The sequence below is a fragment of the Pantherophis guttatus genome, chromosome 7 (assembly GCF_059756535.1).
Source record: "Pantherophis guttatus breed Tessera chromosome 7, ASM5975653v1, whole genome shotgun sequence".
In the NCBI taxonomy this organism is placed as follows: domain Eukaryota; kingdom Metazoa; phylum Chordata; class Lepidosauria; order Squamata; family Colubridae; genus Pantherophis; species Pantherophis guttatus.
The window spans coordinates 15,047,166-15,290,322 of NC_142069.1; the positions used below are offsets into that span (position 1 = coordinate 15,047,166).

The 243,157-nt window shown below is 40.8% G+C and overlaps 1 protein-coding gene across 14 annotated transcripts; it reads left to right on the forward strand.

Moving 5' to 3' along the window:
* The first annotated feature begins 22,400 nt into the window (after window positions 1-22,400).
* Window positions 22,401-228,064, forward strand: MICAL3 (microtubule associated monooxygenase, calponin and LIM domain containing 3). Of its 14 annotated transcripts, XM_087873088.1 has the most exons (43): window positions 22,408-22,845; window positions 108,812-109,190; window positions 115,088-115,295; window positions 117,452-117,568; window positions 118,679-118,780; window positions 119,421-119,576; window positions 120,943-121,043; window positions 122,671-122,928; window positions 125,005-125,120; window positions 127,207-127,333; window positions 128,818-128,911; window positions 130,121-130,268; window positions 130,405-130,601; window positions 131,714-131,826; window positions 135,174-135,236; window positions 138,221-138,394; window positions 139,437-139,520; window positions 144,075-144,173; window positions 148,027-148,083; window positions 149,111-149,224; window positions 150,604-150,711; window positions 155,788-155,895; window positions 157,291-157,477; window positions 158,726-158,814; window positions 160,655-160,742; window positions 179,675-179,870; window positions 182,840-183,123; window positions 186,031-186,120; window positions 188,381-188,518; window positions 191,757-191,819; window positions 194,281-194,373; window positions 196,412-196,552; window positions 197,905-197,996; window positions 199,145-200,957; window positions 202,070-202,164; window positions 205,642-205,692; window positions 208,255-208,362; window positions 209,075-209,168; window positions 214,069-214,119; window positions 222,181-222,246; window positions 224,823-224,922; window positions 225,896-225,969; window positions 226,584-228,064. In XM_087873088.1, exons 2-43 carry the CDS (start codon window positions 108,927-108,929, stop codon window positions 226,766-226,768), a joined length of 6,906 nt encoding a protein of 2,301 aa, XP_087729214.1. In that variant the 5' UTR covers window positions 22,408-22,845; window positions 108,812-108,926; the 3' UTR covers window positions 226,769-228,064. The 14 variants fall into 14 exon arrangements, with proteins under 14 accessions (XP_087729202.1, XP_087729204.1, XP_087729206.1 ...); XM_087873076.1 differs by lacking the exon at window positions 214,069-214,119 and having other exon boundaries at window positions 22,401-22,849; XM_087873077.1 differs by lacking the exon at window positions 214,069-214,119 and having other exon boundaries at window positions 22,408-22,579.
* Window positions 228,065-243,157: the final 15,093 nt, after the last annotated feature.

Consider the following 243,157-nt stretch of genomic DNA (forward strand, 5'->3'; position numbering starts at 1 on the left):
TTCAGTCATTCACATAAGCATGTATTACCCTAAAAGGATCCTTTACAAGAGCAATTTAAGCAAAAATGCAGATTCCTGGAAGCTGGTAATCTAAATTACAATAGAGGGATAAATAAGAGTGAAAATAATGGGAAGTACAGGGACAACAACAAATATGTAACATGGCAGATATACACAAATCATATCCGTGCAATCCTTTACATGCTTGTTTTGATTTATACATCATTTCTATTGTAATCAGACCCCCTAATATCTGCATTTTAGACAATGGCTCCACAATTTAAGATCTGTATTACAAAATAATAGGGAATAAACGCAGCAATGTTTCAATGCAGGTACATTGTGAATGCAATTGTATTCAACACCTTTTTTTTACTATAGTATGAGTGTGAAATATTGCAGATCTCTGTTCAGGGAGAGATGGTTTCAAAGTCTGTATGAAAGCAAAATTGTTGTGATGTACATGTAATTGTTAACTCGTACCAGACAGGACAGGTTCCTCAGCTATGGAAGCTCATGAGTTGACTTTGAGCAAGTTGTTGTCTCTCTCACCCTACCTTATCTCACAGGGTTACAGTGGAGGAAAAAATTACAGGAGAGATTGTTAGTTATATTTTGGATGATCCTTGTTACATTTTCGGCAACAGCTGGGAAACAAGAATCTGGTCGTGTTAAGAGTCCCTCTAAATTAAAACTATCTACTTGTCAGTGCCTCTCCAGTAGGGTGACAAAATACAGAATCCCATACTGTAGCTTAAATAGTTATATAGGAGAGGGAATTTCAGCAAGTGTAGATTCCATGCTTGCCCTTCTGTTAAATGCAGCAGGAGAAGCCAAAGGCATTTTGTTAATTGGGAAGAATTAGGAGCTTCTTTTCCCACCCAGATTTGGAAGGCCACCTTGGCAATGGCAAACATTCTTCTCTGTTTGCGTGAGTTGTGAGTTAGCTTGGGGAATGCAGAAGGGGTTGTGTTGCCTTCTGCCCTTCTAGTACACAGTGTGTCCCCTTTCATGACAACATCTATCTCCTTCTGTGGTGTTTCATTGAGCTAATGGTAGGCTGAGTCCTGAGATTTGACTGCCTCTAGGCTCCAGTGTCTCATGTAGATGTCCTTCCCCACACACTTCCAGCTCCTTTTAAAATGAAGATGCTAGAGACAAGAACTTCTACATGACAAAAACGTTATTTATTAATTTTCTTTTAATGATTGATTGATCGATCAATCAATCATGTTGAAGATATAAATAGCTTTTCTCCAGGAAGATCTGTCCCCAACCTACCCCTTAATGTCTTCCAAAGTGCACCCATCACCACTGTAATCTAGTCTATCCTCATTGCCGGTTCTCATTCCTTCCACTTTTCCCTCTTTAAGCATGTATTAAGAGAACTGGATTTTTATATCATGTGTCCAAAATATGATAATTTGAGCTTGATTGTTTGAGATCATCCAGTGAGACTCTGGACTGATTTGTTCTACTGTCCATGAGGAAAGGAGGGAAGGTTAGCTATCTATATATATATTAACCAATAATGGTATTGTTACTTTTTATACTTTAATAAAAGTTCCAGGCTGATTAACTCCGTCTAAAGCTATACAAGAAACAAGATTTTGTTTGTTGGCAGCCCTATTTCATATTAGTTATTTGTGTGTAGACAGCTCAAGAGTAGCCCTTAAGATCCGCTTTTGTTCTACTCTTCGGATGTCTCTGAAAATTGTCAATAGGTCTCAAAACAAGCTTAATATAATTTTAAAAATTCCAAAAGCCAAAGCAACTCTCCCAAACCTAGGAGGGGAAAAAAAAAAGAAACCCTCTCCTTACATGTATGATCCTGCCTGCCTGTTTTGCACCGTATTTCTACCCCTTATGAATCTTATCCACTCATAAAGTCAAAATACTGTCCATCTTTAACATGGCGCCAATGTAATATAGCAGGAAAAAAGAAGAAGTACTTCTTGCCCAAACAGAATTTATAGTCTTAAAGGAAGGGAATTGCAGATCCTGATTACCACCACTGAGAAGGCCCTGAATATTTGTACAATATAGAGCCCAGTGATGGGTTGCCCCCAATTCAGACCGGTTCTATAGAACCAGTAGTAAAACTGGCAGGAGGCTCCACCCACCGACCCCGACATCATCAGGACGCTTCTGCGCATGTGCAGAAGAGCGCGTGTGTGGCCCCGTTGCAAACCATTAGTAAAGCTAAGTAGAACCTACCCCTGATAGAGCCTCAAAAAATCTAATTAAGCAAATTCACTTGGAATTAGATGCCCATCTGTTCAACGCCTTGTGGAATCATGAAGCTTATATAATCTAACTTTTTGATTGGAGAATGTCCTTATTATCTAATCAGTCTGGCTGACCCTAAGCCAATGTTACTTTCTTTGTCCAAATTTAGTGCTTGTTCTTTTCTTTAGAATAAGCACTTGAGAATGATATTCAATGAGGTGGCATTAGACGTGGTTATTATAAGGCTATTAAGTTGTGGCTGTACTCTGCTATCTAACGAGAAGTTTGGATGGACCGAAGGAGTTTGAGAGGAGAACAGAATCTCTCCCAACAAAGAGAGAGCAGAGCGGATTTTGGACCCAGAAGGAAAAAACAAAGGCTCAGATGATCTTAACTAATCAAGTAACAAAACTATCTACAAGAAAACAACCAAGCTTGGAAAGCAAGGGATTGGCTGGCTCAGTTAGATGGAGAAAGGAAAAGGTATGCACACATCTCCTCACAGTGCTAATGGAAGTCACGAGATGGAATTCTCTAAGCCCCATGAGCCAAAGCCACCCCCTCAGTGTTCAAGCAGCATAAAGACGTGTCTGTGTATGTGCTGGCATGGCCACAAGCCTAGCATGAAAGAATAATAGACATCAGAAATGCACATGAATTATTTGTACATCTTGCCTATCCCCACAGAAACCACCCCAGGGTTACACTCTGCTGTCTCCTCCGGAGAATACAGCCCCCAGTAAACAAACACACACAAAGAAGGGAAACTCTATTGAGAGCATTCTACAGTTCAACAACAGAGACGCTTGGAGGCTAGTTCTGACTGAATTCTCCTAGCCTTCATTCTTCAGCACCGTTTTGTATTAATCGTATTTGTAGCCAACTGTTCCTCTAGGGCAGTGATGGCTAACCTTTTTGCCATCGCGTGCCAAAAGTGGGGGGAATGCAGTTGGGTCACACACACAAGTGCCCACATCCATAATTCTATGAGCCTCGCCCCCTGTGCTCTCCCCACTTTTGGCACTTGATGGCCTGGTGGGCCCGGTAGGCCCATTTTTTGCTCTCCCCAGGCTCCAGAGCCTTTCTAGGAGGGCAAAAACGGCCTTCCCTACCACCCCCAGAGGCCCTCCGGAGGCTGGAAACAGTGTGTTTCCTGACTTCTGGTGGGCCCAGAAGGCCTAAAAATCAGCTGGCTGGCGCACACATGCATGCCGGAGCTGAGCTCGCGTGCCCACCAATATGGTTCCGCGTGCCACCTGTGGCACCCATGCCATAGGTTCGCCATCACGGCTCTAGGGTGCTTAGTTGTCCTGTTTATCTTCAGAATCTCTATTTGACCCCTTAGACTGTGATACAGTGGATAAATCTAAGGGAATTTCCATAGCTGTGCTGAGCTTTGGAACCACATTCTAAGTCCAATACTGTTGAAGGTGTAATACATTGACCTAATCGCATGGCACATTATACTGAAACAGGGTTGGTTTGGTTTTGGCTTGGCGTATACTGTGAATCCATCCAGAGGTGGGTTTCAGCAGGTTCTGACCAGTTCTGGAGAACCAGTAGCGGAAATTTTGAGTAGTTCAGAGAACTGGTAGTAAAAATTCTGACTGGCCCTGCCCCCATCTATTCTCTGCCTCCCAAATCACAGCTGATTGGGAGGAAATGGGGATTTTGCAGTATCCTTTCCCTGGATTGGGGAGGGAATGGAGATTTTACAGTATCCTTTCCCTGGAATTGGGTGGGAATGGAGATTTTACAGTATCCTTCCCCTGGAATTGGGTGGGAATGGAGATTTTACAGTATCCTTCCCCTGTCATGCCCACCAAGCCACGCCCACCAAGCCACACCCACAGAACCCACACTAGTAAAAATATTTGAAACCCACCACTGAATCCATCCGTTGTATCTTGGAAACAGTCCTTTATCACTCAGCTTGTTTTGTGAATTCAGCCAATTTATAGTTTATTCATTCAACCCAGGTGAAGAGAATCTTAGCTCATGTGAATTGAAAGGCCGATTCTGCAATGTAAAATATAAATAAAAGGAGCGGGAACGGGAAAACAAAAGGTGAGAAAACAACCCATTCATTCACTAGTCATACAGAGAATGTTTCGATGAAGAGAGAGAGAACATCAAGATGGTTAAAAGGTGGTGGAAGAAAAAGCTGATACAGTAGATCTCTCTAAAAAGAGCATTCTAAGGCAGGTGTCTCCAACCTTGGCAACTTTAAGACTTGTGGACTTCAACTCAGCTTGGATCGTCAGAGGCATTTAAAAGAAAAGAAAAAAACCCTTTTTTTCTTTTAAATGCCTCTGACGATCCCAGCTGAGTTGCCTGATCGGCAGAGGCTTAAAAGCCTCTGCCGATCAGGCAACTCAGCTGGCATTTAAAAGCATTTTTACAACCTCTTTGCCGAAGAGGTTGTAGAAAAAATGGTTTTAAAAGTAAAAAAAAAATAAATTGGCCATGCCCACCCAGTCACATTACCTCCCGGAGCCACGTCCACACTATGAAAAGGATACAAAAATGTGAACTTCTTGCTTATTATATTCAACTTTTTCTGGAGTCCCAGAAGGAAGTCCTCTCACCTGCAATTCAACCTGCTCCTTCTTCTCGTCCGCCTGGTTCAGGAGGAAGCCTTCCACCAGGGCCACCGCCTGGGAGCTGGTCTCTGCTCCCACACTCCCGCACCCAGCTCTCCATCTCCAGGGGCAGAAGGACCAGGAACTGCTCCAGAACAACCAGGTCCAGCATCTGCGCCTTTGTGTGCTTTTCTGGTCTCAACCATCCACTACAAAAGTAGTGCAGTTGGCTGCAAAGTCCTCAGAATTGGTAGTAACAAATTTTAGATTTCACCACTGGACATGAGTAAATGGAAGAAAAAATATCCAGAATCATCACTGTCTCAATCAGTTTCCCCAGATTCACACAACACACTGAATCATAAACACACAATATGGGCAATGCCTCAAAATGTAGATGGTTAATTTCAGTGCATTGTGTTTATTTTATTATTGATTTGATTTGATTTGATTTTTATACCGCCCTTCTCCAACAGGACTCAGGGCGGTGAACAGCCGAGATAAAACATAACATATAAAATTTAAAAAATAGTTTAAAAGACATTAAATAATTTCGGCCCTCAATTTAAAACAACCCAGTTAAAACCAATTTCAAATTAAAACCGAAAGGATGGGATCAAGCCAGCCCGGACCATAGCTACAACTTGATGTCTTCTAAATGAACTTCACCTTCCATAATTCCCAGCATTTGCCATAATGTCTGCCAATAATGGGAACTGAAGTTTTGACACATCTGGAAGATATTAGGTTGGAGGAGGTTAAGGCCAGAGACCATTAATTCCTGTGCTAAAAAGGATTAAAGTTTACATAAAGCCCAGGTGACTCTTTTTTTAAGTAGCTAATTGTATGGTTCCTTTAAAAGAGCAGAAAGAAAAATGTGACTTCCTTTTTAAGTAAAACAGGGCTAGACTAGAGATACCTTTGGTAGCCAGGAGTGCCTTTCCATTTTTTTAATTTTTATTTTTAAAGATTCTCCTATATATATATGTAATATTTCTAAATTAAAAAAAGAATTTGAAGCTCATTGAAAACTGAATTTAAAATATTATTACCTCAGTGTAACTGTTCTCAGAAGATTTTTTAAACTACTGTTGGATCGTCGCTTCCATTAAAAAGGTAACTAGGTTGTTCTTTAAAACCCATAATAATGCTTGTTTAAATATTGTTAAATATCTTTTTATTGTAATTTAATATCTTTGCTCAAGGATTTCCTGTTGCTACTGGTCAGCTGAAATTTGGCTATCTTGTAGCTCAGTCTATTGCAAAATCTCAACCAGTATGCTAATGTTGTATGAATCCTTGCAGTCAGTTTGATTAACATGATCCAGGTGGTCTGGAAGGCCCAGCAGAGACTCTATTTCCTTAGGGTCTTGTGTAAAAACAGGGTGGTAACAACAACTGATGGCCTCCTTTTACCAGTCCACAACAGAAAGCGTCCTCACTTATTGCATCACGGAATGGCATGCTGGTCTGACAGCCGCGGATAGAAAAACATTACAGAGGGTGGTGAGTACAGCACAAAACATTGTGGTCTGTTCCCTGATACCACTAGATGACATCGCAAGGGCTTGTTGCCTTAGAAGAGTGAGGAAAATTCTCAGGGACGAATCTCACCCTGGTCATTGCTTCTTTACCCTCCTACAGTTGGGAAGGAGATATAGAAGTATAGACAGCCGCACAAACAGGCTGAAGAACAGTTTTTATCCATGGGCTGTCAGACTCCTGAATGAGAAATAACATCGTAACTACGTAGTATGATGGACTGCAGGGCCGGTGCAATGTGTAACATGTTCACACTTGTGCAATAGGACTGGGTGTTTTGTTAATATGATTTATTAAGGATTTTCTGTCTTCACTGGGAGTTGTATTGTGTTTGGGGAGGGGTGTACTGAGGGAGCTCAACCAATCTCATTGTACATATGTTGTGCACTGACAAAGATTTGAATTTGAATTTAAATAAACCAGTATCAGCTAACAATGGATAAGATCCCTGAATAATGTTTTAGTTCTATAGTTGTTTTTTTTTTAATTTGATTTATATGCTGCCCTTCTCCGGAGACTCAGGGCGGCTTACAATGCATTAAGCAATAGCCTTCATACTTTTGTATATTTTATACAAAGTCAGCTTATTGCCCCCACAAACTGGGTCCTCAATTTACCTACCTTAGAAAGGATGGAAGGCTGAGTCAACCTTGAGCCTGGTGAGATTCGAACTTACAATAATTGCAGACAGCTGGTGTTAATCACAATGCTATCAGTCTGCTGAGCCACCAGGCCCTATAGTGATACTATTGTGTGGAATAGCCCTCTCACACCTCCCCTGGGTAAAAGTTATGGATTCTTACTTAACTGAACTTCACTTCTGTTTTTCAAATACTTTTTACATGATAAAGACAAGTCTAATTTTCTGCTCTATCAGAATATGCAGTAACCATGGCCATTTTCAAGATTAACCAGAGCAATAGGAAATGAACCAATGAATTTATGAGGTTATAAATATTTCACTTTGCTTTCCTGTCTATAACACAAAGAATATTTGTTGTGTTACCTGCAAACACCCCCTCCCCTCCCATCCAAGCCTCTTAAAATAGATCCAAGAGGAACTTTGGCTATTACGATAGGTTATAAAAATGAGGGCATAACTAGGGTACTGTAAAGAGGGGCAGGCAAACGAGTACAGTATAACTAGGAGAAAAACATACTTGTGTCATTTAAAAAATGACCAGATTATAACAAATTTTCCAGTCCAGAAATTAAGCACATAAGTCATGCATCTTAAAGTTGCAAATATGTTAACAAGTTACTTAGAATAAATCCAAAGATTAAGCTGTGAAACCGGACAGAGTTGAATAAATATTGTTCTGAACAAAGAACTGAATCTGATGAAAACTAGGAAGGGGGATTATGCAAATAAATCACATCTGCTTCTATTTATGCTTCCAAAATAAAACATAAAATATGGTTCAAAAATGAGCAGAGGTTTAGTTATTGTTTTCCTTAGCCTGTTTCTGCAAGGTAGGGGGAATGACTGACTCATATATAAATTTGTAATATTTGTATAGCAGAAGGAATTTCAGCAAGTGTGTCTATGGTATGTGTGTATGTGTAGTTGTTATTCCCACAGTCCACAGATTTGCTCTTTGTAACATGGTTTAAGCCTCTATACCAAGATTTCTCAACCTTGGCAACTTTAAGATGTGTGGACTTCAACTCCCAGAATTCCCAAATCAGCCATATTGGCTGGGGAATTCTGGGAATTGATGTCCACATATATCTTAAAGTTGTCAAGGTTAAGAAACAGTGTTCTGTACATAATAAGTTATATTTCCTTTCATTTGATTCTCCTTTTTAATTTGTTTTTTAATGTTAAAATGTCATTTTAGTCAGTGGATTTCCTTATTGTAGTCTGACTGACATATGCATCCTACCAATGAATCATTCAGTATCTTCCTGTTTTTGAATATGGTTTTAGAGTATAATGACTCACTTACTTCATAACAAAGAATATCATAAAAAGCTAATTTAAATGTTCAGCTTGCTTTTCAGTACAAAAAAAAAATTCTCAGCCATTCTGATGAGTCTCATGGCAGCAGGGCAAAACACGTAAATAACTTTTCCTAGATTATTTAGTATTTTCTCATTCTGATTTTTATTGATGAATTTTGATGAGTGCTTAGCTTTAGTTGAAAAAAAAACTAAACAGGCTGCAGTATAGATTTGTATTGTTCAGAACCAATACAATTTGAAGGAGAAATATCAGTATCTACATTGGGGTTGGGGGCAAAATAAGTGCCCAAAGTCACTGGGGGTCAGAATGGTGCCAGGGGTGAAATCCAGGAGGTTCTAACAGGTTCTGGAGAACTGGTAGCGGAAATTTTGAGTAGTTCGGAGAACTGGCAAATACCACCTCTGGCTGGTCCCAGAGTGGGAGATTTTGCAATATCCTTTCCCTGGAGTGGGGTGGAAATGGAGATTTTGCAGTATCCTTCCCCTGCCACGCCTATCCTGGCCACGCCCACTCAGCCCAACAGATAGGGGCTGTAGAATGGAAGTCAACCTTTCCTAATTTATCACTCTTCCAATATGATGGACTACACCTTCCATTAATTTCCAAACAATGCAATTCATGGTTATGCTAGTTATGGATTATGGGAATTATTTTCCAGCACATAGAGAAGCTACTGTACTCAACCACAAAACTCACTGGGTGACTTTTTAGCCAAAGTCACTGTTTCAGCCCAATTAATTATACCTGGTTGGAATGAGGATAAAATGAGGGGAAACTCTACTGCCGTGATGGCGAACCTATGGCACGCGTGCCACAGGTGGCACCCAGAGCCATATCTGCAGGCACGCGAGCCATTGCCCTAGCTCAGCTCCAGTCAGCTGATTTTTGGCTGCTCCTCCCTTCCCAGGAGTTTCCATGCAGCCCGTTTTGGATGCCAGGTAAGTACAGGGCTCACAAGGAGGGTCTGGGAGGACGTTTTCGGCCTCTGGAGGGTGGGAGGGGATTTTTGCCCTCCTCAGGCTCCAAGAAAGCCTCTGGAGCCTGGGGAGTGTGAAAAATGAGCCTGCCGAGCCCACCAGAAGTTGGGAAACGGGCCGTTTCCAGCCTCTGGAGGGCTTCTGGGGGGTGGGGGAGGCCGTTTTTGCCTTCCCCATGCTCCAGAGGCTTTCTTGGAGCCTGGGGAGGGCGAAAAGCAGGCCTTCCAGGCCCACCGGAAGTCGGAAAATGAGCCGTTTCTGACCTCTGGAAGCTTCAGGGAGGCCTGCTAGGCCCAAAATGGAGCGCAAGGGGGCACTGAATTACACGTGTGGGCACGTGGGCATGCGACCCCCTGCACTCCCCCCCGCTTTTGGCACGCGACGGCAAAAAGGTTAGCCATCACTGCTCTACTGCATGTTTCTTGGAATTCCTAAAAAAAAAGTTAAATTAATAATTACTAAAGAAATAAACAGTCTGATATCTGCTGTGGGGGAAAGTTTCAGATCTCGTAGGTTGATATCAGCAAGGTCATCAGATAATTGTTGGGCAATTTTGAAGTTAACCCCAGCAAGAATCCACTGGGGGAAAAATAAGATATAGGGCTATATACAGTATGCATTTTAATCAAATTAGTTCTATTAATTTATCAGTATTTATGATACCAAAAATGTATCTTTTTTCATGGCTTTGCTTGGATTATTCCTATGGAAAAATTAATGTAAATTTAAAAAACAAACCAAAACTAATGAGCATGGAAATATTAAGTACAGTGGCAGAAACTCAGTCTGAGATTAGGTTCAAATAATGCATCAAAATACAATATTTGTTTGGTGTTGACTGGTATTTTGTTTAAACCCCACCCATTTTGCTGATTAAAACATGCATCATGACTTAGTGTGGGGGTCGCTCAGGAATTTTGGGAGTTGAAGTCTACAGGTCAATAATTGCCTGCCCCTGGCTTAGTGTATTCATACCCAAGCTGTTGTAGTTTATTCAGTAAAACACACTTTGCTACACAATGGTTGTCTGAATACCAGTGGTGGGTTGCCTCTGGTTCGCTATGGTTCTATTGAACCGGTAGTAAAATTGGCGGGAGGCTCCGCCCACCGATCCCAATGTCATCAAAACGCTTCTGCGCATGCACAGAAGCTTCTGCGCATGTGCAGAAGAGCGTGCAAGTGAAGCACATGTGTGTGGCCCCATTGTGAACTGGTAGTAAGGGTAAGTAGAACCCACCCCTGCCGAATACGTGCTCAATCTTTGGTTTAAGACGTTGCATGAATTCAGAACAGATTTTATCCTTGATAGTGTCAAACTTATAAAAGAATTCAAAGTTATAACCAAAAAAGCTAAAAAAAACCACCCTTCCGGTGTTCTTTTCTTGCTCCATAGAGAACTGCAATCTGATTAAATCTTATTTTAGCATTTTGATCCCTGTAGTTTATCAGCTAGACAGTATTTGTTTCTTAAGAGGCAGTGATATGTATATTTCTCAATTAAAATAATGAAGGGCTCCCTCGGGAGAAGGAGTAGTATAAAAATAAACAAAATATTAAGGCTAAAATGAATGTGCATAGGTTGTAAAGATGGGATTTATAATTGATCAGTGTGACTTGCAATAAAATGTTGGAATGTTATTTTACTGTTCACCGTGTTCCTTTCCATTTTAGCCCCCAACTACACCACAGGTCAATCAACAGTTTATAGCCACTGATCATAATCTCTCCCAAATTTGTTTATTGGTGGTGGTGGGGAGGTTCTAAAAATATTTTCTGCCTCCTCCAGATCTGCTGATACCTCTCTGTTTTGGATGGGTAGTTTATTTTTGGCTACATGAGCAAGGCATTGGCCATGCTGAGATCAGAAACACAAAGGGGATCATGAGAGAGGCCTTCTTAGGCCAGAAGTTGACAATTGGAGGAACAAGGGTCTCTTTGGTTGCAAATGTAAGCTGCCTAAACAGAATGGTTGAATTGCTTTTAGGTGACCAAATGATAAAATGATGTCTCCTTAGAACAGGGCAGTGGTGGGTTGCCCCTGGTTCGTACCGGTTCTATAGAACTGGTAGTAAAACCGGCGGGAGGCTCCGCCCACTGACCCCGACGTCACCAAAACACTTCTGTGCATGTGTAGAAGCTTCTGTGCATGCGCAGAAGAGCGTGCATGCGCATAAGCGAAGCAAGCGTGCATGCGCGGCCCTGCTGTGAACCGGTAGTAAAGGTAAGTAGAAGCCATCCCTGGTACAGGGGTGTCAAATTCGATTTCATCAAGGGCCGCATTGTGTTTGACTTTGGGGGCCGGGTGGCTGTGGCCAGCTCAACGTCACTGGCGTTGGGGGAGTCTGTGGTGGCCTGAGCACTCTGCCAGCGAAAATGGAACTCGGGAGGCTGCAATGGCCTCCTGCAACCCTCTGCCAATGAAAACAGAGCTTGGGAGGGTTGCAGGTGGCCGTCGCAGCCTCCCAAGCTCTGTTTTTGCTGGCAGAGGCACCGTGGGCTGGTCCTTCACTATTTCCAGGGCAGCCCTGCGGGCCAGATCTAAGCACCCCGGGGGCCAGATCTGGCCCACGGGCCTTGGGTTTAACACCCCTGCCTTAGAGTTAAGCTGGAGACTTCAGGGAAGTGACCATGCAGTTTAATATATGTATTCCTCGAGTTGCGACCACAATTGAACCCCAAATTTATGTTGCTAAGTAAGACATTTGTTAAGTGAGTTTTGCCCCCATTTTCTTGCCACAGTTGTTAAGCGAATCATTGCATTTGTTTAGTTAGTAACGTGGTTGTTAAGTGAACTTGGCATTCCCATTGACTTTGCCTGTCACAAGCGGATCACATGACTCAAGGACATCGCAACCATCGTAAATACGAACCGGTTGCCAAGTGTCTGATTTTTTATCATGCGAGCATGGGGATGCTGCAACGGTCGTGAGTGTGCAAGTAACAAGTAACTTTTTTCAGTGCTGTCGTAACTTTGAACGGTCACTAAATGAACTGTTGTAAGTTGAGGACTACGTGTAGGCAGTCTGGAAGTGTCTTGCTTTCTGCTGGGATCATGTTTCCAACTTTCTGCTTGGAAGTGCCCTCACCAGGCTGGCTTCCCCTCGCTTAGTTTCCAGGCCCAGAAAAAGCTAAAGCTGAGAATACAATGCTAACTGCAATTCATTTTAATCTGATGTTAAATATAACAGGAACTTAAAAATGAATTTTCTGTTCTAGCCCTGCTGATTTTAGGAACCACAGCCAGACACTTTAATGTCAAGTACACGTAGTCCTTGACAACGGCACTGAAAAAAGTGACTTATAATCGTTTTTCACACTTATGAACACTGCAGCATCCCCGAGATCCAGTGGTGGGACTCAAATTTTTTTACTACCAGTTCGGTGGGTGTGGCTTGGTAGGCGTGGCATGGCTTGGTGGATGTGGCTTGGTGGGCATGGCAGGGGAAGGATACTGTAAAATTTCCATTCCCTCCCCACTCCAGGGGAAGGTTACTGCAAAATCCCCATTTCCTCCCAATCAGCTGGGACTTGGGTGGCAGAGAATAGATGGGGGCAGGACCAGTCAGAATTTTTACTACCAGTTCTCCGATCTACTTAAACTTTCCGCTACCGGTTCTCCATAACTGGTCAGGACCTGCTGAAACCCACCTCTGCCATGATCATGTGATTTACATTTGAATGCTTGACAACTGGTTCATATTTATGACTGTTGCAGTGTCCTGGGGTCATGTGATCATCTTTTGCAACCTTCTAACAAGCAAAGTCAATGGGGAAGCCAGATTCATTTAACAACCTGACTTAACAACTGCAGTGATTCACTTAACAAATGTGACAAGAAAGTCTTAAAGGGGGCAAAACTCACTTAACAAATTTCTCACTTAGCAACATAAATTTTGGGCTCAATTGTGGTCATAACACGAGGACTACCTGTAGACGTTTAGCCCCTCAAAAAGTTACTCATCTCTCTGTTGTATGCCAAACATTGCTAGCAATCCTCAATACACGTGCCATGTTTTACAAGTACGATGGGATCTCTTAAAATAGAGGATGTCTTGAAAATACTTGGTGAGTTTACAGATTATAGATCGTTAAGCATTGTACTTACCTTTGATTTCTTTATAATCGCAAATGCTAAAATGAAGATAGGAGCTGGAAGTCGTAGAAGCTTATTATTGTTTTGAAGGTCATTCTATTTTTTCCTCCAGAAATGTTTCACAGCTTCACAGAGAGGTTGATTATTTTTGACTCTGCAGAATTAATATACCCATTAGTTCTGAAGCATATCGCTACAGAACAATGAGCATTAGTGAAATCATGAATCTCAAAAATGAATTGGTTTCTCTTCCAATTCATTCTTAAAATTTAATATAACGGGCGTATCAGAGTTCAGGAGACAGGCAGATGTAAACAAACTCTGACTTGGATGATGAAAATAGAGGGATTCCCACAAATAAAAGGATTACTATCTGCCGTGAAAAGACCCTTGTTAGTCTTAACACAATAATCCATTATGCTGGGTGTTTATAATTTGACAGCAGTTAAGTTTTTGTCTTTCTCCTTCGTTGTTGCTTGTTTTTTTTCCCCCTTCATTGAAAAGATATATGAAAAAGAGAGAGCGCAGTGTGGTGTTTATAAGCAAGAAAAGGCTGGACGAAGCAGGGAGCCTGTGAGGACAACTAAGTTGGTTCATAAGAGAAAGAAAACTCTGTGATTGGACAATGCATATATTAGTCTGTTGAAGAATTCTAAATCTTGCACATTGTGTGGCAGCTTGATTGTAACTGAACAAGGGTGCCAAGTGGCTCATTTGTGCAAATTTATTGGCTAATTTTGAGAAACTGAGTGTGTAATGGTAAAAAGAAATAAAAAACTAAGGGTAAATTGCAGCAGTTTATATAACAATGTAAACCGTGTAGAGATTATTCTGGTCTTTTCTGGAAGGTGAATGCATTTCTCGATGTCAGTTTAGAAGACCATAATGCTCATCACAGTGGAACATGGGTGGATCTAAACCCCTGATGGGAAAAGATCTACTTCTCAATCATATTTTTTAATTTGGCTTTATTTAACTGTATATATTTGTTCTACTTTGTCTTCCAAGAAAAATAAGGGGCCATGTGTGATATTCCCCTATTGCCGTGATGGTGAACCTATTTAAATGTTATCTAATTCTGGGTTTTATTTAATTGACCAAACTAAGTAATAATTTTAATTAGCAATTTTATGATGTTTGTGTGTCTATATTTTTCTTGATTGTACACCGCCTTGAGTCCTACGGGAGAAAGACGGTATAGAAATATAATAAATAAATAATAAATAAAATGGCACGCGTGCCACAGGTGGCACGTGGAGCCATATCTGTGGGCACGCGAGCATTGCCCTAGCTCAGCTCCAGCGTGCATGTATGCACCAACCAGCTGATTTTTTGGGCCTTCTGGGCCCACCGGAAGTCGGAAAATGGGCCGTTTGCGACCTCCGGAGGGCCTCCAGGGGAATGGGGAAGGCCAATTTCACCCTCCCCATGCTCCAAGAAAGCCTCTGGAGCCTGGGAAGGGCAAAAATCGAGCCTACTGGGCCCACCATGCATCACGTGCCAAAAGCAGGGGGAGCTTGGGAGGGTCATACGTGCATGCGTGGGGGAGTCGCGTGCACATGTGTGGGGGATGGGCCACATTAAATTACAGGTGTGGGCATGTCCTGCCACCACCCCTTACACGCCCCTCTTTTGGCACGCGACAGCAAAAAGGTTAGCCATCACTGCCCTATTGCATAGACTCACGTAATCCCAAGAAATAGGTCATGCTGAAATTTAGTGATGGTTTAAAGTAAATAAATGAAGTTATTTTTCAGTCCTGTTCTTATTCTGTAATCTTCTCTAGGCTCACCACATATTCAGGATCAGAGTACCATGCATTTGGATAATTTATAATTTAGCATACTGGATGAATCAGGCCACCCCGTTAAATCATCATGTAGTTATTTGAGGAAGGGTATCGTGTGAACACAGACAAGTATGCACTTTTAAAATTGGGATTTATAAATTCAGATGTCATATGAACCCAATCATTACTAAAGTCCTAATACGTTTAACTTCGAACAATCATAATGGCTGGATCCACAGAATACAATGAGACAAAAACACTTAATAAATCACATTATGACTTTATGTGATTTAGTTTTAGGCTTTTACTTGCAGTTGGAGCCACTGGAAATTTTTAGCATGGATACAAAACAGTCTGAACTTCTCTGGCACACTGGGATAGAAGTTGGTGGGTTTATTTCTGAGACACAGAAATTAGAAGATTAAAAACTATATCTTGTAGAAATGGTTGTGTCCACTTTCCATTACTGTGGAGTTTGAATGTATTCATAGAAAGCTATGCAAAATGATGCAGATAACCCTTTTGTAGGATTAAGCCAAAATTTGAGTTTAAGAGCAAGACTGATCTGACTTTAACTTCCTAAATTTGTTTGGATTTCAACTTGCATGCTGGCTGAAGAAGTCTTGGCGTTGAAGTCTACATATCTCAAACTACCAAAGTTAAGAAACACTGCTCTGGAGAAATTGCTTTTGTCTTTATTAGCATTTTATGGTGATGATAAATAGATGAGAAGGACAAAGAAATCCTGATTCCACAGTACCAGTACAAGAGAACCTGCATCCTCAGTCAGTAAGGCTAATGTGTGTTTTCCTAGCTGAGAAAACATTATTTACTTGGTCTTTCTCTCCTTTTTCTCCTCCCTCTTCCAACACACAATTTCCATCTCTTTCTTCAGCATGTCTTTTACTGTAAATCTGACATTTCACAGCAAGTGGTCAAGAATGTGGGTGTTGACGCCCAAAATCCTGGCATTAATTACACAATTATGCAGCAGTCTGGTCACAAATCATTCTGAATGGAGCAATGGGAATTAAAGAAATTTACAACCATGATTGTATTGCAGAATTGATCTAGGTATCGCAACTGTGATTAAATGCAACCCGTTGGAATCTCCTCCTCCTTGTAATGGCCAGTATATATAGAATAGCATGCTGTAATTTTATGGAGAATATGTGTATTACTTCAGCCAACTGCAACATCTGTTAATGCTGTGGGAACTCTTTCGTAATCAGTGTAATTCACATATTAAGCTACTCTACAAGCCATATTGTAAGTAATATGATATATTTTCCCACTGGCTTTGATGCTGCAATTGGAGAGACTAGCTATAAAAGATGACGAAAAAAAGAGGACACTAATGTTTCATTCCAAAGTGTGTGTGTGTGTGTGTGTGTGTGTGTGTTTGTACATGTGTGTGTGTTTGTGTGCACATATTCTTTTTAACCTTTCTTTTTCCAGATGCTAGAACAGAACAGAATAGAATGGAGTGGAATAGAATAGGAATAGAATAAAAATAGAATAAGAAGAGAATAGAAGAAAGTGAGAATAGAATCCTTTATTGCAGGGGTGAAATCTACTTACCTTCCCTACCAGTTCGGAAGTGCACGCGTGTCACGTGCACGCGCAGTCCAGGGGTGGGTTCTACTTATCTTTACTACCAGTTTGCAACGGGATCGCGCACACGCCCTCGCTTTGCTCGGACTGCCCCAAATGTCGTCATCGGCGATCTGCACATGCGCATGCCGAGGACGATATCGGGGATGGTGGGTGGGGCCTCCTGCCAGTTTTACTACCAGTTCTTGCGAACCGGTCTGAACCGGGGACAACCCACCACTGGCGCAGACCCTCTGTGCCTGCGCAAACCACCTGCGCATGCGCAGAGGGTAAAAAACAGGTTACTTCCTGGTTAAAACCAGAAAGTAACAACAACCAGGCGGGTGGGCGGAGCCTCGCGTTATCATCGCTACCGGTTCTCCAAACCACCCACCGCCATCGCTACCGGTTCGCTGAACAGGTAGCTTTTCACCCCTGCTTTATTGGCCAAGTGTGATTAGCGCAAGGAATTTGTCTCTGATGCATAAATAACAAAGTAATAATAATCATAACAAAGTAATAATAAAAGATACCAATAAGAGAAGGTAGTGGAACAGATGAGAAGGATATAAGTAATATAGCCATACCAATCAGTAGTGGTTCCACTTTCTTTCGCTACCGGTTTGGAACTGTGAGTGTGCACTTACTTTGTGCGCATGGGGCACTTTTGCGCATGCGCAGAGCATCCGTGGTGATGTCCGGGTGGGTGGGCGGAGCCTCCCGCCGTCGCCACTACCAGTTCACCCGAACCAGGGTGAACCACTAGAAACCCACCACTGATACCAATGGGTAAATACCCGGTTTCCCCAAAAATAAGACCTCCCCTGATAATAAGCCCAATCGGTCTTTTGAGCACATGCACTAAAATAAGCCCCCCCCGAAAGTAAGCGCTCCTCGAAAATATTTAAACATTTCCTCTGGTTTCTTCCACATGCCCCAAAATAAGACCTCCCCAAAAATAAGGCTAAGCGCTTATTTAGGGGTTCAAAAAAATATAAGACAGGGTCTTATTTTCGGGGAAACATGATATACTTAGACATAGGACAGATCTGTGGGATTAGGTGTTCAACAGAGTGATGGCACAAGGAAAAAAAAAACTATCTGTGTCTAGTTGTTTTGGCATGCAATGTCCTGAAGTGGCGTCCCAGGGAGGGGGGGCGGGGAGTTGAAACAGATTATGACCAGAAATGTACATTTACTGACTACTTAATTACTGCATTGGGAACGCCTACTGCAAAAATGAGAACTAGGACCCATTTCCTAGTTTTCATTTCCTAGACCCATAATTGTTTAAAAACAATTAAAATAATACAAAAATTAGAATACCTAGCAGCTGAGAATAAATCACACATCCTAACTAATATGTTCCCAAACGTTGCTCATCAATCTGCTCTGGACAGCAAAATGAAGGCAGCTTGAACACAGTACAAAAGTATCTAAGGAAAAGAAAGTTTTATTCGTAAAGGACGTCACATTAGATCTCCCACTCTAGCTTCTAAAGTCACTCTCTCTCTCTCTCTCTCTCTCTCTCTCCCTCTCTCTCAATGTGTGCCCTTTTTATTCTTTCTATACTTTTTATGTCTAATCCCTGTTTCAGTACTTTGATAAAACCTTTTTTTTTTGAAAAAAGTTTTATTTTACATTAAAATAAAAAAATAAAAATAAAAAAAACACAACAACAACAACATAAAAATATCATCCTTACAAACAATTATAGACAGCATCTCAATCGGTTGAAATCATTTCGTGTTTACAATTCTTCAGATCTCCTCATATAACAATTATTCTTTACTTAAACTGAAGATAAATATTTAAACATTTCATATATGCTATCTCATCTCCATACTTTTTTGTCAAACCATTGATAAAATATCTCCCATATCAAATAATATTGTTTATCTTCCTGTTCTCTTATTTCAAATGTCAATCTACTCATTTTGTACTTTGATAAAACCTTTGACATTATGTCAGTTTACTTAAAAGCATTTGAAAAATTAGTTGCAAGCACTATGGCAGAATTCTACTGTAGGAATAGTCCATTGGCTTGGAACATGTATCTATCCATGGTGGCACAGTGGTTAGAGTGCAGTATTGCAGGCTAATTCTGCTAGTCGGCAGTTCGAGTCTCACTGGCTCAAGGTTGACTCAGCCTTCCATCCTTCCGAGGCTGGTAAAATGAGGACCCAGATAGTTGGGGGCAATATGCTGACTCTGTAAACCACTTAGAGAGGGCTGTAAAGCACTATGAAGCGGTATATAAGTCTAAGTGCTATTGTTCTCTTATGTGTTTCCAAACCAGCGAGAAAGTCCAGTGTTTAATTTTCTTTGAATAAAAGAGCAATGGAGAATTACATGCTCATATTTTATTTACAGACAGGATGCAATGGCTCAGTGGCTAAGACGCTGAGCTTGTTGATTGAAAGGTTGGCAGTTCAGCGGTTCGAATCCCTAGTGCCACGTAACGGGGTGAGCTCCCGTTACTTGTCCCAGCTTCTGCCAACCTAGCAATTAGAAAGCACGTAAAAAATGCAAGTAGAAAAATAGGAACCATCTTTGGTGGGAAGGTAACAGTGTTCCGTGCGCATTTGGCATTTAATCATGCTGGCCACATGACCACGGAGACGTCTTCTGACAGCACTGGCTTTTTGGCTTTGAAACAGAGATGAGCACCGCCCCTTAGAGTCGGGAATGACTAGCACATATGTGTGAGGAAAACTTTTACCTTTACCTTATTTTATTTACAAAAATAGAAGTATGGTAAAAGCAAACAAACAGGGAAAGTATTGTACACGAGGTTCCAAGGGCATCAAATTTTATTCAAGAAAACTTCCTTTCTGATTCTAAGTTATTTCTCTTCTAGCTGACCATAACTAGACAGCATTATCTTCATAAATTAGTGTTATATTCCAATCATTTGAGGGAGATTCTCAGCTCTTAGTCCAATGGCTTTTTAATACCATTTGGCCACCCACTTGGGAACGCTAATTCCATAACTCTATTCAAAGCAGTATATTGGCAGTTTAAATTTTTCTGTTTTTCTGGTCTGTTGCCAGGCTAAAAGATATTAGAATAGAATAGAATTGGAATTGGAATTGGAATTGGAATAGAATAGAATAGAATAGAATAGAATAGAATAGAATAGAATAGAATAGAATAGAATTCTTTATTGGCCAAGTGTGATTGGGCACACAAGGCATTTAACTTCAGTGCATAAGCTCTCAATGTACACAAAAATACATTAATCAAGAATGATAAGGTACGACACTTAATGATAGTCATAGAGAAACAGTCAATATAAATCTTAAGGATACCAGCAACTATCCTTGCAAAAAGTATTTTTATGACTTCATTTTCCTCAGACTTCGTGGATCAAATGTAAAATATAACGTTAGTTGTGATCTTGGAAAATGATCAAAGTTTGTGGTTGTTTTTTATTTTTTATTTTTTGACGGATGTTTACGGGATTATCTGTCTACGCATCACTGCAAAAATGCACAGTACTTAACGTGTATTTGAATATAGACACCTCGCCTGGGTTGCTTAACAACGCAAAACTACAAATCCCAGGTTTCTTTCGAGAACCAACGGTCTCCCGTTTTGTTTGTTCCGGCAGTTAAGGCTTCCATAGAAACGGCTTTTTTTTTTTTTTTTGCAGGCATTAACTGGTATGTCCTGCGGTTCCTTTGAGAGTTACCTCGGTTACTTTTTTTTTTTTTCCTTCCCCCGTGTGTGCATGGAGACGGCAGTGACAAAAAGTTGATCTATTAAATTGGCTGTGTCTCTTTAAGCTTCGGGTTACTTTTGTCGCAGCTCAAGCCACTCTGTTGCGGAATCCTAAACGATCACAATTCCAAAATGTACAATCTTGTTAGGCGATTGTGCATCAGGCGTTTTTTTTTTAAGGGCAACAACGGAGGGCAATTCTCGGAAGTTTGCGCTGGGACGAGGCTGCAAACCTACAGCTTTATATACCTTGATCCTAAGAAAGTCTTTTTTTCTCCCACCCAGCCCCCCTGGATTTAAAAGGCATAGGATCGCAGCGTGCATTTGAAGGCGCCACCACGAGAATCTTAGTGGTTTATATTTTAATGTTTATATTATTTGTTTATTTATTATATTTATACATTTTTATATTTATATTTTGGAATGCAAATATTCGGGAGGTTTTGGGGGTTTTTTTGACATACCCTCCCCCCGTTGCTAAACTTCGCCCACGAAGCGCAGGATTTCTAATGCGCTGCTCCTACTGTACAGTTTAAGGCAGTGTTTCTCAACCTTGGAAGTTTGAAGATGGGCGGACTTCAACTCCCAGAATCCCCCAGCCAGCGCTGCTGGCTGGGGGATTCTGGGAGTTGAAGTCCACCCATCTTCAAGCTTCCAAGGTTGAGAAACACTGCCTTAAGGGGTCCAACCTTGGCTACTTTTAAGTCTTGAGGACTTCAACTCCCAGAATTCCCTTTCTCCCCCCTCCCCCCCAATTCTCCCAGGGAATTCTGGGAGTTGAAGTCCACCCATCTTCAAGCTTCCAAGGTTGAGAAACACTGCCTTAAGGGGTCCAACCTTGGCTACTTTTAAGTCTTGAGGACTTCAACTCCCAGAATTCCCTTTCTCCCCCCTCCCCCCCAATTCTCCCAGGGAATTCTGGGAGTTGAAGTCCACCCATCTTCAAGCTTCCAAGGTTGAGAAACACTGCCTTAAGGGGTCCAACCTTGGCTACTTTTAAGTCTTGTGGACTTCCAACTCCCAGAATTCCCTGGGAGAATGGGGGGGGGAAGAAAGGGAATTCTGGGAGTTGAAGTCCACCCATCTTCAAGCTTCCAAGGTTGAGAAACACTGGCTTACAGGGTCCAACCTTGGCTACTTTTAAGTCTTGCGGACTTCAACTCCCAGAATTCCCTTTCTCCCCCTCCCCCCAATTCTCCCAGGGAATTCTGGGAGTTGAAGTCCACCCATCTTCAAGCTACCAAGGTTGAGAAACACTGCCTTAAGGGGTCCAACCTTGGCTATTTTTAAGTCTTGTGGACTTCCAACTCCCAGAATTCCCTGGGAGAATGGGGGGGGAAAGAAAGGGAATTCTGGGAGTTGAAGTCCGCAAGACTTAAAAGTAGCCAAGGTTGGACCCCTTAAACTGTACAGTATTAGGAAATCCTGCGTATAAATCGAGCTGGCGGAAAAATACAGCGCCAAATCCCCAACGGCTTTTCCTGAGCAAAAGTCGTTGCCAGAATGATTTTTCTCGAGCTTAAGCGCCTCTTGGAATGTCCCTTTTTTAAATAAATAAATAAATAAAAGTTTCTTTTCGGGATGCAAACAAGGGAGGTCACCGCTGGGTCTCTCCTCACGTCGCCCGTGACGTGGGCCCAGCAGGGCGTGTGTAGGTAGGTTGCTTTCTTCCGTGTCTCCGCGCGCGCGGTCCTTTTCTTCCCCGGTTCATGTTGGGACGTTTCCAGACACCTGAACGGCTCCGTCGCGGCTCCTTTAAGGGTCTAGCGCCTTGGCCCTGCTGCAGTCCTTTGAGCCACGCTTCGCGCGCCCCCATTGGCCGCTCCCCTTCGCATCCCTCCACCCCTAATCGAGCCTCAGCCAACCGCTGCCCTTGCGCTTGTATCAAAATTCGGAGCGTACCAACGGGGGCCGCCGAGTGAGGGGCGCCGGCGGGAGCGACCAATGAGCGGACGCTTCTCTCCCTGCGCTTTTGGCAAGAAGCCCTGGAGCGCAGCACCGCCTGGCCCTTTAAGGAAAGGAGGCGAAGAGGAGGCTTCTCCCCCTCCCCGCGTGTCCGGCGGAGGAGGCTAACCGCGGCCAAAGGTGTGTGCGGAGATCGCCTGGCGGCTGCTTTGGGAGATTGCACCGCCCTCTCCCTTCCATCTCCCGCGCGGCCGAGAGGACAAGCCCGGAGCGCTCCTTGGAACGCCAAAGCGGGGCGAGCCAGCGCCGAAAAATCCCCGCGCGCTCTGCGGTGGGGGAAGAAAAAAAAAAAAAAAAAACCAGCCTGCCGGAGCGATCTCGCCCGTCCTTGCAAAGCGGGACTTTGCCCGGGATTCAACTTTGCAAGCACCGGTCATGAGCGGAGGGCAAGTACGGGAGGCTGCAGTCTTACCGGCCGGAGGGAGGGAGGGAGAGGCGGGATTGTGTGGCCCCGCTGGCTGGTTTCCAAGCCCCGGCGATTAAGAAGGCAGCTTTGGCGGGCGGGTGAGCTGGCATCGGCCGTTCCGCCGTTACCTCTTGGTGGAAGCTGGCCTCTCCTTGCAAATTGCGTGGGAAAAAGAAAGGAAGAAAGAAAGGAAAAAAAAAAAAGAAGAAGAAGAAGGTGATCGGGCGGAGGAAGGCTGCCCTCCGCAGGGCAGTTTCGACGCCGTTGGCTGGGTGGTTGCCTTGCAAGCGAATAAATGGGGATTATGGAGAGGTTGGGATAGATAGATAGATAGATAGATAGATAGATAGATAGATAATATATATATATTATATTGTCGTCCTTCTGGGCAGGGGAAGCCCTCCTGGCTCCCCTTCGTCCCTTCCTTAAACGGGAGAGCAGCGCCCTCCCTTGGTGCTCCCTGAAGCCCTAGCCTTTTCCCTTCGGACCTGGAGGTGGGGGGGGGGCTGCCAGAAAGAAAGAAAGAGAGAGAGAGAGAGAGAGAGAGAGGAAGGGAGAGAAGGAAGGGAGGGAGGGAGAGAAGGAAGGAAAGAAGAAAGGAAGGAAGGAAGGAAAGAAAGAAAGAAAGAAAGAAAGAAAGAAAGAAAGAAGGCTGCAGCAGCACCTGTTTTATTCACGATCCTTAAGGAAGGGTGCAGGGATTTGCATTAGTGGGTATTAATTCATCCATACGGTGTTGCCCTTTTTCTTTCTTTTTTTGGGGATTATTCGGATCTGGGTTAGTCCAGGTTTCCGAATTAGCAATAGAATTCTAAATGGGTTTAGATCAGGGGTCTCCAACCTTAGCAACTTTAAGCTTGGAAGACTTCAACTCTGGCAAAGCTGGCTGGGGAATTCTGGGAATTGAAGTCCTTTAGGCTTAAAGTTGCCAAGGTTAGAGACCCCTGGTTTAGATCCCAATTAGGATGATATACAGGTAGGCTGCTGGTGGAGACAGCAAAGATGGCTGGGGAATTCTGGGAGTTGAAGTCCGCCAGGCTTAAAGTTTCCAGGGTTGGAGACCCCTGGTTTAGATCCCAATTACGATGATATACAGGTAGGCTGCTGGTGGAGACAGGACGAATTGAAATCTCGTGCTTTTATTTGGTGCCAAGGAAGGCGAAGAAAGCTGTTAGCCCTCGACGATTGTTTTGAAGTCAGTCCCCTCCCCCCCCGTGCCCCTCCTCCGTTGCCCCTTTTGCCTGCTCTTGGCTGTGTTCACGCTGGCGAAAGGAGAGCCTTGAGAAGATGCAACGGGCAGTATTGACTTTCTATGGTGCAGAAGCTTAAACTGGCCTGGGAGTTAACGTTTTTTTGATCTGACCGTCTTAAATCCATCCAGTGTGTATGTAGGCTGGCCAGAGAAAGCAATTTTGTCCTTAATGTGTATTTCACGGAGATAAGTGGTGATTTGGGAAGCAACAGGGTCATTCTGTCTCAAAAACACTGAACTCTTGTCTGGGTGGAAAAAAAAAAAAGAGATTTGTTTTGCAATCCAGTATCATTCCTGGTTTGGGGGTGATATATTAGCCCCTTAGGATAAAAGTGGATGGAGTTCCAAGTTTTGCAAATTCGGTATCCTTTCCTCTAGGATTCCCAGCCCAACCGTAATATCCGATTGCAAAATGCATGCATGCGAAGAACCCAAATAGTTGTTTCGGTTAGACGTTATTCACAGTCCTTGCACACATATGGGTTGTTGCTTGGAGCTGCCAGAAACCTGTGACAGCCTTGCCGAATAGCAGGCATCGAACAGTAAATCCAGATCCACCTTCTGTGTCCCGTTGCTCACCATATGCCGTTGCAGCCCATTTTGCTGGGCTGAAAGCATGATCTGGTACCAAAGGGCTATAAGGCAGAGCAATTATCTTCCAAGTTGAGCTTAGGCTGGATTTGTGAGCATGCTAAATCCCGTGTGTGGCTAAAGGAAAGCCAAAAGAAACAAACGGAAAACAGCCTACATTTTTAGCGGTGGTGGAAGATAGTACAGTTTTACTTGTTGAGTGGTTTTCCAGGGGCAGTCAAGTTTAGAACTTAAATGGATTTTGGAATTGCTCTAGAAAGCTCAGCAACCTTTTCTTAAATGATTTCCAATGCAGTTGTTTGAGCAGGATTTATTGAGGGGTTATCTAGCTTCAGTATAAAATGAGAGATGATTAATGAACCAGTAAACTGCTTCACCTCTCTTATCTAAAGCGGTCTTTTGTATTAGACACAACTCATTGCTTTTCCTCCCTCTTGGGATTATTTTATGTATTAGGTTCCACTGTTTACTCCAGGCACTCCTTAGATGATGCCTGAAGCATCTTTCCCCAGGAGAAGTGTAAATCTTTCCATTCTCATCGACTTGGAAATAAAGCTGGTTTTTGCTATCCGTGTGTATTATTTTAGCATGCCTGGAGGAGATGTCCTTCCTCATCGCCGTTTCATTGAGTCAGGTGTTGGTTGTCCATTAACTGTGAAGGGAAGGAGGGGTTCAGTCACTGCCATTTTTCTTCAGCAGGAAACTACCTTGAGTCATTCAGAAGAATGATGCCCAGTGCTGATGTCAGTCTCTAAAATGCCTGTTGGATTTTCAAGTATCATCATGTTCAGAATTGGTGATATATAGTGAGGAATTTTTGAGTAACGTCCAGAATGGGAGGGAAATATTTTTCAGTAGTATATATTTAAATTTTTCAGCTAGGATTTAAGGCAAATGGTATGTGTGTTGATTGTTGGACCTGATTTTCATTAGATGTATCAATGCCCAATTGATTAAGTCAATATACTTCAGTTCAATAAACATATTTCTTAGGAGAACGGGTAATGGATGCTAGACTGGAGAAAAGGCCATCATCCATTTTCCTGGTACATATAGTCTCCTCCTGACCGAGCTTGTCTGCAGAGTTGTACAGGAAGTCCTTGCTTACTGACTGCTTTGTTTCATGACTGTTTGAAGTTAAATAAGCTTTGCAACTAATCCTTGTAGCAGTGACAATAGCACTTAGACTTATATACCGCTTCATAGTGCTTTACCGGACTCTGAGTGGTTTACAACTGTCAGCATATTGCCCCCAACAATCTGGGTTCTCGTTTTATCGACCTCGGAAGGATGGAAGGCTGAGTCAACCTTGAGTCAGTCAGGACCAAACTCCCAGCAGTGGGCAGAGTTACTGCATTTTAACCTTTACAACCATCACAACATACTGTGGTCATGTGACTGCCATTCAAGCACTTTGCAACCAGTGTGCATTTACGACCCCCGCCACATTCCACAGTCATGTGATTGCCATTCTTGTACTTGACAACAAGCAGAGTCAATGGAGAGCCAGCAATAAAATTGCAAGGGGCATTCACCCAATGTTTCACTTACCAACCAAGAGACATTGTAAGCCTATTGCAGATGCATGATTTTTCACTTACTGGCCACAGAGCTTAGCGAGAGAGTTGTGGCCATCTTGTGCCAATTATGGTTGCTAAGCACAAACTCAAATACTTTGGCCACCTAATGAGAAGGAAGGATTCACTGGAGAAGAGCCTAATGCTGGGAACGATTGAGGGCAAAAGAAGGGGACGGCAAGGAACGTGGTGGCTGGATGGAATCACTGAAGCAGTCGGCGTGAGCTTAAATGCACTCCGGGGGATGGTAGAGGACAGGAAGGCCTGGAGGGACGTTGTCCATGGGGTGACGATGGGTCAGACACGACTTCGCGACTAACAAAGCACACTCAGTTTGAAGGGATTTTGCCTTTCTTTCAGAGATCTCCTCCAAATCCTGATGCTCCTGTTGAGTAGAATGGTGCTTTGGTCTCCACCTCATTTTAAATCTCGTTTTGCAAAAGTATTACCTCAGGGAGAGGAGAAGTATTTTTGAACAGACTTAGACTGTGGTTCAGATATCAGGCTCTGAAACCGCACACCTTATGCAATCATTATTTCCAGTAGAAGTTACCTTCCAGGGTCATTGCAGGGATACAGCGAATGGTGGGAGAACTATGGATGTGCCCTCAGGGCAAGATGTTTGTAATTCAATGCATTTTTCATATTTTGACTCATACATACGGTACATAACTGGGATTGGTAAAACGTTTTGAATTTGATATGCTTCAATTTGAAAGTGCAACCATTCAAGCAGTTCTATTTCATTACACTACTTAGTATTTTATGGCCCTCTCCCTTATTATTATATAACACTTGTGTGTTGATGGTGCATTTCTCTGGCTTATTTACTGCTGGCATGTCAACTTTAATATATCAGTCAGCACCAGTGTATGTAGTAAGGGCTTGAATATGATGGTGTGCTCACTGAAAGCTTACATGTGCATGGTCTCTGTCGTACATAATTTTTTTTGGGGGGGGGAGTAATAATGCAGACCCTATATATTCTTATCTCTGCTTTTTTTGCTCTCTGAATTGGAGGAAGGCAAGCTACACTCTATAAAAGTTAGCTATAGCTATAGGAGGAAATAATGGGAAATGAGGTTTATTTGTTAAATTATTTTTGCATGCCATCCTTGATTCAATGCACGTAAGGCATCTTTCTCTTCTTCCAGCAGCCTTGTAAGACTCTTAAAATCTAGTAGTTGATGTCTCCGCTGGCATTCAGTTTTGCAGACGAGAAGAATAATGGACCCAAGATTTCCATTTCAGCCGTTAGGCTTTTTGATCATAGAGTTGATCTCCTAGACCTGTCTCTCTAGTCCGATTGGAGGTCAGTACCATTCTATATCTGGGAATGGTTTTGTAATGTACCAGTGTGTGTGTGTGTGTATATGTGTGTGTGTGTGTGTGTGTGCGCGCATGTGTGTGTGCTTTTTCCCTGCCAAGCTACTTTTCCAAATACAAGGATGATTCATTATCCAAACCTTACTTTGCTGTAAATCCAGAAGGAGTTTTATTGTCTGTTGAAAGCTGGAGGTAAGAGTCAGCTTTACCTTGTCAAATGCTACTCTTTGTAAAACAACAGCTGAAAGCTTGGGAGGTTGATATTAATAGATTATAGGAGAAATAGTATCTCTGTGCCGTACCTGCAGGGTTATTGGTGTTTATGCTTCTGCTTGTTGTTCCAAATTTATCTCAAGAACATTGGAAACAGAGTAGGCAAAATTCACTTTTATGCTGAGAAAAAGGCAGGCTTCCCTCCCTTGACATTCTTAAAGCTCTTTAAAACCAACATGAAAAGTTCATTATGGCGAGTTTCAAGCAGTTTTAACAGTGCTTATAGGTAGCCCTCGATTACGACCACAGTTCAGCCCAAAATGTTGGTTGCTAAGTGAGACAGTTGTGAAATGAGCTTTGTCCCATTTTACAACTTTTATTGCCACAGTTGTTAAGTGAATCACTGCAGTTTTCAAATTAGTATCATAGTTGTTAAGCGAAGCTGGCTTTCCCATTGGCTTTGCTTGTCAGAAGGTCGCAAAATGGGATCACGTGGCCCCAGGGCACTGCAGCCATCATAAATACGAGTCAGCTGACAAGCATTCGAATTTTGATCATGTGACCATAGGGATGCTGCAGCAGTTGTACGTGTGAAAAACAGTCATAAGTCATTTTTTCAGTGCCGTTGTAACTTTGAATAGTCACTAAACAAATGGATGTAAGTTGAGGACTACGTATTTTGAGAGAAGATTTTAGGCTTTCTGTTGAGAAATCTAAGCGTAGAATTATTGAAAGGTAAAGATATGAATAAATATGTAATTGTATGTAACCATGCATATTCACTACATTAAATTGTCTTGGTCTAGTTTCTTAGAATCATGGAAATTCTATCCTTATTAATGTTAGGTATTAATTTATAAATAATATTTGAACTACTGCGTTCACTGCAAACTTCAGCAACACCAAATGACAACACATTGGTGTTGATTTGATTGTGCAAATGCTGCAATTATGTACCTGCATTGAGATACCTGATACAACTGTGTACCCTGTGGTGTTCCTCTGCTTGCGTCATTGTACAGGTATCACTATTTGTGTCCCCTTGAGCTCTGCAGACTTTTGTGATGTGCCGAGAGCTTCTGTGCATTCGGCTGTAAATTTAAGAATGATGTACCTCTTGTGTAGCATAGCTATTATTCTGCATGACTAGTGACTAAGTCTTTGTTGATGTTGTTGTTGTTGTTGTTGTTGTTGTTATTATTATTATTATTATTATTATTATTATTATTATTATTAATTAATTAAGCTTATATGCCACCCTCTCTCTGGAAAGGTCTCAGGGCGACTCACAGCAATAAAAACAGATAAAATCAATATTAAGTGTTAAAAACCATTAAAACTCCCCTTAAAAACCCCTTCAGTTCAATCCGGCTTGGTGAATAACCATGTCTTAAGGTCACGGCAGAAAGAACGCAGGTCAGGGGCCACCCAGAGCTCCAGGAGGAGTTGATTCCATAAGGTAGGTGTGCCCACAGAGAAAACCCGTTCCCTAGGAGTCGCCAGACGACACTGCCTGGCCGACGGCACTCCAAGGAGGCCCTCCCTGTGGGAACGCACAGGGTGATGGGGAGCTGTTGCTGGCCGCAGATGGTCCGTCAGGTACCCTGGGCCTAGGCCATGTAGGGCTTTATAGGTGATAGCCAGCACCTTGAATTAACAGCATTGTTCCCAGAACTGCTAGCTATTCAACAGTTTTGGAAGCCTATTAAACAAATTCTTTAAAAGTGAATTTCATACACAAACATCTAGCAGATTCAAACTGGTTGTAGTACATGTTTTGATGAGGTGGAAAATAAAAGTCTAAAAAAGGGAGGTGAAAGGTGAGGGAAAACAGATATCCATATTGCCAGAAAAAAATCCTTTCCTCTCCTTTTTCTACCTACACTTTCCCCTTGATTAATCTAAGTTTTGGACTCATTTTTTCCTCCCATTTATTTTTTAAATCCTCTTCATTTCCTGCTCTTGGTTCTCTTAGATTAATTCTGCTTTCGCTCCCTCTTTTCCTTCAGCCAAAGTTACTGTGTGATAGGAAGGCAGATTAGCAAATCCCAGCTGAAAACTTTGAGCCGTCCTCATATATTACACTACTATCTTTATGCTAAGAATCATATTTGTCTCCTGGGGAAACTTGTGGCTTCACAATGTTATGTTTGAAGGAACAGTGAAAAGTGAAAAATCTTAGACATCCACAGTTGTAGCGAGTGGTGCTTGCAGAATTATTGTTGAAGAGGCCCAGGATTTATTTAATATATGCAGATCTACCAATTATGTCTTAGGTAATAGGCTCCAGTTAACTACTGTCTGAAATCATTATTTATTGACAAGTCCTGGACATGTTAAGGCTTCTGAATCATTGCCTAATTTAGCAAAACCAACAAAAATCTGACATAGGTTTAAGGTTAAGTACCAGCCATCACAATTCTTAGGATGAATGTTGAATCTTTGGTTAGAACTATTTTCCAATTTCCAACTTCTACAATAAAATGGAGAATATTGGATATTCAGTCTTGGTTCGTTAGTTGTGTTGGCCTTAAACCTGAAAATCCACCGTTGTCTTGCTATGTGGCTTCCTTAATTTCTTAACCTATTTTTACCCTCCCGTGAGGAATTGCAAATATTAACACATATTCTTAAGAAATCTTTCCCTGAAGAGTTCAGAAAGTTAGGTCAGTAATGTTCGTCTTACATAACGGAGACATTTCTTTTCAAGACCTAAATTTGGAACAAAATAGAGTTCATACTTGTCTTAAAGAGGTCATAATCAGTGATGTGCTCGGCAATAAACTTACACGTTCTCCACAGCTTGAATGTGGAAGAAGATGCTTGGCAGAAGAATTAATTACATACAAGTATTGTACGTATTAGCCCTGCAAATTCAAGAGCTGTATTTGTATTTCTGCCATGGCTTTATAAAGAGGTAATCACTGGCATAGAAATTTATTAGAGACATAGGATGGTATTGAGTTGCACGAAAGATAGTTGTGAGGTGTATAAAAACCTCTGTTGCTTGAACATCACACAGCCAAGGGCCTACTAAACCTTGGCTCCAAAGGCTCTCTGTTCAACAGATTCAGCGATTGCAACTTTCTGTTGGAATTAAACCATGCATTATATAGTAAAACCTCGGTTCAACAGACCTTGATGTAATGGATTTTGGCTGCGGTGGGCTAATTTTTCACTTAAACTGCTTCTAGAAAGAGGAGACAAATCTGTTGGATCTGAAGTCTGTGTTCCTATTGTTTCTTCGGCCCAGCTTTAGCCATATAGGCTATTGCCACCTCTCCCACCACTTCCCAAGAGATCTTTGATTGACATCCCTGCTGCTACCCACCACCTATGTTCTGTCCCCACACCTTGCTTGATTGTAAACCTGCATAAGGTTGTGTCACCTGCCGTGTTGTGCCAATATTAAAGCCACATGACCCAGATCACCCCAGTATTTGCTTAGGCCCAGGATATCTGGCGGATCACCTGCAGCCAGCAACAGCTCCCCATTGCCCGGTGCGCTCACACAGAGAGGGCCTACTTGGGGTTCCGTCAACCAAGCAATGTCGGCTGACGGCCCCTAGAGAGTGAGCCTTCTCTGTAGGCGCACCTGCCCTCTGGAATCAGCTCCCCTTGGAGCTCTGGGTGGCCCCCGACCTTTGCTCTTTCCACCGTGACCTTAAAACATGGTTGTTTCGCCAGGCTGGCCTGGACTGAAGGGGTTTTAATGGGAATTTTAGATTCTTTTATTGTTTGAATTTTAATTTGGACTTGTTGCTTATTGCTGTGAGCCGCCTTTAGTCCTTGTGGAGAAAGGGCGGCATATAAATCCGATAAATAAATAAATTTCTATTCTCCCTATTATCCTTCTCCTTCCACATTTTGCTCTTCCTGGCCAACAGCAAATAAGTAAAGACTTATTCCTCCTGCTACAGGTAGTCTTTGACTTGCATCCAGTCATTTAGCGACCATTCGAAGTTATGACAGATTTCCCCAAAGGTACTTACGGCCCAATTTCAAAGTTATGACATGCGCGCTTGCACGCACACACACACACACACACACACAGAATCGCATTCTGGCTCGTTAGCAACTGGCTCACCTTCACAGAAATTTGCAGTGGCTCGCTCTTACATTCATGCAATTTTTGACATTTTTTTATAGGTTTCCAGGTCCTGGAAAGCCTGCCTATTGGGTATAATGCTAGGTTAATAACTGCAGCAAAAAAAAAATGTTGAAAGTCAGTAGTGACTCGCTTAATGACCACAATGGTTTATAACTCTAATTGCAGGCTCAATTACAGTCGTTAAGTCGAGCGCTAACTATACAACCCATTTAATGCCATTGCCACGAGGAGTATCCACACTCGCCACACTTCCTCCTCCTGTTCCATTTTAATAGCATCTCTTCCTCTCTTCCTTTCCTCTGTCACTTTGGGCTTTCTGCTGAGGGAACCCTTGCCTTGTCAAAAAGTAAAACATGAAGAATTGAAAAGAAACTTGAGGTTTAAAACATATTCTCACTACTGAGAATATACCACTGTTCTTTAGTTTGATGAAGGGTTCCGTCTGTCTCTTAAGCAGGGGTCTCCAACCTTGGCAACTTTAAGCCTGGAGGACTTCAACTCCCAGAATTCCCCAGCCAGCTTTGCTGGCTGGGGAATTCTGGGAGTTGAAGTCCTCCAGGCTTAAAGTTGCCAAGGTTGGAGACCCCTGTCTTAAAACCAGGAAGCAACGTGGATTTTAAGTTGATTCTCTGTAGAAAAAGCTCTGAGCGGGAGTAAGTACTTGACTTAAGTAATAGTGACAGATAGCTCAGAGTTCTGCTGACTAACAGGGCAGTCAGCTGTAAGGCGTTGGCTGTCAGTAGAACCAGGCACCAGCAGAACAAGACATAAAAATTGCAAGGATTAACATTGGTGCCAAAATTTGCCCCTGAGGTGGCAATTTAAGGGAAGACTAAAAGAGAAGATATACCGCCAGGTCCTCAATTCAACTTAGCATGGATGAGGCTCTAGCCAACGCATACTGTTCATAAGTGCTATGGCTACAGCACATTTATTTATTTTTTAATTAAATGTTTAATTTAATGTGACACCCGCGAAAGCTCAACTCTTAAGCATGAAATCATAGATTGGAAGTATAACATGTTATCACAAACACGAAATAAAACCTTTTTCCAAGAAATGGGGCCTGCTAACTAAAGCTTAGATCCTATTGTTTTCAGGGGCAGGTGGGTTAATTCCTATTGCCGGACCATCTCTGAGAAAATGAAGTGAGTAATCTTGGGACTCTGTGCATCCCCACTCTAGCATTTCTCGGTTGTGTTGGGAATGGCACTGACTGAATTTCATGGCACTCAGGAATTTGAGTCCTGCCTATCTTAAGAATGATCAGGTGGGAGAAAGCTGGTGCATCTGGCCACACCTGGGAGAGAGGCAGAAAGAACCTGGGAAAAAGTTATATCAGCCAAAAGTCATACAATGGTCCAAAGGTCCATTGGGGTAAAAACTATTTTAGGACCTTTGTGAATACAAAGAGAACGATCATATTTCAGACACAAACTCTGTTCCATAGACTGGGGATTGAAGTCAAGAAGGTTTGGCATCTTGTCGCTGTCCCATGGATTTCTCAAGGGAGCAGAATCCTTAACAGGTCTAGAAGACCAAATTGGACAGGTTGGTAAGATGGTCCTTGATCTGATTTGATGCCATGTTGTACAGGACTTTTTATGTCATGACCAGCTCTTTGATTTGGGCTTGAAAGCCCACTGGCATCTTTTTAATAGATTAACAGAGTTGGAAGGGACCTTGTAGGTCATCCCGTCCAACCCTCCCCCCCCCCAAGCAGGAGACCCTACACCATTTCTGACAGATGACAGTCCAGTCTCTTCTTGAAAGCTTGCAGTGATGAAGCTCCCACAACTTCTGAAGGCAACTTCTGTTCCATTGGTTGATTGCTCTCACTGTCAGAAAATATTTCCAGGTATTTATTTATTTATTTATTTATTTATTTATTTATTTATTTATTTATTTATTTATTTATTATTTAAATTTTTATACCACCCTTCTCCCGATAAACATACAGCAATAAAACACACATATGCATAAAATTTAAAAACAATTTAAAATATATTAAATAATTTGGCCCCAATATTTTTAAAAATAAACTAAGACAACCATTAAAATTCATGTTTAGGCCAGCCCAGCTTGTTGGAACAATAACGTCTTGAGAGCACGGCGAAAAGTGCGTAGGTCAGGGATCATCCGTATCTCCGGGGGCAATTCATTCCAGAGGGCAGGTGCCCCCACAGAGAAGGCTCTCCCCCTGGGGGGTCACCAGTTGACATTGTTTGACCGACGGCACCCTGAGGAGTCCCTCTCTGTGGGAGCATATTGGTGGTTGGGAGGCTATCGGTAGGAGAAGGCGATCTCGTAAGGTTGAATCTCTCCTTGTTCAGTTTCCATCTATTATTCCTTGTCTGGCCTTCAGGTGCTTTGGAAAATAGCTTGACCCACTCCTCTCAAATATCTAGTGCAGCATATATAAGAAGATGGGGTTCCCCATGCACTTGGCCACTGTGCATGATGCCAGCTCTATTTTCCAAAATCATTTTCAAATCTAGCCCTATGTAACCACTTGGGTAATGATCAGGGGCCAAGTCACCATTCTAAAGCATCCTGGTCTAAACAGAGCTATGACTTGCAGACCAGTTTACTTACTTTACATGCTACTGAAGTAGAAATATATTACAGAATACAATAAAGTATCACCAGAATATATCTGATATACCAAATTTTATTTTAAACTAGCATTTGTATGTTAAAAAACATAATAAACTTCATACAAGTTTATGTTAAAAAACATAATAAACTTCATACAAGTTTATGTTAAAAAACATAATAAACTTCATAGAAGTTTATAAACTTCTATTGCTGTTCAAAAGCTTGCTATCAATGGTGTTGGATGGTAAATTTTGGAAAATCACCCCCTTTTTTTAGCCCATTTCTGGAATGGACAGAAGAATAATACATATGGTGTGTGTTTTTTGGTGAATAGAGAGCCTAAAATAACTCTTGCCATTGCTAAGCTTATAATTGTAGCCTACAGAGTTTATGTTCTGCTAATAGCAAAATAAACTAAGCACGCTCATAGGTCTATTTATTACGTGTGTTTTATTGTGTTTTTGTATTGTCTGGGACAATGGGTTTCAACTTTTTTACTACTGGTTCTGTGGATGTGGCTTGGTGGGCGTGGCATTGCTTGGTGGGCGTGGCTTGGTGGGCATGGCAGGGGAAAGATACTGTAAAATCTCCATTCCCTTCCCACTCCAGGGGAAGGTTACTGCAAAATCCCCATTTCCTCCCGATCAGCTGGGACTTGGGAGGCAGAGAATAGATGGGGGCAGGGCCAGTCAGCATTTTTATTACCGGTTCTCCGAACTACTCAAAATTTCCGCTACCGGTTCTCCAGAATTGGTCAGAACCTGCTGAAACCCACCTCTGCAATGACCCTAATAAAATTACTTATTTACCAGCAAAACATCCTATACGTAACCATTGTCACCTGATTTCAAGAATAATGCCGATATTTGGTGGCAAAATGACTGAATTCTTGATGTGATTTCAACTTGCTTTTCAAGGTTTGGGGTAGTTTTGGAAGATAGGTATGCACCTAGTTTGCCTGAGGAAGGTTTTGTGCTCCCATGCCAGCCGTTAAAATCCCTCCCCAGAATCAAAAGATTTCAGCCACCTCCAATGGCCTGTTATGTTCCTGAAAGTCAGGAAGTTGAATTTGAGTCTTCGATATCTTAAACTCTGCCTGCCACTTGATGTTACAATCCATTAAACCTCAACATGGATCTTTTCTTTCTCTTGTAGGAATAAAATAAAATTGTACAGTATCAAATTTCTATGTATTATTATTGCCTTCAAGTCAGTGTTGATTCGTGGTGACTGCCAGTACTGGTTCCTGCACTTTTCTTGGCAAGATTTTTGAAAGTAGTTTGCCATTGCCTTCTTCCTAGGGCTGAGAGAGAGTGACTGGCCCAAGGTTACCCAACAGGCTTTGTGCCTACACCAAGTTTAGAACTCTGAATCTCTTGGTTTCTGGCCTGGTACCTTAACTACTACAAAACTGGCCCTTTGCTTTACTATTTGATTTTCTTAATTCTTGGATGAGAATTTACATCAGTATCAGCTAGCAATATTGTTCTTTAAAAGGCTAATATCTCTAGTCCCAAATATTTGCAGAGCATCAGATTGAAGAAGAATGTGAACCAAATCTCACAGTTTCATTAACTGTGATTTGTGGCTTTGCATATTGAGCAAAGCCAATCGGTTGGAGCTGTTTTAAGTAAGTCATGTTTAAGGAAACCTCGGCTTAGCATGATGTGTGAGCAGGGGTGGCTTCAAAAAATTTAGCAAGGGGTTCTCTGCCTGGTCGCTGGATGGGCGTGGCCATGGTGGGTGTGGCCTAGTCAGCCTCCTGCACCACGGCGGTGTGTGTGTGTTTGTTTTTGCCCTACCTGGGCTCCGGAGACTTTTTTTGAGCCTCCGGGAGGGCAAAAACGACTTCCCCAGGCTACGGAGGCCCTCTGGAGGCTGGAAACGGGCCCGTTTCCTGCCTTCTCGAACTTCTGGTAGGCCCGTTTTTCACCCTCCCCGAGCCTCTGTGTATGCCCTGCACTTACCTGCATCCAAAACAGGCTGCGTGAGGACTCCTGGGAGGGGTGGGTGTGGCCCAGCCAGGAGTGGGACTTGGGAGTTCTCTGAACTGCACAGAATCTTAGCTAGAGGTTCTCCCGAACCCCTGCAAACCTCCAATAGCCCAACCCTGTGCATGAGCCAAATCTGCCTAACATGCAGGCAGCCCAAGTTCGAATCCAAGTAAGGGTATGGCTAGCTGATGAGAGCTAAATAGCTTGAAATAGATCTATACTAGTCTCCCTCTATTTCTTTGTCAGCGAAATATAAATTTTACACACACACACACAGACACACACACACACAAACACACTGTAGTATTTTTGCTTAGTGTTTCTGGATATGGTATGTTGCTGCTTATCAGAAACCACAGCTAAGTAAGGTTGAACACTCTTAATATATTTTTAATCTTGGAGGATGTTGAAAGGAAAATTGCATGGAATTTAAGCTGTTCAAGAGCTGATAGTTTCAGTTGGGCAAACAACCTCTTAATAAATCCTGTATTTTTTGAAATGCTACACCTTGTTGCTGAAAGCAAACTTTCAGAAGTGTTTTTTTTTTATTTGCTTAAGCTTGTAACCTCTGTGAAAAAAATTAATCTAAAAGGATATTGCATTTCATAATACATATTGTGGAATTCAGCGGGTAATCATTTCTTTCCTATTTTCTATTTCCTATTTTCCCCATGACAGCAGTGCATAACAATAATTTATGATTCAGGAAAAAAAATCGAATTGTTGTAGAGTTAACTCATTGAAAGCTGCTTTTTAGGGCCAGTCACGACATTACCAAATCATACTTTTATTTTTTTCTCTCTTTGTATAAATTTCCATTTATGAGTAATTCATATATTATGTCTTTTTGCGGTTTGCCCAAATAGATTCTCTCTTCTGCTTTTTAAGCAGAAAATCCTGTGTCAACTGAGAATATCCTGTTAGGATCATCCATCCGTAAGTCATGAATCCAGCAAAAGCTCTTAAATATTGACCGCCCAGGAAACTAAGCAACTACTTATAAAAGCAAGTGTTGGCATATCTTAATTATGAATACTTCAGTTATGATGAATTACATGTTCTGTTTATAATCTAATATTTACCATAGTCTCTTACCATTATATGTGCTTATATAATTTTTTCTCCAGTACATTTTTGTGTTTGGATTTGTCTACTTGATGCACTGACTTGAGCTAAAACAAATTTTATTTATTTTATTTATTTCAGTGGTGAAATCCACATTTTTTAACTACCGGTTCTGTGGGCGTGGCTTGGTGGGCATGGCGTGGCTTGATGGGTGTGGCTTGATGGGTGTGGCAGGGGAAGGATTTTTTTTTTAATTTGATTTATATGCCGCCCTTCTCCGGAGACTCAGGGCGGCTTACAATGCGTTAAACAATAGCCTTCATCCTTTTGTATATTTTATACAAAGTCAGCTTATTGCCCCCACAATCTGGGTCCTCATTTTACCTACCTTAGAAAGGATGGAAGGCTGAGTCAATCTTGAGCCTGGTGAGATTTGAACTTGCAGTAATTGCAGGCAGCTGATGTTAATAACAGCGCTGTTAATAACAGTGCTTTAGTTTGCTGCGCCACCACGCTCTTATTGCAAAATCTCCATTCCCATTTCACTCCAGGGAAAGGATACTGCAAAATCCCCATTCCCTCCCCACTCCTGGGGGAAGGATATTGCAAAATCTCCATTCCCACCCCACTCTGGAGCCAGCCAGAGGTGGTATTTGCCAGTTCTCTGAACTACTCAAAATTTCCTCTACTGGTTCTCCAGAACCTGTCAGAATCTGCTGCATTTCACCCCTGATTTATTTATTTGTTTGTTTGTCAAACATGTACAAGATAACAAGTATAGGTATGAACATAAACATGAACAAAGGAAGTAAATACAGATAAACGGGGACAGTAGGAGAGGGACGGTAGGTACACTGGTGCGCTTATGCATGTCCCCTTTATGGACCTCTTAAAAATGGGGTGAGGTCCACAGTAGACAGTTTGAGTTTGAAGCTGTGCGGGTTTGAGGCCGTAACAACGGAGTTGGGTAGAGCATTCCAGGCGTTGATCACTCTGTTGCTGAAGTTGTATTTTCTGCAAAAATTATTGACATTCTTCATCAAACTTCCTTATTGATTAGAAGAGATAACAGTTTCTATGGTAATTTTGAAATTATTTGAAATTTAAATTATTCTGCGGTGTTATTTTTTTTTTTATTCTTAATCTTAATTTTAGTATTTTAATGTTCAATTTGTGTGTTGTTTATATATTGATTATATTGTATACTGCCCAGAGCCCTGGTTAAGAATAGGAAATAAATAAATAACTAAATAAATAATAAAATTATAAAGAAAACTTAGATGTGTTTCTCAAAAAAAGCAGTGGGAAATCTTAAAAGAGTTTTTTTTTCAAACTCCAACACAACCTTTAAACATTTGGTTGTGAAAGGCCCAGCAAAATGGTGTTTTCTCACATATCAGATGCTCTGCAATTCAGCCTTCTAAATATTAAAACCCTAGATTTCACAAGGAAGTTAAAAACATATGCAAATGTATGTGCTTCATTTAGATTGCAAAATTGTTGATCTGTTAAATACTGAAGAGACGCTCTATATCTCTCATCATGGGCACGAAAAAAGAACAGTTTTGTATATAAAAGTTTCTAGAGGAGCAGCTTTCTTGAACTAGGGCTCACATCAGGTAACCAAGTTTTATTAAACAAACCACAATTGACTGGATTTATATAAACCATAATTGACGGTCAAAAAACCCCAAACAAACCATGTTACAGGTTTGCATTTTAGAACTTAGGCTTTTATCTGTTGCAGCTTAAAAAAAATGTCGTGGCATTTTAAATTTTAATGCAGAAAGATTTGTTTTATTGTTACAGTCTGCTTTGTATTAAAGAGAATGTGAGTCGTTAGAGTTTATACTTCTGTAATAATTTAACTTGTTAAAATATTATAAGATCATGTTCTTTTCAAAGAATCTTTTTTTTATCAAAAGCTATCCTAACAATTAATATAAATGAGGCTTAAAAAGAAATTGAAATTAAAAGAATACCTCAAGGAGAAAATAATCAGGATAAAAGTTATCCACTATTAAATCCTGCCTCAAATGCAGGGGTGCTATTCAGCAGGTTCTGACAGGTTCTGGAGATCCGGTAGCGGAAATTTTGAGTAGTTCGGAGAACTGGCAAATACCACTTCTGGCTGGCCCCAGAGTGGGGAGTGAATGGGGATTTTGTAGTATCCTTCCCCTGGGGTGGGATGGGAGCGGAGATTTTGCAGTATCCTTCCCTTGCCATGCCCACCAAGCCACACCACGCCCACCAAGCCACGCCCACAGAACCGGTAGTAAAAAATTTTTGATTTCACCACTGGATAGAACCCGCTGAATACCACCACTGCTACTAATGTCATTTACAGTTTACGATGTGGAGGATCTATTTCCTCATAAAACCACCCTAATGGAGTCTCCAAAAAACAAAACAAAACACCCACCCTCATTTTTTTTTCTGGGTTGAATAGATGTCACGCTATCCGAATAACCCTCCCACGCTAAACAGAAGTCCAGAATGGCATTGTTAATGGAGTTTACAGACGAAATAATAGCATTTCAAAGCAAACAGCAGTCTCTTGTTGCACATGTAATCATTTACAGTAGTAGAGCAAACTAGCTATTCTGGTTAATCCCGATTAAACCCCTCCAGGAAATACCTTAAGGGAATTTAGTTTGGAAGTTTCATATCACCCACTTGGGAGGAAGCTCACCATTTTTCAAAGGCACAGAATAATCTTATTGGTTATTCACCCATGGAAGGTTCCCACAAGCAATGAATGAGTAAATATATATTTAAATTTATATGGATGTATTGTTTTGCAAACAGGGTCAAAGCCGGCTCTTAAAATAGAGCTGATAAATATTTTGATTTCCTAAGTAGCATATTTAAATCTATATAGATGTATTATTTTGCAAACAAGGTCAAAGCGGGCTCTTAAATAGAGCTGATAAATATTTTGATTTCCAAAGTAGCATATTTAAATCTATGTAGGTGTATTATTTTGCAAACAAGATCAAAACAGACTCTTAAATAGAGCTGATAAATATTTTGATTTCCTAAGTATCAGTGTGTCGAAAACAGTTTTTATCTCCTCTTAGAGCTACCAGTACCATTGAGATTTCAACCAGAACAATCTTCATTCTGTCACTGAAAGATTTCAGGCAATTTTCCTAACGTGGTATCTAAGCAGGTTGGTCTATGACTCCCTAATATTCAGAGATAGTATGACCATTGGTTGAGGAAGGGGAAGCCTACAAATAGATAGGGAATGGGTGGATTATTTACTTTGCTGATACGGGATTCAATTTCACCATGTCCAGTTGCAGCTTGGCACATCTGGAGGGAGATTGGGTTAAGCAGAGTTGGGCTGGTGAAATCATAATTTAAAAATACGTACATGGCCCCAGAGGAGTCATTTCAAATCCCTTGTAATTTCAGACAGCTATCTCTACCCTGACTTGGTAATGTTGGGTTTGGACACGGAACTTTAACTACCAACTCTTGGTGTCAGAACTGTGACCTTTGTCTGTCACTTTGCATCATTTTCAATTTGTGGAACATTTGCCAACTATTCCTTATGTTTGTGATGTTAAATCAGGGGTCCCCAAACTTGGCAGCTTTAAGACTATGCTATGCTGGCTGGAGAATTCTGGGAATTGAAGTCCACAAGTCTTAAAGCTGCCAAGTTTGAAGTTAAATCAAGTACTTGGAACAGTGGTGGGTTGCCCCCGGTTCGGACCGATTCTATAGAACCGGTAGTAAAACCGGCGGGAAGCTCCGCCCACTGACCCCGACATCATCAGGAAGCTTCTGCACATGCGCAGAAGCGCATGTGTGCAAGCAAAGCAAGTGCGTGCGCGCGGCCCCATTACAAACCGGTAGGAAAGTTAAGTAGAACCCACCCCTGATTTGGAGGGTTCTAAAAGTAGTATCAAACCAGGTATCAATTGTTTGTAGCAAAAATTAGGACTCGGTTTTTGATTATATCAGATTTTTTTTTCTCCTTTATACTCCTATTTGGTATGAAGTGCCCTTTTTATTGTTTAAGCAGAGTGCTGTCTACTTAATGTTCTTTAAAAAGCATTTCCACTTTTTCTATTTTATTTAAAGAAAGCTGTAACAACAATAAAGAAATATCCTCTAAGGAACAAGCAAAGAGCATTCCTTTTCCTTTATCGTCTCTTCCCTAACTGACCAGCCTTAGGTCATATGATGACATGTTTTTGCCAAGTCTAATGCAGTTTTGTGGGCTGCTGTCATAGAATGATCTATGTTTTATATCAACCTTTAAAAAAAAGCAGGCTGTTAGTCATCATGATTTCATATTAGACAAGTGTTAGCAGATAAGGGCTTTGAGAAGAAGAAGGATTGCAATTAGAATTCTGCAAATTTGTTTATTTCAATCTGAAAAAAATTTGCACTTTTAACTGTCGCCTTTATCAAATAAGTATGCAGTTTTCAAAGATGGCTTATTTGGTTTTGGCTGTATCAATTCTCCAAAGTACAATAAAAACTGCACAGCAACTTTCTGTACTTATACCTTATTGTGAGGTTGGAGAAGCTGCAACATGTTTTTATGTGTTTGTACTTAGTTCTACTTTATCTCCTTTTTATACTGCCAAGAAACTTGTTAAGCAGAGCAGCAAAATCCAATTAATAGTATTCTGTGTTCTATATAGTGTTGTAAGTAGTATTCTCTTTTTAGAAGCTTGTATCATGGGGAAATGCCTAAATAGAGACACTAAAGGCAGTTCCTGATTTTAGGCCAAAAATGCCATTCATTCAAGATTTCCATTTAAGAAAGTGCATTTATTGTTTCAGAAGAGAGATTGAAATAAATACATATTTGTCAGGTTCCTGTGCTTTCAAGTCAGACTTCACTCTTGGTGACTGCCAAGTCGGTCCCCCTTGGAATTTTTGGAAGTTTTTTGTCTTCTCCTTCTCCCTCCCTCCTCCTTTTTTCTCCTTCTTTCTTCCTCCTCTTCTTCCTTCCTGTCCTTGTCCTCCCCCTCCCCCTCCTTGATATAAAATATAGGGTTTTTAAAATACAAAATATACATCATTACTGTGACTAGTAACCCACTTTTTTCCCTTGGGAATGATTTGTAAATATGGAGCAAATTATTTTTTATTACATAATAGACTGTTTTATCACTAGAGATCAGGAGTAAAGATTGGTAGATGTGGTAGCTACTGCAGAGAAAACTATTTTGATATGTAGTGCTACCAAATACTGTAACTTTCTCCCCAGATATTGTTGGTCTGGATCTTTGAACCTGGAAAGGCTATCATAAAAAAAGAGATTATTCCATTTTTTGGCCCTTTGAGTTGTCCTAAATTGCCTGTGCATATAGTCAAGGCTATGGTTTTTCCAGTTGCAATGTATGGCTGTAAAAATTGGGCCATAAGGAAGGCTGAGCGCCAAAGAATTGAGGCCTTTGAACTATGGTGCTGGAGAAGACTCCTGTGAGTCCCTTGAACTGCAAGACGATCAAACAAGTCAGTCCTAGAGGAGATCAACCCTGACTGCTCTTTAGAAGGCCAGATCCTGAAGATGAAACACAAATACTTTGGCCACCTAATGAGAAGGAAGGACTCCCTGAAGAAGAGCCTAATGCTGGGAAAGTTTGAGGGCAAAAGAAGAAGGGGATGACAGAGAACGAGGTAGCTGGATGGAGTCACTGAAGCAGTAGGCGTGAGCTTAAAAGAACTCCAGAGGATGATAGAGGACAGGAAGGCCTGAAGCAACGTCCATGGGGTCGCGATGGGTCGGACACGACTCCGCAACTAACAACAACAGCAACAACAACAACAACAAGAAATTGTCTATGTGTTGGATTTTCCCTGGGCTTTCAATGATGGTCTTTTATATGTTTGCTTTTTCTTGGTTATAGGTTTTGTTCCCATTGTGAACCCTCTTGAAGCTAGAACTATCATGAATAAACAAAACAATTTTGTTTCATCACAGTTAATTCCAATTCTAGGCTAATTTTCCTTCTCTCCCCCCCCCCATGGCCCTCCCAGATTGAATATGAATACATATATTTTTTGACTTACGACAGTTCATTTAGTGAGCAAAGTTACAACGGCACTGAAAAAAGTTACTTTTGACCATTTTTTTCAACACTTAACAACCGTTGCAGCAGGGTGGATTTGATTTAAATCGAGTTGATTTAAATCATAATTTTTAAAGAGCAACTGTCATCTCTGCTACTCCTTTGACCCACTGTTGACTCACCGATAGTCCCAGTGTTGCAGAATATACAGCCTCATGCTACATAACTAAGCTCCATTTCATGCTGAATAAACTAAATTATTTATGTATCTTAAATAGAAAACTATCTTACAATAGATTACCCCAAAAGTTTTTTATTAAAATAAATTCGATAAAAATAAAAAAAATCCGATTTAAATCAAAAAAATCTGATTTTTTTGATTTTTTAAAAAAAATCATTGATTTTTATCCACCCTGCGTTGCAGCATCCCCATGGTCGCATGATCAAAAATTCGGATGCTTGGCATCTGACTCATATTTATGACAGTTGCAGTGTCCTAGGGTTACAGTGTGATCGCCTTTTTGCCATCTTCTTACAAGCAAAGTCAATGGGGAAGCCACATTCACTTAACAACCCTGTCACTAATTTAATAACTTCAGTGATTCATTTAACAACCGTGGCAAGAAAAATCGTAAAAGGGGGCAAAATTCATTTTAACAAGTGTTTCACTTAGCAACAGAAATTTTGGGCTCAATTTTGGGCTCAAGGCCCTGAGTCCTTCGGAAGAAGGGCGGTATATAAATATAATAAATAAATAAATAAATAAATAAATAAATAGTGGTCGTAAGTTGAGGACCACGGTATCTCTTCCATAGTCAGTAAATCACTGACTGGTCTTGTCCTTCCTTTCTTATTCGCCTTGTCGCTACTGAACTGAATGTATAACTTTTCCTGTATTAAAAGTCTGCCTGGGAAGCTGCTGAGTTGTGCTTTTAAACACTGTAACTTAAAACTATAAAAGAACCACTCCAGTATATTTTACACAAAAATGCATCCTTTCAACACCTCACCAGCTGTTAACATTTACCAAGGAATCTGCTGAGGGTGTATCAGGCAAATGTTGGAAACCAGAGAACCGGAGCACGTGACTTCCCATGGAACAGTTGAGCTTTTTAATCAAAGAGATTAGCAAAGCCTCACAAAATCCCTAAGATCCAAAATGTTGGCAGACTTTACAGATGTTACTTGAGTGTTTGTTTGAAAGAGCGCCTTTCCCAAACTGGTTGTCTCCAGATGTGTTGGATACCAAGTCCTGGAATTGCCAACTATTTGATTTATTACTCATGCTGGTTGAGCAGCGTACCGGCGGTAGATCAACTTATGTGGAGGGCACCAGGTTAGAGAAGACTGATAATGTCTTGCTGTTTTGTCCAAGCCTAACATTCTTTTGTTTAGCCTTAACAATGCTCTAGCACTTGATGGTACTTAGAAGTCTCTGTATTATTTAAAAAAAAATTTTTTTTTATTTAATTAAGATGACAAGAACAAGATTTTACAGGCACTCTTAGAAAATAAGAACCACAAATAGCTGTCTGGAAGTGAGCAGGCCAACATAATCCTCTTAAAATGGGCTCAGAAAATCCTGGCTTGTTAAATCATAAAATTAACTTGGAATTAAATGGATTACAAATCATGATTAATTGAAAATGAAAAGAAAATCTACTGATTTCTTTATAACCGTTCTGGGAAAAATCTGCATGTTTCCTTCAGAAGAAGATAAAACACGAAAGTTCCAATATAAAATATAAATATAATATGCGGCTAATTCTTGTCTGGCCTTTGAAAATGGAAGCACCGCTGTGCAAAATTATTTGGCTGCCGTGGCTGGTTACAGGCAATCCTCACCTACTGATGATAATTGGAACCAGGAACTCCATGGCTAAGCAACGTAGGCATCTTGTGACCATACCGACTTATGACAGCAGTTCTGGCAGCTCCAGTTGTCTGTTAAACAAATCCCTTGTGTTTGTACTATCCCATAATCACATAATTGCCATTTGTGATCTGGTAGCTTCCCCTTTGACCTTGCTTGTTGGGAGCTAGCTTTGAAGGTTGCAAATGGCGCAGTAATCTCATCATGTGATGCAGTGATGTCATAATTGTGAACTGGTTACCAGGTGCCAAATTGCAATCATGTGACTGGGGATTTTGCAGTGACCCGAACTACAAGCATTGGTCATAGATATCCCTCATTCTGCGCTGTTGTAACTTCAAAGCAGGCATTAAATGAGGACTACCTGAATTTTAAAAATAGCCTTGATTTTATTGCATCCTCTACTTCAGAAATCTCTAACAGCTGAGCATGTTTTAAATTTTCAGAGTGGACATTATCTTTTTTGATGCGATGGTGAGTAAAAAAAACCCAAACATTTCAGAAGACCTGGAGATGTGACCTAAAGAAAAATAAGTTGATCAAGACTCTTGAATTTAAAAAAAATTAAATCTACTTGTAGAGTCTCTAACCTTGTACCTCATTTCACTTTCTAGTAAAAAAAAAAAAAAAAGACTCTTAGCAACAGAGAATCTTTTAAGGCTTATTGGCAAGGTTCAGAAATGTATTGGCTACCATCGGCACTGCCCTGGCAACCCAGAACTGGGAATGAAATTCTGCATTCTTTAAATATTTTTGCCTATGCCCTAATTCAGAGGGTCCATCTGCAGTGGTTGCCAGGATCAGGTGCCACTTTGCCAGTGTATTTTCCAGTTGGACAAAGTGTGATTTGAGCAAATCTATCCAGAGAGCCAGATGTTTCATTTTCATGTTAGTTCTGCCAGCAAGAACAGCTTCTTTTTCTACCTTCGTATATTTAATCTTTCTTATCTCTCGGTCCTGTGCTGCTTGTGATAAAGACCCCCCAAGCCTCTTCCCCTTAATGCTTTGTAGTAAAAGCAGATAAAATTACTTCCATCTCTTAGACGTGCCTCTAAGGTGACTGAGCATACAAGCTGGAGTCCCAAAAGAACCCTTTCATTTGGATGTTAAAATTAAATTTAAAATTGGCCCACTCGGTCATATCTTGGATGGAAATAGATTGAGCAGATCTGTCAGCAGTGATTTTGGTAAGCTTTCCCTTTTTTCAAAGAAACCACTCCAAAGCAACCACACATTGTGTTGCTCCTGGAGATTACAATGTCCCGAAGGATAAGAATGGCCTGTTTTTCTTCTTCTTACTGGAAGGCTAAACCTTTTTCTACGTGGCCTTAGGAATCAAGATTTGCACTGAAGGCTGGTTGCGAGTGCCCCGTTGGGTTGGCTGTCTCACATTGGGTGGTCCTTAAGGATAGGTAGCCCTCGACTTACCACAGTTCATTTACTGACCGTTCAAAGTTACAACAGCATTGAAAAATGTGACTTACTGTTGTGACCTAGGCTTCCTGAGTCATTAAAACACACGAGTAGTCCCAAAAACCTCTTTTATTGCCACAGCTGTGAATTATGTTCATTCACAGCTGAGTCCCAATTAGTTGCAAAAAGTCCTTCGGGAGAAGTCCTTCGGGATAATCACCAACCTTTATCTCCCTTGACACTCTGCCAAAGCCCTGCTTGGCAAAGCCACACGGAGTCCAGAATCAAACAGAGATGCCGACTGGGAACAGAATTAACAAAGTTGCTTTCCTGCAAAGGCCCCATGTGCCTTTGCTCCTCTTTTAAGTCTTATGGCCAATCATCTCCAGGTCTTACTCCTGAGTCGTCCCTTTTGTTTTAACTGTTTGTGCCTTCTGGCAGCTCTGCACATGCGTGCACTAGGAACAGGCTCCTCCTGTTCCTCTGACTCTCTGCTGTCCGACTCTGGAGGCTCCAGAGTCCACGCATTACTCTCAGATGGCTCTGGCCCTATCTCTGCCTCTGATGCAGAGCCCTCGTCCGGGCCTTCCCCAGACTCCAGGACTGGCCCATGTTCCTCCCCAGCCTCCTCACTGTCCGACTCCACTGCCAGCTCCGCAGGCTGCTGGCCGACTACAACACTTACGACTGTTTTAAAGTTACAACCTTTACAACATCTTCATGTGACCAAAATTCAGATGCTTGATGAGTGGTTCCTATTTATGACCTTTACTGGGTCCTGGGAGGTCATGTCATCCCCTTTTGTGATCTTTTGATAAGCAAAGACAATGGGGAAGCCAGAATCACTTAACAGCTTACTAACTTATCAACTGCAATGATTCACTTAACAAATTTGGCAAGAAAGGCCATAAAATGAGGCAAAACTCACTTAACAAATATCTTGCTTAACAACAGAAACGGGCTCAATTGTGGTCGTAGGTTAAAGATTACCTGTATTCTGAATGCTTTAGCTTTCATTGGTCTACCGCATTGCTCTTCCCTTCTTTAGTTTTAGAAAGAAAATACATACAAGTATGAATACAGGTAGTCCTTGACTTACGACCTCAATTGAGCCTAACATTTATGTTGCGAGATGAGACATTTGTTAAGTGAATTTTGCCCCATTTTATGACTTTTTTTTGCCACGGTTGTTCAGAGAATCACTTCAGTTGTTAAGTTAGTAACCTGGTTGTTAAGTGAATCTGGCTTCCCTGTTGACTTTGCTTGTCAGAAGGTCACAAAAGGGGATCCCATGACCTTGGGACACAGCAACCGTCATAAATATGAACCAGTAGCCAAGCATCTGAATTTTGATCACATGACCATGTGGATGCTGCAAAGGTCGTAAGTGTGAAAAATGGTCATAAGTCACCTTTTTCCATTGCGCTGCTCCTCCAATCCATGGACGGGTAGCTTCTCCTAGTTGCTGGGCAGAACTGAGTGCTAAACCTTCCACTGTTAGGCCACGCCCACCTCAACCAATCAGCTTCAGTCTTTCTCACTCAGTTGCTGTGAGAACTTGGCAATTTGAGTGCTCTCTAATTAATTTACCTTCCTTGCTAATTGTTTTGTTATTTTAATTTATTATTTTCACATCTTTACTTTTACCAAGGAGCTGCCACGTGGGATTACTAATTTGCTGTGTGCCTTCGGCGTGCTTGGGGCTCCAAGCCGCCTGGCCTAGCCCCTTATCAATCGGGGCTGCAGCATACCGGATTCCGACCCGGCTGGGCGGATCCGCGCTTCCGTTGCCGCTGGCGAGGGGCTAGCCTTCCACTGAGGAGTTAGAGCTGCCCTCGTCTCAGCTCCGTCCTTCAAGCGGCTCCGGAGTGCCGGCCCTGTCATCGGGCGGCCTCCGATGTTGTGAATCAGCTGGCGAGCGCTCGGAACGAGCGGAGATACCGCAGACAAGCGCTATTTGGCGGACTCCTCCTGCGCTGTTTTCTTCCGGCCTGCATCGAGGCACACATCGACCGGATTGTTGGGGTTCGTCTCCTGAAGTACCTCTCCCCATCGGATACAGCAAGTATTCAGCCCTTGTGACGGCCGCCATTTTGTTTCGGGACTCTGTCAGCGTGGCGGCCGCCATTTTGGAGAGACAAACTTAAAAAAAAAAAAAAAGGGGGGGGGGGCTTTGGAGGCTTCTGCCGGCTAGCGCCTGGGTGGCCTTTGGTTATTAACCACCCTTGCTGACTTTGGACCCTGAATTCTGACCAAGGCCTGGCAGCTTTACCCCTTCCTTGCCTGGCTTAGTGGGCCTTCTTTGTATTGGGGATTTGAGCTCAGCAGCTTCTGAGCCTAATTTGCCCCCTCCCCTACGCATCTGGTTCTGCACGGTGGGCAAGTTTTCCTTGGGGAAAGCCTCCGTACTGCTCTATAGTGGACTTGGCCTACTATTTGCCCTCTTCTGCCTCATCAGCATGGCAGACTTTGCCTTATCTTCTGATTCAGAGGGCACCTGTGATTACCCTGCCACTCAAAATAAATCAGGCAGCAAGAAAGCTAAATCCAAGTCTCGCAAATCCAAGGCGACCTCTAGGGCCTCCACTACCAACAAGGCGGAGCAGAGGCGCCATGAAGCCTTAGAAAAGCAGTTTGAGAGGGCCCAGCTACAACAGGCCTCCCTGTCCAGACAGACTACTGCTTCTGAGGACAGGGCCGATCATTCTGGTAATTTGCAAACCGAATCTTCCACTGCAATCAGGCTCGCTGCTTCCAACTTGCAACGCTCCAAAGGAGTGTCAATGTCATTGCCAGATGTGTCCAGTCAATCTGATGCTCAATTGGGCCGTAGACGTGTGCCAGAGGCTACCTTCACACCTACTGCGGCGGGGCTCCGCCCAGAGGTGCCTGACACTCCTGTGAGTTTTCACTCTGTGTTGTCAGATGCGCTAGCAAAGATCTTAGCTGCTGGCATACAACAGGAGGTGGCCCGGCCAGTTAACACCTGTCAACCTTCTTCAGCTCCGGCCCCTGTTGATGATGCAGTTCCGAGCACCAGTAGACAACGTCCTGTAGTGTCTTCTTCTGAGGAGTCTGAGGAAGGAGAGATTTGTCCAGAGGATGTCGAATTCTCAGAGGATGAGGATCTCCCTCCCGAGAAGCCCTGCTTCACAAATTTGTTCAGACCTTCTGTCTTCAAATCTTTGCTTCATAAAGCCAAGGTCGCTACTAAGTTTGGTATTGCAGATGGGGCCGCTGAAAAGTCTTCTGATTCTCGACACCCACACGAAGCCCTATTCCACGTTTCTAAACAAGAGCAGGACGTGATTCCTTGTCCTCCCTTATTTTCCAATGTCATCACATCTGCCTTTGGCCAACCGGGCTCACTGACTGCTCCGAGTGGCCTGGACAAACGTCTTTATTCTGCTGAGTCACACCTGGAGGATCTCCTTGCCGTCCCTTCAGTGGACTCCCCAGTCGCTGCTTTGTCAACCTCTTCAATGCTGACTTCTGATGTGGTGGATGGCCTCAAGGCGGAGGACCGCAGAATGGAGATGGGGTTTCGTAAAGCGCACCAAGCTGTGGCCTGGGCCATCAAGGCAGCCACGGCCACGTCTTTTTTCAACAGGGCTTCTCTGATCTGGCTCCGCCAGCTGCAAGAGAGGTTGCCCCCCACCGATACCAGGCTGCACCAAGACATTAACAAACTTGTGGCAGCAACGGAATACTCCGCTGATGCCTCCTTGACGGCGACAAAATTTGCTTCTCGAGCCATGGCAGCAACTGTGACCAACAGGCGTCTTTTCTGGCTAAGAAATTGGCGCGCAGACAATAAGGCTAAATGGAAGTTGGCTTCGGCTCCATTTTCGGCCCCAGCACTATTTGGTCCCTGTCTGGAGCCAATCTTAATAGAAGATAAAGACAAGCGCAAAGTGCTACCGTCCTCCTTCCGTCGTGCAGAGCGGAGATATACGCCTTATACACAACGCCAGTCCTTTCGGTCCTCCTCGATGCCGAGCGGGCAATACTACCAACGCTCTTATTCACAGACGTCTGACCGGACATCGGACAGACAGCCATTTCGTGACAGATCAAGAAATCAATACCAATCAAAGCGCCCCTTCAGAGGCTCCTCTTACCGTCCTCCACGCAGAGGAAAGTGACTCGTTGCTTCCAGGCCCTATCGGAGGTCGACTCCAGCACTTCTACCTCCAGTGGGACCTTGCGACGACCGACGCTTGGATCCGCACAACTATCCAGCACGGGCTTCGCCTCGAGTTCCACACACTACCACCCAACACATTTCGTCGCTGCCCCATCCCTCGGTGCAGAGCCCAGAGGGAGCTCATGGAAGCAGAGATCTCACACCTCCTCTCCATCAACGCCGTGGAGCCGGTGCCCCAAGGCCAGGAGAGAACTGGGTTCTACGCTACCTTGTTTCTGGTGCCGAAGTCATCGGGGGGCCACAGGGGCATCTTGAACCTAAAGCGCCTCAATCAATATATCTTGTATCGCAGGTTCAAGATGCACTCCCTCAGGACAGTTTTGGCATCTATCAGGCAGGGGGACTATCTTCAATCTGTAGACCTCCGCGAGGCATACCTGCATGTCCCTATCCACCCGTTGCATCGTCGCTACCTTCGCTTCGAGTACAACAACATGCATCTTCAATACCGGGCGATGCCTTTCGGCCTGTCCTCGGCTCCCAGGACCTTCACGAAGTTGGTGACGGTAGTCGCGGCTTCCATCCGATCGAGCTCTGTACGTCTCAGCTGCTATCTCGACGATTTGCTAGTGATGTCAACGTCCCCGTCGCAGGCGAGCAAAGACATGGTTGTGGTCCTCCAGGCGTTCCAGAACCACGGTTTCTCTATCAACTGGCAAAAGAGCCATCTGACGCCTACGACTCGGCTCCAACACCTGGGCGCAGTGATCGATTCCCAGCTGGGTCAGGTGTTTCTCTCCCCAGATCGCGTTCGCGACATCAGGTCTATGGTGAGGCGAGTCCAGTCCCAGAGGAAAGTGTCGCTGCTCCTGCTAAATCAATTGTTGGGGAAGTTAATATCCTGCATCCATGTTGTTCCGTGGGCACGCAGACACTCCCGCCCACTTCAGTGGCTGTTGCTTCCATTCCAGAGAGAGAAACGCAGCTTGTCATCCCATCAGATTGTCTTAACCCCACAAGCTCGACTGTCACTCACGTGGTGGAGGTCCCCCGCACTGCAGAAAGGATGTGTCTTTCTCGAACCGAACCGAGTGGTTCTGGTTACCGATGCCAGCCTGTCGGGCTGGGGGGCCCATCTACAGAATGCAGTGATTCAAGGTCAGTGGTCTCCGGCGGAGCGGACGAACAGCATCAATTTGCTGGAGTTGAGAGCTGTTCGTCTCGCCTTGCGCCATTTTGTTCACACCTTGGAGGGACAACATGTGCTAGTCCGGACGGACAACGTCACCACCAAGGCACACATAAATCGGGAGGGAGGCACACGCTCCAGGTCCCTGATGATGGAGTCGGAGAGTTTGTTGGCGTGGGCGGAGAAGCACACAGCATCTCTGGTGGCGGACCACATCTCGGGGCAGGACAACATCATGGCGGACTGGCTGAGCAGGGAGCGTTTGGACCCTGCAGAGTGGTCTCTCAATCCTGCCCTCTTCGATCAAGTAGTACAGCAATTTGGCCGTCCTCTAGTGGACCTCTTCGCCAGGCCCCAGAACGCCAAACTAATGAGGTTCTACACGCGTTACCCTACCGTCGGTGCAGAAGGTTACGACGCTCTAAGCTGTCAATGGCCCACAGGGCTTCTCTATGCCTTCCCTCCCTTGCCACTGATTCCAAGACTGATTCGGAAGATGTTGTTGGAGAGGGCCGAGTTAATTCTGATAGCACCTCAGTGGCCTCGCCGGCCCTGGTATGCAGACCTAGTGGGATTGTCCGTGTCCCCTCCGTGGGTAATACCACTAGGGGAGGAGATGCTCAGCCAGGGGGCCATCTTCCATCCCGATCCAGGGTGGCTCCGATTGGCCGCTTGGCGCTTGAGCGGCTCCAGCTACAGAAGGACAGACTGTCTTCCGGCGTCATAAAAGTGATACAAGCGGCCAGGCGCCCTTCCACCACTAGGATTTATGAGTCTACGTGGCATACATTTTCTTCCTGGTGTGTGGCCCATCACGTGGACCCGACCTCTGCAGATATCCCGGACGTTCTGGACTTCTTACATGATGGTTTGGCCAAAGGTCTTGCTCCTGCCACACTTCGTCGCCAAGTAGCCGCCTTGTCCACGGTCATTCAGTGCGAAGAACACCGTATTCTTTCACATAATCCTAGGATTAAGAGTTTCCTGCATGGGGCCTCCAACATCTCACCTCCGGTGGTACATAGATACCCATCCTGGGATCTTCTGTTAGTCCTTCAAGCGCTTACAGCATCACCATTTGAACCATTGGCTTCAGTGTCTCTAAAATTTTTGACACTTAAAGTCACCTTTCTTTTAGCCATTACGTCAGCTCGACGCGTATCAGAGCTCACTGCACTATCAGTCCACAAGGACCTTTGTATCTTTCATAGTGACAGAGTGATCCTGCGCTTGGATCCATCCTTCCTACCTAAGATAAACTCACGATTTCACCGCACTCAAGAGTTGGTGCTGCCTAACTTTTGTCCGAACCCTCGTCATCAGACTGAGTCCTTATGGCATACTTTAGATGTTAGACGAGCTCTCCGGCGTTATATCAAGCGTACTGAGTCTTTTAGACAGACTGAATCCTTGTTTGTGTCTTTCACACCTTCCTCAATGGGGAAGAAGGTCTCATCTACCACGATTGCCAGGTGGATTAAAGCGTGCATCACAATGGCCTACGACGTAAGGAAACGTCCCCGTCCGGCTAAGATCTACGCACATTCAACACGCAGTGCGGCCACATCTGCAGCTTGGTCTACAAATGCCTCAGTGTCTGAAATCTGTAGAGCAGCCTCATGGGCTTCTGACTCTTCCTTTATCCGGCACTACAAAATTGATCAGTACGCCTCGTCCGATGCAGCTTTTGGACGTAGAGTTTTACAACAAGTGGCCACGCCGCAGGCTGAGGTTTCCAGGCAGCCTCCCGCCCTGTGCTCCTGAACTTGGGTATATCCCCGTCCATGGATTGGAGGAGCAGCGCAATGGAAAACGGACGTTGTGTTCCTGAACGTCCATTTTCGGGGCGCTGCGACTCCAATCCATACCCACCCATTCGGCTTCCTGTTTCTGTTGTTTCTCTTGATTAAAATCTTGTTGGTTTTTTCATAGTTGGCCTGGTTCCTGCGCCTTCGTGAAGAAAGACTGAAGCTGATTGGTTGAGGTGGGCGTGGCCTAACAGTGGAAGGTTTAGCACTCAGTTCTGCCCAGCAACTAGGAGAAGCTACCCGTCCATGGATTGGAGTCGCAGCGCCCCGAAAATGGACGTTCAGGAACACAACGTCCGTTTTCAGTGCCGTTGTAACTTGGAACGGTCACTAAATGAACTGATATAAGTTGAGGACTACCTGGAAAGTGTTGGATACTGCAGTTGGTTACTGTCTTGACCTGCTGCTGTCTGGAGATATTGAGGTTATATTTCCCCCAGGTATTTTGGCTGAGTGTCCTAGCAAAGGAAGATGGGAGTTATAATATACCATCCTTAACGGAGACCAGGATTGCACACAGCAGTGTAATGATGTATAAAAATCATGCACAATTTGGAAAAAGCATATAAAATATTCTTCTTTTAATTGCACCGAACATGCGTGATGACAGATTAAATAAACAGCGGCCAGGATTTTCTCCAAGATTGTTAGCATTATTAAGCCAATTGGAAACGGTGACTGCAATGCTGTCTTATTCAAATGCAGACATTATTGGATGATTGCTAAAAGAAAAGTCTGACATCACATTTGACTAAAAATAATTTCTTAGATGATGGGGAAATTAATAAAAAAAAAGACACTGAAATGCAAAGTTAAAGGGATTGCCTTATTGAGAAAGTCATAACATTAAATGTCTCTTTCTTTCTTTCTTTCTTTCTTTCTTTCTTTCTTTCTTTCTTTCCTTCCTTCCTTCCTTCCTTCCTTCCTTCCTTCCTTATTGATTGATTGATTGATTGATTGATTGATTGATTGATTGGTTCGATTTATATGCCACCCTTCTCCGGAGACTCAGGGCGGCTTACAATGCGTTAAGCAATAGTCTTCATACTTTTGTATATACCTGCTTAGTAGGGCTTTCGCCCCCCCCCAAGCGGTGTTCTTTTTATACAAAGTCAGCTTATTGCCCCCACAATCCGGGTCCTCATTTTACCTACCTCAGAAGGATGAAAGACTGAGTTAACCTTGAGCCTGGTGAGATTTGAACTTGCAGTAATTGCCGGCAGCTGGCAGCTAAGTGCTACTTAACAGCACTTTAGTCCGCTGCGCCACCAAGGCTCCTAAGGACTGAGGAAGCATGCCTTCTTCATTGGTTGCCCATGTCCTTTAGGGCAGCATCCCTCAGAGCAGGGGTCAGCAACCTGCGGCTCTGGAGCCGCATGTGGCACTTTCACCCCTCTGCTGTGGCTCCCTATCACTCAAAATATGCGTCACAACAGCCAAAGTGCAACACCCTCCAGCACGCAATTTATTGAACTCTTCAACCCCGGGTAGGCCTACCATGGAGAAATCCAAGAAAAGAAAAGTTTTAGAAGAAAACAGAACATTTAATTCAACTACATATGCTAGTTTTGTGGCCGCTCAAGAAATAGTCAGGCACAGAAAGGGTTTTGTGGCTCCCGGTGTTTTCTTTTCTGTGGGAAATGGGTCCAAATGGCTCTTTGAGTGTTTAAGGTTGCAGATCCCTGTCCCAGAGATATGAATAGTGCCCAGAGGCTCCATCTTTCTAGCTTTGCTCCCAGGCTGGGGGAGCAAAGTATTTGTATTTGGAAGGGCCCTGTCAGGTTTTTTATTGTTGTTATTTTTAGTTCAAGCTGTTACATAACTGTGTTAACGTGTCTTATCTTTTAACTTTGTATTTGTATTTTGTAAACTGCCCAGAGCCTACTGATGGCCATAATAAAACTTATTTAAAAAATTAAGGAAATAATAGTTTTTCAAAGCCAAATTGTAGAAGTTTGTAGAATTGAGGAAACCTGAAAGCGTGCCATGCTGAGGATTACCAGCATGGTACCAAAGCTGATAAGAGAAAATGATAATGGAAAGATGCTTTCCTTCATGACAGTGAAAGTCATTTACATCTAAAGAGGATAAAAAAAACTGGCAAGAACAGCATTGCAAAGTTTGTTTTGCACAGACAAATTCTTAGTCTCACTCTTTGGGATAGTTCTTATGTCCCTTGCTTGCTCATTTCTGAGGCATTGGTAGCAACTACCTATCAATAGTTTGCTTTAAGAGTGCTTACAGGAAATTTCTCCCTCCCATCACTTTGTTGTGTCTTTCTGGTAAATAATGATAAAATGGGCCCTTGATCTTACCACCTCTTTCCTTTCAGGGTTGCTACTTTGTGCTCCTATTACAGTTATTTCTAATTATTCTTTGTGAGAAAACCTTAAGTCTGAAGAAATTGAAGGGGAAATTTTCTGACAGTGAGAACAATTAATCAGTGGAACAGCTTGTATCCATGAATTGTGGGTGCTCCATCACTGCAGATTTTCAAGAAGATTGGACAGCCATTTGTCCAGAATGGTATAGATCCATGATGGCGAACCTATGGCACGCATGCCACAGGTAGCACTTGTAGCCATATCGGTGGGCATGCGAGCTCAGCTCTGGTGCGCATGTGCGTGCCAGCAGCTGATTTTCGGGCCTTCTGGGCCCACCAGAAGTAGGGAAACAGGTTGTTTCCTGCCTCCGGAGGGCCTCGGGGGGGAGGGGAGAACCATTTTTTCTTTCCCCAGGCTCCAGAGCCTTTCTAGGAGTCTGGGGAGAGAAAAAAACGGGCCTTCTAGTCCCACTAGAAGTTGGCAAATGGGCCGTTTTCGACCTCCAGAGGGCCTTGGGGGGGGAAGGCTGTTTTCGCCCTCCCCAGATTCCTAGAAAGGCTCTGGAGCCTGGGGAGAGCAAAAAACGGGCCTTCTAGTCCCACCGGGCCATCACGTGCGGGGGTGGGGCACATAGAATTATAGGTGTGGGCACGTGCACCACGACCACTCCTTGCTCCCCCTGCTCCTGGCACGCGATGGCAAAAAGGTTAGCCATCACTGGTATAGGATATCCTGCTTGAGCAAAGGATAGGACTAGAATACCTCCAAGGTTCCTTCCCACCCTATTATTCTGTGTTCTGTGTTTCATAACCTCAGCTATCATCTGGAAAATGAATTGCCTACACTCAAAGATCTAGAATTATACATTTCATAGTTTGCATTTGATTCATCTTATCAGTTTTTTTAATAGCTACTTTGCATACTTCATGAGGGACACATTTTCACCTTTTATACAGTACGTACTGGAGCTTTCAATATACTCTTCTAATTGAATGACTTAATTGGCCTATCTGGATTCTTTATGTGCTTCCAAATAGGAAACCCTATTCTGCCAATAATCAGAATGCATCTGGTATCATCTTTTCAATATTTTGATTCCGTGAGAAGAATCACTGTAGCTCAATAACTAGATTCCAACTTCTTTTCCAGTATTTGTATCTTCTGATGTGTTCAAGTAACAATTTATAATATATAAATCTATATATTTTGTATTGATTTATATATAAAACAATGTATAATATAAGTGTTTAATCAACTTGGCATAGATTCAGTCAGGTGTTTGAATGCTGCAGCTTGACTGTTATTCAGAAGCATTGGTACATAATTTCTGAACTTCTCAAGAAGAGTGGTGAAAAGTTCTTGATTTCCTATTACCTGATTTTATATCTGTCCAGGCTAAATAAAATTCCCTGTGCAGTTTATGTTATCTTTTGTTGCATAACACTTTGACGTGAGGATATTGTCAATTCTTTATGAATAATAGAGCCAGCATCCTAAAAGATTGTAAGAAGTCATGGATATCATGTTTTCTTTTATGGAACTCTGTGGAATTGGTAGGAGACATGACAAAATAGATTTCTCTTTTGAGGTTTCTGCGTGGACTCTGATTTAAAAACAAAACAAATCTGACCTCCTGGTTTAGTTCTAGTCTCTGGCTGGGTGATTGTAATTTCCTTTTATGGAATTGTTAAATGTCTTGCCAAAGGATATTTGTAATAGCTGTTGTGACTGGAATTGCAGGTTTATAACCTTTTTCTTACTTATCTAAATTAACAATTGCATATTTGCTCCCATCATAAATATTTTATATTGCTCTCTTCTCTAATTCATTTATTTTGCTTAGGTACTTAGGACCTCAGACTAGTAGGGGTTTGGGTTCCCACTTGATCGCAGAGTTTCACAGGGTAATTTACTCTCTGCCCAGTTATCTTAGGTCATAAATAAATGAGAGGGGGAAAAAAAGGAAAGTTCTAGAAGATATTTCCATGCTTTTGATTTAAACCTCAACAATCAAAGCAGCTTATATCTTGAGGTTTTTGAGAGAAGGAGGGTGAAGAGTTTGGTTTGTGATGGAGCCGAGTTCAAAAATTTATCTTTCTTCTGGAGTGTGTTTCTTGGAATGTGTTCTGTGGGCCTGCTGTGGCTTGGTGGACGTGGCAGGTGAAGGATATTGCAAAATCTCCATTCCCACCCAACTCCAGGGGAAGGATACTGCAAAATCCCCATTCCCTCCCCACTCCTGGGGGAAGGATATTGCAAAATCTCCATTCCCATTCCCACCCCACTCTGGGGCCAGCCAGAGGTGGTATTTGTCGATTCTCCAAACTACTCACAATTTCCGCTACTGGTTTTCCAAACTATTCATAATTTCCGCTACCGGTTCTCCAGAACCTGTCAGAACCTGATGGATTTCGCCCCTGGCTTCCATGGCTCCCAATATGGTCATCTGGGACGTATGTGAATGGGGTTGCAGTCACAGCTAAAAAGATGGCTGGGATTCATTTTGTTTAGAAGCGAGTCCTTCTGCGTTGCATTGGTTTTGAAATGATGCCTCTGAATATGTGTTAGAGGTGGACTTGAAATCATTGTTTTTTTTACTGAAAGCAACTTTGGTCTGCATGATGAAAGCAGCTCTTAAGCGTTGGGCTAGTATTGGCCAACTTTCCATCAACCGTGATTAGAAAGAGAAGGCTGAAAAGATCAGAAAACTGGATTTTTAGACTGGATGGTGCCTCTTGTACTTTTCTGTTTGAACTTCTTTGCAGTGTAAAACTTTTTCTGTTGATTCAGCTCAACAGTTGCAGGTCTGATTGGAAGACAAAAAGAGTTTCACCGTTGGTGGAGATTTATATGTGGGTCTTCTGAATGGAATCCATGTTCCTGATAGCAGATCTAGAACCAGAGTGCCCCTGATCTAGAGCAGTAGATTTGCAGTTAGCCTGGTCTACATATTTCAGTACATCTTTATGCTTTGTATGCTGCTGCTTCTCTTCTGGAGAAGGGGAGAATAGGATGGCAAATTTTACTCAGGTCTGTAGTGCAGCTGTTATTAATTTCTGCTGCTCATGAGATGATCCCTTTTGCTATTATTTTTAATAATGTGCTGCAGAATTCCTTATTAATAATTAATAATAATTACTATAGTAAAGTAATTCATATAGTAATTGAAGCATGAGATTAGGACCAGGGAGACCCGGTGGAAGTCTTATCTGCAGCCATATAATCTGTCTGTATGACTTGTAGTTCATTCACTTTGTTTTAGCTCAGACCTCCTCGCTGGTTATTATGAAGAAAACATTAGAGGAAAGAGTAGCATGTTCTTTGCATTAAATTTCTGGAAGAAAATTGGGGTATGATCTAGTGAAAAAAATAATTCATTTGCTGTGCTTGGGGCTGCCTTTGAAGACCATTGAAAAGCTGATACAAAATGGGGAGGTTGAATTGATAGCAGACAAGATTAGTTATGGTCTTCTAACATCTTCATTGTAAGAGCTTTACTGATAGACAGTTTCAAAGTGGTAATTATTGTTTGTAAGCCTCCTAGAGTCACCGAGAGTGAGTAGGCAACCATATAAATTCAATAAATAAAGAACAGACTAAGAATCCCTAACAACCAGGAGATTTACCGTCCCTGTCCTACTGTTCCCATTTATATGTACTCATTTTATGTGTTTATGGCTATGTTTTGCTTATTTATTTCCTTTTATTTGTGCCAATTTTTTTTCATGTGTTCTTGTCTATGTCTATACCAGGGATCAGCAACCTGCGGCTCTGGAGCCTCATGTGGCTCTTTCACCCCTCTGCTGTGGCTCCCTGTCACTCAAAATATGCTGTCAATGTGCGACACCCTCCAGCGCGCAATTTATTGAGCTTTTCAACCCCCAGTAGGCCAACCATGGATAAATCCAAGAAATGAAAAACGTTTCAGAAGAAAACAAAACATTTAATTCAACTACATATGTTAGTTTTGTGACCACTCAAGAAATAGTCAGGCACGGGAGAGGTTTTGTGGCTCCCGGTGTTTTCTTTTCTGTGGGAAACGAGTCCAAATGGCTCTTTGAGTGTTTAAGGTTGCAGACCCCTGGTCTATACTGTTACTTGTTTCCTTGTACTTGTTGACTGACAAACAAATAAATTTAACAAGAGACAGCCAATAAGCCAAACTCCCTTTCCTTTGGGAGAACTTCCCCCTGGTTAAAAAAAGAAAAGAAAAGAAAAGTTGACTCCCCACCTCACATTTCAAAATATGGTGAAATTTTTACTTTCTCATGGGGCTTTCAAAGCTTGAGGGTTCATATGCATTTATGGGAATGTTTTCCCTCTGGCTTCTGAATGATAGATGGTGTGTGGAATATGGGCTGACAGTACTTTGAAATTCATTTAGTTTGGGGGAGGGGTATTATGTGCATTTTCTCAGTATATATTGTTAAATGTTTTATGGGCTGCTTATTAGATTGAAGCAGCATAGGAGCCCCAATAAAGAAAAGAAATATTGCAGAAGAAGAAGAAGAAGAAGAAGAGGAAGAGGAAGAAGAAGAAGAAGAAGAAGAGGAAGAGGAAGAAGAGGAAGAGGAAGAAGAGGAAGAGGAAGAGGAAGAAGAAGAAGAAGAAGAAGAAGAAGAAGAAGAAGAAGACTGTTCTAATGCAGCATTCTTCATTGTCTTGTTACATGGAATTATGCAAGTGCAAATCTAGAACAAGAGGAGAATTTGGACTAGCTCCATAAACAGCCAGTTGGCCTCAATAAATAATAAGTAGTCCCATCCCTGCATGTATGTGTGCTGTTTTCCCTGTTCCGCCTCTAGGAATTTGCTAAAAAAAAGTTGGCTGCTGTTTTAGCCAGCTTGGTCATGAGGCAGTCTTTACAGCTGAAGCAGTAGTACCAACCTACTTCTTGATAGCCCAGCTGCAGACTTCAAAAAAAAAAAAAAAAAGGCAAAATAGCATGGTTATCTAGCCTGTTGATGCTGGAAAACTGACAACCCAGCCACCTGCTGCTTTGCATCACCCCCGCCTTTACACTGTGTTGTTTTTTAATTGGCAAACGACTCTACTTGGAGGAGACACAAAGCTCGTTTCTGTATCGGAAAGATAGCTCTAGTTGGATAGCTTTTGAAGGGCCCTGAGCTCTTTTGTCTGATGTTGTTACAGGGCTGGTTTAAAACACAGAAGAAGGGCACACTGCTGTTCTTATAAAGATAGTCCTTCTGGGGAACATGTCCCTACAAGTTGCCTTCAGTTCCTGTGGGAAGGGCAGTGTTGATCTTGGTCACTCCCCATTAAGAGATGGATATTTCCCTTCAGTTATTTAAATTGGCATCTGCTTTTATCTGGCTAATTAGCTAGCAGTGTTTCAATGGATTTTGTTTATATCCTTCTTCCCCTCTCACATTTAGAAGGGGATGTGACTTTTCCCTTTTGGATTTCTGAGCAAACAATCAAGCGATAATGATGCTCCAGATTGAGAGTACCTCTTTGCAACTGGAGAGTTGGTTAGTTGGTTGGTTGGTTGGTTGGTTGCTAGAAGATTACTGGAGGATGCTAGGAGCTGGTAGGGACAAGAATCTTTTCTTTTGGGCTTAATGGGAAAAGACTTGGAAGAAAAATTGGAACTCTGATCTTATATATGTTGATGGCAGCAAGACTACGCACAAAAACGGAAGGACATTTCAACTCCCACCATGGATGAATGATTACAAAAGTTGATGGAGTTAGCAGAGATAGCTAAATTGACCATTTTGATCAAAGAAAAAAAGAATATACTGTATTTTTCGGAGTATAAGACGCGCTTCCCCCCCACAAAAGTGGGTGAAAATTTCAGTGCATCTTATAGGCCGAATACGGGCCTATTTTTGGCCTCCCAAACCCTCTGCGCCTTGTGTTTTCACCCTCCCTGGACCCCAGAAGCACTCTGCAGGCCAAAAATGGGCGCATTTTTGGCAAAAACAGGATGTGCAGAGCACTGCAGAGTGCTTCTGGGGGCCGGGGAGGGCAAAAATGCAACATGTAAAGGCCAAAACCTTTTTTTTCTTGTTTTCCTCCTGTAAATCTAGGTGCATCTTATAGTCCGAAAAATACAGTAAGTACTTTTCTTTCTACTTGGAAGCTACTTCTGTATTTTTATATTTTATACTATAAACTAATAAACATAACAATTAAAAAAGTATAGGAAAGAGTCTTCTTTCACCTTCTAGGCTCACCTATTTTATATTATTGCCAAATATAAGTTTAAATTAAGTAATAATTTATATCAAATAACGCAGAAGAATAAACATAATAGCATCAGAGGCTCTGGTGAATAGGGACTAGCTAGGTCTTCTTCAGCCTTTTGTAAATTTGCTTTTAGTATTTCAGTAGCATGGAGTTTCTTACATATTTTATGACCCAGGATCCATTTACTTAAGAGAGTCTTGTTCTCGTACTGTATGCACCTGCCCATGGCTGAATATAATGCAGGCATCTAATCAGAGTATGCCTTCATTCTTTTTGGGAAAACAACAGATGCTGGCTAATGTATATTTGGGAAACACTGCATTTAGCTGAGTGTTGACATCTCTACTTGTTCTTCTCCTGTAAATATTGCTGTGGTTTCTGTGTCACTTGCTAGTAACACTAGATATATATTTTTTTATCTTTAAGGAAAATTAAAAGCAACACCCTGAGCAAGCTCAATTTTATTCCTGACGCTGTATTCAATATTGACCATACTTTTAAACAGATTGTGTTAGGTTTCTGAACTAGAGCAGGCCTTTGGATAAGGTTGGCTTTTGGGAAGTAGTCTTATTCATTTAAGAGTAGAAAGTAGCTGCTACCTAAATTTGCAGGTAGAGCATCATCAGAACCCAATTGTTCACACGGCAAAGTATTCTCTGTCGCCAGGGAATAGCTTACTACAAACCTGCCAGTACATCTTGGGTGAGCTTTTCTTGTTCCTCTAGGACATGGGTCGGCAATCTTAAACACTCAGAGAGCCATTTGGACCCATTTTCCACAGAAAAGAAAACACCGGGAGCCACAAAACTCTTCCCATGCCTGACTATTTCCTGAGCGGCCATAAAACTAGCATATATAGTTGAATTAAACGTTCTGTTTTCTTCTGAAACTCTTCTTTTCTTGGATTTATCCATGGTTAGCCTACCGAGGGTCAAAAAGCTTAATAAATTGTGTGTCGGTGTGTGTTGCACGTTGGCAGTTGTGACGCATATTTTGCGCAATGGGGAGCCACAGCAGAGGGGTGAAAGAGCCACAGGTGGCTCCAGAGCCGCGGATTGCTGACCCCTGCTCTAGGAAGCCATCTCAGGATAATAAGAAAATATATATAGAGAGAAACAAATTTGAAAAGGATTCTGGTGAATGTGGCTCTTTTTTCATTCAACAATGAATTGGTGCTTTGGGTTGAGTTCTGATAGTCTCTGTAACTTCCCTGACACTGTGTGGCATTTCCTCTTTCTAGAGTTGTTTGGGTCATATCCTGCAATTGCTGCCAGCGTGTTTGACAGTTGCATCCTCTTCTCTGATTCCAAAGAAATAAAGGGAGGGACAGAGAGGGATCGAAACAAAAGACTTTGTTAAGCAGGATTTCCAATCTTTGAGGATATAACCATTGCAAAGTGATGGTTTTCCTTCTGGAATCCAGGCTGAAGTGTTAACCTCTCCAGACCAGTTATTCTGATTCACAGGAGGAATTTAGAGATGTATTTCAGACTTACCCAACTTGGTAAACTCCAAATGGGTTGGACTTTGGCTTCCGTACTCCATAGCCAGTGTGGCCACACAACTTACATTGTGTGCTAGCTGTCAGCCTCAGGCTATGAAACTATCCAGCCCACAGATATTTTTACTGCCTCGTGTTACCAATATATTCCTCTAGTAATTTGTGGCCGTTGGTGGTCCTTTCCTTCCTGCCCCAAATCCCACATGTTGGCTTCTGTCAATGGGACATAGAGAAGGGGTTAAGGGTATATAGCTATCCACACACATGTAGGTCAAGGAGTGATGCTATCCGACATATTTTACCCTGTACTCCGTATTTTTCAGAAGATTACCAAGTGAGTAAACCCAGCGATCATCGGGCTATTTCATTTATTTGTATGTTCTGCATTAGGGTACAGATTAGTTGCAGCCTTTCAAATTCTTTACATTTCAGAGCTCTGAATATACAAAACTGCATATAAATACTTCTGGCTGCATTAATTCATTGCAGCCTCCTATGCTTTTGTAATTCGTAGGCTACTCTGAGTGTACGTATTTTAAAACCTTACATTCTTGGTTCCCACCACAGCCTGTAGCAAGCTACTCCGTAGTTGAAATGGATATGGTTTGAGGGAAAAATATTTCCTTTCTGTCTCTTTGATTCTTCATATGGAGGGTCTGTAGCTACGGAGAGCTGAGGCTGCGTTGGTGAAGAACTTGCTTGCTTGATAGAATATACAGTATATATTTCCATTAAAAATTACTCTCGGTTCATAGAGAGCAATGGAACAGTGAAAATAGATCCCGAATGCTGATTATGCCTCTGGAATGTACAAGATACTCTTTTTATCACTCTCTGCTTATCTTTTTTCTTTGTGGCAATGTTTTTTTGTTAATGCCAAGTGGCATATTCAATCTTCATGTTAAGACCGCTCCAGTTATCAATATGCATTATCTTTTCAAACAGGCCACAGTCTTTATCTCAGTCATGTAAGAACAAAGCTCTGGCTTCTTCAGGGACTCAGTTGTGTGCGAGCAAGATTAGTATGAATTTAGTTTTTACATCTAGCGATGCACTGTAGAGTGGGTGTCTTTTAGCGTTGATAAAATAGGGTAGAGCAAAAATAGTAAGTTCAGCAAGGGATGTTTTGAGCTCGATGGCTGTATAGATGCTTTCACCTGTTTCTCGTACCACGTCACTGTCCTTTATCCTATTCACACTTGCCACAGTATTATGTATCAGGAAACAGCTGAAGTCTCACAGGAGATTCTTTTCTGAAACCCACAAATCTTGATCCATTGTCCCTTGTGTAACTGACTGCTGTGTTCAGTTTTATAGGAAACCTGGGCTGAGGAGTTGCATGACAGTCTGGATTTTGATTATGGTGGTTGCCAGGTTTGCTACAGCCATCTCCAGTAATCTATTCTTCCCATTCAGTTTCCAATCTCTGATTCTAACGTGGTTTGCAACTGCTACTCTTGTTTTTACAACACAGTTTTTACAGTTAAATACTGTACAAGACCATACCTGAATAAATATAGATAGTTCTCGACTTATGACCACAATTGAGACCAGAATTTCCATTGGTAAGCAAGGCTACATGAGTTACACTTCCATTTTGCGACCTTTTTGCCATGTTGTTAAGTAAATCACTGTAGCCGTTGAGTGAACCATGTGGTCATTAAGCGCCTCTGGCTTCCCCCATTGACTTTGCTTGTTGGAAGCCAACTGAAAAGGTCTCAAATGGTGATCACATGACCTCAGGATGCTGCAAGCAATGTAAATATATGCCGGTTGCCTAGCACCCTAATTTTGATCACATGACTGTGGGGACGCTGTGATGGTGTAAGTGTGAGGAGCAATTGTAAGTTGCTTTTTTCAGTGCCATTGTAACTTCAAGCAGTCACTAAATAAATAATTGTAAGTCGAGAACTACCTGTATATAGAAATAGCAACACTAGTAGTAATACAAAGGAGAAGGAAGAGATCTAAAATGATAAATTCAAGAAGTAGGTAAGAAAAAATACAATGTAAAACTACTTATTTTGCTCAGGAATGTGAAATGCTGTCATTCAAACAAAAAAAACCAACCATGTGATAGTAGAAAAGGGAAATGGTATAGGACCGTGATGGCGAACCTATGGCATGTGTGCCACAGGTGGCACGCGGAACCATGTTGCCTGGCACGCCGGCTCAGCTCTCAGCCTCTCTAGGAGTCTCTGGAGGCTGGGGACAGCAAAAAGGTCACTTCCTGACTAACCAAAAGTTGGAAAACGGGCCCTTTCGGGCCTCCGGAGGACCCTCGAGGGTGTTTTCACCCTCCCCAGATGCATATAGAGGATCTGGAGCCAGGTGAGAAAGAAAAACGGGCCTACTGGGCCATCGTGTGCCAGGAGTGGGGGGTCGCATGCGCAGGGCGGGGCACATAGAATTATGGGTGTGGGCACACACCCACGCAAACCTCCCCCGCCCCTCCCCTTCCTGGCACGCGATGGCAAAAAGGTTAGCCATCACTGGTATAGGATGAAATGAAAGAGCTGCAATTTGCATTGGAGATGTCATTTTTTTCTTCCAGCTTCCTAAACTACCAGATTGAGTAACACAATTTAACAAGATGAATGGATTTTCACATAAAATGCCTGGCCCTTGACCCAGCTAGAGATTGGTACTCAGGTCAATTGAAAATAATGTAGAATTATGCGAGCCTTAGTGAGGGTAGTAGAAGAAGAGTGAAGTGTGAAGCGATTATTCAGCTTCAGCTTCAAATAAATTCTGTCAAGCTATCTTCAGGCCATTAAGATTCTTATTTTGCCTTAAATGGATAAAGATTTAAGTAGCTTTCACCCAAAAGAGCAAAATTGGAAACATTTCTATACTTGTGTTGACCCTGATTTGCCTATCTACAGCTGAAGTTTATCCTAACGCTATGAAAGCAGAGCAATAATCCCTAAATTTTGTCTGCAATAATGGCTAGTCCTCTCAGAGAAATGCAACTAAATAAAATAAAATAATAAAACCACAGTGCTCTCAACAGCTTTCTAGCCTTTGAATAATTATATATTGTATAATTGAATAATTATATATTGAAGTGCAATAATTATATATTGCACTTCAAGTATTGTGGGCGATTTTGAGTAATCATCCTAGTTTTATATCAAGAATCAAATGTTTTTCAAGACTGTAAGGTCCATGGTTATTCTTCATTCTTGGTACTCTATCATTGCAAGAAACACTCTCAAGTTATCCCTCTGGCATTGATGAACTTGATCACCTTACTGGCTGCACTAGGCATGTCTATCTAATACAGGAGTGTCCAATCTTGGCAATTTTAAGACTTGCGGACTTCAACTCCCAGAATTCCTCAGCCAGCACCCCTGACCTAAATTATCTGATCTTCTCCTGGCCATTAGCCCTTCTCTTTCTCATGTATTACAGATATACCATACCCAAAGTATTTCTTCATCTTTTCAAGACTATGAAATACCAAATAATTTTTAAAGTATAATTTTATTGAAGAAATATTTAAAAAGATAAAAACAATACAAGTATTAGAAAATAAAATAAGAAAATATAGTAAAAAAGTAAAAAAGAACATAAAAAGAAATAGAAAAGAAAGAAAAAAACAAAAAAGATAAAGAAGCAGCTTCCAATCTTTTTAACATTGTAAGCTTATAAATGCATTTATATTTTACTCTCTGGCTCAGTAATCTCCTTTCCATAAGTATCCTTTCTAATCTTCAAATCCATAAATCATAAGTTTATTTTTCTCCTTGTTAAAAATCCATAAGAGTTTCCAGCCACTGATAAATGTGGTTATCGATTTTTCCCTAACCAAACAAGTTTAATTTTGCCATCTTGGCTAGTTTGTCGTTTTCATCAATCTGTTCTCTATTGCAAGGATTTCAGGGTTTTTCCATTTTTACTTACTTACTTACTTACTTACTTACTTACTTACTTATTTATTTATTTTATTAAATTTCTATACCGCCCTTCTCCCGAAGGACTCAGGGCGGTGAACAGCCACGAGATAAAACACATAAATACAAAAATTTAAAATGAATTAAAAACAAATTAAATAATTTGGCAGAATTTAAAATACCCCATAATTTAAAACAAATTAAAATTTACATTTAAAAATTTACATTTAAAAAGGGGAGAAGATTTAGGCCAGACCAGCTTGATGGAATAGGAAAGTCTTAAGCGTGCGACTACATATATAGTAGTTTCATAACAGTAATTATATATAGTCTTCCATGTGTTTTTTTTTTAATTGACTGTCCATTAACCCAGCAAGAAAAAAAAATCTGGTTTCAGTTGAAAACTGATTTTTAACAGCCTTTGTATCTTTATACTGTATGTGTGTGTGTGTATATATATATATATATATCTGAACCCAGAAATTTCTGGCTTCTTTAAAACTCCCTCAGGCATGATAAAACGAACCTTCACGATTTCCATATTTCCAACATAGATTTAAAGTAACCGTATACATTTTAGACAATCTGTCTTCATGGATGGAATACTTATTTTGCTAGTGGAAGTCAGTGGATCCAAACCCTAGACAGATTAGGGTTCTGTCTTATGGCATTTTACAGAATGTTCATGACCTCTTAATAATTTATATAACAAATTCCACATATTCTAGCTGTTGGCTGCCGTGCTGCTAGCAGCTGATAGAGTTGTTTCAATTCTTGGACAGAAGGTAGTATATAAATCAGACAAATAAATGAATAATAACTGCACTTATTGTGGGATAACTTGAAGAATTTCAGATATGTGCAGGATGGACATCAGATGTTGTAGGAGCTCTATGTTGTCCAAGAAACTTTCAGTGCATGTATGCTTTGGCCTGAAAACATCTCTCAGCTCTTCTTTCATTCTTTGTCTCATGTCAAAAGCAATGTTAAACAATTCAATATATTGGTTTCCAAGGATTTTTTTTTCTTGTCTGAAAGTCTACACAGATTTCGAGATGAAAAAGTAGGAAATCTAACCAGCATTTTTTTTTGTTCTGTCAAAATTAGTAATAGAACCACTCTGCAGAAAACAAGTGAACGTTTATTTCACCTTGAAGAGATTTTAAATTTGAACAATTAGTGACATGTGTTATTACATTTTTTACTTTTTTTTTACAATAATCTTGCACCCTAGTCTTAGTATTTAACCTTTTGTACATCAAAATGGATGCTATCCAGTGGTGGGATTCAAATAATTTAACAACCGGTTCTCTGCCCTAATGACTGGCTGGGTGGGTGTGGCCACGGTGGGGTATGCCCAGGGGGTATGACAGGCAGCACTCGGCCACCTGCACCCCCCTGGGAGCAAAAAACGAGTCGCGGGGATGGTGGTGCTAGCCCCCTGCACCCTGTTTTGGGCCTAGTAGGCCTCCCTGCAGCCTCCTGGGAGCAAAAACGGGCCACGGGATGACTTCTGGAAGGGGAGGGAAGGGGAGGGGTGGGGTGGGGCCAGTCAGCAATTTAACAACCGGTTCTGCGGAAGTGGTGTGAACCGGTTGAATCCCACCACTGATACTATCTCATACCGCATAACAGTTGCAAGAAACAATGCTGTCAAGATAGTTTTCCCTCCTACATACGTTGCAAAATAAAAACATTATTTTCCTCTCTCTTTCTTCTATCCTTTTAAATTCATGAAAGTTGTCCAGGAACAATATTGTGTAGGGTTAATGTATTGGCCTTGGACCAGAAATTGCAGATTCAAGTCCCCATATAGCCAAAGATCTCATTAACTGGCTTTGAGTTAATTATTCTCTCTCAGCCTAACCTACCTCATAAGATGATTGTTGTGAGGATATAAAATAAAGAGGGACCCTCAAAGTACTCTGTCTTGAAATCCTAGAAAAAAAAAGTGGTATATTAGAGTAACAAATATCTTCTATGTTAGAGCCTGATGTTGGTAATGGAGTGGATGAAATTAACAGAGTAACAGAGTTGGAAGGGACCTTGGAGGTCTTCTAGTCCAACCCCCTGCTCAGGCAGGAAGCCCTATACTATTTCAGACAAATAGTTGTCTAATTTCTTCTTAAAAACTTCCAGTGTTGGAGCATTCACAACTTCTGGAGGCAAGTTGTTCCACTGATTAACTGTTCTGTCAGGAAATTTCTTCTTAGTTTTAGGTCGCTTCTCTCCTTAATTAGTTTCCATCCATTGCTTCTTGTCCTGCCTTCAGGTGCTTTGGAGAATAGGTTGACTCCCTCTTCTTTGTGGAAAACCCTTAGATATTGGAACCCTGCTATCATATGATCCCTAGTCCATCTTTTAATAAAACTAGACATACCCAATTCCAGCAACAAATTAAAACAACTCATATCCAAATAAGACAGAGATGATCATTAATTGTAAACTCACTCAAGAAATAGAGAATTGATCTTCAGTGGATGATGGTGCAGTTCTCATGATTCTTTTTTACAGCTGGGTCTGTTCTCAAATCTTAACTCTGAGCTTGGATATTATGATTTTAGAGAAACGCTTAAATATATCTGCCTGCTGATATTAGACAAGCACACCCTATTAATGGAGATATGTTGACATGTTCCTAATCTGCTACAGTGAATTCTAGGAGGTGGTGGGCATGCTTTAAGAGCCTTGGTAGTACAGTGGTCTAAGGCACCCTGTTATTAAGCTGGTTATTAAGACCAGCTGCCTGCAATTACTGCAGGTTCGAATCTCTCCAAGGCTCAAGGTTGACTCAGCCTTCCATCCTTTCTAAGGTAGGTAAATTGAGGACCCAGTTGTGGGGGCAATAAGCTGACTTTGTATAAATATACAAAAGGATGAAGGCTATTGCTGAGCACATTGTAAGCCGCCCTGAGTCTCCGGAGAAGGGCGGCATATAAATCAAATTAAAAAAAAAAAAAAGAGTTCTCAGAGAGTTAAACCCATTCAGAATTCTGCATTGAATGGAACTATTCATTGAGACCTGTAGGATGGATTGGTTGTAGGGGGCATGTAATTTGCCTGGTACAATAATTTCATTGAGAATAATTCAAAGGATAGGCCTCTAGAAGATGTGGGTGCTTCCAACATTAGAGGTTTTTAAGAAGAGATTAGACAACCATTTATCTGAAATGGTATAAGATTTCCTTCTTGTGCAAGGGGTTGGACTAGAAGACCTCCAAGGTCAACTCTGTTCCAACTCTGTTATTCTGTTAAATTGCTGGCAATGTCCTACAAATCTTGGACAACTTGGAACAGTGTTGTTGGGAAAGACATGTTTTCTGCTATGACTCCGCCTAGGTTTTCAAATCTCTGGAAAGTACCTTTTGCTCAGTCTTGATGATCAAAAGAGGGGGACTCATTGGTTGGCAGCATGAGATAGAGTGGGTGAGAGATAAAGATCTTGGAAGATAGAACTAGTTCCCAAAAGCGTGAATAATTTTATAAACTTTAATAGATTTAATTTAATTTAAACACATATCTTACCCTGGACAAAACACTGAAATATTTTCCATTGCGCTGCTCCTCCAATCCATGGACGGGGTAGCTTCTCCTAGTTGCTGGGCAGAACTGAGTGCTAAACCTTCCACTGTTAGGCCACGCCCACCTCAACCAATCAGCTTCAGTCTTTCTCACTCAGTTGCTGTGAGAACTTGGCAATTTGAGTGCTCTCTAATTATTTTACCCTCCTTGCTAATTGTTTTGTTATTTTAATTTATTATTTTCACATCTTTACTTTTACCAAGGAGCTGCCACGTGGGATTACTAATTTGCTGTGTGCCTTCGGCGTGCTTGGGGCTCCAAGCCGCCTGGCCTAGCCCCTTATCAATCGGGGCTGCAGCATACCGGATTCCGACCCGGCTGGGCGGATCCGCGCTTCCGTTGCCGCTGGCGAGGGGCTAGCCTTCCGCTGAGGTGTTAGAGCTGCCCTCGCCTCAGCTCCGTCCTTCAAGCGGCTCCGGAGTGCCGGCCCTGTCATCGGGCGGCCTCCGATGTTGTGAATCAGCTGGCGAGCGCTCGGAACCAGCGGAGATAGCGCAGACAAGCGCTATTTGGCGGACTCCTCCTGCGCTGATTTCTTCCGGCCTGCATCGAGGCACATATCGACCGGATTGTTGGGGTTCGTCTCCTGAAGTACCTCTCCCCATCGGATACAGCAAGTATTCAGCCCTTGTGACGGCCGCCATTTTGTTTCGGGACTCTGTCAGCGTGGCGGCCGCCATTTTGGAGAGACAAACTTAAAAAAAAAAAAAAAGGGGGGGGGGGGCTTTGGAGGCTTCTGCCGGCTAGCGCCTGGGTGGCCTTTGGTTATTAACCACCCTTGCTGACTTTGGACCCTGAATTCTGACCAAGGCCTGGCAGCTTTACCCCTTCCTTGCCTGGCTTAAGGGGCCTTCTTTGTATTGGGGATTTGAGCTCAGCAGCTTCTGAGCCTAATTTGCCCCCTCCCCTACACATCTGGTTCTGCACGGTGGGCAAGTTTTCCTTGGGGAAAGACTCCGTACTGCTCTATAGTGGACTTGGCCTACTATTTGCCCTCTTCTGCCTCATCAGCATGGCAGACTTTGCCTTATCTTCTGATTCAGAGGGCACCTGTGATTACCCTGCCACTCAAAATAAATCAGGCAGCAAGAAACCTAAATCCAAGTCTCGCAAATCCAAGGCGACCTCTAGGCCCTCCACTACCAACAAGGCGGAGCAGAGGCGCCATGAAGCCTTAGAAAAGCAGTTTGAGAGGGCCCAGCTACAACAGGCCTCCCTGTCCAGACAGACTACTGCTTCTGAGGACAGGGCCGATCATTCTGGTAATTTGCAAACCGAATCTTCCACTGCAATCAGGCTCGCTGCTTCCAACTTGCAACGCTCCAAAGGAGTGTCAATGTCATTGCCAGATGTGTCCAGCCAATCTGATGCTCAATTGGGCCGTAGACGTGTGCCAGAGGCTACCTTCACACCTACTGCGGCGGGGCTCCGCCCAGAGGTGCCTGACACTCCTGTGAGTTTTCACTCTGTGTTGTCAGATGCGCTAGCAAAGATCTTAGCTGCTGGCATACAACAGGAGGTGGCCCGGCCAGTTAACACCTGTCAACCTTCTTCAGCTCCGGCCCCTGTTGATGATGCAGTTCCGAGCACCAGTAGACAACGTCCTGTAGTGTCTTCTTCTGAGGAGTCTGAGGAAGGAGAGATTTGTCCAGAGGATGTCGAATTCTCAGAGGATGAGGATCTCCCTCCCGAGAAGCCCTGCTTCACAAATTTGTTCAGACCTTCTGTCTTCAAATCTTTGCTTCATAAAGCCAAGGTCGCTACTAAGTTTGGTATTGCAGATGGGGGCGCTGAAAAGTCTTCTGATTCTCGACACCCACACGAAGCCCTATTCCACGTTTCTAAACAAGAGCAGGACGTGATTCCTTGTCCTCCCTTATTTTCCAATGTCATCACATCTGCCTTTGGCCAACCGGGCTCACTGACTGCTCCGAGTGGCCTGGACAAACGTCTTTATTCTGCTGAGTCACACCTGGAGGATCTCCTTGCCGTCCCTTCAGTGGACTCCCCAGTCGCTGCTTTGTCAACCTCTTCAATGCTGACTTCTGATGTGGTGGATGGCCTCAAGGCGGAGGACCGCAGAATGGAGATGGGGTTTCGTAAAGCGCACCAAGCTGTGGCCTGGGCCATCAAGGCAGCCACGGCCACGTCCTTTTTCAACAGGGCTTCTCTGATCTGGCTCCGCCAGCTGCAAGAGAGGTTGCCCCCCACCGATACCAGGCTGCACCAAGACATTAACAAACTTGTGGCAGCAACGGAATACTCCGCTGATGCCTCCTTGACGGCGACAAAATTTGCTTCTCGAGCCATGGCAGCAACTGTGACCAACAGGCGTCTTTTCTGGCTAAGAAATTGGCGCGCAGACAATAAGGCTAAATGGAAGTTGGCTTCGGCTCCATTTTCGGCCCCAGCACTATTTGGTCCCTGTCTGGAGCCAATCTTAATAGAAGATAAAGACAAGCGCAAAGTGCTACCGTCCTCCTTCCGTCGTGCAGAGCGGAGATATACGCCTTATACACAGCGCCAGTCCTTTCGGTCCTCCTCGATGCCGAGTGGGCAATACTACCAACGTTCTTATTCACAGACGTCTGACCGGACATCGGACAGACAGCCATTTCGTGACAGATCAAGAAATCAATACCAATCAAAGCGCCCCTTCAGAGGCTCCTCTTACCGTCCTCCACGCAGAGGAAAGTGACTCGTTGCTTCCAGGCCCTATCGGAGGTCGACTCCAGCACTTCTACCTCCAGTGGGACCTTGCGACGACCGACGCTTGGATCCGCACAACTATCCAGCACGGGCTTCGCCTCGAGTTCCACACACTACCACCCAACACATTTCGTCGCTGCCCCATCCCTCGGTGCAGAGTCCAGAGGGAGCTCATGGAAGCAGAGATCTCACACCTCCTCTCCATCAACGCCGTGGAGCCGGTGCCCCAAGGCCAGGAGAGAACTGGGTTCTACGCTACCTTGTTTCTGGTGCCGAAGTCATCGGGGGGCCACAGGGGCATCTTGAACCTAAAGCGCCTCAATCAATATATCTTGTATCGCAGGTTCAAGATGCACTCCCTCAGGACAGTTTTGGCATCTATCAGGCAGGGGGACTATCTTCAATCTGTAGACCTCCGCGAGGCGTACCTGCATGTCCCTATCCACCCATTGCATCGTCGCTACCTTCGCTTCGAATACAACAACATGCATCTTCAATACCGGGCGATGCCTTTCGGCCTGTCCTCGGCTCCCAGGACCTTCACGAAGCTGGTGACGGTAGTCGCGGCTTCCATCCGATCGAGCTCTGTACGTCTCAGCTGCTATCTCGACGATTTGCTAGTGATGTCAACGTCCCCGTCGCAGGCGAGCAAAGACATGGTTGTGGTCCTCCAGGCGTTCCAGAACCACGGTTTCTCTATCAACTGGCAAAAGAGCCATCTGACGCCTACGACTCGGCTCCAACACCTGGGCGCAGTGATCGATTCCCAGCTGGGTCAGGTGTTTCTCTCCCCAGATCGCGTTCGCGACATCAGGTCTATGGTGAGGCGAGTCCAGTCCCAGAGGAAAGTGTCGCTGCTCCTGCTAAATCAATTGTTGGGGAAGTTAATATCCTGCATCCATGTTGTTCCGTGAGCACGCAGACACTCCCGCCCACTTCAGTGGCTGTTGCTCCCATTCCAGAGAGAGAAACGCAGCTTGTCATCCCATCAGATTGTCTTAACCCCACAAGCTCGACTGTCACTCACGTGGTGGAGGTCCCCCGCACTGCAGAAAGGATGTGTCTTTCTCGAACCGAACCGAGTGGTTCTGGTTACCGATGCCAGCCTGTTGGGCTGGGGGGCCCATCTACAGAATGCAGTGATTCAAGGTCAGTGGTCTCCGGCGGAGCGGACGAACAGCATCAATTTGCTGGAGTTGAGAGCTGTTCGTCTCGCCTTGCGCCATTTTGTTCACACCTTGGAGGGACAACATGTGCTGGTCCGGACGGACAACGTCACCACCAAGGCACACATAAATCGGGAGGGAGGCACACGCTCCAGGTCCCTGATGATGGAGTCGGAGAGTTTGTTGGCGTGGGCGGAGAAGCACACAGCATCTCTGGTGGCGGACCACATCTCGGGACAGGACAACATCATGGCGGACTGGCTGAGCAGGGAGCGTTTGGACCCTGCAGAGTGGTCTCTCAATCCTGCCCTCTTCGATCAAGTAGTACAGCAATTTGGCCGTCCTCTAGTGGACCTCTTCGCCAGGCCCCAGAACGCCAAACTAATGAGGTTCTACACGCGTTACCCTACCGTCGGTGCAGAAGGTTACGACGCTCTAAGCTGTCAATGGCCCACAGGGCTTCTCTATGCCTTCCCTCCCTTGCCACTGATTCCAAGACTGATTCGGAAGATGTTGTTGGAGAGGGCCGAGTTAATTCTGATAGCACCTCAGTGGCCTCGCCGGCCCTGGTATGCAGACCTAGTGGGATTGTCCGTGTCCCCTCCGTGGGTAATACCACTAGGGGAGGAGATGCTCAGCCAGGGGGCCATCTTCCATCCCGATCCAGGGTGGCTCCGATTGGCCGCTTGGCGCTTGAGCGGCTCCAGCTACAGAAGGACAGACTGTCTTCCGGCGTCATAAAGGTGATACAAGCGGCCAGGCGCCCTTCCACCACTAGGATTTATGAGTCTACGTGGCGTACATTTTCTTCCTGGTGTGTGGCCCATCACGTGGACCCGACCTCTGCAGATATCCCGGACGTTCTGGACTTCTTACATGATGGTTTGGCCAAAGGTCTTGCTCCTGCCACACTTCGTCGCCAGGTAGCCGCCTTGTCCACGGTCATTCAGTGCGAAGAACACCGTATTCTCTCACATAATCCTAGGATTAAGAGTTTCCTGCATGGGGCCTCCAACATCTCACCTCCGGTGGTACATAGATACCCATCCTGGGATCTTCCGTTAGTCCTTCAAGCGCTTACAGCATCACCATTTGAACCATTGGCTTCAGTGTCTCTAAAATTTTTGACACTTAAAGTCACCTTTCTTTTAGCCATTACGTCAGCTCGACGCGTATCAGAGCTCACTGCACTATCAGTCCACAAGGACCTTTGTATCTTTCATAGTGACAGAGTGATCCTGCGCTTGGATCCATCCTTCCTACCTAAGATAAACTCACGATTTCACCGCACTCAAGAGTTGGTGCTGCCTAACTTTTGTCCGAACCCTCGTCATCAGACTGAGTCCTTATGGCATACTTTAGATGTTAGACGAGCTCTCCGGCGTTATATCAAGCGTACTGAGTCTTTTAGACAGACTGAATCCTTGTTTGTGTCTTTCACACCTTCCTCAATGGGGAAGAAGGTCTCATCTACCACGATTGCCAGGTGGATTAAAGCGTGCATCACAATGGCCTACGACGTAAGGAAACGTCCCCGTCCGGCTAAGATCTACGCACATTCAACACGCAGTGCGGCCACATCTGCAGCTTGGTCTACAAATGCCTCAGTGTCTGAAATCTGTAGAGCAGCCTCATGGGCTTCTGACTCTTCCTTTATCCGGCACTACAAAATTGATCAGTACGCCTCGTCCGATGCAGCTTTTGGACGTAGAGTTTTACAACAAGTGGCCACGCCGCAGGCTGAGGTTTCCAGGCAGCCTCCCGCCCTGAGCTCCTGAACTTGGGTATATCCCCGTCCATGGATTGGAGGAGCAGCGCAATGGAAAACGGACGTTGTGTTCCTGAACGTCCATTTTCGGGGCGCTGCGACTCCAATCCATACCCACCCATTCGGCTTCCTGTTTCTGTTGTTTCTCTTGATTAAAATCTTGTTGGTTTTTCATAGTTGGCCTGGTTCCTGCGCCTTCGTGAAGAAAGACTGAAGCTGATTGGTTGAGGTGGGCGTGGCCTAACAGTGGAAGGTTTAGCACTCAGTTCTGCCCAGCAACTAGGAGAAGCTACCCCGTCCATGGATTGGAGTCGCAGCGCCCCGAAAATGGACGTTCAGGAACACAACGTCCGATCTATAAAGTCCATTCCATGTCTTAGATCTATTCTATTCTGTTCAGTTCTATTCTATTCTACATCTATTCTGTGCCTAAAGAGGATTGTTGAACTACAATTCCTGGTAGCAGGACAATGGGAGTCACTAGTTCTAATGTTACCTGTTCATTACTATAGATCAGGGTTTCTCAATCTTGGCAGCTTGAAAATGCGTGGACTTCAACTCCCAGAATTCCTCAGTCAACCATGTTGGCTGGTGAATTCTAAGAGTTGAAATCCACGCATCTTCAAGCTGTCTAGATGGAGAAACCCTGATCTATAGTAATAAACAGGTAACACTAGAAGGGTTTAACGCAAAGATTGTTGTAAGCCACAGCCACACTGGCAGAAAGGCACAGAACTAAAATAGACCTGAGTTTTATTTCCATTGTGTAAACAGGTCCAGCTACTATATTTATCTCTGATTTCCCTGCACTAGCAAAACTTGCCTTAGGGTGAAAAGAAATCTGGGCTCTTGCCTGGAGAATGCCATGCATGAGACCAGCTCTTGTAAGACTAGAAGCACAGAATCTGGATTTGCACTGGGTTAAAATTTATCTCTCCCAAGGCCAGGGTTCAAGGGATCAATACAGAATCTAGGTAACCGAGGGCAGAGCACAAGAGCAGGCGGAAAGCAAGAGCAACATTAGCAAAGAGCTAATGAGCCGGTTTTCCTTTTATCTCTGCCAAGAATTTTCAGATAGGATTTGGCTGCCCAGAAATAGAATGAATTTTGCCAAAGCAGAAGCTTTGGCCATCGTGTTCACAAACCTGGCCCTGAATGCTGCCCTTGTACCAATATATAAAAATAGGGAGGATGAGGAGAGAGCAGGGTGGATAAAAATCAATGATTTTTTTAAAAAAATAAAAAAAATTGGATTTTTTTGATTTAAATTAGATTTTTTTGATTTAAATCGGATTTTTTTTATTTAAATCAGATTTTTTTATTTTTATTGAATTTATTTTAATAAAAAACTTTTGGGGTAAGGTAGTTTTCTATTTAAGATACATAAATAATTTAGTTTATTCAGCATGAAATGGAGCTTAGTTATGTAGCACAAGGCTGTATATTCTGCAACACTGGGACTATCGGTGAGTCAACAGCGGGTCAAAGGAGTAGCAGAGATGACAGTTGCTCTTTAAAAATTATGATTTAAATCGAGTTGATTTAAATCAAGTCTTTTTACTAGTGAGTTAAATCATGATTTAAATCGACTCGATTTAAATCAAATCTACCCTGGGAGAGAGTCTGTTCTCTATTCTGCCCTCCTCACCCAAATTTACTTTTTTGTTTGGGATTCATCAAGCATAATTTTAATTTAGGGTTGAGTGTTTGCTTTTCACTGCTTTTTGTCCTGCCTTCTTCCTTTAGCCTTTTCTGGATGTATTATGAAGTAAATTAAGCGAAACAATTCTGCACATTTCCGCGATGCTCAATCTATATATTCAGAGATCTATCTATCTATCTATCTATCTATCTATCTATCTATCTATCTATCTATCATCTCTATCTATCTATCTATCTCATCTACATCTACATCTCTCATCTCTCATCTCTCATCTCTCTCTCTCTCATCTATATCTATTATCTCTCTCATCTCTATATCTACCTACCTACCTACCTACCTACCTACCTACCTACCTGCAATGTGTAATATATAATGAATGAATATATATTCATTATATATTACACATCCCTATTGCTGGCTCTTGTTCCGACAAAGCATACACATATAAGCCAAACTTAAATTTGGATGCTACATAGAAAGTAACACGCTGTTCTGTGGCTTTATGCATTTTTATTTAATCTTTGCTTTATAGAAACTCCATGAAAGTTTATAATTTATAATCCTTGCTATCAGTTAATAGTGGAGATAAATAAGAAGGAAAATAGGGATTTAATAGAGAGATTCACAGTCCTTATAACCTTTGCTCAAAAGAAAATAATCTGCTGTTATCTAACCTTGTTTACTCCATACCTTAGTATCTGTTGAGTGTAAGTCGATTCAGATCCGGTGTTGAGGACATCTCATTGTAATTTGGCATCCTGACTAAACCGGCACGCCTGTTTGCCTAAAGTGGGTCTCTAAACCATAATTTTTGCTAATTGATAACACTTTCTTAGCTTTCAAACAAATGGCTTTGTGGGAGGAGAGCTTTGGTCATTTATGGTAGCAAAAAAAGTGAGAAGGAGTCAAATAGCACACTTTCCAATTGACAAATGTTATTAAAAGATGTGTTTATGAAGCATTCCAAATGAAATTCTACATCAGTCTAGTCTCACTTCACCTTATAAAGTGAGCTGCAGTTCATGAAAGCTGCTGCCTTTTAATGAGTTAGTTGGAAAAAGTGCTACCAGACTACTCCTGACTTCAAACCTGTGGCCTGTAACCCATTATTGAATTCTCAAATCAACTGTCCAGGTCTTATTTGGAAATGTTCACTCTAAAACTTTGCATTACATAAATAAAGTAGCATTAACTTAATGCAGCGTTAAGTTAAAACATTTTTTTCTGAAGTCATTTCCATTTGTATAACTTCAAAGGGGGACTTTGTAATTTCACATTGCAATTCATTACAGCAACTGGCTGTTAGTTTATACAAGACTCCTAACGTATGCAGTACTGCATGCAGCCTGGTATGGAATTTTATATTAGCCTAGTAATGTTTTAAGTAAATATAGAAAACAATAGTTTGGCTTGACAAGTTGTAACCCAGCCATTGCCCTGCTGCTTCAACAGCCTTGTCAATCTAGCACTGTCTATAGATGTTGGAGCACCGTTCCCATCATCAGAAGCCATCATCCAGTAGAATATATCTGATGAGCATCAGATAAGAAATGGGTTTTTCTCTTACAATGATTCACCTATTTCCCCCATCAGAGGAAAATTCTAGGGTAGACTTATTTATTTATTTATTTATTATTTATTAATTCAATTTGTATGCCGCCCCTCTCCGAAGACTCAGGGCGGCTCACAATGCATTTAAAATCATTATAAAAAACATTTAAGAATTAAAAACATTAAAAAATCTTGTTAATTATCTTGTTGGTGTCTTTGGCAAGAAATATTCTTAAATTCTTTCAATATTTGGTTTGTGTAGATGTATACTAATTGAGCTTAGCTGAAGGCATACTTTACTATTTGGAAAGGTTAGTTTTTCTACTATTGTATCTGATTGTATCTCAGATGCTTTTAAAGTACAGCTCCCATATCTTTTTCAGTATGATTCCAAAGAACAGCACTTTCTGTTATCCATATATACCCCAAACTCATCCAGCCACAGTATCATGGCCCCATCAGAGCCTGGGTCTGAGGAGGAGGAGATGAAGCCGGGACCAACAGAGGGGGATGGCGCAGTCCCTATGGTCCAGGAGGAACGATCTGAGAAGGAAGATGAGGCAGTCCTGGGTCCTGGGAGGAAGAACAGGTGCAGGATGACCAAGTGAGGAGGGAGGAGAGGGAAAAGGCAGGCAGCAGAGCAGAAGAGCTCCCGAGACGAGCAACTGCCTCCTCCACCTGATCCCCAAGTGCGGAAAATGGAGAGGAGAAGGAATCAGTGCAGGGTGGCTTGTCTACTTGGGAGGAGACTGCCCCTCCCCTTCTCACAATGCTCACCTGGGGAATAGTATTTAGGGAGACATTGTGAGGAGGGGTTTTTGCCAGGAACAAGTGTTTGTTTTCAGGTTGCACTCTCCCGGCTTTGACTCAGACCTTTTGCCTTGCTGTGAAGACTGCTTCTGCCTTGCTTTGAGGACTGTTCTTGTCTTGTCCTAGCTTTGAAGATTTTGCCTTCGAAACTATCCTTGTCTTATGCCTGGACTTTTTCCTTGTGGCCTGGCTGGGTAATCTATGAACTGTTGTTTGGGGGACTGAGGATGGAGTTTTACTGGTCGTCGGAGGGTCATTTGTTTAACCATTCCCAAGAGAAATAAAGAACTCTCTGGAGGCTTGCCTAACTGTGACCACCTGGGTCATAACACACTGTCTTCAACATTGTTGTCTTTGTGTTCATAACATTCCAGAAAGATTTGGCTTCCAGGAGCAATTTTAAGAATTAACTTCCGTTGATAGACATTACCTGACTACATTAACCAGTCCACTACAATTTGTTTGGAAAAAAAAAAGACATGGCTCAGCTAGAGTATTGGGATACACAATGCCATACTTAGAAGCAGAAACCATAAGTTTGTGTGCTGTCTGGGAGAGAAATCGAGTAATTGCAACCTATTTCAAGGATTACCTAGCATTCAATATCAAGAAGCTGTAATAAGAGAATTCTCAAGTGCTGTAGAGGCAGATTTTTCCTGATTGCAGTACAATGGTGCCTCGATACTCATCGTTAATTGGTTCTGGGAGGCGCAATGAGTACTAAAAACGATGAGTATCGAACAAATTTTTCCCATAAGAAATAATTTACTGAGCCACTAGGCAGCCAACACTGACAAGTTCTAGCGTGTTTGTCCCAGACATCAAGACAAAATTTTCATGTCAAAATGCATTGAGTACCAAATTCAATGAGTTTCAAAGCAGTTGAGTACCAAGGTACCACTGTATGTATATAGGTATTTGTTTATTTATATTTCATACTTTCTAATCACCCATCTCATCTCCCTTGGAGAGAGGCTCTGGGAAGCGTAGAATTTAATCAAACATTAAAATCAGAATAATTTAGGATTAAACATTTTAAAATTCTAAAACAACTTTATAAAAAATTCAAAAGGTGGACGATTTGTGATGGATAATGGAGACTTGGGAAAAAGAGTCATGCACTGTTAAGGATGTGGATACTGGCGCATTTTGGATTTTAGAGAAGTCCACATAAACTGTTGGAGCACTTGCATTTAGCTTGCTGGCCAACATTTCATACTCTGCTCCCCAGCAAACATATAATCACTGAGCTATCTTTAGTCCCTCGGTGGCTTAACTTCACCTCGGAAGAGACAGGGCGGCACAGATGGCCTACGTTTTACTGTGTAAAAAAACATCCACACTAACAAGAATATATCTTTATTCCCATCTACCAGGTCTGACAGATTTCCCCTCCTCCAAGCAAGGCATTGTTCAACTGACTTCCCTTGCTTTTTAAATTTCCTTTGGATGACCCGCTGAAAAAGTTGAAGACATGAAACTGACATAAATTAAACCTTAACTTTTATTCCTTTATTTAAAAAGTTTACCTTATTTTCTTTCCTTTACAGTCACCTTGTCCCTTTCCTTCAAAGGGTTGCATACCCTTTCGGTTATTGTGTGTTATTGTATGTATTGTGTGTAGCAATAAAAAAAAAATCATTTTGTGTTTTACTAACTGGCTGCAACAGTATTCATGGGAGCACTGGAGATAACAAAACATATTCAAGCAGTTAAAAAAAAAACCCAACCATAAATCCTGGACAAAGATATATAAGAACTCTACTTGGCAAGATTTCTACATTGGTTCTTACAGGTGCAATTTAAGAAACCGATTATCACCTTTACAGCCCATTGTGGCATTGGGCCAGATTATTTGGAAGACAACATGTTCCCAGTCAGGTCTGCCTGCTCAGTAACAATTGACAAGGTCCAAATCCTGTCTTTTAAACAGTGTCTTCTTATGGAACCTGGTCATTGTGGCTTCTCTGTTGCTGGATCTACTCTATGAAATGCAATTTCTTGAGATATGGATAGCCCTATCTTGCCCGCTGTAAAAACCTAAAGACTTAGCTTTTCTTCCAGGTCTTGGATCAGAAAGATTTGTGATTTTTTGCAATAAGATTTTTTGGATTCTATTGATAGAATTTCCGTGTTAGTTTTTCATATTTTGTTTCCTATGAGAGTGTATTCTTATTTTGTTTTTAATTACATTAAAACATCCTGGCTAAGGAGTTCCACAATATAGTTTCTCAGAGCCAAAGAAGATGTAGATTTAGTTGGCCATTAAAGTGCTATAATAGAGAGATCCAAAGTGAGTTTTAAAAAGTTGAAACAGGTAGTAAGAGAAATACAGAAAAACATAGTCCTTCAACCAATGGCAATGGCCCTAAAGATGAGGAATGTCTGCCCTAGCATAACTTTGAAGGAAACCGTTCAGATGGACTTCTCATAGCTGTTTTGATACCTAAGCCAAAGACTCTGCTTTTCCACTCCATTAGTCAGTAGTGAGACAGCCTTCAGCCATAAAAAGGAGCGGTCCAGAATTTATTCTCTGCATGTGGAAGAGTTCAGCCTGTTCTTTTCTTAAGACATTATGCTTCTGTTTTTCTCCATTCCTATATAATCTATTCTGAGAAGCCAAATGAAAAGTGATGCATTTTTTTGCATGGGGGCCAAACCCATCTTCAATTTCTATTTCAATTGTTTTGCTAGTCCGTATTGGTGCCTTAAGAGAAGTGACGTAGTAATGTTTTGGTTCTCATTGTGAATTGGAGGTAGGGGTTAAATAGGAGTTAGTTTGACAGGAAGTACAATCCTAGTTTCCTACCACTCCCTGCTCCCGGCTGACACATTGCCTCTTGCATATTCACCTCTCTTCTTCTATCTGTGAAAAGTCACAATCGCTCTAGTTGTCCTTGTTAGCCCGTTGGCCAAAAGTCATCAAGGGGGTCTTCCAGCTGCTTGTAGTCTTTTTACCATGGCCAGATGTGTGCCTTTTTTTGGTAGTTGGTAACACTTCAATGAAGCCCTATGAATATCCACTAGAGTTGATCCCAAGTATAAATTTCTCTATTCACATAATTTCATACTGTATATAAAGATAAAGTGAACCTGTTTAACTTCTAATGAACCTTGGACTGCTGCAAACTATCTGGAACAAACATTTTATATAGTTACTGTGTTTATTGCCACAATTCTTTCTCATAAAATCCATAATGTGATGGCTCCATCCATTTGGAGTGGAAAAACAGTAGTGAAAGAATTATTACCGAATTTCTGGAATGCCTTCTGGTGAAGTGGAGATAATTTACAACTCTTGTCACACCAATTTTAAAAGTTACCTCGGACTTGTCATTCCTAATTTTAACTCCAAAGAATATATTTCAAAACACTAAAAATAATGTTGGCTGTTACTGTATATGGATATGCTCTCCAAATTAATAAATAGTTATTGCTGAAGTGTTTTTAGTTGGTTTGGTCAGTTCACTGCATTTTGTGGGGTAAAAATAAGGCAGATCTTTTTGGAGGTGGTTGATAGCAATTTCCTGACTGACTGGCTTAGTATTTATTTTGACATTCCTCCTGGTTGAGTATTTTTGACCTTATGGGCACTTCCTTATTGGAGAAGGCTAACAGTCTGGAGTAGAGAGGGAAAGACAATAGTGTTTCCTTTCCACCAGAAAGCTCAAAATTTATCTCCAGGATCCTCTAAAAAGGGGGTTTAGGCACAAGCTTGCATTCTGCCTTCCTCCTTTTGTTTCCCTGATTTGGCAGTTACTGAATTGGACAAACTTGGAAAATGAATAATGAGTGTTGACTCCTGGTGGTTCTGCAAGCAGAGTTATCGTATTTTTCGGAGTATAAATCGCACCTTTCCCCCCCCCAAAAGGGGGTGAAAATTTAGGTGCGTTTTATACACCGAATGTAGCCCCGCCCACCCACTGGCCCCCACCCTTTGGCCTCTGCTTTGCAGCAGTTACTTCCTTGCAAGCAAACAGCAAGAAAAAACAGCTCCTTTCAGCTTCAGCACAGCCTAATTAGTACAAGTTGATTGGATCTGCCTCCCGACTCTCAGCTGATTTGCTCTCAGCTGTTTTGCGCAGGCTCTGCTGCTTGCTGCAAAGAGGTAAATTGCTGGAAAACTCTGTTTTCAGCTATGATGGCCTCCTGCAATCCTCTGCCAGTGAAAAAGGAGCTTGGGAGGGCTGCACACAGTCCTCCCAAGCTCCGTTTTCACTGGCAGAGCGCTCGGGCCACCACAGGCACCCCTGACATGAGAGACGTTAGGCTGGTCACACACACCCAGCCCCCCAAGGTCAAACACAACCCTGATGTGGCCCTCAATGAAATCGAGTTTGACGCTCCTGGTCTAGACTATCTAGGCCAAGGGTGTCAAACTCACGTTGTCACAGCGGCATCCTGTGACGTATTGGGACTTTTCCCCCCTACGCTAAAATGGGCATGGCCATGGCCAGTGTGTGATGCATCCGGCCTGCGGGCTGGGAGTTTGACAACCCTGATCTAGGCACAGAACAATTTTGAATTCAGTTTTTGCTCAGAAAATAACATGGGAGTGGGGAGGTACTGTAGTTCAGTTCCCAATCCAAAAAGATATGAATTAATTAAAAAAAATAAAAAATGGGAATTCTCTACCTGTACTGTGCAGCTGACAAGAAATGAAGAAGAGCTCTGTGTATGAGCTTGTCTGCCTCTCACTTAGCAGATGTTTTTATATGTGGCTTCCAATCCACCAATAGGTATTTTTGTTGCCTCTAAAGACCAGAAAAACAGTCCATCTTTCATTCAGTGAATCTCATTATTGATTTTCACATAACTTGTGACTTTTATGTTGCATTAATAGTCATTAAATTTACTATTAGCAGGTTTCCTTTGTAGCTTTAATTTCCTTTTAAACACTTAGCTTAAAATTAGCTCCTGCTAGATGACAGCCCTAAAGAGGGATGTAGTGGCTCAGTGGATGCTGAGCTTATTGATCGAAAGGTTGGCAGTTCAGTGGTTCGAATCCCTAGTGCCGTGTAATGGGATGAACTTCCGTTACTTGTCCCAGCTTCTGCCAACCTAGCAATTCGAAAGCACGTAAAAAATGCAAGTATAAAAATAGGGACCACCTTTGATGGGAAGGTAACAGCGTTCCGTGTGCCTTTGGCGTTTAGTCATGCTGGCCACATAACCATGGAGACGTCTTCGGACAGCGTTGGCTCTTTGGCTTTGAAACTGAGATGTGCATCGCCCCCTAGAGTCAGGAACGACTAGCACATATGTGCGAGGGGAACCTTTACCTTTACCTTTAGATGACAGCCCTAGCTGAACTTGGCCACTCTGAAAAGGCTAAGGAAAATTAGATGTAGTTGGTTAATATTTAGAAAGAAGACCTCCAAAGGATACAGACTAGAATATAAAGTTAAAAAAACAACCCTGACAGTGGCAAAGCAATTCCATAAAGCTGCCAAGAAAACAATAGGGAAGTATCTAAGAAGACTTTGAGAGTCACGCTGAACAAGAGTGCCTTTTGGAGATTGCTTGTTTATGAGCTATCGGGCGGGGGGGGTGGGGGTGTTTGTGACCCTTCCAAAATACGTCTAAACTCTGAAAAAATGCCAGTTTGTTTTTCTCCCTCTGCTCCGTGTTTCATTTCTTAAGCATAAGAAAATTCTTGATTCATAGCATAAATATTTTCTTTGTTTCATCCAATACTGTAACTTGGTAAGCCCTATCTTTTAACCCACCTTAATTGTTCTTAATTGCCCTGTAAGAGAAAACTTCACAAGCGCCTTCAATTAAAGCTGAAGGCAAAGCAGGAACTTTCAACTGAAATTGTATGATTAAGAATCAGATCTGAGCATTAAAAAAGTATATACCTTTTATTTATTTTTTTAGCAATTTACATTTCTGGCCATGTTCACAGAATCTTTAATGACTGTCTGTCTATTGCTTATCTTCCCTCTTGCTGTTTTGTTTTATTTGTTTAATTTGATCAAACATTAGAGCTCCTTGGTGTAAGCTGCCAGAAAGCTGTTCCACGTAGTAGCACTTTATGTGATGATTCTCCATATGTTTGTCTCTTATTTTATGGAGCCTTCTGTCTGCTGATGTGTATGAGGTTGGTAGTGTTCGGAACGCAGAATCAGATTTTAACAGTATCTTGGTAATGTAGTTCTCAGATCTTTCTCTGTCAATAGGAGGCTTATCCCATCTGTACCTTTTAAAAATAGGAAATAATGTGATGTACTCACTGGAAATCAGTGTTTTAACATCACAGGTAAATATGGTCATTATTTTATGAACTATTAATATGGTAGTGTGGAAGATTTTTGTTGGTATTGAACATTATTCTTGAGTATTTTACATGGCTCTATGTAATCTTTGACATGGTTTTCCCTTAAAATAACTTCAGCAAGCTCAGCGATTGTAGATTTGCAGACAAACATCCTCAGTAGGGTTTCTCTGTGATTCTGCTATCTATCTATCTATCTATCTATCTATCTATCTATCTATCTATCTATCATCTATCTATCTATCTATCTATCTATCTATCTATCTATCTCATGAATAATTTCTGCTTAGCCATATTTGCCTCTTTGATTTGGGTTCAAAATATAGGGTATCTAAAGCCAGAAGAACTCCCCCCCCACCCCCGCCAGGACCATTATCACTTTTCTGTCCTTCCAAAGTGCTTCATACAATCATGTCAGAGACTTTAATTACTTGGATCTGCTATAGTTCCACGTTAAACAGTACAATCAGACTTTCAAATCCTGGAATTAATGTTGGATTATACTTCCAAGAAAGACTTGCAAATATTCTACTTCTAATCTGGGGGTGTAGTAAGATGTGAAGATGTTGAATTCAGACAAGGAAAACGTGATTGAAATTTTCATTTGATTATTGAGAACGTTGACAGAAAGACAGGAGTTTATTTCAATTATTGGTCAATAAAAATACCATCAATAAAACGAGCAATACAAGACTATATCCTCTAACAACAACTATTAGCAGCCATTTGCCTGAGAACAGCAGGCTCTGAACCACTTACTGTTTCTCAGTTGAACCAATTGTAGATGGTTGTTCTGAAAATGAATAACACCCCCTCAGGAAATAAGTACATGGATAATACCCATGGACTGTAATAAACCATTTGCCTCTTTTCTTGACCTACTTGGATCTTTTGGACCACCGGTACTTCAGAAATATTGTAGATTATCTCTGTATTATATTGTACTTAGAAATACACATTTTTTTTACCCTTTAATATATAAAAAGCATTTAGGAAGTTATGCTATCCTACAATTCCTGATTTAAGATTTTTGAATTATTTTAAGGCTCTGACTACTTTTTTTTATTTGCCATGTGATTGGTTGCTCTGATTTTTCCATCAGGAACTGCTCTGTGAACTTTCCATATCTGTCAGTCCTCAAAAGTTCTTTTAGCTGTTATGGTTTATAACCATCCTTTCAGCTTAATCGTTTGTAAGCTTGCTTGAATACTATATATAGTGCCTAGTCACACTTCTGCTCTAGGCTCACTGAACTGCTTAGGTTATTCATGGATATAGTTGACCAAAGAATACATACCTCATAGGATTTTTATTACAGTGTATACAATAAAAAATAATAATACATTCTGTCAGCTGAAACTGATAAATGGGCACTGTTAAATGGGCCGTTGACCTTAAAACCATCAATAGGCATGTCCCGATTAGATTTCTTAGACAGGAAGAGAATGCGTTCTTTTCACTAAAAAAATAATAATCTCATTGCAGTTTCCAGCAACTCAGAGTCAAAGAATCAGGAAACAAATTTTGTGGGAAGAATTTAAGAACTGGGACTAGAGTGGACACTTCTGGGATGACTAGACAAGAGTTTGATGTGGCAGAAAGCAATGTCCTGTGTCAGTTGTATTTGTATTGTGCCTGTGTGTTGTATTTAGGAATAGGGGAATGCTTTTGCCCATTCAAGTAGTGGATCTCAGTGAGCAGAGATCCAGAAGATTTGAAAACAAAGAAGGCCTTCAACCATGAGGTTGATCATATCTTAATGTACATGATAGATAGACCAATTTGCAGCTTTATTGATACAGCAGATCTCAGTGTAGAGAATGTCTATTTTCCCTAAGGCAGCCAAGTAACTAAATACATGTAGTCCTCAACTTACGACCACAATTGATCCCACAAAATTTCTGTTACTAAGCGAAACATTTATTAAATGAATTTTGCCCCATTTTTACGACCTTTCTTGCCACAGTTGTTAAGCGGATCCCTGCAGTTGTTAAGTTAGTAGTACAGTTGATAAGTGAATCTGGCTTCTCCATTGACTGCTTGACGTTGCAAAGCATCCGAATTTTGATCACATGACCATGGGGGATGCTGCAAAGTGTGAAAAACGGTCCTGTCACTTTTTTTCAGTGTCGTTGTAACTTTGAACGGTCACTAAATGAACTGTTGTAAGTCAAGGACTGCCTGTATTTTGGCAACCACATGACTGAGGGACATTGAGGAGATCATAAATGGTTGTAGAGTTATTTTTTCAGCAGTGTCATAACTTTGAACAGTCCCTGAATGAGGTGATTGGTAAGTGAGGATTTCTTGTGCTTCAAGAGCAGAATGATACTCGAAGTGCCAAAACTTCTTCCAATCAAGTTTTTTACTCATGTATTTATATACCCCACCCCAATTCGTATGTATGTGAATCAAGTGAATTCTATAGGAAGGCATAAACATATGGTGAAAGATTCTTCACAACTCTTCAAAAAGTGAAGTACAAAATTGTACTTTTATGGAAAATAAAGTAGTGTTATCTCCATTTTAGCTACAATTTTGTAGGGAATTAGCCTGTACTATAATCAACAGCTTGATTCAGACTTATTTTTTTTTAAAAAGAAAGAATACGGACTTGTTTTTAAATTGTAAGCTAGATTCTACTACAGACTGGTTCATTTTTTTTATTCACCCTGCTTGCCTAGGCATCCACTGATATAAGTACAGGCTACACATAATAAGTAGTTAAACTGAACTCTGAAAAGAACAGCAGTGCAGCGATTCAGAGCTAAAATCTTCCATATTATAATATCCGATGCATTTTCTGCATATCGAGGCAAGAGAATCAACTTGCAAAACCCTACAGCCAAATATTGACGTTTTAAAGTCATCTTCCTGAAGTTGACATATTGTAAAGCAGTGGTGATGTATATAGAGAGTGCATGTTATAAATCTAAAGAAAAAGTTGAAAGGGAAGGGGCTGGCATCTTGCTTCTCTTTAGAACTGTCCCCAAAGAAAATCGAACATTGATAATACGGTCACCCCAGCTCAGGCAGAGGAAGCTCTATAGATGTATAGAATTGGAAGGAACCATTTAGGCCAGGGGTGTCAAACTCGCGTCGTCGTGGCATTGTCACGTGACGTATTGCGATTTCCCCCCCCCCCTTCACTAAACCGGGTATGGGTGTGGCCAGTGTGTGATGCATCCAGCCCCGCAGGCTGTGAGTTTGACACCCCTGATTTAGGATATCCAAACTGAGGCAACCATCCACGTTAAATCATATAATAGAGCCATGATGGTGAACCTATGGCACGCGTGCCAGAGGTGGCATGCAGAGCCCTCTCTGTGGGCACGCACGCCGTCGCCAGCTGCTCTTCTGGTTTCTGGCCAGCTGGTCTTCGCGGGTGCCGGAGTGCCAGAAAACGGCCTGAAAACAGGCCAAAAAACAGACTTTTTCTGTTTTTCGGGCTGTTTTCAGGCTGGTTTTTGGGTCATTTTTGACCTGGAAAACAGGCCAGAAAACAGCCAAAAAAACAGGCATGCGCTGGTCTTTGGGTTTCCAGCGCTCCAGCGTGCGCACATGCACAGGCTTTCTGGTTTGGGCACTCGGTGCCAGAAAGGTTCTCCATCATTGCAATAGAGAGACAATGATACAATGTGTTTTGTAGACAATCTTCAATTTTAATCCTGATGATCCAATTACAAAAATCTCAGGCCACAGGGTTTACAAAAATGTCAGGCCATGTTCTTCAAAAGACAAGCCCAAGCAAGATATAGTTTGGGCTACATATTCTTGTGAATGAGAAATCCTCCATTTGAATATTTTTACAGGTTGTCCTCGACTTACAACAGTTTGTTCAGTGAGTGTACAACGGCACTGAAAAGTGACGTTATGACTGTTTTTCACACTTACAACCGTTGCAGCATCCCCATGGCCACGTGCTCAAAATTCAGATTCTTGACAACTGACTCATGTTTATGACCAGTGTCCCAGGATCATGTGATTCCCTTTTGCGACTTTCTGACAAGCAAAGCCAATGGAGAAGCCAGATTCACTTAACTTCTGTATTACTAATTTAACCACTGCTGGGATTTACTTAGCAACTGGGGCAAGAAAGATCGTAAAATGGGGCAAAATTCACTTAACTGTCTCACTTAGCAACAGAAATTTGGGGCTCAATTGTGGTCATAAGTTGAGGACTCCTACCTATAGTTAGTATGGGTTGTCCTTTGCCTGTCCTGTTGCTTTCCTTTTTTCCCCCTTGCAGAGTGGAGAAATTGGAGAAGAAGGGATTACAAGAGAGTAAGTAGGCACACAATGGGGAATACACATGAAAAGAGTACAGTGCAACCGACAGACTCAAGGGCACTATTTAGACAACCCAGCGTGTTCCCATTGTGGGGCTGCTTGTTCTCTTGTAATCTCTTCCTCTCCAATGAATGCGGATACAAATCTTAATTTCCTTTTTTGCTAATTATCCCAGTGCAGGAAGGTCAAGTATTTCAAATGGGGTGGGGGGTGGGGGGGAAGAAAAGTAAGCAGGGTCAAGGTCATGTGATTTTCCACTTAACAACTTCATTCCTTAATTATGGTAGTTGCAGGTCCTAATTGTGGGTTGCTAAACAGGAACTGGCTGCATTTATGTGCAAGTCTCTAGAAAGGTAGCTTAATAAATAATGAAATAATAAAATGTAGCAGTTTCACTTAAGCTAGCCTTTTATCTCTCAACTTTCTTCTTCGCCTATGCATCTGTAAAGACTGCAGGTGAAATGGATTCCAGCCTATTTACTCAGCTCCATACAATCCTTGATTTGATGCTGTGAGAGGCAAAAAACCATTTTGGAAGTCCATTAAAGGGCTGTTCTTGTTCCTTACTCTTACACTCTTATCCTTGCCAGGAATGAGGTTTGGCTGTTTTAAATAAAATTCCTAACTTCCCTTTTAAGTTTCTTAACCTGCAATACCCATTCCGCTTCCAACAAGCCTTCCACAAACCTTGGAATGCGGAGGCGTCCTAGCTTGGATCTGCTGGTGGTTCCAAGGACAGATGATGCATTCGTGGAGATGCCTGCAGGCAGGAACAGCCACACTTCTAAAATTGTTGCCACCTCCTGACAAAACTGATTTCCTAATAGGATTTTATTAGCTCCTGATTCTGAAGTTGTAGGATTGAATCCTGACTGGTAGGATTTCACTGCTGCACCATACCTGACTATAAGCTAGACAAAGAACTAAGTCAGGTATGGTGCAGCAGTGAAATCCTACCAGTTCGCATCGGTTTGGGTGAACCGCTAGTGATAAAAACTATCGGTCCGTATGAACCGGTTATAAAAAAATCCTACCGGTTCCTCCGAACCAGTATTTCCGACGATCAGCTGTACTGTGCGATTTAAAATAGCTAGAAAGCTGGAAATCCTGCTTTCTAGTGAATCTAAATCATGCGGCACAGCTATTCCCCCCCCTTGCTGTTATATTTACCTTCCCAAGCCTCCTTTTTCTGCACGTTTGGCGTGTTCTGTGCATGCGTGTGCAGTGTGTGTTTTGCATGCATTGTGCATGTGCGCGCAGCACACATTTGGTGCGCAGCGAGCATGTGCACACGCCATGCATTTGGTGCTCACAGCGCTTGTATGGCCAGCGAACCGGTGTCAAACCGATTCAGATTTCACCACTGGTCTGGTGTCCCTGTGAATGAAAGTTACTTCTGGCCTCAAATCGGAGTCAGGTGTCCAAGCTGGGAGGAGAACACGCTGCCCAGTTGCTATTTTTAAGTGCTTGAACAGTGCACGAATACTGGTAACTGTCCTCTGAAGCAGAAACTCTGGTCATAATCAGCTGTTACTTTTGCCGAATCTAGGTCAAGGCTTCTATAGAGTGCTGTTTGCACAAGAAATTGCAGCAAGCAATTTCCAAAGAGAAACTGCATGGCCCTTGCCAGTCCTACGAGAGTGCTTCATGGGAAAATAATTTGTTTTGTTAACCCGGCTAACAAAGCCTCAGAATCTGCCTTGGCAAGACAGGGGAGGATTGATACAGCACCAACCTAACAAAACAAGATTTGTGTTCTGGAATTCTTGGTCACTCCCACCACTGAGGAGACGTGGTAAAGTGTGGTTGACTTAAAAGAGCGGTGAATGTAAAAGCCTAGCAAATTTGTTCCTAATTGCTTTGCTTGATCTTCTGGTTTCCATGAGGGCATTGCTTTTTCTTTTAAAAAATAAATAAATAAATAAAAATTACGGGAACAGAGACGGATGGATGTTTAGATAATTGATTTGGTGTGGTGTGAATTTAATAATCCAAAACTGGAATAAACAAAGTGAGAGAGATGCTATCGCTCGGTCTTCAAGATGCACTCTGAGGATCGTGTAATTCAGGTTGCTTTATGGGTTTAACCTATGAGTGCTTTAAGGAATGAGATAAAGGCAATTAGCCCAATCATCATAATATACTTGAATTGTGCGCTGAATATGCAGCTGGAGAAAATTAGTTAATTACACCTTATTTTCTTGAGGTTTCACCTTTCTAATTTAAACAGGTGGCCTTAGGGAAGCCGATAGTTCCCAGATGAATCTTGGTCTTAATGCGATATGTTTTGTTTTGGGTTAATTTAATATTATATGTGAATCTAATCATGTAAGCCACAGTTTACAATTGCTGTCATCCTGGCAAGTTGTGATTTATTCAATAAACTATAGTTAATAAGCCGTGCCTTAATGGACTGTTCAGATCAAGTCAATATTTCTCAGTCTCATTTCTCTTGCACTAAGTCCAGTGGAAGTTGTTATAAAGAATACAGAGATGCCTTAAATGCTTTTAAAGTTGCCTAAAATGGTAATGTTATCCCTCACGATGATGGGGCTCGGGATATTTTAATGGAGTCAGGCTCTTAGCATAATAAAATGCAAGTATTTTGATTCCTGGTATGTTAGTGCACTTATCTGGTGGAGTAAGAGCTGGCAAAGAGAGAGATAATTAGAGATTGTAATGTGGCTGTTGCAGGGAATAGGATGGATTCGTGGTTGACTCCCTATCCCTTCAGGCTGAGTTTAACCAAGGAAACTTAGGTGATACAGTGAACCAGTGGTGAAATCCAATTTTTTTTACTACCGGTTCTGTGGGCGTGGCTTGGTGGGCGTGGCAGGGAAGGGATACTGCAAAATCTCTATTCCCACCCCACTCCAGGGAAAGGATACTGCAAAATCTCCATTCCCATCCCACTCTGGGGCCAGCCAGAGGTGGTATTTGCTGGTTCTCCGAACTACTCAAAATTTCCGCTACCGGTTCTCCAGAACCTGTCAGAACCTGCTGGATTTCACTCCTGCAGACTACAGTTCCTGCTTTTTAATGTCAGGTCAATTGCTCATAAAATATCCAGAACTCAATGCTGCTGGATGAAAGCATTGATTTGCCAAGTATTAAAAGAGACCTGGCAAGGGGGGAAAAAAATCAGCTCTAGCGAAAGTTGGAAAACATAAATTTGTTTGTTTTATTTAAAATATTTATATGGCTGCCCATATTTCAGACAACTCTGGGCGGCTCCCAATAAAATCACTTTAACAACTGTAAAATACACTCAAAACATAAAACATTTAGAAAAGTAAAAAACAGAAAGCTGGTGCCAGTCCAGGCAAACGTATCATTGTCTAATCTCCCAACACTTGAGGGGAAAGCCAGGCAGGAATAAAATCCATCAGGTTCTGGAGAACCAGTAGCAGAACTTTTGAGTAGTTCGGAGAACCGGTAGCGGAAATTTTGAGTCGTTCGGAGAACCAGCAAATGCTACCTCTGGTTGGCTCCAGAGTGGTGTGGGAATGGAGATTTTGCAATATCCTTCCCCCAGGAGTGGGGAGGGAATGGGGATTTTGCAGTATCCTTCCCCTAGAGTGGGGTGGGAATGGAGATTTTGCAGTATCCTTCCCCTGCCACGCCCACCAAGCCACGCCCACCAAGCCCACAGAACTGGTAGTAAAAAAAAATTGGATTTCACCACTGAAGCCAGGTCTTTAAGATTGAATGGAAAGCTAGAAGGGTGGGAGCCTGACAAGCTTCAGGGGGTAAGATGTTCCTTAGAGAGTGGTTGCCACCGAAAAGGCACACTTCCTAGCTCCAGGGGTGGGTTCTAACCGGCTTTACTACCGGTTCTCTTTGTGTGCGTGCTTCGCGCGCGATCGCCTCTTCTCTACTCGCCCCTCCTCTCCCAGCCCCTCCTTGCCTGCCCGCCCAGACTCCTTAGTGCCCCAACAGGAAGCAGTTATTAGAGATAAGCAGCCACCATGAGAAAGAGTTGGCAAAACAGCTCAGTTCAAATTGGATCTGAGCGAGAAGGAGGCTTAGCAGAAGCATGTCACTGAGGACTAAGAGCATAGGCTTTCCAAGCAGAGGGAAGACCTGCGGGAGTGCAAGGCCTGGTATGGGCGCCTGGAGGCTCAGTGGGCTGAAATGGTCAGCCAATTCCAGGCCATGATGCAGTCCCACTGGAACAAGGCCCCCCGTCTCTTCACCACCAGTGGTACTTCCCTCCAGCCTTTGCCCAAAGCCCTGCACCAGGAGGCTGAAGCGGACCCCAAGTTGGAATTTCTGCCCCACTTCAATTCACACAAAAAGTCCCCGAAGGGGGAGACTCTCCACAGCAACGCAAATGTTCATTGCACATATCTGGCTCAGGGGCCGTACTTTGAGGATCTCTGATTTAGTGCAATATGAAAAATACATATAAATTTTCTGCGGACCACTAAAATTTTCTCATGGACCATCAGTGGTCCATGGACCACCAGTTGATGACTGCTGTTCCAGACCACTTCTCATCTTATGACCTGTCTGGTTACTGACACCAGCAGACGAACGTCCCCAGTGCCAGAAGCTCATCTATGGGATACACAAGAAAGGGCCGCCTTTTTTATGGCTCTCAGGCTATTGAGCAGGCTTCTTAAAAGACTTTCTTTGGCTTCTCTTGTGTCATCAGTTAGGAAGGTATTGAAAATACTTCCCTTTCTCAAAGCTTTTAGTTGTCAGCTACCTTATTCATTGATTTTAATTGTATTACTTTAGTTCTGTTTTGTACGTTGCGTTTTTTATTATTTGTAAGTCGCACAGGAATAAAAAGAAAAATGGGGTATGAATTGAGTAATACATACAAATAAATTGTCCAGTTTGTTGCCGTAACTGGAACTTGGTTGCCTCTCTGATCTCTGTTTGCGAAATTAATACTTACTACTTTTACCTGTGTATAGGTGTGACTGCCCTCTCCTGGATGGGATTGGGTAAATTAAAGAATTGGTTGCTTGTTATCTCAGCAGATGGCATCACCTGGCAGACCATGTCTGGTTTTGAAAGATAAGCAGGTCTGGGCCTATTTAGCATTTGGAAGATTCTAGGGAATACCTGGCTAAAGACTAGGCTAGAAAGTTGAAACATATCCCAGAAAAGAAAAAAAAAAAAAAAACCTTTAAAACTGTTGCCAAGAAAACTGTGTGGTTGTGACCATACATTCACTAGGAGCCAAGCTCAGCTTGAACCTAACCTTACTTCTATTTTTTTTTTTTTTAAGCTCATACATGGCATACTGATTAAGAGCCAGGATAGAAAATAATCACTTTTGTAAAGCAAGGATAAAAGCATGGTGGAGCCATAGAGAAGACGGTAAATTCAGGCTGGGATTGATTTAAAATGGGAATAAATTAAAAAACCCACTCAGGGGGAAAATACTCTTTAATTAATTAGGCCACTCAATTCCGCAATGACTCCGGGCAATATAGAGTAAAAGCGATCGTGCCACTCAGTTTAAAAAGAAAAACGCCACCAAATGCTATCTAAAAAACAGCCATTAAAAAAACGGGATCCACAACCCACTCTAGCCTTGGGAAGCAGCCAGTTTTCAGAGCTCTTTACAAAAGAGTCCCAACGTAGAGGCCAGTTGCATGGGGGAAGGGCACGGTTTTCCAGTATTCAAATCACTAATCAAGAAAATTATGTGTGTTGTTGTCGTTTAGTGACTAAATCATGTCTGATTCTTCACGACCCCATGGACCACAGCATGCTTGGCCCCCCCCCCGTTCTCGACTGTCTCCCGAACTTTGCCCAAATTCATGTTTATTTTGTCAGTGACACTATCTAACCTTCTCCAGTGAAGCTGTGGCATCGTCCAGACATGGGTTGTTACAGTCTGCCTAGAGACTGAGTCATAGTTTTTCGGCCACGCCCCAGGGTCGATTTCCTTTAGGAAGATTGTATGCAATCAACATTTTCTTGTAAAAATGCATTGCACCTCTTTTCTGTGCAAAAAAAAAAAAAATATCATGGCAAATTGCCTATTTAAAGGCCAGATACCAAGAATGAATCTGGGCTGATAGAATGTGAGACAGGAGTGTGGATAGTGTGTGAAACGAAAAGGCTGAAATAGCCTCCCTTAATATAGCTGTTTGCACTTTGTCTCCCATTATCTTATTCAATTCAAATTGAATTGAATTGAATTGATTAGAACAGAACAGAATAACTTGATTTGGCCAAGTGTGATTAGAAACACAAGGAATTTGTCTCCGGTGCAAAAGCTCTCGGTGTACAAGCAAAGCGATAGAATAATAATAATCAGAGTTGAGAGTAAGAAGGGTAAATAAGAATGATAAAATTATAATACTACAGCCATACTATATGGATAAATACATATTGATGTTAGACAGTGCTGTGAGAATTAGGTGTTCAGCTAAGTGATGGCTTAAAGGGAAAAAACAGTCCCTATGTCTAGTTGTTTTGGCTCGCAATGCTGTAGTGTCGTCCCGAGGGGCGGAGTTGAAACAGTTAATGTCCAGGACAGGGGTTAGCAACCTGCAGCTCTGGAGCCGCATGTGTCTCTTTCATCCCTCTGCTGCGGCTCCCTGTTGCTGGTCGGCTCCACAATTGATAGGGCTTTCGGTTAGGACAGGTACAGGAAAAAGGATGCCGCGCTAGGAAGAGACTCTATGGTAGGGGAACTGGACTTCCGGTCAGCTCCAGAATTGAACGGGGGTTTCCGGTGAGGACCTTTGTGGCTCTTTGAGTGTTTAAGGTTGCTGACCCTGGTCCAGGATGTGAGAGGTCTGCAGATATCTTCTCAGCCCTCCTTTTGACCTGCGCAAATATACAGGTCTTCTATGGAAGGCAGGCAGGTTGTAATTATTCTTTCTTCGGATTGTTCTCCTAAGCTGCATCTGTGAAAGTCATGGCTCCATCTTCTCAATGCATGCTGTATTGAAAACAATGAAATCTTCCAAATAGAAATATGTTTGTATGTTAGCAAGAGCATGTTAGCAGAGGCATCTCCCTAGGATGCTGACATTGTTTTGTGAAGGAAATTTGCGGGGTGGATAGAAACATTCTCCTGGTTGTGGATCTTGGGACATGCTGAAGAGCTGCTCTATACCATAGCTCTGTCAGAAGCAACTGAATGCCTTGACCACAACAAAGCATCCATCATATGATCCTCCTCCCGTCTTTCATTGAGATCATGGGATCTACTTTGTAAGCAGCATTCAAGTCAGTAAATATATATACTCATACTTAAAATTGGTGGTCTCATTCTCCAGAGGGAGGGACTAGAACTTAGTAATAAACAGACATACATTTTGAACTGGGGTTTTTTTTTTAGTTCACTGATTGAGACCCATTTCAGCAGTGAAGTTTTTAACGGCAGCCCAAGTCTATTTCTTGGTGCACTTAGAAGAAAATATTTTTTCTGCATTTATTTTTAGCTCCCTAACTGATTTCCATGTGCTCTTATAAGGCAACATCTAGCAGCAAGAGATGTCCTAACCCTTGGTAGCTTTTTTTCCATTTTTCTTGGAGGGATCAGCACAGTCTTTGTGCGCATAGTGTGGTTATGATTACTTAGAATGTGACTCATGCAAGCAGGTCAGAATGAGCCTCCAGGCACAAAGTCCACAACAGAGTTGGCAAAGATCACCTGTTCTCTTCTGTTGTATAAAAATTGGAAGGAAACTCAACACACAGTTCAGCTTTTGATGTTCTTCCTACATAAATGGAAAGATGGCTAGGTGGCCACACCTACATGCTCAGCCTGTTTTAACTGGATATTCATTGCAGGAACTTTCCACATTTTTCCATCCATGATTGGAAAGCTGCCAGATGCCATTGTGGGTAATACATTGAAAGATGTAATAGCTATGCTTTCATATAAGAATAAACTGAATTCTGGCTTGCTCAATTGCAGTATAAACATTCAGGATTCTGATTCATACCGTTGCTCAGTCTTTGCTTTCTCCCCTTTTTCCAAATCATCCGTACTGCTTTGGTTTATGGGACCCAAATAAGCTACCTATAAACAATAGTGTGTTGGCTTAGAAATTGTTACCAAACTGTATGTTCAAAGTTCTTCACCTACTCTTCTGAAAACGGGGGCAAGAAGAAGAGAAACAAGCTGCGTCCTTACTATATGTTTTTCCTTCCTTAGCTTAGTGAACACTGCCAGTAAGTGGTTGAAGAATGAGACACCCTTTCAACCCATTTCTGAAGTGTTCTTTATTTTTTCAGCAACATTGGTTAAACCAGAGGCCTTCAAACTTGGCAGCTTTAAGACTTGTGGACTTCAACTCCCTTCAACTTCAAGCATAGCTGGCTGGAGAATTCTGGGAGTTGAAGTCCACAAGTCTTAAAGCTGCCAAGTTTGAAGACCTCTGGGTTAAACAATTCATACTTAAAGTTTTGATAGAGGAAAAACCTCTGCCTCCAGGATCTAACAACTGGTTTCCCATAATTTCCAACAGCTGAGAATTTGGAGACTGGAAAGCCAATACTTCCAGAGAGTACCAGATTAGAGAAGGTTGGCATTTAATGATGAAATATGTTCCACAAAGAACACTGAATTTAAGCCAGACCAATGTCTTGTTGAAGCAACATTGTGAAGTGTCCTAAGGATGAACACTGAATATGTTAGGTGTTGTGTAATCCTGCCATAGGAAGCATTTGTTATTTATTAACTTGATATGCAGGGCTTTTTCAGTTGTGATACCAATGTTTTGAGATTCCGTCCTGAAGTAATTTATTGCTGATTGCTTTTAATTTGCTTTTGGTGATGTTAAGATTATTTATTTATTGGTTATATTTTTCTTTAATTTTCTTCTAAGACAGTTATGAACTCCATACATAGTTGTCTCATTTTATCCTGATAGCATAGCAGTCCTCCATGAAAAAGTGACAGATCCAAAATCATACAATTAAGTTGTACAATTCAAAATCATGTTCTGGGGTTGACTTGAGCAAAATCTTCTAACCTCTCTAATGTGTTGGGTGTTTTTGTTGCTTTAAAATCACATTTCTATTTTTTTGTTATAATTAACAACTCTTGAACTTATGATAAGTTGTTCCATAGTGTAAATTTAAATAAAATGTAAAACCTAACCTTTTATCTAACTCATCTGTTTGGCTTCTCTTTTCCAATATCAAAAACCATATGGAACTGCATGGCATTTTTACATTTATTTTGTTTATCGATCAAATTTCTACACCAGCCATCTTATCTAAAGTGATATTGGGAGGTGTACAGAGCCGAGGTGGCACAGTGGTTAGAGTGCAGTACTGCAGCTACTTCAGCTGACTGCTAGTTCAGCAGATCAGCGGATCAAATCTCACCGGCTCAAGGTTGACTCAGCCTTCCATCCTTCCGAGGTAGGTAAAATGAGGACCCAGATTGTTGGGGGCAATATGCTATTTAGTATACTGTCTTTGGTGTAAGCCGCCCAGAGTCCTCGGAGAGTGGGCGGCATAGAAATATGACAAACAAACAAACATAATAAAATAATATAAAAACATGATTTAAAGCACAGTTAAAATGTATTGAAAAACAAGGTTAAACTTTGCAAGTGAGAATCAGAGTTAAAAGAGTTAGCATTAAACTTGTTGAGGTTAAGAAACAATGCTATACTGTATTGTTAGTAGGATTCATGATGATAATATTTGATAAATATTGGCTATTTTAATTAATTTTACCTGAACAATGGGTTAGTTTGCCTGTAATTTCTATCAATAGAGTATTTGTTGAATATTCTATTCAACAAATTGAATAGAGGTTGAATTGTTGAGTCCTTGGTTAACTTGTTAACTTAATTGTTTTCTTGCAGATGTTTCATTACCCAGCTAGATAACATCTTCAGTGTTAGAAGAGAGTGGGGTTTGCTCTCTGTTTATATACAGTGGGTTGCCCTGTCAGTATTGCTGGGAGTGTTTTTTTCAGAAGAAGACTGTTGTTTACTATTTGATGTACTGCATCTGGGTGTTGATTGCTGGTGAAAAGGAGTTCTGGTCTTTTTGTTTCCTTTTTACAACAGACAAATACACTAACAAATCAGAGGAATATCCGGGGATTACCACTCTCAGAATTCAAAGTAAGACTGTAATGCAGTGTCTAGAAATTATAGTACTCCCATGCATATAACCAAAAGTATGGATCTGGTATGGATTCATCATCAACACCCATATAAGCTAGGATTAACACCATGATTAATACCAGACCAACAATCAATTAGTAGACCCAATCAACAAACTGCCAAATCAGATAAACAGTAAAATACACTCTAATCAAGAAACTACCAAGAAGAAAACAATACTCCCAACATGACAGAGCAAGCAACTGTATATAAACAGGGAGAAACCCCAATCCCTGCTAGCACTGAATGTGTTATCTAGTTGGGTGATGAAACGTCTGCGAGAAAGTAACCAAGCTCAGAGAGCACCAAGGTCTCCATATAATTTTCTTCTTGCCATAGAAGGAGCCTTGGTGGCTCAGCGGACTAAAGTGCTCTTAAGTAGCACTTACCTGCCAGCTTCCTGCAATTACTGCAAGTTCAAATCTCACCAGGCTCAAGGTTGACTCAGCCTTCCATCCTTCCGAGGTAGGTAAAATGAGGACCAGGATTGTGGAGGTAATAAGCTGACTTTGTATAAAAAAGAACACCGCTTTTGGGGGGGGGGCGAAAGCCCTACTAAGCAGGTATATACAAAAGTTTGAAGGCTATTGCTTAACGCATTGTAAGCTGCCCTGAGTCTCTGGAGAAGGGCAGCATATAAATCGAACCAATAAATAAATAAATAAATAAATATTCCCTCTTGTGTTTGTTGTAGAACTCAACTAAGGTGTGTCTTTCTGTACATCCTCTTAGGCAGCGTAACATCTGGGCAGGCCTGAACCGTGGTTTACGTAGCTCAGCTTTCAAGGCATGGATGTCCTCATCATCTTGAGCCTCTTGAATTGGCTTTGTGTTTGTTTATATAAATGTTTAAAACAAATACATTACTTCTGCCAGACTGCAACATTCTGCCTGATAATTATGGATAGTTTACAGTACACTCCTCTTTTCTTTCCTTCCCCCCCTAGTGATTATAGGCAGCACATCTGCCATACTTATATTTATAATTCACAAAGCTATCATAGAGAAGTGGAAAGAATTAGGCTGCTTTTCTTGGTCTGCCTGGTGGCCTTGCCCTTTGCAACTGGAAATCTTTTGATGTCAGCACACCAAAGGATTAAAAAGGTGTTTCACCAGCTATCTGAAACAAAAAGAAGGAAGCACATTAGTGGCATATCTTGTTGTGGAGTGGATGGAAAGTGGACTTTCTTTGATCCCTGCTATTCTATTACAGATGATCTCACTAGAATGCTATGGGCCTCTGACCCAATCTCTTCGTTTTAAATCAGAAAATGTCCAGCAGGCTTCTAAGACTGTATATTGATCCTTTCACCTTTTTAACCTGGTTGACTGCATTATACAGCAGCGATTCTCAATATGCTGCCTGTGGAGTGCTAAGTATTGAGTAGATTCGTGTGGAGAAAAGTTAACATTCTGCATTTCCTTTAAGTTCGTTAAGCGATGCTGCAAAACACAGCTGTTTTTCCTAAGAAGAACAACAACACCTGGTTGGCAGTAATCTTTTAGGGACTTTTTGCTGTCTGTCCTCATATATTATATAGTCTTTTGTTGGTAGTTCCTTTTGTTCTGGAACCCGAGAGGCACATGGAGTCATGAGTCAAGGACAAGTACTTACTAGCAGTTGTACAGAGGAAAAGGGTTCTTCCTGCGTCTTTCCTCATAGATTAAACATCCATCTGTTTCCTTTCCTTTCCTTTCCTTTCTTCCTCCTTTCCAATGCATAGACCAAGGAATATGTAGAGGCTCTGAGTCAGTGCTAGGACAAAGTATGCAAGGTGTTGCAGGCTCACAGTAACATCCAGCCCAGACATGCATAAGCAGCACCTTGGAAACTGAGCAGATGTGTCTCCCTCCCATCTCACTTCCTGCCCTTGGGATTCAAGAGGGGGGGAGGGTGCCTCCTCTTGGGAGGAGGATGGAAATTATGGAAGATAGGTTGTATATGACAAGTTAGTTTTCCCACTAACAGAATTTCCAATCTTTTTCTGGAATTCTTGACAGCCTCGTTGAGGTTTGCACCATGCAAAGCTTTGAGTACTACTGTTGTGACCCAGGCCCAAGTAGGTATTATCAGACACAAACAGTTCGAAAACAAACAGACTTTATTAGAACAGCTGAGAACTCAATCTCAGCGTAGTCCAAAGTAATTCAAAACAAATTCTTCATAACACAAGTTTTCAGCCTTATCACCAACCTCGGTCTAATTAGGCAACCTGCCAAAGGCTTTTCTTGGCAAAAGTTCAGAAGCAGAAGACGCCGACAAGAAATAAATGCAGCAAGACAAGAAACAAATCTATGTTGTTTTCCGACAAAGAGTTGCTGGTCTTTTTTTTTTTTTTAAATTTGATTTATATGCCGCCCTTCTCCAGAGACTCAGGGCGGCTTACAATGCGTTAAGCAATAGCCTTCATACTTTTGTATATTTATACAAAGTCAGCTTATTGCCCCCACAATCTGGGTCCTCATTTTACCTACCTTAGAAAGGATGGAAGGCTGAGTCAACCTTGAACCTGGTGAGATTTGAACTTGCAGTAATTGCAGGCAGCTGGTGTTAATAACAGTGCTTTAGTCTGCTGCGCCACCAGGGCTCTGTAAGCTTTTAAGTATTATGGCTTTAAGCCTTATGGGAGGGGCCAATCATCTCTTGGCCCTACTCCCAAGTCATCCTTTTATGTTTTAGCTGCTCTTGCCTTCTGGCAACTCTTCTCATGCGTGCACTAGGAACAGGCTCCTCCTGTTCCTCTACCTCTCTACTGTCAGCCTTTGGAGGCTCCGGAGTCCACACATCACTCCCAGATGGCCCTGGCCCCATCTCTGCCTTCAACGCAGAGCCTTGGTCCGGGCCTTCTCCAGACTCCAGGACTGGCCCATGTTCTTCCTCAGCCTCCTCACTGTCCGACTCCACTGCCAGCTCCGCAGGCTGCTGGCGGACCACAACAACTACACCAGCAAAAAAAGGGTACAGATTTTCCATGTCCAGTCATGTCCGATTTTAGGGAGCGGTGCTCATCTCTGTGGTTAGCCAAGGGATCCAGTGTTATCCATAAAGATGATCAGATTTCTTTTGGCAGAGTTTTTTCTAGAATAGATTAGAGTTCATTTCCACAGATGTCTGAAGGGTTAGCCTTGGTTGGTGGATCATAAAAGTAAAGGATGGGCTGAATACACTGAGGGAGATTCTATTGAAGATTCAGCTTTCTGAGATGAGCGAATTCCAGGCCATTTTGTTTTAACCTCCTTTGAAATTGTTTTACATACACCTTATTATAGCATCCAGGTTAGGCAAAGTGTCTTTTCCCCCTTCTCCCAAAACAAGATGTAGCAGGGGATATAGATGTGCTAAATTTAGCTTCAAATTTGGTCTGTAGATTTCTCTTGGTACTTAATTGCTGAGTGTTCTTTGGTTTATGGTCCCTATTAATACATAAAGTGTTTTATCTTGTAGTAGAAGGGCATAAGTGTAACTTGACACACTAAAGAGGTTTGGAAGTACATGCAGATAGGGTTTCCGGGAAAACACAATCTTTAATATGGATCGGAAGATTTAGAATACTTACCCAGAGTTGTTCATTGTTGTTTTTCTTGCCCAGAATCTTTTGAAACAGGGCAAACTCATTTAAACCATAATAATTATTGGTTTCTGATTATATTTTTAAAAAAACACAGAATTCAAAGTGGGTTTTTTATCTTAGATTATAAGCAACTGCTAGAAGAGAGGAAACAGATAGCTGATGTTATTTTTTGCTCACTTGTTAGTGTGAATTTATAGTGATAACAATTTGTGCTACACAGAGCAGTTGAAAAACAAGCTTTTTGCAGCATGGCAATGCAATTGAGCAGTTTTCTTCGCAGCATTAACACAGCTGCATCTTTACACAGTTTGTTGTGGCTGCTTCAAAAGTTGTCTCTGGTTGCCTTTTTTTATATATGCATGGGCATGCACAATACTTCACTTGCCTGGGAGTCCCAATAGAAGGGATGTTTGCACCTGGGACATAGATGTGGAGATAACCAGGAAAAGCTGCTAAACCATCTTACGAAGCTTTAAAAAGGATGCGGGCGCTTTAATGCTTCAAAAAGAGGTGCCTTTTGAAAGAGCCCTTTTGAATGCTTTGCACAACTTTAGGCATTTGTTTTTTTGTATACATTAGGTTTTACTGAATAACTTTGCAGGAAAAAAATGTGTCCGTTGCCAGAGGCACTCTGATAAAGGAACATAGTGCTGTCTTTGTGTGAACGCTGAGCCAGGATTTTTAAGGCCTAGTCAACCCTATCAAGCATAGTGATTTGGTTTACAAATACTGTAATGTTAAAACCTAGAGCAAGGATGGGGAACTGTTTGGTAGCTGCAGGCCACATATTTCAGAGAAGGTCTGAGACCTGTAGTGGGTGGGATTTTTATGCAGATGGCTAGCTTAAAAAGATTTTTGTTTTTATCTTCCAGAGATTGGGGGGAGAAGTTAAGAGCTTTCTAAACTTTGTCTGAGACTATTTTAAGACCTGTATTATAGTTTTCACATGTTTCCTGACACAGAATGCTAGAAAACCACAGATTTTCAGTGCTTGTCAGAGATAGTCCTCAAGCTAGGGCAGGGGTGTCAAACTTGCGGCTGGATGCGTCATGCGCCGGCCACCCCCAGTTTAGTGAAGGGGGAAAAAGTCACGATACATCACGTTGACGATGACATGACGACACAAATTTGACACCCCTGAGCTAGGGTCATCCAGAAAGTTAAGATGGTACCTAAGCAGTTGAAGCCTCGCTCTTTTTGTATGTAAATATATGACACGTGTACCAAAGAGATCAGATTTTGCGCTGTTGCAGACATCTTGACTTTTTTGACCCCCTTCCCACATCCCAGGCTCAAGCAGCCCTCTTGTTGCAGATTTCCCACCTTTGCTGCAAAAGCCAGTTTGTGCTTCATGCTAAAGAAAAGCCAAGATTCATTATGGTATGAATAAAACATCAAGGCTTACTTCTACTTTCTTAAGGTACCTTCATTTTGTATATACCGGTATATATAATTCATCTGCCTCAATACCTTAATGCATAGAATAGAATAGAAGAATAGAATAGAATAGAATAGAATAGAATAGAATAGAATAGAAGAGAAGAGAAGAGAAGAGAAGAGAAGAGAAGAGAAGAGAAGAGAAGAGAATTCTTTATTGGCCAAGTGTGATTGGACACACAAGGAATTTGTCTTAGGTGTATATGCTCTCAGTGGACATAAGGAGAATAAAATACATTCATCAAGAATAAAAAGATACAACATTTAGTGATAGTCAAGATTATTAATAAGCTATCAAATCGTATTAGGAAACAAAAAGTATAATTGAAAGATGCAAGCAACATGATTATAATAATAAGTGAGAAGAGGTAGATACTAGTAAGGAAGAGAAGAATACTAGTAATACAGTCTTAGTAAATTATTTGACAGTGTTGTGGGAATTAGTTGTTAAGCAGAGTGATGGCATTCAGGAAAAAACTGTCCTTATGTCTAGTTGTTTTGGTGTGCAGTGCTCTATAGCGTCTTTTTGAGGGTAGAAGTTGAAACAATTTATGTCCAGGATATGAGGGGTCTCTTGATATTTTCACAGCCTTCTTTTTGACTCGTGCAGTATACAGATCCTCAATGGAAGGCAGATCCACCTTAGACAAATTAATATGTATATGTATATTGATATTTATAGAGGGAAAGGGACAATGTAAAGGTAGTGCTTGGGGAATTTATTCAACACAGCTGCACTTTTATGTCTGGACAATGGACAATAGCTAATCTGTCATGTAATTAGTCTAGGATTTGTTTCAGGAAGTGGGTGGGATATGCAGCGTGGGTAACTCATTTTCAAAGCATATTAAGTGGGTAAAATTGGATTGCTGGCTCTGTAATGTATATAATCTTTGGTTTTTCAACTGGCACATATTGTGAGTCAAAAGGGAATTTGGTCCAGAACAAATAACAACCCCATCATTTGTGGAAGTTTCTCTGCCTGGGAGGCTCAATACATCCTCTGCTATTTTAATATATTCCTTAAATATGGTATTAAAAAAACCAAATGCCTCACAATGTTAGTGACTATACGTAGGTATATATTCTAGTAGTTTTGTAGCTATAGTTTAGCATTATGTCTGAAGATATACTGACTCCAGAGATTGATCATAACCCATATAAAACCGTAATTTGAAGTTGATTTGTAAATTGTAATTGCACTGACCAAAATTAAGCAGCATATTTGAACTAACCCACACTTATGGCAACACCTTGTTTGCTTATACGTTCCTAAAGAAGGTTTTGCTGGTGGTTTATTATATGAATGCTGCCGGTTTTACTACCGGTTCTGTGGGCGTGGCTTGGTGGGCATGGCAGGGGAAGGATACTGCAAAATCTCCATTCCCACCCCACTCCAGGGGAAGGATCCTGCAAATTCTCCATCCCCACCCCACTCTGGGGTCAGCCAGAGGTGGTATTTGCCAGTTCTCCGGACTACTCAAAATTTCCGCTAGCGGTTCTCCAGAACCTGCTGGATTTCACCCCTGGAATGCTGCTGGATAGAACTTGTAATGTCTAGCTTAATGAAAAGAAGGACTAGGGGTAATATGATAGTAGTGTTCCAATATCTAAGGGGTGTCATCAAGAAGAGGGAATCTTTCAGAATTCCTACTCTTTATTTTGCTAAAAACATGAAATCTCTGCTTAATGCAATTAAGGATGTGATAGAAGGCAGAACATATGGTCTTATTATTCAGAATGGATCTTTATGTGCCCTTCCCTCTGTTTAACAGATATAAGCTGAGTGGGTTTTTTTTAATGCTAATGACAGGATGTGAATGTAGATATAAATCCATCTGTGCCTATTTAGTAATCTTTTTTTCCCCTTTTCCTTTCTCTAGATTAATTATCCTTATGGAATAAAAGAAGCAATATTGATGAGCAAAATAGTGGACCAGAAGACAGGCAGACTGGAACGGATCAGCTGCCGGGGGAACCCCTGGCCCAACTGGAAGCATGGAGGAGGGGATTAATGGAAAGATGAACCAGGCCCATGTCCTCTTTGACCGATTTGTCCAGGCTTCCACCTGCAAAGGGACTCTGAAAGCCTTTCAAGAGCTCTGTGATTATTTGGAGCTAAAGCCCAAGGATTACCGTACTTTCTACCACAAGCTCAAATCCAAGTTGAGTTATTGGAAAGCTAAAGCTCTTTGGGCCAAGTTGGATAAGAGGGGCTGCCACAAAGAGTATAAGAAGGGGAAAGTGTGCGCCAACACGAAGGTGAGCATGGCAAAATGGCTTACGTTTCTCTGAGTCCTACTTATGAGAATGGCTTCCGTACGCTATATAGTTAATCATGTGTGGATGAACTGAAGTAACAAACTTTAGCTTCCCAAAGCATGGGAAGAAGGGTGAGGAAGGATTAGGAAAAAGAAAAAGAAGCATTGACTTCCAACTTTCTCTGTTGCAGTAAAATAAAGCATTAAAATCAAATCACAACTTTTTTTGTTTTTTCATAGTAATATAAACCAGCCATTTCTATAAGGATGCATCAGTCTAATCGGTAAAACTCAAAATCAAAATTCATTACTAATTCCCGTTTTACTTCATTGTAATCAAACAGTGAAAAAGGTGTTTATGTTTTCAGAGGAAAAAAAAAATATTTGGGAGAAGATATTAGGTCGTTTAGCAATACATTAGACAAGAAACTATTTACTTAATTTTTAATTTTCTAGTTGGATTTTGATCTTAACAAGACTCTCTTGAATAACCAAATAACCAGTTTTATATAAAATAGTATAAAGCTAAGTTATTCTTTGAAAGCGTCAATTAAACCTAAATGCCTGTCTTTCTTGATCTCAGCTCCCACTTCTGTCAGCAAATCTTCTAGTCACTTTTTCAGGGTTCTGTCAAACAGAGTCATATTTAAACAATGATTCACTTGAGCATGTAACCTGCCTTGTACCAGCAACGAGTAGAGAAATGGTCAGCAGCTGTGTTTGCTTCTATTCCTTATGCGCAGTTACGACAGGTTCCTAAGTTGTGTACAGTTCACTGTGTGCTTTGGAGACCATCTGTGCATCGTTTCTCAGTATCCAACCTTTAGCCTTATGGTTTTCTGTTCTGGCTGCCTGGTAGCTTAATGAGGCATATCGAAATACGTCTCTCTAAATGAAACGAATCAAGGATCATGATCCCCCAATAAGGAAGACAAATGTTTCCTTCCAAAAAACACAGATAAAGAGGAATGAAGAAGTTCTCTTGCATTTTAATGATAAGAAGAGAAGTAGCTGTTGAAAACAAAGGGGCGGGCAGGAGATAAAAGGAACTGCAAACACGACTGCCACGAAACACTGTGCCTTTGAAGATTAGGCTGAAAATCAACTGGAGGGGGTGGTTTCCAGATCTTTTTCTTATCTGTTCTGTGTTATTGTTTCTAGTGGTATATTTTTAATAGAATCATAAAGTTGGAAGGGACTTTAGAGGTCTTCTAATCCAACCTCCCTTGCATTCAGTTATGTTCCTCTTCTGGCCTTGGGACAATACGTTGGCTTACTCTTCCCTCTGTTCCTGCTAAATTAGCGGTCTCCAAAGTTGGAAATTTTTAAGACTTTTGCGCAGGGGTGAAATCTAAAATTTGTTACTATCAGTTCTGTGGGCGTGGCTTGGTGGTGGTGGGTAATATGACTGGGTGGGTGCGCCCAACTTTTTTTTTTAACTTTTAAAAGCATTTTTTCTACAACCTTAAGAAGTTGCAGAAAAAAATGCTTTTAGAAGCTTCTGACGATCAGGCAAGTCAGCTGGGATCGCCAGAGGCTTTTAAAGGCATTTTTTTTCCCTACAACTTCTTTGGCTGAAGGGGTTGCAGAAAAAAATGCTTTGAAAAGCCTCTGACGATCCCAGCTGAGCCACGCGATCATCAGAGGGTTTTTTTTTTTGTTTTTTTTTGTTTTTAAAGCATTTTTTCGGCCGAAGAGGTTGTAGAAAAAAATGCTTTTAAAAGTAAAAAAAACAGCCTCTGATGATCGCGCGGCTCAGCTGGGCATGGGGGGGTGGGGCAGGGATTTTTGCTACCGGTTCTCCGAACCACCCACTGCCATAGCTACCGGATCAGGTGATCCAGTCTGAACCGGGAGCATTTCATCCCTGCTTTTGCGTCTTTCAAGTCACAAAGTTCCTCGGCCAGTTGGCTGTGGAATTCTGGGAGTTGAAGTCCAGAAGTCTTAAAGTTGCCAACTTTGGAGACCCTCTGTGCTAAATGATGGAGGGAAGGGTTTTTTTGTGTGTCTGTGTCATATGTTTCTGAAAGTATTTTGAGTGTGCAAGACGGAATGGTCTGTGCAGATGGAGATCAGTTTATTTTGTAAATGTGGTGTCTTGATTTACTGACCATTAATTGTAATTGTTCATTTTGCTACTTCTTTTATGTCCCAGCTGGTCCTTGTTTGTTTGTTTAAAGAACATGAGTTCTCTGTGTATATTTACACACATTTGGGGGGTGGATGGAAAAATCCCCAGGTCTGGTCTCAGATTAAAATCAGTAACCCAAGTTGGTTGCCAAGATGTAGAAACTAGGCAAAACACAGGGCTTTTCTGCATGCTTTTAATTCATTCTGATTTCGCTGTCTAATCTTTCTTTTATGGGATCATCTTAAATTTAGGGCCATTCATATATATATATGAATGTTACCTTTGTAACATTGAGCAATGGTTGGTCCCACTGCATTTGCTTATATGTCCCAAAGGTGTTTTTTCAAGAGACAACTGAACTTCCTTGTTTTTCTTTGAAGACGTTTCGCTTCTCATCCAAGAAGCTTCTTCAGCTCTCTTGGCTGAAAAGTGAAATGTCTTCAAGGAAAAACAAAGTATGTCCAGTTGCCTCTTGAAAAAGCACTTTTGGGGCAACCATGACCTGGATGACTGAGAATCTCCATAGACATTTGCTTATATGGATATTTGCTGTGATATGTCAGATGTCTCAGTTGTCTTGGATAAATGTCTCCCACCAATTTTATTTTATTCCAGTAACACTAAGAGGCAAAAAGAGGATAAGAGAGTAAAAGGAAAATTCTGAGCTTCACATCTGTAATGTGATCTGCATATGCAGCAGAAAAGAAGGTTCTGAGATAATTGAATACACTGTTGTTATAAGTAGTATAAGGGCCACAATTGAACCCCAAATTTCTGTGGCTAAGCAAGACTTCTGTTAAATGAATTTTGCCCTGTTTTGCGACCTTTGTGGCCATTGTCGTTAAGTGAATCACTGAAGTTGTTAACATAATTGTTAAACTGAATCTGGCTTCCTCATTGACTTTGCTTGTCAGAAGGTCGCAAAAGGCGATCAAATGACCCTGGGACACTGCAACCGTCATAAAGATGAGTCAGTTGCCAAGCAAGGGAATTATAAGCCACATTTTCCAGTGCCATTGTAACTTCAAATGGTCACTAAATGAAGGGTTGTAAATCAAGGACTAACTCTACTTATGACTGCAGATGTGGGTTGCCCTTAATAATTCTGTAAAATTAAAACTCCCCTGCAAATAAAAGCTAACAGATTTAACAGATTAACAGAGTTGGAAGGGACCTTGTAGGTCATCTAGTCCAAGCAGGAGGCCCTATACATTTCTGACAAATGGCAGTCTAGTCACTTATTGAAATCTTCCCGTGATGAAGCTCCCACAACTTCTGAAGGCAAGTTTTTCCACTGGTGGATTGTTCTCACTGTCAGACTAGTGCAACTAAGACTGGACTTAGAACCTTTCTCCATAATTTGCTCCCCCCTCCATATTTTCAGGAACTGCTGTGGATAAGGGGAGTCATTCAGGGGTGGGTTCTAAATTTTTTTTACTACCGGTTCTGTGGGCGTGACTTATTTTGTGGGCGTGGCTTGGTGGGGGGGAATGTGGGTGGGCATGGCCATTTTTTTTTTTTAACTTTTACTTTTAAAAGCATTTTTTTCTACAACCTTAAGAGGTTGCAGAAAAAAATGCTTTCAGGAGCCTCTGATGATCAGGCAACTCAGCTGGGATCGCCAAAGGCTTTTAAAGGCATTTTTTTTTCCTACAACCTCTTCGGCTGAAGAGGTTGCAGAAAAAAATGCTTTCAGAAGCCTCTGACGATCCCAGCTGAGCTGCGCGATCATCAGAAGCTTTTTTTTTTTTTTTTACTTTTAAAAGCATTTTTTCGGCCGAAGAGGTTATAGAAAAAATGCTTTTAAAGTAAAAAAAAAACAAAACCGCCTCTGATGAGATGGGCGGGATAAGTGACCAGCCAATATTCGCGGGCGTGGCCAGCCAATATTATTGCCATTTCTCCGAACTACAAATTTTTACTACCGGTTCATGTAAACCGGTGTGAACCGGGAGCAACCCATTCCAGAGCTATGTGACATCTGAAGTTATATGTTTTGCTCTATCGCATTGCACAGCTGTATGCCCCTATTTGACCTATTGGAGGGTGTAATTGGAGCTTCTGGACAGCTGCAGGTGGCTAACCAGATGTTGTCACTGGAAAGAACACAGCTAAAATGTTTTAGCTTAGTTAGAAGGAGAGCGGGAGGGGATGCCTTTGAGAAGCAAAATAACTTGGTGGTCTTGCTGAATTTTGAGGTGTTGTGGGGTACAGACGGGTACTTCATTTAGCCCACAAGCTATAAGATTCCTGCTGTTGTAAATTCATCCATCTGTGGCTTGGTTTGGTTTTAATTGTGGTGCCTTGGAATTTGCTTGAAATCTTATAAAGCAGGGGTGTCAAACTCAAGGCCCGCAGGCCAGATCTGGCCCAGAGGGTGCTTAGATCTGACCTGTGGGGCTGCCCTGGAAACAGTGAAGGACCGGCCCGCAGTGCTTCTGCCAGCAAAAATGGAGCAGAGGGTTTCACTGGCAGAGGGTTGCAGGAGGCTGTTGCAGCCAAAAACGGAGCCCAGAAGCCCGTTTTTGCTGGCAGAGCGCTCGGGCCACCAGAGACGCCCCCGATACGAGTGCTATCGAGCTGGCCACGCCTCCTCTGAGGTCAAACACAACCCTGATGCCCTCAATGAAATTGAGTTTGACACCCTTGTTATTGAAGGTCTCAGCCTATTGAGGCTGCAGGATTATTGTAAAGGAAGATATAAGTACAACTCAGGCAATAATCTTCCTGAACATCTGCAAAGTGTAACAGTTTCTAGGCCTCTGCCGTAAAAGCTATATTTTGCCCAAAATACCCTGATGTCTGGAAGTCTAGTAACTACTTATTTGGAATCCTATCTGTTTCTGTGCCAAATGGATTACACGTTGTAAGGACTGCATTATTTTTGCAAAGCAGTTTGTGCATGCAGGTAGCATTAACTTTTTCTAATTTAGGTAATCCATGCTGTAGTGGAAATTGTGATCTGAAATTCTGAGATTTCTTGGTACGGGTAAACGGAGCTTTTAAAATTACTAACTTTGTTGTTATTGTAAGTGTGTGCACTGAAGCAATGTTTTGCAACAGTAAGCCTGGAAAGCTTATTTTAGGATACAAATTTATTTATTTATTTATTTATTATATTTATATACCACCCTTCTCCCAAAGGACTCAGGGTGGTGAACAGCCAAGATCAAATACATAAATATAAAAATTAAAAACAATTTAAAACCAAATTAAATACTTTGGCCCATACTTTGACAATTAAAAACATCCCATTAAAATCCAATTTAAAATTTAAAACCGTTAAAATTAGGCTAGCTGGTATAACAAAGTCTTCAGGGCACGGCGGAAGGTGCGCAAGTCCGGGATCCTTCGTACCTCCGGGGGCAGCTGGTTCCAGAGGGCAGGAGCCCCCACTGAGAAGACCCCGGGTGGTCGCTAGTCGACATTGCCTGACCGACCGCACCCCGAGGAGCCCTGAGCTCTGTGGGAGCGTACTGGCCGGTGGGAGGCTGTCGGTAGCAGAAGGCGGTCCCGTAAATACCCAAGTCCTAAGCCATGGAGTGCTTTTAAGATGTTAATCAACACCTTGAATTGCACCCGGAAGACCACTGGGAGCCAATGCAGCTCGCGCAGGAGAGGAATTACATGGGAGCGCCCCGCCACTCCCATAATCACCCGTGCGGCTGCATTTCTTCACTAACTGCTTCAATACCTTCCTAATTTCCGGTGCATCGAAAGTCTGTTCATCTGTGTATAATAATGCTGATTCTTCCCTTCTCTTCTAGTGTCTCATTATTGGGGCTGGACCCTGTGGCCTTCGGACAGCCATTGATCTCTCCTTTTTAGGAGCAAAGGTGGTGGTAATAGAAAAGCGTGATGCCTTCTCCCGCAACAATGTTCTGCATCTGTGGCCATTCACCATTCATGACTTGAGAGGTCTTGGCGCCAAAAAGTTCTATGGCAAATTTTGTGCAGGAGCCATCGACCATATCAGTAAGGACTGCTTACAGGTGGAAGGGATGGATAATATATGATGTTAACCAGTGGTGGGTTCCTCCAGGTTCAGGCCGGTTCTCCCGAGCCGGTAGCAGTGACGATATGATGTCACTGAACTGGTTCGGGGCCCCCGTGCCCCCCATGTTATTCTTACCTTTTATTTGGCCCCACCCCCAATCTATTGCTGCCTCCTGAGTCCCAGCTGATGGCTAGAGGGAAAAAAACTATTTAAACTCTTGCCGCGGGGCTTCAAAGGGCCGCCCTACAGCTGATCAGTGTTAAAAGAAAACAAATGAGTAGACCAGTGCCTGCAAAAATACATGAGTAGATCAGTGCCTGCAAAAATACATGAGTAGATCAGTGCCTGCAAAAATAAATGGGTAGACCAGTGCCTGCAAAAAATAAATGGGTAAATCGGTACAGCTTTGCAAGCAGTTAAAAGCCTGGTAGACCAGTACCTCTGCTAAATCCTAAATAATTGTCACATGACCATCAAGCCACACCCACAAAATAAGCCACGCCCACAGAACTGGTAGTAAAAAAAATTAGAACCCACCCCTGATGTTAACCATAGTAAAGGACAAATGGATTGTGTCAGGGTTTTAATGGACGAGGTAGACTTAAGAAAGGGATGTGAAAGGCCAAGCATAAAGCATAAATTGAGAAGAAAGCGTGAGTAATTTAAAATTTGGAAGTTTATATTTAATACATATAATCCCAGCTTTAATAAAATCTTCTTTAAAAAACGCAAATATGCTTTTATCCCAATAGTGATGCTGGGATCCACAGGGTAGAAAGAGGTTCCAGGCCTCCTATCCCAAAACTCATTTGGGCTCTCATTCTCTAGCCCCCTACTTTGCACTGGGATAGTAGCTGTATGTTTCCTGTTGCTATTATCCAGAGAGCATATCACTTGGCATCCGTAAGCCGAGTGGAAGAGAGTGGAGCAGGATCTTATACCCTGTATTGGTGTTTAAAAGGTAAAAATACCAAAGATGAAATAATATCTACCTGGTTATATATCATAGAGATGTGGTGACTAGAAGATTCACCTTTATCTCAGTCAATCTCACAGTAAGTGAAGAAAATCAAGCTCTTATAAAGTAAAATGAAAAATCATTTTTTTTTCTTGCAAGCATTACATTTAGTATGGGAAAAGATAAATTCAGGAAACCCCAGTTCATAGTAATGCAGCACCTTACAAATTCACTAAGAAAGAATATTCCAGAAGATAATACAGTATTCTGAACACACCAGCAGGTGGTGGTATCTGCCACAAAAATTGAGGATCATAAGGTTCTTTTTTTAAAAAGTTATATCTTCATCAATATAACCTGAAGTGTAAATGAGAGTTGAAATGAAACACCCATTTCTAGGATATTTATAGAGACAAAGAAAATGAGGATTAGTACAGCACAGAAAACAAAAAGCACAAATTCTGTGTTTTATCTGTTTATCAGAAGTAAAAGGTTTCCTGAAGTAAAAGGTTCTCAACTTCTTGGAGATCCCAAGTGTTCATCGAAAGCTTCTGGGAACAATCAAAATCAATATTCAACCTTTTTATATCCAGCATTTGGAGGTTGTGGGCTCTCTGACTCCGAATTAGTCCATGTATGTGTCAAAAGAGCCATCCATCACTTTTAGAGATGTGGATTCTTAGCATGTACAAGTACATGCAAATTACATTCACAGCAAACTCTTATTAATAACAGATCCAGTGTGATGCTTTTAGATTGAAATGGAGCCGTAATCTGTATATGACAGAAATTAATAAAATTTAAAACACTCCATGAGCTGTTACTACCTGAAAGAGAACCTTAATAGGCAGCTTAGTTGTTCAAGAAGGAAATCCACACAATAATTTTCTCCCAGCTATCATGATTAAATGAAACAGAACTTGGAATAGTTTTGTTTTGTCTGATTTATGGCCAGTTCCATTTGGAACTTAGTTTGAAAAGTTCTTCTTTCTTCTTTCCAAAGGAAAAGTAAAAAAAGTTAAAAAAAAAAAGCATTTTCAGGTGCTTTTAATCATTTTGTTGATGAGATTACATTTTAAATGACAAGCTCTTCTACAGATCTTTGAAATGTGCAACTGTTGCATAAATTGTGAAGAATGTGTTATCTTTATTATTATCTATGCTTCTGTTTCTCAGGTATTCGTCAGCTTCAGCTGATACTCTTGAAGGTCTCCTTAATTCTCGGTGTTGAGATCCATGTCAATGTAGAATTTCAGGGTCTTCTCTGTCCTCCTGAGGACCAGGAGAATGAGAGTAAGTACTAAGTAGGGTTGGCATTTATAGCAGACTCAGGGTGAAATTCCTCCTCTTTATACAATATCTAAAGCAGAGATATTCAAACTTGGCAACTTTAAGACTTATGGACTGCTATGCTATGCTATGCTATGCTGGCTGGAGAATTCTGGAAGTTGAAGACCACAAGTCTTAAAGCTGCCAAGTTTGGGGACCCCGATCTAAGGAATTACTCTTGTACAGGTAGCCCTTCACTTATGGCCACAATTGGGTCCAAAATTTATGTTGCTAAGTGAGAAATTTGCTAAGTCAATTTTGCTCCATTTTACAACTTTCCTTGCCATGTTTTTTTTGTTGAGTGGATCACTGCAGTTGGTAAATTATAACACGGTTGTTAAGTGAATCTGGCTTCCCCATTGACTTTGCTTGTCAGAGGGTTGCAAAAGGGGATCACATGACCCCGGGACACTGCAACTGTCATAAATATGAGTCAGTCGCCAAGCATCTGAATTTTGATCACATGACCATGGAGATGCTGCAACGGTCATAAGTGTGTAAAATGATCATGTCACTTTTTTCAGTGCCATTGTGACTTGGAACAGTCACTAAATGATGTAAGTCGAGGACTACCTGTATAAGGCAGCATGATGGCTCAGTGGTTAAGACGTTGGGCTTGTCGGCTAGAAAGCCGACAGCCCAGGTATGAGACGGAGTGTCGCTCAACAGGGTGAGCTTCCATTTGCACCCCAATTCCTGCCAACCTAACAGTTTGAAAGCATGCAAATGCGAGTAGATAAATAGGTACCACTTCAATGGGAAGGAAACAGTGCTCTGTAACATCATGCTGGCCACATGACTACAGAAATGTTTTCAGACAGTGCTGGCTCAAAGACCCTCAAAACAGAGATGAGCACTGCCCCCTATTGTCAGCCACGGCTAGCGGAGTAAAATCCACAGGGACTTCTTTACCTCTACTCTTGTATAATCAGACCATCATGAGTAGTGACTGTATGTGGCTAATCCACTTTACAGATATAAGTCCCACGCTGGTACTGAAAGGCCCAGTTCAATCCATTTATATGTTTGTATTCATTTTTGTACATGCTGTGTTAATATATAATTTATCCACAGGGATAGGTTGGCGTGCACAAGTCTATCCAAAAACACATCCTGTATCCGAGTACGAGTTTGATGTCATAATTGGAGGGGATGGAAGGCGAAATACTTTGGAAGGTAACTTGCTGATGTTTATGCTGATGTGTAGGGCATGCCTGCAACCCAGTTATTGCCAGGTTAGCCCTACTGGCTGAAGATGATGGGAAAAGAAGTCCATCACAGAAGCAAGACTTCTGTAGCCTCTCCTTATTACTGCATTATGCTGTTTTTCTTGTGGCCCTTTATCCAGGGAGACATTTTAATGAGAATAAATTATATTAGATATGTAGACTGTGTGTTCAAGCAAGTTATTTGCATACAAGAGATTCCTTATTAAGTTCTTTTCCAGTTTTATGTCCTAGATAATGGAGCTGGGAAAAGAATTTTCAGCTAAGATCTTCCAGAATTGTTATCAGGCAGAGTTGAGAAAGGCCAGAGAAAGCGATGACTTAACTAAGTGTGGAATTGTATTTTTTCTGCAACGTTTCATTTGTTTATCTGCTTCCAAAAAACAAAACAAAAATTCCATAGTTCTTTGCGCATTACTTTGTACATGTACATGTTAGTACAGCTTCATTTGGAGGGGAGAAAATTAAATACATGATTGGTTACTATAAATGTAGAACTAGAGTCATCCTGTGTATTCATGAAAAATTTTTTCTCAGGGAGTTGATTTGAAAATTGAGGCCTGTTTTGTCATGGTGTATTTGTTCTGTAGGGTTTCGGCGAAAAGAGTTTCGTGGGAAGCTGGCAATTGCCATCACGGCAAACTTTATCAACCGGAATACCACAGCTGAGGCTAAGGTTGAAGAGATCAGTGGTGTGGCTTTCATTTTCAACCAGAAGTTTTTCCAGGATCTTCGAGAAGCAACTGGTTAGTAGAAGTGATTGACAGCTGAAAATAAGTAACGTTATCTCATTCTGTCTTTGTTCCAGAGATGCTCTTAGCCCACGGGTGTCAAACTCGCCGTGTCACGTTGCCGTCACGTGATGTTTCATGACATTTTTCCCATTTGCGGACCTGGGGTGAGCGTGGCCTGCGCGTGACGCATCTGGCCTGTGGGCCACCAGTTTGACATCCCTATCCTAGCAGGGGTGAAATGCTCCCAGTACGGACTATATCGCCTGATCCGGTAGCAATGGTGGCGGGTGGTTCGGAGAACCGGTAGCAAAAATCCCTGCCCCCTCCCCCCATGTCCAGCTGAGCCGCGCGATCATCAGTGGCTCTTTTTTTAATTTTTAAAAGCATTTTTTCTACAACCTCTTGGGCCGAAAAAATGCTTTTAAAAGTTAAAAAAAAGCCTCTGATGATCGCGCGGCTCAGCTGGGATCGTCAGAGGCTTTTAAAAGAAAAAAAGCCTCTGACGATCAGGCAACTCAGCTGGGATTGTCAGAGGCTTTTAAAAGCATTTTTTCTACAACCTCTTTGGCCGAAAAAATGCTTTGAAAAGTAAAAAAAAAAAAGCCTCTGATGATCGCGCGGCTCATCTGGGATCGTCAGAGGCTTTTAAAAGAAAAAAACCCCTCTGACGATCAGGCAACTCAGCTGGGATTGTCAGAGGCTTTTAAAAGCATTTTTTTACAACCTCTTCAGCCGAAGAGGTTGTAGAAAAAATGGTTTTAAAAGTTAAAAAAAAAATTGGCTACACCTACTCAGTCACATTACCCCCCACCAACCCACACCCACAGAACCGGTAGTAACAAATTTTACATTTCACCACTGTGTCATAGCCTATGAATGCTGTGAGTTTTACAGTTTGCACGCAGAGAGGATGAACTAAAAGAAGGGTGTACATACTGCGGCTTCTACAGTATGTTTTCTTTGTGTATTCATGGCAACCAGATCTTCGCAAACTAGAACAGTTTTCCAAGCACGGAAAGCCGTTTTCCGGGGTCAACTTCCAAACAATTGGACATGCCTGGAAGAAGATGATTCTGCTTTAAACATTTAAAAGAAGGTGCTTCCTAATTTATGCTTTGAGAAGCCCTTTTTTTGAACGACAGCCAAGAACTAATAATCAGTGTCATAATAATGACTCATCCAATATTGGAGTGGAAGGAATTTTAAAGAGAAATCTGACCTTGTGAGTTATGTTCTAAGTGATCTTTTGAACCTGAGTGGACAAACATGCTAAATTGATATGCATTTCTACTATTGGTGGCAGTGTTTAACTCATTTTGCTGATTTGGTATTTACGGTCCTGTTCCTTGGCTCTTGACCTTTCTTGATTCCATTTTAGGCATTGATCTAGAGAACATTGTCTACTACAAAGATGATACCCACTATTTTGTCATGACTGCCAAAAAACAGAGCTTGCTGGACAAAGGAGTCATATTACATGTAAGTGTGCTCATTTGGAACCTTGGTTCTACCTGGGTGAGGAGGCCATTGATCTGTTTAAAGCAGGTTAGGGGATCATAATATTAGTTTTCATTGCCCTATAATCTTTCAGAACAGATTGTAATGGACAGTGATCCACCTTTCTGCTTTGCTGAAGGAAATTTACCTTGCAGCAGGGAGGAATATTTGGATAACATCATTTTGTTTTAAGATAGCCATTGTGAAATCAGTTGTCCTGAGTAACTATTTCTTTTTAATTTATCCAGAACCATAGAATTTTAATACAATCTTACGTTGGTTGCCAGCTTGTTCCAAGTAAGGAGGGCTTTCTTCTGCATAAGCTTCAAACAATGAATTGCATCCATTTTTCTTTCTGTGGAGAGACATAGAGATATGTTGTGGGTCACAAATTAATCACAACAGGGAAGCAAGATAAAGGGAGATGCAACTACTTCCACTCATGTTCCCCAGCAATTGATGCATTTCATACTTTTGTATGAATAGGAAATGCTGAGTAAATCAAACTGACAGTTCAGTAAAAGATCTGAATGCTGAAGGCAATCCCATTGCAGAGATATACCAAATCCATCTCAAATGTCAATATATTGTGCTACAAATGATCGATCCATCCAGTCAGATTTTGCATGATCTCCTTTGTACTCTCTGTTCTAAGGAACATTGGGCCATCTTCTAACTACGTGGGTTATTGATTTGGGCAGACTTGGCACCAGTAGTAGGTAGTCCTCGACTTACGATCACAATTGAGCCCAAAATTTCCATTGCTAAGCAACAGTTGTTAAATGAGTTGTGTCCTATTTTACAACATCTTTTTGCCCCAGTTGTTAAGCGAATCACTGCCATTGTTAAACGAATCATTATTTATTTATTATTATTAATTTAATCATGCAGTTGTTAAGAGAAACTGGCTTGTTGGTAGCCAGCTGGGAAGGTTACAAATAGTGATCACATGACCTTAGGACATTGCAACTGTCATAAATACATGCCAGTTGCCAAGCATCCTAATTTTGATCATGTGACTATCGGGATGCTGCAACAGTTATAAGTGTGTGAAAACTGGTCATAAGTCATTTTTTTTCCAGTGCCGTTATAACTTTGAACACTAAGTGAATGGTTATAAGTCGAGGACTATCCATCGTTCAGTATGTAGCTCCTGTATATTGTATCTTCAGTACATAGCTCATGGTTCGTTTGTCAACTCTGAAGCTGACCTGACCGAAGCCATTTGGGAGCTTCGATGTTGCCACGCTGGAGCTGTGGTATAGGGAGGGGCGAATAGTGATAGTAGTGGGGTTTGTAGCCAAAACAAAATACTTTCTCTTGGGAACCAAGGACATTCTCACACCTGGTCAGAGGAAGGAGTGATGTCACCAGGCAACCAGACTGCACCTTGATTGGACCATGTGACTGACTGTTTGGGGAGGGGGATAAACTTTTACTTTTAATTAGATGAAAACCGTGGGAACCTTCAGAGTCGGTTTTCACCAGAACTGTGCCAATTTGATATATCCAATAAAACTATTCTTTGAGGAATTTACCTGCCTCAGAGTTTTGTTCGCTATGGGTGTATTACTTGGAACCCTGACATTGTTTTTATTTTGCCTGGCAGGATTATGCAGACACAGAACTGTTACTCTCACGAGAGAATGTGGACCAAGAGGCTCTGCTCAGCTACGCCAGGGAAGCTGCTGACTTCTCAACTAATCAGCAGCTGCCATCGCTGAACTTTGCCATCAACCACTATGGACAGCCCGATGTCGCAATGTTTGACTTCACGTGCATGTATGCCTCAGAGAATGCAGCCATGGTTCGAGAATTGAATGGCCACCCGTTGCTTGTGGCATTGGTCGGGGACAGTTTGTTAGAGGTTTGTTCTCTCCATGTCTTCCTTGAACCATTTCTTTCTTTTTGTTCTACCATGTTTCCCTGAAAATAAGATCCTGTCTTATATTTTTTTGAACCCTGAAATAAGCGCTTGGCCTTATTGCCATGCGCTCAAAAGCCCGATTGGGCTTATTATCAGGGGATGTCTTATTTTGGGGGAAACAGGATATTTCCTTTTTAAATTGTCTTTTAATATTTATAGGCCATGGGTATTAAACTCGTCACGTCACGTTGCCATCACGTGATGTTTCGCAATGTTTTTCCCCATTGCGGAGCTGGGGTGGGCGTGGCCTGCGTGTGACGCATCTGGCCCACAGCCTGCCAGTTTGACACCCCTGCTGTAGACTAAAATGGTAAACAGACACCATTTCAAAGTCCTATCATATAGGGTTTTTTTTTTTCATGAGGAGAAATGTGTAGATTGTTTGCCAAAGGACTTAAAATGGAAGCAAACTTGAGTTTTATTCAAGTTTTCCAGTCTAGGATTTAAAAAATGTAGAAAATAATGAAAATAATGTTTTTGAGGGGAAAAAATGAAAGTGAATGTAGAGATAGATTCGAGGAGCCTAGCTACTCACTTATGAATAGAAAGATCATTTTAATTATTCTTCTGTGTGCCTATCTTAGTCATTCTGTTTCTCTAAAATCTTTTCTGCACAAGAAATACAGGTAGTCTTGGACTTACGACCACAATTGGGACTGAATTTCAGTTGTAAGTTGGTGTGGTCATAAGTCATGTCACGACATGATCAGACCCAATTTTATGACAATTGTTATGATTGTTAAACGAATCATAATGGTTGTTAAAATCCAGCTCCCCCAGCGAATACACTAAGCTGTTCTTTTGTGCCACTGGGGTGGTACAACAGTTTTCAGTGCAAGTACAGATTGTGAAGCAATGTTTACAAGGCCATTGTAACTTTAAACCATCATTAATGAATGGTCATAAGTTGAGAACTACTTGTATATTAGTTGAGAATTACTTGTATATTATATGTTTTAGTGAATAATGGTAACTTACTCTACATAATGAAATTTCATTTTGTCCTCAAACATTAAATGAGTAGCACATGTACATATATCTAAGGTGATTTCGTTGTGATATATTGAGGGCATATTTATATTTTCGGAGTCACAGATATCTCTGAAGATGAACAGACATGCAATATGAACATTTCAGTTGAGGTTAGAATTATTATTGTTTTCAGAATAAATGAGTTTGATTGTAACTCTGATTTCAACGTAAAAAGGAGTGATGTAAAGAAGTGACATGAATTTCTGACATTTTAAACACAAGGCCCATTAGGACACAAGGCCCCATTAGAAGTAGTCCTCTACTTAATATTCCATTGGTGTATGAAAAACATGATTATATAGAGTCTCTAATTTGGCATTAAACAAGGTTATTCACAATGTTATATTGGACTTCAAGAAATTATTTTAGGACTTTTAATGATCTCTAGCGGTCCCATCAGATCTTGTCCTACAGATGCTCCCTTGGGGTTTTAAAGTACTATATTTTTCAGAGTATAAGACACCTTTCCCCCCCCCAAAAAAGATGGTGAAAATCTGGGTGCGTCTTATACTCCGAATGTAGCCCCACCCAGCTTCTCAAAGGGAGGTTTCAGAGGCTGAAAAAAGCATCAGAAACGAAGCTTCAGAAAAAAAGCCCCCAAACAGAGCTTCAGAGGCTTTTTTTCTGAAGCTCTGTTTCGGAGGCTTTCAGAAGCAGGAAAAAGTTTTTTCTGAAACAGAGTTTCAGAAGTTTCAGAGGCAGAAAAAAAAAGCAAAAAAAAAAAAAAAGCAAGGCACAGAGCTCACAATCAAGGAACCTGTTGCTAAAATTCACCTCTGAGAACAGCTGATTGGGGGTATTATGGGAGGCCGATGCACCTGCCAATCAGTTTTTTTGTTATTTTCCTCCCCAAAAATTAAGGTGCATCTTATACTCCGAAAAATATGGTAGTTTTGCAGTGTACATACAAAGGAAGTGTCTCAGCCATGGTTTCCCATGGAGTATATTTTCCCTTCTCTCATCCCTTTTTATGGTTGCTTCCAGCCATTTTGGCCAATGGGAACTGGAATAGCCAGAGGCTTTCTTGCAGCCATGGACTCTGCCTGGATGGTACGAAGCTGGTCCTTAGGAACAGGTCCTTTGGAGGTCCTTGCAGAAAGGTAATGAAATGCCCGTTTCTCTGTATGCATTTTTGTACGTCCATATGTATGCTGTTGTAAGCAGAAAATTCATCTACTATTAAAATGTATCTACTGTATGTCTAAGAGTATGGAACTTCAGGATCATTAATGTGCAGTGTGTGGGCATTTATTAGCATCTTCTTATATGTCAATTCTATGCCCTCCTATTTGTCCCTGTGCTAGTCAATGTGTTATCCAGAGATATTTGTTATTTTCTGTGTTCAGCTACAATAGCATAGCAAGGAGTAACACACTTTTCTCTTTGTGCATGGGGTAAAAAATGGCTTAAACTGAAGTATCGGAACATAATTAGGGGGACACAGAGAAAGTTGCCTCATTATGCTTCTAATTGGCAACATTCTTAAGCCCAAAATTCAGGTTAAAAAACATGATTGTTATATTCCCATAACACATTAAGCCCAAAACAAATGTCATAGTTGTTTCACACAACTTGCAAAACAATGTCTGGGTTACTACTACATATGAACCACAAATTATTCAACCCCTTTAGCTTAGTTTTGTGTGTGGTGTGTATGCCAACACAAATGTAAGTCTCCCTGTGTTTGGTGATTTTTAAAAGTGCCTTTTTAAAAATGGCAGTATTAGTGAATTATTTAACTTGGTGCGATATATAAAAAGGACACGGAAGATTTATCTAGGCAGATTGGATCAAGAAAATTATATGACATTATAATCAAGGATGCAGTTCATATGGGTTAGGATGCATTGAAATAAGTGAAACCTACATTTAAGCAGCATTGTCAAAAATGGCATTGAATACACCAGCCTTTTAGAATTACAGGAACTGAGCATTTGAAAATGAGCTATTATAGAGTATACTTATCTATCTATCTAATAAACAGCAGTGTAATTAATTGTAAGTATTCTTTTCCAATATGCATTTTTCTTTCATTAAACAATAGCATTATTAGCTTCACTTTTTGTACATTGGGGGAGATGGTAAAATGTGTAAAAAGGGGGGAAATGATGGCAGTGCAAAAACCTGGAACAAATTAAATAGATGTCCCCTTGCTAAGTATTAATTATTTCCTGCTCCCTTAATTTTCATCTCATGGAAGAATTAACAACACAGTGCTCACTAATCTTTTTCTCTTGTTTAACTCCCTTAAATATCCCAGCTTAGCCTCACTCATCTTTCTGAGTTTTCTCATTGCATTTGGTTCCTCTCAACAGACCAAGCACTGTCCTGATTTGAAAACTGCATGAAATGTGCAGTTTGTCAAGATGCCACTTTGCTTATCTTTGCAAGGCAAATTTTTTTCCATTGGTATGTACTTCGCTGGCGGTCAGTGAAGCATAGTGTCGAGCGAATTGGAAATTAAGACCATAATCAAAATGACTTCTCTATTATACCTGCCTTTCTTCCTCTGCTTACTCAACCAAGCAGCAGTTTCTTGCAATATGGAAGACTTGGAAAGGGCCCTGTTTCATTCATTTGAAAGTATAAATGCTAGCGTCAAGCTGTTTGGGTATGGATCAGGCAATTATTCTAGATGCAGAAAAGTATAACCATTTGACAGGTAGTCCTTGATTTAAGACCGCAATTGAGCTTCAAATTTCTGTTGCTAAGCAAGACAGTTATTAAGTGCGTTTTGCCCCATTTTATGAACGTTCTTTCCACCATTGTTAAATGAACCACTCCAGTTGTTAAGTTAGTAACACTGCTGTTGAGTGAATCTGGATTTCCCCATTGATTTTGCTTGTCAGAAAGTCGCAAAAGATGATCACATGACCCTGGGACACTGGAACCATCATAAATATGGATCAGTTGCCAAGCATCCGAATTTGGATCATATGACCCTGGGGATGCTGTAACGGTCATAAGTGTGAAAAACGGTCCTAAGCCACTTTTTTTCAGTGCCGTTTTTAACTTCAAGTGATCACTAAATTAATGGTTGTAAGTCACGGACTATCTGCAGTTGAGGCACCATAGTACATGCCATCCACCCAGTAGAATATAGTCATTTTGCTCTAAGAAGTAAAGTCATGTCTATCAATGTCTTTTATATCACTGAAACTGGCACCCTTGTCCTATTTTTCCTAGAGAGAGCATCTATAGGTTGTTGCCTCAAACTACACCAGAAAATGTCAGCAAGAACTTCAGCCAATACAGCATTGATCCTGTCACTCGATACCCCAACATCAATATCAATTTCCTAAGGCCAAGCCAGGTAATTGGCTCTATCCTGTGGTGTTCCAGGATTTATGATGGGCACAGAATAGAATAGAATAGAATAGAATAGAATAGAATAGAATAGAATAGAATAGAATAGAATAGAATAGAATAGAATAGAATAGAATTTTATTGGTCAAGTGTGATTGGACACACAAGGAATTTGTCTTGGTGCATATGCTCTCAGTGTACATAAAAGAAAAGATACATTCATCAAGAATCATACAGTACAACACTTAATGATAGTCATAGGGTACAAATAAGCATTATGTAGCCAGTTGAAGAAATAGCATTGAAGTAATATAAATACAGCACTGAAGTACTACAATATAACATGTCAGCTGCAGCAACAGAACAGAATAAATCAAAACTTGCCACAAAAGAAGTCTTGGGGTCACTTTTGGCTTTGAGTAGTTTTTATTTTATTTATTTATTTATTTATTTATTTGATTTATATACCGCCGTACTCCCGAAGGACTCAGGGTGGTGAACAGCCAACAATAAAATGTTACGTTCATTTTTGTCCATGGAAGGATCTATTTATATATATATATATATATATATATATATATATATATAAATGGCGGTGTGTGTGTGTGTGTGTGTGTGCGTGTGTATGTGTGTTCCAGCATAACTCTGGAACGCCTTGAGCAATTTCAACCAAACTTGATACACAGATGACTTACTCTCTAGAAAAAAATAATGTGGGGGTAAGACACCCCCAATACTCTTCAGTGTGTGTGTGTGTCTGTGTGTTCCACCATAACTCTGGAATGCTTGGGCCACTGAAATGAAAAGGAATGAATGATATCTATAGTGTCAAATCCCAGTACTTTTGACAGTGATAGCATGCATTTTGGATTCACGTTCTGTTAAGATACAGCCTGTTGTGCCTTAAAATGGCTTCTACTGTACAGCACAGTGGAACTGTGCCATGGTAACGGCTTCACAGTACTCCACTAGGGGGCTCCCTCTGGTAAGGGGGATTGATTCTTAAATACCTGGCCAACGCCAGGTTATCGGCTAGTATTGTTTATAAACATGTCCAAATAATTAAGACAAAAAGTGTATTGGAAAGGAAATAATTTCATAATTATTTGGGCAGGGTTTTTTGTTTGTTTTTTTGTTAACCTTTATTCCATGAAATGTATAAACAAGTGATAGTCATTGGCTACCATAATCTAAACTTAGAGGAGGAACATCATTGGGCTTGTTAAATATTTAGATGTGAGATCTCAGTCAATCCTAGAGTGTAAAGGCAAAATGTGGAAACAATTTGGGATGGTTTTTGACATTAATATGCAATGTTCAAATGCATTCAACAAACAAGAGTCATTGGCTATTAATATTCCTGGGCTATATTAGAAGTGAGTTTTCTGCAGATACTTAATACAGTTTGCCCACTCTTTGGCCAATGGACAATTGCTTTGTTGGTATCTTGACATTTGATGTGATACATGCACTCTTTTGGGGCTGCTGCAGGTACGTCATTTGTATGATACAGGAGACTTGAAGGATATTCAACTGGAGATAGAAAATTTGGTGAATTCTAGGACACCGAAGTTATCACGGAATGGTAAGTCATTCCATGCATTCCTTGTTACTGTCTTTTTTTTTTCCTTTCCTTCCTGGAAATTTGAAATTGGATTCCATGCCAGCTGCCATTTTCAAATAGTGCATTAAGAGAATATTGGCTGGATATTTACTTAAGCTGTGTTGTAGCCATTAGTGATCTCTTTGACTCCCAGGCTCTTATAAATACACTTAGTATTCACTTATGTACACTTACATTCTTATGGACAGGAATGAGAATAAAAACATTTTCCTTAGAGCTCTGTGTGCATTAAAAGTAGAGAGACAAGAGGGTTTTGTTGTGCTATCAGGACCAGGAAATTGGTATTTTCTGACTGATGTAACTCTGTGTTTATGAACAATCTTTCCTAATGCTGTGCCCTCTTAATTGTTGTATTATAGCCTTCAAAATTTTGGGCCAACATGCCCTTTAGGCCTATATGTCCTTTAGTTATACAATATTGGCATGAAATTCTTTAATCTCTGGTTCAGTATATATGAAGAGCACCCGTCAGAATAAAATTGATTTATAATGGGGGTGGACAGTCTATAAATCTGGGGCTTCAGGTTGACTTGAGTTCCATTTTCAATGCCCAAGCTATCCCTCCTAAACATGATTGTTAAAGACTGATGTTACAGTTCTTGGCCCATTTTGAGTTGGGAAAGGGAAATAGTTAAAAAAAGAAAAAAGGTAAAGGTTCCCCTCGCACATATGTGCTAGTCGTTCCCGACTCTAGGGGGCGGTGCTCATCTCCGTTTCAAAGCCGAAGAGCCACCGCTGTCCAAAGATGTCTCCGTGGTCATGTGGCTGGTATGACTAAAAGCCAAAGGCGCACGGAACGCTGTTCCCTTCCTACCAAAGGTGGTCCCTATTTTTCTACTTGCAGTTTTTACGTGCTTTTGAACTGCTAGGCTGGCAGAACTGGGACAAGTAACGGGAGCTCACCCTGTTACGCGGCACTAGGGATTCAAACCCCTGAACTGCCGACCTTTCAATCGACAAGCTCAGCGTCTTAGCCACTGAGCAAGACAACTGTCAAATTCTTCTCCAAATCCTAGCTTAATCCATATGTATAATGCACCACTGCTACTTTGTATTTCTTAGTTCTCTGCCCAAATATTACAACTGGCTTTTGTCCACCAGAATGATCGAGAATACTACTTTCATAGTCACATCAAACACTATAATACTGTCTCTCAATGTTTATTTCAGAGTCTGTGGCCCGTTCTAGCAAACTTCTGGGCTGGTGTCAGAGACAGACAGATGGATATGTTGGTGTGAACATAACAGATCTTACAATGTCATGGAAGAGTGGCCTAGCACTGTGTGCTATTATTCATCGATTTCGTCCAGACTTGATGTAAGCAATAGCATTTGCTTGTGAATAGCTATTTGAAGAAATTCAGTCAGGCAATTGAGGGGGTATTTATATTTTCCTAAGCTATAGTAGATAAGAGTTTTTGTTATAATTTAGAAAACGTATTTTTCTCTTCCAGAGATTTTGATTCTTTAGATGAATACAACATTGAGAAGAACAATCAGCTAGCATTTGACATTGCTGAGAAAGAGCTTGGAATATCTCCCATCATGACTGGCAGAGATATGGCGTCAGTTAGTGAACCAGACAAGTTGTCCATGGTCATGTATCTCACCCAATTTTATGAGATGTTCAAGGACTCTCTTCCTTCCAATGGTAAGATACATATTATGCATCTACTACAATCTTTGAAAGTTGCAATATAGAACTGACAGCTCTTGTTCTAGTCTAGAACAATTTATTTTCTTTGATGCTGAAAGAGAATGTTTCCTGTGTCTAAATTTTTCTCAAGATAATAGATACAATATAGTAAATGGTAATCCCGTTTACTGTTCTTATAGGGACATTATTTTGTGAAGCATTCTGGATTGAATTATTTCTGAGATGATGAGATAGAAGATTGACCTGTCTGCTACTATCATAGTGTTTTTCCATCAAGACTATCTCTTTACCTTTGTAATATTTTTACATTGCTGATGAATTATGCAAAGAACATTCAAACTGGTTCTGTCACAATTTAATATTAAAGGCAAAAATGTGACCTTAAAAGAAGTAGAAACTTCTACAGGAAGAAAGTTGAAGACTATCTGTTAGAGCAAGTCTGTGAATAAGAGGTTGTAGTGAAAAATATGTACCTTATATGATCTAACCAAATGGTTAGTAGCAGGGGTAGGTTCTACTTACCTTTACTGTTGGTTTGCAATGGGATCGCGAACCGGTAGTAGAAGAAGCTTATGTGCATGCGCAGATCGCCGATGATGACATCCGAGGTAGTGGGCAGGGCCTCCCACCGGTTTTACTACCGGTTCTTGTGAACCGGTCCGAACCGGGGGCAACCCACCACTGGTTAATAGCAATAATATCTAAAAATGTAATTGTGTTGCCAAAGCTAAAGTAATTTTGCAGTAAGGATATGAAAATAAATTGTTCCCAGAAAAATAAGACCTTGTATTTTGTCTTTGGAGATAAAGAATATATATATATATGTTTTAAAAAGTAATACCTTCCTTGTTAGGCATTATTTGTGCTCTCATCTCTACTTGAGGGTGGCAAACATTGTCTTGTTATGGATCTTAAATGATTGCAATGAAAATCAATTCCTAGGATAGAAAAAACATTAAATGGAGGATTAGCTTTTGTGGTTTGCAACTGAGTGTAGACAGCGGAAATAGCTATACTTGTGTAGCAAAGAGCCAACATCAAAGTCTGAACTTTGGGAGATTTTTTATTTTGTTATGCCTCCATTAATTTTTTGTTTCTTTTTATAGATAATCTGGAACTGAATGCAGAAGAAAAAGCTGCTTTAATTACTAACACCAAATCACCAATTTCCTTCCTAAGCAAATTGGGACAGACTATTTCACGGAAACGGACACCAAAGGTAAATAATGTTTTTGAAATAAAGGTAAATCTCAGTAAGATTGTGATTTAATAGCCCACTTGAAGGAATATCAGTTAAATCCAAATTTATATTACAATTAGAATTCTTTATTAGCCAAGTGTGATTCAACACACAAGGAATTTGTCTTGGTGCATACGCTCTCAGTGTACATAAAAAGAAAAGATACATTCGTCAAGAATCATAAGGTATAATACTTAATGATAGTCATAGGGTATAAATAAGCAATCAAATCATACCAGGAAACTATCAATATAAATCATAAGAATACAAGCAAAAAAGTTACAGTCATAGTCATAAGTGGGAAGAGATGGGTGATATATCATTTGCATTGTGTAATTATTTCATTTGCAAATGAACCAATTGGTCCTAATTTTCTCAGTTTTGGATTCTTTCAGAAATAATAGATTTTGCTTGAAGTTTGAGGGTGAAGTCCAAACTAAAATGTCCAGTGCATCCAAAGTCAACTGAATGGAAGTTAGAGAATCAAGTTGTACTGAATTCCTAGGGCTGTGTTTTGATATGAAGCTGGGTGCATGATTTTTGAGTGTCATATTGGGTAGCTTGGAAGAGAAACTTGGAGCAACTGGAGCTGCTTATCTCCTAGAAAGATGACTATGATGGTCGTTCATTGGCTTTTTTTTTAGAGTCTGCACTTCTGTAAAAATTCATTTTATCTATTTTGCTCTGGAAGTTTGTCATTATTTACTTGGTTCCTTTGCTAGCGTAGAGTAGGTGGAATGGGTGTAAAAGGTATGCTTCATATAGATAATCAGTAATATCTGAAAAGCAAGAAAATTTAGCCTTGCAAATGTGTGTTAAAAGGTTGTATGGGAAAGAGTCAGTTCCTTGTTTGAACTGAAGTAGAAGTTTGGTCTCTTTTCGAATGGAAACATCTGTGGTCTCTGAACTACAGACAACCTGGATCTATTAAAAACAGATCTATAATTGATACTTATAGATATGTATAATATTATTATACATATAATATGTAAGAGTATCAAAAGACAACTGTCTTTTGATACTCCTACATACTATTACGTGCCATAGGCATGGATATTATTCAGAGCCAGTGCAGTTCCCAAGATGTGTATGGCATCAACTCGGAAAGGTTGTTGCCTGGATGATGGCAAGTAGTCCTTGACTTATGACCACAATTGAGCCCAACATTTCTGTTGTTAAGTGAGGCATTTGTTGGTCCTGCCCCATTTTATTACCTTTCTTCAGAGGTGGGTTTCAGCAGGTTCTGACCAGTTCTGGAGAACTGGTAGCGGAAATTTTGAGTAGTTCGGAGAACCGGTAAATACCACCTCTGACTGGCCCCGCCCCATCTATTGTCTGCCTCCCGAGTCCCAGCTGATCGGGAGGGAATGGGAATTTTGCAATATCCTTCCCTTGGAGTGGGGTGGGAATGGAGATTTTACAGTATCCTTCCCCTGCCACGCCCACCAAGACATGCCACGCCCACCAAGCCACACCCACAGAACCGGTAGGAAAAATTTTTGAAACCCACCACTGCCTTTCTTGCCATAGTTGTTAAGTGAATCACTGGTTGATAAGTTAATAAACTGGTTGTTAAGTGAATCTGGCTTCCCCATAGAATTTGCTTATCAGAAGGTTGCAAAAGGAGATCGTTTGACCCTGGGACACTGCAACTGTCATAAGTATAAACCAGTTGCCAAGCATCTGAATTTTGATCACATGATCGGGGATGCTACAAAGGTTGTAACTGTTGAGAAGGGTCATAAGTCCCTCTTTTCGGTGCCATTGTAACTTTGAATGAATAACTGTTCACTAAATGAACTGTTGTAACTATTACCTGTAGTTACCATGGACCCCCCCAACTGTTTTCTCTCTCTCTCTCTCCCTCTTACACACACACACACACACACACACACACACACACACCTCATATGATTACATTTTGGGCACTTGGCAACCAGCTGAAGTTATACAACTGTTTGCAGCATCCCATGGTCACATGACCACTGTTCCAGGAGTGAAATGTAAAATTTGTTACTACCGGTTCTGTGGGCGTGGCTTGGTGGTGGTGGGGGTAATGTGACGGGTGGGCGTGGCCAACTTTTTTTTTTTTTAAAACTTTTCAAAGCATTTTTTCTAATGCTTTGAAAAGCCTCTGCCGATCAGGCAACTCAGCTGGGATCGTCAGAGACTTTTCAAAGCATTTTTTTTACCACCTCTTCGGCCAAGAGGTTGCAGAAAAAATGCTTTGAAAAGCATCTGACAATCCCAGCTGAGCCGCACAATCATCAGAGGCTTTTTTTTTTTTACTTTTAAAAGCCATTTTTTTCGTCGGAAGAGGTTGTAGAAAAAATGCTTTTAAAAGTTAAAAAAAAAAAAAGCCTCTGGTGATTGTGCGGCTCAGCTGGGCATGGGGGGGGCAGGGATTTTTGCTACCGGTTCTCCGAAGCACTTGCCGCCATCGCTACTGGATCGGGTGATCCGGTCTGAACTGAGAGCATTTCACCCCTGCACTGTTCCCAATATATTTTGCCAGCTTCCAGTATTTATTTCTGTTTTCTGGAAAAAACTGCCCGTTGCAGAAAATTGATTCACTTAACAATCGCAGCATTTGCTTTATAACCATGGTGTTTGCTTAATGAACACCGCAAAAAAAAAAAGCCAAAAAGTAGAGTTCGGTCATCTGATGTCTCGACTTATGACTGCAGTGACATATGACCATAATTCCAGGCTCAGTTACAGTCGTAAGTTGAGGACTACCTGTGATCAAATGAGGACACATTGTCCCAGTTTTTCCAATTGAGGTTTGTTTGTTTGTTTGTTTGTTTGTTTGTTTGTTTATTTATTTATTTATTTATTTATTTATTTATTTATTTATTTGTTTATTTGTTCAATTTATATGCCGCCCTCCTCTGAAGATTCAGGGCCGCTTACAATACACTTGTAGCAATAGCCTTCATTCTTTTGTATATACCTGCTTATTAGGGCTTTTGGCCCCCCATAAGTGGTGTTTCTACAAAGTCAAATTATTACTCCCACAATCCGGGTCTTCAATTTACCTACCTCGGAGGGATGGAAGGCTGAGTCAACCTTGAGCCTGGTGAGATTTGAACTCGCACTAATTGCAGGCAGCTGGCAGCTAAGTGCTACATAACAGCACTTAGTCCTGTTAGGTTGTAGTGGATCGTGGAATAGGCTGATCCAAAAAGTTACAAACACACCGGCTCACTTCAGAAAAAGGACCTCAGGTTGTTCTCAGATGGGAAAAACAGGAATAATAACATTATCAACATATAAAATATGATATAGAGACAACCGGGATTCAGAATTCTCTCTCTTCTGCTTAGGATAAAAAGGAGAAAGATCTGGATGGTTCAGGAAAGAGGAGGAAAACCAGCCAGTCAGAAGATGTAAGTAATACTGTTTTCATTTTTTAAATTCCTGTTCATTTTGGAATCTTAGCTAATTTGGAATTAGAGGAGTCAGGGATCATATATTTGCACAGTACATTGAACTGTAACTTAGCAAAACATTTTTAAATCAGTAATTTCTATGTACTTCAAATGAAATAAATGCAAAAGCCAAACTAAATTGAACGCAACAATCAAAATAGCCAATAAATTGAAATTAAGAGCTAAAATATCCCAGGTTTGATTCTGTCAAACCACAAGTCAACCTAGAACACAGGTGTCAAATTCAAGGCCCAGGAGCCAGATCCGGCCCACTGGGGGCTTAGATCTGGCCCGCGGGGCCAACCTGGAAACAGTGAAGGACCGCCCGCGCTGCCGCCCTCCCATGTTCCGTTTTCACTGGCAGAGGGTTTCAGGAAGCCGTCGCAGCCGAAAACGGAGCTCAGAAGCCCGTTTTCGCTGGCAGAATGCTTGGGCCACCACAGGCGCCCCCGACACGAGTCACTTCGAGTTGGCCACGCCCACCCTGGCCCCATCGAGGACAAACACAACCCCGATGTGGCCCTCAATGAAATTGAGTTTGACACCCCCATTCTGAGTGCCAACATAACTATTTCCGATTGAAAACAAATCACATTTCTTTTGTTTTGGGCACAGCTCCGGCACTTAAATAACTATTTTCATGCAATTTAATCACTAGGTAAATACCAGCAGTCAAAACTGGGACCCACAGCAACCTGTACATTCCAGTGATTAAAAAATGGTGCTCTTTTTAGCTTAATACGTATTTTCTTATCTTGATGCTGGAATAGGGGATAATTTTTCAGAATTATCCCCTATACTGGCACACTATAATCTGGATAATATTTATGCTTTACACTTTTTAGATTCCTGTTCAGTGGGCTTGTTCCCTATCTATCTTCTCCAGATTAAATTTGCTCACCGTACCTTGGCTGTGAGAAGATGGTACGGGTACCTGCTCCCTAGAGAGATCAAAGAACCCCCCCAAAAAATGTCATTCTTCATGGTGGGCTATTTATTGTGGGACACTTTATTCTCTTGCTTTAGGTTGGCCTCCATCACTTTATACATTAGGAAGCAGTTGAAAATATTTTGAGTTTGGATGCCACAACACCAAATTTTTTAAAAAAGATATTTAATATTTGGATTTTATGGATATCTTGAATTTACTCTTGTAAACCACCTAGAGTCACTTGAGTAAGGGAAGTACATACCACTATAAATAAAAGAGTAAGAACTTAACTTTAAGAGGTTAAGATCTGACCGGAGCTCAAAAGAATCTTGCATTCCTCAACATAGTTTTGGGATTTATAACAGCAAGAAGCCTGAAGCCCTTGTTACTAAACTTTCCTGCACACAGTCACTTGGGTTTCTAATCCTTAAGAAGACATTGAATGGCTGCCATATAGTTTACAAGATGCTTAATCATCAGCTTTAATTTCTACAAATATTAGATGGGGAGAAAAATGTGTTACTGGGCGTTCACTTCCAACAGTGATCATGGACATGATTGAATATTTATTTAATGTTATGTATCACATTTCTACACTGTTCCATTTTACCTAAGTATCTCTGGGCAGTTTACAATAACAATTAGAATATTTCTTTATAAAATCAATAAAATGAAGTAAAAATAAATCGAACCCTGTCTATATAGTTGGATATTAGGATGAAGCATTCTGCCTTTGCCTTGACATACTCCCTGTCTACTTTCACGGGTTTAATTTGGTCAAAGGATTAGTCATTTATGTGATTCTCCATGTGCTAATAAAGCTCAGAGACTGCTTTCCTCCCCCTCTAGTCTTTATTAAACCATTGGGTAAACTTACATGGAACATATTCCTAACTTTACTTTGGTCTCAGAATCTTTGGAATTTTAAAATATGTGGTGTATCCTAATGGAAGATTATACATTAACATTTGTAATTCTGAACCAATAGGATTTGGTTTTCTTTGCATTCCTTAGTTGAACGTAGGGAATTTGCATTTTTAATTTGTTTTTGTAAATGGCCATAGATCAGGGGTGTCAAACTCTCGGCCCATGGGCCGGATGCATCATCATCATCATCATCATCATCATCATCATTATTATTATTATTATTATTATTATTATTATTATTATTATTAATTAAATTTGTATACCGCCCTACTCCCAAAGGACTCAGGGCCGTGAACAGCCAAAAGATAAAATACATATAATACAAATGTTTAAAAACCATTAAAATACAATTAAATAATTTGGCCCAGAAAACAAATTGTAAAACACCCCAAATTTATAAGACAAATTTAAAATTTAAAAAAATTTAAAAACAGTTTAAAAAAGAGGTTAGGCCAGGCCGGCCTGCTGGAATAGGAATGTTTTGAGGGCACGGCGGAAAGTGCGCAGGTCTGTAATCCTCCGTATCTCCGGAGGGAGCTCGTTCCAGATGGCAGGTGCTCCCACAGAGAAGGCTCTTCCCCTGGGGGCCACCAGTCGACACTGTTTGACCGATGGCACCCTAAGAAGCCCCTCTCTATGGGAGCGTACTGGTCGGTGAGAGGCTACTGGTGGCAGAAGGCGGTCTCATAGATACCCCGGTCCTAGGCCATGGAGCGCTGTAAAGGTGGTAACCAAAGCCTTGAAGCGTACCTGGAAGACCAAGGGGAACCCCATGTAGAGAACATTGCAGTAGTCCAGGCGGGAAGTGACGAGGGCATGAGTGACCGTATTTAACGAGTCCCAATCCAGAAAGGGACGCAACTGGCGAATCAGGCGAACCTGATAAAATGCCCTCCTGGCCACAGCCGTCAAATGCCCTTCTAGAGACAGTTGTGAGTCCAGGAGGACACCCAAGTTGCGAAACTGGCAAGAATGAGAACATTCTTCAGAACTCATAATGATGCTCAGAACTGGAATTGGGTAGAGGGATTTTCAAGTGTACCCGAAAGGAATCTCTTAATCCATTCTTGACACTGATCTGTAGGAAGACACTTCCAGAAGCTGTCGTGAAGACAGGCCCACCCTTGTAAGTGCCCTGACCGAGAGAAGAATTGATGCCGCTATCGGGAACCAGAATAAAGTGAAGTCTATGGCAACACAGCTGCTAGCCAAATTTGAGGAGAACGCCCCCGCACAGTCCACAGGCCTTCGGAGACAGGTGAGAAGGGACCTCGTATTGGATGCATTTGGGGCTTTAGTTAATGCTTTGATAAAGGACGGATCTTCTTGCCTTGGAGGGGCATTTGAACTTGAGTGGAGGTCATGCAAGTCTCCCTCTGTAGCCAAACAAGTTATAAAAGCTGCTCTTGCATTCTAGGAATCAAGAAGCCCTTTTTAATCCTGCTGGAGTTTTATGCCAATCTGCCCAAGAGCAGTGCTGGAATACAGAGACATGATGGCAAGTTGCCATTTCTTTGCTCAGTGTCTAGAAATAATTTGGGGTTGGAGGCCTGATCAGGTTCCCAGGTCATGAAAGCTACTGCTTGAGAGCCCCGTCAGCCCCCGGCTCTGTGCTGATCCTGGAATGAAATGTAGTCTTCAGGGAACTTCTTTGTAAAATAATCTTGGATGAATTGCCATCTGTTCAACATACAGAAGACAATTTTTCAGTAGCTGTTGCAATGAATCATTAATACATAATCAGCTTCTCTGTTTGAGAATGTGGTTCAAATAACTGGCTTCACCCAGGGATCCTATAGGATTTATTTAACTTGACTGAGCACTGCAGGAGACGTATCTTTTTCCCAGTGAGCATTGTATCCAATTTGCAATGTGCTGCAAACGGAATGCCAGAATTTCAAACGATACCCTGGTAAAGATACTGTTGGCATGAAGAACGGATTAAAACATCTGTGCTGTGATTATTTTAGGAATTTTTTTTTTCACTTCCAATCTAAACCTATTCAAGTAACTTGTCCAAATAATAGGAGACAGATGGCCTCCTCGTGGCTACGTTTCTGTCTTCCTTCCCCATTCCCCCCGCCCTTCCATTTTTAAATATTTCTCTACTTTTTTGTTTGCCAACTAATTTTTTCTTACTCCATTTTTTCTCCCCCTCCTTGATGTCTGTCTTCGAATCACCCTGTTTAATATCTACCCCCGTCCCTTTGTGGGTTTCTTTGTGAGTTCCGTTTTTTGCCTTTTGTGGAAATGCCCACCATCCTGGGCATGTTATGACCTGCATGCAACATTCTGCCCAGCCTTATCAAGACCGTGCTCTCAGCCATCCTGCCTATCGACAGCGAGAGCAGGGCCGCCATGCCCCAATACCTCAGTGGAAACAGGTAAAACGAACCCCAATGAATGAGTGTCACACTGCCACACTGCCCCATTGGCTACTGCTTTTCCATCCCACACTACTACTCCTGCTCCTTTACGCAGGCCCTGCTTTCTGTTCAAGATCTCCGAACCTACTAAAAAGTTATGGCTTATATATGGTTCCTAGTTTCGAGTCATCAGTAAAATTGATAGCACAGAAAAGATAGCAAAGATCCTTTCTAATGTATCTTATTAACAAAACCTTGAGCAGTCATGAAATCACTACTCTGAAAGCATCTAATAAATGTAATTTCATTTATATGGAAGCATGGCTATCCCATCAGTTTATATAATCATGATTTGAAGATATTTTCAATTCAATCTTAGGAGAAGTTGATATTATTGCATTCTAATATCTATGAGGAACTTTCTTGAGGGAGATATAATCTGCAGTACTGGTAAACAATATGAGAATTAGCCCTGACAGAAATACTTCACACATTTTGAAATATACCAATTGTACATCCTTCTTGCACTAATATAGAGGAACTGGCAGTTGCCCAAAGATGCATCTTTCTGTTTCTGTTACAGATGATAAGAAAAGTTTATTTCATTTGGCATTATGGATTTTTGTTATACTTAACAGTAGACGCTGGTCTTTTTCAGCTTGAAGAATTTTCAAAGAGATTTTATTATAGTGTAAATGTAAAAAAGATATTTAATTTAATTGGGAGAAATCGTTTAGAAATTAAACACGTGTCTTCTGATTCCTATTCTAGTATTGTTTTAAGTATTCAATGTATAGATTCTTCAAGGAAATCAGTTTATGGTTAGGAAACAATCTCATCAGAACATGAGCAAAAACCCGCAAACTAATGTGAGGATTAATAATATACTAATAATGTTTCTAAACATTCACATACAATAGGTATATAGACTCTTTTAAAGGAAACGTATAGCAGTACTAGAGCTTCTAATATTTTCTCAGTTTACATCTGCTTAAAACACAAATGAAAATGAAGATGAGTCTATTTAGTCTTTTGCTGGTGAATATCTCTTGTTGACTTACTTATTTATAGCAGCTATTGTCCATCATTATTATCAACCTATGGATAGCCTCTTTCAACCTGTTACCATCAGCAGGGTATCAGATTATGAAATGCTCCTGTAATTATTTACCAACATATTTTAATTTGTGTATCAGCCACTCAGTCAAAACATACATACTTCCTACTTGCTTCTAGCCAAAATTGTGCACAACGTTCTGAAAGCAAAATGAAGTGGAAAATAGCAGACAGAACGTAACCGTGCCGGATGGATATGCTTCATTTGCAGCTCAGATCATGTGTTAAGTGCAGAGCCAAGAAACATGGAATTAATCTGCAAGAAAGGAATATTTTCAAAGTTGTTTTGCAACATGGCTCTCTTTTTGGTGTGTAGCTTAAAATACCAAGTTGATAGAGTAGAACCTTGCTATGTTATATAGTTTAATTTCTTTCTTCTAAGGAATTTATGTACAGGACTCAGGGCCAATCCACACAACTCTCAGACTTAAAGGTTTTTCACTTTTTTTGTAGCAGATCGTTTAATTTCTTAACCTAGATTCAGATGAGTCCCTGAGAAAGCAGTAGTCTGAAATATAATTATAACATGGGTGTGATTCTGGCTACCAAAGTGAAATTGCTTTGAGATCTTAATCTTCACAATTGTCGTATGCAAAGACAGTGCTGCTAAAGTGTGATGCTATCTTGATCAATGAAAAGCACATCAAGGATGATTTACTGGAACAAGATGAATTATCATAAGAGATTTCAGCATTTGAAGAACTTTTGGTGGCCAGCTAATGGAAAAGACACTATAAGAATATAACAAATATCCCACAAGCTATCCAAAATCAGTTAAAGGAGATATGCCTTTCTAACAATGGTTGCAAGATCTCATGACTTTGTTCCTTATATTTTTTTTCTTCTGATTGTATCAGATGGTAGTTGTTCATGAACAGAACTGTTTGTCTTCTCTCTCCTCTATATGCACCCTAAACCCCTTTTTCCTCCCAAAGAGGAAATCTTTAATGGAAATTTCCATTTTTATTACTACCAACACAAGGAGAATATTGTAATTACAGACAAAAATTTTAGTTAGGGCATTTTTTTTTTTTTTGAATGAACTTCATTCTGGTCAATATCATGGTTTCTTCTTGAAGACAAAGCATATATGGCTTTGAAGGTGAAAGGTACAACATTTTCCAAATTACTGTTTAAGAGTCTTATAAATTATGGTGTGAACTTTTGCTGAAGCTCATTGAACAAGTCAACCATCTCTTTGCTCAGTAGCTTGAAGCATGTAGAAACATGGTATCTTCTCCAAGAGAAACAGCATCAAATTTAAGTGGAACAGCTCTTTGATGTTCTTTCAACTTACAGACAAGAAACAATTCATCCCACATATGTTTTGGTCAGATCTAAGAGTGTCTGAGACATTAGTCCTTTGTGTTTTGATTGTATTTCACAAAAAGATGTGACCAAAAGAATCTTATATCTCTTATTCACTTGATACTTTACCTTGAACAAATTTAATTAAGTAGATTCAACATCTTTCTACCAATTCTAATCATCCTCACATTTTTATTAACATGAGTATACACAGTCAGAAGTATAGTCTCTCTTATTTTTATAAAAATGGACATTATTAAAAAGATTAAATCTACTCTTCTACCATGTTAGGGAAAAATTCTAGCAATAGTACTGAAGAAATAAACATGACTGCTCTATGGTTGAAGACAGTTTCATCTTGAACTTAACAGCTTTACTCTTCATTTGCATACTAATAGCACAAGTGTGTGTGTGTGGGAGTGGGAGTGGGGACGGGAAGGGGAAATAAAGTTTTGAAACTTAAAATTGTGGATTGGAATTCTGATGGTAGGTCATTGTGTCAAGATAGCCAAATGTGTTTATTACTTGATGGAGAAGAATTATGTCAGCAACAACATCAGATCTTTTTACACTGAAATGGAAAAAGGTTATCATTATAGAAGAACATCAACAGCGAATTCTGTAATGCACAATCTCCTTTTTACCTTTAATGCGTTGACCCAGGGAACATCCTTCATCGTTGTATTTTTGGAAACCAAGAACTGAGTGCTACATCTCAAGTGGAAAATAGTGTATTCTACATTTTTAGAAGTTTGATGGAATGGTCCATACTTTAGATGAATTTATTGGGACATGATAGAGTGAAGCCCAGGACCAAAAAGAAGGAAAATACAAAACTGGAATAATAAACTGCAACTGTGAATTAAGTTGCACAAATTGTAGTGATATTTATGAAGAATAAGATTATTAATATTACTGATCATGAAGACTTTGTATTGTGCTCAAGGATTCAGAGGTTGAATGTCATGGCTGGGGAACAATCATATTGTATGGACTGACACACTGACATCTTGTTTGCATGTTTTCGAAAGATGAAAAAGATGGGCACCCAGGAGTGTGGTTTGCAAAGTTACATTCCTATGGAACATCGTGACTCCATCTCTAAACACATAGTCACCATAGTATCAGGAAGTTTGGAAGATAGGCCGGTGTAGATGTAGAAATGTCAGGTCCTATTACAGTGTAGTGTAGTATTAGCTTAGGGGAACTAGAAAGAAATCCAGGTGGAACCTTATGTCAGTCATCAATCATCATGTGGTCCCTCATGATATGAGTCATCATTAGGCAAGCAGTAAAGTTGATGATATACTTATGTTGTATGACCTGTATATTCTGGTATGCTTTGCAATTAATATTATTGAATTGGGAAAATAATATAAAAATAGGAAACAGCAGTATATTTCTCAACAACAACAATAGCTTGAGTTGTTTTATGCAGATTGTTCAACATTGCATTGAGTAGGGCAGGCAATTCGTTTTGCTTGACTGTATTTTGGTGCTTTTGAAAGTGGACACAGAATTTCATATTTGAACGTTTTTGAGCATTTCAGACACATGAAGCAACTTGTTATGAACATTTGTGAAAATTTTCAGGTGAAGTGAAAACCCTGCCCTTTAAGAATTTGCTCTGCAGAGGTTCTAGCTCAGAGGTCTTCAAACTTGGCAGCTTTAAGACTTGTGAACTTCAACTCCCAGAATTGAAGTCCACAAGTCTTAAAACTGCCAAGTTTGAAGACCTCTGGCTCCTAAAGTAAGAAAGAAAACAAGGTCCATTTCTTTCAAATCACTTGTTCTCTTTGATTCCTCCCCCATATATTCACCTGCCACACTCATTATCCCCAGCAACATCGCATTGGCTAAAGGCCACAATCCAAATTTCAGAGGACCCCAAAAATTTAAGGAGCACTGCTCCAGATGATGCATTTTTTCAGCCACAACTCAGGCAAAATGCAGGGGAAGGCGCTTAAAATGTATTCCTTGGCTACACAATTTGAGATTAAGCAGTTCCGTATTTGAACGAAAAGGTTTTGCTCCTAGGCTGGTTTTCTCTGCAGAAAAAAAAAAAATTAAGATGTTGAGTTTTGTATGCGGGGTCTTAAAATGAAGCCGATGATATTGTTTTTCTTGTTCTATCATTTTAAAACAAAGATGAGGAAAAAGGAGCGTTGTCGGACCTGTCCCAAAAAAGTGATCATGCTCTCTTCTTCTTCCATTTGTACTTCCTCTCCATCGTACCCCAGTCAGCAGGTGATTTCATTCTGCATGCTCTGTCTTTCCTTTTTCTCTTCCTCCTTGCTTCTTCAACTGGACTACATGCCCTTCTTGGGTTGAGTTTCTCCTTAAGAGCCTGCAGATCTCTTGATCAGATTCTCCCTTTCCTCCCAAGAGAAAACTTAAGGGTACACATTGGATTTCAGTTTAGTATCTTATGATTACACGGAATCTACCTGGTCCATTACGTTAGATAATTATGTGTAAAATACATAAGTTGCTGAACCCAATAAAATCCTGAGCTTAAATAAAGGCTAATGTTGAGATTGCGTAGCTATCTTATTGTTATAAGCAGAGTGGCAATAAATACTAGCAATTTAAATTCAAAATAGTTTGGTTCTATTTTTAGTTTAAGATCTTAATGATTACCTGTTGTTTGGGGTTTTTTGTTTTGTTTACTATGATTAAAGTACTCTATTTATTTGCCTTCAAACATTAGAGGCATTTTTCCTTTTGAAGTGTTCTTCTTGATAGAAAATTTGTAGGCATTTTTCTCTTTTTTAAACTTTATTCTTATTTTATGTGTATGCATATATATCTATATATACATATACATATGTGTGTGTATATATCTATATCTATATTATATATACATATACATATATATTCAATATGAAGAAAGAAAATGAGGTATTTGTGCACATTAAAGCACTACATAAATTTATTTATGAAACAAATTGATGTAGCCTCACACAGTGGCTACACTAATACATTGTTGTTTTGATAATATCAAAATCTACTTGTTCTTATCTGACTCTTGGTACAGTTGGATACCTGTGATGTCTATGGAGATTCTCAGTTATCCAGGTCATGGTTGTCCCCAAGGGGCTTTTTTTCAAGAGGCAACTGGACTTTATGGTTTTTCTTTGAAGATGTTTCCCTTCTCATCCAAGAAGCTTCTTGAATGAGAAGCAAAACATCTTCAAAGAAAAAACGGAAATTCCAGTTGCCTCTTGAAAAAGCATCTTTGGGGTATCTGTGATTTCAAGATATTTTTTCTTTCCCTGTCATCGTCGCCACTGGTGAAATGCAAATTCTTTCCAATCTTGCTCATTTTATTTTATTTTTTTAAAGAGAGAAAGTGAGATGCAAAAACATGTAGATGAAGTTTTTGTGCTGTGAAGTGACCTCTATATCAGGGATCTCCAACCTTGGAGCAAAACTGACTGAGGAATTCTGGGAATTGAAGTCCACAAGTCTTAAAGTTGCCAAGGTTGGAGACCCCTGCTCTATATTATTCAATTCTTGGGAAGCGTTTTATTAATAAAGGTTCTTAGAGAAATCCTGCTCTTCAGTGGAGCACAGAGACATTTTCTTCTTTACTTGTGAGATTGGAAAACTCAATCGTGCTTGACACTTAAGAAAAGAGTTTCTAGTTTAGCTGATTCTAGCCCACTAACATTTTTACCTTACTTCCTTTAGTGCTTTATTTTATCTTCTCCCACTTATAAAGCACTAGTAAACAACTCAATCCTTTAAAATGTCTACATCTTGCACATGATCTACTTCGGTTTTTCTGGTTATTCTTTCCAGGCAAATGTTCCTTGGTGTTTTGCCAAATGTCAAGGCAGCAATCAGGTGCCCAGGCAATCGGTTCTTTTAGATCTAGAAACAATAAGCAGGCCTGTAAACAAAGGTAGCTGAAGCTTTATTATTAGCTCAAGCAGAGGAGTCGCCAGGAGCTTCTTAATAATACCCCAAGGGTAGCTAATTTCCATAGTTCCCAGTAGTGGGTTCCATGCAGAAGCTCCCAACAAGCAACGATCTCAAGGTTTTTATCGAAAGCTGGCATCGTGACTTCATGGCATTGTTTGGTCATGAGACTATAAGACCTGACAATTTGATTGGTTGGCACATGACTCTGAGATGGGAATTGAAAGATTTTTCCCAGGAAGAAAAGCTTGGCAGTTGGTGTAAATTCCTCCCTTCTCCTTTATTTAGTAAAAAAAGAGTAAGAAATACCAAACAGGTTAGCTCAGAATGAGCTCTAAACATCTAGATTTTTCTTAATATGAAGGAGAAATCAAAACATGTCACTAAACTTGAAATAATAGTGGTCATCTGCATTGGCACTAGACTTGGAAAAATAATGTGTTTCTCTAAGTATAAATAGTTATGCAACAGCATGACAAATTAAGAGTAAATCAGCTGTAGCTTAACAAGCATACCAATTTTGGTATCCTCATTTGTAAAAAATAAAATTGATTTTCTAACCACTGTCCTCGTGGTTGGAAAAAACAGACATAAATCAAAATGTGTGCTTGATTCAACTAAGGGGGGGAAAAAACTCCCATAGTTAACTTGTCATTACATCTTGTAAAGCTGTGCTGTTAGGATCACATCTAGCATTCAAGAGACAGATAGGCTGAGATTTCAAAAGTCGATTTCAGGAAAACACTTAAAATTTATTTAGTTAAAATATAATCCCTTTCACACTGAATAGAATATCCTTCCATTTATATTCTCCGGTCATTTTGGAAAGGGTAATTTTCTGGTCCTTTTGCGGGTCTTTGAATTGTATCCGAAGGCATTCTTAGAGGGAGGGAGGAAGCCAGGCTGATGAAGCAATTTTGCAGTATCCTTGCAAACTATGCCGCTTTTGTTTTGTATGACAGTATAGTGGTCCTTGTTTAGCGACCATAATTGGAATCAGCAACTGGGTCCTTAAGAAAAGCAGTCGCTAAGTGACTGCTTACAAACTTCCTTCAGCCTCCCTTTGCTTCACAGACCAGCGAAGGCCATAAAAGGCCATAAATGCGAGGATTAAATTTATTTTTTCATCACTCTCATAACTGAATGATATCAGTTGCTAAATGGGGATTACGTTATGTATGCACACCTCCAGGTGTTAGAGCTTAGGGTGTGAAGCTCCAGTGCTGCTTTCATCCAGACAAAAGAGCAAGAAGCAGCTGTCCATTCCCAAGCCTTTAGGGAAATATTTGTTTCAAAAGTCAGTGTTACTTTGGTCACAGATGGTGAACCAAAAATCAAAGTCTTTAAAAATATGTGTAAAATGGTTATGATTTGAGCAAGGCAGCTCTGGATTTGTTAGGTCAGAAGATAACATCTTTCTATATTAGCACTTCAGAAAACAACGCCATTTAAGCAATATATAAATATAGACTTGATAGAAAGATTATAGCTATAGTAGTTTCTTTGTGAAGAGTTGGTAGTTTCTGGTGTTCTTTGGAATTTCAGTTTGATAAAACAATTATGTCCTATCAAGTTGTTGTCAACTCTTAGCAACCACATAGATAGATTTTCTCCATGATGACTAAACTATAGATAGGTGAATTATAATACAGATTTAATCTAGATTTCTTAAGGCAGGATAGCTTATGGCCTCCATAGATGGAAATAAGAGCGAGGCTGGTCCAGAGGCCTGTTTACTTGTCTTGTTAAGGAGAGTTGGATCTTTTCAAAACAATAAATGTGTTTTTAAAAACTTCGGCATAATAAATTTATCTGGTTTTAATTACCCAAATTATTTAGGTCTAACTCCCCATGTTATTTCTAAAACAAGGTAGATTTTAATGCACTAACTTGGTCATTTCTTGGAAACTGTCTCTTTTTCCTGCACCCCTTTTATTACTGTGTATGCAGTGTTACGTCACCAGTTATTAACACAGTTTGTCTAGAGTGTTATTTTTAACCATGCCACATAAAGTTGGATAAGTATGTTCTCCCTATCCCGGCATGACCTGTGCCGAAATCAAAATATTTCCTGGACTGGTAATATTTTTCTCTTCTAGGGTGATCCTAATTAAACTCTGCTGTCTTTTGTGTGTCTGGGGAGGGGGTGTTGTTAAGGTAACTCTTTTGCCTGCAGGCCACAAGAGATCCTCAGACAGATCCACCTGGAGAACAGAGTCCCAGGCATCAATGGGTAAACTGGCATGACCAAAGCAAGCATGAGTTGTAGAAGGCACATCGTCAGCTGGCAGGGGAGGATAGTTGTATGTCTATCTGTGGGCTGATGATGCTAATAACCTCAGCGCAGCGCTGCTGAACATCTTTCCAAAATTAATCATTCTCTTGAGTGTATGGGGTTTACACCAAAGTACTTGCTTGAAAAGGTTCTGACCCACCTTTAAGAGTATGCAGTATGCTTTTTCAGTTTGGCACGTTGCTCACTGCAGATGTGGAACCAGCTTTGGGGTAGGAAATGCTGTGGTGTGAAGCAAAAAAGGAGCTTTTTCTGGCATTAAGGGTGCATTTGGTATGATTCCCCTTCAGTGCTATCAGATTTATTAGATAGCAGCTGAAATATGGATAAGATAACCTTTGTTGTCTTTTTTTTTTTAACACGCTGGCACACATTAAAAAATGGGGGGCAAAGTTGGAGTAAGAAAAGAAATAGAGTACTTTCTTTCTCTTTCGCATAGCCCTTATACTGCATCAGTCTTTCTGTCCTTGCTCTCTAACTCTCACAGTGCTATATGGATTCAGTCCCCAAAAGATTCTTCAGGGCACACAGGAGTACAGTTCTTCTCTCATCAGTATTTGAAAAGTGCCCTACCTTTTCCCCTGCCTTAATCTCTTATTCTGTGTCACTTAGAATGATTGTGGTGTTTGGCTAGACATGGAAGCATGTTTTATTTCACGCTGCTACGAGATGCCCAGTTCCGAATGCAGCCTATACTTTCAATCTACTGGAAACCAGTAGGTCTTCAACAGCAGATATGATCAGATTGGGCCACTCTAAATGGCTTATGACAAGCTTTGGTCCCACCCAAGGAGGGAAATAGCTTCTATTCTAGAAGAGTTTTTCAGCTCCCTCAAACTTCATATCGTTGAGCTGTCTGGCACGGACACTTGTCAGCTTGGCTTCTGTGCTTCCAGCTCTCTCTTTTTTTCTTCCCTGTGCGTATTATTTCGTCTGGTCATTTTCTTCCTTCGTTGTTGTTCTGCAGAGGACTCATCATTTCTTTTCAGATGACCATATGGCCGAGCATACCCTCACCATTGAAGAGAGGGCAAGCCAGCTGGCTGCTCTTCTGGAGCAGAGGCCAACAACCAGGCACCAGGTGATGGATTTCCTGCTTGTCTGGTCTGGTTTGATTGCTTGCTATTCCACGGAAAGGGAATGAAAAGTTGCTGCAGCTCTAATGTGGCAGGCATCAGGCGCCACGTATTAATGGCTGATCACTGTATACTCACATTGTAGCAAAAAAATAATAATAATTGTGAGCCCCCTTTTTCTAAAAATTGTTCCCCCTTGCAGAATCAGTATTTCAGTAGATGCTTCTGGCACTAATGAATGGAATGTGGCTTCTGTGGGAAGGAAATGACTAAATTAAAAAGGATTTTTGATCAAAAGCATGTTTTGTACCTCCAAAGAATTGGGATTGCATTTTTCAGAGACTGAAACTGATTCAACCAGTGTTAGCAGAGCATTGCTTGGCCAGTCTGGAGCAGAATAATGTCTGCAAGTATTTATTAGATTTGGGCGATCATGTTTTTGTAAAATGGCCTCCTTAAGAAGTAGTTAAGAAATCAGAAAGTAACTTAACCCATAACAGGGTTTAAATCCAATTTAAAAATGGGTCTTAGAAAAAAAAGAACAAACCAAATTCCTGCATTTGCTCTGCTTCATTAATCTGATTCTCAGTGCCAGGAATTCAGTCATATATTATCCCTTGAAAATTAGAATGTATTCTGCAGCAATTCTCAACACACCCTCTGAATGCGTTGAGACTGCAGATCCTAAAATTCCAGTGTCTGGGAACTCTGACATTTGCTGTCTAAACACAATGCAGAGGGTGCCAGATTTAGGAAAACTAGAATATACTTTATAGTCTTGTGTAAGCTGCTGCAGTGTTGAATTCTGTCCATTCAGCTATCAGTTTTGGCTTACGGGAGTCAAACCCCAAATTAATCCTGATGGTATAAAAACCATTTTGACACATTACAGCCAACAGCTTTGCCATAAAGCTGTAAACTCTTAGCATAGTTTTTTTTTAAAAAAAAAATCTCTTCAAAAACCCCAATCTTTTATTTATGGTTGTGTTTCATATCCAGAATATTTCTGTTTATTATTACCAAAGGATATTCTACGACACAAAGGAAATCTTTCAGGAAGATTTCCCAGATTTTCTTCAGAGCAGATTGTTGACTACAGTGTAGTTTTAAATTTTTCCAAATCCCCCAGTCCTCATCAATTTGGATAGATCTATACGCCCTGAGTCTTCGGAGAGGGGCGGCATATAAATTTAATTAATTAAATTAAATCTTCATTTCCAGAATTTGAAGAAAACATGACAGGAAAGCCCTCATGGCAACACTAGCACTGAGTCTCTATTGTTTCCCCGCTGAAAGCATCTGATATATTGAAGCTTGGGTGGATTTCATTTTCTCGTGGCTTTTAAACATGTCATCGCCTGACTTTCTCGCCTTTATTTTGTAGCCAGAGACTGAGCGAGCTCGTCGATCGGTTGTCGAGCAGTGGGAGCTCTCCTGTAGCCTCCGCTCTTCCAGCCGCCCCGCTTCTCCCTCATCTGATTCCCTCAGACAGGTAGCATGGTGTGGGGCTTCTCGCTACACCTGGCTGCATACCTGAGCCTGCACCATCTCCTGCTGTTGAATAGGCCTCAGGCATCTCCAAGGTCTTTGCTTTGGTGAAGCTGAGCTTAATTCTGTTTTGCTTGCAAACGGGAAAGCTTAAGCTGCTTTATACCCAGGGTATTCCAAGGCTTATAAAAATCGGTACCGATGTGCATCTTGCCTGTCTTAACATCACTGGCTCTATTTTAGAGTATGCCTCCAAAGTCATTCACAAAACACAAGGCCACACATCACGGAGGTCTTCAACAGCCTCTTCCTTCTAATATTGTTATTTGCAATGTATTGGACTGCTTGAGGCACCCCGGGAGCTCAAAATTACCAAACTATGGTTTGATCAGCAAGTATATTTCTTTCTTACCTTTCTCCACTCTTATCTCAGGATCGTGTCCTCCTTTTGTTCTCACTTTTGCAGTAGTTGTAATTGTGACGATTGAAGTTGCACGGCAACTTAACAACAAAATGTACTGTATTTTGGAAAGTAAAAAAACGGAGACCAATAAAATAGGTGAAGAAATAGGTGAAGAAATGAAATGTTTGTCACTCGCTTTGTTGAAACTAAAGCTCGTGAATGTTCCTAAACTAGGAAACATTTTATTTATTATCAGAAAATGTTGCCTATTTTTGCAGATAAACAGGCAGCACCGACCCTCAACCAACCCTCACAGCCCCCCCAGCAGTTCACCTCCCAATGACCCTGACTTGATATAACCTACTCATCACAAGACCCCTCACAAGACTCAGTGATGACTTACACCTGGCCCATCACAAGACCCATCACAGACCCTCAATTGACACACCCACACCTAAAGCCCTTGTAAAAGGAACACTGACACTGTCATCCCCTAAACTCTGTTACCTAGCCTGGTAATGAAATCCATAAACCAGGGGTGAAATCCAGCAGGTTCAGAGAGGTTCTGGAGATCTGATAGCGGAAATTTTGAGCAGTTCAGAGAACCGGTAGTGGAAATTTTGAGTAGTTTGGAGAACCGGCAAATACCACCTCTGGCAGTATCCTTCCCCTGGAGTGGGGAGGGAATGAAGATTTTGTAGTATCCTTCCCCTGCCATGCCACCAAGCCACGTCCACCAAGCCACACCACACCACACCACGCCCACAGAACCGGTAGTAAAAATATTTGGATTTTACCACTGCCATAAACTCAGAGAATGAACCTTCACCCTCACCCTTCACCCAGGCTACAGATATTCGCCAGTTTTGCAAACATACATTTATTATTGAAACTGTAGAATCCACTTCTAATCTTGTTTTCTTGTGTGTTGGTTTGCTTTTATCTGGGTAGCAGAAGGAGATATAATTTTGAGTGGGTATATCCAACGTGATGGCTAAATTTACAGATCTCCAGAAACACTTTCTGGTTGGAAGACTGGGAATATAAATCTCCCATTCCCAGCCCCCCAAAAAAAAAAAAGGAAATTCTTCCAACCAGATTTGGGGTAGGAAATCAAGACTAAGAGGCCTCTGTAGTCATTTCCTCTGATTGAGGCAGAACCTACTTAAACCAATTACTAAAAAACTTTTGGTGACCCATAGGTCACACAGTTTCTCCGGCCCTTCCAAATGAAAAGGAAGAAGCATTCACAAGTCACAATCTACTCTCTGTGAGTTAAAACTTGCTGACAAGCAGAGAGAAACTGGTTTCTGGCAGTTATCCAATATAATTGACCAATTATACTGTCAGTATATGAATAAGACAGAAGGTCATAATGTATGGAAACAAACAGGGTTTTCAAAGGACCTTAATTTGCCAGACTTCAAGATAACATGCAATTTTAGAAGACTTGCTTGCTTCATTCATACAGAAACAGGAAGTAGCAACATTATCTTCCAAACAATTATTATTTCGTGGATGCTGATTGCAAGGTGAGATGATGATCCGTAGATTAGCCAGACTTGGAGATGTTCCTGAAATATGGGGCATGGTGAAAAGCAAAGCAAATTGTGAAGAATTTCAAATTAGATGAATAGGCAATAACATAATGAATATACTCCAAAAGTGGCAGGAGATTTATGCTAAAGAAGGCAAGAATCCGAACTTTATCTATAGCAGAGGTCTTCAAACTTGGCAACTTTAAGACTGGCTGAAGAATTCTGGGAGTTGAAGTCCACAAGTCTTAAAGCTGCCATGTTTGAAGACCTCTGATTTACAGCATACATTGATGAAGTCCAAACTCTGTGATTTCTCCAGGAAAAAAAAAAAAAAGGAGGGGTAGGGTGTTGTGTTCTTACATAAAACTTTGCAGCCACAATAAAAGACACTTTCAGAATTACAGATTATTAGGTAATCAGCCAGGATTGTAATAATTTTATGTAAATCTGTGTAGTCCCCTTCTCTGAATATTGGATACAATTTTGATATGCCAACTCAAAATGGACATTGAAGAACTTTCCATGCAAGGTTGAGACTAACTTGTGGATTTTAGTTGAAGAACACCATACTGTAATACATATATATATATATTTGATTTATATGCCGCCCTTCTCCAGAGACTCAGGGCGGCTTACAATGCGTTAAGCAATAGCCTTCATACTTTTGTATATTTTTACAAAGTCATCTTATTGCCCCCACAAACTGAGTCCTATTTTCTGTGAATATAGGACAGGCTTACATAATTTTGCAGATTACGGGGATTTTTCTTTGACATAATGCTAAAATTATGTCACAGGTGATTGGCAGTAGAGTTGACGATAGATCATTAAACAATTTCTTCATACTGATTGCTGCCAACATTGAATTTCGTGAGCTTTAACGGTTCTTAAAAGGAGACAAAATAAATCCAAAGAAACTGAAAAATATTTGTAGAAACCTCAGTCCACCTAGTTTATTTATCATGGTAAGATAGGCAGCAAACAAATTTAATAAATAAAATAAATAAATAATTATTAGATTTATATCCCTTCTTTACTTGTACAATTCTAGGCACTGTACCTAATGTTTCTGTCTCCTATTTCCCCAACAATAACCCTGTATGATGGATTGGGCTGAGAGAGAGGGACCATCCCAAAGTTGCCCAGTTGGCTTTCATGTCTAAGGGAGGACTAGAATTCATGGCCTCGCAGTTTCTACTCCAGCACCTTAACCATTGAAACAGACTAGCTCTGACTAATGCAGAGGTGTCAAGACTCACAGGCTGGATCCGGCCTATAGGGTGCTTAAATCTGGCTCATGGGACCGCCCTGGAAACAGCGAAGGATTGGCCTGTGGTACCTCTGCCAGGGAAAATGGAGCTTGGGAGGGCTGCCCTCCCAAGCTCCATTTTCGCTGGCAGAGCGCTTGGGCCACCACAGGCGCCCCTGACACGAGTGATGTCAAGTTGGCCTCGCCTGCTCTGGCCACACACACCTGAAGGTCAAACACAACCCTGATGTGGCCCTCAATGAAATCGAGTTTGACCCCCCTGAACTAATGGATATCAGGGGTTGTGGTGGGGGCAAAACAGATGGCAAGCCTTTTAATCTTCTATGTGTGTCTAGATCAGGGGTCTCCAAACTTGGCAATTTTAAGACTTGTGGCCTTCAACTCCCAGAATTCCTCAGCCAGTTTAAAGTTGCCAAGTTTGGAGACCCCTGGTCTAGATTGACATTATAGTCACAGCAGCTTTTACAATCATGGTAGTTGGGCAGTATGGAAATGTACTTCTGCATATCCACCCAACACCAAGTTGGAGAAGGGCAAAGCTATCATACCTTTTCTGCTACCTTCAGTCACTCAAGAAGGCAAAAAGGGAAGACTTGCAGGCCTTAGCCTGTGTCCTTCTGTGCAAAGGAAATTAATGTGTAATAGTTGGAACATCCTTTGTTTTTGAAACGACTGAACTGCTGGATGGTTCTACTTTGTTTTTGAATCTCTTTTCAAACTTGTTTTTCTTGAAGAGGTGCCATCCAACATCAATCTGTTTTTCGTTTCCCATGGAGGTGTTGGCAGAATGTATTTTGTGTGACTTGTCAAACAAAAGCTTTTCCTCTTCCAATATAGTTCCCGGTTGATAATCCTGTCTGCTTTTTTCTGTAGTGCAGTTTGATTTATCGTTTGCTTTTAGAACCCTGTAGAAACGCTCTTCTTCTTGGGCTATAAGCTAAAATCAGCAATTTTCACATTAATTGTCTCTTTTCTGCTGTCGCCTTTTTTCCCCCCCCCCTTCCAAAATATCCTTTATTCAGAACATACAATTCCCAAGCTTATGTTTTTGGATGTCATAAGTAACTCATAATATCCAAATAGTTAGATATTGCTGTGAATAACATTCTTCTGGGTACTGTATATGCCTGAAATAGCAACAGGACTCTTTTCTAACACATGCATCTTTCAGACAGGGAAGGTTAGGTTAGATTTAGCAAAGTTGTGGTAATGGAAGCAAGTTTTTTAAGTGTCCAATGTTCCATGGGTGGTTTTCTTAAATTTAGATTGTCTCACTTTGAGCAAATATGGTGTACTCCTATCCTCGTGCTTTGTGCATCAGCTTGTACAGTTAATTGTGCAATTTGGTCCTTGTGCAGGGCCAAATTGCTGCTAAAATCTAGACCTTTCAGGGGGCTAAATACAGAGATAAATACAGCACATTGAAGAAATAGGGTGATGGAACTTTGGTATTTGAAGTGTTAAATTTATGTCTTACCAATGTTTATGTTCGGTAAAACATAAATTTAACACACAAAAATAGCGATTGCCCTGATTAGACTGGTCCCACTGGAGAAAAAACACTTTGGTCTTTGAACTTCTTCCCATTTGTTGAAGTGTCTTCTGACAAATTAGTTAGTCTCTTCTGAGAATCACATGGACTGTGAGTGGTTACATTTTGTGCTGCTTACACACTGGTTGTTGCTGCTGCCACCTGTATTGCTGGTATCACACCCACTTGCGTGGTCCACTGCCCTGGCATGGTTTGATTCGTTTTTTGCACTCTTTTTTTAATCCTTTTTTTCCCCCTTTTGTTGGTTTCAAGGCAATTTATATTGTTTCTCTTTCCATCCATTACCTTCCCTCTCCCCAATTATTTTCACCTGGTAGAAGTATATAAAGATGTATACAGGAGGCGTGAGCTCATTGGCTGAGCAGATAGCCAATCAGCTTCAAAGGAAAGACCAGCCTAAAACCCTACTAGACAAAAAGGAACTGGTAAGAGAATGACTTGCCGAAAGCAATATGTGTTTGTGAGATTTGAAATTAGGTTCTGTTTCTTCATCTCATTATAAAGCCTTTTTTCTCCTTGGTGCTTTATCTGAGGTAGTCGGACATCTATGGAGATTCTCAGTCATCTAGGTCATGGTTATCCCAAAACTGCTTTTTAAAAGGCAACTGGGCTCCCTTGGTTCCCCCCCTCCCTCTTTTGAAGACAGCAAAGTCCACATTTTGGACAGAGAGAAAGAACAAAGAAGCCATCTGTGTTAAAATTGAATAGCCGTCTCTCAACAGAGGGGGAAGCATAAGACATCACCCATCTCTTGTCTATAACACAGTCCTTTTAGCAGTCCGAAGAAGGTTCCACACCCATTTGCACTCTGATTCAGGTGGCCCTGAAGGTACAGGTAAACCAGGGGTAAAATCCAGCAGGTTCTAACAGATTCTGGAGAACTGGGAGCGGAAAGTTTGAGTAGTTCAGAGAAACGGCAAATACCACCTCTGGCTGGCCCCAGAGTGGGGTGGGAATGGAGATTTTGCAATATCCTTCCCCTGCCACACCCACCAAGCCACACCCACAGAACTAGTAGGGAAAAATTTTGAATTTCACCCCTGAGGTAAACCCCTAGGTGTCCTCAATGACTCTCAGAGAGCTAAAGACCAGCCTTCAGAGTGCCAGATGACTTCACAAATATAAATCTTTTCATTCGCCACCATTCTATCTGATCTGAAGAAGCGTCTTGGATGAGAAGCAAAACGTCTTCACGGAAAAACCCCAAGAAAGTCTAAGTTCCGGGGGGGGGAGGGGGGGAACCAAGAGAGACTTTTGAAAAGCACCTTTGGGACAGATAGTCAGGCATACCTGTTTCTGTTCCTGACTCTTGTAAAAACTCCTATGAATAAAAGATGAGTTGAGAAATAGATTGTGTCTTTAGGATTATATATGCGGACGCCACTCGATATCATATAGACGGGTTGAAACTCTTGCCTGGGTAGATGAGGAGGCTTATTACCATTGCAATTTCTATATCACAAGTATCTCTTGCACAATACCCCTACAAAGTAAATAATTATTTCCTCCTTTAGAGATGGGAGGTGAAGGTCAACAAGACTCCTATGAATTATTTATATATCCTCTAATCCATCAAGTGCCACGGGGCTTGTATAATTCGGGTAGTTAAGTGCTACAGGTTCTGGGTTACTTGTATCATTTGCCAACCTTTTCTCACCGTCTCAGGATCCTTGATTTATTTGGAAGTTACTCTGTTTTGGGCATTCTCTGGAGCATCCACTCTGTAGAAAATTTCAAGACAACCCAAGAGAAAATGAATGCCTTCAATCAATGGGAGTAAAAGTCAACTTACCACGCTTTCTTTGCTTCTCTTGCTTTAGGGTTCCTTAAAAAAAGAATTCCCCCCCAATGTTGGAGGCAGTGATGTCTGTTACTTCTGCCACAAGCGGGTTTATGTGATGGAGAGGCTCAGCGCCGAAGGCAAATTCTTCCACCGCAGCTGCTTTAAATGTGAATACTGTGCCACCACTCTGCGCTTGTCCTCCTATGCCTACGATTTGGTGGACGGTAAGTGAAATTTTCTCTGAAGTTGAATTTGCCTTTGTCTTCTGGGGCTGCACGTCTGCAGAAATAAATCTCGGGATATGTCCTTAGAGGAAGGAGAGGGTTGTTGTTCTGGGAAAAATTGGAGGAGGAGAAGGTGTTATGTATATCACCTTGAGCTCTTGACAGAATACAAGCCTTACACATATTAACATCTAGGTTTATATTAAAGCCAGATACTAAAGATTTAGTATAGAACTAGATATACTAACTTTTACAAAAGCACCAAGTGAGACTACTCAATTGCATTTGCAATGCACAACAGTTACTCCTATCTCTTACAGAAAGGAGGCTTTTAGCTTTAAAGACAAAAGAACAGATACTTTTAAATCTCAGCTGTAGATTTTCAATGGGACAAATTCTTCCATAGAGAAGGGATAAAATACATATGATTCAACTCCTAATTGATGTTTTTGTTGTGGAAAACTTAATAATTAGCAAGGCTGGTTATATTTTATATTTACAGTTTACAATAATACCATTTCAGTGCTGAGACTGTAGATCTTGGCAGCCACGTATTAATTAGACTTCTCTTGTGAGACCCCATAAGTTACTAACAAAGATATTCCCTGAGGAGAGGAATGGCCAGTTTCTCAACTTTTAAGATTTTTGTGGTTAGACAACTGTAACTTTCCATAAGGAAATGTCCTCAAAGACTCTTCGGAAGGTTTAATGGGTCATCACATGTTCTTGTACCGCTGACTTCAGTAGCAGATCTGTTGGCTGTTGGAATATTTAAGAGTTAAAATGTATAGTTGGAAACCACCTGCCTTGGCATGACACATTCCGACAGTTTTCCCCATTCTTCATCCCTCAAAGTTTCCCAGAGTTGCTTGTAAGCAAGTAGCCTGTTTGGAGTTAATGCCTAGCCCTTCTGTTTTTTGCATTCATTTTTCTAGCAGTTTTTCTGCCAGATTTTCATGTGATACAGCCTTTGTTCCTTAACAGTAGTGCTTTGTTTGGGATAACATACAAGTTTCCCTGGGATGCTCGGGTGGCTAACTGGGTGTTGGTTAATAGATGTCAGGGAAACGTAGGAAAATTGATTATATTTGAAGCTGGAATAAGTTAACTTAAATTCAGACTTTGAGGACGTAATTACATAGTTGACGTGACAAAGTAGACATGATACAAAGAAATTCCTGCACTGCAAGTGTTAAACAACTGTGGTGTTCGCCTATTATCTTATTGTTCTCCTTGATCTGTTCGTAGGAAAATTCTACTGCAAACCTCACTACTGTTACAGGCTTTCAGGTTATGCCCAGAGGAAGAGACCAGCAGTGGGTCCATTGTCAGGAAAGGTAAGATGTAGTTTTATTTATTTATTTTTAATAAGAGTTGCTTCTTGGTATTAAAAATGGCTTTGAGTCGCTTGTAAGGGGAGGATTAATTGTAAACCTTGCAGAATTGTAGAGACCATGCAAGAATGTGTCAGTAGATGTAAAATTATACTTCTCTGTAGTCAAAATTGAAAATATCATATAGAATCATAAAAATACTCTTCTTTGTATTATTCCCCGTATGTTCAAGTATTTCACAAAAGAATAGTTTTTGATTCAAAATCTGCAAGGCTGGCTGTTGATGAATATGTCCTCCAAATGTTTTGGACTATCTCTTTCATAAAAGTGAGGCAAAATGGGCCATGGAAAGGATTTATGGAAACTGTAAACCAAAATATGTGGAAGACATCGAGGTCTATACCCCAATCCAGAATATCAGATCAACTAGATGAAGGAATAAATTAAAACAGTAACATGTTCATTTTATCTCTATGGTTGACTTTATATTCTTTCTTTGCATTTAAAACTTTACATAACATCAAATGGCCAAATCTGCATCTATAAATCCATGTTTTAGTTTGTTTGTTTTTATATAATGTATGTATGTATGTATGTATCAGGGGCGGGTTCCAAATCTGTCGCTACCGGTTTGCTTGTGCGCGCTCGCAGCGCTTCTGCGCAGAAGCGTCCGGGCGGGTCTGCGGAGCTTCCCGCTGCTGCTGCTACAGGTTTGCCCAATCCAGTGCGAACCAGTAGCAATCTACCACTGGTATGTATGTTTGTAGGGAGGTAGATAGGTAGGTACGTATAGCCACCTAAGATTTAAGGGCCCCCTATCCTTATAGCCTTCTGGAAGGTAATGAAAACTTGGCTGTTTCCACCAAGATTGGCTTCGGATGTGGTTGAGTCAGGGGCTCAATAGTATGATTGGTCTGACACCTGATGAAAATCGTTTATATTTTAATCTTCTTTTTATTGGTTGCTGTAAACTGCCTAGGATCCCTATGTAAGATAGGCAACCATGTACATTCTTTAAATAAATAAGAAAATAAGCGATCATGTTTACCTGTTAGCCATGGAGCATTGATGATGAAGGGAAGCATGAATTACATTAGGGTGGCCAACTTCCAGCTGACGACTGGTTTCACCCCTGACATTTTGCCAGTAGACTTTGTTAGCCATTCACCATCTGATTCACAACCTGTCGCAAATTGGCTTTGCTGACAGATGGGGGTTAAGAAACTGACGAAATGGACTTGTATGCATTTGTAGGCTGATGCAGCTTCTAAATAATAGGCTGTTGTCAAGCTCCTGGTCCCACCACCACCATTTTGAATGTCATTCTGGTATCCTTGGATCAAACAGCAGCTTATGGTCAGTTTTGTCCTCTGGCAGAAGCAGCCTGTTTCCCAGCAATCCATTGAACATGGATGGGAGTGAGGGAAGTAGGTGCAAAGACAAGAGTGTGTAGAAAGAAAGGAATATCAGAAGGAATATCAGAAGGAGACCCATGAGCTGGAGAAAGCTGAAGGAGTTGTGGGGTTTGATGAACAGTCTTTAACCAGTCTTCAAATGTATTTCAACAGTACATTTTATTTCAATGAAAAAAAACCTCATATAGCCAGCAGAGGAGGATATGCTGAAAATCAGTTATCAGTTCCGAAAAGCTGTCTTTGTTTTGAAGGAATCAAAAGTAGTATAATGAATCAAATCATGATTAAGTAAGATCTCAGCAGCTCCCCACTGCAAACATGTTCAGCTTTTTAAACAAAACAGTGTCACCCTTTGTTCATTTGCATTTGCGTCTTCCTTTACCTACACTTAACATTGTCTATTTCCTTACCTTCCCTCCCCCCTCCAGGAGAACAAAGGGACTGTACAGGACAACATGGCGGCTGATGGTGCAGGGCGTGCCAATTCCATCTCAGCCTCGTCAGAGAAGACCCCAGGTAGCTCTGCTTCCTTGTTTGGCAAGATGGTGCGGTACTCGCTCTGCGTCTTTGACAGAGTTAGGGAGGCAAGCCAGCTGCTGCAGGGCACGGTTTCCTCCATTGGGTACCACATAGCCCAAAATCCTTTGGACTCCTTTTTCATGTGCCAGCTGGTAGCATTTGGAGTCCCCTTTCTCTATGTCCAGTCGGAGATCCTTGTGCAGATACTGGGAGAGTTTTTATCGGCACTAGGATATTAACCACAGCATTGTAACCCCTGAATTGTTTGGGGAGACGCTTGGGGACCAATATGTACATGGGGGAGGGGGGGCAAAGGAGCAACGTATCTTGTAGTTTTAGAGGCAAATCTCTTCAAAAATGACCTTTAAAAATCTTGTTTTGAATCTGGTTCAGGTAAACACAGACAACCAGTTCAGCATTTCCTTATGGTGGGTCCAGTTTTTCAAAAGAATTGATCTGTGAAATGGGTAACTGATGAATTATTTATGATGTTAGTGTTGCTTGAAAAGGCTTGGAATATGGCTTCATTAATTAAATTTCTGTGTTTACCCAAACTCTTTGACTGCTGTATCCCTGTATCCCCTGATTCTCACTAATTTGGTATCTGAATAGCAAAACATCAAAACCTCACCGATAATCCTCCTTGATTTCTCTGGACAGCGAAGAGGGGCCCCTCCCCCATAGCCTTTAACTCTAGTGGTTTCTGAGGTTGACAAGCTCCGATCTCCTCTGCCTAAATAGGGGGGCTTTATGGTGGTTCAGGAATGGGCTTTCAAGTCAAAGTGCTATTGAGAGGATTCTGCTTGACCTTGAAATTGATGCTTCCTTCAAGGAAGCGTTTTGTGCCAAAAACATTCATGTGGCTAGGCTGTTCTTTTGGACCATTGGTAACCAAACTGGAAGGAAACCTGAAGGAAAATCAGAATGGATTTTAATTCTGGGTCTGGACAACTGTGGGCCTATTTAGTTTATGGCCAATATTTGGGAATGAAGCCATGATGGTTTGGCCTTTGAATGAATCTTTAAAAGACATTAAGACTTTTTTTTTTTAATGCATGAAAAAAACTGTAATTGCATGACTTGAGCCTCGGAGTTTTCCATTAATGTAATTGCTTAGTTGCTGTCACTGAGTGAATCCCTTAAAAGGAGTTTTAACCTAGTAGTCCAGGCAAATATTGAAAGGGCAGGTTTAATTTAAATTTGTTATTTGATAGGACAATTTAGGTAATTTGAAAGTGGAGTAAATTGCCTATGAACCAGATTTTTAATAACGCTAGGGAGCTTCTGACTTATTTCTCTCAGTTTAATTTGGGTTAATGGCTGGTGTGGATTCTTCAGAAGCTACTTAACCTGTTAATTCCTGTCCCCTGCTGGCCAGGAGAAGTAATTGGCATCTCATATTTCATGACTGACTGCTAGGTAGAGTGGCATTTCAGTAGTGAGTGACAAGTATAGGAAACCAATATATATGCTACACTAAGCAACTAGATAGTACTTTATATATTTATAGTGTGACTTCAGGGGTCAAATAGCTATTTTGCTAATATGTGTGATTTACATGTTTGAATTATAGAAGTAATATTATAAGCATCCTACTAAATTGATTATAGCAATAATTAAAGCATGAATCAATCCTGTGTTTTGTGATATAAATTGCTTTATGACTTTTGGTGATAGTTAAAGTTATTTCAAATCATCGCATACCAGCGTGGACTCAGAGCTGAGGAAATGTTGAATATTATCTAGGTCAGACTGGACGTCTTAGGATTTTTCAGACCTAGCTTGTTTCCAAAAACTTTTACAAAGTCTTGTGCAAATTCTAAATTGCTACCAAGAAATAAAGAGAGTGGATTCTTGTAACTGCCAATGAGAGAAACTGAAATTAAAGCAAATTGGCATTTTGAAGTGTTCAAATTATTCCTGATTTGTCAAGAAAAAATAGCAGGGAGTTTACTAATATATTAGAAATGCTGGACAAACTCTGTCCCTCATACCAATCTATGTTTGTGGTCAGTTGTCCATTCCAAGCTCTTGGTTCAGAGTGGGCCAGGGCATGAGAGTGGTGTGCTGCTTTTCTGTTGTTTGCATGTTTCAAGCAAGTTAGCATTCAATGTTTGCTTGGTTACTATGGAATTTTAAATCTCAATTCTCCCTTGTCTATTAGCTAAGAAGAGAATTTTACTGTATTCTGGTATGTGGTTTAATAGATAAAATACGTACTTCCTGTAAGTTGTTATTAGTTTTCCTGGCACATGTATCCCTTCCACTTTACGGATTGTGTGACTGTCATTAGAATATAATTCTAGATCAAAGACATCATTCACTAAACTTAAATACATTTAGTACAGCTATTAAAGCAGGCCACACTTCCTCTTCATGGCTGCTTCTGATTTGCAAAGGCCCCTGAAATTGTTTTCCGTGAATTGCTTTTGATGTTCCTGCTATCTGGAGACATTTTTTGGAAATTGACTGTCAAAGGTTGCAGTTCTCTCTGCTAATCCAAGAGTGATGAAAGTCACAACTGGTGCTTTCTAAACTTGAACTCCGACATACTTATTGCAGTCCTTGTATTAAACCTTTCTTTGTACTTTTTTCCCCTGGAACTCTTGTGCCAAATAACCGCTTTACTTTTGCCTATATGATACAGTTGTTGCTGTTGCCAATTAAAGCTATGAGAGTCCTTCTTTTTCAGCGGTTATCTCCTGTAACAGTTGCCTGTCTTTTGTATTTTTTGATTGTTTTACAGTGAGTGTTAATTTTTTAAATATGTATTTTTAAATACACAAATGTTATTCATTGTTTGTAAAATGTTCTAAAATATGTTGATTGTCCCAAGAGTCTAGTTCAGAGTTCCCACCCTGGTGTCTTCTAGCTTTTAGAACAGGGGTCTCCAAACTTGGCAACGTTTAAGATCGGTGGACTTCAACTGCCAGAATTCCCCAGCCAGCAATTGAAGTCCACAAGTCTTAAAGTTGCCAAGTTTGGAGATCCTTGTTGTAGAACTGCCAGTCAATATGGCCAGTGATGATCCAGCACATCTGGAAAACATCAGATGGAGGGAACCATATTTCAGAGGTATGGAACAGTCTCATAGATGTAATGAAACTATGGCAATTTTCTTTTCATGAAAAACCTGAATTGTTACCTGCACAATCCAGGATATCTCCCATGATTAAAAACAACAACAACACAAAAACATTTACATTATTTTTTGAAACAAATATTCTTGCTTGTGAGACGGAAATTAAGTAATTGATTCCCTTTGGATTAAGAAGTTAAGATACTGTTCAAATAATTATGATCTTTCTCAGACCTGTGTCCCCAAGATTAATTAAACTACCATCTCTTTTGTTTCCAAGTACTTCAGTTATTAGTTATTTTGGCATGTGATGATGCGAGGTATAATTCAGTAGTCTGGAGGGCACTAGTGGAGAAGGCTACCCAACACACTGCCAAGATACTTGGGTTACTAGGAAATTAATCTTTACATTCATAGATTATGATCTGGATATATATTTAATCACATAATGAAGGCAATGTTCTAAGCAGAGATTTTATAAAGCTGCATACAGACTGCATATTGGGGTGGGGTGGAGGTCTCTGCTTTTGATATTCTTGAATGAGCTCTGATTGGATTCCTATTGGTTGTTAGGGATTTGCTGAAGGATAGAAAAGGGATAGTAGAATGCTCTAGCATTCTAGTTTTAGCTCTCTGTTGTAGAACAAAACTCTGCATAATTCACCAAAATTATCAGAGATGGTTCCTAAATTCCCAAACCAAACTTACGTTTCTATAAACAAATTGATTAATCCAGTATACACACAGAATTGAAGGTTTCTGCTGAGGGGCAGTTAAGAGTTGTTGATAATTAAGCAGCATACAGTTTAATAAATTATTAAATTCACAGTCTAAGACTGGTGGAAATTAATAATTCAAGTCCTAACCGAGGAGCCAAGAATTATTAAGATAACATCTAAGAATAAAGGCAGTCCAAGCAGGGTGGGTTTTGGTGGGTTTTTTTTATAAAATTAGGGTGTTCAAATTCATTATTTCCATATACCAAGGAAATCCTTTAGGTATCGCTCTGAGATCACCAATCAATAATTATCATTAATTTACCTCACTGTTAAAATTTGATAATGGTATTTTTATAGCAACATGGCTATAATAAGGAATTGACACATACTCCATGCACTATATGCACACATATAGTAAATGATCTTTACAAATTGCATTCCTTTCTTAAAGGCAAGAGGTCTTGATTTTTTTTTTTTTTTACTACTGTACATGATTTTTGTGTGCAGATAATTCAGTATACTAAACTTGGGTTTGGTTAATTTAAGCTTTTCACCAAGGATTAAATGACTATGTTTGTTACTTAAATCAATTTCCAACTTTTAAGTAGAGGATAAAGCTACATACAGTATAATACTGCATTGTCGTACGGTACAAATAGGACGTTACAAATAGACCTCTCTAGGACCTGCATTGCTGACTTGAAGTTAACCATGCCCAAAAACTCAACTTGAAACATTATTTGTCCGACCTCAATTTTTGTATTAGTGACACCAGTTTTACATTAGTATAGCACATATTTCACCCAATTGACCATTAAATTAGTAAAATATTTGGAATATGCAAAGCACTTTTGCACAGGTGTGAGAAACCCTTTAAAATATCTATATATATTTTTCTTATTGTACCTGGCCAAGGCACTACAGTATAAGAGAATTTCAGCTGTGTTGTGAAACAGTAGATTTTTACTATCTCCACTTCTTCTGTGCAGCATCTGTCAAGCTGCTAAATTAAATATTTCCAAAAATATTTCCTTTATATAGTAAATTATTTTGGAAATCTTATAAGTCGTCAAAATTTACACTGTGGACTCCGAACACACAAGACTGAGGCAAGGTGTTTTTTATTATTTTCCTAGGTAACTGGATAAAATAGCGGCACTCAAACAATCATGTTATATTAAGTGACATGTCAAAGACGGAAATAGGTCAATCACACCCAAGAGATTTTGGATCATTTGGTATATCAAAACAGCCATTCAGGGTCTGCTAGTTTGCATCTTATCTGCATCTGTTCTCAATAAGACCTAAGTTAGCCTTCCCTGAACTGTTCTCCCTCCAGATGTGTAACCTCAGTGGCCAGAATTAGCAGCAATAGACGTGTTTCTCTGGACAACTTGGAAGTCCTCATATTTAGAGAAGACTCAGTGTGGAAAAAACTGCCATTGTATAAATAGTACCCTAGAACACTGCCTATTTTACGAAGGCTACACACCTTTAACATAGATGACTCTGTCATACAAAAGTATCTTCATGTGAGAGCAGTCATTCTATGAAATATATTGCTTATCTACATTAAAAGTTTTTCTGTGGAATAAGATATTATGGATTTATTTCTAAATGGTTTAGACCAGTGTTTCTTCATCTCTGCAACTTTAAGAGGGGTGGACTTCAGCTCCCAGAATTCCCCTACCCATCGCGAACTAGGCAGAGGGATTCTGGGAGTTGAAGTCCACCCCTCTTAAAGTTGCAGAGGTTAAGAAACACTGGCTTAGACATAGCTGCTGCAATGTATGAAACTGCCATTAGACTAACATTAATAAACAGCCTTGTTTAGGAATAATTATTACACTGTATATTGGGGTACTATAGGTGTAGGGTCCCTCTCTTTTGAAACTTCCAGAGTCTTTGAGAACTTGACTTGGAATTGTCTTGTTCTGGGTTCCCATCATATCAATGTTCTTACTAAGTTTTTAAAACAGAACAAAATCTGCTTTCCTATCATATAGATGAGATAATAATGAAAGGTCAGAATATGGAATGCCAAAGAAACTATAGCAAAAGAACAGGGATAAAAATGGAATCTTCTGCATTTTTTACAATGTAAGAAACATTTTAGAAGTGCCACAAAGCAGAAAGCCATAGGATACTGGAACCCCAGCATAATATGCGGTGGAGAACATTTTTTTGCTAGGGAAATGAGTTTTTTTTTCCCCTCCCTCTCTCTCTCCCTTTCATCTCTTTTTCAACCTTACAATGACTTGCTTTATTTGTATGTAAATGCATTTCTTGAAAGACATGGGTTATTCCAGGCATTTTCACAAACAATATGCAATACTGCTTGTGCATTGATGTTAAAATACTTTGAATCTTGGAAAAGAACAATAGTTTATCTCTTTTTGAGTCCAAGGTGCTTTTATTTAAACCACTTGTTTTTTGAAATGCAAACTTGACCGACCGTCGGCCGACTTGAGATTGAGACTGGGGCTCAGGGAGGAAAGGGGAATGTACTCCAAAAAGCTTGATATTTACAGCTGGAGATGTTGCACCTTACTTTTAGCTTTTGGTTTTTTTGCACTTATTGTGTGGGTGACAGTGCATGCGCATGTTTACATTCTGTAACTTTGGATTTTCTTCCTACTGTGAAACCGAATTATGTTTTTGTGCATTTAAAAAAAAGGAAATAAATTCCAAGCAATATTCAGTTTTCTGAGTGTTTATTTTCCATTCTGTTGTTCATCTTGTGTGACTCCAGCTTGGAGTGGTTGGAAATGAAAACGCTTTAGGAGGTTCTGCAGCTGACCCACAACATTGAAATTAGGATCACCCTAGCACTAAAATAAATATTCTTTATAGAAAATTTGAAAGAATTAAGGTTTGCTTGGCACAATTCCAATCCTTGCATTTCCAGTTCGTGATTCTGTGCAGGGGTGGGGAACGATGGCCCCTTTATGACTTGTGGTTGACTCAGGAATTCTGGGAATTGAAATCCACAAGTCATAAAAGGGCCATCGTTCCCCTCAGCTGTTCTACAATATGCTTAGAATCCCAGAGCAATAGGGGATTGCTCAATCAATAGGGAATAGCAATAGTAAAGTAATGAAGCAAATACATCTGTTTGTACATAAAGCAGACAGCTGTGCATGAACTGGAACTGACTTCATGTCTTTCATCTTACTTCTGCTTATTATTATTTTTTCCCTTTTTATTGGTTTTTAATTCTACGTTCATTGCTCAGTCACAGTTACAAGCTGGGCACTTACATAAATGGAATGAATGATTTAAATAAATAACTCGGCCCATCTTTTATCTCCGATTCATAATAGGTAAGCTAAATTGTGGAACAATAAACAAAATATCAATAAAGGAGAATATTTGTAGCTGAGGATTGAAATGAAGGGTCCTTGATGCTCTCTGAGCTTCGTTGTTTTGTTGCAGATGTTTCATTACCCAGACTAGGTAAAATCATCAGTCATTAGTACTGATGATGTTACCTAGTTTCGGTAATAAAATGTTTGCAAGAAAGCAACCAAGCTCAGAGAGCACCAAAGACCCTCCAGTAAACCAAATAATCAAGAAATCAAGCAAAAGAGAACAAAAATGGTGAAACCCATGCCATTTACCCCGAGTGGGTTGAGGTGGTGTTTTTATATTAAGAATACTGTACATAAGTTAAATACCCACAGATTCTGTTGGTTGACTACTGAATAAAAATATATATATAATATACAAATTAACCTCCAGTATTATGCCCATTATGCTAAATCGCTGAAAATGTTTCCCACTTTGTTGTAGAATACTGATGATAGTTTCTTCATAAGTGGCAGCACTTTCTGCCACTAAGAAAATGGGGCAGAATTATGACAAGAAAGAGGAATGAAATGTCTGAACTCTGGAAGACATTGTAATGTAAATATTTTGGGTCACTCATGATGCAGTAAGAAAATGTCAAAGCTCCCAAACATCTAGTTATGCCTCTTGAGTTCCAGACAATTAAATAAAAGCGCTCTTCTGAGAAATGTTTCTCATTGTTTAAAGTGAGAGCAATAGACACATATGAGAGGTCTTCTCCTAAGTCCTCTTTGGTTTCCAGTAGGGCTGAGTCATAACACACATGGGGTGAAGGTAAATTTCAACAGTACCTATAAAATCACAGTCAGGATAAATGGTAGTGTGATAGCAAATGCTACAAAATGCACCAGGAACTTTTCTTTCTCCGCTACACTTAACAGTTGGAAGAACATTCTATTTAAGTAATTCTACTTAGAAGATAACATTCCTGGCATCTGGCATGATTTGTACTCTATTCGTAGTGCAGTTTTATTAAAAGAGTTCTGGTCCCTTTCTTTTTAAACCAAATGTGCAGACAGGCTTCTAAGCTTGTTCATCTGTTGTATTTTTTTTTCTTCCATATAAAGAATGAGTGGGCTGTTTAATCCTGAAGATTACAAATTCTACGTCAAGCGAAAAAGCAATATTAGCCCCTTTGAAAAACCAATCAGGCAAGTTCTTCAAGAAATCTAATCTGGGGAAGGAAGGAGTAGATGTCTATAAATCCAATTCTTCAATTCTGGGAGTTGAAGTCCAAAAGGCTTAAAGTTGCCAAGGTTGGAGACCACTGCTTTGGAATATTCTCCCCCCACTCTCCAGCCTGGACCCCCAATCTCCAGCCTTTTGAAAATACTTAAAGCCCTGGCCTTGCTATCTAGCTTGGGACTCCCACAGGAAGACACAACCTTGAGGCCCAAAGCCCTTGTAACTGCTACTCTTCAGCACCCTAAACAAGGGTTGTTATAAATTGATTTATAACAAGGTTGCCAAGGTTGGAGACCCCTGTTCCAAAGGACAGGGGCAACAACAGACAGCACTCTCTTCCTGGGGCCCACTATTTGGAATTCCTTAACTGGTGGGGCCTGTTCCATAACTTCCCTATCTGACTGGATGGATGTGCTGATATGATGGGGAGAAGATGGTTCCATAGGTAGTCTGGTCCCATGTCATTAGGGCTTTAAAGATCATAACCAACACCTTCAATTGGACCTAGAAACCGGCTGGCACCGAATGCATTCTTCTTTGAATGCCCAAGTTAGCTTGTGTGGCTGCATTTTGTACCAGCTGAAGCTTCCGGATGCTTTTCAAGGGTAGCTCTATGAACAGGGCCAGTTACTTCCGGTTGGTAGACAAAGTCATCAACAGAGCTAAATGCAAGTCTTTAGCAGAACTTAAAAGCCAAGAATATGGCTGTAAGAACTGAGTGACTTCCCCACAACACATGCTTTTCATTTAATCTTTGGAGATAATCTTCAATTATCTACAGACTGCTGTAGAAAATTGCTACAGTTTAATGTGAGATGCTAAAATAAGATAACGTTTAATAGATTTAAAACAAAAATGGAAATTTTTGAGATCTGCAATTTTTTTTTTCTTTTAGTATCTCTTTCCCCTCTACCTCTTCTGAGATATGGTGCCTACTACTTCAATTGTACCTAAACTGATGCAGTGTGAACATGGTAGCTCATTTCAAAATAATACTGCTTTCATAACAACACATCAGTATTTTTAGACTTATGAGATCTTCTAATTCTTTTACTGTACCACTGCAAGCTTTTGCAGTCTCATTCTTATCAAATAAATAGAATTTTTAAAACTCTTCTTTTGTATCCTTTCCTCTCTGAGTGTTTTGAAAAATTAAGTTGTGGGAGCCATATTGCAAGGACTATGAAAGAACAACCTAAACCAGTTTTTTTGCGCCTTGGGGATTTTAAGATGTATTGCATCAAAGCCCTCTGTGAAATAATACAGATTCTTTCTAGATGGCAGAGACCAGTGTTTCTCAAGCTCTGAATCTTTTAAGATGCAAGGACTTCAACTCCCAGAATTCCCCAGCCAGCATGCATGAGTTGTGGTCCAAACATCATAAAGTCCCAAGATTGAGAAACACTGGTCTAAATATATAACATGTATAAGGAACAGATCTTCAGCCTTACTTGAAATGCTGGGAATTTAAACTGTTATCTATATAAAGCATCTGTTTTACAAATTACCTGTAGGCCCTTCTCAGATGGCAGAGAAATTTGGTTGATATGATGATGATTTATGCTTTAAAGGAAATCATCAACATTTTTAAATAGGCCCCTAAATAATAATCAGTGAGGTTGATTTAATGTTGCAGCAAAAAGAAAACCAAAGTATACCAAAATATTAGTTTACTAAAATCCAGTGTATCAACATAGATTAGAGCCAATTTAATGTATTGCTTATAGGGACCAGGTTAGCAATCAGATGACCTTAGTCCTGTCTTAGGCCCGAAACCAGCTGGGTGATTTTGAGCTAGTTCTTCTCTCTCAGCCCTAGGAAGAAGAAAGCAATGGCAAACCACTTCTGAAAAGATTACCAGGACCCTTCCAGGCAGTTGAATGGAATCAAAGACACACAAACACAGACACACGCATACACAAACTTAACACCAAATCCAATAACCTGTTTCAAAATGAAACATACTTGAATAACAAATGACATAAAAATTATAAATGTGTTTCTGGAATATGACAGGTTCCAGGGCTCCCTGGAGCTTGTTGAAACAAACTCTAAGGCAAGGGTGTCAAACTCAAGGCCCGGGGACTGGATCCAGCCCATGGGGTGCTTTGATCTGGCCCGTAGGGCTGCCCTGGAAATAGCGAAGGACCAGCCCGCGGTGCCTCTGCCAGTGAAAACAGAGCCCCCCCCCCCCCCCCGAGCTATGTTTTTACTGGCTGAGGGCTTCAGGAGGCCATCACGGCCGAAAACGGAGCTCGGGAGCCTATTTTTGCTAGCAGAGCACTTAGGCCGCCACAGGCGCCCCCCCCCCCGGACATGAGTAACATCAAACTGGCCATGTCCACCCTCTCCACGGCTATCCCAGGCCCCCAAGGACAAAACCCTGATGTGGCCCTCAATGAAATCAACTTTGACCACCCTGCCCTAAGACATTATGTGGCTCAATTATTCAAGATATCTTAACATTGCCAAAAACTCTAGAAGAAACTGAAACACACCTGAACACCTCCAATACTATTGACATTTTACTGTGAAAAAAAATAAGCCACCCGAAGTATTTTTTCTGTTAAGTTACAAGAAAAATTAACTTTGAGTGGAGGAAATTTATAGTTTTGTATTGAAAAGAAATCAGAAAATGAAATGAATTTCTTTATAAAATGATTATAGCTCTATTGCTCTGCTGCGTTAACATCAACACGGCAAGTCCTTTAATAGGAAACTCTCAGAAAAATTACATACATTACAGTATTTGTACTTATCCAAGTCTGGCTGATTTTGAAAAGGCTAAGCCTGGCTGTACTTGGTTAGTAGGTAGGCAGGACACCTCCTAGGACAGGGGTCAGCAACCTGCGGCTCTGGAGCTGCATGTGGCTCTTTCATCCCTCTGCTGCAGCTCCCTGTTGCCAGTCGGCTCCACAATTGATAGGGCTTTTGGTTAGGACAGGTAGAGGAAAAAGGATGCCACGCTAGGAGGAGATTCTAGGCGGGGGGGGACTGGACTTCCACCTGGCTCCAGAATTGAATGCGGGGGCTTCCAGTTAGGATTTTTGTGGCTCTTTGAGTGTTTAAGGTTGCCGACCCCTTTCCTAGGAAGTACTGAGGCTTTAGGCTAGACTGGAAGGTTGAAATAGAAGACGGTAATGGCAAACTATTTTAAATACTTAATCAAAAATAATGATGAAGTTATTTGAAGTTAAGGAAGTTTCCAAGAATGTTTCATTAATGATTACATTAGTGATGTCTAACCTTGGCAACTTTAAGACCTGAGGACTTCAACTCCCAGAATTCCCCAGCCAGCCAGCAGTTGAACTAAAGAAGGTTACTTTTTACTCATACTCTTAGGACATGGGTGTCAAACTCGATTGCATCACATGACATATCGTGACATTTTTTGCCTTTGTGGAGCCGGGGTTGACGTGGCCTGTGCGTGACACATCGTGCCCACGGGGCGCCAGTTTGACAGGCCTGCTCTAAGGCAAAATCCCTATGACTAAAGAACTGAGTCACTCTTCAGTAGCTGGTACCTTTCAGAGAATTGCCAGCACAATCTTCCCTTCCATTACTGATTGCATCTTGGCATGGCCCTTTTTTTGGCCATGAGTGCCTTTCCAGCCCGCCTGCCTTCCCAGGATATGTTCCAATTGGAGAGTAGTTTAATATGATAAACACCTCAGCTAGCCTACTCTATTCATAGTACAATCCCACATGGATTATTGGTGTTCGAATGTAAAGTGCTCTTCTAAAGTGAATGAATCAGTCTCTCGGATAAATTAGAGGGGAAAATCCTTATTGTTCTACAAGCATATAGATGCCAAACAACACTGAAATCCCCATCATTGTCCAAATCAACCTAGTCCAGACTTCCCCTTCTTCCTCTTTCCCCCAACTTAAGTATTTGTGAATCTTCAATGTGACCCAAGATCTCTGTTATATGGCAGAATAGACTCTTCACTTCTAGAGACTCTAGGAAGCCATCTTGCATCCTCAGTATTATTTCATACCTTCCAGAGGCTGATAATGGACAAAGAACTCATCTGTATCTTCATGTTTTTTATTTCCAGATTTGAAAATTATTATGAAATGAACAGGATGCTATCCAGTGGCAATACTCCTGACAATACATATTTGAAGGCACTTGAGTATAGTTTAGGGGATAAAATGCCCCTAAACCTGGGCATTTTATCTGCCCAGGTTTAGGGTCTTAATCTAGAATTCCTGGACTCATAACTTTGGAATGATCTCCTAGTTTACCTCAGGAATTCAAATTGAAACTTCCCAAACATATGGATGTTTAACCTCTGTTTAAATACTTTCAGGGAAGGAGATACACCAATCAGTTCCATTATTGTCAACCTTGTGAGCTAATCCAAAAACATGCCTAGATGAACTATTAGTATTTCATTGTCAAGTTAAATTAACAGAATTTCTGTACGTTCCTTCTCCATCACCTATACCGCCCATGAAACTATGGAGGGTCCCTTATGCCCACACTCCTTCTGACCTAAGCTGTCTCTTATTTGACCTTTCTTCTGGCTATAGCTCTTTCCAGTGGTGGGTTGCTACCGGTTCGCCCTGGATCGGGCAAACCGGTAGCGGTGGCGGCATGAGGCTCCTCCCACCCGCCCGGATGCTTCTGCGCATGCACGCATGCGCCCTCATGAGCAAACCGGTAGCAACGGGTTTTGAAACCCACCCCTGGCTCTTTCCCCTGTCTCCCAAGGTCAGCCCCACATGTCGTTAAAATTGTTGAACTACTCTTACATCAGGAAGTTTCTTCTAACATTTAACTGGAATCCATCTTCCTGTAAATTTTTGCTGTGATAGAAAATAGGCTTTACCTTCTTTTAGGTATAGTATTTGGAGAAGGCTGTCATACCTCTCTTCATTTTTTTTCTTCTCAAGACTAGCACTGTTAATTCCTTCAATCTTTTCATAGGTCTTAGTTTCGAATTCTATTGCTCTTCTCTGAACCCACTCTTGATTCATTGATTCCTTAGGTTGATCTGTACTCTGTACTAAACAGAGTACTCAAGATGGGGTCCCATCAAGACTAAAATGAAGTGGATTCATGAGTTCCTGTGAATTAGAAACTTCCTTCTGTTGATACAGCCTAAAATGGCATGTCCATTTTTTGCAGTTGCTTCACAGTGTGATCTCATACTCAGTTTGTAATTCAATACAGTTCCAAGATTCCCAAATGCTTCGTCCCCTCCCCCCAAGGCAAGTTCATACTATAGCTACTAATGCTAAACCAAGTAACATCTATTCTTTATTTTTACATTCGCTACTATAGGTAGGGACGAGGTGGCTCAGTGGCTAAGACGCTGAGCTTGTCAATCAGAAGGTTAGCAGTTCAGCGGTTCAAATCCCTAGTGCCGCGTAATGGGGTGAGCTCCCGTTACTTGTCCCAGCTTCTGCCAACCTAGCAGTTCGAAACTATGTAAAAAATGCAAGTAGAAACATAGGGACCACCTTTAGTGGGAAGGTAACAGCGCTCCGTGTGCCTTTGGCATTTAGTCATGCCGGTCACATGACCATGGAGACGTCTTTGGACAGCGCTGGCTCTTTGGCTTAGAAACGGAGATGAGCACCACCCCCTAGAGTCGGGAATGACTAGCACATATGTGCAAGGGGAACCTTTACCTTTAGTATACTTACTTACTTACTCACAAAACGCATGCTGTGGTGGAATTGGAAAGCAGAAATAGGAGAGATCCGTGGGCACATTGAAAACCTGAGAATTAATTAGGCAATTAGGTAACTTTGAAAGTGAGTAATGTAACAGCATTGAACTTCCTTGGAAACTTGTAGTGACTGTTTCCAGTCTTCCACCAGGTTTATCAAGGGAATGCAGAATTTGAAATAATAGACTGCAATTTCTTGCCTGATGTGCAGAAGGAGCAAGATAAGAACAAACTATGCAAAATATTCATGTTGTTCCTCAGTTCCTCTTCCAAACATGTGACACTAACATGTGATTCATGCACACTAACATTTCTTTACTTGCAGATGGCCATTTTTTCCCCTTAGTTGGGCTTTGGCTCCGGGATGTTTCAAATAAGGTTTTGTTGATATGTATGAAATTTAGAAATGTTTTATGGAAGCCTCTGCCAACTACACTATTTAACTTCAGTTATATACACAAGCATTTATTTTGCTGAAAGGTGCTCAAAATTGCAATGTGTTCTTGACATCTCATAGGTCTTTAATTATTCTAGCTAATAACAGGTAGAAGTTCCAATATACTTCATCTCTTAAGTGCCTGATCATTTTATTTGTCAGTGACCCAGATTCAAGCAATTACATTTGACACTGGTTAGAGATAATGATAAAAGGAAGATAATATAGCTGGAATTTGTGGTTATAATTTAAAAAATAAAACACTGCATAAGACAGTGAAATCATTGACACTTCATGCTGAATAGGAATATTAATAAGATTTACTATCTAGTAGCTTATATTTATCATAAGACAAAGGATAATTGCATTTATTAATGATACAGATTATTAGGAACCGATTGCCTGATAGCATATTTTGAATTTATGAGCAATAGATAAATAGACACATGGTACAAATACACAGAGAAAGAATATTCTGTAAATTGGATGTCTGGTTGTTTTTGATCTGGTTTGGTTTGTAGTATCTTTGGACATATTAACAGCTGGGGATTAAAAAAAGCAAGCAAAATGCTATTCTAATTCTGGCCAGTGCAATTGTCTAGTAAAAACATAGTAATCTAATACCTTCCCCTTCCCTTCCCACTCAGTATCTAACACTATTCAGTAGCAGTTTGAGCAAGGGCTGATATTTGAAAACCCGTTATTATTTTTCATGGTCTCTCTATGTCACACTAATGGGTTTGCATTCATGCAGATGTTCATTCTGAAACTTTTTACAATTGGTCTGAAATGTGACAGCTCTCTTCCTTCAACTCTCCCTCTCTCTCTTTTTTTGGTTTTAAAAACAAACTTTATTAAATTTAAAAATATTAAAAAAGAAGAAAATATACAAATTTTCTCAATCATTAAATTACATAATCAATACAACAACACAAACAAACTAAATACATGTGATTATATATACACATATATATACAAACAGTGACTTATTACCTATTCTATCTATCTGACGGTGCATCTTTGTTACATTAATATCCCCTAACTTTTGTCTTTACCCTTTTTTCCTTTGATTTATCCACTTGTACCATCTATTCCATACTATAAAATATTTTGAGTCTTCCTTGTCATTTAATTCTAGAGTTAATTTGTCCATTTCTGCACATGTATACATTTTTTGAATTACTTCCTGATCCGTTGGCAAACGATCTGTTTTCCACAATTGTGCTAGTGCCAATCTAGCTGCCATAATTATATGTAGTGTTAAGTATTTTATCTCTTTTCTAATATTCCTTTTAATCATGCCTAATAAGAAAACTTCTGGTTCTAGTTCAATTTCTTGGTCTATTATTTCTACTATCCATGTTTTTATTTTTTTCCCAATATTTCTTTATTTCTGGGCAAAGCCACCAAGCATGGAAGAAAGTACCCTGGGCTTGTTTACATTTCCAACATCCTTCAACTCTCAATGGAAGAGTAATCTGACAAAACTGTTTCGGTTCCTCTTTGTCTTGGCCATTTTGGTGACTCTATGAGGAGCATTCTTTGCATGTTGTGACTTGGGCATATCTCTTTCCTCTTTCTTTAAAAAATGTACTATCATTTGTAGCTCACAGTTCTTCAGTTGCTTCCAGTCCCAGCCCTTCAAGATCGGCTTTGAAGCTCTTTTTCTGAATTTACTCCAGTTGTGAATCCCCTGACTCACAAACAGCCAAAGTTCTTTTTTCACCCTTAAAAAGACAAAGGGATCAAATTTTGAGTTTAGGACTAGAACTTTATACCACAGACATTCAGGCAAGGGGCCTTTTCCTTTCCGTACCTCCTTTTGGGAAAAGGCCCCTAAGAGTACTGTCTACTTTGGGTGGGGAGTAAGAGTTATAAGGCTCTAGACCAGGGATATCAAACTCAATTTCATTGAAGGCCTCATCAGGGTTGTGTTCGATCTTGGAGGGTTGGGGTGGGCATGGCCAGTTCGATGTCACTCATGTCAGAGGCGCTTTTGGTGGCCCGAGCACTCTGCCAGCGATAACGGGCTCCAGAGCTCCGTTTTGGGCTGTGACAGCCTCCTGCAACCCCCTGCAGTGAAAATGGAGCTCGGACTCCATTTTCGTTGGCAGAGGCACTGTGGGCCTGTCTTTCGCTGTTTCCAGGGCGGCCCCTTGGGCCAGATCTAAGCATCCCATGGGCCATATCCGGCCTCTGGGCCTTGAGTTTGACACCCCTGCTCTAGACCTTGCCAATGTAATTCTCCTACCAGCTTCAAATACAAGATGTCAAAAAAAAAAAAAATTAAGTCCAAGCCAATTTCTCTTTCAGGTCCTTCCATATCAGCCTGAGGCGGAATTCCTGCTGATTTTAAGAAAGATTGAAAAAGTGCTACTACAGGTTGTGAGTCCTTGCCTAATTGTCTAGTGGATGTTCTCCAAATCTTGCATTCTTTAAAGCAGGAGTCCCCAACCCCCAGGCTGTGGCCCACTACTGGGCTGCGAGCCGTTCGGATCCTGGCTGTGGAAGCAGCAGGCAAGCGTGCACATGCACATCCCTACTTGCACACACACTCCATTTGCTTAAGCAGTGTGTGTATGTGCGTGCTGGCCTCTCGCACAAATGGAGTTGTGCCTGTGTGTGCTTGCCGTTCGCTCGCACAGAACCGTCCCCTCCCCCCTCCCCACCGGTCCACAAAGCTAGAAAGGTTGTGGAACTCTGCTTTAAAGTATCTTTAAAACCTGAAGGAAACCTAATACTTTGTGCTATTATAAAGCAAAATGGAATAGATATTGCCTTTGTACTTGATAGAAACAGATTAGTCCTTGTTCTTTGCCAGCAGAGATGCCTTTTTGTCTTCTGTTAAGTGTTAAATGGAGACCCTATTAAGCCTTTAGGATTTATTTGTCAGGTAATTTCAGTTTTTCCTTCTACTATATAAATACTACTAGTATTTCATCAATTTTTGTCTTCTTTGTAGTTAAACAATTTAGATTTAGCTTCCATAGCTTGTTTCCTCCTATTACTAAGTGGGCCCCTTCTTGGAGTCTTTCCATGGTCCTTGCTCAGTTATCATCCAAAACATTTGAGCCAAGGATCTTCTGCGTCTTTATGTCTTTTCACTATGAAAACTGTGTCTCTGCCTGCCGTACAAGTAAACACTGTCAGCTCTACATAACTTTGGATAAACACAAGATTATTGTCTGTGATAAGAGAATCCTTTCTTTAAATTTTCTCTACTTCTCAAATGTCACAGGTTTTAGTGGCCTGATGATTTTTTTTTTCATAATCCGGGTACACATCTTACTCTGTCTTTGTCTTTGACATATTTTGGGGCTGTTTTCAGCTAGGAATAAGACTATGAGTAAATCTTCTATGTTCTTCCTTGTCATTTTAATCCATGCAATGACCTCTCTGTCTAAGCATGACACTATTCGTACTTGATCATTGAGTTGAACTAGCTCACTTTTTGCATTAATGGTTTAGCTCTTCCAGAAGATGCTCAGAGTCTTTTCACCCGTTCAACTGCGTCTTCGGAAGCTTCACCCACAGGAATAGCCTTATCCACCTCTGTGAAATGTCATTGGCTTGATGTTAACTGTTATAATGGATGCTTTTTTCTACAGGGCTGTCCTTTGTTCGTTTTTAGAACCCCTTAATTGATGTCCTCAAATAAGCTCACTATTCTTCCAATTGCTTATCTGTAACTAAAATTGTATGTTTGGTCACTTGACTATTCATGTAACCATCCTGCCTTACTCTACTCTGGCAGTTCATTTCATGTAAGAGACACTGAGCAGTTGGAGAATCAGGTCACATGACCATGGGACACGCAAATGGCTATAAATTTGGCCCACTTGCTGAGTACCCAAAGTTCAGTCATGTGGGTGGATGGGTGGTGACGGTTGGAATGCCCAATCTGCTCTTTTATGATCATCTAAATATTTGCAGCCAGATCTGATAGCATTAAAACTAATACAATCTTCTGGCGTTACTCCACTCCCAACTTAAGCCACTGCTGCTGTTGTTCCTCCCTCAGAATGGCTAGTGTGTGCCACCCCAGCACCAAAATTTCCTCAGATGTAGCAATTCATGGACCACAGTGTTCTACTTAAACTACACCAGATGTGTTTCAACTTTGTTCTTACAGTCCCCAGCTGGTATGAGAGGCATCTAAGATATCTGAAGGGCACCAGGTATTGAAGGAGTAACGCAGCATGCTATTTGGTCCAAGAGGAGAAAAAGACAACCTTTCTTTGTTATTTTTTACATTATAAGAAAAAATACCATAACAAATTGTTGTTTTCTCCAAAACATATTCCTCTCTTGCAACTTGCTTTAAAAGACTACTATGAGTCTCCTGTAGTCAGATCCCGGTTGGAAGTCAACAGTTTAGCATCCTGGTGGGACTGTTACAAAGGCAATTGTTCCAGATGCATGATTGGGATCAGGGCTCATAATATCTTCTGGTTGTTTGTTTCTTAATTCTTCTCCAGCTCCCAACATAAATGGCATAGAGGAACCCAGTCTTGCTAAGAGATTGCGTGGCACACCAGAACGGATTGAATTGGAGAACTATCGGCTCTCGGTACAACGGGAAGAAGATTTGGAAGAAGTGCCAGAGGAGACATTGGCAGAGCACAACCTCAGCAGCGTGCTAGACAAAGGAACAGAAGAGGATGTACCCAGCAGGTTATTTGATTTGGGCATCTTTAACAGCTTCTGTAGTTAGATTTTTATAGCTTATGCTAAAATATACTTCTTCAAATTAACTAGCAAAAATCTCTTAATATATTGTGATACCAGAGACTGAAAAGAAAGATGGGTTTGGAGTTCCATTATAAGGTTACTATTATCCTATGGTTTCTCTACAAATCTTATAAAGCTTTTGTCTTCTAGTTGGTCAACCATTTTTAGCACAGTCTAGTCAACCATTTTTAGCACAGGACACATTTTGTCCTGAATAGTGTTTACTGCTGTTTTTTTAACTCTTTATCCTATAAAACTTAGTAAGACCAAGCAAGATTTGCATGCTTCTTCAGATTTAAGATTTGGGTCTGAATCAAAAAACTGTCCAAATAAGAGGTCAACCAAAATGCTACATCTTGGGTTCAGCTCTAAATTCAAAAATGGCAACCGCCAAATTATAAAGCTTGCAATTTTCCAACTTTTTTTTTTTTATAGAAAAGGTTTGTAAGCCGCCTTCTGCAAACACAAAAATGCCCTCAGATATTAACACTTTACTTTAAAACAGGGGTGTCCAACTTTGCCACCTTTAAGACTTATGGACTTCAACTTCCAGAATTCCCCAGCCAGCCATGCTCCGTGGACACCCCTGCTCTAAAAGAACTACAAAAACCACCAAATGTGGCAGTGAACACCCTTGTTTCTAGTACATGTTGTCATCAGAAATCTATTTATCACTTGGCGATTCACTCAACCATCTTAAATCATAGAAGCATAAGGCTGGAAGGAACCTTGGAGGTCTTCTAATCCAAGCCCCTGCCTAAGGCAGGAGTCTTTATACCCATTCTGGACAAATGACTGTCCAATCATTTTGTGAAAACTTCTAGAGCAGGGATCAGCAACCCGCGGCTCTGGAGCCGCATGTGGCTCTTTCATCCCTCTGCTGCGGCTGCCTGTCGCTCAAAATATGTGTTACAACTGCCAATGCGTGATACCCGCCGGCACACGATTTATTGACCCCCTTTTCAACCCCCGGTAGGCCAACCATGGATAAATCCAAGAAAAGAAAAAAGTTTCAGAAGAAAACAGAACATTTAATTCAACTACATATACTAGTTTTGTGGCCGCTCAAGAAATAGTCAGGCACAGGAAGGGTTTTGTGGCTCCCGGTGTTTTATTTTGGGAAATGGGGCCAAATGGCTCTTTTCAGTGTTGAAGGTTGCAGACCTCTGCTCTAGAGGCAAGTATTAATAATGTAGAGAAGCAATTGAAGAACTCCATTTAACTCATAGATTCCAGCTAGAGTTCTTACTCTATACTCTATATACCCCATTTTCAAGTAACAGCAAACTCTTTTGTCTTTCGAAGGAAATAAAGCTAACATTCTTTCATGATGGTTTCTTATCTGACAAGGCAATATACTAAAATAAAATAATGTGTTTGTATTGCAGAGGCTGGGAGGGAGGAAAATGCATTCTTAGAAGTCGAAAAAATATGCAGATTTCTTTCATACTCTAGATAAAATTCCCAGATGATTTACATTTGTTAAGTTTGCCCATAATTTTACTTAGCAACCTTATTATTTTTTTAAAAGAATCTATTTGCACACATACTATTTGGGGAAGATAGAAATAGAGGATAGAATGAATGATTCTCTAAGTTTGGTGATTGGTTTTTTTTTCTCTCCAAATGGGGACCATTATTTAAGATGCATTACTAAAGCATGGGTTGAATAAATGAGATACAGACATTTAAGTGACTCAGACTATTAACTATGGAGAGAGAAAAGTTAAAAATGCAATTATCAAGCTCTCTTACCATTCATACAACAGATTACAAAGGTTTCCACAGGTAAAATAATGGTAGGTACAACTTTTTTCTGTGCAGGTAGCAAATGAAACGATCATAGAACATCTGAAGGACTTAAAGTCAGGAATAAGTAATATTCCTTCTGATGTTTTGACAATTGCTCTCATAGTCTCTGCCCATTGGCCATGCTGGCTGCTGTTGAAGGGTATTGAAGTACATGCTCTTCAGATAGGGGTATGGTGGTTGTTATACCCCTATTCTCAGTAAATCCGCTTCTCTAAATAAAGTTCTAGATTCAGTTTTGCCTTTATGCCATAGAATACCCAAGAACTTAAATTTCAGGTTGTTTATGAAGATAGAAACTCTCCTACTCCATTAAAATAAGGATGTGTGTGTGAGAATTGGAATAGAAAATTTCAGTAGACTGCTGGGATACATGATCTCAGATATAGCTGCTAACCTTTTGAAAATTCAAAACCATGGGAAAATCATAATTTAGCACTAACTGCATGTTTGAGTGATCTCCTATTTTACCCCAGGAATCTTTAGTTGAAATGAATGAATACAATACATAAATATATGAAATCTGTATCTGACATGTCAAAAAGCTATTGCCGGCCGGATGTACAGGTAGTCCTAATTTATGACCGCAGTTGGAATCAGAACTTCCATTGCTAAGCGAGGTAGTTGTTCAGTGAGTTATGCCCGATATTATGTTTTCTACAATTGATAAGCAAATCACTGCAGCTGAATCACGTTGATTGTTCATATGACCTCAGAACACTACAACTGTTGTAAATACATGCCAGTTGCCAAGCGCCCAAATATTGATCACGTGATTGTGGGGATGCTGTGATGGTCATAAATATGAAGACCATAAGTCACTTTTTTCAGTGCCATTGCAACTTTGAATGGTTGCAAGTCAAGGACTACCTAAACCGGGGGTCTCCAACCCTGGCAACTTTAAGCCAAGCTGGGGAATTCTGGGAGTTGAAGTCCTCCAGGCTTAAAGTTGCCAAGTTTGGAGACCCCCTGACCTATACAATATCAGGCTAAATAGTTAAGTATTCTGAACAGGTAGATGATAGTTTCCTTTAGCTTTATTTATTGAAAAGTATTATTGGCTGAAAGATTTTCAAGATGGCTCTTGCCTGTTTTCCCAACAGTAGTTCAGAATCAGAGATAGAGGAGGAGGAGGAGGAAGAGGAAGAGGAGGCCGAGGCAGCAGACCAGCCCAAGCAACCTACCTCCGATCTGGGTGGCGTGCCGTGGAAAGAGGCTGTGCGAATACATGCCATGTTGAAAGGAAAGAGTGAGGAGGAGCTGAAGATTGAGAAAAATCATGATCATGAAGAACAGGAAGAGGTGGAAGAAGAGGAGGAGGAGCTGGAGGAAGAGGAGGAAGAAGAGGAGGAGGAGGAAGAAGAAGAAGAAGAAGTCTCTAGCGAAGGTTAGTAATAGTTTTTTCCCCCATCTAGCTATAAATTTGTGTGCTGATGTGTGATATATGTGTGTCGGTGTGGGCTTCAGATCCTTTAGCAATGGGTTTGCTGCCCCGTGGCCTAGTCGGCTGCCTGCATCATGGCGGCGGGGGGGGGCTTTTTCACCCTCCCCAGACTCTGGAGGCTTTCCTCGAGCCTCTGGGAGGGCAAAAACTGCTTCCCCCAGGGTCCGGAGGCCGGAAACAGGCCCGTTTCTGGACTTCTGGAACCTCCAGTAGGCCCGTTTTTTGCCCTCCCCTGTACTTACCTGGAATGATGAACGGGCTGCGTGGAGACTCCTAGGAGGGGCGGGAGGGGCAGGGCAAGGTGGGCATGGCCAGCCAGGAGTGGCATTTGGGGGTTCACTGAACCCCGGCGATCTGTGTCTAGACCCTATCAAACCCCCAGGAGCCCACCCCTGATGTGTGTCTATGTATTCCTCTTTTTCTCTGGAAAACTTACATATTAATACATAGCAGTAAATCTGACTGAGTCTGATATATAAAAAAAATTCTGGGAAGTGAGAAAGAAATCCTTTGAGGAAGTAATCTGGTAGAATCCAAATTGAGGCTATTTTTTTCTCATTGTGTTTTGTCTAATCCATCTTTCATTGCCTTAATTTAATTTTAATATCTTAAACGCAATACTCAACTGTCCTATTTGGGTTTACCAAAGGAAAAAGCTACGAATGAATACGTTGCACTCAAGGTGAAGACAGAATCACAATATTAGGAGCCAGGAAACCGACCTCCAAAGGCAGACATTTCAGAAAACAGTTATATCATTGTTGTAAAGCCTATTAATTATCTACGAAGTTCAGTGTTCCGCTTCTATCACTTGCAGGGAAGGCTGAGAAAAACCTCTATCTGAAATTTGTGAAGCTGTTACTATAAGCTATAAACAGTTTGGAAACAGTTGCAGCATCCTGAGATCATGCGGTCACCATTTGCGAGCCAAAAAGCAGTCAGTGGGGAAACTACCGTGTTTCCCCGAAAATAAGACCCTGTCTTATATTTTTTTGAACCCCGAAATAAGCACTTGGCCTTATTTCCAGGGAGGAAATATTATTATTTTGGGGCACATGGAGCAAGATGGGGCTCTTCTTGCTGTCTTACCTGATTTCCAGCTCTGCGCTTAAATATTTTCAGGGAGGGCTTGTTTTCGGGGGGAGGCTTATTTTAGCACATGTGCTCAAAAGCCCGATTGGGCTTATTATCAGGGGATGTCTTATTTTCAGGGAAACAGGATAGATTCATTTAATGACCATGTGATTCATACAACAACTGCAGTGATTCGCTTAACAAATGTGGCAAAGAAGGTTGTAAAATCAAGCGCAACTCACTTAACAACCTTGCTTAAGAATGGAAATTCTCGCCCCGATTGTGCTCTTCAGTCAAGGACCACCTGCAAGTAGCAAAGAACTGTGAGGAAGGATACGAACATTATCCTTTCTCCAGCTTCATGAACTTATTCCTTTTGTTTTTTAAAAAACTAAACATTAACAATACCTAGCAGAGAAATGAGGTGGAATATTAAATGAGGGAATCTGACGCTGTACATGAGAAACAGACTTTCTCATTCCTGGGCATGAGGATGGGTGTTAGGGTGTGTGTAAAAAGTATTTGTTGCTTGTGCAACGAGCAGAGCAGAAACACACAGGGAAGGAGATAAACGTGCAGCTCGTGTGAGAAAAATACTTTATATACAAGATAATAAGCAGTCTCGGTGTAGGTAAAACAGTCCAAGGTCATAAACAGTAATATCAGTCCAGTAAGTATCTTCCCTTACCTTATTGTGAGTCTGAGCCTGCAATTGGTATACATTCAATGAACACAACAGGCTAGGTTCGCAATTGTCTAAAAAAAACCCTTAAAAAGCTGTGAGTCAACTGTAATCAAAAAGCTGCAAGTCACTATTTATTATAGCAGCGAGTAGAAAATCATAAACATGTAGAATATGTAGGTTGGAAGGTGAGTAGGCGCCCAGCATCTCTGATTTTTATAATCATAACTGAGAAAACCACCAACTTGGTTACTTTTGGAACTGATCTTTTTTAAAACAATTGGTTCTTGTTTTAAAATAAGTCTTATTTTAAAGACAGACCATATTTTTATTTTAAAAATTAGATAAAAATAAAAATAGATAAAAATAAAAATATGGTCAGACCATATATTTAAAATAAAATATGGTCTGTCAGAGCATTTGATCACTCTCTCACGTTCTGCATGGATCAACTCCTTTAGTAATGGAACACAAGAAGGGGATTTTAGCCAATAAGAGTCTTTGGTTAAGAGATCCTAAATAAATTAAAATTAGATAGATACCGTAGGTGCAGGAATTTTTTATTTTATTTTATTTTTATTTATATGCCGCCCTTCTCCGGAGACTTAGGGCGGCTTACAATGTGCTAAGCAATAGCCTTCATCCTTTTGTATATTTATACAAAGTCAGCTTATTGCCCCACCAACTGGGTCCTCATTTAACCTACCTTAGAAAGGATGGAAGGCTGAGTCAACCTTGAGCCTGGTGAGATTCGAACCTGCAGTAATTGCAGGCAGCTGGTCTTAATAACAGGGTGCTTTAGACCACTGTACTACCAAGGCTCCACACACAATTTGTGGGATATATACGGATTTTCCAATTTTGTAGCCTCTGTGTGCTGTGGGATAGATGTGTATCCATTACACATGTATCTGTACATATTTAGCATGTTCAGATTCCTATGTGAGATTGAACATGCGTAAGACTATCTAGAAAAGTGAAGCAATTTAAGGCCTCTGTGGGTTTCCTCAGCTTTCACCTGTGTTCCTTCTCACTCTCTGTCCTTTATTTCAATGTCAATGCTATTTGTTGGTGTCTTCCTCCCCCTGCTGTAGAGGGAGAGTATTACCCTTGGGAGCGAGAACTTCAGCAAGGCCTCTGGCTTCAACGTCTATCAAACGAAGAGGACATGGGTACTTTTAAAGGTACCCTAGCACCGTCACTGCATTCCTTGAGGAAAAAGAGGGAGCTCCTTTATTACAAAGAGCAGGTCTCATGTGGTACAGCATATTTAGAAACTGCTGTATTCAACAAAATTACATTCTAAATAAAAGCACACCTATATCCGTCTTTTCCTCTAGATCAAGTGTTTCTCATCTTAGCAACTTTATGTTATGTAAACTTCAACTCCCAGAATTCCCCAGCTAATTCCCCAGCCACCCATGCTAGCTTCAGAATTCTGGGAGTTGAAGTCCCCATATTTTAAAATTGCTAAGGATAGAAAAACTGCTTTAGGACATTAGCATGGTAATTTACCATGTGGTTTTACCTTGTGGTTTACCTTAGTTTTTCATCACAATAACTGTGAGATAAGAAATAGAGATTACTCAATTCAATCCCTAATTACCATGATCAAATGGGGACTGGTTCTCGTTAATTTTTTATTGAACATTTTAACCATTATATTATCAGGAGCAAATATAACATTTGCTTTTTTTTCCTGCCTCTTTCATAAATGTAAATAGAGTAAAAGATAGATTAAGGCTCAGACATTTCTAGGTTAAATTCATTAAATTCCATGGCCAAATATGTGTCCGTTGCTGCACACTCATATACTGTCTTTTTTGTGCTGCTTATCTGGGAATGAGTCAAACTCTAAGCATTCAAAGACAAGCAGCATTGTGATCTTGTGTTTTTCACTGTGCCAGATTTTTTATTTATTTATGTCATAGCTTGACATTTTTGTTACAGTGATAACTTCATCAAAAAGAATCCACACTATCTCTCTTTTTTATTAACCAGAAAAAAAGTATTTTGTTCCAATTTTTGAAGACTTGGTTTGAAAAATTGGAAGTTCCCTCCATTTTGGCTTAATATTATATCACATGTTATTGTGACATATTGTGATAATTCGATAAAAGCTGTTTGCTTCTCGTGTCTGAAATTCAGCTGCAAAAACGGTTGTGTATAAATAGAGAACAGGATACAATAGCAGTCACTATGGCTATATATTGTCATAAATAAAATTTTGAAGAATTATATCTTTCTGGAGACCAAGCAGAATAGGAGTGTGTGCTGTTTTGCTCACACACAAACCCTTCCAGCAATTGTGGATAACAAATCACAGACTACTCTATATTTTGTTTATTGGGACATTTGAACAAGGGTTTCTATCTTTTATAGAACAAGACAGATCCACATTTTATTCTTGCTTTCAGAGAAAACAATTTTTAAAAGAAGTGCCAGCTGGACCATCAGAATTCATCAGTAATCAGATGACCAGCATTCAATCATCAAACCCCTTTTCTTTATACTAAGCTACAGATTTTCAAAAATTCAACATAATAATCCCGTGTTAAAGTTTACCACTAGGTCAAAAGCTTCAGGGTAAACAAATCATCTTTATGGGCTTAAAGAAAATTGGAAATAGTGAGTTTTGTTGGATACTGTCAGAATAACAAGCTTTAGTTTCTGATCGTTGATGAGGCCTGCTCTTTGAGAGCCTTGCTAAGGTTCTATGTATGAATCCCCAGACATTTTTTAATCTCACAAATTAAACTCATCTTGTTAACTCCCCAGCAGTGTGTTCTAACACTAACAATACTTACCCAAGGATTTGTGATGGAAAAGGACAGTTGGCGGCATGAGTTGCCATAATTCAACAAGAGAACTTGAGTGCATGATGTTCTTCGAAATTCCACAGGATGGTTTTATAGTTACATCATTCTTCTTGGAAGCAAAGTAGGATTGGGTGCGAATTAAAGAAAAAGAACAAAATGTATTTAACATTATGCCTCTATTTTTAGTTTCTTTTTGGCTATTCTGTGATTTAAGTTGCACATATTGGGCAGTTATCGTTTGGAATGCTGCTTAGTAAAAGAGAAGAGAAAAACAGTCTGTTATAAACCATACTGGTGAACATGGTATATTTATTAGCAGTTAAGGAAGAGTGACAAAATATACATGTTGGAATTAGATGCTTTTCTAATAGTCTTAACCATGGTGAATCTTCAAATATTGTATGCACCACTGAAGGATTATTGTATTTTGCAGTGAATTGAATATATAAACTGCAATGTGGAAGGACACACCGGCATGCCCAATGCTGATCTTTATCTATTTTCTCTTTCAATCTACTTCAAATAACTTTTTTTTCTTTCCCTGTCTTTCCTGTACTTCTTTTCCTCCTTGTTTTTCTTTATCTATGCCTTCTACGTGATCCACCATTGGCCTTTTCTCTGCTAGCTGGAAACCTGAGGCTGCAGCAGATAGTTAATCCAATTGATCCCCTGGAAATCTTGGCTGATGTGCATTGGACACACATCCGTCAGAAGGAGGAGGAGGAAAAAGTGGCTCCCACTTCTAAGTCCTCCACCTCAAGAGGTAACCATGTCCACTGCATTGACCCCCTATGTCATAAGGGCGTTTGATTTCCATTAAATGCAGAAAGACTAATTCTGAGACCATCCTCATGTTACTTCTAGAGCTTTCCTGTTTGTCAAATGTTTGTAATAGAATGGAACACGTCTTGTGTCTATGGTATGAACATTTATTTGTAATGGAAGAGGGATCTGCGGGTATGTACTATGAAGATTATAGTAGGAGGTATCTCTTTTAAGCTTTAAGTACCCATGATTTCCTAAGGCAGGCAGAATTAACTAGTTTAATCTAACCCAGGGGTGTCAAACTCAAGGCCCGTGGGCCAAATGTGACCCCTGGGGTGCTTACATCTAGCCCGTGGGGCTGCCCTGGAAACAGCAAAGCACCAGCCCACAGTGCCTCTGCCCTTGAGGGCTATGCATGGCCTTCAGAGTTCCATTTTCACTGGCAGAGGGGTGCAGGAGGCCGTCACAGCCAAAAACTAAGTTTGGAAGCTCGTTTTTGCTGGCAGAGCGTTTCACCTACCACAGGTGCCCCCCACATGAGTGACATCAAGCTGGCCATGCCCACCCCAGCCCCGCGAGGTCAACCACAACCCTGATGCAGCTCTCAATGAAATTGAGTTTGACACTCCTGGTCTAACCTAATGGAAGAGAGAAATCGAGCCTATACAGTTCATTAGGCTGGTTTAATAGAGAATAGCCTCCCTCAGATTCCTGTTTTCTAGGATTGGGCAAGGTGTCCTTATCCTTCCCTGTTGGTTATCGTGGCTGGACTGCCAAAACTTGTAGTTGAGCAGCATCTAGAGGTCACCCATTCTTCATTCCTATTCCTATAATACCTATTGTATTCCTAATTTTTAAATATTAATATTTTGCAAGGAAGGGCTCTCTCCCTCCCAAAGCCACTGAAATTGCAACTCCTTTGGTCCAATTACGTATTGACTAGCTTTTTCCAAATCTTTTAGAAAGTTTCTTTTCTTATACTTTCTTGAAATGAAAGGGATGAGTATATATGTGTGTGTGTGTGTGTGAGAGAGAGAGACAGACAGAGACAGAGACAAAGAGAGAGACAGACAGACAGACCAAGAGAGACTGACAAAGAATAATTATCAGCAGAGGAGGTATTATGAACTTTACAAGAGAAAGATTCCTAGTTTGTTTAGTCTTGGAGTTCTGCACTTGTTATATACTGTGAAATGTTACTCCAAATACCTATGCTGTAACCTACCAAAAATGAGTTTAAAAATCAGTTTAAAGCAGTCCTTCCAAATAAGGAAAATTAGAAAGAAAGAACTCATCATCTGCCCTTTACTGCCCTTTTCACTGAATGTAAGAGAACCTTCCCATTTTAAAGGTAAATGATTTGGGTGAAACAGTTATCTTTTCTTTTGAGGAATGTAAATGGTTTTCCCCAAGTACTGATTACATAATTATTCCAGCTCAGGATCTGTATGTTATTTGAAAGTATCACTCAGATAGTTAGTCTTTCACCAAACCCTGCATCTCAGCCTATTTTCATCCAAACATATAATCAATACCTCTACTGTTCTATTAATGGAAACCTCAAACACTTTTTTCCTAACAGTAACTCAGTCACCTTTGAGATCAAGGAAACAACAATCTGAACTTCTTAAAATATAAGCATTTTTCAAATTTGACAAACCTCTGAAATTGAAAACGAACAGCCCAAGCACAAGAGATCTTATATGTTGATCTTATACTTTCTCCGAAGAAAAAAAAGAAGGCATATTTTGGGTTTCAGTAATTCTTGCAGTTTGAAAAGATTGATATGTTCATTATACTTCCCTTATGTTATATTCTATGGATATTTCATAATTGCCTCATTTCCTTGGATTTTCTCTTGATGATCCGGTGTAGGGTTTGGGGTTTCACCATTTATTTGGCTTCATGAGAACTTTCCTCCGATTCCTTTCCTTGATTTTCCTAATTTGCTATATGCTGGTATGGTCCTTTTTCTTTTTGTTGGAATGAACTCTTTTGAATTCTCAACCAGGGCAGTCAGTCCCAGGTAACACTAGTGCCAGCTAGGTACAGAGAACATTGACCCAATCTTTTAAAGGTTCCAGTAATATAAAAGAACTTGATTTTGTCTCATAAGTAAGAGATAAACTGTACAAAAGAAGTCTAAACATGCAGTTTCGTAACTCATATTAAGCAATGGGTTCTGAATTATTACCCTTTTTACATTGTTTGTTGTAGATCAGAGGTGTCAAACTCAAGGCCGAATCCGGCCCGCGGGGTGCTTAGAACTGGCCTGCGGGGCTGCCCCGGAAACAGCAAAAGACTGGCTTGCAGTGCCTCTGCCAGTGAAAAGGGAGTTCTGTTTTCACTAGTGGAGGGCTGCAGGAGTCCGTCGCAGCTGAAAACAGAGCTGGAGACAATGGATTCTCCCAGCCCTGCCCGGGCCACCACAGGTGCCCCTGACACGAGTGACATTGAGCTGGCCATGCCTCCTCCCCTGCCCCCCCAAGGTCAAACACAACCCTGATGCGGCCCTCAATGAAATTGAGTTTATTTTATTTAATTATTTATTTTATTAAATTTTTATACCGCCCTTCTCCTGCTGGACTCAGGGCAATGCACAGCCAAGAATAAAAAACATCCCAATACAAAATTTAAAATTTTTAAAGAATGAAACAAATTTTGGCCCAAAATTTAAAACCTCCCATCTAAAATCCATTTACAATTAAAAATATCTAAGTTTGACTCCCCTGTTGTAGATAGAACAGTCTTTATCAAAGCTGGATATATTTGGCAGGAGAACATGGGAGATGAGAATTTGAGGACTTCTAAGAGTTGTGTACTCTATGGCAGAGTAATCATCAGAAGAAAAATTCATCCACTTAAAGGGAGTGAATTGATCAGAGCATTTCTGTCTTAAGTATTTTTGATTTTACTAGAGGATCTTGATTTCTACGAGAAAGGTCAGAGCTCAAGCAAATGTTAATCTCAGCTTGTAATAATTTTTCAACAGACCTGCCTCAGGTAGGTAGCGGAAGCCATGGCAGCAGATACCAGGATCAAGGAATTCATGTTTCAATCTTCCCCTTCTTACAATCCCACTTAGAGTCCGTCTGAGTTTGCTTTCCCATGGTGTGTTTTTGTTTTGTTTTTCTGCTTCTCGACTTTTTTTTTCTTCTTTTGTGATGTTTCCATTTCGAAATACATGTTGAGTGTGCTGTGGAAATTTATTATAATTTTATTTTATTTTAATTCAGCATCTGACCTTCCCTCCATCCGCCACGAGGCAGTACAGGCATGGCTGGATGCAGTCCCAGGAGGTAGTTTTGGTGATGTTCTGTTTATAGCTCACAAGTAACCCTGCCCGCCACCGCTGGCAATGCCACTGCTCCATGTTTCCAGTGCCCCATTTGCTGGCCTTTTTTTTTAACCCAGGAACTATCAATGTCTTTATTGCTACTGCATGGCAGAGTTGGGGAGGCAGGGAAAGAGGGGTTGCATGTCTCAAAGAGATGAGCCATTCTTGCATGAATTAGATCACCATCTTAATTCCTTCAGCTTCCCTTCTTGCAGACAATACTGGAAATGCAGATGTAGTTGAGAAGAGAAATAGATTTTCTAGATATGCCATAGACCAGTAGGACCTATTTAAATCTAACACTAACTGAAAGGTGAAAACAAGCCAGACCCTCTTATATAGGTATTTATCCTGATGACTAAATACCCATCTTACAGTTTGCTTAAAAAAACCCACCAAGATTTCCATGGGTGCCAGTAGAAGATCGTACCCCAAGATAAATTATTTCCTTTACTCAACTCTCATAGTCTTGATTTTAAGCAAGGCCCTTGGTGGCAATTCTTTTCTAAAATTACATTTAAGTTCAATGCTGTTTTAGGTGATCTGAAATGGTTCCATCTTTAAAAATTCATAATGGGAAGATGTGTGATCTGTCCCACATAACATAATCTTATTGTAATATTACAATTTTTACAGAACATCTTCCTAATGTGGGGGAAAAAAATCTTCTCACTTGCTTTATTCTGTAGCTATTATCTTCATTACTTTAGCCAGTTTCGAAACTTTTTTTTTTTAAAGTAGAAATGGTAGACAAAATGTGTCTACAGTTCTGAAAAGAGGTGTAGTTTGAAGGAGAAGTCATTGAAGATCACTGAGCTGGAAGAATGCTGGTCTAGATAGACCTTAAGTTGACAAAAACTTCCATGAGAAGTCATTGTTGAAGTCAACGTGAAATATATTAAAGTCAGAATTGAGATATGTTTGTGTGCCTGGAATTCCGCCATCTAGATAGATTCTTTGTAAAGTGACTTTACTATAGGATGGGACATGGTTATGTGTCTTTTCTACTCCATATAAAATAGCTAAATTTTACAGGTTGCTATCCTTTGGTCTTATTTTTAAAACTGAGTCCTTCTAAAAGAATTGGTTATAAGAACAGAGATTGCTTGAAACTTGGCAACTTAGATTTTGCATGAATGGAGCTAGTGCATTTCTAAAACTTTTTTTTTTTTTTTGCTTCTGTCAGCAGAGTTTGCATATTGCCTTATTCTTAGCCAGTTTTGACTGCTGACCAATCTGGGCAAAACATGGCTTCCAGTAGTTTGGGATATAGTAGTGCATCGCTCTTAAGGTTCTATGCGAGAGCTTTTCCCTACCCTGCACTTTATGTTTAACTGCTTAATATGTGCAAAGATGTATTTGCAAAATAACTATGAATAGAACACATTTCCCCAAGAATAGATGTGCACCAATATATGCTAATGTGTGCCTCCATTAACATACCACTGAAATTTTATTTTGATTCATGGGAATATGCATGATTGCTTAGGAGAGACTAGTTTTTCCTATATTGAAGGATGTTCCAAAATATTACACCAATTAAATGTATAGCACTAGTTATGTTTGATTTTAAAATGCTGTATTTGACCTCCACATACAGTGGTACCTTGGTACTCAGCTACTTTGAAACTCATTGAATTTGGTACCCAAAGCATTTTGCCATAAAATTTTTATCCCAGTGCTCATCGTTTGTTTGGTACTCAACACACAAGCTAGAACTTGTGTTGTCAGCTACCTTGTGACGTACTACAGTATTCCTTATGGGAAAATTTTGTTTGGAACTCATCAATTTTGGTGCTCATTGTGCCTCCTGGAACCAATTAATGAGGAATACCAAGATATCACTGTACTCTTAGTTTGGATGGTTGCTTAGAATAGCTACAGCTAATACTATACGTCATAAATATATTTCCAGTTATGTTTAAACTTCAATAGGGCTACATGGTCCAATTGTATAATATTACAAATATTTAAATATGAATATTCTAAAAGGTCAGCCTCACATTTCAGGGCACCATTCATTTCATATATTGACCAAAGATATTCTACTTGTTTTAAAAAGATGTATTTGACTAATGACCTCAAGTTTTTGTTTTTATCCAACATATATGAACTGAGCTTTTATGATTAAAAAATTATGTGCTGTAGCTCATATCTGATTGTCTCGGCTCAGATGCAGCAATGTCACATACATCGATGTTCTTCAGCGTTCAAAGGAAAGAAAAAAAAATATTCCAGGATAGTCTTGTTCCGTCACACATATCAATTTTAATCCAAAGTGGTACAGTCCTAGCCGAACAAACATCACATGTTTGCTCTATTTGGATTACGGGAGTGTGTCTTAAGTGATCCTCCAAACAGAAATCTATTTTCTCTTCCACCCCATTGTCTCTTTTTAAAATTGGTACAACAATTTATTGTAGCCCTATGTGAAGAGAATGATGATGAAGATGAAGTGGGTACCGAGCCTGCAGAAGCAATTGAAGATGGAGACACTGGGGCAGAGTTGGATGATGGTAGGAGTCTGAGGGCATCTTCACGCAGTATGTTGTTGGTTGATGTAATGGAGCGTGTGGATGACCTTGGGGGTGAGGGGGAAGAGATGCTCCCTAGAACAGGGGTCACCAACCTTTCGGACCTCAGGGACCACTAGATTCATAATTTTAAATTCCATGGACCACTAATATGATCTGCCTAAAGACCAGCTGGGTGGGTGTGGCTAGGTCATGTGACTGGGTGGGCGTGACCAACTCGATATTGAGGGGAGGGGCGTCTCAACAGCCTCTACTCTCCCCTCCCCTCCCACTCACTTCTTGCCTGCCCGGGCTCCTTAGAGCCCCAACAGGAAGCAGTTGTTGGAGCTAAGCAGCCACCACGAGAAAGAGTTGGCAAAACAGCTCAGTTCAAATTGGATCTGACTGAGAAGGAGGCTCAGCAGAAGCACCTCACTGAGGACTACGAGCATAGGCTTTCCAAGCAGAGGGAACACTTGCAGTAGTGCAAAGCCAGGTACCGGTGACTGGAGGCTCAGTGGGCTGAGATGGTCAGCCAGTTCCAGGCCATGATGCAGTCCCACTGGAACAAGGCCTTTTGGCTCTTCGCCACCAGCAGCACTTCCCTCCAGCCTTCGCCCAAAGCCCCACACCAGGAGGTTGGAATTTCTGCCCCCCCCTCCGACCCGCACAAAAAGTCTGCAAAGGGGGACTCTCTGCAGCAACACAAATGTTAATTGAACGTATCCAGCCCAGGGGCCATAGTTTGAGGTCCCCTGATTTAGTGAAATGCAAATAATTTTTCTGTGAACTACCAAAATTTTCTCATGGACCACCAATTGGTGACCACTGCCCTAGAAAACAATCGGATAAGAGAGGGAGGAGCCCCCAGTGGCTTAACAGTCAGAGAAAGTAATTTAGGAAAGACTGCCCTCATTGATTAGATGGTTAAAAGTAGCGATGGAAAATTTGTAGCTTCAGACTTGCCAGATTCTATTAATATGCCCTTACTATAAAGTGGGGACATTTACCTTTTACTATACTTTTACCTCACCACATGGGGATGCGGTGGCTCATTGGCTAAGACGCTGAGCTTGTCGATCAGAAAGGTCGGCAGTTCGGCGGTTTAAATCCCTAGCGCCACTTAACTGAGTGAGTTCCCATTATTTGTCCCAGGTTCTGTCAACCTAGCAGTTCGAAAGTATGTAAAAAATGCAAGTAGAAAAATAGGGACTACTTTGGTGGGAAGGTAACAGCGCTCCGTGCACCCTTGGCGTTTAGTCATGCCAGCCACATGACCATGGAGACGTCTTTGGACAGTGCTGGCTCTTTGGCTTTGAAACGGAGATGAGCACTGCCCCCTAGAATCGGGAACGACTAGCACATATGTGCGAGGGGAACCTTTACCTTTTACTATAAGGTAGAATGAGCTCGTCTTGTTTCCTGTCCTGTTTACCTGTGAGAGCTGGCAGTTAATACTGCAGAAATGCAAAACAATTGTGTGCAAATTTGACAACCCCAAACAAAAGAGCTCAGTTGATACAGTAATTTAAGTAGTGGTTTAATGGTGTGAGACTTGGAGTGGTAGAGAAGGATTTCAAGATAAATATACATGTCATTTTTAAATCACATGTGGAACAGCCACGTTAAATAAAAATGTAGTAAAGGGCTTCAGAAACACAGAGAGAAAACCTATTTTTTACTCTAAAATTGTGACTTAGAACTAACAAAACTAGGTAATTTAGCATACACATAATTTACTCTGAGCAGCAAGTACGAAAAGGGAGGGAGGGAGGGAGGAAGAAAAGAGGGAAGGAAGGAGGGAAGGAAGGAAGGAAGGAAGGAAGGAAGGAAGGAAGGAAGGAAAATAAAGAGACAGAAAGGGAAAGAAAGAGAGACAGAAAGAAAGAAAAAAAGAAAAAAGGAAAGGGAGGGAGGGAGCAGAAGCCTACATAGTTTCACCATTCCCTTCCCTTGTTATGAAGTTACTATAAACATGTATAAAATTTGAATCTTAATTCTTTTTTGTTTTCCAATTCCTAATATATTGATGGGGGTTTAGATGACATCCCTTCTGATGCAGAGGCAGAGTGTCGCATACATCAAGAAGAAAAAGAAGAAGAAGAAGAAAAAGAAGGAGAAGAACTGAAAGTCTCTGAACTCAGGGAAACAGAAACAGTCACCCCTTTCATTATGACGGAAGGTACTAAGCATTTCAGCACACTGGATTGGCTAAGAACCTGTAGGCCAAATTATGCAATTTTTCCTGTTTTTTAATTTAGAACAAATCAAAGAACGATTTCCATTAACAGTGTTTTCAAATAAATCTGTTATCCCTTGCCAGCACACATTTGCCACTCAGGAAATTCTTGCAATTACCATAAAGGTGTCATCATGGAAGATGTCATTTCAAACTATTTCTGCCTCATAATATTGCCTCTTGCATTTTTAGCCTGACAGTCGTAGTAATATCAGGAGCAGTCAGTCAGTCAGTCAGTCAGTCAGTCAGTCAGTCTGTCTGTCTGTCTGTCTATCATCTATCTAAAGTTTATATGGCTGCCCATCCCACAGAAAGTGACTGGGTGGCATACAATAATCCAGTAAAAACAGTAAATAAATAAGACAAAAATTAGTTAAAACCATTGGATAATAATGATTTAAAGGAATTTAAAATTATAAAGGCAGAACTAAAACTGGAAAAGAGAACAGAAGGATGTCAATAATAAGGAAGCCACCTTCTGAGTTCAGCATTCCAAAGGCCTGTTGGCATGATCAGATTTTGAGGGAACTTTGGAAGCTCAAGAATGATCAAGACAACCTTATCTTGTATCTTGATGCTTATGAACTGCATGTAGTAATCAAATACTGAGCCTTTGACTCTTGGCAGCTGGTTCTGTTTGAGTATTCAGGCCTTATGAATAGGAGTAAAGTAAAATATAGAACTGGGTCATTCTGCCATTGTGCTTCAGAAGCACAATGGCAGAATGCCAATGGGGGCCCACAAGATAGTAGACTCAACAAACTAATATTGGATCCTTCATGATTAAACATATTGTTTTCAAACTAAATAGCAATTCACACTATTGTCCCAAAGGTGCTTTTTCAAAAGACAACTGGACTTTGTTTTTCCTTGAAGATGTTTTGCTTTTTGGATGAAAAACGAAACATCGTCAAGGAAAAACAAAGTCCACTTGTCTTTTGAAAAAGCACCTTTGGGACAACCATGACCTGGATGACTGAGACTCTCCATAGAAATTCACACTGCTATTACTACCATTTTTGCAAACAGTTCAGCATGTAAAGCCTTCTTCCTTGGCAATAAGATCTGAAATGTAGAGGGACTTCCTTCTGAGTAATGTGCATAATAATCATAATAATATGCATAAGAAGAAATTGCGCCAACTATAATGCCAAGGAGTATTGAAGGGAGAGACAGTCAAATTTGGATCACGTAGCAAATTGATTTATCTAGAAAGGAGCATGAAAGGAGGCACTTAACTCCATGTACTTTATTTGGTTTTAAAATGGTCATAGCTCTGTTTTTTGGTTCTTCAGGTACCTGTAATCCTTGTCTTCCAGTCCAGTCACCATGTGAAAGGACTGGTTCTATTTCTCCAATTTGTAACCATAAGGAAGAAGAAAAAGAGGTAAGAAATTGTCTTCATCCATAAACCTAAACCATGATGTTTAATTGTACAGGTCATAATAATCTTATTTATATACAATTAAGATACAATTATTAAATTCACGTGGTTAGTCTAAAACAAACTGTATTATAGGTGAAGAAGAAATGGTGATAACTACAGTGACTTTCTTTCACACAATTAATACTGTGGTTCAGTCAAATCAAGATTTGTTAAAAGAGTTCTTTAATTTTCTGGGCTGAATGGGAAACTAATATTTCTCATTGTAGAGATATAATCTGCCTCCCAGGGATGGGACATTTTAAGATTTAAGGACAACATTGCAATGTCTGCTTCTTGGGAGCCAATGCCGGAAGTCTCAGCTTGGAGCATTTTTATAATTTTACCCAGCTAAGGAAAAAGAGCATAAGGCAATAAGACAATAGGTAGACAGTGGCTGATATTGCTTCCAGCTGAGCGGCCATAATTTCAAATTCAAGTTCAAATTACACCAGAAACTAGTAATAGTATCTGCCAAATGTAAATAATGTGCCTCAGTTGTTTTCAATACTAGTTCTATTCCTACAAACTTGCATTCTTGTTTCTGTATTTTGATTGTCTGAACAGGTGTAGAATTCTCTGGAACAATACTTTTGATATTGTAACCACATATGCTATTATGTTGATTGAAAATTTGTTGGGAGTCCATCAGTAAGATGGCCATTAACAGTAGGAATAGCTGGAAAATAGTTTGGCCAACTGCTATTTATCTTCCATGTAATGTACACTAATTGGGGCAATTTTGAATAATAGTGTTGACTTCAAGTGTAGCAAGAAGTAGCTTTAGTGCACCCTGGATTATCTCCCCAGAATCCAGTAGTAATATGCTGTGGTTCTGCAACAAAATTGTAGGCACTGTTCTTTCGATGTATTGATGAGGAAATATTATCAGAAAGTAGGAATAGGAAGCCATTATTCTAGAACAGGGGTCTCCAAACATGACAACTTTAAGACTTGTGGACTTCAACTCCCAGAATTCTTCACCAAGCCAGGAATTCTGGGAGTTGAAGTCCGTAAGTCCTAAAGTTGCCACGTTTGGAGACCCTTGTTTTAGAACTTAGTGAAAGATATTTTAGGCCACTAACTATGCTCTGATTTTATCATGTTTGTAGGAATCTCTTATACCGATATCATACAGAGAAAAGTCTTCGGATATCCATTTTTTCTCTGAGCCTTTCCTCCCGGAAAAAGAAGAAGAAAAGATCCTTGATGATCAAAAAGCCCAAAGTCCACCAGCATCAATTTCACCAATACGGTCACAGCCAGTTGCACTGCCTGAAGCCATTACACCAATATCACCTGTAAAATCACCGTCAACAGTACCCGTAGAATCAATTTCTCCACCTCTTGCCCACCTGCCTATTTGTTCACAGCCTTTACCCACCACTGAAGCCTCCATTACACCTCCAGCAGAGCCACCGGTGTGTTTTCAGCCAATCCCAGCTTTTACTTCTACTCCTTTGGCCAAACTTGCTCTAAAAAGTAAAGATGGGCAGATGGAAAAACTAGAAAGTCCCACCACAACAGAAGAGATTTTGAAAAGGAATAATCTTGTGGAGGAATTCTGGATGAAGAGTGCTGAAATCCGTAGGAGTTTAGGCCTCACTCCTGTCAACAGAAGCAGGGGATCAGACCCAAACTTTACCTACTCACCCCTAGAATCTGTTCCTCTTAAACTATTTAATTCTGATGTGGGGTCAGAAGAAAAGGGAATCCATCCTGTCAAACCATCAAAGGTAATCATGCCAAAGTTGGATAAGGAACAATTTTCTTTGCTGACACCAACCTCCCAATCAGAGAAAGAGTTGAAAAACTCAAAGGATGTGAAAAGAGATCTCTCCAGCAGTTCTGGACTGGGACTTCAGGGTAGTTCATCCAACATGAGGACACTGGCCAGCCAAAGTTTCAACACATCGGATTCCACCATGCTCACCCCTCCGTCTAGCCCTCCTCCACCACCACCTCAAAACGAAGAACCAGCAACGTTGCGAAGAAAAAGGCACCAGGCGATTTGGCAGAATGAAGCAGAGTCCATACAGACACCTCAGATGGCACCAGCCAATGAAAGGATCCGACCCACCAGAAGTTCCTCTCACCCACCCAGAGAGGAGGTAAGGAAGTCATTTGTTGAGAGTGTGGATGAAATACCATTTGCTGATGACGTAGAGGACACTTACGATGACAAAACAGAGGATACCAGCCTTAATGACAAATACTACACTCCACCTAGCAAGCCAAGGCCTGAGAAGCCTCTCCAACTGCATGTGGTTAAGGAAAGTGATAGGTCATCGTCCACTGAAGGAGGAAAGAGAGGCCTTCCTCAGGTCTCTGCTGAAGCTAAGGAGTTAGCTGAGGAAAGGATGAGGGCCAGGGAGAAGTCTATCAAAAGCCAGGCCTTACGGGATGCTATGGCTAAGCAGCTCAGCAGGATGAAAGATCTGGAGATGACCAGCAGTGCTCTTGCTGCAAAATCGCGCAAAGCATCTACAGCACCCTCAAAGACCAAAGAATTTACTTTAGACACCTCAAGGCATCCGACTGGCAAAATCAGTGAAGGCCCTACTCTGAAGCATGAAGCTAGTAGTGAGAGGTTCTTTCCCCCATTAACGGACATTAGTGGTCACGATGGGTCTATCACATCATCAGAAGGCTCCAGCGGGAAGAATAAAAAAAGGAGTTCTCTCTTCTCTCCCCGGAAGAACAAAAAAGAGAAGAAGTCAAAGAATGAAAACAAGCAATCTGACAAATCCAGCAGCGCCGCTGAGGAATCCACAAAGCCCAAATCCCTTTGGAAGTCGGTTTTCTCCGGTTACAAGAAAGACAAGAAGAAAAAGGCAGATGACAAATCTTGCCCTAGCACACCTTCCAGTGGGGCCACAGTGGATTCTGGGAAGCATAAGGCATCTCCATTGGTTAGAGCAGCAGGTATAATATAAGTGCCTATATATTATAATGATTTCACCCTAGCCAGAAACTCTTCCAGGCATTGTGCACATCCATCAGATTTGCTCCAGCATGTTGGTTTGCTGTAACCCTTCATATATTTAGTGGTAGCTGAAAAGGAAGAATAAGTATGAGATGTCAGAATAACAACATACAGTCCTTTTTAAAAGGCATCGGGTATCTTTAGATTTCTGCCAGATATTGGGGAGTTCTGTATCTCACCGTAGCTAGATTAGACTGAAGGACAGTGATTCACCCAGTGTCACCAGTGATCTGATGGAAAGTTGAACATTGTCTGCTTAATTCTTGTCTGGTAATTTTGTCTTCTCGTATCTATGCATGTACTTATTTATTGCATTTCTCCCAGTCTGTAAGACACATAACTCTAGTCCAGAAAAAACAACGGTCATTTAAAATATATATATAACATCACAGAAGGGTTCCACCACCCATTCTAACCCAACACCTGGAGAATGGGTCAGTTTAGGGCAGGGGTCCTCAAACTTTTTAAATAGGGGGCCAATTCATGGTCCCTCAGACTGTTGTGGGGGGCAGACTGGCTGGGTGGGAATGGCTAGGTGGTCATGTGACTGGGTGGGCGTGGCCAATTTAGCAGTCCATTAAACTACACACAAATTAAACTTTAATTTGTTATGTTCCTGGGGCTCGAAAGCAGATTAGTGAAGGGATATGGCTGCCTTGGTGTGTGTGTGTGTGTGTGTGTGTGTGTCTTTCTCTCCCTCCCTCTCTCTCTCTGGAGGCCGGGGAGGTCAAAAACGGGCCCGTTTTTGGCCTCGGCCTCCAGAACCACTCTGTCACCCAAAAATGGCCTTAGTTTTGGCCTCCTGAGGCCTCTGATGTCCCATTTTTGGCCTCCTTGCCCACCAGCGGGTGGAGGCCGCTGGGTAGGTGGGGCGATGTGGGCAATGTGGGCAGGGCAGCCTCGTGATCCCATGTGGGCCAGATTACTGGCTTTGTCGGGCTGTATCCGGCCCACGGGCCATAGTTTGAGGACCCCTGGTTTAGGGCCTGATTGGGGAGAATGAATATGCTCCTTGAGCTTTGCCATTTGACACATTTCTTTATTGTCTCAGATTTGCAACTGCGCCAACACTTAAGCTTCTCCGAGGATTCTGATCTTTCTAATGAAGATGTCTTAGAACGTTCCTCACAGAGATCTAAACGAGAGGTAAGTTGATACTGCTGTGATCATTTGAAGCCAAGATATGTCACAAAAGCTTCACAAAGACCGTGAAGCTTTTGTGGGTCATTTTAATATTTCCCTGTGATTTTGGATCTCTGGATCCAATAAGAATGAGAAAAATTAATTAGACCAAACTTCATAAATTATATCTAAAAGGTTTGTTTTGAAACTAAGTAGTCCTCAGATTAGAACTATAATTGCAACTAGGATGTCTATTACTAAACAAGGCAGTTAAGTGGGTCAGAGCCAGTTTTACAATGCTTTTTGGCACAATTGTTAAGCAAATCATGAAAGTTGTTAAATGAATCATGTGATCATTAAGTGAACATGACTCCCCTCACTGATTTCACTTTTTGGAAGCCAGCTTGGAAAGTCAGAAATTGTGATCAGATGACCCCGAGATGCTTCAACCGTCATAAATATATGCCAATTGCCAATTGGCCAAATCCTGATCATGTGACTGTGGAGAGGCTGTAGTGTTTGTAACTGCCAGAACTAGTTGTAAGTTACTCTTTTCTGTGCTGTTGTAACTTCAGTCACTAAACAAATGGTTATAAAGCAAAGACTATATGTAATCTCAGATTCTTGTGCAGTCCTGAATTCTAGGTAAGCTTAGGTAGCTAGCTACTCCAAAAGTTATTTTAATAGAAGGGGAAAAGATGTTTAATTACATTGCCAAAAAAGCAATGTATAAAAAGAATTCTTTTTCTAAATTATGTAATAACCATAGGAATTGGCCAGGGTTTTTTTCCCCCAAATAATCATATATACACTCAATTTTTTAGCAAAGTTTGGCAATGGCAAATTATATCTATACTGTTGCTTAGTAAAACTTAGTGGAAATGTTCCTATAGTCACTAATAATCAACTTTGAATTGAGAAAGAAGTAACTAACCTGTTTGGTAATTGTACAAGATTATTATCCTGCAAACTTCTTGATTGAAATAGCAATTGGGTTTATTTGCAAACTGAGCTATTTGCAAATTGTTCTTTTTGCTACTCAAACCTACTTGTGACTGAGCTTGGTAACAGACTTGCTTTTACCCAGGATAGCTTAAGGCAATTCTGGTGGGGTGGAGGATAGTGAAGATAAAATCGCTGGTTCGAAGTTCAACCTCTTTTATGTTCAGTGCCTACATTTTTCTCCTGGATTAACTTCTCTGTAACAATTCTTTTTGAATTGCTCTTTTTATTTGATTTTTTTAAAATTTATCACTTTTATGTTTGCCTTTTAGCTTTCCATTGCAGGTTCTACATTACATATGGGAATTTTTTTAAAAAGATATACTTGTGATACTGAAAAGGGATAAAGATTGTAGTTTCCTATGAGTTCCAATGTAATCAATCATCTTGAAATCTAAACCTTGCTACTTAAGGCAGGTTGGGCCTAAATGTAACAGAGAGAACAATTTCCCCCTTTAAAAAACCCCAGTCAAAGTGAATATTGTGTTTTTCCTGCCTAGTTTGCATAACATAGAGATATTCCAGATGTCATAATCCCTAAAGAGCAATGGTGCTAGGAATTACAGTATTAAGATTTAAATTGAAAGTGGGAGCTAGGAAATCTTTTTTTGCTAGCAATAAATGTTCCATAGATTAGCTAATCCACTCTAAGTGTTTTAATAAGAGTACATTTACAGGCATTTCTTAGAGTAGTTAAAGGATCAGACTGACAATAGCAACAGATGGTTTAACTCCTACTTTAAACATAATTGTCGAAGAGCTTTTGTTGTACCCCTCTCCTTGTGGGATATTTTTCATAACAGTGGCAAAGTGGGATGGGATATTTTAACTTTAACAATGTGGACTAGATGAGCTGATAATGTAGTTTTACAGGACTGTCCTTGAATTATAGGGTGTGTGATTTGGAAGGAAACTTGAAAAATCACGTAATCCCTTACTCTGGTCACTGAAGATTAAAAAGCAAGAGCCAGAAGATTACATAAACCTTGCACAGAGCCTTGGTCTAAGGCAGACTGAGTGTGTTTATATCTTAGTACAGGGTTGGGCAACAACTATAGCCTCTTTACAGCCTGTGGATTTCAACTCCCAGAATTCCTGAGCCAGCCACAGATAAATGGGCTATAATTGCCCATCTTTGTCTTAGTGGAAGACCCCCACTTGTTTTCCAAGTGATGAAGAAACAAAATAAACAGAGAAACTGGTACAGGTATCCTTCACAGTGTAAAATCACAACAACAATATTCCTTAGAAAGGAAACATACTAGTTATGACCAGGTGCAGAACAGTACAAATATTAAAATCCAATTCTTAAGAATACTACATAAGAGATATAGAGAATGACAAAGACAATATTATACAAAGACAAATATGAACCTGGTTATAAAATCAGTTCAGTCTAAATTTTTATTCCAACTCTCAAGTTTCTAGAGAACATTGTCACGCCAGGGAAACAAAGCACAGTCAGTGTGATTTTCCAAACAGTAAAAGTTACTCGTGCATAGCTTCTAGACCAGTGGGTCTCAACCTTCCTAATGCCGCGACCCTTTAATACAGTTCTGCATGTTGTGGTGACCCCCAACCATAAAATTATTCCTAAAACCATTGAAAATATGTGTTTTCCTATGGTCTTAAGCAACCCCTGTGAAAGAGTCGTTCGACCCCCAAAGGGGTCCCGACCCACAGGTTGAGAACCACTGTTCTAGACCAAGGCTCAGCTGCCTGTTTTGTAGTGACTAAAATGACATTACTGCCTAGCATTGGGAAGACGGGGGATCTGATGTATAATGTTGAAAGCATCTGCTAAATAAATATATAATTTCTTGTAGCTTGTATTCCTGAATCAGTTATCGTCATATATGTATATGCTGCTGTCATGAAACATTTAAATCATGTAGTTGCAGATTGCTCAAAAATATGTTGCCTTTTCCTAAATGCAGAAATTTTATTTAAAACTCACCCAACCTTTCTCACTTCCCTGTTCATGTTTTTGTGCTTAGTTTCAGAAAAAGTGAATGTGTTGCCAAAAGTATTGAAGGGCAGGCATTCAGAATAAGAAATAATTCTGTGTTTTGTGCAGTCCTGTCAGTGTTTTGGCATACTTACTTACCCAAATAAAGTGTTAGATCCAAAATTCAATATCCCAAGACCTTAAAATCTAACACTGGGATTTAGGAAGTGATTGCCTTTTGCATATTTGCATAAAATTTGCAAATTTTGAAAATGCAAATGCAACTAATAACTTTGGGACCCCAAAGATTATTTTATTTTATTTTACTTTACTTTATTTCTTGTAAAGCTACTGTATATGCTTCCATTGCGTATTTCCAAATTCTGAAGTATTTGTATTCTGTAGTTTCATGTTATATTTCAAGCAGCATTTTTGTTTATTGTTGTCTTTCTGTATTGAGTGTTATTATGTTGAACTGATCTTGCTCCATTTTGTGTATTTCTTTTATTTTTGCCTTTGCTACTCCTTCCCCTCCCTCCCCATTTTTAAAGTCGATTTACATACCACACGCCTTGGCATTCAAGAGATCATTTGCATCAAAGGTAGTGTCTCCATTCTCATTGACTGGCCATTGTTGCATGCATTCCTGTTATTAACCTACCAGCTTCTTAGCCTATATCTCCTCTGCTCTTTCCTGCCTCCATTTATACTAATACAACCTGAGATTGTGCATGTACGCAGCAATTAACAACATCAACACAACAGATCATCTTCAAGTCCCAAAACATCAAGTCCATTTGAAGTGTATTGAAGACCCAGCTGGGAAAACTGTTGATTTTAATCACAGGTTTTGGAGGCACTCTACAAAGTGCTTACCTTGGTGGGTTGGATATTTGCCCTGTACCTAAAAGAGGGATTGATCTAAATATTACCACATATTACAGATTCTACCTCCATTTTATTCTTACAACAACTCTTCAAAGGTAGGTTAAACAGAGAGGAAAGGATGGGTTCAGAGTCAACCAGGGATCTGTCTTTGGATCTTCATGATCGATCTTAATCTTGTAACCCCGTCACTGTACCATGTTGAGTCTTGATTGATGAGTATCCACTGTGGCCTTGTGTGGGTAAGAAAGACTTTTGAGAGGCATAGATCGTGGCCTATGGGTACATACGAAGCAATTATAGTTGTAGGTTTGAGTCGTGAAGGGGAAAAAATGAAATAAGCAGTCCATCAATTTGTTTATCTTATGCCAATTACATGAGCTATACATTCTCTCCAAATTATTAATTTCACTATGGAACTGATTATCAGACTGATGTAGTAGAAGGCTTAAAGCAGCTTTAAGCTGTAATTGGAGCTTCCCAAATTTTGGTCTTTTCTGTTCCTAATTGGAGAAGACTAATTTAAAGGGACTCGGAAGAGATTTCTTGTTGTATGACATCTTTTCAGTTCTAATGAACTTAGTGGTGACTTTAATGGTATTCCTCCTCTTCCTTCATCTTATCTGTTGAGGGATTCAGCTACAATGATCTAGCGTTCAATTGATTGATTTATTTTTAATGAGGTGAAAATGTGGGAAACGGGAAAACAGCCTTTAGCTGCTTATATAAATGAGGATCTGCTCTCTTAATATAAAAGGAGATACAGTAAATGGTCATAAAGCATATATTACAATTGCCATGGGAATCTTTTTATTAGACACATAGGAATTTTTAAACTCTAAAAGGAATTATACAAGTCACATAACTATCTTGAAAATAAATATGTGCATTAATCACTTAGATGTCATATTTTAGATGCTGGATTTCGTATTTTTAAAAAAAGATGAATCATAGCATTATAGGACAATTTATGTAAATATATATATATATAGCTAAGGTGTAAATGCAGCTACTGCTGGTGTATCTTTTAAGACTATTGTTAATATGATTCCATTATATCTTTATTGACATGAATTTTCTCCTCAAATATTGACCTAATAGGCAAAATGTTTATAATAAAGGAGAATATTTGTAGTTTAGAGTTGAAATGAGGGGTCTTTGGTGCTCCCTGATTTTACCTAGTTTGGGTAATGAAACATCTGCTAGAAAACAACCAAGCTCAGAGAGCACCAAGGACCCCATTTTCTAGCCTACCTTCTCCCAAGTACTTTGGTTGAAGATATGTTGGAAGTTGATTTGTTTTAAATATTATGATGGAGAATTCAGCCCTTTTCCTGTGGTGTGGTTTCCAAGTGAATCACAAAATGCATAATACATCTCCTTATGTTGAGAGTGCAACTTGGGTCATTCAAAGGGTTTTTGAAATGTGAATTGAATTGCAGACTACAGGTAGTCCTCAATTTACAACAGTTTGCTTAGTGACCATTCGAAGTTACAACAGCACTGAAAAAAGTGACTTATGACCATTTTTCACACACTTATGACCGTTGCAGCATGTCCATGGTCACGTGATTTATGTTCGGAAGCTTGACAACTGACTCACATTTATGACTGTTGCAGTGTCCCAGGGTCATGGGATCACCTTTTGCAACCTTCTGATAAGCAATTCACTTAACGACCATGTTACTAATTTAACAACTGCAGTGATTCACTTAACAAATGTGGCAAGAAAAGTTGTAAAATGGGGCAAAATTCACTGAACAAATTTCTCACTTATCAACATAAATTTGGGGCTCAGTTGTGGTTGCATGTTGAGGACTACCTGTAAAGTCTTAGCCACAGCATTGAAAAGGCTCTTGGCCACGCACCATACTTTGCTCAGATATATTTAGCCCAGTTCTTTACATGTTTGCTCAATAGATCCATAAGGAATAATACATAGGATTTTATACGTAGTAAGAACATGAATGAAATCAAGAGCATCTCTCCTGTATGTGACAGGCCATAAGGAGCATTAAGAAGACAGTCATAACTTCAAGCTCTCTGTCAAAATCACTGCTTTGCACCTGGTTCAAGCCTCTTCCTTCCCCTCTTAGAACTCCACCAAAGCTCACCTGCTGCGCCATTAGCTCACATCCACCTGGGAGGACAACTTGCTTGCTGAACAGAAAGCACAGCAAGTGGCACAGTGCTCTAGAAAGTAGAATGCTTCAATCCCAGAATCTAGGGATAAATTTCAGCAAGGGATTAGAATATGTTGCTATTTCTTGTTACTGCAGAAAGCCTACACGGAGGAGGAACTCAACGCCAAACTGACCAGGCGAGTACAGAAAGCCGCTCGTCGTCAAGCCAAACAAGAAGAACTGAAGAGGTTACACAGGGCCCAGGTACAGCTATCCCTTTTTGGGAAAATGCTTTGCATGAATGCGTAAGAAAGAAAACACCTTGGGCCTATATCTCTCTGCATTGTGCATCAGAAAATATACTTCAGATTTATGAAGTCCTTAAAGAAAATATACCTCAGATTTATGAAGTCCTTAAAGAAAATATACCTCAGATTTATGAAGTCCTTAAAGAAAATATACCTCAGATTTATGAAGTCCTTAAAGAAAATATACCTCAGATTTATGAAGTCCTTAAAGAAAATATACCTCAGATTTATGAAATCCTTAAAGAAGATAGTAGTCATTCAAGTACAACTTGAAGTTTTATCTCTGTCTGCTTGCTTTAATGTTGGGCAGTATAGTATATTGGGGGTGCTACTGTAAAAGTCCTACAAAATCTGAGGTTCAAGAAGGGAAAGAATAAATTACTGCATCATCATATATAGCAAAGGTTTTCTTTCCAGCTGTGAATATTGTTCTGTGGCTGCATCTCCAAGTGTCACTGTGGTAAAAGCTAGGGAGGGAGAGATATTCCTTACAGTTACTAGCCATAGATATGCACTTGGCTATGTTGCAGTGGTCCTACAGAATCAACTGGTAGGGTGTGTAGAAATGGGACTGCTAATGGGCACACCTTTCTTTGCAATACTAGAAGGGGAAAATCTCATTTATGCAGAGTGCACAGTCATTTTGGATCATTGTTCTCCTTCCATAGATCATCCAAAGACAATTAGAGCAGGTTGAAGAGAAGCAAAGGCAGCTGGAGGAGAGAGGAGTTGCAGTGGAAAAAGCCCTCCGGGGTGAAGCAGGTACTTTCCACCATTCAGTATTGTGTCTGTCCTTTTTAGAAAAAAATGTTATCAAATTTTCCTGCAAAAATATATATGACTTTTATGCTGTCTCTGGAAAACAGGTTGCTTTCTAAGCTGCAAATAGTTTTGAGTTACCAGTCCTTTTAATATATGAATGAAAATTCACCAGTTCCCTTATCTGCAAAGTTGTGTTCATGGCAAGATAACACTGTGGAAAGGGATTTCGATCCCAAACCTGTTTTTCAGACTTTGGCCAATTCTTAATGTTTTCCAGAAAGTTGTGATGCACTTGTGCTTCGTTTCGGAACTAAAATTTGCCTTAGTAAGAAAAGCTCAGCTGTTTTCAGCAAGTGAAAGGGAGACAATGAAAATCTGTCATGGTTTTAATTCTTGATGTTGTGAGTTGAAATCAGTGGCCTTGCAAGGGACCATCACAGAACAGCCCCAACCAATGCCACATACTGTTTATTGATTTTTCACCAACCCAGTCTTCTCACCAAGATACATGGAACATACATTCATATAATGCATGAAATGATGTTCTGCATCTTCTGTTCATAGAATGAGTTTGCACCCTTGGTGATTTGTTTTAGTGAGCATTTCCTAGAGTCAACATACCGTAGATGGAGATAGGAAAAAGTAAAAGTTCACAACAAACACAGGACTTCTACTTGAAATCTGATGTTTCCCCTTTTAAAATGTCAGTTGTAACCTTCCCTCAACTGGTAGTTCCTCAGAAGTTTTGGGATTAAGTCATATGAACATTCTAGATTTTAATGTCAGCTATCTGAGAGTTGCAAATTGAACAGATCTGGAAGGCCCCAAATTAAGAAAATGAAAGCTTCTTGAACAATATTAGTCATCACGCCATCTGTAGCAGATGTCATCCAAGTGTGATGACATTGTGTCATGCAGTAGGTTTCCCTGGACTTTGAGATGGAGGGAAATTATAAATGAGGATGTTGTGGGCAGGAAAGATGTGGGTCTAAAGCTTTTTTTACACACAATACATGTGTAGCAACCTCTGCATTATACTGGAAAGAGAGTTCCACGGCCTTGGGAGTGGAGTAGAGAAAGATAGACCCAAGACCACCACAGGAGGTGAACATCTCCAGTTAAAAGCAGGAGTAGTTTTAGGAGGAGGTTTTTCTCTTGCATTGTATTGTCCCAAAGGTACTTTTTTAAAGGACTTCCCACCAGTTAGTTAGAACTGAAGAAATTTGTTGGATGAAAAGTGAAATAATAAGAAGTCCAATTGCCTTTTAAAAAAAGCACCTTTGGGACAACCTGAGAAATTCCCCTCCTGAGAACCTTCCCTCCTAGACCTCTTACATTGTATTGTAATCCCTTTATCAGTTCTAGAGAGGTTATCACCCATGCTTTTCTAAGGCATTGATGAAGATACATTTGAAGGTAGTCTATAGCTAATTCATGCCTTTGTTAGTCCACTTTCCTGGTTCAACAGGGTGTGATGCTTTAATCCATCTGTGTCCTTTCACATGTAGATTTCCTTCAGATAGCTGCCAATGCAAGTTCTTTTCTTTTTGGTTGGGCTGTCTATGACATCCTGGTAAATAGGGCCACAAGAGACTGAGCAATCTTGTAAAATGAGAGGTCATTACCTCCCAAATATTACATGCAGTGATGGTGAGCTGGTAGGCAGAAGATCTTCATAGTTCCACTATATATATATACAAAACGTGATGGGAGATAAGGAAAGTAGTGGCTGAGGAAAATATCCAGCTTTCCCCAAGGCTTCACTTTTGAGCTGGCCCATCATTACTGTTAATTGTCTTTTCAACTCAGGGTTAAGAATTTAAAATAGTTTGATATTATTATTGAAAAAGAAAGAGAAATGTAGACTTGGTTCAGACTCTTCTGATATCAAGTGGGACATAAGATTTCTAGATGCTCATGTCACTTCAATCTCAATAGTGACTTATCCTCAACTATTGCCCACCTATATCTCCCCATGTGTTTTTTTTTTTTTAATGTAGTTTGTCAGTTTGATGCATTTAGCGGTAATCCCAAGTGAATCTCCCTGGTCTCAAAAGAATTAGATAGGTCTTGCCAAAAAAAATACAATTGTGGTGTGAAGTTAAGGGGCAGGACTTCTATGTGGTATCCCCCACATCTTTCAAAACTCTACCCTCAACTCTACGCCTAGTCCAATCACTTCTGGCATTTAAGAAGACACTAACATGCCATTCATTTTAAGTAGCCTTTAGTGCCTATATTATACTGATGGGTCACCTTGGACTTTTATTGTACTTCATTATAGTTTATTCTTGATACTGTTTTGTTGTTGTTGTATACTGCACAGAATGCAGGGGTATAAAATTTTTGAAAGAAATTACTGAAGAGCTGCATTGTCTCTCCTTTAATGACTAGTTGTCAGTGTGGCAAGAGATGATGCTCTTCTGACACTGCATGATGGGAAGAAAAACTTCCCATCCTTTGTTGGCTGATGATGAATGTTAAAATAACATCCTTGTAAAGTGGGTTGTTTCACTCTGGAGGTATACCTAGACTTGTGATGGTGAACCTATGGCACGGGTGCCAAAGGTGGTACACGGAGCCATATCTGTGGGTACACGAGCGTTGCCCTAGCTCAGCTCTAGACACATGCGTGTGCCAGCCAGCTGGTTTTTGGGCCTTCCGGGCCCACTGGAAGTCAGGAAACGGGCTGTTTCTGGCCTCTGGAGGGCCTCCCGGGGGTGGGGAAGGCTGTTTTCACCCTCCCCAGGCTCCAAGAAAGCCTCTGGAGTCTGGGGAGGGTGAAAAACGGCCCTATGGGGCCTACCGGTAACCCTTTTGCCATAGTGTGCCAAAAGCAGGGGGAGCGCAGGGGGGAGGGGTCGAGCGCGCATGCGCAGGGGGGGCGGAGTATGGGGAGAAATTGAATTATGGATGTGGGCACGCGCGTGCACGACCTCCCCACACTTCCCCTATTTTTGGCATGCGATGGAAAAAAGGTTAGCCATCACTGACCTTAGACCCTCTAGTTATATTTCTGTTTAGTATACATTTGATAAATAGCCAAAATGGATTGATGGCTAAGGTGTTGGACTACACAGAAAACCTCTCTTCTGCCTAAAGCACAAATTTGCACTCTATATATTGTTTTCTATGGATTGTGGAGTTCTCTGCATTAGGCAAAATTTTTGTATTCTGTCAAGAGAAGTATACTTCATACAGTATAGAGATATCTTGGCACTGGAGGGGGAAAAAAAATCAAATTTCTACTTCTTCCCAATGGCAAATGAACAATAATCAAGTAGTAAGTGTTTTAATGCTTTTTAATAGTGCTTACAAACATTGGCAGTTGACGCCAACTTCTCTCTGTGTGCTGCCTAAGAAAGCCACAAAGGAAGGTTTGGTACATTGGGTGTGTTATTGGTAATTTCTTACTAGAAATTGAATTTCAAGTAATTAATATTCTATGTCTTTTTCTTCTTTTTATAACCCATAAAGGGGGATGCTTTTAATAAATAAAAATATTCACATAATTACTTTGCAAATATTTTTTAAAATCACATTTTGGATCTAAAGGAAGTTCTACTGGAAGAATTTTCCTTTGGATCTCTCTGTAGAACATAATTTTGGGGAGGAATATTCCTTTTCTGCAGAAGAGACATGGCAACTCCTTAATGCCACTGAGTTTTGAGATTTTGTGTTGTTTTTATTACACTATTGCTCAGTTCCAACAGTGTTGGCCCGCACTTTTTAGTTCTGTGAAGGCTACATCAGATGGACTATGTTTATTATTATTTCATTTATACAAAATGATTGTTTGTTGAGGAAAGTTGTTACATAGTTGTTTAACAACTGAGAATTTCTTAGGATCTCATAAGCAAACTCCTGGATTCTATTGAGTCCTATTGGTGAATGTTCCTCTGAAGAACGAGTAAAATGTAAAAAAATAGTTGGGAGAGGAAAACTTCGCATTTCTTTAGCCTCCTAGATAAAAGCGGGCAACATGGCTGAGCAACTGAAGGATGAAGGAAGAAAGTCATCCTTGAGGGGATCTTGGTGCTCTCTGAGCTTGGTTGCTTTCTTGCAGATATTTCAATATCCAAACTAGGTAATACCATCAGTCTGATATGATATTACCAGTATATTACCTAGACTGAAGATGGAACAAGCAAACTCAGAGAACACCAAGAACCCCTCATTTCAAACCTGAGCTACAAATATTCTCCTTTAAAGTCCTCCTTGCAACATTCAACAGTGTCCAATCCAGCGGCATTCATGGGAGTAGACTTTATCAACAAGTCGAGGTCGTACCACAGCAGCACGATCAAAGCCCTTCCCCTTTGTACATAAGTATAGTATCAACACATGTACACAAGGATGGAATTTCGACCATGCTGCTATGCCTGTCATCTTGACATTCTTGATCTCTCTCCTATGGACACAGTTGCCCTTTCCTACTTGGTTGAATGGAGAATACATATTACATACATTGAATTTCTTCCCACTGGAAAATGTTTGCAGAACCTTCCTTAATGCCCCTCCGATGACATATAAGAAACAGGGAAGTGCACATGCTGAAATAAACTTTACAAAACGTAGCCTGTTCCCTTTCTTTGCTTGGAAGTCCATCCCTGCCTGTCTTGCCTGCCTTTTTTTTTAAAGGGAATGTTACTTCCTTTCCTTGTCTTTTTAGTATCTATCATATATATGTATGTGCATATGATGATTATAAAGATGCATGATTTATTGTTGTTTCTGTCTCTCTTTTCTCTCTCTCTCTCTCAGTCTTTCTCTGTACATTCTCATGTTTGCAATTTCTCTAATAGAATGCTTTGAAATCTGGGCAGGGAGTGGGGAAGGCAGGCGGGGGAGGGGGGACTTGAACCAATAACTCTCTCTCTTCACCAATTCCTTGTTGTAGACTATTGGGGAGAGTCTTATTACAGTGACCTCATCGACTTGCATCTGGGTGGTATGTATGGCAGACCCTCTCTTCTGGCACTAACCTTGCTGACACCCTCTCCTGCTCCAGTTCCCCTGCACTGACTTCTCGCCACCCCAGCTCACAAGCCATGAGATGGAACCACCCAATGGATTGGCGAGGGCACAACCCCTTTTCCAGCTCAAAGGAAAGACTTCATTCTCTAGAGCAGTCCTTTCATTAGCAGGTTTTTGTTTCAGAACTCAGTTTGGCTGGCAAGCACCAGACCGAGAAAGCAAATTATACTCGCCACGTGTACCTACCTTTTGGAACATGTGGAATTTGTCTTGTCTGGACATACAGTACATGGTTTCTTTCTTTCTTTTTTATTGTTTTCTATTCTTTCAAAATATAAGCCACCAAATGTTGTTTTCGAGTCAAGCAGCCTTTAAATCTAATAAATAAATAAATAAATGAGCAAACAATCAAACTTGATGCTGTAAAAAAAGGAGGGATGGAAATAGATTAAGAGAAAGCTCCTTGTGATCCTCTAGAGCAGGGGTCAGCAACCTGCGGCTCTGGAGCCACATGTGGCTCTTTCACCCCTCTGCTGCGGCTCCCTATCATTCAAAATAGGTATCACAACCGCCAACATGCGACATCCGCCTGCACACGATTTATTGAGCTTTTCAACCCCCAGTAGGCCAACCATGGATAAATCCAACAAAAGAAAAGTTTCAGAAGAAAACAGAATGTTTAATTCAACTCTATATGCCAGTTTTGTGGCCGCTCAAGAAACAGTCAGGCACAGGAAGGGTTTTGTGGCTCCTGGTGTTTTTTTTTTCTGTGGGAAATGGGTCCAAATGGCTCTTTGAGTGTTTAAGGTTGCAGACCCCTGCTCTAGAGTGATGTTTCTCAAACTTAAACCACTTTAAGGTATTTGGACTTCAACTTCCAGGATTCCTCGGCCAGCAGTTGTTATGCTTTCATTTCCTCCTTCAGAACCTTGGCCATTATTGCCAAGAATAATGGCAATAATGTAAGATGTAGTTCAGCATTAACTGATGGCCACAGGTTGCTCACTCTTGCATTAGATATAGTAACAACATACAGAAGAGACCTCAAAACTGCAGAGAATATGTGACAAGGCACAGACTGCTTTGAATATTAAAAGAGTTTTTCAGATGGCCCTGGTTCAACTTTTTTCAAAGTGAAATCAGACTTGGCTTTCACATCAACTCAAGCTGTCCCTCCCTGAAGAAGAATCTCACTGCTCAAAATGACCTGTCAAGAAATTGGTCCTTTGTTCATAATGAAAACATCTTTTCTTTTTGTCCTAGGATTAATCATGTGTTTTATTCCTATAGTGAGTATTTGGATTATTACTTCTAGGAATTGTGGTTTTCTGTTTTCATCCAGAACTGCGAGATCCATTCCTGGATATTTGCATAGGTCTAAGCATTGGGAATATTGATTAATTTAATTTAGACAAGTTTATTCAGTAACAAATTAATTAGAAATTCTATTCTTCTAGCAGCTTGATAGCATGACAGCCTATTTAGGAGGCTCAAATCTCTAAATCTCTTTCCATATGTAGCAGTCACTGAATTGAAAAGGGGCCATTATCGTTTGCTATACTGCACATTTTACACTTAGGAAGTGCCAGATGGAAGTATTTCTCAACCTTAGCAACTTTACGATGTGTGGATTTCACTGGTGGATTTTGGGAGTTGAAATCCACACTTGTAAAGTTGAGAAATATAGTTCTAGATTACTATTCTCGAGCTGATGACTTTTGGAATGCAATTCATATTTTTGTTTTTGCATTCAGCTACTGTGAATTCCACTATGTGAATGACAAAGACACATCAAACTCCAGTTTCACATATTCTTTCTTTAAAAATCTTGACAATCCTTTTTCCAAGGCTGTTAACCTTTTTCCATCCACCCTTGAAGCCTTGCTTCAAGAAAAAAGTGTGTTCATTTATACTTCATTTACAGTATAATTTTTTTTAATGTATTTCGGGATTCGATGGTTGCAAAAAAACCCTCATACATATTTCACTCATAGATTGCTTGAAGCTTCACATATGTGCTACTACATTCACAAACACTACAATTTATAGGGACGCAGTGCTAGTCCAATGTATTTTGTTTTGTAAGATACAGGACAGAATCATGTTGTGTATTTATTTATGTTCAGTTTATATGGCTGCCTGCTTGCTAAACAATTCTGGGTGGCTAACAACATTAAAAGCAGCCAGAGATGCAAATAATAAAAATCCAGCAATAGTTTTTAAAAAACACACAGTATTAATACCTTCGGTGCCAAAGTAAGAATTCATCTCATTTATCTTAACACATAATGATCACTGATTCAGCATCGTGCTTTGAGGGAAGAACCATGTTTTCAGTGTCTTTCTAGAAAGCTTTGTGTCTATAGATGGAGCTGTAAAAGGGTTAATGCTAAATTACACCTAGTAGGCTCTCCTTCCTGGCTGATGTTCTTCCCACTCTACTACTATTTCTGCTTCCTCTTCCTAACTCCTCCTGGAAAACAGTCTTCGTTTCACTTTTGCTAACTGATGGCTTTAAAAAATAGTCCTTGAAATAATTTAAAGGAACACTGTCATTTTTCATATAACAGTTTTACATTGCTCAAACAAACAAAAAAACCCAGTCAAATTTGCTTTCCATAACCTGTGTCCTTTGGCTATCTGCCTATTCCATTTGGAAAATGGACTGTATGCAGCACTACTACTTATTACTTTCTGCCTCGCTAAATAATTTTGGAATTATTTATATGGTGTTTCTTTCACTGAAATTATGCTAATAGAATGACACAATTTCCAGTTATTTCTCTTAAACCATGACATAAATATTTGCTTCTCAGCTATTTTTGAGATTTCAAAATCTAAACACCCAAAGGAAAAATGGATATTCCTTTAATTAAATGGCAGTATCCCTTTATATCAGTATTTCTCTGACTTGGCAACTTTAAGACATATGGATTGCTGGCTGGGATATTCTGGGAGTTGAAGCCCACAGCTCTTAAATTTGCCAAGCTTGAGAAACATTGCTTTAAATGCAATGCTGTGTTAAGTGCAGAAAAGGAAAGTTGTGGCTTTCTAGTTGTAGTTCATGTTGTGTGACTGATGTTGATGCAATTACTTTGTCACGGGGCTGCCAGAATGCTCACAAATCGAATTGGAACTGGAATAGGAATTTCCAATTAAAATATCCAATTAAAATATCTACAATAAACTTAGCAGCTTTTATTAATATCTAATGAAGGGAGTCTTCAGTTACTATTGTGAAAATCTGAGGGATTAGTGTTTCCCTCCAAAAGAAACCCTCAGAATGTGACTTCATCTGAACAACTCGGTCAGAAGTGAGGAATTCTGGGAGCTGTGCCCCAATATATTTGCAAAGTGCTGTGTCGGGGAAAGTTGTTTAAATGTTAAGGGAGAGCATGTGAAAGCTCTAAGATAATTTATCACCAGTTTTAGCTTACTTGTGGTAAATCTCACTAGAGGACCTTGCTCTAACTCAACACTGAGTTTGACTGAAGTTGAATTTCTGAAATTAATTAGAAAAGGAAATATGTGAATCAAGGGTCCTTAAAGATGCAACAGTAGTTGGATCACGAGAGCTATTCCCTCATCTGAACTTGCCCAGAGACTGCTGTCTTGCAATCTCCTCATGAAAAGTGCTATCTGGAACACTTGTGGGTGATCTCGTGTCCTCTCCTTATTCAGAGAGGTATTACAAAGAGCCTGTCTACTCGCCAAATCATCTTCATTCTGCCAAGATCATCAGCTTCACTTTTAGTGAATTCATCTTCAGTTCACTATTTCTTCCCTGGAAGTCCAATGTTTTAGTGATGTTTTTATTTTGGATAATACCTGTATTGACAATTGATTCACCACTTAAGCAGTGGCAAAGGGATATATCTAACTTTATGTGGCAAGTGGGGGGGGAATCACAATTTAAACATAAGGTGTTACAAGATCCAAAGAAAAAAGGAAAATTAGTTTTACCTGACTTGAAATTATATTTTGCAGCTTGTTGTTTGGTTTGGATAAAAGACTGAATGCTGCTGGGAAATAAAAAGCTCTTAATGTTAGAAGGACATGACCTGAGATTTGGGTGGCATAGATATTTGTGATATGATAAAGTCAAAATTAATGTGAACGTTAAAAAATGTTAGACGTGCCATATTGAGAATATGAAACAGATACAAATCTAAACTGTGTCCAAAAACCTATTGTGGCTGTCAGCATTAGAAGACGATAGAACTTGCTGAGATTGCAAAGTTAATTTGCTTGATTAGAGAAAAAATATTTATTGCCAATTCAAAACCTGTTACAGACTTTTTGCATAAAACGAAAAAAATGAAATTTACAGTTCATGGTTTTGATAATTAGATAGGATAGATCATAGAAAGGAGACATAATGCAACTTTGGAGAAAGAGGTAAATTTATAATTGTACTTATACCTGCTGTAAATCTACCTCTTTATATCTTTTTTTTCTTTCCTATTTTTCTTTTTCTTTCTGTCTTACACTTTGAACTTTATCTTTGGTTACTTTCTTCTAATGTTTTATTCCTTACTCTATTCAAAGAGGTATCTTTTAGCTTAATTTGACCACTTACCTTTTACCTTGTTGTTACAAATCAAGATGTTTGGAAGTGAATTTCATTAGACCGCTGCTGCAGGAGCTGCCCTGATCAGTGGTAGGTTTTTGGATGCAGTAGAAGATGCTGGCTGCGAAGACCTGTACTGGCCCAAGGCCTGGGTATTGTAGAGATTGCCGTTATTTACTTGCCTGTTCAAAAAATTAGGAAGCACTTGCTAATGGTCCCCAGCTACTAGGAGACACAGTGGGGAACACTCAGCGGTTGCCATTCTTTTAACAGCACCCATGAAACAAGAGAGTCCTCCATCATGGCCTTCCAGAACTCTTAGGGATTAATTTTAACCAGCAGTGCTGCACCAAGTGAATTTTAATGTTAGTCTCCAGTTTGGAGAATTACATTTTGAAGTTTACTGTTTTAATTACAAGTATATTTTGTATTTTGTGCTGTGTTTCGTTTTGTAAGCTCTTTCAATTCATTAGAGTCCAATGGGTTTCAAGTGGTGGTCAAATCTCATTTAAACAAACAAACAAACAAACATGAGAGAACTAATTTTTCAGTTCTGTATTGAGTGTTGAGCTTTGCAAGCCTGTGAGATGTACAAGGTGTAGCTCTGCATTGGTTGATCAACAAAACAGTGGAGATGAATGTTATGTAATTCACCTATTTAATGCTTTGCTTCAACATTCCCTGCCCTGCACTATTCCAGATGTCTTCTACTAAAAAATCTATTATAATTGGACCATGTTTGTGGGAGATGATGGAGTTGCAGCCTGACATATATGGAAGATGTGAGAGTAGAGAAGTTTACTTTATTGTGTAGTATTTGATAGAAAGGAACCTTTTTGAGGTTGCGGGAGTCTTCGCTGTTGGATTGGAGAAGGAGAGGTCTGTGACTCTGGTGACTTCAACAAGGTTTTTTCTGCAAAATTTAATTATTTGACAAATCATCCAAGGGATAGTCAGGCTACAAGGTTTTATAATTAAATTTAACACTTGATAGACGATGTAGATCTTTGATATGTGTTGTATAACCTGTGTACCAGTTAGCAACCTAGATGATGCATTTTATATATACTTTTAAAGGTTTAGGTTAGATAGGAAACACTTTTCGGTAGTCTAAGTATGATGTCCTCATGCACAGGTGACTGTTGCTACTTCAGAAATAGTCACGGTTGCTTCAGTGACTGTTATTGTGTAAACACTTTCTTTGTTATGGTTGCTACCTGTCAATCTAGAGGCTGTGAAAATTCAAGAGGACATTCCCATGCTGCTTTGTTGATGCAAACCTAGTCAGTTAGAGCTGTAAAATTCCAATAGCTTGAAATAGATACCCAATCTGGGATCTTGAGAGAGAATTTAAAATTAAAACTTATTCTTCCAGATTTATTTTGTTATTTAAATAATACATAGATTGTTCTTGTCGACATGCATCTCCAAGTCTGATTTTCTCAAACAACAAAAAACCACTTTGGGGACATTTGAGCTAGTTATTTTATTATGATAGATAGATAGATAGATAGATAGATAGATAGATAGATAGATAGATAGATAGATATGCTATAGATACCAGCAGTGGAATTTCTTCAAATATGATTTTAGAAAATATATACTTTGTAAAATATTTATGTAGCTACCGTACTGTACCCTCCTTTCTTCTGATTAAATTTTCCATACTCAATATAAATGTTTCTTCTGTCTATAAAAATTGGTTTATCCCCACCCTGTTTGCAGACTGGTGTTTCTTTAATTTTGATCCATCCTTTGTGTTTCTGTTCTAGTTCTGTGATGGTCCCTTCTAAAAGAACTTCCCTTCCCAAATTGTGTAGTTCTTCAAAATGGAAAACATGACTCTCTTACTCTTCCATTTTGAGTACATGTAACTCTGGCTTCTACTGAATGCTTTCTAAGGAATGTGATGGTTCTTCCTCATTTCACAGTAGTTTCACTACAGTTCATCTGCTGTAATCCTTACGTCATAAATCTTTGTATAAGACTTTGTCTCTTTACATATAAACTCATGTAGTTGCTCCCTCTGGGCCCTCCCACAGAGTTTTTCCTCTTCAGCATGTATTATTGTTCTGGGCCTTCCATGCCTAGTAAACACCACTGATATTAGATAATCCACTCTGGAAACGTTTAGAGCAAGGCTGTCAAACTCGCGGCCTGCAGGCCGGATGCTTCACATGCTGGCCACACCCAGTTTAGCGAAGGGGGGGAAAGTCCCAATACATCATGTGACGACACCGTGATGACATGAGTTTGACATTCCTGATTTAGAGTGCATCTTGAATTCTTCATGATGTTGGGTGGACCTTTCTAGTCAACAGCTAGATAAGAAATGATTGGATTTGTCTAAACAACAGCTGAGGTCTAACGTTGATTCAGAAAATCGAACAGTGAGAAATATGCCTCCTCCTGTCTCTTCAGAGGGAGGAATTCTGTGTCTCTCTCAGAAGGAATGTTTGTTTACTGGTTCCATGCAAATTTTTCCTTTATAGATACATAATAGCTCAATGGAGTATATTCCATAGTTTTCTGCATTCTCTTTCTATTTGAAGGCCTAAAGTCTAAAGCAATAGCTGATGGAGTTCTATTTGGGGCCTTACTTATGTTTCACATGAAATTCAAAAGGGGGAAATATCTGTGCTTAGTAATAAACATTGTTCAATTTATAATAATATGGAAGTTAGAAAGGTTCAAGTGTATATGTACTAAGAACAAAACGTATTGGATGAAGCTAAGGCAGGCCCAGTCTAAGGATATTATTCGTTAACAAGTTGTAGCCAAAGATTCTTTTCTGTGATTATAGATATTTTGGGCAGAAGGAGAAGTTTTTGGCTCTAACCCCAAAATATTTAACATAAGGGATACATAATCCTGGTCAATCTGCTTTAGAAAATGTTGGGTAGTTGGTCCTTCTTTATCTGCCTTTGTTTTCTAAACATTAAACATTTTCTATCATTGACCCATTTTTGTGGGGGGACCCTCATCCCAACATGAAGCCAACTCTAAAAGTGGCCTTTCAAACATATTTTGTAATCCTGCTTTCTTAGAAATATTGCTCACCAACCTCTTAGTATTACCTTCTCTTTATATCCATAAAGTGTAATATTGTGTGAAAAATCTACATACACAAAACATGTCAAATCTTGGCAATTTTTCTTCATCCTGGTAATGTTTGTGGCTCTTGCTGTTTTCGTTTCCAATGCCCCAGTCTGTTCTCTCCCATCAGTGTTGACAAGGGATGTTTCATTTGTAGACAGTTGTTTCTGCGTCTCCATTTTTTGTATTATTTTTTTTCTTTCCTATTTTCTTCTGGTTGGTTGCTTCCTTTCTTTCTCACTCTTGTGCTTTTTTTTTTGTCCTTTTGCTTGTCTGTTTATTTTCACCCTGTTTCTCCTCCTTTTTCTTTCCACTTCCGATATCCTCTTCCCGTCCCTTCTTCCTCTCCCATTTTTGGTCCTATTGAAGTTGAGCCCAATGCCGGGACACCACGCCGTAGACCTCTCTCCTTCTGTCCTTGCTGTGCCCATGAAGGTAACGTAAATTCTTGCATTCCCTCCATCCACGTTCCAAACTGCAGTTTGAATTTATATAGGGACACCAGTCAACATGTGACAGTTTAAGTACTTCACAAACTTCTCCTTTCTTTCCTTCTTACTCAGTGATACCTTCACTATCAAAAGTATTTCAAAATGTCCCTGATAATATTGTAAAATTACAATATTCCTTTTTTAGATGTGAACTGTGAGGGTAACTATAATACTCCAGGCTACTGAAGCTCTTTCTTTGGGGTGGTAATAGTCCAACACAACAAAATTCCTGTTTGACATGCTAGATATCCCAAAGAGGTTCTTGGAAAATAGAGGAGAAACAAAATCCTTATAAAATTAACGGGAAAAAGAAATACTGTAGTTTGGTTTGGTTTGGTTTTTTGCAACTGATTTCCTTGATTTCCCTCAAATTTGAATGGTCAACCTCCTGACTTGTGTGATCTAGTTTGATTTCCTGACGTCCATATCTTGCTAAGCATTTTCTCAACTTTATCTCATGTGGACCCAATATCCATTGTAGAGTTTCCATTTCCCAAGGCATGGGGCAAAGGGGTGGAATGTGACTGTTGTGTGTAACTTATGCTAAACACTGTTTCTGCTTTTCATGGTGGGCTTTCATCCACTATACATGCTTCTTCCCCACCTCCACCTCCTCCTTCTGCTCATTGGCTTTTACAAAATAAGTCAAATAAAAAAGTTTCTCTAGGTCAGTAATAACACATATTTGGCTATTTTGTTTAGGAATTTTTTTTTGATGTATCCTCTCAGTGGAAAGAGTGGGGAGGATTTCCAACGCTTTTCATGGCTCCACCATTCTGGCCATTTGCATGTATAAGCTTTTCTTTCTCTCTCTCCTTTCATCATGGCTATAAGGGCACTTGTGCAGAGATGCTCAGAAAAGCATGCTTGGACTGAGCAATGGACAGGTATTGGCAGTTACAACAGTTACATGAAAACCGTAATGCATTAGGATGAAGGGTTCATATAGTTTCTGTTCTCCTAATTCCATAGATGTTTTAGTGGTTTGGAGGAGGAAAAAGCACAGGACGCCAGGCCACTGGAAGTAAGAATACTACCAAGAACCAGTGGACCATACCTCTTCAGTTCAACGATGAGGTTCAAGCAACAGTGAGATTCCTGAAACAGTGTCTCGTTTCAGGGACTATTGTGTTTTCTCAACAGATGCTAGAAATACGTTTTGTTATATAAACCAGCTGCTGCTAATGTGATCTAATAATATAATCCAACAGTGAAAAACTGTTCCATTCAGATGGAATTATAAAATTGCGCAAAGAATCCAAATTGATTATGACTTCAGCAATTTTACACTGTATTGATGAAATTCTGGGGAAACACTCTTCGGTTAGGATCTACCTTGTTGGTTGATTATTTCACTTCTGCTATTTCTTCTTGGCCTTTTAAATCTAACCGTACACTGTTGAAGGCCCTGCATTTTTAAATATACAAAACACCTTTTGATATAGTTTATTGATGATATTTTAATTTTACTGTCTGTGAATTTTAGAAATGGCAGTTCCAAAACAAGATAAGGCTTATCTTTTGGATATATGAGAGTTTGGGAAACTTTTGTTGATGGTCTCTCCATTTGCCAATTTTCTAAATGTTTCTAGGTCAACTTAGCCAACAGAGGCAAGTCCTTCACAATCAGAATCACCTTAGAATCACATTGTTTGTATTTGAATTGGTATTATCTGTAATGAACTGCCATTGTATATTATACATTGGTTGTGGATGCAACTAATTTGCACAAACATAATGTGCCGTTTAATCTGCTCTCAGAGATTGTTGTTGGATCTACTACTAGAAAATACATCTAGAAATTATTGTGATAGAAATCAGGAAATGATTGCTTTTAGTCATTAATATAATGTACAGGCCATGTCAACAAAGATATTTTAAATTAGCTGTGACACAAGGAAGTGTGCTGAGTTTGTACAGTGATCTGTCTGTTAATCACTCTGTAGCTATGTGTCAAGTTGTCTTCTGAGTTATGAGAATGGGTGAGACATTCACATGCTTTTGAATATCCAGATCACCTCATATCCGTTATTCAAAGCTAGGCTGCTTAAAGGTCTGAAATTACACAAATTACCGTAAGAAATACAACACAGTATCGAACAGAGCATTGCCATTTTGACTATTTATTCTGGGGTGGGAGACCTACCATCTAGGGAAGAATCTAGATCAGAGGACTTCAAACTTGGCAGCTTTAAGACTTGTGGACTTCAACTCCCAGAATAGTCTGGAGATTTCTGGGGGTTGAAGTCCACAAGTCTTAAAGCTACCAAGTTTGAAGACCTCCAATCTAGATGAATGCACAGATCCAAGGGAGAGTTTGGGGGTGTTTTTGTTTTAACTTTATGTGTGTTAGAGGCAAACTAACAAACAAACCTGATGGGAGCGCTCTGGCAGCATCTCGCTCAGCTTTCTTTGCACATTTTGCCCCCCCCCCTCCATTTTTGTCCCTGCCTGACTGTTGAGCTTGTGAAAATAGCAGAGCGTATGTCCGAGAGCTGACTCCAACCTTTCTCTTGGCAGGCATGGGGAAGAAGGATGACCCTAAGCTGATGCAAGAGTGGTTCAAGCTGGTGCAGGAAAAGAACGCCCTGGTGCGCTATGAATCAGAGCTGATGATATTGTGAGTAAGCATTCTCTTTTTTGCACCCCAACGTAGAAAAGTAACAAATATGTTGTAGCACCAATATGGTTGCAGTTATTGACGTGCTGCTTTCTGATAATCGTGATAAGTAGAAAATGGCTTTAAAGATGAATGAAAAGACTTGAATGGATGACACATGAAAAGATGAAGGTGATGAATGAAAGGTGAATGAAAAAGTCAGAATAGACAGTACTGTGTTAGATGAATCGCTGAGTCCATGATAGACAGCTTCCACAGTTCTAGACTGTGATTCCTGCAATACACCCATTCAAAATTCCGATTGTTCAAAACTGCTGATCATTAACTCTAGAACTGATTGATATGACAGTGTGGACCGTTTGGGTTGTAGAGAAATCATGATTTGGAATGCCCTTCTTGTTAATACAGGTATATTCAGCACATCTGGCAGATTCTGTCATAGATTTCCCCCCCCCCTTTTTTTTTTTTTTTGCTGAGCTTATTTTTTCTTTCTAGACTATGGTTCACATATAGCTACATAATATTAGAATTCTCCACCTAGAATTTTCAATGGGTGCACCATCTTAGTATCCTTTTTTGTTCTTCTATCGATGTACTTCAGGAAAAGTACAAAAGTGCTGATGTTGAAATATCCCACCTGGGTGTTTACCTGCTCACCTTAGATCAGAGAATAGCTTCACTCAGTCCTCCTTTGTAATCTGTGGAAGTGAATTGAACATTTTATTTAATTAAAGATTATTGAGTTCATGCACTTGTGAAGTTCCTTTGATCCTGGAAATAACGTCATGCCACAAAAATAGCACAGATGTTAAAACTGAAGGTTGTCACTATTCTTGAAAGCTTGCTTGCTTTCAAGAATCCTTTAAAAAGAGAGAAAATATTGGAATATGTCATTTCCTGAGCATTCTCAAGTCATAACTGAGGTTCCTGATGAAATGAGCCATAATTAACTATTCTCTACCTTTCTTTTCAGTGCACGCGAGTTAGAACTAGAGGACAGGCAGAGCCGGCTACAGCAAGAGCTTCGAGAGAGGATGGCAGTGGAAGGTAAGCCTGGTAGAGGGTTTCTTGTTCTATTTCTTCTTCAACTTCTTCTTGAAGTTGACAGGCAAATTAGGCAGATAATATTGTTAAAGATATCAGATAGTGTCATAACCAATTGGGGAGTTACCTCTACTTAATTTGGCTAAAAATCCTGAAGGATGACTTTTATTATTCCCATACCAATCCTATACCAAATAGCAACATGTTTATTATGAGTATCGTGTATCACTGTTTGGCCATTACATCTGGCAAAAAAGTCACAATTTCTTATGGGGCAGTGGTTAAATGCAATATTGCAGGTAAAGTCTGTCCACAGTCTGGAATTAGATCTTGACCAGCTCAAGGTTGACTCGGTCTTCCATCCTTCCAAGATCAGTAAAATGAGAACCCAGATAGTCAGGAGCAATATGCTGACATTGTAAACCACCCAGAGAATGAGGGCGAAGATTCGTTCTCCGAGCTTGTGGGTTGGTTTCCAAACGTTTCGTTTACAGGCTAGGTAACATCTTCAGTGAGGTTTAGGATGGTAGGGGGTTTCTTGTTCTCAGTAGAAACAAGATGTCCCATATCCTTAGGACATCTTGTCTTGACAGGTTTACTGTTTTCCCTCTATCCAGATCAGCTAAAGACAGACGAAGAACTCTCGGAGGAGAAGAAGATCTTGAATGAAATGCTAGAGGTGGTGGAGCAGAGAGATTCTCTTGTGGCTCTACTTGAAGAACAGCGCCTTCGAGAGAAGGAGGAAGACAAGGATTTAGAAGCAGTTATGCTGTCCAAAGGCTTCAACTTGAACTGGTCCTGAGTGTATCACCATGACTGGTTGCTGAACTGCATTGTCCACTTGGCATATGCCAAGTTAGATGGAGCTGCCTGGTTAGAGGAGACAACTTGGAGCAGGAATTGCTTCAGGAAACTTGCAGCAGCTGAGTGCTTGAGCCAGGAGCTTCTTTCTAAGAGGGTTGCTTGTAAGGAATCAGAGTCCTGGGTGAGGCTACAGAGCCAAGAACGAAGTCGTGATCTGAGATTGCGTGCCTTCCTTGAGGACCTGTGCAAGAGGTCAATGTCTTTTTGTGTGCGTGTGATCTCCGAGAGAGACTAAAAAACGAAAATATTTTGTGTGATGTTTTTTTTAAAAAAGAACTTTAACCAATTTAGGTGGGCCATAACCTGTTCATTTCATATTTACCCAACCTGTGGTATTAATGGATTTGTTCATTTAAATAACAAAGGAAAGGGGTGTCTAATTAAATCTTCTGAAAGGTCACCTTGTAGCAGCCTTTGGAAGAGCAAACCACTCACAAAGCACACTGTGTATATGCTCTTCTCACCAAAGAAATCCGAAGCTGCCACTGTGGTCTACGTATGGAGGAACATCCATATCTGAATGTTGACGGAAAACTTGGAACGCTAAGAACTTGAAATGTGGTTTCTTGTGATTTCTACAAAGAGGGACAGAGGCAGACTTCCCCACCCCCATTCTCTGCAATCTCCAGGAGTTGCCATCGTTCCAAGCAGTTCCAGCATGCAAACTTTTTCCTTTTGGCCACGAAGTGCTCCGAACTGAACGAAGCTGTTTCCTGTTTTCTGATGACCTTGGACTGCTCTATTGTGAACTCGATGACCATTTAGACACTGGAAAGTGCTTATTATCAAAAGATGGTTTCATTCTGAAGCGTTTTGAGGGATCTCCTGGGGATAGTTCTCCAGCTTTCAAACTTTCCAAGAGTGGGCTGTTCAGTAGGTTTTGGACTCTTTGTGTTTTGGGGAATATTTTTTTTCCTTTCCCCCCTTTTTTCTTTTTTTTTGCACGTCAGAAATGAAGCAGAAGACCTATCCTGGACCTTTAGTCACTTTAGATCCTTTAATGTCCATTAACTTATTTTTTAATACTTGAAAGAAAAATTGGTTTTGTACCTTTTTAAGAAGTGAACAGATGAGTGTGTGGTAAATCTGTGTGCCAGCCCAACCTGTCCATCTTTGTGTGTTTAATGCTTTCCCCTCTTCCCTGTATCTATTTATTAGAGTCATTATTAATGATATTACTGTTACACAGTACATTTGATCTGAAAGAAAGATGCTTTTAAATTCCAGACTATTATTCTGATTTGGGCTTCTTCATGTTTAGCGGGAGGATCTGGGAAATACGTGGGAGGAATTCCCACGCAGTATTTTCTTGCACCCTCAAGGAAAAGTTTAGAAGCAAAGAGCAGTGATCATTGGATTTATTTCCTAAACTTCAAAAGAGCTCCCTCTCTTCCCTGCATATTGGTAAATAGACAATGTTATTTACTATTGCAAGAGGTTTGTAACTAGAATGGCATTGGCACTTCTGTTCATGTAATCAACCAATGACAGTGGGCCTCATAGAAGTCCACCATCAAGGGAAGGATTAGCACCAATTTCAGTGGTTCTGTCCCCCGTTTCTGGTTTGTTCAGGAAGGGAATAAGTGATTCTCCCCCAGTGTAAAAGCAAAAGAGACGTGAAATAGACTCATGTTTAACACCAGCTCTAAGATTCCATAAGCACATATCCTTCACCATGTTTCTCAAAGGTGCTGGCCTGCAGCTTGCAGAATTTTCCATTACCAATGCACTGTGTTAGGGGGAGAAAACCCCAGTCTCTGGATTAAGTCCTTTACGGCATCTTAATTTACTAGACTGAACAGAGAATGGAGTTCCAATGCTGTACTTATGTCAAGAAGGGAAGCTTCCAGCAAATTTTGCTTCTCTGGCATTGCAACAGTATGAGAAGATAATTCCTGCTGCTATAGCTATAAAAGCTTCCCAGAAATTTTTAGCCAGATGTTGGCTAATCGAAACAAGGATTTCCTTTCTGGTGTTGGCAGCACCTACCTCTGAAAGGGACTGTACCTCTTTTTGTCTTGAAAGAAGCCTTAATTTCTACTTTTTTTTAGAAGAATATGGCTGCTGCCTTTTACCTTTAATCAATAGAGAGTTTCTTTCCATTAAATACTTTGATGTTAGATTGTATGTGTTCAAAAGCAGCATCTTAGCAACTGTGTTTTAGGCAGTGCCTAGAAAGAAATGATTTTTTTCCAGGAGACTGCACAGGTATTGTTTTCTAAGTATATATGGTAATTGCTATTTTAGGCTCACAAGCAACTCTGGCCACCTTAAATATCTACTACAGGGTGCCCGAGCTTGGCAACTTCAATTCCCAGAATTGGACTTCAATTCCCAGAATTCCCCAACCAGCCAATTCTGGGAGCTAATGTCCATAAGTCTTAAAATTACCAAGCTTGGGCATCCCTGATCTACTCCATGTGATTGGAAGGAGGACAGACATTGTTTCTTTAATAGCTTTGTAAAAGAGGGAATCTCCACTGCAGTTGATCATGTGACTTCGTTTAAAAAGGCACAGTAGTCCTATCCTCCTTTGTACCTGGCTACCTACCACAGCTCAAAGAGGAACACATTAAATTTCTGAGTATCCCACCCCACCACCCAGTTACAGCAACAGATGACAGGCAAAATCCTACCTCTGAAGTTCTGTCTCACCTATTAAATTGGAAACAAATACAAATTGTTTACACATGTTAAAAAAGAAAAGAAAATCCTATTTAATGTTAAATTCCTTTCCTTAGCTGTTGGGATAAATTGATAATGAACATGGCCACTGTTAAAAGAACTTAACGTGCATCTTTTCCCCATCTACAAAGGGAGATTTGATACATCATATTATTATTTTTGGAAATTGGTTTTAATGTCATCAGTAGAAGATTCCAGACAAACCTGTTTTTCAGCTTCATTATTTTCTAACCAAAATTTGACCTTAATGAAAGAAATTCATTCCATTCCACAAACAAAACTCTTCTAGCTTTTTAGGACCTTGAAGTAATATTGTGAATTGAAGAATTCATCCTGTGCAATGCAGGCTAATAGTTATGATCCTTTCTTGTGTGGATCTCTGTACAAATCCCCATGGAGGAGGAAAAGTCAGATTTGAAACATGTTTGTGTGTTGATAGACATACACAGAGAAAGCTGCCCTTATATTGCATTTTGGTGATTATGACTGCTCTACAAACAGATCCTTCTAGTTCAGGCAAATTCAGATAAGGAGCCATGGTAGCATGTCTCTTTTATTACATTTCAACCAAATCAAAGTCCTCTAAAGGAATGCGGAAGAATGTCTTTCAACATCTCAATCACAAATGTCCACTTCCAACATTCATGTTGCCTTGATACCTAAGAATGGATATCAAAGCCAAACAAAGAGAACATCTAAGGACAAAAAAGTTGCATTTAGAGCCTTTCACAGAAACAGGTACTTCTTTAATATTATGAGTACTTAGTACCGTGATGGCGAACCTATGGCACGCATGCCACAGGTGGAACGCGTAGCCATATTGGTGGGCACGCGAGCTCAGCTCCAGTGGGACTGGAAGTTGGCAAACGGGCCTTTTCAGCCTCCAGAGGGACTCCGGGTGTGTGGGGAAGGCCGTTTTCGCCCTCCCCAGACTCCTAGAAAGGTTCTGGAGCCTGGGGAGACAAAAAACAGGCCTTACGGTCCCACCGGAAGTTAGCAAACAGGCTGTTTTCTGCCTCTGGAGGGCTTCTGGGGGGGTTGGGGAAGGCTGTTTTCACCCTTCCCAGACTCCTAGAAAGGCTCTGGAGCCTGGGGAGAGAGAAAAATGGGCCCACCGGGCCATCGCGTGCCAGGAGCAGGGGGTGGGGGGGGATCGTGCGTGCATGCATGGGGTGGGGTGCATAGAATTATGGGTATGGGCACGCATGCGACACCCTCCCCCCCCACGCTCTCCCTGCTCCTGGCACGCGATGGCAAAAGGGTTAGCCATCACTGACTTAGTAAGTCCATTCCTTCAGTGTTTCATTTCCATTCCAGCTCTTCCAAATGACCATGCTACCTGAAGCATCTTTATTCCTGCATGAATTGATAATTGCCTGTTTGATCTCCACCAACCATTAGTGCAACAATAAAACCATGAAACAAAAAGATGATTATCCCCGCAAGGCAAAATTATTAATGTTTAAATTCTCTTTATGACACAGCTGCGAAATGAGGAAATTAAGCTATTTTGGAAGTAATACACAGGGTGAATGCATCTTTTCAATGGGTTGAATTTTGATGAAATGGTTTTTGAGCACTGATAACCATATTTAAGAAATGGTATTCCTCGGTAGGAAAGCCTACAGAAAAAGTAGAAATATTATAAACTCTCAAAAAACAATTTGAAGAGGCAGAATGTTGCTGGAAGAAGGGAATGTCTTTAGAAGAGCTCAAATCACACTTTTGAAAAGCTGATGATAATTACTACACATGCCATATGCTGAACATAATGGGAGATTGGAAAGGCAGAAATACATAGCACCCAGAGATTTCACACTAAGTAAGATTGTAGAGCAAATAGAGTGCATATTCTCTGGAGTTAAAGTAGGAAGAGATTTTTAAAAGACTATTCATGGGCCAGGTTCCTGATACCTAGGAAGAAAAAAAGAAAATACAACTTTCAGGTCTTGATAGGATACGAGTGAGAATGGAAATCATTTCCTCATTTTTCTTGCCTTTAGCTGCTATATCTTGGCACCTATTCAGATGAAAGAGACGCTGGATGGTTCAGTGTTTCTCAACCTTGGCAAGTTTAAGAGGTGCAGATTTCAACTCCCAGAATTCACCAGCTGGCTTGAGAAACACTGGTGACTTATAAGAATCATGACTGTCATTCTTATTTAAGAATTTATAAGAATTAGAACCTCCTGCATTCAGTAAACCAGGCTTTACTTTTTGGAAACTCCCCCCCCCCTCCCTTTTTTTTTTTTTTTTAATCGTAACAAGAAAAGAATCACTCTTGCTAATTATACTTCTTCCTCTTTGGCTGTGGGTATCACAAGAGAAGAATTGACTCTATCATAAGTGAGGATGGAATAGCTTCATCTCTTCAACCTCAGCTCTAACCTTGTTCTGGAGATTCAAGACCTTTTTGTTATTCAAGATTTCCATGGCTGGGACACCACTTGCCCCCGGAACCTTAATCAGTTTGACACTCGTAGCATTTCCTGTAATATTTTGCACTCACCGAGCTTATCATTTGACTGAATTATCAGGGAGTTTTGTTTGTTTTAAACGTGGCATCTTGCCTTCTTTAAGATAAGTAGCAAGCATACATGTTGTGCCCTCTGGCTTTTTAACCTTTTTATAGTACATACCATTCAGGAGCTTTTTAGAGTACCTGCAGTGATGTTTAGAGTTGCATGCTCTCCTGGTGCAAACAGCAAAAAAATTGTCACTCTCTTTGTATGGATTTAAGACAATGTATTCGACAGTATGTTTACCTTTGGCTTCTCTTCAGAGGGAACTATTGTATTCATTTTCCATCCTCTTCTGTAAGGAAAATGAAAATGCTGTGAGTTTGGGAGTGTTTGCAATAAAAAGAAAACAAAACCCCCAGGAACAGCCTATTATTAAAAGGAAACAAATTTTTTATGCACCATAAAAGAATAGAGTATTTCCTAACACAGGTAGCCCTTGACTTACGACCACAATTGAGCCCAAAATTTATGTTACTAAGTGAAACATTTCTTAAGTGAATTTTGCCCCATTTTACGACCTTTCTTGCCACAGTTGTTAAATGAATCACTGCAGTTATTAAGTTAGTAACACAGTTGTTAAGAGAATATTGACTTTCTTATAAGAAGATTGCAAAAGGTAATCATATGACCCTGGGACACTGCAACAGTCATAAATATGAGTTCGTTGCCCAGCACCCAAATTTTGATCATGTAACTGAGTATGCTGCAACGGTTGTAAGTGTGAAAAACGGTCATAAGTCACTTTTTTTTCAGTGCCACTGTAACACTCACTAAATGAACTGTTGTAAGTCAAGGTCTACCTGTAATGCCTACATTTGGGATATTTAATGGAAGTTGATAGGCAAATTAGGCAGATAATATTGTTAAAGCTATCAGATAGTGTCATAACCAATTGGGGAGTTACCTCTACTTAATTTGGCTAAAAATCCTGAAGGATGACTTTTATTATTCCCATACCAATCCTTTACCAAATAGCAACATGTTTATTATGAGTATCGTGTATCACTGTTTGGCCATTACATCTGGCAAAAAAGTCACAATTTCTTATGGGGCAGTGGTTAAATGCAATATTGCAGGTAAAGTCTGTCCACAGTCTGGAATTAGATCTTGACCAGCTCAAGGTTGACTCGGTCTTCCATCCTTCCAAGGTGAGTAAAATGAGAACCCAGATAGTCGGGAGCAATATGCTGACATTGTAAACCACCCAGAGAATGAGGGCGAAGGTTCATTCTCCGAGCTTGTGGGTTGGTTTCCAAACATTTCGTTAACAGGCTAGGTAACATCTTCAGTAGAGTTTAGGATGACGGGGGGCTGTTCAATTTTGACATAGATGGCAGTCTGTTTTGAAAGAGAGGTCAAATAGGCCATCTATGTCAAAATTGAACAGCCCCCCCCAAACAGAGGGGGATGGATACAACATCATCTATCTCTAGTCTACAACACAGTCCATACCTATTTGCACTACTCTGGTGACCCTGAGAATAACATAAACCTCTAAGTGGCCTCAACAACTAAAAGAATGCAAATGACCAGCTGTCTGCAAGGAATCTAAATCCTTCCATTCCCCACCATCCAGTCAGAGCTGAAGAAGCTTCTTGGATGAGAAGCGAAACGTCTTCAAAGAAAAACAAGAAAGTCCAGTTGCCTTTTGAAAAAGCATCCTTGGGACAACCATGACCTGGATGACTCCTGGATAGCTCCACCTGAAATAAGAGAATGATCAACCTGTAACGAGTATAGCAGGGGTGCTCAACCCCCAGTCTGTGGCCCGGTGCTGGGCCATACCCCGTTCAGAACTGGGCCATGGAAGTGGTGAGTAAGCGCATGTGCACATGAAGCTGCATTTGTGAAAGTGGCGCACACACGCAAAACCATCCCCTCTCCCCACTGCTACCTCCGCCAGTCCTGAGCCAAAAAGGATGGAGACAGCTAATGTATGTAGTATGTGAAACACCACATAGGTCAGGGGTGTCAAACTGAAGGCCTGCGGGCTGGATCCGGCCCACGGGGTGCTTAGATCTGGCCCATGGGGCTGCCCTGAAAACACCGAAGAACCGGCCCATAGTGCCTCTGCCAGCAAAAATGGGTGGCCCTCCCGAGCTCTGTTTTCGCTGGCAGAGGGTTGGAGACTTTTGCAGGTGAAAACGGAACTCGGGAGCTCGTGATATCCAGCTGGCCACACACCCCCAGCCCTCCCGAGGTCAAACACAACTCTGATGCGGCTATCAATGAAATCGAGTTTGACATCCCTGACAGATATTTAGAAAGACTTGAACCTGGATTATCTAGATCCGTTCCAGTCGGGCTTCAGGCTGGGGCACAGCACGGAAATGGCATTGGTCGCATTGGTTGATGATCTCTGGAGGGGTCGGGACAGGGGTTGTTCCTCTGTCCTGGTACTATTAGATCTCTCAGTGGCTTTTGATACCATCGACCATGGCATCATGCTGCGACGATTGGAGGGGTTGGGAGTGGGGGGCACCGTGTTGCGGTGGTTCTCCTCCTTCCTCTCCAACCATACGCAGTTTGTGTTGGCAGGGGGACAGAGGTCGACCTCGAGGTGCCTTGTATGTGGGGTGCCGCAAGGGTCAGTCCTCTCGCTCCTTCTGTTCAACATTTATGTGAAGCTGCTGGGTGAGATCATCCATGGTTTCGGGGTGAGGTTCTATCAGTACGCTGACGATACTCAGCTGTACATCTCCACCCCGGACCACCCCAATGATGCCCTTAACGTGATGTCCCAATGCCTGGAGGCCATGCGGATCTGGATGGGGAGGAACAAACTCAGACTCAACCCTTCCAAGACCAAATGGCTGTGGTTCCCGGCATCCCAGTATAGTCAGCTGGTTCCATCGCTGACTATTGGGGGTGAGATTGGGGGTGAGATTCTGGCCCCCTCAGAGAGGGCGTGCAACTTGGGTGTTCTCCTGGATGCACGGCTGTCTTTGGAAGATCATATGATGGCCGTGGCCAGGGCAGCTTTTTATCAGGTTCGCGTGATGCACCAGTTGCGTCCCTTTCTGGACCGGGATGCCCTGCGCACAGTCACTCATGCCCTCGTCACGGCCCGTCTAGACTACTGTAACGCTCTCTACATGGGGCTCCCCTTGAAGAGCACTCGGAGGCTTCAACTGGTCCAGAATGCGGCGGCGCAGGTGGTATTGGGGGCGACTCGGCGCACCCATGTAACACCCCTCCTGCGCGAGCTGCACTGGCTCCCGGTGGTCTTCCAGGTGCGATTCAAAGTGTTGGTCACCACCTTTAAAGCGCTCCATGGCTTAGGACAGGGGTATTTACGAGACCGCCTTCTGCCACCAACAGACTCCCACTGGCCAATACGCTCCCAGAGAGGGGCTCCTCAGGGTACCGTCGGCCAAACAGTGCCGACTGGCATCACCCAGGGGGAGAGCCTTCTCTGTGGGGGCACCAGCCATCTGGAATGAGCTGCCCCTAGAAGTCCGTCTTAGCCCTGACCTGCGTACCTTTCGCTGCACCTTGAAGACCCTTCTGTTCCAGCAAGCCGGGCTGGCCTAATACGAATTTTATAATGGGTGTATGTGTGTTTTAATTTGTGGGCCAAATTTTTTATATATTCAATTTTAATTAATTTTAAATTTTGTAAATCTATGTGTTTTAATATGGCTGTACACCGCCCTGAGTCCTCCGGGAGAAGGGCGGTATAGAAATCTAATAAATTTAAACTTAAACTCAAACACAAACACAAAATTTCCACTCATTTGCGGACCTTACCTTGAGAACTTCACTATCTCTCCCTCATAAAATTGTTTGTGAATCTAAAATGGAGGGTGTGATGAAAATGTTATTCATCTTTTCATAACTGGAGTAGAATTCATAAAATTTTCAGTTCTGACAGCTAAAAAATATTTTTTTTTTTACATAAGTAGCAATTTATACTCATGATGTTAAAGAGCTGATTCCGGAGAGCTATTCTTTTTTCAATGTTTAAATCTTTTTAGATTCTAAAATTGAGACAATGGAGCAATTTTTTTTTCTATCTATAGGTTTAATATCATCTTAAAGTTTTTAATCAAACATATGCTGATGCTATGTAGATCTGTCTTTTTTTTACCCTATTTTCTTTCCCCCCCTTTAAATTTTATTTATTTTAATATTTTGGCTATTTCTTATTGTACTATCACTGCTATGTTACTTTTATGCTTGCTTGGTGTTATAATTCACCAAAGATCCGGGAAATAGGAAATAGGTTTTGATTTCACTTTCAGTTGCTAGAAAGAGGAAGATGTACTGTACTGCCAGGAAAGTTTCTGCGTATGGACATACAGCAAATATTTAAGCCTCTTTTCTTGTTGAATGAGTCAGGGGGTGGGGTATTGCCATCAAGAACAGTATCTGTGCCACTGTGCTACTCCAATTGTAAACAGTTTGCTCAGTTAATTAATACTGTTTACACCTGGAGGGGCACAGAAAGGAGATATAGTATGCTGACCCTCAATCACCCTTCCCTCTCTCATAAAATTAAAAGATAACATATGTATTTTTTAAGCCAACCAGGAACAAAACTTGGGAAAGCATTTTGCTAACATAGCAAAACCGCAGCAAAGGTCAAGTTACACTAAAATAGCTCTTGTGAAGTCTCATGTTGCAATCTGCGCTTTGATTGCAACACACCTTTTAAAAAGTTGTCTTTCAAAAGGATTTAATTTCCTATACATAATAGGAAAAAAATAAAATTGCATGTCCGGAGATTTTATTTTTATTTGTGGCTAAGACACTGAGCTCGTCGATCAGAAAGGTCAGCAGTTTGGCGGTTCAAATCCCTAGTACAGGTCTCTTGCGTGAGCAGGGGTCACCAACTGCTGGTCCGTGGACCACTGGTGGTCCGCAAGAAAATTTTGGTGGTCCACAGAAAAATTATTTGCATTTTTAATTTTGCACTAAATCAGGGGTCCTCAAACTACGGCCCCTGGGCCAGATACGTGCAATGAACGTTTGTGTTGCTGCAGAGTGTCCCCCTTCTGGGTCTTTTTTGTGTGGCTCGGGGGGGGGGCAGAAATTCCAATTTGGGGTCTGCTTTGGCCTCCTGGTGTGGGGCTTTGGGCAAAGGCTGGGGGGAAGTGCCGCTGGTGGTGAAGAGCTGGAGGACCTTGTTCAAGGGGGACTGCATTATGGCCTGGAACTAGCTGACCATCTCAGTTAGCTGAGCCTTCAGGCGTCAATACCTGACCTTGCACTCCCGCAGGTCTACTTGGAAAGCCTATGCTCGTAGTCCTCAGTGAGGTGCTTCTGCTGAGCCTCCTTCTGAGTCAGATCCAATTTGAAAATGAGCCAGCTGTTTTGCCAATTCTTTCTCATGGTGGCTGCTTAGCTCCAACAACAGCTTCCTGTTGGGGCCCTAAGGAGCCTGGGTGGGCAGGCGAGGAGTTGGCCATGCCCACCCTGTCACATGACCACCTAGCCGTGCCCACCCAGCCAGTCATTAGGCAGATCATATTAGTGGTCCACAGGATTTAAAATTATGAATTTAATGGTCCCTGAGGTCCGAAAGGTTGGTGATTCCTGGACTAGATGACTTCCAAGGTACCTTCCAACTCTTACTGTTTTGAAGAGAGTTTCAGTTGGGAACATTTGATCAGAAACAGCCAAATTAGGTCAAAAGATTTAAAAATCTTCACGGCCATAAAATAAGGGAAATGGTGTTTTCACATTCTCCAGGATTTCTCTGGTGGTAGCTTGGGAAGATTTCCTTCTCTTTCTCTTTCCATTTATTTATTTTGTCAAGAATGTATAAGATAACAGATATAAGTATAAACATGATTATGAATACATGAAATGGATACAAATAAATGGGGACATTAGGACAGGGACGGAAGGCACGTTGGTGCACTTATGCATGCCCCTTATTTTTATAAAAAATTATAATAAAATATATATTTTAATAAAATAAAATATAATTTAAAAAATATAAAAATTTCCTTTTCCAAAGATGAATCTATTTCGTCTTCTTTCTTTTTCTTTTTTTTTAGTGTTTACTTTTCTGTCCCACCCTTTACTCACTGAAGAATTCATATGGCTTGTTTTCCATCTCTGGTTTGAGAACAACACTGATAAAAATTCCCAGTCCCCTAACTTCAATTTTCTGACTGGGGCAGCCTGGGAAATTCCCAACACAACAATCAGTTGCAACGTAGCCACCCCACAGCCACAAAAAGCTGGGGTGACTCAACAAGGAAAGTACCACCTGGTATTCTCTTTTGCATAATCTTTTCACCATCAGGTCCCTTGCGAAGGATAAATTGGTGTCAAAGATACCTGGGGTAAAGGGGAAATTCCATCTTCCCCAGAAAACAACGCTACAGTACAGCTGCAAAAAATCAACAACAAAAAAACAATTTATGGCATCTTTGAGAATAACATTTCGGTGTGGGGGGGGGTAAGCTTTCGTGGATCATTATTCACTGCATGTTTTATTTTTTTATAATTTTGTTTTAAAGATTTTACATAATGAAGAAATAAATAAAAACAAATGTATAAAAGTAGAAACTCAAAAAAAGTGCTAGAAATAAAGAGAAAAAAAGAAAAAGTTAAACAATCAGTTTTTCTTCCCCCTTATATAGTTGCCATCTTCTCATATTCAACCTTCCTCCCATTTTTAGATTTTTATTCCAATTTTTTTTCTTATACAATGCAAGGTGGTTTATGTATTTCAGAGCCCTTTCTCCTCCTATTTTCCCTGCAACAACCCTGTAAGATAAGCTGGTTTGAGAGAAAGTGATTTACCCAAAGTCATAAAGCTGGAAACTCAGAAATAGACAGTTCATTTTTTTTATTAACTTTCAGCAAAAAGTTCACAAAAGGTGTCCATGATCCATTAAATCTGATCCACTCAAATTGTATGCTATTTATAAACATGTTGGCCCTTTGCTCTTTATTTGCACTGATTAAAACCTCCTGAATTCAAAGCCACTGTTCCATCTATAAAGAGTATAGCTAGTCCCAGACTTACAGCCATAATTGAGCCTGAAAATTATGGTCATAACTTGTGACAGTTGTAAAACAGGTCACATGTGGCCTGATCCAATTTTATGACCTTTTTTTGCAGCAACCATTAAGCAAACCCATTGCTTGCTATGGGCTGGGGTTTTTTTTGTTTTTTTTTGCCGGAGATCAGAAGTAAATGCCAGTTTCCAGAAAAACCACCGTAAACTGCAATCACATGACTGTGGGCAATTTCAAATGGCCATAAATGTGGTAAATGACAGTGGGGAGGGGCAACACTGCAGCTTCACAATTGGGGTTGTAAATAGGTTCTTGGGCTTCCACTGTAACTTTGGTTATTAAGCAGCCAGTTGTGAGTTGAGGACTACTTGTATTTATTTATTTGGTTTTTATTTACTTACTTGTTTACTTATTTATTTTTATCTGGCCGTTATTATTTTTACAAATTACTAAAGATGGCAAACCTATCCAATGCAATCCTCTAGTTTCCCCAGCACAATCCCGTAAGGTGTGTTGGGCTGAGAGACAGCGTCTGACTCAACTTCATCCAGCTGGCTTTCACGGCTAAGGTGAGATTTGAACTCATAATTTCCTGCTTTTTAGCTTGGTGCCTTAACAACTAGACCAGTGACGGCTAACCTTTTTGTTGTTGCATGCCGAAAGCGCATGCACGCACCCATAATTCAATGCATGTGCGACCCCCCCTGCACCCCGTGCATGCACACTCAACCCCTTTGTGTGTGCCCTGCCCCCCACATGTGTACATGACTCCCCCGCGCTTCCCCCACCCACCTGCATGCACACGCGACCTCCCTGCAGGCGCGCCACCCTGCACATGTGTGCACCACCCCGCACATGCACGTGTAACCCCATGCATGCACCCATGATCCCCCTCTTGGTGCACACCCCTGTGCATGCATGTAAGACCCCTGCACATGTGCCCCCCCCCACATGCGCTTCATCTCCTGCATATGCCCTGCCCCTGCGCATGTGCTGCAGAGACCCAAAAACAAGCTGGCCGGCAGGAGGCACGCACACATGTCCGCTGGAACTGAGCTGGGGTGACGACTCGCATGTCTGCCGAGAGGGCTCTGCATGCCACCTATGGCACACATGCCCTAGGTTCACCATCACGGCACTAGACCTAACTGCTCCCACTCATTCTACCTTAAATAGATTCAATATGCAGTTCCTGGGTTTATTCCAGGTACATAGGCCAGAAATTTTACCTGTGGATCAGAAACCTCCAATCAAACTGTTGGGATCAATGTTTCTAAAAGAGCAAGTCGGTTACTGTCATACAGCACCTTTGTCTCCTAGGACTTCAGCTTGAACTTGTTTCTCATCTACTCATCTTACAACTTCTGGATACCAATCCAGGAAAGGCTTCTATCCCTTTCCTTTCTCTTGATATATACTAATTGTGTATCATCAGCATATCAATGATGCCTCAAACTGACCGATGATTCTCCCAATGATTTCTTACAGATATTGAACAACATGGGCGAAAGGACCAAGCCTTCTGCAGCCCTCCATCTTGGGACAATTATGGGCTCAAGTGCTCCCTGCCACCATGGACCTGGTATTCAGGCAAAATGATATATCAGACTTTCAATCTTTGCAAGTAGTCTAGAATGATACTGTTGGTGATGGGCTCAATAGGATGAGGAGGAGCATGTTTCCTCCATCCAAGTTCTCACAGAGTTAAACTAACAGGGCTCAATGGCTGTTTCTATGCCATTTTCAGGTCTGAATTCTGTTGTGGCCCACCAGCGGCCTGCGCGAATTGTTGCTGATCCCGACGAGGAGGAGGCTGGTGTGGTGTCGCACCAGCAGCCTCTGCAGCCGGCACTCGAGTCGGACAGCGAGGAGGCTGAAGAAGATGTGGTGCCAGAGGCAGGGATTCAGCCAGGGCCTTCAGAACCTCCAGAGGCTCCTTTAAGTGAAGAGGATGAAGTGGGGGAGCCTCTTCTCAATGCACGAGCACACAGAGCTGCCAAAAGGCAGGAGTGGTTACTCAGGAGGAGGTCTCCTAGAGAGTAAGGCTTGGGGCTAATTGGCCACTCCCTTAGCCTATTTAAGTTTGCACACAGCTTGTAAAAAGCTGCAGGAAAAAACATGTGTCCGTTCGTTCGCTGATCATTGAGTTTGAATTTTCTCTGCAAACCTGGCTTCTGGGCTTTCTGCCAACTCTAATAAGACTCTATTTTATCTGTGGAATTTCTGGCAGGTTGTTAAGAACGTTTTATTAACAGCCTGCATTTGCAAAAAACTGTGTTTTGAAGTAAACTGAGTTTTGTTCGGAGTTTGTGTGTGCTACATTCTTTGGGATCCGTAGCTGGGGCAGAACAAATTCTGACTAAAAGGGGTCTAGGTAATCTTCTATATTTAGGATTTTCTGTAATTCATTATCACCATCTTCTCAAAAAATCTTCTCTAGAAAAGGGAAGCTTGGAGATGATGTGGCAAACATACATCATGGCTGGATACAGATATGGCCACTTCGAAAGAGGAAGCATTGTCACCTCTTTCAAATATAGTGGCAATGCAGCCTCCTTCAAAAAACACCTCTTGCTGTCCCAGAAGCCCAGGGGAGACACAGAACATCCTATCCACTTCATTGGATCTGGAAGTATTGCGCTTGAACCCAATCATTGTGGCTTAGTATCATATATGAACCAATATTATGGCTGATTTGGGACATGTAAGGCTAACAGATTTAAAATAAGGATGATCGTGTTTTTGTGTTTGTGCGCAGTTTTCTTAGTCTCTGTGGTTTTCTTGGCAAGAGTTCAGAAGTGGTTCGTCATTTCCTGTTTTGTAGGCTAAGAGAGAATGGTCTAGCCCAAGTGACCCAGCCAGCCTCATGCCCAAGGTGGGGCCAGAAGTCAGGGTCTCCCAGTTTCTAGCCTGAGGCCTTAACCACTACAAACAGGCTCAGACAATCATTAGATGTCAATATAAAGAAAATCACGATCCTTTCCTCCCAAATTTCTGTTTATACTTCATTCTTTTCCACTTTCAAACACCCCATTGAGATACACCTGTAAGTCACCTTCACCTGTGGCTAAATAAGGGTGTCTGGGGCTTAGTAGCATATGTCAGTGGGGAATTTATTAACAGATACCCTCATATATTTTCAGGGTTTTTTACAGCAAATAAATGTGCAGAGGAACGGAGTGTTGAGGATTCAATCTGAAGCAAGAACACAACATTGAGAAGAATCAGGTTTATTGCAATAAGTTTACAACTATTCATGTTTATAATTGGTTGTCTGCTTTACAGGGTGGATTTGATTTAAATCGAGTTGATTTAAATCACAATTTAAATCATGATTTAAATCACTAGTAAAAAGGCTTGATTTAAATCAACTCGATTTAAATCATAATTTTTAAAGAGCAACTGTCATCTCTGCTGCTCCTTTGACCCACTGTTGACTCACCAATAGTCCCAGTGTTGCAGAATATACAGCCTCCTGCTACATCACTAAGCTCCATTTCATGCTGAATAAACTAAATTATTTATGTATCTTAAATAGAAAACTATCTTACAATAGATTTTTACCCCAAAGTTTTTTATTAAAATAAATTCGATAAAAATAAAAAAAATCCGATTTAAATTTTAAAAAATCTGATTTTTTTGATTTTTTTAAAAAAATCATTGATTTTTATCCACCCTGCTGCTTTACAAGAAAGAGGGATCCTGAACAATGGAAAAGCAAAGGTTTTTTTTTGTAGGCTAGAAGGTGGAAAATTATAGTAATCTGATTTGTTGGCCAATTTGGGGAAGTCAGACAAGTCAACGCAGCTGGAGTTAGGCAAAATGGTCCTTTCAAGAGAACAGAAAAGTCGGGGAAGTCCACTGTGAAGGAGCTAAAAGGTTGAAATTGTCAGCTGATACAGAATGGATGGTTGCGATTTCTTCTTCAAGAGGAGTGTTTTTCAACCTTGGCGAGCTGAAGATATGTGGACTTCAACTCCCAGAATTCTGGAAGCTGGAGTCCACCCATCTTAAAAGCATTGAGGCTGATAAACACTGCTCTACAATGCGATTCCTTTGTAAGGCTACCTTTGGGCTGCACTGTGAGCTGGCGAAGAGCCTTCTATTCATCAGTTTAATGGAATTGCAGGGGGGCTTTGTCT

What these genes read in the sequence shown, in the direction of transcription:
- MICAL3 (XM_087873088.1), top strand. Translation starts at nt 108,927, where the DNA reads ATGGAGGAGGGGATTAATGGAAAGATGAACCAGGCCCATGTCCTCTTT. An exon ending in CAATACCTCAGTGGAAACAG is followed by an intron (nt 139,521 to 144,074) that starts GTAAAACGAACC and finishes TTTAAAACAAAG; the next exon opens with ATGAGGAAAAAGGAGCGTTG. An exon ending in AGAGAGGATGGCAGTGGAAG is followed by an intron (nt 225,970 to 226,583) that starts GTAAGCCTGGTA and finishes CCCTCTATCCAG; the next exon opens with ATCAGCTAAAGACAGACGAA.